Source organism: Accipiter gentilis, chromosome 5 (assembly GCF_929443795.1).
Source record: "Accipiter gentilis chromosome 5, bAccGen1.1, whole genome shotgun sequence".
Classification (NCBI taxonomy): domain Eukaryota; kingdom Metazoa; phylum Chordata; class Aves; order Accipitriformes; family Accipitridae; genus Astur; species Astur gentilis.
The window spans coordinates 1,000,203-1,288,560 of record NC_064884.1 but is presented as its reverse complement, the minus strand read 5'-3'; the positions used below and the strand labels follow the sequence as shown (position 1 = coordinate 1,288,560).

The following is a 288,358-nucleotide window of genomic DNA, read 5'->3' as shown; positions in this document are numbered from 1 at the left end:
GCAAAGCACTGGTTCTAACTCAACATTATTCAATTAGTCCATTTTGCTGATTACCATCTGGGTCACTGTTGTCAGGGTTACAGCTGGCTCAGTATTCACCCATAGATCATATTTGAAAATACACCTGGGGATATGGGGATATTAAAAAATAACAGACCTTCAGTGTAACATAATTTCAAAACATTCCCATAGCTGCTTTACTGATCCTAGAGTGAAGTTTCGTTCATTAATTTTGTCCACCTTACGTAAAGTAAAAATAAAAACATGTTTTCATGTGATCTTTGCACTGACAGTGCATGTGTGATACAGAGGAGGGTGGCCTGGATAACTTTACCTGTTGGAGTATTATGCACTAGTGTTCACACAAATCTAATGATTTCAAGGAATTGTGTCTGCTTGTGCCAGACAGACAATGTCTGAGGGCTTGTGAGACTTTGATTGTGGAAACAGGAGATCCAGAGTACATATGGATGAAACTGACTGTGTTTGTGCTATAGCCATGTGTAAAAATAGTACAAGAAAGAAAGTATGAATATTAGTATTTTGAATGTTACTGTTTGTGAACTTGGGATTATGTGTCTGGCTGCATCTACAAGCAAGAAAGCGTGTGCCTGCAGCAGCCTGTGTGTTGGAGAGATTTAACCTGCATGATTCTGTTTTTAAGATCGTAAAAATTCATGTAAGTGCAATGAGATGGGACTAGGAGGAGAGTGAATTGGCTCGTATGAATTTGGGATTGTGTGATTGCATGCCCAGCTGTCATGGTGTGTGTGTGTGACTGTGCATTTGCTAAGTAGCAGCTAAAGGAGGTCAGTTTGGGACAAGCCTGTTGCAAAAATAGGATCATCAGGAGGCCAGAGATTCAAGTGACAAGAGCACTGACATCACTTGCAGTTCAAGCCCAAAAAAGCCCATGTCACAGAAGTACAAAGGGTTTGCAGCTGAGCCCTGGCTTGCATTACTCTCCGGCCTGTGGTCACAGGGAGTGTGTGCAGCAGTCGTATGGGCACTGATTGTGTTATAGTCCAGAGAGAGAGTCAACTACCAGACAAGTAATTTGTTTTCTAAAAAGGCTAAGTCCTTATTTCCGCTGAGATGTACCACTGGCCTGAAGTTCCCAAGGTCTAAGCAAAGCCATCAGTCACAGTCAGCTGGGCCCGGACTCCAGAAAAGAGGCAGTCCATATCTTTTAGAGACAAGTAGGTACATAGGGACGAACTGCTGACCTGGTAGAAAGGCAATTGCTCTAAACAAATGCATAACAGAAAGATGTAAACTGGCCCGTATTTCACTTTCAAGGAGAGGACAAGCCAGCTAACTACTGCTCTAAGAGAGAACCTCCTTCTTCACTGTCTGTAGATGCATGAGCCAAAGACCATAATTGGAGATACTGCAGGAATAATAAATGCAAATTAGGTGGCATTTCCCCAAGCATTCAGTGCTGCCTGACTGTGTTTTGGAACTGATTTACCATACAAGAGAACCAGACAAACACTGAGCATGTGTGAACGATCCCATCAATTAATTGCTCTTGTATCCTTCTTCCCTGGCTGTTCAGGGAAGCTTATACCCTAGATGAAATTGGTCCTGTGCATTTAATGTACAGGGTCAAGACAAAATTCCAACTGATGTGAAAGTCCACCCTTTGCATTGTGACTGGTGCCACTGGGTACCAGCCCATGGCGTAAATGAGTATGACCCAGAGGCACTCCAGTAGTCAGTAATACTCTGAGGAGGAATCTCAAGGATGTGCCCCCTGCAGGGCCATGGATGGCGTGATACAGATAGCTACACCAGCTGCATGTGCTTCTGGGAACCTGTCTGCAAATGGATAATCCAGTTTCCCAACTGCTTTGTGCCACAGAGGTAGCATAAATTGCTAGGGCATGGCCCAGAGCTTAGCCCAGTTTCCATGTGATCTCTCTCCTATACAAAAACTGAAATCACTTTATCCACCACTGAAATGCAGCAAATTCCACCTTGGGTAGAATATGACAGCTATTTAAGGATGATGCTACAGAGTCTGAGATAGGAAGTGAAAGGAACAGTAACTCGTGCGAATCCAAGGGGAATACAGATAGGAAGAATATTAGGCTGCAAATGGGAAGACATCCCAGATCACTAGTACTCAGACATTCAGTTTTATATCCAACCAAATGGCAGTGACTGATACCACCCTCTGCGACCATACTCGTTTACCAAGAACCTGATTAGAGGTACTTAATACACTGATGATCTTGTTGAACAATACCCTTTCTAGCAGTACAGTATCTTTTTTTTTTGAGAAGTCCTACCCTAAATACTGATCAAACTCAACCTGCTTAGCTCGATAACAGCAGCTCCATTAAAAATCTGTCTCATGCACCGATTTTGACTTTCTCTATTCCCCATCATGAGCTCATCAGTAAACAGCTAAGCAGAAACTTGATTAAAAATGTGAAAAAAGAAGATTTTCTCCTCTACAGGAAGATTTAATGCAGAGCTGTTTTAAGCTCCTTCCCACAACAGGTTTTCACAACTTGTTGCTTGAAATCACTCACACAGAAGGCTATCTAAACGCAAGTATATTGGGTTTGCATGGCAAGGTTTTGGTAGCGGGGAGGGCTACAAGGGTGGCACTTGTGAGAAGCTGCTGGAAGCTTCCCCTGTGTCTGGCAGAGCCAGCGCCAGCCGGCCCCAAGACGGACCCTCCACTGGCCAAGGCCGAGCCCATCAGCGATGGTGGTAGCACCTCTGGGATAACATATTTAAGAAGGGGGGAAAGTTGCTGCACAACAGCAACTACAGCCACAGAGAAGAGTGAGAACATGCGAGAGAAACAACCCTGCAGACACCAAGGTCAGTGAAGGGGAAGAGGTGCTCCAGCCACCAGAGCAGAGATTCCCCTGCAGCCCGTGGGGAAGACCATGGTGAGGCAGGCTGTCCCCCTGCAGCCCAGGGAGGTCCATGGTGGAGCAGATCTCCACCTGCACACCGGGGAGGACCCCACACTGGAGCTGGTGGATGCCCAAAGGCGGCAGTGACCCCGTGGGAAGCCCGCAGTGGAGCAGGCTCCTGGCAGGACCTGTGGCCCCGTGGAGAGAGGAGCCCACGCTGCAGCAGGTTTGCTGGCAGGACTTGTGACCCCACAGGGGACCCACGCTGGAGCAGTCTGTGCCTGAAGGACTGCAGCCCGTAGAAGGGACTCACACTAGAGCAGTTTGTGAAGAACTGTAGCCTGTGGGAAGGACTCATGCTGGAGAAGTTCGTGGAGGACTGTCTCCTGTGGGAGGGACCCCCACATTGGAGCAGAGAAAGAGGAGTCCTGCCCCTAAAGAGGAAGGAGCAGCAGAGACAACATGTAATGAACTGACCACAGCCCCCATTCCCCGTCCCCCGGTGCTGCTGGGGCCAGAGGGGGAGGTAGAGAATTTGGGAGTGAAGCTGTGCCTGGGAAGAAGGGAGGGGAAGGTGTTTTAAGATTTGGTTTTATTTCTCATTACCCTACTCTGATTTAATTGGTAATAAATTAAACTAATTTACCCAAGTCAAGTCTGTTTTGCCTAAGATGGTAATTGGTGAGTGATCTCTCCCTGTCCTTATCGCAACCCACCAGCCTTTCGTTATATTTTCTCTCCCTGTCCAGCTGAGGAGGGGAGTGATAGAGTGGCTTTGGTGGGCACCTGGCATCCAGCCAGGGTCAACCCACCACAGCAAGCTGTGCTACCCAGTCCAGTTTCCATTCCTCCCACTAATACATCTACTTATCTCAGCATTCCAGCATCTTTTCAACTGTTTTAATACCTGGCAAAGATTTATGCAGAGGTGACTCATGGTCAAATATCAACAAGCAATTTACAAGCAACATTTCAAAGAGATTCTTGGAGGAGGCAGACATCTCAGTTTATGGCACGAGTGTTTGATTACTACCCTCTCAGCATAGCCCCTTCAAACCAAAAGAAAACTAGCAGATGTAGAACTGAAGGCAGAAAAGCTCAAGAGTGGTTGTAATCAGCAAAAATCTACTGGTCACAAAAATCTGTACTAACATAGAATTAGAGAACTAATCCCTCTCTCTGTGTGCACCAATACCCTCTGAGGAGGGCACCTAATGCATTTATTTTGTTTTTTTTAACTACTGCTGCCAAAGCTTCTTCATTCACATGCTGTTATAAGCATGTATGACTAACGTACAGCATCTTTGGGAGCCTTCAGGGCTCTCTTTATCAGATCCCTGTACCAAACATGCTCTGACCACTGAATTTGATGAAACTTGCTGGAATGAAAGGTTTATGAGACCAGCATTCTAAGGGTTGACATTGTCTTGGTAATGATAAAAGAAATCATGTACATATTGGGTTTTCTCTTCTCCTTTGAAATGTAATCCTGGGGCTCTGTGTAAAGAAGTAATTGTATTTGAAAAAGAGAAATGGGACCATGTAAAGTCACGCTTTGAGAAGCTCTTGGCACAGGCAGAGAAGATTTGAATTGGAGTCTGAGTCACAGAAAAGGATTGACAGTGAGAGACAGAAGACAAAAGGTGAGCTGGAGAAAGAGTCGCATAGGTCACTAGAATAGCATCATAGACAGAGGAATGAAAGGACAGAATGAGAGGAAAAAACATATTAGAGAGATGTATGCACTCATCTGCATACACATATTTCTACATATTTACCTACCTGCACTTAATCTTGTTTTTATATGCTCATCTGTCTCCATGACAAAACTGCTTCCCTATTCTTTCTCTCCTAGCCTCCTGCTTCTCTCTCTCTCCACCTTCCTCTCTTTCTAAACTTGCACTTCCAGTGCCTCTCTGCTTCCAATGAAAAGTGTTTCTGCCTCCTCTCATCCATTCAATCCATCACAAGCCACATTTATAGCTATCTGGACACAATGAAATTCCAGTTCCCTGGTACATAAATAATCACTTCTTTTCACGTAATCTCAGGATTATTCATTTCAAAGGGAGGGAAGTAAATTTAATGAATTTTTATAAATGCTGATATTTTAAAAATAAGTGACGGGGTGCAACAGGACTTTATTAAAATACAAAGAGATTAGCAAGGTCTTATTCCCTTCAATTATTAACAATGTACTTGTTCTCCAGAAAAGTACCCATGAAAATTTAAAACAGATGAAAATGGTTGTTCACTTAAAACTGCTCAGTTAATCTGTGAGAAATGTTTTATTCAAAGGCATTAAATGAATACTGCAAGGTTTGATATGCAATAATCCATCATTCATGTGGCACAAACATGGAGATCGATAAAATGTTGTGTCAAGAGGAGAGGTGAACATGGCATCTTCGGAGGATTTCTGCACAGAAGGCTTGTTTCAATTCATGGGATGTCCAAAATCAATATTAAGTCATAGATTTTACAAAGTGGATGCCTTTTTGTTTTTTCATTTATAACTCTGTAGCCTCAGCTCACATTCGGAGTCTGAAATGGCATGAGTTGAAAGCAGAAAACTGTCTCAAAAGCTTTGGTATAGATTTTCACCAAAGGCAAGGAGGTAGTTTTTGGCATTGAGTTTGGGAATAGCCAAATCACTGAGGTTTTAGGATAACCACTACAAAGTTAGCCCGGAAGGAAATTTGGATGTGGATTATAGGTCATATTGGATTTCTCTCCAAAAACAAGCTCAAAGTAAAATTAAAAGGTCTGGTCTAGGGCACAGTAAGAATGGAAAACCATCTAGGAAACACGCATCTAGATCTGTCTGCTGCAGCTGACTGCAGATCTTTGGGTCAGGCGTTTCCTTGCAAGCTACAAGCAGTATTAGCAGGACTGTGCACCTGCTTGAATCTAGTTGGTTTAGAGCTTGAACTCCAACTTGAACAACGTTGTTTTTATTGCTTTCATTGTTTGCATTAGAGCAGGGTCAAAAGACAGCCATCTGACACCAAGGCCATCAGAGCACACGGATGTTGCTTTTGTTCTGAGAAAAGAAGAGAAGGCCAAAACATGGAAAAGAGAGGAAATCTAGTATAAAAGCAAAGTGTTTTGCACATGGTGCCCATTGTACCAGTTAAGCTTTGAGTACAAGGGGTTCTTTTACCCAGTGTGATCATTCTTGAGCCCATGCATAAGGTTTATTTCTGTTTTTATTTGAACAAAAGAATTCTTGTAAAAGACTGTTTCCTTATGATGCATGGTATAAATGCACAATACTCAGAAAAGATGTGGCTAGGAACCAGTGCAAGCCCACAGGCTCAGAGGGTAGAATTAGAGGGATACGTTCACTGGGTTTCTCACTCCCTTCCTCTTTACTTCCTTTCTATGTTTCTGCAATTACTCTGCTTTCCAAGGTGAGATTAGGCAAGAACAAGGCTGCTGATCTAAGCACACAGATTAGTTTTATCTCTTAAGGATAAGGCTACTCAGCTCATGATAGTCTCTTATCTGTATTCATAATGAGCAGAGATGTAATGGAGAATCACCAGACTGCAGTGAGTAGCCAAAGTGAATTGTAAGCAGTGTCTGTGTCTCTTTGTTTAGCTTGCTCTGATAATACCAGACCGGGCAAAGAGACGCCAAGTAACTCCCATTATAGCAAGGACACAAAGCCACACATTTGGGCCACTGCAGCCAGGGGCAGATGCAGTTGGCCTCAGCTAGTCTAAGCCTAGGAAAAGAAGAATGAAATGGTGAGGAGACAGTCATTCTTTACTTAAATAACAAGACTGGTAACAGAGTACTGAAATACGGACAAGCTACCACAAGGTAAGATGCAAGAAAAGACCATGTCTGTTCATATCTTTATAGAGCTGATGATGGAAACAATAACTGTTATGTCAAACTGTCTCAAAGGCAGAGGGAGCCAAGAAAGAAGATGATAATAAAAATAATTTTGTTTCTTTCTAGGTTACCCTGAACAGACCTGCATTGTAGTGGTTTGCTGGGTGAAACAGGGGTCTTGGTAATCTGACCTTCCAGAACCTGCTTAAGCATTACACAGCTCTTTATACCTCAGTTAATGGAATAATTCCTTCCTGGTGCATAACAGCCTAGATACATGTTTTAAGTGCAAAAGCTAGGGAATTATTTGCAGGGAAGAAGCAGATTCCTTTGTAGTTTCTCTGATTCGGTATTGAAACTGCTACCATGGCTCAAAATCGCACTATGCTGGCATGTAGAGACTGTGAACTGGCTGCTCTCCTCCAAATCTGGGCAGAGCAGCAATATGGAGAAAAGAACAGCTAAAAGTGCACAGGGCTTTTAAGTGTCTGTAACAGCATCTTTGGTTGATTAAAGAAGTGTTCACGTTAATCATATCTTGTGCTTAATGAACTAACACAAATTGCATCAAGCAGTGACTCTCTTATGTAATATGCTTACCCATGATAGAAACCTCTGCAAGAAAAATAAAGTGAAACAACCATCTGAGGCATCCCCTTCCTTCATTTGAATGACATATCTTGGAAGGTTAAAATTAACACAAAGTTTCAAAGCTACCAGTGAAACACTTATTACAGAGGCTACACACCTTCTTCTGATGAGGCGAAAGACACAAACATATAGACTAGGAAATTAGAAAAAAGTATAGACAAGAACAGTGTAACAAATGTAAGAATATCCATTTTATCAGCTTTTCTTCATGCACACAGTGAATCCTAGCTCTAGTGAGTGTCGTACCTTGTAAAGAGGCAGCTTCATTTAACTAGTGAGTCTTGGGTTTTATCCTGACCTTTCATCATTTCTGGTATGTTCATTGCCAGTCTATTCCTGGCTCTGTTTCTGACTCACAGCATGAATTTGGATACATTTATTTCATTTTCTCTATGCCTCAGCTTCCTTTTCGATAACATTTAACAAGCTGAAATCACAGATATGTGTGGAGCACTTTGAAATTCCTGGATAAAAGTAAGAGACTAGTTTCTGCTATAAAAGATGATCAAATTTGTGAATGAATAAACCTAGGGTCAGATAACATATTGGAAAAATATTTGTAAGAGATAATGGAGCATTTATTTATAGAGCCATCAGAAGGCCAGACCTGGTCCTTTTGTAAATGGAAGCAACAGTCCAATTCTTTGGGCTCCGGGCCAGTTCATACAAAGGCTGACACATTATTAAAAACAGAAAAGGCCTATTTTCCATTTCTCAAGGCAGGCTTTTTCATTGCCATATGTTTCTTCTTCCCTATCTAGCTTTTTTTCCAATGATCTGATATGGTTCTGCAATCTATTACTGTGTTCTCCAGCTAAAGAATCAGATCCTAAAAGGATCAGGGAGAATTTCTCATGCTTCTTGTTGTCTTTACACAGGCTTTTCTTGTCATTTTTTGCCCTAGCACCTTGGACACTGGTGGCAGACAAGTTTTTTGCTTGTTTGTTCTTTCTGTGGCAAGGAACCACCTAGTTTTCTCAACAACTAGTTGTTCTCTGAACAACTGGTCCCCTTTTAAAACCAGTTCAGTGAAACATAAGATCTGTGACCTGCAAGGTCTGATCAGTTGACCTTATTATCCTAAATGAATGCTCGGTGTTTAGAGTAGCTAAGAATTCTTATTCCTCAGTACACAGCTGTGGATTTGCCTAAAAGCAAATGCCTAAGGACATTCTGTCTCTCATGTTTGCCTCAGGATCAGAAGTATCCAGTGGGCAAGGATTATCAATAAACACCAAGCTGTGGTGCTGTTTGCTATCTCTATCAATTTTTGCCTACTTTTGCTGGTGAAGTTGCATTGCTAAGTAGCAATAAGTCCATTAGACAAACATGACATTCCATTAACCCCCATATCTTCTTTGCCTGGGAATGTGAGAAGTGGTAGGACGTTACAAGGTTTTGCTGTTTTCCCCAGGCTAAATCACTAGCCTTTGGGAAGCAAATGGATGGCTTGGAGGGAAAAGGGGGATTGCACTGCCTTGTAGAGCACTTGCCTTGCATACCACTGGTTTGTACTTGCTCAGTGATAGAGCACCATCCCTAACTCCTGGGTATAGGACAGCCCCACTGCATTAGTTTGGTGACATCAGGGACATGAAAAAGCACAGAGCTCTTAATTTTATCTAGGGTCCAAAAGCCCTCATGGAGGACCTTTCCTAACTGAGAACCTAAGCATCCAGCCTCACAGTCAAAAGACCTCAACTGACAAGTGAAAGCGGATAAGAGGAAGACAAGTGTTTCCACACTGCATATTGCAGTGTGGAGCTGAAAGCACTTTCAGGGCTGAGCTACAAAGAAGGAAGGTGCATGAATCCTTTCAGATGGAATGGAGCAGGCAACTTGCTCCTATAGCTTTTGCAGTTTTGCTGAAGTCCTCATAATTTTTCCAGGCACTTCTGCTGCAGTGCAGCTATTTCAGCCTGGTCAATGGCTAAAAAACAGCCTGATGGCAACATATTGTGGTGCCTTTGTTTGTTTCAGAGAGGATTTTTTCCTCGTTATATTCTTATTGAAAAAGAATGATACTGCACAATATCCCTCGATTTAGGAAAATCTGTCTGCCAATTCAGTTCAGACTAAGCCAATCCAATCTCCCCATCCATATGCAGAGATATTCAGGAACCCACTTGAGAGCTGGAAAGTGAGAAAGTAATAATTTTCTGACCTGCAAAGATGTTGCTGTGAACAAGGTTAACTGAAAGAATTCATCTTCACTGAGCAATGTTTTACTCATGGAGTTTTCAAGGTTGGGGACTGGGCTGCCTGGACACTGTATCATTTTTATCATGGCACTTCTTCATTTTTCGTTTTACTGTTAGCACTTGCCTCTTTTCCCTCCCTCTCTTTTAATTTTCATCCTTTTTGTAAATGGTGCTGATTTATTTGGCCTCTCTGTACCTCTCTCGCTCCTCTCCTCTCCATTTAACTCTCCATAGGAAGAATGAATCTAAAGTAGTAGAACTGCTTTTACCCTGGACAGAAGGGTTGTGCAGTCAAAATTGGTTAGTGATTTGGAAGAGCTCAGATGCTATGGTAACAGAGGTCACAAAGGTATTCAGACAGATATGATAGCTGTCAGTTTCTTTTCACTCCCCATTCCATATACCTTCTTCAGCAAGGGCTGCCTTTGAATTTTGATCTCAGGAAACCCCAATTTTAAGTGCATGTGGTTTCATGTTACAGGGGGGTGGGTGCAGCTGCGTTTCTTATTGTAAGTTTGTGTGTCCGAATTATCAGGCATTGCAAACATCATAAGGTTTAATTTTCTTCTAAACAAGCAAAACTGGCAATCTGACAAATTTCAGTGATTTCCATATGAACGGATGTTCTTCAAAATGAAATCTAATGGGTAAATTCCATGTAGCCTGGGATTCTACTGGGAGCTTACTGCACATCTACTGTATCTGTGAACACCTTTCATCTTGTACAAAAAACCAGTCACAGACCTTAAATGCTTTTACTGCTTTTTATGTGCACAGGAAGATTATAAGAATGACTGTAAAGAAACTAAAACTTGACTAAAAAAGGAGAGCAGATCATACATCAAACTATTTGTTCTGAACCCTTGGCTGATTAGAAAGTTTGCACATTTAACCCCTTCCAGTTTCATAACTTCCTCAACCAGAAGAGATTCTCTGCTGAGGGATGTAATGACTTACAGTACTTATGCCTCATAGAAGTGTTGGCTGAGTGCTCCAAGCACTCAAAGAGCATTTTGTTGAGCTATCTAATAACAAACTGAGTTTTTAAAGTTCAGTTAAACTTCAAAGAGGTTTGCAAGTAGAAGAATAACATTTTTTTAAAGTAATTTACCTTGAATTTCTCAAAAAAGAAATTAATCTGCCCACTCACCAAACTTTGCTGGGGACCTTCCCTCAGCTTCCCTCAGCCTTTACCTTTGTAAATCCTTTTCATATCAGCTTTGACAGTGTTCTCATCCTAGCTGTTACCTGAATCCCCCTGGAAGTTGGACAGCTTTAGAAGCTCGATAGCACCTGAGTTGAAGTCAAATCCCTGTCTCAAAATTCTCCCCAGCCTCTGCAATGGATTAATGAAGCTCAGTATAAATCCCCAGCACCCTGTGCAAAGCATTCTTCTATATATTTTGAACAAGAGTGAGTTAAAAAAACAGAGCTGAAATTCCGGTCTTGCCTGTCAGCCGTTGGAACAGATTCACTGCTTGGGATAATTCCTCTGAATTGAACAGCACTAACCCAGGGATGAACCTAGCCTACAAGCCATATGATGCTATGGACTGTAAATCCCCCTTCTCATTTCTTGCTCTGGCTCCACAATGTTTATTGTCTGGGCTAGTGAGGCAAGGAGCAGTGTCACATGTTCACGACACAAATATGCTGTCAGGAAGCCTTATGTCTGGTGGTCTGGTTGACTAGAATGGGGACTCAAATATTAGCAGCTTTTATCTAAAAGGGGAGGGAAAGCTCCATTTCCAGGACAGAAGGCATAATATTGAAATGATCCATCACAGCTGATGTACCCAGATGGCTTTATGAATGAGAGAGACAGGAAATGGATTGCCCAGTTCACCACATTTAAAGCAACAAAGCTGAGAAGTAAATCCTTATGCTATTGGATCCTGTTGCCTGAACAGGAGATACACTGTATCTGCTGCTTGGAAAAAAAGAAGTAAAATAAAGATAAAAATTGGGGGTTGTACAAAAGACTTCCTCATATGACTTTAATCATAGTACTGTACACAGCTAATGAACAAGACAAAGACCAAGTGGATAGATGGACAAAGAAAGAAAGAGTTAATCTTCAATGCCTGAACTAAACCAGAAACTGAACTGACCTCAGCAGAGAGCAAGCACTGGTAAAGCACATTGGTATACAGGTTACATTTTCACGCATTCTCATTTGCATGAAGTGAATCTAGACAGCTGATAAAATGCTTTGAGATCCTTCCCAATGAAAGCTGCTATGGGACCCTGGCAAAATTGTCACTACTGCCTTGTCACGCTTTAGGTGCTTTTTAAGGTAATTTCCTGCTAAGACTCTGGTATTAAACAAAATTGTACTAAGCACCATCACAAGGTCACCCTATATATTTAATTCTTCACATTAAAATTCCTCATCTGCCATGTCTGTTGATTGGTTTGTCTGTTTAATTAGTTACAATGACTATATGAGTTGGGATTCTGTTGTCTGTCAGCATGACAAATTAGCATATCCATAATGCAAATGACAACCTCTCGTCTTTTAGGACACCCACCACATACAAATGTTAAGTGACAAACCCCATAATTACATGGCAATTGCTGTCTCCCTACTCCTGGCTTCCTGCTCTACATCCTCCTGTCTTGAACCATGTCAAAGACATGTCTACAAATTGATTTCAGATTTAAATCTACTCCGGCTGATACAACTACAGAAAATTTTCAATTCCTATCAGCCTTCATTAAAGTTCAGCGTGTCACAGGTCACAACCAGGTTATCAATGTGGGCACTGCCGTACTAACCAGAGCATGCCAATCTAGCTCAAATCTTCTTGCTGGCAATGGCCAAGACTCAGAAGCAAATGCAAGAGAGTAATAACAGGAAATTATTGAATAATTGGACCACAGGATAAGCATCTTCCTCAGCGCTGCCATTTGGATGCTGGCTGATAACCTGAGGCACAATACTGATACAGTGACAATAAACTCTGAAAGAAGTCCTATTCTCTCCACAGGGAGCAATGAACCGTCTGCCAGGACTCTGGTGTGATATGGCTGGAACTGTAGGCTATGTCGATAATATCTGAAAATCGCTATTGGCTAACTCTCAGAAAGAGATGCTCTCTCGTGTAACTGGGAATTGTTAAGCTTGGTATTATTGTCATCATTTATCTAGCAAGGGAAAAGAATTACTCAGTTATATGAGGGAGGCCTACCACAGTGTTCCCTTCTGGCTTTAAATCACACACATGTAATAGCTATGCCTCCTTTTGGTTTGGCACCTCATGGTGAGGTCTTCGAATGGTGAGTTGGGAATTGTAAGATCTATTAGAAGAACTGTGCTTTACCTCTGCATCTCTCTGTGTAAAAATGAGGGCAATGCTCATCTTGGTCACAGGATGTTGATGAGGATTCTTTATTTAGTTAAATAATTAGGACTAGGTCTTTCCCTCTTGTAGCACAGAGTTACACAGACAGGTAAGTCTTAGATTATTATTGTCATCACTTAAGATCATAAGCACTCGGGGACAAAACCTCTTGTACTAATTGCAGTAAGGTCAGTGGAGTTACGATGCTGATGGTCTGGCCCTGTGTTCAGCTCCGATGCTAAGCAGTCTCAGGTCTCTACGTGCACTGCCTGCAAACCACCCTGCTCCTTATGTGGTGAGGTCCTGTACAAAGCATTTGTTCCCCCTGCACTTGCCTTCAGTGCGCCACTATTTTTGCTCACTTGGCACGCCCTCCTGCCTGGCTGCTCCCTGAGCCTCTTCTACTTCACCACAGTGCAAGCATTAAAGGAAAGAAAGAGATATTTGCAAATCTTCCATGTTTTCCGAGTTGCCTGAATTCCCCCAGCACTAAGGTGTATGTGTGCAGATGCCTGTGTTTCCCCAGCATTCCCTTCAGTGACTACGCTCAGCGCTTTTCTAGCACAGAGCCAAGGATTATTCTAGTGGAATTACAAGAGACGAGGCAACTCCGTCTCTGCAGAGAAAACAATTTCACAGAAGACTACGCTAGGTTAGGATGGGAAGCAGGGACACAAAGGCAGTGAAAAAGAAGCTGATCTCTCTTTGGCTTGCCAGAATGAAGAGCCAATTAGGGTAAACCAGCATCCAGAGTATTTTTTTTTAAAGGACAGAAAGGCATGGAAGCGTGAGGTGATTTGATTCCACATAACTTTCTTTGCCAGCTTAATTACCATTGTATCTCCATCAATCACCTTCCTGGGCACTTTATTCTTAATTTTGCTTTTCACTGGTCCCACAGAAAGCTTATTCTCTTTAGATGATGAAGGAATGGGATGTGATTCAAAGAACACGGTACACAGATATCTGCGGAAGCAGGAACAGGGAAGTCTGTGCACCTTAGCTACTACACAGCTGATTTTAAACAAAATACACATTCTTTGTACTTAAGAAGCCCAGTGACAGAAGGGATGGGCTTTGCTGTGGTTTTGCAGAATTGAGATCAACAGGAAACCAGGCTAACATAGGTGGGAAACAAACAGTGGGATAAGAAGTGTCAAATATTTGACCAATGCAAAAAAAAAAAAAAAAAAAAAAAAAAAAAAAGCAGCCCTATGAAATATCTTGCTTTTATACTGCACATCAGACTGCTCAAAGCACAAGTTTGGAAAAGACTGATAAATCCCTTTTTGATGGATTTCCAGCTCAAGACATGTGTGATACATGTAACTTAAATATAGAGGTATGCATGCAAACCATTTCTTTTGGCCTAACGTAGCATCTATGATCCAGAGGGACAGAAGCCTATAGCTCTATATCATCATCCAAAGCTCCAAGTTGTCTACCATTTATGCTTTGCAAACACAGGCAGCTGGTTAGCTGCAGGCTTCATTCACTCTCCAGAAAGTTCCTGAAGCAAAACTCAAATCCTACCACAACATCCAGTATAGCTCTACGCAACCAGGTTGCACCAACCTGGTCACAGACAGTCATGGACCACAGCATAGCAATGCTGCGGATGGTAAATGTGTGCTTCACAATTCTCAGCCTCCTTAAACCCAACAAGGAGCAACATTTCAAATGGCTGTGCAGCCTTAGCCTGACTTCTTCAGGTAGTTAATGCAGACAACTAGAAACACTCAGAGATTAAATTCTCAGCATCTGAGAATGGCTTAAAGAAACCTCAAGTGAATAAAATCCCTCAGTGCTGGAAGAGGAACCAACAGTGTTTATAGGGCATAAGAAAGAAAGAAACACACTCTGTTCTCTGTCTCCCTTGCAGACATTACGTGCATGATTTACTGACATACAGTTTGCATGAATGAGTAGAAAACTAGACCCAGGACACTAAGCCTTACCTTTCCAAGTAAATGAGGAGCAACTCAAGTGAAATCAATGAAGTGTGAAACATACATACAAAATAAATCAGTATTTTTGTATTTGGTTTTTTCCTTTCTTTCTTTCTTCTTTCCTTGATGTTATGAAGTGAAATACATTTGAAGAAGCACCTCACTTCTCTAGGGTTCCCACTGGTTCACACTGCAATGACATATAGCTGGAACATATTTCTTCTGTGTGTATACAAAGCACAAAATAAAGCTTTGAGATGGAAAACCACATGACAACTGATGACCTACAATAACAGAGAGAGCTCAGGAAGCGGAAAGAATGCAGGGACCTTTGGGAAATCTGTTTTCTTCCTCTATTCCTTGTACCGTGGTCTGCCCAGCAAGACCCTGATCTCAGATTCACCCTCTTCTATAAAGGGAAGACAATGTAACCTGGGTGGCAGAGTGCTATTCTACATCTCGAGAAAACTGAGCTCTTTTCTCACCTCTGTCTGGGGCCTGCTTGCCTTGTGCAAGTTAAACTTTCCTCTGTTTCTCCATTTGGAGAATGAAGATAATGCTCCTGACTTTTACGTAGGTGTTCGCAGCAGGTGGGCAGAACATGTGATCTAAAAGCTTGGTAGTACCACTGCAACACAAATAATGGTAGTAACAACAAGACATTTTGTTTTCCTCCCTTCCTGACCTTCCTCCCACACACCATTCATGCCAGACTCTCTCCGTGCTCTCAGCTCCTGCAGCTTATCAGTTTCTAGCCAGAGACACTGACAACAAAAATAAAACATTTTAACACACGCGATCTCTCTCTCTTCTCCCCTCCCACCATCCTTTCACTGCAGGAAAGAATGATCGATATTTGAAATGTACATCTCCACCTCTCTCCCCAAGCTGCGACGCTTGCTAGCAAAGGAAAGGTTGTGATGAGGCTCTAGCGCCATTGCTCACAGATGTGATTGATGATGACTGTGCTGGAGACTGGGCGAAGATTGGTTTCTGGGGCTGATTGATAAAGTCTATCATGCAGCATGAAACAGTTGGAGAGAAAAATAATGGGCCATCTGGTTCTTTCTAACTGTGAATATTTAGTGAGAAAAGCCTATTGAGGGTTTTTCCTGATTAATTTGTAATTATAGAAACTTGGGTTTAGATACGAGTATCACTAGGTCTTCCCTTTGTTAAGCAAGATTATCTGACCAGTGCATTAAGGCAAAGGTACATTTATGGGATATCACAGGAAGCCACAAGCATTCCTTTCTGCCCGAGTGGTGAGCTGGACTGTTCAGGCAGTCTCGCTTAGCAAAGGGAAGACACAGTCAAAGAACCCATTTCAGGAGTTCACTCTTCCTGGTAGCAAAACCCCATGAATTAATGATTGGATGGGAGACAGATAATGCTGGGATTGAGGTTTTAGTGTGTTTTCATGTATATTTCATAGACCTGTTTGCTTTTTGATCTTTAAAGCTCTTTGATTATTCTTTTTAATCCTTTCTTCCAGATTTTCTTAAGTGCCAGTTGCAGCCCTGATTTCAACTTGTAGGCTGGAGCAGGTAAGCTGTTCTTCCACAGCTAACAAAGAGACACTATGCAGAGGACAACAGGTGATCTTTAGACATTCTTTAAATTTGTGACAGTAGCACATGAGGTTCAGTGATCTGACAGTGGAATCACCTCAACTGTCTGCTGGAATGGACTGGTCACTTTATGTAGCTGAGAAATGCAGACCAACTCAGAGGAAAACTGCAAATGTTGTTGTCTCTTTCAAATTTACTTTCATAATGTAAATTTCTGCAGAAAGATCCTAACTGTACACACAAATGTACAACTAACAGTCCCTGTGTAGTGGTATAAGTGATTGCTCACCTAACAGCGCCACCTAAAATGTCTTCAATTGCTTTACTAATACCCAGTTTGCGGCAGCTGCTTACCACTCAGACATGAACTTGGCAATTACAAACGGAAACAAAATTTCCATTTTGCCCCTGGATAGGGTGAACTCTGAGCAAATAGGAACTCAGTAGCTGTGTTGCACTCAGCCTCAGAGATGCAAAAAGCAGGAGGAATTACCAAAATCAACAAGAAACTAATCTCTTTAATCCTGGAAATTTTTTAAACAAGTTTAAATAATTGATACACTGTCAGAAGCAGCCTGAATCCATGGAGGGGAAATTAATATTAAATGAGAATGCTTCTCCCTCTCTGTATGGGAAAGGATGGCAAAGTCATAAAACAAGTCCTTTGCACACTACAATTGGCATAAGGTAGGTAAAATGCTGGTGAAATTGCTCCAGTTGCTTCTTCACTCCAGATTTCAGACACAATCCGACCACTGGTGTGGTGAGGAGAGAATAGGTTTCCCAGCTCTGCCAACTTTGTCTTACAGGAGATAGGAACCAGGAAATATTGGAAACAAAAGGAAAGAAACTATCTGAAAAATCTATATTAATAGTGTCCCTCTGTGACCCTGAGCTTTATGAGTATTAAGGTTTGGCAGCACCCCACTTGTCCTCTCTCCTGTGCTGCCCCCGCTTCCAGCTGACAATTTCTGGCTTCCCTGCTCCGTTCGGCCTTTTGCCATGTGCTGGGCTGAGAAGCGACTGAGACACCCACCACACTGGCACCACCGTGTTGCAAATCTGTTGATCGTGGCATTTGGCCAACCACCGAGAGACAATCAAAGCCGATGGCTCCAGATTGCCTTGCGATAGTTTCCCAGTGATGATCCTTCAACAAGATATGGTACAGCTCTCTGAAGCCAGGAGGATCACAGGAAACACAATTCATTAACCTTGCCTGGGGCAAGGCTGGCAACACATGCAACTCATAATACAAAATGGCAGTTAACAGTGGAAAGTGGAGACACAACCCCAGACAGAGCATGTACAAGTGTGCTAACGCTTCACTTTTTCAGTCATGTTAATTCAGATTAAATAAGGCATTTATGTCCATATCTACAATGGTATTTAGACGCTCAAACGCTGCTGAATTCACCATCACTTTGTCATCTTTGTGAGCCTGGGTCTTAAGCCTTATTCCTGCAACTTAATGCAATATGCTTAATGCTGAGAAGGTCACTGTCCATATCAAAGTTGCTACATTGCTCACTCTCTTACCAGTCATGATGCTGCTCTGTCTTCATATATGGTCCTCATCACAGTAGTATCTGAAGCTTTTCATGCGAGTTAAAAGCCAGCAGCTCTGTCTTTGTCTCACTCTTATCACCCATTCAGAAGCAGGTTCATTATCTTCAGTACACCTATAAAAATAAGTACTGTGAGATTAGTCAGGAAAAAAGCAGGCTCTCTCTATGGTAGGTAGCAATACCAGGTCAGACTAGCAGTTACAAAATGCAGCAGAAGAGAAAGGAAAGAAACATATATCACTGCAGAATCCCAGCCTGATGCTCAGGAGACATGCTGGAACATTGCCTTGGAGGTTTGTGCCAAACGGATGGGTTTTGCTAGGACAGTGAGAGGGATTGTGCTAAGGGTAATGCTTCCCTTAGTATTTAATGTAAACAGAGTTTTATTAACCTGCCCCCTGAGGTATCTAATAAGGATCATGTCAGAGAAGAGAAGCAATAAGGAAGTGAATAACAACTTACTGTATTATATATGCATGATGATAATCAATACTACTTTGCACTAAAATAGCAGTTGGCATCCAAAAATCTCTAAAAAAAAAAAGCAGTAAGAATTCATTCATCAATGAACAAGTCTTTAGAGGCACTTCAGTATTATTGCATGCTTTGTTCAGCTGGGGGACTTTTGGGACCACAGGGAAAAGACAAGACTTGCCCAAAGACACATAGCTCACAGCTGACAGGGTTGCAAAAAATAGCCCAGGGTCCTGCGTTCAAAGTCTCATAGTGATTAATGCCTAGTGGAAGCCATTATGTTCATACCACTTAACAAAGGCCATCAGCTTTAAGTCTGCGATTCCTAGATCAAGTCCAGTAATTGTGCTTTCTTTAGTGCTGGTCTCTTGAAGAACTAAAGATGAATTAGATGGCAGAACAAGCCATGTGTTAGCTCTAATGGTTGTGACCAATCACTCTGAAAAGTGTCCCTCAAAACAGGATTTCTCTTGGGTTGGGAGGCAGTATCATACATTGCCTTTAAATCCACAAAAGGCATGCAGCACGGACAATGCAATAACAGCAGTATGGAGCAAGGCTGTTAGAGAGTGATCTGGCAAACCGTAATTGATACCCAGTAGCAATTTACAAGCATAGGCAGCCACTCTGGTATATTTGATTCAACACAACACTGATGCTGCTGACTGCTGATTGACAGCCTCCTCCATCATGCATGGCAATTGCTGGGAAACTTTGCAACCATGTGGTTCTTGCTGCTTGCCATCAATCTCTACTGTAGGAGGCTCACAGTACATGCACAAGATCCTTGTGCCAATGGAGAAATCGGCTCCCAGGTCAGAAAGGAAACAACACAGAACCCGCCACAGGTAGCAGAGACTGACATCACTGGGGAAGTCACCAAACCGGCACTGAAAAATTGTAAAGAGCCTTAAAGTCTCCAGCAACAGCTGAGCAACTGTGCTTTCGGTGTAGCTCTGTGCTTCCCTGAGGGTTCCTAAGACACCATCTCACACACATCCATTAAATGGGCTGTTATTACAGAAGGCAGGGAGATGGAGGATACTTGGCCCTGGGTTGAGAACATTATTATTTCCTGATCATTAATACATTGAGTGGCTTCTTACAAGCTGATATATTGCAGAAAAATGTGAAATGCATACGGAACAGGGCACAAGTTCACTGTAAAAAATTTTTCACCTGATTCCAGGTCATGTGGTTTATGGGATGTCTTAAAGATACAAGGGTCTGTTCTGTAGACATATGTAATCTGCCCAAGTCTCTCTCCTATACATGGACACCAGTGCATGCTTCATACTGGAGATCAGCTTAAGTGCTGAAATAGCTCTTCTGGGACACACTTTTTGACTGCAGAGTTTCCAGTGCTTATAGATGTACTGTGTCTGGCAATATTTGGTACTTTTTTTCTAAAATGCCTTAGCTCCCAGAGTCATCAGATTACCTGAGAAGTTCAGCTTTCAGGCAGAATAGCTTACCGTCACAAACTCTGGAGATTTAAACCTCTGCAGGTAAATACCAAAGCCCTGGCTGCTTCTTCATCTTCTTTTTTTAATTTTAAGATTAGCTGGATCATATAAAAAGCCTGAGTCATGATTTTTCAACGCTTCAGGTTAGCAGCTGCAAAGGTCCTTCTCACATAGACTGGCATGTGCTTCTTAAATGCATCAATTAATTGCAGCTCATGGGTGTCATGCAGGGAAGGACATGGGCTCTGAAGCAACCGTGGCTCTACTCATTTTCAGACAAAAACGGATGCCCGGCTGTCCTGAAGTGGCACTGAAGTCATACACACTGAAAATCCTGCAACTGTGATAGAAGAATAATTGCCTGCTCTCTCAGTACTAATATATTTTTGGTTTCTGGTCGGCTGCATTTGCATCTGGCTTTGCAGACTGCCTTCCCCTGAAGCGTCTTTATCGGATTTGCTTGGTCTCATGACTTACTGCATTTTTTAAAGTTCTAAATAACTAAAAAAAAGCCCCAGGATGGCTCAGTTTGCTGGAGCAAACCAAGGTACAGACAGGAGCATGGGGTAGATCCAGGCAGCCCAGGTGTGACACAAAGAACCTGGAATACACTCCAGGCTGAAAGATATGTCACTGAAAGTGTTGGAGCTCCTCTTCCCTCCCTTGCAGACAAGCAACAGAGCCTTGAGCACAACCAAAGCCCATGGAACAAACACTGTAAATAACATTAATGGGGCCACTGCTGATGACATCAGAGCAGAAATTAGCGAGACTGGCAATGGCAAAGCAGCAGTAAACTGAAATATTTTCACCCCTAGTGCTTTCTGGAAATGGTCTTCTATCTCAGAGGCAAGTAAGGGGGCAGAGGACTCACCCCCACTCAGCCTGCTATTGTGGGACTGTCAGTTCTGTCTCACTTCAGGACAGAAGGAATTTCTGGGAGCCGTTTCCAATCCCCCACCTCAGACTATGGCAATTTTCATTTTAGGACAACATACATATTCAGATGGCACAGGAAAAGTGATTTCTGTGGGTATTTTTCACTACACCGAGTCACACTGTGGGGTGTGTGGGAAGGAAATGGTGCCAGGCCTTTAATAAAAGCAACGTCACGACAGTCCCTGAAGTGGCTTGTCCTCAATATGGTAGGCATTGCAATGCTGCCACCAGAGCACCACTTCTCTATTTCCCCATAGCATCTCCTGGGAAGGGAGTAGCCTCATTGTTGCTTTGTGCTGCTCCAAAATTAGGACACCCTAACCTGCATCGTCTTCTGCCAAGTGGGGCCAGAGTAGCCTGTTCAGGACTTGTCTCCCTTTCTCAGCAAACACCTCCAACAAAATCTTAGTAGCAAAACCGTTTTACTGCCAAGGTGTCATTCTGCTGGGATTAAAACTGCTCCTAGCCTTTGGATGGGTCGTCCTGAATAATAAAGCCTGTGTAATAAAACAGTCTGTTAATTTTACAGCTAGAGTATAAGTATGAATTGTGTAAGAAAGCTCTTGGAAGCAAACCAGACTTCGCTGAAGTGGCCACGAGTGCCTTCAGCATAGCCATGAAATAGCCAGAAAGCTAAGAAAGTGCAAATTGCGCAATGAATACCCCAATGTACAGTATGCTTCAGCACTGCCACAACATGACAGAGACACAGGCTTGCTTAATCTAGGTAGACTGAAGAGCACAGAAGCTAAGGACAACAGCTAGCAGCTAATTTTCCAGCGTCTCAGGCAGGCTTGTGCTGACCGTACGGAGGGCTGTGCTACTGCAGTTTTGATTTTTTGGTGCCCAAGCTCTCTAGCGTAAAGATAGCTCGAGTACATCCAGATGTGCCGCATACACAGGCCCCAGCTGCAATATCAGCATGGCTTTTAATAGCCTTCTGTGGAAGACAGAAGTGCTGACATGTAACTCCCTCAATCATCTGAGCTCCTCTAGGTGTGGGTGACTTGCATCTCCAGAACCTGATACTGGTTCCTATGTCAGGCTACCAATACAGTCCAAGAAGTGCTACTCCCAGTCAAACCACACCAGGGTCAACCATCCACATACACGTTTGCTTCTACATTGGCACATCAATGGCAGACAGTGAAACTCCTTATTACCAGTCTCGCATTGGATACCCAAAAAGGACAGAGTGCCTGGCCTGAGGAGATGGTAACCAAGCTCCCAAGAAGGTGGCAGAAACTGCATTCATGCCCTGTGTTCCCCAGGCAAAGCTGTTCTGTAATGCCTCCAAAAGAAGCAGGAAAGAAGTGGGAATCCTGCAGAGTGCTGATTCTACCATCTGAACGAATCCCAAGGCACTTTGTAAAAATAAATGACAAAGGGATAATCAGCAACCTGGCCATTAATTGAAACGGCCATCAATCCTTTCTCTGGAATGAGTTTTCATTGTTTTGAGACAGACTCAGCCTTTTGCAAAATGTGGCCAAAGTTCCAAAATCCAAATTCTCTTCTTTGTTGGAAAAACAGACATTATTTGTGTTGCTTCTTCCCAACTCTTCTTTCCCCTGGCCCTTTCTGCTGCAGTTCACGTTGCTCGGCCAAAACTTGGCAGTGCAGGAGAGGAAACATTCATCAGTGGCAGAGGAGGGCTGGCTCTGACCTTTCCTCTCGGCTGTTTACAACAGCTGTCGAGCTGTTTGTTGAAGTCCCTGACAAGCCGTCTCGCCCTTTTCTACAGTCTGAGATTGGGTCATCAGGGATGAAGCTCCTGTCTGCAGACGAAAGCAGATGTTCAGAGACAGAAGGCGACAGCATGCAGTGCAACAGATAGCATCACAGAGTCTGATACACTCCCTAGTGAAGGGCTGCAAGGTGTCAGGGTATGCCTGATGGCAAAGAAACCAAGGTCCAAGACTTGATATCACTGAGACATCACAAAAAGATGACACGGAGGGAAAGCTGTGAGGTTAGTGTGTTAGCAGTAATAAATTAGGAAGCGCCAATTAAAAGTTAACAACTTGCCATCTTACGCTTTTAATATACTGTCTGGTATGTTTGGATTAATACTTATCCTATGACAGGGACTCTGCTTTGGGAGTTGCTCCAGCCTACCTTTGTAAGCATAATCCCTGCTTTGAAGAAACTCCTATCCCATAAAACTAGGTAGCTAATGCTTGAAAATGAGAAAGAGGCACAGGAAAGTAAATGATTTTCCATCAGGACAAGAATAAAAACTTGCTTGCCTGTCCCCTAGGTCACTACTGTCTTGCTACTGCTTTGGCACGTGACTCGGCACCAAGAACAACAAATGGTTATTCTTCTGTCAGAAGGACTCTAATGTTCTTGCAGTTTAAAGTAGAGATAGAACACATGGATAAATTCTAACTTCTAGGCAGATTCAGACATGGGTTTGGATCCAAATGTTACCTTACAAATTCATGTGGTCCAATGCACTCCTCTGCATTTCTCAGGTTAGATTACATAGGTCCTGCAACAAGTACAAGGTCTCTGTTCACAAGTTAGACAGACTTGCTTTATTTTTTCCTCATAGTTTTATGTGCCTGCTGCTGTCCTTAATGCAGGATTAATGCATGCAATGCTTTGTGGTTGGTTTATGTAAATTGCTGGCAGCAAACAACAGTCATAATACACTTTGTTGCAATGAAATGCAGTTTGTAGTGAAATCTATTATAGTTCAAATATAAATTAATTATAATCCCTTCTGCTGTAGTGAACCTTCATGTATAATTAACATTTACTGTAGGGGGAAAAGTAAAGGAAAAATCCCCATCTGAATGTTTTAATGTCAGTAATAATTTCCACTTCCCTAATGTCTCTCATAGGAAGGTATATTACAGTTTACCTGTCCCCCTACACGACACAAGTCACAGCTGTCTTTAGCTGGAGCCAAAAGACACTGCTGCAGCATGAAGAAAACATGAGCAATTTCAGATCATGCTGTGTTCTGGTCTCCAGGAAATATGGACAGCAGCTCTTTCTGTCTCTGCTATATCCAGTGCAGGACTTAAGAGAAAAGAGTGGTAAGAAAAGGCAGCCTTGTGGCTATCAGCAGCTATACCACTTCTGGTAAAGATGTCAGACTCAGGAACGAGTTTCCAGACCCAAGCTGCTGGAGTCCACGTGGCACGTAAAGGCTGATCTTGTCTATGTCCCACAGGCACAATCAGACACCTATGGCCCAACTCGTTGGTCCAGCAAGGAGCTCTGTACACAACTGCACTCTAACACTCCTGGACAAAATATTTCTACTGCAGTTGAGTTTGCTCAACATGGCAAAATTCGCTGCTCAAACACTGTAATAATAGCACTGCAATTTACAGGCACTTCATTCAGTCTGGATCATGTGCTTCAAACGGAACTAGTTACTGACTGATTAAGGACTTCTAAAACCAGACTGAAGGAAGGTGAGAAAGGCTCTTGTGAAAATAGGACAGAAATGTTGACGGCTCAGTGTCTGAATTTGTTCAGGGTATGGGTCAGCATAAACTCTGGGAAACTAAGGCTGGTAAATGAAAGTTTGGAGGATCCTTCCCCCTTATGACAAAGCCTCCTGCTCCCAATCTCTAATGAGAGTCAATTGCTGCTGATAAATTTTACATAGTAGCTTTTTGCTTGTTCTGCAAATTAAGCAGAAAAATTGCCTATTAAAAGGAAAAGTGGGGCGATTCTTAAAACTTGGTGTAACCTATTTAGCTGCTTAGGTCAGATGCAGGGCAGAATCCAAAGTCTCCTTATTAATTTTCTGCAGGGAGCAGCAGTTTGCACTGCTGAAGCAATGTCTTGCTTCAGAGACCCAGCAAGAGCTGATTTCAGAACCACATCAAAGCTGGTTGGTACCAGAGGGGCTGGATTAGTTCCTCTGCTGATGCTTAGGTAACTGTCCTTCAGTGCAGCACATTGGTCTCTTCCAACCATTTTCTTGCTGGCTGACTGGTCACCCACGCAAGATGTATTTCTTTAAACCAGCAACAAAGACGGGAAATGCCAGGCTTGAGTCTTAGAGCCTCTTTTTAGCCACGACCTGTCACAGCAGCTCTTTGCTTTCCAGTGCCTTTCTGACCCAATCCTGCCCTTCAGCAGTCATCTCCATAGTGACATAGACTGCATCAGGCTTATTTAACTCTGAAGCTGAAACCCACAATGCCTAGCAGAACTAATCTTTTGGGGGACGTGAGCACCACCTCCTGACTCATTTCACTCTGGGGCATAGGATGGCACCAACTTTTACTTACTGCTGGGCTTGGCTGCAATCTCAAAGTGAAAGAATGCAAGCTCAGCCTCAACACACGCAGATATCCAAGCCTTGTTAGAATATCCCCCCAAAGCTTTCTTACAAATCACAGTTGTATATTCACTTTCCATATCACTCTCTCCCTGAATGTTTATCTCCATTCTCTGTACGCTGACCCTGTACAACTCCCTCAGCTGCATTTGCCTCCTCATGTTCATCCCTCTGTCCTATCACTCCCACACAATGCATATTCATCCTTCTCCATATCCCTTCCTGGTCTGCACAGGCTCCACTCCACTTGCTTTCTATTCCTCTCCCTCTGCAGTGCTTCACAAAGCAGGGCTCAGAGCTCACTGAAGACCAGCCTGGTAGACCGTTAATTCTCTTTGCCAGGACCCATTCCCTCCTTTCCATTATTCTACCTTTGTCATTGCATGATTTTTTAAAAATTCACTCTGGACTGCAGACATTTATTTGCAGTAACAGCCAGAGAGCTAAAGCTACCAGCAAACCAGCAGCAAGAAGCATAAGCAGTTTATTGGTTGAGCCGGGCTGGAGAGCACCGAACTGTAGGTTAGGAACAGCTGGTCACTCTTTTGTTGCCCATTTCATCTGCAGTTATCAAAGGTGACACCTTTTTTTTGGTTTTACTTTTAAAGTATCTGCTTACTTCATCCTCTCTCCTCTCATTAGCCCCAAGTAGTAGCAAATTTACAGAAAGCTCCAAATAAACTTGGCCGCGAGTCCTTCTTATTTCTCCTAACTGGTTCATTTTTCTTTCTCTACCCAGACAACCACAAGACAGCCTCAGCTCCCCCACACCTTTAAGAGGCCATAAAACACTAGCTTGCCCTGGCAATGCTGCAAGCTCCTCCAACTCAAGATGCTGACCAGTGATGTCAGCATTACCCATCAGTGAGGTCAACAGCTCCTTATTCTTCCTTCCACTGGTCTTGCCAGTAATTGGACCTTATATGTCCTGTCTCGCTGCTGGGCTTCATGCAGAGCAGTGCCAGACCTAATCATGAACACACACACTATTCCACCATATTCCTGCATTTGCATCCATCGTGCCTGCAGTCTGCTGCCTTTACCATCCCCCCCGCTCCATCTCATCCATATGAATAAGCAAACGTGCAGAGATGCAACTGAACTTAATGCAGTTGATTCCGTCTACTCCCCTACTTACTGACTGCAGGACTTAACAGATCATTTATCTGCTTCTGATACAGGTCCCTTGCATTTTATTACCTTCATGGGATCCCCACTTAAACTCAAGGTGTGCTTTTCTTCCTGCTCTCCCCTGGGTGTCTGAGCCCTGCTGAAAAGAATTCCAGGTGTCTTAGCTAATCAATTGTATCTCCCAGCCAACCTCATGCTCCTGACACATGTGGGCCCTTTGCTTATCCTTCCCCAGCTGAGAAAGAATTACCTAGAGATTTGCTCAACCCACAACGTGCCTTCAACACAGAACCAAGGCAAAAAAAAAAAAGGAGGAGGAGGGGATAGGGGAAGGGGGGGAAGGACAAAAATATCAGTAAAGGTTGCCAGAGCTAACCTTGGTCTGCTTCAAAAGCTACTTGTCCTTCAAGAGCAGCATCCAGAAACCACAAAAAATAAATGGTATCTGGACCTGCATAACAACATTAACAGAGTCCCCTTCAGCATTAATAACGATACAGGCATTGTCAGCTTCAGCAGCTATCAGGTCTCGCAGGGATAAACGCAGTGGGGACAGATATTGTTTACATCTTTTGATTCTGGCTGAGTCTGCACCAGCGCTCTGAAACGTCGGAGCCTTTTCACTTTGCATACACACAGAAATTAACTAAATAACCTCTGCTAGCACTGAATAACCACTAAGCCTTGGAGAAAACATTCTTAATAGACAAGGGGAGGTGGTTCTAGTACAGATTTTATTGACAGACATACACAGAGGGACTAACACATGTGACACAAATTTATAAATTCTTTCAACCAAAGAAAACAAATTAGAAAAAGTGAAACATATTTTCAGTGATTTTCTTTTTTTAAACCAACCCTTGCTTTTTTCCATCACCAAAATCTTTTGTTTTAAAAAAAATGCTAAATTGTAATAGAATGGATAACCTCCCCCCTGCCCCAAAACAAATCAATGTTTCATTCAACCTGAAACACATATTTCCTTCTTCGTTTTCCCTCCACCCCCTGGGAAAGTAACAAATGCTTCCTTCCCCCAAAGTGTGCTTTCTGCTTTTCAGCACATTGCTGAATATAAACACTGATTATTTACACAGCTTCATTTATCACTTTTTTTTTTGTTAGGGAAACCAATGCACAGCAAGGCAAACCTGTTGCACAGTTAGAAAAAAGCTGCACAGCAAGCTCCAGTGCCCCTCTCTAGTGGCAGCTCTACCTACCAAGCTAGCTGCTGATTCCTGGCTGTAGCTCTCCCACACACCCTGTATCCACTTGCCACAAACAACGGTCAGTCTAGCCACTTGCCACAAACAACGGTCAGTCTAGTTTTGAATCTCATTTGCGGCTCATTTTCAGAGCCCTAGGAGCACAGGAAGAAAATGCTCAGCATTCCCAGGGCACAAGCTAGATAAGCTGAGTTTTCACAAGCGAAAAATGGGTATCTATGGTTTTGACAAGATTAGAGCTAAAACCAGAGTATTTTCACTCTGACATTTCTGCCTCTGGTTAAGCAGAGAAGGAAGACTCACTTATGGTCATTCCCTCCTACCCCATTCCCCAGTTTTTATACCTACTAAGCTGTACCAATTGATGAATGCTCCTCCTGAATCTATGGCAGAGATCTGGCAAGGCTTTTCTAATGCTCTCCTAGCTCCATGCTACCTGAGCACATTCCTGTACAATACCAGGTAATCAAAATCTCACAATACATGTTATATTTATGACTACCCCACACGTTAGCACTAATTGGTGAGAGAAGCAGCATAATTCCTGGCAGCCAGTTCTGCTGATTACATAGTATATTACCAGAAGTAGCCTCATATTTGTATCACTCTATGAATTAACTTTATCTGTCTCATATCCACAGACACAAAACATTGACATAAAGTGAGAAGCAGAGCTTTGGAACCATCTACAAGAATAAGATAACTACTTCACCCTGAGTTTTAATTAAAATGGGCTTAGCCACTTCATTTTATTTATTTTTTTGACAGCCATCTTCCATTTTCTTCCTAAATACAAACTACTCCCATTTTTCAGTGCCATTGTAGGGTCAGTGACCAAAGTACAGAAATAAAAATCACATGACTGAATTACTGCATTTTCCAAACACTTAGCTTTTTATTGCTAGTAGCTAACTGCCTTCAGAGAACATCTGCTTTCAGTTCGTAGTGCAATCTCCATCTCAAACTGTAGCTATAACTGTTCCTGAGGAGCCCAAAGAGACAGGCCATAGGATGAAAGACTGATCTACTTCCATCAAAGAATTGTTATCACCTCCTTTTCCTTTTCCCTTCTTCCATTCACGTGCAGCCTTCCCTTCCCAAACTGGCTTCTGTTTCCAGAAAAAGCTGCCACCACATGGACCTACATTTACCTGTGACCAGCAAAGGAGGATAAACTGGAGGCTGAAGGGAATGGCAGACTTGCAGTAACCTCAGACTATGAAGCCACAAGTTCAAATCTACACATGTGTAATTTAGCCCTTCTCTCTTCCGAACTTGCTGAAATGATGAGCAGACCTCCTTGGAGGTCTCAGAGAAGCCCTTAAGAACACAGGGCTAACTCTCTCCCCGTCTTCACGCTGCAGGTAGACTCCTGAAATCCTCATGGATTTCACTGGAAAGAAATAAGCTGCCCAATGTATCCTAGTGTCTTTAGCCAAAACTGTCCCTGTCATAATTTTTGAATGGACTGGATATCTGTATGATGAAAGTAAAATACCTCCCAGTTCTGGAAAAGCATTCCAGCTATTCCCTTTTTTTTATTCTGCATTATAAACTCAAATGCTAACTAGCCAACTGGCAGCCATCTTCACAAAGAACAGCAAAGCCTTTTCTTTATTTAAAGGCTGTGAATGCAGAAAACAGAATGGCGTATGCAGAAAACAGAACAGCATTTCAGTGTAGGATTCCTGACATAATGAGAGAGCTGGCAGTAAATAAAAGACAAGATGAGAATCAATAGCTTGTGAAAGAGAAAAGGAACATCAAAGGAAATGCAAGAATACAGAGAGCGAAAAGGTACAAAAACCCCCTTTTTTCTTACAGAAACTAAATTTGTAGGGGTGTGGGCTTAATCCAAGGCTGAAAGAAAACTATAGCACAGCTGTCAGTGATTTCACCACCCTTTGGATCAGGTCCTCTGTTTTTATATTTTAATTCAAACTTACTGCCTATACTTGTGAAATAATACGCGATACCTTTGTAAAGGAACAACAGCAAATCCCCACTTTCCTCCCATGTTATCAGCATAGCAAAACCAGGCTGAACAGGCTCAACTCTACCACTGAGACAGTCCCTAAAACAGCAGTTCACACATCTCAGCTCTGGGTTCTTTCCTGGTACTGACAACCTGTAGCACAAAGCAGGGTCCCTTCTTCGCAGTTCAGTGGTAATTGCAATTAAATGGAAGGTTTGCAATGAAAGCAAACACAGTAATGGAGTTAATTTTAGCAAAACACTAATGAGCAATACACCAGCCTCCTTTTTTACCCTTATGGCCAACCTCCTAATGTGCCTTCTCTTGCTTTATCGAAATCATTAACAACTAACCTGCTGTCCTCCTTTTGGAAAACACATTTCTTCCAGATTCTGCTCCATGGGGATCTGAAAGAGCTTTTCCAATCAACAATTCATTGAATGAAGTCTCCAGAAATCTGCTGTTGTCCTTTCCATCCTGGGCTGACCTTGAGCTATTTAAACCTAGATGGATTTCAACTCCATAGTCCTAACAGCCTACAGATCCTCCTCCCCGCCCTCCACCTGGGATAAGAGGCTTTTCAGAACATGTTAGAGGAGGTCTGCTAAATGATGCATTGAAAAGAGCTGGAGGGAAAAACAACTTTATCATCTTGTGGCTTGAGCAGAAGGGGATGGGGTTCCTCAGTGCTTTAAAAGATAATGAAAAAATAAAAAGAACAGGCAGAGAGTGATGCAAAAGGGAGAATTAATACTTTTTGATGGATGAATAAAAATGGGTTCAAGAGAGAGCAAGGTCCCAGGAGAGTCCTAGGCACTGTGTATCCAGATTAATTCCATTCTAGGACAACTTTTCCTTGGAATACAAAAGGGTAAAAGGGTTCAGGAGAAAAGCTCTGTCCAGCTCCTGAGGGGATATGCTATGAAGGAGCATGGGAGCAAGACACTGAAGAAGTTACTGTTCAGAATTTAGATTCAGCAAGTTAAATAGTAGAAGTTATTGTGACGGTCGAGACTACGGTTCATTCAGTGGTCCCTGAACTGAAGTTTACCATTTCTGATCTGGATTCTGGTGCAGATGTTTGTAGTAGATGCAAGATGAAACAAATGCAATAGCTCATGAATGCAGTATATCCTTGCAGCTGCTCACAGTCTCCAAGCAGCAGCAGGAACTTCAGTGGTGGGTCTGGGTACGCTGGCAGAGCTCCAAGGGAAGGGGTTATATACGTCTTCATTGTTTGGTCTGAACACCAGCGAGCAGCTTTCACAAATGCCATTGCATTCCGCCAAAACTACTGCCTCTGCCAAAACACTGCTAGAAGAGCAATTTATCCACAAACCATCAACATCAGGAAACTTGCCAAATGCCCCACACAAGGTCACAACGTTAGCTGGACTCTATGACTGCAGGACAAGAGATCACAGAGAGCGGAAGCCAGAGAAGCTGTTCCATTTGCTTGCATTAAAGATCACAATTTGCCTAACCCTGTATGGTGGATCACAGGAGGAGACACTATTGAAAGGAAAGGAAAGGAGGTAAAAAAAAAGGGGCAAAACAGGATAAACCTTCCCAGCAGCATCCTCCTCCCCTGCTGAGCAGTTATGCCCTCCACCTTTGGAAACATGCAGCTGCATTACTTAAAAAGAGTCAGGTCAGCATCTCTCAGTGGGGCAAGCCTCCTTAGTTCAGACATTTCTCAAGCGCTCATTTATTCAGATCTTTGCCCTGCTGGAATAACAACTAGCAGAAGAACAGTTTGTGCTCCTGTACCACCCTGTGTCTGAAGCTATTTAGTTGCTTTAGAAATCTCAGGAATTAAATGTAAATATTCAAGGAAATCCCAAGATAATGTGGCACCCTACCTCCAATCCTCCTCCAGGAGATGCTGATTTCCATTGTTCTGGGTCATTGTGCTTTTGTATTTGATGAATATTTATATAATAACATATTAAAAGCCAAAGGTAATAACTGTGCAAGAAATGATGAAAGTACAGTGCTGGGTACAGTAAGCCAAGCCAGCAATGCCATTATACACCCGCTTCCTAAAAACATAAGTATTTTAAATCTTTCTTAGTGGGTGTGAAAATTAAGGAACTAACAAATTTCCAGAGCTCGCATAGACAGGAGCAGAGTAAACTCCTATCATACAATTCAACATGATTATAGTTCAGTATTATGAAAGGTTATAAATTCCTATACAGCTGTGCCAGTGCCTCTGAATCATATCCTGCCACAGCATGGTTATTCCACAAAGCTCTGCCCACATACTACAATTTTTGCCTGCAAGTAGCCCGCTGGCTCTGAATTCCTCCGAGAGCCCTGCCCGCTCAGCCCACACCTTTGCACCAGCATCATATTTGGCCCACATGTGTTGCCATATCCCCTCTCACCTTGCTAATGGAGTCACTCTCCACACCTCTTTCCTGGCTCCCTTGTGTTTCTGGGGTGCCAACCCTATTCTCGCACAAGGCATCAAAACATCCAGTGAATGCCAAGCAGCGTTTTCCAGGTTTCCACGATGTTTTCTTGTGCTCTGCATTTACGTAAGTTCCTGAAGCTTTCCTTTTATCATACAGTCTTTAAAAACTGTATACCAACCACCGCCTTACAGGACAATCCTCGCATAAGTTCACCTTGCACACAAGCTGTTTTCTGGTCACTCATGCAGACAACCCTCCTCCATATATGTATTTCACATAGCATCAAGGCAATTTATTCACAAACCCAACGACTCGAAGACTGAGACTTTGCTTAGTATGCACGAGAAACAGCAAACCTCACCCAGTCACACTGCTGCAAGCACCCCTGAAGCAGCAGCAGTAAATTTTTGCCTCAAGCCCTTCTGGTCACAAGCCTGTGTATATCAAACAGGGCCATTGGACAGCACCCGGCAACTTAAGAAGCAATAACATTTCCAGAAATCGATTGCCACGTCTGCTTTAGGACCACAGCTACTAAAGGCCCCTGATCAGGGGAAGCCACAGGTCTGGCAGGTGTCCCCCTCAGACCTCCTCCACCCACTGACCCCCATTGTCCCCCCAAAGCCCAGAACCCTTACCGGGGTCCTTACCAGCTCCTCCTACCGCCCCTCTGCGCTGTCACCCAGCAGGAAAAAATGCCCGCACTCCTCTCCTCAGCGGCAATGGCTTCTGACAGAAGACGAAGGCCTGGGGGAGCTGCTCTGTGCCGCACCACCACGTGAAAGAAACACGCCAAAACTCAAGGGTTTTTTTCGGTTTGGGGTTTGGGTTTGGTTTTTTTTCCCCCCCGCAGGCATTCACCTCACCCTTCCCAAGCTGCCCTAAGAGTGCTAGGAAAGGGAACAGCCCCCAGGGAGAGCCACTTTTGAGCAGGCACCGGCCGGGGCCGGGCAGCCCCGCCGGTTCCCCACACGCTCCATCGCTGCCGCGGGCACGCGCTTCCCGCCCACCCGTCGCCCCGCCCACCCGGCCGCCGGGCGCGAGGCCCCGCCTCCCTCACGCGCGGCAGCTCACTCCCGCCCTGTGCCCGCCATGTTGAGAGCGGAAAATAGCGGCCGGCGAGGGCAGGCGGTGTGGGGTCAGGCCAGGAGACGGAAAAACGAGCACTTGAAGGTGGAAGAAGCACCTGTGCCTTCATGGGAAGTGGGAGGGTGCAGATATGCTGGCAAGCTTTGGGTTTTTACCTCAGCTGGGCGCTCCCCTTCCCGTTTGGCCCTGTGGCCTAGCCTGCACCTTTTTCCTGCCTCTGGAATGTCTTCTACTGGCTTGGGGCATCTCTCCTCTGCTAGGCTGCACCTCCGGGGTGTCTGGAAAGCACTGGGGAAGTTAGGGTGCTGTGGGGATGCCCCACGGAGGTGGCCCGCCAGAAGTGAGGATGGATGGAGCTATCAATCATGGTGCTATTTCTAATCAGCTGCACCCCGGCTGGTGAACAAATGGCATCTAATTTGCAAAGCTTTTGCTCTCTTCTCTCATTAGCATAAGTATTGTTTTCCATTATCTGTGGTGATTCACATTAAACTAATGCAAATTCATCTGTCATCTGAATATATCTGAGTAAAGGGCAACTCTGAATTCAATTAGTGAATATTTGCCCCTCTCTTACTTATTGACTAAAGGTGCACAGTTTCCTGTGGAAGTTGCCTGCTGGTGTGGTTTGAATCCTGCCTAACTTTACTACAGTGGAAGCAGACTTGTATCTTGTTTGCTACATCAAATTTGAACTTGTACATATCGATACTGATAGCATTAGTAATTCTGGCTTCCAAGGTAACTTGGGTTTGTACTGCAACTCTCTGGCTTATGATAAATGGTGTCTTTTATCCTTAACCCTGACTTGATCATTTTAAGTAGCCGCAGTTTGTCTAGTAGCTTGAAATCCATTGCTATTTATGGTTAGCTTGGATGATTAGAAGGGAAGATAGTAGTCCTAGGTCTTTACTCCTTAGAATATATCAAATACAGGAAGTAAGCTGTGAGCTGAGGGCTCTTCTTTCACATGCGGCATGGACATTCAGTTTCATGTAATGTTTTTGTAACTGCAGGAATCTAGTCCTGGAAAAAACCCTCCAGTTTGGTCATACTATTGCACAAAAGTCCCCTCAGTTTTACACTACAATCCTTTGTGCGTTACCCAGGACAGTTACCTTTGCTGGTAAGTTGTTACCATGGTCCGCTCAGTAGTGTTGGCCTGCCAGTGTTATAGAATAGACCTCTTCTTCCTCCAGAAAGAGGAATTTATAATGCTGTACTTTGCTGAATGCTAGAGGATCCTCCTAGACAATAATTGCTGCTGAAATGCATTATCAGGTCATACTATGCTGCAGGGAGAAGGTGACGACAGTGGAGTTGCCTGATACTTCCCCTTCTGGATGCTCTGAATTGCATGGGGTGGGAGCTGTAAGGATAAACAAAGAGTCCACAAAGTACTTTCCTTCACCACAACCACCCAGGCTATAATTCTCCAGGGTGCGTACTCTATAAATTCCTTTTCATTGCTGGCATGTTAATGGCACTTGGGGAGATGTCACTTCAAAACTAAAATGAGCAATGACACACCGAGCAGCAGAAGGTAAATGGCTTTTAACTGGATAACGTGTCAGTTAAAGGCTAAATTATTTCCCTGCTGTCACTTTCTTTTACTTTGCCGGCTTGTGTTATTGGCCGTTACTGACAATAGTTGAAAGAAGTGATGCCCTTGGCCCTGGGACATGCTGATTACCTTTGTAGCTATCTGTTTATGGTGGAATAACAGACAGATGGAGCTGAAATCAACTTCCATTCTTTTCTTTAGGATACATAGAAGTGACTTGTACAACGAGATATTCACCACTTATGCGGCGATATCTTTCTCTAGCAATTGGATGCTTGCGGTGTCTCCTAGACAGATTTGCCAGGAAATGAACCTTTCCTGAGTGTGGTAAGTGTTTCTGGTTCAGGCTCATTGTTTGGGCCTTCTAGCCCAAGAAGAAACATACAGGTCTAAATATAGGTCTGCATAGGTCTACTGCTCCTGTAGGAGTAGTGCTTGGGGCACAAGATGTATCCTCAGATATTCCTGTAGGATATCAGAATGGGAAAGGGACCCTTAGCTTCTTGAGACTGGATGTTGGGGCTTATAGATGATGGTAATTGGAATCTGTTTTGCTAGGTGCTGTATTAAGATGTCTAATGCTAAGGTAAATACTGCTGCTTTAGAATTTTACTGGGAGATTCAGGGGAAATTTTTGTGTGCAAGTCTCAATGAATTATATGGCTGAGTCATTACATGAAGGTAAGTGGCAAAAGCAGTATTAGGTGCTATAAAATGATCAAAACCAGAATGTGAAAGAAATGCTGAAAATTAATATATTATTTATACAGCGGTCTTAGTATTGAAAAAGCTGTACTTTCGCAGCAGACTAATTGTTGTTAAGTAGCAACAGAGTGGAAGAATTGATCTCTGGGTTACAAAGCACCAAAACTTTCTGCTCTTACTCTGTAGGTCTGGTTTAAAGCTGCCCCTGCAGAAATGGCCCTGTGGTTTTGCTTACATCATTGATACCAGGTGGACACAGTTTGTAGGAGATGATTTTTTCACTTCCAGATGTTTTGAGATCTGCAAATCAAGCCAGGCCTTTTCTATATCATCATCCTTGGTAGTATATGTTCTGCAGGGCAAACTGGGGCTTTATCTATACTTGCAAAGTTTTGTTGAGGTTTAGGAGATATCTTACTGCTCTCCTATATTTGAGCAAACTCTGAAATGACAGTAAGTTAAAGGTGCTAAAATCAGTTAGTATTTCCTTCAAGCTTTAGTGCGTCTTACTTGGAGTTAGACTAGGTAATTATGATTCTGTTCTTACCCAGTTTAGAACCTGAGTCATCCTTTCTTTTAAATGCCTTTATGGGAGGTGGGTGAGGAAAAGCCCAGTGAATGAGTATTGTTTTGTAGCAAAGCCATTTAAAATGCTTTGAGTGTGTTTCTTGTGCCCATTGAGAACCAAAGATCCCTGAGCATCAGAGTTCAGTTTAGGCTAACAGGAGGTATTCAGAGTTACTTCAAACACTTGGAACATGGCAGAAGTCTTTTAAGTTCACTGGCAAACACATGGAAAACCAGATGGTTTCTTTGCAACAGAACCCTGAACATAACAGGAAAATAGAATGTATTCCCCTTCCTCTTTTAGCTGGAGAAAAGACTCTTAAAAATGCCTTGCATGTGTGCTAAATAAATAAATTTAAAAATGAACCTTCTGGCCAATCACAGTTTAGCTACCCTGCAATTAAACAAATCCACAAACTGGCAACACATTTACATCTCATTAAGGGGAGGCAAATGCAGCAACTGCATGAAAATTTAGAAATTAGACACAATTATCATGTTGGCTGGAGGCAGGGGCGGGGGGGAGCATTATTGAGGTTTTTAAGAGAAGTTTGATGGTTCCTTAATTGGCTGCTGCCTCCCCAGTCCCACCCAGCTCTGCTGTTTGAATGCATTTTTCACAAAAGAATCACTGCTGCTCTGCCTATTTCTGCAGTGCAGCAGCCCCAAAGAGTTAATGAAGCAAGACCTGCAGAGGTCTGCCAGGGAGCCGCAAACCTCTAGGGCGCTCCCCTGGCATGGCACTGGGCAGGCGTCCCAGGCACGGAGGGACAAGCCTCCGCTGGCACTTTTCATGGGGTTTGCAAAGACATGGCTCAGACACACTGACCCTTTTGCTCGTGCTGCGCTCTGCAGCGGCATCCATTCACATGATCAGTTGTTTTGAAGGTCTGATACGCTTAGAATTGTAGTGCAGCACTCACCAAAGGTAGAGGGTGCCTTTTCATTCACTCTGATGGCTGGAGTATTTGGCTGACACCAGTGGTGATGTCTGCTAGTACAGAGGTATTTATTGTCTTTGTATAGCATCTTTCCTCATCTCTAGCAGTTGCCTAATTCTGCTGTATGTTTCTTTAGAGGTGCCAAGTTCCTTCCTCCTGAGGTGGCTGTATTTCTTAGAAACTGATATGGTGTGTCTGGGGATGGTTTCTTGAATAGGTGCAAATATTAATAACATAAATAACAAATGCTAAGTGGTAATTGTGTAGAGTAACTGGGGATAAGGACCATCTCGGGCATCGCTTCTGGGAGTAGGGGCTAGGCTTTCCTGGGGAGTGTCTAGGCCACTGGATTCAGGAGCCTTTCCACAATAATACTAATTCATCATAAGACTGGTCAATAGGAATGCCCACTGGAAGGTTGAAAATTTTAGAATATAAAACCACAAGGATTTTCAAAAGGAACAGTGAGACAGAAGGGCTGTTCTTTTGGTTTTGGTGGGTTTTTTTTTTCTTTTTTTACCCTCTTGCACTGAGGCAGAGATGGGTCTGCCCATGAGTGCTACTCCACCCTGTGGCTGTATTTCTGCAAAACTCCAAAAGCAACCAGTGATGGTGTTCCAGATCAGTGCAAATGAAAGGCTGCTGTAAGTAAGTTCAGCTGACTCAAGGGAATCACAGAGGGGTGAGGAATGAAAAAGTGTGTTACTGCCAATCACCAAGTCCACTTTGTCCATGTGTTTAATAGCCTTGTGTTTAATGTGTTTAATACAGCATGTGGCCATGTGTTTAAATCTTACAAATTGCCTTGAAGAGGATTCAGCTGCTTCAAAAATGGAGGTGTATTTTGGATATATGATTTGTTCTTCAGACCAAAATAATAAGTTAGGATGTCTTGAAATTACAGGTAAATACTACTTAGGTGTATCTTTGTAGTTTTGGAATATGTGAGGTCTATGCCTTTCCTTTCAGAAGAATGCGGTCCTTTACCACAGTTTTCTACGTGGCTTCTGCAGCAAAACCCAAGTTGGCACAACTGGAACAAGTTAAGTTGAGAATGAATAGAAAGTCCTACAGGCTGGCTCATAGCCCGCATACCAATTGATAGAGTTTGTCTGGTGCAGGGGCAGACAAAGAAAGAAAAGAGGTTTTTCCACATGTCCTCATCTGATCTCTTGAAAAAATGGAAGCAGGGCAAACATAAAAATAACAATTTAAAAAAAATACTTTGTAACTTTGTTTAAACTGGAAGCTTTTAAAAAATACGGCCTGTGAGGTTCAATTGACTTTAAGCAACTTAAAGCTTGTGTTATCAACATTAATATGCAACCTGCACTATGCTTGGGGTTTTTGTCCCCTCAGTATTTCTTTGGGCATCGTGTTGGTTTTGGTTTTTTCTTCCCTTGAAAGTACTTTGAAATGTGCAAGCTCTGTGATACCTGAGGTACCTCTGATCCATTAGATCTGTCATTTTGCTAGGCACTGTGACACTGAGGAGAAGCTTTATCATTAACATAAGAATTGATGAACAGTGTTGAACTGGTGAATTGATAAGGAATTAATGACGTTGTGTCAAGGGACTACTGATGAAGGGTGTAGGGGATCTATAGGGAATTTATATGTACTGCTGTAGATGAGAGACTGTTGTCAGTAATTCAGGGGACTGTATGAGCAGCAGTGAGCAAGTTCAGAGTTGAAGACAGTTCCCATGACATTAATCATCAAAGTGTCATTGAGTTCAGTAGTATTTTATGCCTGAAGTATGCATAGCCTTGATATGAATAACTAATGCAGGTGAGGTGCGTGGTTAAAACTATGCTTTGGCTGAAATGTAGGTGTCACTTAGGGGGCTGTAAAAGCTCTCTGAAACCCGCCTTTTACTATCCCTGCCACATTGCTTTATAGCTCTTTTCCATGCAGCACACAGCAGTATCACACATAGCAGAGGAAAGACGTACAACTGACCAGAAAACCGCCCCAGCCTGATGCCACTGCAGTCTGTATCCCAGCCAACTGCCCTGTTGCCTTTCTGCCTTCTTATGTAAAAACAGTACATTGCTTGTTCATAAGGTAACTGTCTAGGAAGGGTTAATACAGATGATACTTCAGAATGTGGCTTCTGCTTTTGGCTGATGAAGGGGTTTGTTTTATTTTTTGTATTTTTATTATGAAGATGTCTTGCTTGGGCAATGAGAAGTGGGCTGCAGCTGTTCCTATCTTGCCAATTCATACCCCTCTTCCCTGCACATGGATCACAAGGATCTCAGGAATAATTCATACAAATGTCTCCTAGCTTAGCCAAGAGAAGCAATTTCAGCTGGAAGAGAGTATCATCCATTTTACCCTGGCATTGAATAAAGGGAAGGGTACCTGCTATTACTCTGATTTTTATTTTTTTTTGCAAATACTCAGACACTACAGTGATGTGTGGAAAGATGAAATCTATAGATAGATAAAAAGAGTATAAATCAAAACCTCAGGTGTAGTCACACGCAGACTCCATGGAAACTGTGCTTGCAGTCATCATTTCCTAATGGGGCAAACCCAGAGTTTCAGATAGGCAAATCTGGGCAACTGTCAGAATGAGATCAAGTTTTAATCTTTTGTTTAAGATGTCACAGTACAACTGCACTATAAACCCCGAGCTCTTGCTTTTGGCAGCATTGTATATTGCTGAAAATGTGTTATGTATCTAAACAAGTTGGAATGGGAGCGTTTTCTTGGTCTTTTCTGAGCACTCCGGTGCCTTGCTCTTAGGAAGAAAGCAGCAATTGTCTCCTTGCTGCCTCATTTTTTCTGTGGTGAAACAAATGTTACGAAGTGGATCCAAGCAGGTGTCATTCTCTTGTGGATTCCATCTTTTACTTATTTGCGGTAATTGCCTGACTATGCCAGCATTAGATCTAGAAGGGCCTGGTTAAGATAAATGCCTGCTGTGCCGGGTGCAGTTTTATGAAGAGTGGGGGAGGAATTGCAAGTACAGCAAATTAAAACTAATCTCATCTAAAATATTTGATTACACAAACTCAATTTATTAGGTAGAGCTGCCCTTTTGACCACGTGCAAGCTGGTAAGGCAAGTAGGGTTGTGCAAAAAAGAGAAGAATAAACAGAACAAAACAACAACCCAAGATTTGTTCTACAAGAAAACAACCACCTTCTATAATCTAGTGTAGTAAGAGCTCGGAAGACTGCCCTGACCTTGCTGTCAGTTAGTGTGCTTAGCACACTCAGAGGGGAAAGGATTCTCTTCTAAATCGGGGTCCTTGTGGTGTTCTCTGTGGTGTCTTGTGACCCAGGAATCTCTGAAGTTAACCTCTTTCCCATACCTCAGATTGAGTGGCAAGTTGTCAAAGTGTTTGGACTGGAGTTTGGATACCTTTGCACAGGGAGTAACCAAGAGCCTGTAGTTCTGGAGTGAATGAGTTTCTCTTTTGTTTGTTTGTGGAATTTCTTCATTAATACATAAAGAACATAAGTATTTTGTGCACATCCTGTTTATCTGCTGCTTGTTCACCCAAACCCCTGATTCCTGTTTCTCAGGATGAAAGAGCTATTTTGAAGCGTTCCTATTGTAAAACTACTCATTGCCATATGTCTTGTTGTTTTAATTGATCTTGGAGTTTTGCTGCCTTGGGTAACCCAAAAGCAAAGATTCACTGAAGGCTGTGATCCGTTTCCCTCCCAAACCCTGCTTTATTCTGTAAGGAAACAAGGTTTCTCCAAAGATGGTTTCAAATGAGTAGAGGTTAGTTTTTCTTCCTTTTATCTCCCTCCTGGTTTGAGGAGAGGTTCTGTTTGGTAAGTGGTCTGGGAGCTGCCGTGGAACAATGGGGAAACACTTTCCATGCTGGAATTTAGCAGCCCCTCCAATCAATGTACTTTCCAATTAATTTCTCTGTATAAGCAGGACTTCTGAAAACAGTGTGCTGCTGTTAGCTCTGGCTTTAATTTATTTTGAAAAATGCGTAATTATCAAGCTGTGAGCAAATTGCCATTCCTTTCACCTGGCTCCTTTCAGAACTCATTCGCATTCAGAGGAGCCATTGATTAATGAACAGAGCAACAGAGGACAAAGATGATCCAATGCAGCCACAGGCTACAAGCTGCATACAGCAGAAGTAATGCTTCAGGAGAAGGTATATTAGAGCCTGTGTTGCAGATCACCAGATGAGGCAATGCTGCCCCTCACTGTGATAAAAGACAAGAATCAGGTCATAGGAGATGGACTTCTTTGCCATTCCCACTCTTAGGCAGTGAATGAGCAAAAGTGAGTCCTGCTTCTTAGACCGTCCCCATGCTGTGTTTATGTGTTAAGCTGTCCTAGCGCACAATCCAATGCAGATGACAAGCCCATGTTACATTCTTCTTCAGAGAGAAAAACATTAAAACTCAACAGCTCATGTAGGGCAAGGACATTCTGTGCTTTGTACAGTGCAGCAATGAGTGGGATAGTTGTAGCTTCTCCTGCATTCAAAAGGACCAAAGGTTTCTTCCTTGAGCGTGCTTCTGTAAAGCCCTTTTTAGTGTCCCCTTTTTCCTTGGCTATGCCTTTTCCACAGTTGTGGGACAAAGAGGAGCTGGCTGGTAGCCTTCTGTGTTGTTATGTGTAATGATGTTCTATGCCTTTCTCAAAGACATAGATGTACCCGTGAGGCTCATTCTGTATTCCCACTTCTAGAGGTTTATATGTGACTTGTGCAGCTTCCTTTGATCTCATATAGTTAGATTCAGAGGCAGCTGTGTAAGGGACACTGAGGTGACGGATTTTGTTCCTCTTCCAATATGAAAATTATGCATTTTTCACTTCCACTAAGTTTTCAGTGACTCTCTCCATCTTTTCTTCCAGCTTCCATCCCTGACCTTATTAGAACGACAATCGGAATGCTGTTGGGTGTCATCTGTGCATCAGCTTGCGGATGCAAATTTGCAGGAGTTGAGATGAACAAAGAAAGTGTTTCTTCTGGAGTGCAGGTTAGTGTCACTTAAATGTTGATACAAGGTACTGATTGAGTACAAGCAGCAGCTATGTTACTTCGCTTCTGCCTTGTCCTCTTCAACCTTGATCATCTTGGGTGTCATTCACTGTAGGTTTGCACAGACCCTTTTCTAGCAAATAGAAGTTTAGATCTTTGTGTTTATTTGCTGCCATGTGCCCTCCCCAAAGGAGTGGTAGTTGTGGTGGTGATTTGATGTGATATGAAAACACCTAATGGCTGAAAGACAGACAGCCTTCCAAATGTTGCTTTTAGAGCTCGCTGAACAACTATCTGTTACTGGTAAGTTCAGAGCACTATTAAGCCAGGCTGGACTAAAATTGTTTAATATGGAGGGGAAAAAAAAAATTCACATGTGCATCTTTAGTCCCCCATGCCATATTTTTCCTTTGTTTTGGGTTTCTTGGGGTTCATTTATTTAGGGGGAGAGCAGATGTTTTTTGGTGGTGGTTTTTTTTTTTTTTTTTTAATAAAAATTTCTTTGAGCTAAACTGTAGAAGCACTGAGAATGCAAAGCTTTTAGTAAGCCTTTGCCAGAATTCAGGGCTTTGCAGGATTGGACTGTGATCCCTCTTACTTGTTGGAGACTTTATGGCTTCCTGTTTCTGCAAGAGTTAAGAACTGTGTGTTAATATAATCAGGTTCTGACTTACTAGCCCTCTAGGCTGAGCAAGCTGTAAGCTGATACCATGAGAAGTAGGATAGCATCCCCAAAAAGGGGAGGCATACTTTATTCTATTGAGTTTGCAGTGAAGGAGAAAAAAGAAAAGCCTAGCATCTGAGACCAGCAGTTTCTTAGAACCCTGCTACAATCCATTTAACAAATTGTTTCTCCTCTATCTTCACCCTAGTTGTTCTTATTATTATGCCTGTTATCTGATGGTTATTTAATCTATATTTTGTAATTACTTCCCTTCTGTCTTTCACTCTAACATACATTCATTTTCTTGTTGCACTAACGCAGTGACCTACATTATCCAAGCTGTAAAAGTCAATTATGCTGCCTGTGATTTTTCAAGTGGCGTTTAGCAAATGGGTTTGTGTATTATCTACCCGTTACCTGGTTCCTGTCAGGAGCCAGTTTTTCTTAGGCACCTCTTAAAAGTGTCTCTGGAAATACAACTGCTTTTCCAGATTTGGATGCAAATTCCACTGCTACAGTGCTGAGAAGGAATACAGAATGTCCTGCCCACTCATATGGACAATAATGAACATGCGTTATACTTTGGAAATGAAGCATTTCATTACTTGTCTGTTTCTCACTATGAATTGAGAATAGATTGTTCCAACCTACTGTATCATGTTCTGTGCAGGTTTCACACTGTACTTGAGTGTGTGGATTTTGCATCTCTGACATTTAATATCAGGCTTTAACTTAAAACCATGTTTGTGGTATTTGATAGGTAAGAGGTATCGCTGTTACCAAACAGATCGCAAAATCATCCATACCCAACAGACGAGCAGTTCCCAAGGGGTGGGTGGGTGGGGAGGATTGTTTGTTTTTTAATCAAGCCTTGCTCATTAATGTCTGAAGCATCTCTGCATATAGATCTTCTCCCTTCATGCTTTTCCCTGGCTTCCTGTTACAATATTGAGATGTGAGCACATTACAGATGAAGTTTAGAGCCCATGTTAATAAGCTCTCCAGATCTGTGCTAATTTTGTAGTAGAAGAAAAGGAGGTATCTGAGGGAATTTGTTAGATAGAGGTGCAATCATTCTAAAACTCCTGGCTCTTCCCTAGTACGAAGGCTGATTGCTTTATTACTTCAAATCACAAGATGACTTACAGCAGTAGCCCTGTAGCATCACTTTTCAAAAGACTCACCAGCCATTTGACACATTCATGCGCACACATATCCTGATTGAGATACGCAGGTAATGTGTATGCCTGTCACATACGCACTCAGATGTGCACATGTTCTTGTAGGGACGTGCTTTCACAGGGGCAGGATGTGCAGGGATAAGGATTTTAACTTGTGCACAAATACTTATGCAAATGGGTATGCCGTACTTTAAAACAAATACACATCAGACAGACATTGATGTATATGTTCATTGACTGACATACTCAAGAGATGTACATTGGTCTTCAAGCATTTGCTGACAGTAAGTATACACGTACAATTGTGTGGACGTCCACTAAACATTGACATACATGCATATGTACTTTAAGGCAGATGTGAAAGCAGGCAAAAGGCTAACATAGTATTGCCTTGCCTGTACTTACCAGAACAAAACTGGCATTTAACAATTGGTTTTGGGGTTGATTGCAGGAAGGTGGGCAAAGATTGTTGTTATCATTGCCATGTGATATTAGTGTTTCATCACAATTCGTGACAGCTGGATTACCATGGTATGAACCTCCTCCAGGACTCAGGGCTGTCTGTGCCTGTATTGTCTTTTCTTTAGGCTTCATTAGACTCTTCATTGTGGCATTCTGAACTCTTCCACTATTGTTGCTGTTTGCTGTGACACCTTTACCATGAGCTGTATACATGTGCAGTTTATTCTGTCTCTCAATAATAAGCTTCAGGCTGCAGAAACTGTAGTTCTTGGGATGATGCTTATGAGGGATCCCTTTTTTATAGTTAAATGTGGAAAAATTGTTGGGACAATTTGTCCTTCCCCCATTGCCCCCCTCCCCCCCCGCTTACATCCTTATACATTATCTGTACATGGTCTACAAAAAAAATTTAAAATTAAAAGAGTGGTTCCCTGAAAGCAGTAACTTCTGCACTTCTCAACAAGGACTCGTAGTGAGGTTTTCCTGTTTTAAATGCAGGAAATATGTGGCATTTTTTCCCTCAGGCATTTGGGTATGGAGCTAGTTGTCAGTGTGCCACTGTAATTTCCAATACCATGTTTAAGCCTGGCCAAAGTACCAACTGCTTAAGCTTCCCTTCTCCCCCCCCTTACAATTCCTTCTGTTAAAAGCAGCTGTTATTCCTTCATTTAAGATAGAGAATTAAGGCAGAGAAAAATGAAATGACTTGCCCGAGGTCACTAGCAGAACTAGGAACAGAATGGAGGTCTTGCAAGTCTGAGCTCTGTGCTTTAATTGCTAGCTCAGATCTAAAGGTTAACGTTTGCATGTGATTTTTTTGGGGGGTGGGGGGGTGGGGAATGTCGTAACTGAGGTTCTTGAGGGAGCATTCCAGGTGGTGGATTGTGCTCTAGTTTGCATCTGGTTATGTTCTGATACCTGGGTTTTTCATTATAGCAGTTTCTAGAGTGGGTTGGAAACATGATTCTCTTAGGAAGTTACAAATGAGTGTAAGAATAACCAGAAGGCCCCAGTGAAATCGTAAGTATAGCTGGGGAGTAAAAATAAATAAGTACACTTAAGCATAATTTTTGAGCTTGTGTTCTCCCTTGTAACCCTGTCAGTGCATGAATGTGTGCCTGGGGCTGGCAAGCTGCAGACAACAAGGAAGAAGGTTTAATAGCTCGGCTGCAAATGTGAGAGCATCTTGTCACTGGATTTCCACAGATTGGTTTGGATGACTGTAAATGTCTGAATTCTAATATGTGCTCACTGGGAGGTGTTCAGCAATCGGTATCCTCAGTGCTGTAAGCCCAGCTGGGAAGACAGACCTGTACAGGAGCTAATGCTACAGAAAAAAGATCTCTATTTCAAGAACCATAACAGCAAATTTGATTTCCACCAGCCTAGTGTTTATAGACTGGTATTCTCTCCTCTACAGGAAGGCAATCTGAGCTTTCACAGGGCTCCTGCTGGAAGAAATCAAATAGCAAATTCATGCAAGGTTTGCAGTAGCAAAAGGGCAGGTAGGGATGTAACTGGTTGTGCTGGTGGGAGGTGAGAGAAATAAGAGGTATGGGAGAATAGCTCAGCAGGGGAGGAGGAAAAAGTTGCTGCACTTTTAAGAACTCATGGAAAATGCTGTGGTCTGCTCTGAGTCACCTTACCTAAACCAGGTGGTCTTTGTTTGATGGAGAACGGGCTTTTTGTCCACTGCCTAGGGAAGATAAGGGAAAGACAACACCAGAATGCTTGAAGAGGTTACATTTGTGAAACCATTGTTTCAGCATTCCCCAGTAGAGAGATAAGCTAATCCTACCCAAAGTGAAAGTTTTTACTGAAATAGGTTCAGGTATACATTTATTTTTATTGACTTGAGAATTGGGAAGAGTTGACTTTAAGTGAAAAGTCTGTAGGCCTTGTTTTCCAGCAGGTGAGGCTGGCAGTGTGCCCTAAAGCCCTGGTGCCCATGGGTGCTCTCTGGCCATGCTTGGACTGCAGAAGTGGTGTTCTCTGCAGCATGCCTTGTGTTCCTTTTCTCCCTGCTCATTCATTGGACTTAGCTGCCAAAGGAAACCAGGATGTGCAGAAGGATGATAGGCAGCCAAGTCTTATCACGGCAATGGCAGCCAGGTTGCTTTTGGAGCGTGTTCTGAAAAAGCAGGACATAGGTCCATTCCCCCTGCTGTGGACAAACAAAGCAAATATTCCCACCCTTGTGTAGATTCCCAGTAAAGCAAGCCATTTTTATCAAGAAGAAAATCCTTTGATGCCCTTTAAGAGATACAGGGACTTTTCTTATAACAGGACCTGAACATGGCCAGAGGCGTGTATTCAGTTATGAATCTTTTTGCAAATGCTGCAAGCTGATTTTTTGAGTACTACTTAAATGGAAGTTTTCAAACCAAACCTGAGGGAAGCATACTTATTGCAAGATATTTGGTACTTTAGACTAAGAGTCTTTCTTTTTACCTAAGATTAATTTTTCAGGGGGGAGATGCCCACTGCCCCAACACAATAATTACATATTTCCTCCAAATCCTCCTGTATAAAAGGAAGGGGAAAATAGGTATGTTGTACCAGGAAAAAGATGCATGCTTATAGCAGATGAGAGTTGTACTTTACAGAAATGGCCCTTTGACAGTATATCTTTGTGAAAATGAAGGCATTTACTGCAAATCTTTGTGCTTTTTGTTCTGAAATTGCGACCTTGAAAAATTTAATCAAAACCTGCTTATTGGGTAAAAGGCATTCAGTGAAGGAAGAAAAGGAAAAAAAAAGAAAGAAAAGTAAATCAAGGAAAAAATTAAGTACCTTAGTGCTAGGGGAGGGCAGAAGGGTGAATGGATTGCTGTTCCTGTAGGAGTTACTGAATAAGTAAATCATTAGGAGTACTAAGACAGTTTCCTCAGAACTACCACGGCCTTTACTAGTGTATCTCATTCCTGTTGCTGTTACTGATACCAGAGGGAGCAGTTTGGCTTGGTGCAAAGCTATTTGCCTACAGGGTGACTAAGCACTAGACATTTTCACTCTGCTCTTAATGAATAGACATGCATTTATACTTTCATGTGTATTGTTAACACTAGTATTATATATATAATAGTTCTTAGTAACTGATGTGTTGTAACAAACGCTATACAGAAAGCATAGCAGATGTGGGACAGGCCCAGGAAAATTAAACACAATGCCTCTTTTTATACTGTTACTTGAAAAATCCAACATTTTTGCCATCTGTCCTGAGACCGGGGCAGATGGTTAACTACAAGACCACATTCTTTATGTAGTCTTATATTAATACTCTGTGTTATTGTTGCATTATTCATCTTATTCTTTGGTAAGCTGTAAATTACACTGGCCATCTTCCCTCCTCTCAGACACTGGTGTTCCCTGTTTTCTATTGTACTGATCTTATTGCCGTGAAAAGCAGCACCCTCAGCTGGCAGTTGGGGAACTGAAAGCTGAGAAGAAACCTCATGGTATTCCGCAGTATTCTGGGTATTCCAATGATACTCATCTTGCAAATGCTCAAAAATTTAAACAGAATTCTTTGGCCAGTTAATGTAGTGTTGCTACTCTTTTAGCTAGCTTGGAGGCTGCTGAGGTGACTCAGCAGAGCAAAAGAGTGGCTTTCAGCAAGGTCTTCTTTGGAAGGAGTAATGAGCAAATAAGATTTAGGAATAAGCTGTTATGAGACATTGAATCTTTTTCCTAACTGTTTCCTCCATCTGCAGAAAAAAAGACCTAACAAGGAAATTCCAAAATTGGTATTAGTGCTACTCTTAGGTTTTCTTGAGGTCAAGGTTGACTCCTCCGTGGCATTCTCTCTCCCCTCTTATAAGCAGTCACTGTTCTACAAACTGTCACAAGTCTGGATGGTAAGTAAAGTTGATAGAAGACATGATACATTTGGCTCTTAATTCATGTAATGTTCTCAAGTACCCCGTGGACCTTTGCACTGGATGGGGAAGGAATTTCAGGTTGCTAAAGGGGATTTGTTCTTGTGTAGCCTGTAATAAAACAACAGCCTCACTTCTGATTATTGAGATTCTATTTGGCAAGAGTGAGTATATTTATACAAAAGGTGCCATCAAGACATTGTTACCATTCGAAATCAATACAGTTTGGGGCTTGTTTTTCAGTAATAATAAAAAAAGAATAATTACATGGACCTTTATTAAAAAAAGAAAAAAAAACGAAACCAGAAAAACTTCCATTACAAAAGCTAAATGAGATAAATAACCCCTGACAGAGCAAGAAGGCGATCTCACTAAATTGAATCCAGTCAATTTTAACATTCGCAGCGCTAGAGGCAATTTTAGACGGAGTGTAAACGTAATGGAAAAAACATATTCCTGAAGCTGACTTACAGAACTCTGTATTTGGGCCTTTAATGATGATAAATCAATGATCTAGAAAATAAAATCCCTTTCCTATTAACCAGATGGGCACACAAATTCTTCTCAGACTTTGAGACGTAAGCACCCAAAATTTTCAATTAGCGTTTCACATCCCACTACCTTATAATTATAAGTAATTAAATTGGAACATAGTGCAGACACAGATATATAAACTGTCTTTCTCTTGCTTTCTCTCTGTATAAAATAATGTCTGTCTGCTGATTGATACAATTCTTTAACTCAGTTGAGAGATTCTCTGCTAACATCATAAGAGATGCACTGAAGCAGAACTCTGAAATTGAATTACAACCTTTGTATTAAGTCAAAGAGCAAAGTTGTGATTATGAGGTCCTGCCTCTGCTATTTCTTCCCTCTGAGCTCAACTTTCCTAGGCTTTTATTGTGCCCTGAGGAGGCTTCTTACCTCCAGGACCGTTGGGTGCAAGTGTCCTGTTAGCTGCCTGGCATGCTCTGCCTTTCCCTCTGTGGTCGCAGATGATAACTTCTGAATGGCTGTGCCCAAACCGGAGCAGAAAAGGGGGCAAAGAAGACTTGGGGGAGCTTGGGTTGAGTGGAAATTCTCCTGAGTGACTTCACTGCTATAGCATTGAATGAGTTTACAGTAGTCCAAACTTCATGCCAGCTCTGGAAAAATAGCTTCCATCTAGTTGTGTACTGGTAGGCTGGGTACAGGGTAATGGCTGAGAGATGGCAGTAGGATCCTGGTCTTGCTTTAGAAGAATCAGGTGGTACTTCATCATCTCGGAAAAACAAGCGGCAACTAAGGAGCTTAATACTGTGTAGCTAGGTTTGTCCACTGGCCTGTTAGGAGAGTTAGTAGATTTAAATATTTTTTGTCTTTTAAAGATACTAAAACTTTTGGGAGATGTAAATTTAGAAAATGCCAGCATTTTCCAAAGTTGTAAATGCTGGGTGTACTACACACACGTAATCTGACAGTTGCAAAGGAGGAGTCTTTTGGTATCTGGAATAGAAAACAATATTGTAATTTCTGTTAGTTGATGTAATAGATTCGAACTTGGTCAAATTTGTGTAGATTCACAGATTTCAGAGGTGTCATCCCAGCTGCACCACTTCAAGGATTTTGTGATGCTGAAGTAAAAGACGTAAGTCAATTTCTGTGCAAACAGGAGAGTTTTACAAGTTGCATTTGTTTTACATGGCATCTCATGATAGCTTACCTAAGGTGCAGTGGTTATTCCCTGTGTGTTTCACTACTGCTGTGCTTAATGCAGTGGGCAAGATATTTGCTCGTGGAAAATGTTTATTCTAGGCAATCTGCGTGCACAGAATCAGACAACAGAGAACATGCAAAGGAGGCACAGCTTCAGAAATTGTGGTTCCGGTAAGCTGGAGGTCTGGGTTTAAACCTTAAGGGGAAAATAGCAGGGGAAATGGAAACTTGAGATGATTGAAACATGTCAAAATTCTCTGGAGATAAGAGGGACAACACCGTCTTATAGACATTCCTCTCTTTTCAGCTTTGTAGTACATTTAAGCTTCCAAATGTTGCACAATGTGAATGATTAAAGTAGGGTATAATGTCACATTCTACAATAGTGACTGTCATAACAGTTTCATGTGTGTAATGACAGTGGAATTACATTCCAATTTTGTTTTCAAATATGTAAATAATGCTTATCCTTATGACTAGAAGGTTGACTTCATGACAACATAAGAGCCTTGGATATTATTCTTAATGAAGTGCTATTAAACTCTAGATATTTAACTACATCATATTTATGTTGTAATTATTCCTACTTGCTTGGTGCATTTCCAGTTACATAAATTAGTGGCAATTTCAAAAAGGCTCAAACAAATGCATTGTGTACTGTAATTGTTGGGTAATTACAGTGTAATTATATGGTTATGAAATATAGTGCAGTATAACTTTCCTCTTGTTTTGGTGCCTTTTTTTTTTTTTTTTTTTACTGCCCACAAGGTTCCTGAATAGACTTCATGACTGTGCCTTACACCTTTAAGGCAGAGGGCCTTTGAATACCAGAAGTGTTGAATCATGGCTTCCTATGGATTAATCATCATGGTTAATTGGCTTCAGCACCCAAGAGATCATAGGTCTGATGAAAGATTTTCTGGGCCAGGGGCTTTGGTGGCTTCTGCTTTCTAATGAAGTGCTGTCATCTTCCTTCTGTCAGGACACTTGCTGCATGTCTTCCCTCACGTTTACCTGTTTACAAGAATTTTATGGGGATTTTGTTATCTGTGTCTCCTGCCCCTCTGTCACGTTTGACCAAGTTGTCTCAAATTTATTTGGAGACTCAAAGATGCAGATTAAGACATAAAACAACAGTAAAAGCTTAAGCATTGTTCATGGGAAACAAGGCTAAAAAAATCTGTGTATTTTCAATAAAGCCGTAGGCAGAAGAATCCATTTATACTGATTTTTATTACTTGTTCTAAAACTTTATTTTAATGCAACTTTGGGAAAAAAATGTTCTTGCCTGACTCTGTGCCAATTAGGGTAATGGAATTACTAATGAAGTTGAAGTATTTGTTTTAGTCCATGTGCTCAGAGGCATGGTCACAGGTATATGCTCGTTCCCTTTCTTTAAACTGGGATCTGTAGCTGCTTGACAGAATGCCAGTATGAAATACTTCATCTCCCCCAGTTATTTTTTAACATAAATCGATGTCCTCTGAAAGCTTCACAATGCCTCTTTAAACAGCCCTTCTCTTTTTTCTGTTCATCGTTGGACAGAATGTTCCCTTCTGTGTGCCCCGCAGTGTTCAGAACCTGTTGGAAAACTATTTCTGTGCATCTTGCAGACTGTAACTGCTGTGAGTGTGGAAGGAACTCCCTGCGTGCCTCCCAGATGTCTTAACTAAATGGACAGGCCTCCCTTTATTCTGATAGTCTGCCCTTGGTAGGCACGGGGGTGATGTTGTGCTCGTGTTTAAGTCCAGAAGATCAGGTAGGGCACATGCAGCCCTGGAAGGACGAAGGCTCTGAGATGGTCCAATAAATGTTACTGTGGCTGTAACCGTGAAGATAAGCCTGCAGCATCTTTGTGGTCTAATTGATGCATTATTTGGTTAATCCTGAGAACTTGCTAGTGGAATTAGTTTTTTTCCCAATCTAGCCAGGAATAGCCATAGTCACATTTTCAGAGGGCTGTCAGTCCAAGCTTTTCTGTACATACAGAATCCTGGGGGGAAAAAAAACCAACAACAAAAAAACCCAAACCAACTATTTTGGAAGCAGTCAGGCATGAAAAGCAAAAGGTTGTTGTATCTGAGCTAATAGAAGAGACCTAACAGAAAGCTGATAGTTCAGGGTGTTAACTTCTGATACTGTACACAGAAACACATCCTGAATTTCTGTTCTCCAATATGTTTTCACATATGGTTGTAATTTACATGACATTTTTAAATACGCCTTCTACACTCCTTCTTCAGGTTTCTTCAAATACTTGTTTTACTATTCTCTGACAGGCAAGCATTGAGACATTTCTTCTGTTCACCAAGCTGTCTCTCACACAAGGGAGCAGGAAACTTGCCTCTCTGGTCACGGGAGGTCTGGCTGCTGTACTGTGGTAGAAGAGCCTGTGGGCTTCTCTAGGTTACAAACTTCTTACCTTCCTACAGCTGTAAAGCTCTCAAGCAGGAGCCTTCTGGTTTTAAGAGCTGAAAAATTTCTTATGCCAACTTCTGTACTTTTTGGGGTTTTGGTTTTTTTTAAACTGTTTGAACAACGTAAAATGCTTGACTGCTGGGAAACACTTCTTCCAGAAATCTCAGCTTTCCTAGATCTAAACAGGGGCATTAGAGTCTTATTTATCTTTTTCTTTTCTTTTCTTTTTTTTTTTCCATTTCCCTCATACATTTTCTATGGATACGATTGTCTGCGTCCTTATTCTCTTGGTTTCTAAACATCGGGTGCACTTGGGAATGGGCAGGATAATAAAGTAATCCTGTTCCGTATTGATTGAGTCATAGTTCCTTTATCCCTGTCTCTGACTGGAGTGAATCCAGCAGAAACATTTCCCTCAAGGCCTTATTAATTACTTATCCTCCCTATGTTAGCAGACACAAATAAATTAATAAATCACATTGTTCTGATGACCAGCTGACTGTAACTTTTCAGCAATGATAACGTGGAGGTGTACTTGATTTCCAGGTCTCCGCACCCATAGTGTCATCGTGATTACCATATCAGTCAGGTAGTTATTTCTCAGAACCGTGGACCCTTGCATCTTGGCTTTGATGCTCTCTGGTCTGGCTTTTGGAGAACTGGGCTGACTTCAGAGAGATTGTTTTGCTTGAGCGATGACTTGAGCAACAAGGGAGTCGCACTATAGTGACTCACTTCCACTGGTGCTTCACCTGGTCTGTACTGAGGAAAGAATTGGGCTCAGTAAAGGCTTTTCCCAATACATACTGACAGGACAACAGCGGGTCAGTGGGGAAGGGTGTAGGCTTCCTAAAAAGCACTGGCAAGGGACTATTTCTTAGATCAGTATGTTGACTGATTGTTTGTGTGTGTGCCATAGCGTGATGCATCTTCATGCTGCTGTATTTGGACAAGTGGGTAGAGCAATATAAAGCATACTTGTACTTTAATCTAGAAATCAAGTAAGATAGTGAGAGACATTTGAGCACACAAGATATTGGGGGCATAGCTAGGAAACAAGCCCAAGTATGCTGAATTCTCAAGCTAGAGCATTGCCATTAGACAACTACCCCCTTCCTAGTTTTATGTACAAGCTGCATGCCCACCCAGCTGATTTCTTTAACAAAAAAACCAATACCCCAACCACAATGCAGTGTAGATTCCTATTCACATTAGGAGCTTTTTGTGTATTAAGAAAGAAAAGGTCTGTAGTCAGTGCAATACAAAGGATTAGCAGTGCTTTAGCCCTGTACAATCTCTAGGCAGCTGTGAATGATGAAATACAAAATGAAAAGCACAAATACCTTTCCAGATCAGTACCTCCAGCAATGAGGTGGCCTCTTCCAGTGAACAGCTAAAGCATCTGTGGTGCAAGTGACAAAAATCTTTCTACTGACACGGTTTGATGCTGAATTTCCGATCCTGCAACTTTTGCGAAATAAGAGAAAAGCGGAAGCTTTGAAGCTAATTTCAGCAAAGGCAAGAAGGTTTCTACTCTATCTGTAATTCCAAACCTGCCTGCTGAAACAGCAATTAGAGATACTTTTACAATAAAATTTCCCCATCATGTGGATGTCCAGATGGGCAGGCTTTTTCTCCTCATGCTTAATGTAAATTAGAGTAAGGAACAGGTAGGCAAGGCTCCTGAGTTCCATTTCCAACTTCACCACTTATTCCCTGTGTGACCTATGAGTAACACAGTTATTTGAGCTTATACTATGTTTGTAAAATTGCGATAATTATATTTTTCCTCGGGGGGAGGGGGAAGCGGGGACCTGTGCTGAGGAATAGATCAGACAGTTGAAAACAGGGTAGGAGAAACTTCCTAAAATTCTGAATGCTACCCTGGTTCCCCCAGCCATTTCTAATGCTGTTACGTGATGAACATGTGTTGCACAAAACCAATAACCCATACAAGCTTATAATCTAAAGGTTTAATAATGCAAAGTAGGCATTTAATGGGAAAACACATAGTTAATGTTAAGCTTGTTCCTAAGCCTTTGCAGGGCGGAGTGCAAAAAGACACACAGGGTAAGAATGGTTTGTAAAACAATTAAGTGGTTGATTAGGGTAATAATGGACTTGTGTCTGGCTAGTTTCACTTGCTGTGGTAGGTTGACCCTGGCTGGATGCCGGGTGCCCACCAAAGCTGTTCTATCACACCACCGCCCCCCCTCAGCTGAACAGGGGAGAGAAAATGTAACAAAGGGGAAGGTTTGAGCACACTTTGTTGTTTGTTTCTATTTGCAATATGGTTTGAGAAGATACAACCGAAAATGCTACTGTCTAAATTTATCCTGCGTTGTAATAAACTGGGGCATGTAGAGTAGGAATCTGGTGCCTTGAGCTTTCTCTGAACTTAGTGGAAAGAGAGATTTGCAGAGCGCAACTCATCCCGTCTGAAGTCTCTACTTTGGTTATGGAAGGAGCCTGGAGTAATTAAGATGCTAATGTGGTCACCTCAGGGAACTGCTGAAACTAAGGAGTGATAAATGCAAGGCAATATCTATAAAATAGCAGACTTTTTTTTTTTTTTTTTTACATCACTTTGGTAAGGGCAAGTGACTTGTTAGAAGCCAGTGCAAAATGCCTAGGAAGAGAGTATGTGCATGAGGTAGGAAGCAGGCACATGCTATTAATGAAAGGGTCACGTCATATTCAGAGGCATAGGCTGCCATTCCCCTACTTGTCACAAGGAGAAAATACCGGAGGAAGATCTTCAATGGCACAAGGGCAATTACACACAATTTGTATTGCAAGCCTGAGAGCTGAGTGGTAGCTAGCCTATCCTTGGGTTTTTGAAAGCCCCCTTTAGTCCTTGAATTAGAAACAACAAAAAAACCCCTTACAGGTGTGCGCACGTGAGCGCACACACACACACTCCTTTCACCAGCATTGAAGGGAATCTTTTATGTCTTTTAATGAGTCTTTTCAAATGTGCCTGTGCTTCTTGATTTCCTTGGCCTCATAACGGTAGAAGCCAAGAGAGAGATGTCATCATTCACATGCCACGAATGAAACAGCTGTGGAAGTGGAATTCTTTTTCCAAAAAGGCATTTGTTTAATAGTATTCTGCATATAAACTAAGCTGTACAAACTGTGTAAAACAGGGAAGTTATGAGTATAGCAGTAGCACAGGATGCTGCAAAGGTGTGTGATACAGTTCCCAGCTGCTCTTCACCCCTATGTGGCAGATTTTCTCTTCAAAGAAAGTAAAGCTTTGAAAATCCCTTCCTACAAAACTCCCCTGCTGTGCTCTAGCTTTGTATGAGCTGCATGACAGATCAGAGGGAGGTCCCTCATGAGCCTTTTCCCACTGCTCTCTTGCTCACAGTGGGTTGGATTCTGCCTCCTAAGGGAACAGATATTTTCATACAGGTTATAGCAGGGCTGCCTTCCCTGAACCTCCCTCTGTGTCTCATGTTTTAAGTTTGATAAATTCAGCCAGTGTATAAATATACGTTGACTTCCATACCAACTCTTTATCTCCAGAGGTCTAGGCCCCTTAAAGAAAATTTATTCTTTTGCCAATAGCATATAAGCATCAATTTACAAATTTTTTCGTAAATAGAGCCTTCCCAAGGGCTGCATTATTAATTTACTTTTGACATAGCACAGCACTAGCATCATGATCACAAAAGGCTACTCTCAAATTGGGAAGTTCTGGTTTTCCTTTAACTTCATTATCAAAACATTCACTCTTTCCGAAGTCTGTAATAAAGCAGCCTACCTCTGCCAGAGATAAATTTTGTTTATGATCTGAGTTGTGTCTCTGATAATTGAGACCTGAATGCCAGAAAGTCATAAAAAGTTCCCTGTGGTCATGAAGTTCCCTCTAGTTTGCTTTTCTTGCACTAATAATCTTCTCTTTCCCACATTTTTCTTCCTGTTAACCACAGCACATTGAATTATCCAGTCCCTGCAAGAAGCTCTAACAGTCCTGTGTCTTATGAGTTGTTAGGACTGCATTTCATTAACCATAATAAACCAACATGCAGTGTTTACTGGAATAACAACGCATTGTACAGGTGGAGATAAGCGCCTGTCAGGAAGTGTCTATGAAGCACAAGCAATTCCAGTGCTTGTTCTTTATGTTCCTGACATTGTTGGTGGAATTTCAATTTTGTATCCTGCAAATGCAAACAGTGCTTGTGATAGTTATGTGCTACTGAGATAGCACCCAGGGGCTTCCAAGTAGAGAAGCATCCTTCTTTGTATTTCCTCGTCTGTAATAGCAGCAGTCAGGGAGAACAGCTCGGCTGTGCAAGGTGCTGTACGAAATACACCAATGCCATGCAGAACTTGGAATTTAAAAAAAGCTACAGCAAGGTGTGAGAGTAGAATAACAACAAAAAAATCAGAATAACTCAAGAGAAGGGGCTGTAGGAGCTAAACTGGTACCAGTGAATGGTGAAGAAATCATATGCTGTCTCTGTAGTGAGAGTAATTAATCTTTTTTACTAGAGATTCATCCCTCAATGAGCACAAAATTGCTTTTGAGATTTGGAAATAGGCAAAACGTTCAGCAGCACCTAAATTCAGTTTGCAACATTCTCAGTACACGAGTACTGAAAGTAAATTATTCAAACTGAACAGAGATTTGCACAAGTTACAGTGTGTTTCCTTTTCAGTTCATGTTGGGTGAAGATGAGTATAATCCTGCTAGATTATGGTCTGGAATAAGTTTCACTTCAACTGAAGATTCTCTTTACTTTTGCTGTTGTTTTTATTACTTGTTATGGTAGTATATAAAGAAGTTTTAGCACCGAGGAAAGACTTCCTGTGCCAGTGGCTGGGCAAAAAGAGAACAAGAACACAGTTGTTGCCTCAAAGCGTTTTTATGTCAGTTCTTATAGTCCTCTCTCAAGCCATAGATATTTAAATTGAGTCATGGCACCATTTTATCCCTTAACACAACTTCTTCAAATTTCAGAAATACCTGTTTTCAGATTTACGTATTGCTGCTGCTCCTGTCACTCAGAATATGTTAGTCTCTTATCTTTGAGATTGATGTATATTGGGCAGGGAGGATATTAATTCATTCCTTTATTTGCCACAGAAACAATGAAGCGAGTCTTCTATTTTCCTCAGAGCCTGGAAAATTTTATGAGGTATAAGGGTTCTTCAGCAGATGATAGAGACAGATGATGCTATTTCATCTACTGTTGTGGAACTGAAGTTTTCTAGGTGCTTGTCCTCTCCTACTGGTCTATCTCAAATGTCATATGAATCATTGGAGTACTGGAGAATTACTGGTGGAAAGCACATATCAGATCATGACTAGTTGACGCTTTGTGTACTCTTTGTTGACTCTTCTGTCAAGGGGGTGAAAATGTAAAATTTCTCTGAGATTTGCTGTTACGCTCTTCTGACTCACTAGGCCTTCTGCCTTTCCCTGTGCAGCAACGATTGCTCTCAGCATTAATGGTAAGTTGAGGACAAAACTCATACCGTCCGTTTTTTTTTTCATAGTCCAACCATGTAATCAGCTGGAGTTCTGCTTCACAGGAGAAAACTGCAGAAGTATCAGCTGGTTTCTTTGCTGTCAGCCCCTCTCTATCAGGATCTTTTATGCTGTTTGTCAGCATGGTTTCTAAACACCTGTGGCCTTAGGCTTTGAAGGAGTCCAGCCTCTCCTAAAATTGCTTCTGCTTCTAGTATAGTTTGCATAATTTGCGCAGTGGGCTTTTCCTTAAGACTGAGGGTCATAGGTGATTCAAATGTAAGGGGACTTCCAGTTTTAATCTCCTCTCCATCAGCATGCTGTTTATAGAGGCAAAGCATATCACTATCAATCTTCCTTAAAACTCCCCTTTGCTTTGCTCTTTGGACCATACCGTAGGGCATAAAATAGTGTGGAGCATTACATATTTTGTGTGCTAATAAGCAGAAGAAAAACAGAAAAAAGCAGAAATAACCTGTGCAATAATTTGTTCCAGCGTGTGCTGTAACATTATTAGCCGATTCCTTTGGAAAATTACCACCAGTACAGCTTTGCTGACTTGCACATGTATAATGTATAAATGGAGCCATCAAAGTTTAATGCACCCTTAGCAATGTACTTCCTTACACTGCCTGTGACATGAGTTTCATTTTTTTGTCTCAACAGTTTATCACACTCTGTGTGACACCAGTGCAATATAATGAAGTGCAACTCAGCTATGCCATCCACTGAGGTAATTTTTTTTCCTCTTGTTCACTTTTCCACTATGATATGCAATACTCATTGATGGGGTTTTTTTCAGCCTTATGTAGTCAGGCAGCCTGTCTGGATTTATCCTTAGTACTATAGTAGTGCCCACAGGCCCCATCCAAGGTCCAAGTTTCTTCTCTCCTAAGCCTTCATAATTACATGCACACACACAGTGTAGTCTTTGCCCTAAGGAGGTTGTGATTTAAACAGACTGAACTAAGGAAGGCAGAGATGAAGTTATTATACACAACAACAATAGAGGAACAAAACCAAGCCTGGATATTTTATTACCAGGGCCTTCTGTGACCACTAGGTCATACTTTGCCCAAATTTTTCTTAGTATAAAAATAAGAGAGAATGAATCTGAATTGTTGATACGTGGAAAGAAGGAAGAGATTAACAGCAGAATAGAACGTCATCTAGGTGAGAGAAATACAAGGCTGGACTATATTAAAAAAATATGCTGTTGCTTCTGATTTAGATTTCTGACAGAGGCATTTGCAGAAATCTGAATACCATGATTTAGTGACATGTTTGCCTTATGATTAGAAGCCAGCGTGGCAGATTAATTCTCAAAGCCACAGTCTTCACATTTCAGGAATATATCCATCCACTCCGCAGAGTGCATGGATGCTTCTGTACATGTAGCGAGGACATGCAGAGAACAAGGAAGAGATGCAGAAGGTTCAGTTTTGAGAGTCCACAGCTGGAGAGTGGAAAATTATGATAGCATTTGGGCACAGCCTCAGGAAAACCTGTGTTTGCAGCATAACTATGAGAAATCTGTGGTTTTGCACACCTTTTAGCCTAGAAGTCAGTAGTTCCATGGTTTTACCTATGAACTGGAACTCTAGGAGAATGAAATCTAAGGAGGCGAAAAAATTAAGTGGGCATGTGAAAGGACATGCCTCAGGTTTGTAGCATCCAGAAGGCTGGACTGCTGAGCTATGTTGAATAACCAGGCTCTTTCCAGAGGGAGATCATCATTATCACTTTCGGCTTAAACATCAGGGATCACCAACAGATGACTGCATAAGTTTAGATGTTTATCCTGTTAAATTACATGCATTGCATTTAACATCTTCCTGAAACATGATGTATGTGTTAACTTATAGTGCTGGGTCAATATTTTCTTCTTTTTAGGCTAACATATCCAACAGGAACTCCAGGCACCGTGATAATTATATTGAAATTTCGAGCCGTGTATTTTTGGGCTAAACTAGTCATTGACTTCATAGATTTCCTTGCTTTCTTCCCTCTTGCAAAGAATTATGTTCTGCTGCAGCTCAAGAGCTCTTTCCATAATGTCAAGCTCCCTTACATTTTCAACCCCTGGGAGAGTTCACAGCACTACTAATTTTTTCTACAAGCTAGCAGGTTTTGATTTAATAAGGAGTAATAGTGTTTTCCAATGTGGATTTATTCCAGGATAATCCAATGTCTTTTCAAAATGGAACTGCACTATTTCCGTAAGGCTCAGCTACAGCGTGGCTTCCTGCCTTTCATTGCTGCCCTCCTGTTGGCTGGAATCCTGCTGCTTTGTGCCGCAGACCTCGTATCGTTTGCCAGCTCAGAGTCAGATTTTGGAAGCAAGAAGAACTGAGTTCTCTTCCTGCTGCTGTTGTGAAGTTACAAGCACAAGCAGCAGGTAACCTTCATTGCTGATGGGTACATTTCATGCTGCTCTTCTTAAATTTGTGTGAACTGTTACATTTTCAGTGGCTCTTTTAGCTTACTCTAATTCCATTTACTTCATTCCATTAAGCCTGCTGGTAAAGTGGTAATAAGAGTCTTTGCACAGATTACTCAGTGGTGAAACTGCTGTGGATTCACAAGTGCTAGTTTGTACAGGGGACTTGATAACTAACCTGTTGGCAGGAAATAGCAAGCCTTGGAGGCAGCAGCAGCAAAAAACTTGATCAAGAGGAGTTAAGAGAGGAAAAGAGGAGGACAAAATGATTTCCTATGTAAGCAGATCCATCAGTAGGCCTGAATCTGGTTTGCAGGCCACCAGCCATGGGCAAACAGCTCTGTAGGCTGCAAAAGTACTAGTGGTGCAAGGAAACAGCCATACCTCCATGCTGTGTGAGCTGAGAGAAAGGCAAGCAGGAAAAACTTTTCATTCTCCTCTTCCCCACTACCCATTATTCATTTCAAACATTAACCTTTTAGGGAAGTAGAAAACAATCACATATACTGGAAAGAAATATGGGATTGGTCTTTTCTGTAATGGCTTTCTCGGCTCCAAGAAAACATGAAAGTTAATTTTTAAAACAAAGCCAGAACAAAGAAAGGCTGGGAGTAAGAGGAGGGTGAGACGGGTTTTCTTCTTTCCTTCACCACTTACTGGGCTACAGAAGGGACAGAAAGATCAGCTCAAACTCAGAAGCATAAAGTACTTGATTAACGTGAGGGGAAGAGTAAACTTTTCCTTGTGGGGAGAAGAGTAAACTAAACCAATAAGGTGACAGAAAACAGTTATTTCATTTTCAGGTTCCTTTTTATTGAGGTAAGTAATGGATATACTCTTTTCTCTTAGTGTGGTCAGAGCACCTCTCCAGTCATCTCTTGTGTATTTAGTAGCAGTAAAGCGAAGGAGAAAGGGGTGAAATTTATAGAACATGCCATTAATTACTGCTTACCCTTCTGTTTTGATGCCAGCAAGTGATGTATTTGTGATAGGTGTGCACCACAGGCATGGTAAACAGGTAACAAGCCTGAAACAGTCTCAGTACTGGAACAAAAGTTGTCAGCTAAAAAAACCCTCAACAAACCTGTCAGAAGAAGTTTTATCAGAAGTAAAATAAATTCAGTTTATGACCTTTGTTTATGTCTTTGTTCACTTCCACTGATACGGTCACAGATTTTAGTTTAGTCAGGGGAAGCAGTGGTGTTCAGGTCTTGGAAGATGCACAGCACAAGCTGTAGCTGAGTAATGCATGGAAACGTTAACTGTCATTAGAGAAGTGATCACAGAGGGAAAGAAAAATAGAGGCAGTAGAAATCTGGGCCATGTGTCTTTCAAGAGATAGAAGCTTAAATTTAAAATGGGTTTGAAAAACAGTTTGAAAATAAATGCCAAGTGCCTAACAATGCTCCTTGAGGTTGTGGAGGAGAAATTGTGACACTTATTTAGAATTTAACTGTGGTGATTCGGGCTTGGTTTTGAAAGTCTTGGCTTTGAGGTATTACCAGGTACAGGGGGGAGAGGTTCACATCCTGTCAGAGGAGAGCCAGTGGCAGGGGACATGAGCCAGGTCAGTGCAAAAAACATAGAGTAAGTGCATTTTTCTCAAAAAAGCTCTTAAATTACTCAGGTACCTAACACTACCTTTTTGGAGCGATTTAACCACTTGAAAGATAGTCACATGATTTTGGAATATTATTTGAGTGACTTAACACAGCAAACCGGTAAACCTAAAAGAAGTTCCGTACTTATATTTTGTGTTTTACTTATCTACTCTGTTTCCTCTGTCATAAATTTGGGCTGACAACATCCAGGTGCTCCTGCAGAGAAAAGCAGGCCAGTTGCTTCAAGGATTTTCTCTCCTGGAAATCCGTGAAGAGCTATCCTACTGTAATACAGTCAAGCCTTTGGAAGGCTAATAAATTGAATGGGTGGGTATGGGAGGTGAGCTCCTCTTCACTCATCAAAACTGATTTATTTATAGTGTTGTCTCTGAGAAGTACCTCCATTCCATCATGGATCTTCTTGCTATGAGTCTCTCTACGGTGTAAGTATTAGTATTTTGTTATCTTGGGAGTCAGATACAGGAGATCAGGGCACCTAGATCTCCTTCTTTGTTTTGCTGTCAGGGTATAGTGCTTTGCCTAAGCATTTGTCCTGTACCTTTGAAAGCAATGCATTTTCCCTTCCTGGAGGAAACTAAGGTTTAAGTAATTGGGCTTGCACTTAAAGCAAGGTTTATGGTTTATGGTTGGACTTGATCTTAAGGGTCTTTTCCAAACTAAATGAGTCTTTGATCAGACTGGATTCAGAAAGCTTGGGACCACAGACCTGCTCTTTGGTACGCTCTGTGTGAGCAGCTCATGCAGAATACCTCTCAATCAGAAGCAGCTTTAGGTTCCTAAATAGGAGACAGGACTGAACCGTCTTAGCGCATGTGGCCCTCAGTCGTGTCTCCATTCCCTCAGCAGCAGCTCCCTGTGCAGTTCATTCAGAAATTTTCCAAAAGCGAGCATCTGTCTTAGAAACTTGGCACATCTGACTCCCTCTGAGGATTTCTCAAGCTTTTCCCCACCTTTCCCTGAAGGACATGACCTAAATATCCTTATACAACACACTCTGGCCCTTATCTCAGCTGGGGCTGGTATGTTTTGCTCAAGCACTTAAAGATCCGTAAGGAGGACAGCATGCCAAGTCAAAAAAAAAAAAAAATTGTTAAATTGTACATAATAGGTGACCGTTGGACTGCCTTAATCTGACTAAAGGACTGTGCAGTACAAAAAGCAACTTCAGGCCCTGCTGGTTTATTATAAGATTATAGAAACTCACCAACATGCTGTTTGGAGTCTGTGCTTGCTTGCTTTCTTTCATTGAGCTCGCTGCAAAATGGAGGTCCTTAACCCTACCCAGGGGAAAAGAAACACCACTGCACCCCAGTTTGCATGTATGTTAATGACAGGCCTCCTTTTCTCACACATCTCCTTGACGAAACGCATAGGCCAGTAGGATAAGGAGTAGGCTGCAGACTGAAGTATGTACGCTATTGTTTCTGTTCCCCTACAAAGGGATGCTTATTCTGGGCAGAGGTATCCCATCTGCTGTTTCATACATAGCCAGCGGTTCCCCTGGCACAGAGAGTGGGTAGGAACATTCTTCTATCAGGAAAGCTGAAAGAGTGCAGAAAGAACGTCAAGATTTGTACCTTTTCATTTTTTAAACTTTTCACCAGACATTTTCTGTTCCAACGAGATAAGTAGAGAGCGCCTTCCATTTAGAGTGATGAGCAGCTTTTTTCCTTTTGTAGCTAGCTCAGATTCCAGAATTAGTCTTTGGGAAGGGAAGAAAGGAGTTATAAGTCACACGTTCAGCCAACAGTATAATTAAGCCAGGAAGACTGAAATGAATAGCTAAATTGATGGGTATGAGTAAGTGTCAAAAGATTTTTTGTATCTAGGTGCTAGACATTATTTGTCTCAGCTTTTCAATGTCCTATCCACTGTAAAAGGTATAACTGATAGTTCTCTGTCTTTACTTGGAAACTCCAGATACACAGGAGGCTGCTTCATCATCTTCTTTTGAAGAAGCAATCCTAACTCGTTGTCTGTTCTTGCAAGCCAGGGCGGATTGTATGAACTAGAGTTGCTTATACCAAAAGAGATGAAAGCAGCAGTGGCTCGATAGCCTGTGTAACACTAAATACACACAAGAGAGAGGGGTAGTTGGCTAAGGCTTGGCAGCAGGATCTGGGTTAAACTACAGGTATTACTGCCACAGCAGCAGGTACTCGGCAGGCCAGCTCCCCACAGATTCAGTAAGTGCTGGAGATAAATACCTTCTTTGCCAAGTGTAACTGACTTAAGATCATCCTATCTATTGTGACAACACAGTTGGTGCCACTTCTCCAAAGCAGCTTACAGCTATTACAAGCAAAAAATACCAATGCATCTCCTTTGCAGAGCCTGGTTTCGCTGGGATCTTTGGCAGAAGATGATAAGCCTGTTGGTGCGTTACTGTTCTGTTAACTGTGTGCAACTTGTAATTGGCAACTCCCTCATTGTCTAGATGAGCTTTTCTGCTACCACTTGTACGTGTTTTATGAATGTTGTTAAGTATTTAGTAGAGATACTGCATCCCTTTACACACATTCTGTAATTATATTTTGACTTCAATTACGCACCAGGAGGTGGTGCAGTGTCATATAGGCTGGAGCCACAGTGAAATATAGAGCAAGGCTTCTTTTAGATGAGACACTGGATTAGTTCCTGTCCTCTTTCTTTTCTCCTGAATTCCACAAGGACCTGCACCTACAAGCATTAGAAGCTGTTTTGCCAGTACCATTGCAGCAGAGAAGTTGCTTAGGAAGTTTGCCTGTTCTGTTTGCAGTCAGGAGTTGCAAGTGCTGCAGTGAGAACTCAATGGTTATTTCATTGATTAAGAAGCACAACAGAAACCAAGGCTTGCCAAAACCACAGTCAGGAGCATAATGACCCCTCTTTTCTGCCTACATGCTTAATATTAAGGGCCTCATATAGATGCAGATAGTTTGTAATGTGGTCAGTTACTAAGCTTCCTCTAGAGTGACTTGTTAACGCTAAACCAAAACAGCAGTGTAAGCTGGTTTGCCAGTAATATTCAAATAGGACCATAGCCTGAAAGCAGAGTTTCTCATAAAGGCAAGGAGAATCAATTAAAATATATGTTTTGGGAATCATAAGAAGTCGTTTATTGATGAGTGTGTCAGAGAGTTTATTCACTGAGCTTGTACTGCGAAGCACCTGACTTCCAGTTTCTGTACTTCATTCCTAGCTTACTCTTGCGTTGTATAAAATGTAGTCTTACTCTTGCACTCTCATAGACCTATTTATAAAGCCTGTGTTCTGCCTGGCTGTCTGTACCAAAGGTCTTTGATGGACCGGGACCTTGAGCAGAGCCAGGAAAAGACTGAGAAGCTAGGTGAAATAAATGGCCTTTTGTGTTTCCCTGCAGGTTTTCTCCTTGCCAATTTGTAGACCTATATAGCAAGTTACTGTGTATAGTTGGCTGGTATAACTACGAAAATCTGTTAGAGAATGGGAGCATGTGTTTTGCTTAGTGCTTTAGAAACTCCACATTAGCTGTACTCTGGGATAAGCTTCACTGCTTTTTGGTAGTATAAAAACTATCTTTTGCCTAGCAGTTAGCTTTTAGGAGACTTATTATGTTAGTTTTCCCTGAAATTCTGGATTTGAACAGTGTCCTGTGCCAAGTCTTTCTGGCAGTTGGTATCTGTGCTCAGGCAGACCAAAATTGCCTGGGCTTTTCCCTCTTGCTTCTTATCCCATCATTTCTCACATTCTTGGTGCTGTGCCCTCTGCAATTGGCTCCCTATTTTATTCAGTAGAGTTTTTCTGCTCAGTGTTTGGCTGCTTCAGCCCCCTGCACTTAGGTTTCTCAGCAACATTGATTCCTTTCTTCTTGCTAAGATTTCCTCACATTTTTTTGGTTCTCTCAGAAGGGGATGCAAGACAGCCAAGAAAAGCCAGGTGCTTATTCCTTGAAGTACCAGAATATGACAGCTAATTGAAAGGAGGGGAAAAATAAAATCAAGTACTTTGCAGTTGCACTACAGCAGAGCTCTGTTAAATAGATATATGGTGTTCATAACTATTAGCTTTTTGCAGTCACCATCATGCTGATTTACTGCATTTCTAAAACAGTTTCTGGTTTAAGCAAGCAGCATCAGTAATTGGATTTTTTCAAGAGATCTTTTCTCAGAGATTCTGTTCACAAAGCAACAAGATGGCTATCTTGTGCTACAGGCTCACACAGAAGAAAGGAATCATGCTGGGTTTCCTTTCTATCAGAATATTTTCATACAGTTTGGCAGATGAATTTTTACAAGTTTAATATCTTGCTTCAGCAGTTAGGCAGGACAAATGCATGCAAGCTAGTAGGATGGCTCTTGCACTGTAAATGCAGTTTCTGTATTACTAATAAGCCTAAGGGGTGGTGCCTGTTCACAGGAATGGAGTCCTTCTACGGAACAGCTCTTCAGCCTCCAACACCTTGTGATTAATGTGTGTGATATTTTCTACAGCTACATAGTGGCCTTGCTTTTCTTTTAGTATGCTAATGCTGAAAAGAAAATAAATGCTGATGTTTTTAAAAAGCCAATAACTTTGGGTATATTTTGAGCCAAGTTGTAGCAAAGGGTGTTCTTTAACACAATTGTTTTTTTATTGTCCACATGAAGATCATGGGTGAACGCTAGAGGTTCAAATGCATCTAAGAGAGTGCTCCCATTGTTAGCATCAGGTCATTAGAGTAGTTGACACACAGAGAACAAATCTATGCTAGATTATTTTCCCTACACTAAGAGGCTAAAGCATTTGCCTCAGACCTACTTCCAGTGCACCTGATCCAGTTTAGCCCTTACATTTGCTAGGTAATTGATCAAAGCTGATTTGCTGTGATTCACCCAGGAAAGAAGTAATAACACTATCTTTCTATCAGCTGAAACTTGCCGCAGATAACAGATTTTAAATCAGTTTACCAAAGTCTCAAGTTTTAGGTTTTCACTGGTGTTCTAGAATCAAAGCTTTTCCCTATTGCTGTAGAGCTCTAGCTGTGATATTCCATCACTGGTGTTGCTTCTTTCTACAGAGAGCATATTAAAAAAACAATTTCCAACAAATATAAAATAGAGTGCCCCTATTTATAAACCTGCTTTTCCAAATGGATCTCTACAGGAAGCACTAAGCACTGCAGCAGATACCTGTGTTCTAATTCATTCCCTTAAAAATAAAACAATCCACCTGTATTTGAAGAACCAACAAAGAAACTAGTAACTACAGGAAATGCCCTCCTCAATACAGGAAGAAGAAGAAAAAACAAAACAATTTTCTTAACAGCAAACAGCGAAAGTCATTCAGAGCTCCTCAATTTTGCATAAAAGTCTTTGCAACTTCAGGCTGTTCTTGAATAGAGCTTGGTAGCCACCTTTAGCATCTTTGCCATCTCCTCACAGTGAGTTCCATCTAATGATTCTTTCACTATACACTATTCAGACATATCCAGAGCTACAGCACTGAACTGTTGTGTTGAATTGTGCGGTGAGATTGATTGTGAAGACTTCCAGTTAAAAGACAGGTTTCCAAAAGTACCCCAGTGCAGGGAAATGTTACAGCCTAATGAAACAGAGCAGTAATGCTGACGCAGGCTTTTCCATTGTGTGTGTAATTTTATATAAGAGATTATTGCACACTACTAGCAGCTGAATTCAGAGCTCAGTTACACTGAGCATACTCCTCTACTGTAAGCAAGTTACAATGTAGATGGGCAGTTTATTCAAAAGTAGGAAAGGAAACAGAAAAAGAGTTTACCTAGGATCACAGTGCAGATCAGTGGCAGGAGAACAAACAGGACTATGTCCTCCAAATATCCAGTTCACACAGTCATTGGCCATTGCTGCCAAATTGTGAGAGTGAAATAATATGAGGCACTTCAGGAAGGTAAAAATTTCTCAAGGTTTTGTCTTACTGTGAAAGCCTAGGGTAGTATTCTGGTAATCTATTCTATTCTGGTAACCTATTACCAGTTTTAAACAAAGTTCCTTACTTTATTTGATAACTGAGGAAATCACATTGTTATGTGAGCTCCTTTGCTCAGGTATATGTTGAATATCAAAGCACATTTGCAAAATGAAAAACAAGCTTTCTCCTGAATTTTTAATGAACTGTAATGAATGGACACAGGAAGTGTTATCAGTTGTGCTCTAGAGGCAATGGCGAAAGTAAGTGGGATGAGAGGAATTAGCTGAGTTGCTCTGCAAGCAGAATCCTCTGCTTGGCAGCAGAAAATCCATCTCAGAAATACAGCTCAACACTTCAAATCATCTGTTTTCACACTCAGAAAATATGGCACAGATTCTGAACTGGTTTATTTCCCTGACTTTCAAATTCCTTATGATTCAGCGCTCCCTTGTTCAGGACCTCCAATCAATGAAAATATGAAACCTGCCTTGAAAAAAAAAGATACCTCTGCCTAAAAAACCCCAACCAAACAAAACACAAAACAAAACAAACAAAAAAATCAATATATGGAACCTGCCTTAAAAAAAAAAAAAAAAAAAAAAAAAGACACACACTCCTCTGCCTTAAAAAAAAAAAAAAAAAAGGACACCTCTCTGCCTTGGGAGTGGGTAGAAAGAGACCTAATCAACAATAAATTGAGACAGCCTGTAAAAAGAAGAAAAAAAAAGAGAGAGACAACTCCATGCCTTAAAAAAACCCCAAACCACACCTCTGCCTTAAAAAAAAAAGGAGAGACCTAATCAATACTGTATGGTACCTGCCTTAAAAAAAAAAAAAAAAAAAAAAAAAAAAAGACAGACACCTAATCAACAGTATGTGGAACCTGTGGAAACTGCCTTGAAGAAAAAAGAAAAAAAGACATCTAATAACTATATGGAACCTGCCTTAAAATAAATAAATAAAAAAAGACACCTCTGTGGTTTGCTAAAAAAAAAAAAAAAAGGAAAAGACACCTTTCTTCTTTTGAAAAAAAAAGAAGATACCTAATCAACGATATGTGGAACCTGCCTTTAATAAATAAATAAATAAATGTAACCTGCCTTTAAAAAAAAAATCTAGTCCATATATCTTACCTGCCTTACTGCCTTTAAAAAAAAGACACCTCCCTGCCTTAAAAAAAAAAAAAAAAGAAAGAAAAAGAAACCTAACAAATACACATAACCTTCTTTAAAAAATAAAAGGGCACCCTGATTGGTATATGGAAACTACCTTTAAAAAAAACATAGAATATATATATATATATTCTTCTGGGCTTTAAAAAAAAGAGCCTAATCACTATATGGAACTTGCCTTGGGGGAAAAAAAAAAAAAAGGAAAATAGGACACCTCCCTACCTTAACAAAAAAAAACCCAAGACCACCAAATCAATGATGTGTGGCACCTGCCTTTAAAAAAAATATACCTCAGTGCCTTTACAAAACATAAAAAAAGACACCTAATTAACAATATGTGGAACTAGCCTTAGAAAAAAAAAAAAATGTAAAAAATATAAATATATGAAACCTGCCCTAAATATATATATAAAATAAATGCATGTTACCTGCCTTACTGCCTTTAAAAAATGACACCTCCCTGCCTTAAAAAAAAGAAACCTAATAAATACATGTAACCTGCTTTAAAAAAAAAAACACACAACAAAAAAACAAAACCAAAAGTCTTTGCCTTAACAAAAAAGACACCTGATCAGTATATGGAAACTGCCTTAAAAAAAACCTCAAATGATACCTCTGTGCCTTAAAAAAGAAACACCTCTCTGTCTTAAAAAAAAAAAAAAAAAAAAGGCAAGTCCTAATTAACAATATCTGGAACCTTCATTAAAAAGAAAAAAAAAAGCCTAACCACTACATGGAATCTGCCTTGGGAAAGAAAAAAAACCAAGGAAATTTAAAAAAGGTGAAAAAAGGTTACCTCCCTGCCTTAAAAAAAAAAAAAAAAAGACACCTATCCAACGATATGTGGAACCTGCCTTATGAAAAATAAAATTAAAAGACAACTATTAACTATATGGAACCTGCCAAAAAAAAAAAAAAGTCACCTATTCTGGCATATGTGGAACCTGCCTTATAAATAAAAAAAAGCCTAATCAATATATGGAGCCTTCCTTTAAAAAAACCCCAAAACCAGCTGGGTGCCAAAGTGTGTGTGGGGGTGATTTTGTGATTTCTCCCCCCCTGCTGATGACTAGAAGTGGGGTTGGACTGTGGTGTTACTGTGAGCATCCTTTCCCGCAGGGTGGGTCGTGCCCGCGCTCGGGGCAGGGGCTCTGCCTGGGTATCGTCCGTGTGCCGGGCGTTTGAGACCATACAAGCTCTCATCCCGACTGCCAAGAGCGGCTGGCTCAGCACGCCTTCCAAGGTGCTCATTGCAGTCGTGATGCTAGTGGGTAGCTTCGATACCTATAATAATAAATATGCTAGTCTTTCGCAGGGGGTCTTTGCTTTAAAAACCTCCTGTAACTTTTGGGGGGGGGGGGGGACCTGGAGATGGCACGAAGCAAATGCTATCCTTATAGGTCATTAGCAAGCAAGGAATTCTTTTTGCATGAGAAAAGGCAGTGCACCAGATGGTGCTTCTGAGCACATGGTGAAAAACAGCTGCTTTCTTATTTATTTCTTTGCTTGCACAGCTAACTGCTTTGATTAAGGTAGAGGTATAGAAAGAGATAGGCTGTAGCTATATTTTTAGTTTTAATTCTGTCACAAGAGAAACACTAAAGTGCACCCTAAGCTTGTTAAACACGGTGTTTGCAAGACCATCGGTATGGTGATCGACGACACTAAAGCATGTTGCTGTCCCTGTTCACCTTAGGTAAGCTGGGGATGCACCTATCAAGAAGAGAAACATCGAGGCAGAATGCTAAACTGTGGCTTCTGTAAAGGAAAGAGCTGAAGGAGAAAGACAAGAATGGGGAATTTCCTCCTTCCATTCGCTGTGGGTCCAGCTGGGAATAGGCTGAAACTTCTCATCAGTGCCTAAAAGCAGTGCTTTTTTTTTTTTTTTTTTTCTTAGCAGCAAGGAACAGCATAGCTGCCTTAGGCAGTTAGGAGGAAGCTGATAGCGAGTTTCACAAGCCCAGGCTCTTGGCTCATTAGTGTTTGTGGCAGAGCAGCTCACCCACCCTGCTTCTGGAGGGCAGGCTGGGAGTCTCTAATAGGCTGGGATGCTTCTAGCACAGCCTCTGCAGCCCACTCCTTGTCTTTGCCCGCAAGTCAGTTCCCCCTTTTTTCAGCTCCCAGAAGAATTTTTGTTATCAGCTGGTTTCTTTAGCAGAACAAGGTTTAGCATTCTGGGGTGCCCTTCTTCTTCATTAGTGCAAGTGTGCTTAGGTCGGTTCTGAGACATACATAGGAACCACATAGATGGCACACAGCTACAGTGATCAAATTAAAGCCCATTCTACAGTCTCAGTTACTTTTCCTTAGACTATACTTCCCTGTCTCTTCAGGAGGCAACCCCATCACAGGCAGAGCATACACTGTTGCCTTCTGGCTTCTCCTGTCCTGCAGGGAGCTCTCCTAGTTCTCAGTAGCATTCTCCGCAGCTGTGGGTAGCTAGCGGCAGCCCATTTCCCCTCCCTCCCTTATCCCCCTTTCAGCTGTAGTCAACGCTTCATTTGAGGCAATGAAACTAGCTTTTATTGACTTAAAAATACAAAATATACACAAAGCAATCACTTTGAATAGCAAAACAAGAGCCCCTTGTTTACCAACCCTCCCGCACAACACCCACTATTACCATTATGCATTTATAAACATCTGGGGTTTTTTTAAATATATTTATTTAGTGTGATAATACGAATGCACTTATCTTGGTCCATCAGGCAGATCAAGTTATTAAAAGCAGGGGAAAGGAAGTCAAATAATGGTAGGATACAAATTTGTACATTGCACCTTTGCAGAGTTTCAGAAAGGAAGCTATTACAGACAAACCCCCAGTGAGCAGCAGAGAAAGGCAAGCCAAACAGAAGTCTCCCAAGTAGCTTGCTAAGGGAACAGAGACACTTAATTTCCCCTTTCTACCACCTCCAGAGGGAATGCCCTCTGTACTCCACCCAGGGCCGTAAAGACAGCCAGAACTATACAGCAGACATACCGTTTAAAGATGACAAAAAACATTTTCCTCCTATTATATGCAAGTCACACTTTCCTTATCAGTCTCTTTTTGAGGGTACCATACTGGGTGTTTGATAGTCCTTTTGCAGTCCACAGGAAGCCTCACTCTTGGCTAGTAATTGCATCGGGCTTGACTTTAGCTTTTTCTGCTGGGGACTTGAGTTTCTTCAGCCACCTGCAGAGAGGGCTCGGCTTGCACAGCTTGTCACTTGGTCTCTTGCATACTGCTGAGTTGCTTTCCACTGTTGCCTGGTCAGTCACCACATCTCCTGCATCTCTAGCTCCTGTCTCTGTGGTGATCTGCAGAGGCAAGCCAGTTGTCGCTCCTGCGTCTCCTTCGGCTTGCTGGGCTGTTGCAGGTCTTTCCTGAGTTGGAGCATTAGTTTGTCTGTCCGGACCCATCGTTGTAGCGGGCTTGTTTTCAGCGTCCTCTGACTGTTCTGCGGAAGGCTGGGCCTCGCCAAGGTCATGCAGCTCTGTGGTTCTCCCCATTATCCGCACCACATGCGGAGAAGATGAGGCCATTTCACTTTCTCTTCCTATGTCTTTGTTCTGCATCCCTGCAGCAGTATCTTGTGATTTGTCCTTTGGAGGATGATTCACACTGCTCCGCAACGCAGCCCCCGGGACTGTCTGGGCAATAGGGAGATCAACTGCTGCATTTTCTTGCAGAGTTACCAGCTTTTCAAACTTCCTAGACTTTCTATGGCAATACCTCTTGTGACTAATTTCATTCCCCATGATCAAGATGTACAGCAATAATCCTGCTAGTAGCCTTCTCCAGGGAACCTTGAGGCTTTGAGGTACTGAATGACTTTGGCACCAACAGAGCCTTTACTTAGAAGCAGACACAGACCCAAGTTTCATCCTTGTTACTGAGCTGATAGACCACTCCTGGGCCAACCATCACACCTGCAAGGTAGTAAGAAATTCATTAGGGCCTACAACCTAGCCCTGTGTAAAAGCCCATTTGCGGCTCTGGCTCAATTTTCTGAGGAGCATATAGGTAAGAAAGAGTTTAAAACTTGATGTGAAAATTTCTTTTGATTTCCCCAGCCTGTCGGGAAGCTTCAAAATGTGGATTCATTGTTACCTACACCTGGAGCAAGAACAGGAATGTCACTTTGGGTCCTCCTGTGGCTAAGCACTGTTAGAATCTCATTTTTGTTTAGACCAGGAAAGTGCCCTCCCTAAAAGGAAGATCAGATTCACATTTCACTTCAGAGTGGGTTAGACGTAAGTTGCAGGATTTATTGTTTTTAAGTCAGTCTTAGTTCAAGGGACAGTCTTCTTCAGTCTTTTGATATCACTAAGAGCATTTAGGAAGTCAGTTACCATGACTCTCAGCCAATACTGCACTTTACAGTTATTAGTTTATATTACCAAAGTAAATACTATTTAGGTCTCCTCTTATTTCCTAGACCATTTATTAATTGTAGAAAGAAGTTCACATTTAGCCAGGGTAGGATCACATTGATAGGCCTGGTAAGATATGGAAGGGAGGAGAAAGGAAAGGCATAATGCCTCCTTAATGAGAGATGAGAGAAACAGGTGGATTTCAGGCCCTTAGGTCATTATTTTATCAGTCATTTACTCAGTTTTTAGAAACCACAGAAATGCTATCACTTCAAACTGAAATAATAATAAGGGACAGTATATTTTGAACGCAGAGAAAAATTTACCTCAAGTTATGTTTACAGAGTGCCATTTTAAAACTACAGCATCGTTAGAAAACAGATTAAGTACTTTGCAGAGAAAGAGCAAGAGAAAACTGTTCAAAAGGGAAAGAGGGACCCACATACAGATCTGTCTATTTGTTTTGAAATCTACATCATGCAGATTACCTGGCATTGCTAGAAAGAGGCAAACACAATGTAAACTCATAATTAAATAGCAACAGAAGTGCCCTGTTTCTGGGAGAGAAACTACAAAGTAAACACTACTTAAACCATTTCCAGCATCACAACTTCTCAACCTTTATTTCTTATTCAGGGTGATAAGGCATTGCTCTTAAGTAGGGTGGCTGGTGACACTAGACCATTTCCCCAGAAGGCCCAGATCATTAGTTCCTTTAAAGTGCTGTTCCGCTACAAATCCTGCACCACTTTTTATAGCTAAATATTTAAAGTAAAATAGAGCTGCCACACAACATGATATGATTACAGATGGTTCCGCAGAAAGCTTAACCATCATAGCGTAGAATAAGAGGAACTACAGAAAAACAGATCTATAATTTAGGGATTACAGTTTTTAAAGTGAAGCTAATGGATCCAGAGCAGTTTTGCTGCACTGTTTGAGCTGCTTTTATGTGTAGAATCTGTAAAAATGTGTGATTCCATGCCAGTTAGGCACTCACTTAGAAGACTGCATGAACTTAATCACTTAAAACTACATACATAGTTTTAAGAATGGAAAAGCAGGAAAGACTAACCCAGCCACCTGTAGTGTGGGAGAAAAACCAAAATACAAAAAGACATAGAGGCGCTCTTTGATACCAAAGCTAAAGAGAGGACAACTTACAAATAAATTAATGTTTTGTCAGGTTGACTTTTCAGAATAAGCAATTGCTGTATCAACAGCAATGATTTTGTGTAAATGACTACAGCAAGGAAATGTTTCATGTGATTTTGGTGGGGCAGTGTAATGCTAGGAGAAGAAAGGAAAATACTAGTTTATTCTCTGGTAAATCTACATTTGTTAGATGTTGTCATCGCTACAGAAGTGGTTCAAAAATATGACAATTGACACATTCTACTGCCGTTGTCTCAAGAGAGGTTTTACTTACAGAGATAGGCATAAAGATGTAGATATTCATTACCCTAAGTGCAAATACACTAGTTGTTGCTTTTTATATGTAGTAAAATTGTTTCCCCTTCCTCATCTGGCCATTTCATAACTGTGAATGTTTCCTTTTCCTTGCTTTGCTGTTAGTCCCACACTCTTGCCGCTAGCAGGATTTTGTTCAAAGCCATTTCAGACAGAAGAAAGGATAACTACAGTTTTGCCAAAACCAAAGGATAAGACCTCTATCTCACTAGATAAGTCAAACGACCCCCAAAAACGGAGAGCAAATATCCCTCCTTCCCAAAAGAAAAATACCAAACACCCAAACTTCTGTCATACAGTGCCCTCACTCATTTCCAAAGGAAAAGCCCCCAAACAGCTCCCCACACACAGCTTGGAAGAGGGCAGATGGACCTTAAATAGGGCAGGACAGTAACACTGAATTCTTTCCCACCGAAACCTAATGACTGAATTATTGTTCCCTTACACCATCTCTGCAGCCTAAAAATAAAAGATGCAGAATTTTCATGCTCCATGTTTACAAAACGTCATGTAATGTCCTTTTGTGATTCATGTCATAGGTTTCTGTGCATTTAGATATTAACTTCTTTTTTCCCTGAAATACTTATTCAGAACTCAAGGGAAATGTGGTAGGTTATATCTTCCTGAAAATTGACAATAACAACCTATATTGTAGACTAAGCAACAGCTACACAGTAGGCTTTAGGAAAAGTAGCTTGTAGCTCAGGTGTTACACTTAGGATTGTAGGCACAGTACATCTTCCTTATGCGCAGGAACAGCAGATCTCGGGTGCTTTTCATCTGTTGTGAGGTGTTGCTGGCTGCATGCATTCTGGATTTTCTCTAGTTGAGTGCTTTCTGTCGGGAAGGGCGTTTTGACTGGCGTTTGTTTCAGAGCTTTTCTAACTTTCATGCCGTGATTGGTTTTGGTTCTCAAATCACTAGCAGATTTTGTGGCTTTAAATCTGGGCTTCTTACATGTTATGGAGAGAGAAGTATGTAAGGAAGCAAGGAAAATACTTTGTTTCTGAAAGTCAGGAAGGGATACAATATCTAAAGTGATACAAAAATGTTTTGTATTGACCAAAAATATTGACCAACAGTTGCAGCATTGGATAAGGGAAGTCTTCATTTTTTGACCAGCTCTTGTCAGAACTTTTTACTAAGTTGTGTAAGCAGTTTAAACGGTTCAGGAGAAACAGACTGACTATGATTAAGATAGTGATGACTTTTTACAAAGGTGCTTCAAAAGGAAGAGAAACATATACTGGTGTTCCTTACAGCACAAGCAGATACAGATGTTAGGCTCCTAAAAATTCCTGGGTTTTTACTTTCTTTAGTGTGGCCAGGTTATATTCTCAAGGTTTCCTGCTGAATGACAGAAGGCCTTACTTATAAAAGTTAAAAGCAAAGATTCTGAGCATCAGGAGCTAAGATTTTCAGAAAGCCAAACATTACATTACAATCCACACCATCCTCAAGACAGTTATGTGAATTGGTAATGCTACTTTATGCTTATTTGCAGTGATTCATAGTCGATTTACTAGTCAAAGAATTTGCTGCTTATCATCTTAAGAGGGCAGCCTAGAGCCTGGGAACAGAGCCGAGTTATATTCACACCACTGCATTATTAATAAATTCTCCAATTAGAACTTGCCTAAAAAGATGAGACAAACAGCAGTAAAAGGTATAACTTGCATTCATTCATCAGTGACAAAGAGAGCTTAGTGCTCATGAAGCGGAGACACAGATGGCTTGTAGACATCCTGTGCTAGATGGTACAGTTGTACTGCTGTTACACAATGGTCTTTCCCTGTTCTAAGGGTAGGAATGGGAGTTTAAAAGCATTAAAGTGCTTTCATAACTTAAGTCCTATTCTTACAGGAGTCGCATTTGGAAGTTTAGCCTTGCATCTTTATTTTCAGCAGAGTTTGAATACAGTGAGCCCAGTTAGTGTTAAAAAATTTGCAAAGAAATCATCAGGAGACAAGTAGCTTTCATTCTGAGGCCAGCGATATCAATATGCAGCATTTTGCCCAAATACGTCACAAGATGAAAAGGGCAAAACCATTAGTTTTGACATTAGAGTCAATGCAAATACCAGAAGTGAGGTAGACTCTCATCTGACATATGCAATTAAAGCCATTAGAATTGCCAAAGCAAAATCTTCCCCAAGTATAATTTTGGGTAGGTTAAACCAGGACAATGCAAACTACGACATCTTGAGAGTAAAGCTTGGCTTTAAAGTACTTGGGGCACGTCTAAAAAACCCAAAAGATTATGATCAAGGAAAGCATCAGAACTGGAATAGACATGTTGTAAGAGGAATCGCAGCTATTGTTCTCATTGACCAAGGAACATCTTGGATTGCAAATATTCAGCTGGTTGTAAATGAAGACGGGGCATCGCACAAAGTTCTGTCCCCAAATTCCTGCAGTATTTCATCTGATGGAAGATTATTTCCTTCTGCCAGGATTTTTCTGAGAAAGGAGGAGGGAAGGAATACTCCTTTTTCAGAGCATAAGCAGAATATCCACAATTCAGATTCGTCTCCCAGATTTGCTAATTTGATTTAAATACTAAAATTCAAGTAAAACTGAAGTGCAACACAGTGCCACATTTGTTCGTACAAGTTGGTGATCACCTAACAGCCCATGATGTCGACCAACAGATTAACAGCTATACAGCAGTCAGTCTGAACTAGGCTTGTATTTAGGGATAATGTTTGTGAAACTATAGCCTGCAGTATTATTCTGCATGATACCATTTGGGGTGAAAATTGATCCCTGTCACCCATTTGTTTCAGTGTCAGCAACAGCATCATGTAATTACACGTTTTATTGTGACGCCAGATTAGACCGATACCTTCAGTCCGAGCCATATACTACCACCAGTCACAGGGGGAATAAGCGTTACTGAATCACTCTTAACATGGTTTCCTAATGAGTAGTGAGATGCAAGCATTTACTAAATCACAGGCATAAAATAAAAAGACAAGCTTATTTTGAAAATATGATTGTTTAATGTGAGAATGCAAAAATATACTTCTGCTAAAATCAGAGAGAGATTTGCCCCAAGTTTTCTGAAATGCTTGCCCAAACCGGGTGACTGAACATCACCCTGAGAATCCCTTGATGTGATTGCCGTCACTTCCGTGATCCTTTGCCATGAATATATGCAAATGAACTTCCATCTACTTTTTGCCTCTATCCCTCATAATTTCCTCCTTTCTGTCATTTAGCACTTTCCCAGCTTAAGAAGAACGTGCGTCCCTTTCTCCCCACTTAAGCTGTGATTCCCTTCTTGAATATTTCACTGCTTTCTATACTCTTTCTGCCACATTGTCAAACATCCATGGGTTTTCCCAGCACCCACAAAACACAGAACAGATGATAATGCCAACCTTTTGAAAATACTTGGCAATTAATTATAGTTGCTGATCTGAATATCCAAGATAGAGGCAGAATTACGCACAGAAGCTTTTGTTGCTCTTTGCTAGCATTATTTCTTTTTCTGTGATTTCCCCAGGCCTCCTTAGCTCTCCCCGCATTGGTAAGGAGAAGTCTGCCTGCCCACTAATTGTTAAATCTAAATTCTGTGTAAGGAGGGCATAGATATTATTCCAGAACAACAGCAGCAGCAGCTTCGTTAGAGGCGACCAAACCCAGGCAGCTTGTCAACATTATCAGCTGAGGTAGGTGCCTTTGGGATTTTGAGTAACAGCCAAGGGGACAGAACATGCTCCGTGTTATTTAAGTGATGAGGGAAGAGACATTTCTATGAGCAGGGTCTCCATTCAGATTTGGTCATAAGGGAAAATACATTAAGGAAGTCTGGCTTAAGTCGATAGGCTTGCAGCATGGCAGCCTGGTCCTTTGAATCAAAGGAAGGTTTTTTAAGGGTAAGCTGTCTTCCTGATGTGATTAAGCACATGAAGACAGTAAAACCAGTCATCCTTTAAATAGATGCATAGCTATCAAAATCCTTGTATCCTGACTCACCTTTACCTATTATTTTTTTTCTCCTGTGAACACTGTATATTATAGGAAGCATGCAAGAGCACAAGAGCTGGAAATGGTTTCCTTCAGGAGGATCTTACTCTACTTCACATTATAGTTTTCCAGCTGTCTAGTACAAGTAATTATTTAACTTTTAAATCTCCATGAGCTCTAGCAGAATAATTTGGTGTAAACCCCTTCTCTGGTTGAAATAGAGGGAAAGGAATTGGGCTGTATTACTTTCCTGGTTCCCTTCAGCACCACATCATTTGTAAATTCAGTGACAATTGCTCAACTAGTCAGGTCTGACAGGAAGACTCCCCTCTGTTTAGGGGCTGTATAATTAGAGACCAGCTTTGTATAGGTAGTGGCATGAAATATATTTATTACTTGCAGCAAAGTGACCACCAGAAATTTTTCAGGTTGGTAACAGTCTGGAGGCAGGTACTTCCATAGGCCTCCTGTCTGAGCTACTTCACCTCCATTCAACAAGCACAAACCATAAAGCAGGTGGCCATTAATAAAACAACATTTCTTAGTAACAAGTGCTAAAATGTGGCCATTTATTGATTCCAATTGCAATACAGACTCCCCTGTCCACAGAGCACTCCAACACAGTTTCAAATAGTAGTGACAGTCAGAGTGGGGTGTACAGACAAGCATAATTAATCTGATTTGTTTGTCAGAGAAGACTTAACCCTATGCAGTCACACATAGGCAGATAATTACAAAGTGCATAGCCCTAGCCAGGGTATATGTGCACATGGGGGGGGGGGGGGGGGGGGGGGAGGAAGTAATCTACATAAATATACTTTTTGTACTGAGATATACTTAGCTCATGTCCATACCCACTCCTGCAGGAGAGATGGAAGTTAGTGCCACTTGCAGAAGACAATATACCAGCTTTAAGTTTAATATAATTTTTCAAAGCAGGGTTTAGCAACACCCTGCTTTCTGGGGCCTTTAGAGTACAAGCACCCATTGGCATCTTAGTCCTTGCAGGATCAAGGCAGTAGATTCATCACTTGGCTGCAGACAAACCCTCAGTCTGCTCAATGATTGTTGCAGCAGATTTCATGTGCTCTTCCAGTGCTCCTCTGGTTTTCCCCCCATTGCTAGCTTTGACCTTCTCCTTACCCTGCAGAGCAGCCTGGGTTTCTGCCAGGCAGCATGCGATCTCTTCTGATGTTTGTCCATCGTCACAGACCTCAGCTAGTTCTTCAGCTTGCTCTCGTTCAAAAGTATTTTCTTCCCTATCTTCAGTAATAGGAACCTCCATACCTTGTACCAGCTGGAGATCAGGTGGGGCTTTAGCAGCACAGCATACTTTCTCTGCTGCCTGCTCTTCTGCAGAGCTCTGCACATTTGTAATGCTCTCTCTTGTCTCTGTAGTCTTCAAAGGCAGCTCCGACTCCTCTGTGGTACACAAAGCAGCCGGGGAGTCAGCTGCCTTCTGCACAGGCACTTCCCGATGAGTCTTTCCAATACAAGTGTCCTCTGAAACACACACAACTCCAGCCTCTTGCTCTGCCCCAGTCAGCAGCTCAGTCTCCACTATAACAGACTGAACCTTGCCAGGTCCACCTTGGACATCTGCAGACACATGCACTTCAGCCTTTACTGTAGTCTGTGCAAGAGATGTCACTTCATGATCCTCACAGCAGAGTTGCTCATTAGGTATACGGCCATCAATAGGATGCAGAACAGCTTCAGTCTTACTACTCTCTTGTGAGCTTCTCCTGACAAACTGGACTCCTTGTTTTGCCTCTTCACTGAGTTTCTGGTGCTGCATCACCTCTGTGCTAGGTTTGGCTTCAGGTTCCTGTGACACCTCAACATCTTGTGCATCTCTAACAGTCACAGAGAGCAGGGCCTCAGTATGTGGTGCATGTAGAGATGCAGCCTGTTCTCCCGTCTCCCGTTTAACCTGGGCAGGAGATTCACTTTCAGGAGTGTCCAATGCCAATTCTGCAACAGAAGGTTCAGGGGCTTTTGGAGTCCTTCCTATACGTGCCGAATGAAAATGGTTCTCCCCAGTCCATGTTGATGCATCATGAAACATACGTGCGGTCCCCGATGTCTTTTTTCCTTTGGCCTTATAAAGAACAACTCTTTTGGGAAACACACAGAGCTTCTTGTTCTTGCCAAAAATACCTCCCATTGCCGGAGATGAAAGGAGCAATTCAGCTAACTGCCTTCTTGTGGAGGGGCTGCCACCCTGCTACAAGTTGCACGCTGCCTGAATACGAGTAGGGAGCTCTGTCTCTTAACAAAGAGGTGGCTTCAGACCTGCAAGACACAGATATTTATTAGCCTGTATCCATTTGGGGGAGTTAGCTGTCCAGTTCTCACATAGTAGTAGCTGTAGAGCTTTGTCAGAAGTCACAGAAATGAGCTAAACACAGGTGGAATTGCACTTGGAGGGGGGGAGGCACAGAGAGCTTTTAAGAAATAAGGAAGAGGAAAAGAGACTACCTGTCGATCAAACCAGACCCCTCTGGAAAACAACCACAGCTTTTCGAAGCCGAGCAGACACTGCCATTTGCTATCTTTCAGCAGGATGGCTGCAGTGCCAATAGGATTCTATTATATTACAGACTTGTAGAGCAAAGCTGCCAAGTTTGTTAGACTCTAGGCACTCCAGTCAAGGAAGTGTTTAGACTACTGGCAATAGATGGGGCAGGAGGGAAGAGAAGCAAGGCAGGCAGAAAAAAAGTTACACATAAATTTAAAATTCACAAGACACAGCATGGTTTATTCCTTAATGAGACCATTAAGAGAAGACTGCAAGAGTCACAAAGCCAATCAAAAAAGTAAAAGAACACCTCCCGGCACAAAACTAAGTCTTGATAACTGAGTAGCAAGGTCTCCCTTAAACACTTACACAAGTTAACACCAACAAAATTACTTGTATTCAAAGAGACCCAGACTCTGAAAGTGTGCATGAATTAAAACAAAGAACCCACACCATAAAAATCAAACAGCAGACCAGCTGATAGACTCATAAACTGCACAAAACCACACCACTATCTCCCCCGACCCACAGCCCCTGCTTACCAGCACAGGTCCACAATCCCCACTGAACACCCAACACCTGTAAGGCAAAGCCCCCAGTCTGGTGTTAAATAGGAGGAGGGGGTCACATGCAATCTCTTCCCCCTTTGGCTCCCAACGTTAGTTCCAGCAGATTGTGAAGTTCCCTTACACTGTATTTTCTATTTTTCTCAGCCATTTCATAGCTACTGGAAACAGCTGTGTGGTTCCTAAGTGCAGTTGATACCTGATTAGCTTAATTGTGGTCATTTGATAATTGGCATTGACTACTTAAAATAAAGCTAAAGATTGATACGGTGCAGTCATGGACAAGGAAAACTGACCACTGTTTATAACTTGTGATGCCAAGCAGCAGAATAACAGCTGTACTGCAGGCTATGTATGAATAGTCCTTTAATGTACAAATGATGTTACTGAAATTGTAGTCTCTGGTATTATTTTATATTGAGCAGTTAGGGGTGAAAAATTATCCCCCTTTCCACTTTTGTGCTGTCTTCAACCGGTTGAGTCATGCAATTAGCTATTTTACAGTGGTTGCAGATTATTTTAATGTTTCCAGCCACAGCTGATCACCCTCTGTTGGCATTAACATTACTGTATCGCCCTGGTTATGTTTACTGACTGGAAGTGAGTTGTAACATTAAATAGGTCACATGGGCAAAACACAAAAGCAAATATCCATTAAAAATAAACTAATCCCAGAGACACAAGCATAAAGGCAGATCCTAAATATCCACTGCCAACAGCAATGGATCTGAACAAAACCCAAAAAGATCAACAAATAGCTGGATTCCAGGCTTCTTTTTTTTTTACAAAGAAAACCCTCAAACCGACATTTTTTGATGCCAAATCTGGTTCAGCATGCTATACTTTGCCTAGCTACTATGATTCCCTTAATGCAGAAAACACAGAAGGAGCTTTTGGCGAGGTAATTCCATGCATGCAGCCAGTTCTGGGACCATAACATGACAACATCCATGTCTTGCCTTTCAATGTGGTCCAACATCTGTTCTGCACGATAATAAGCAGGCCTCCATATCTCGGTGGCTACACCGACTGCATATTTACACTGGCCATAAGGGTTTCACTTAATGTCTGGGTTTTTTACGACAGCTTTTCAGAAGCCTTTTTTGTATACTTCCTATTGGGCTTCAGTGGAACTGAAATACATAAGCAGTTCATGCTTTCTTTGAAGATTGGACACTTCTCTGAAGTTAATCCGTTATTTTGACGTTTGAGACACACAGATGGCAACATGTAGAGACTGTCACAGATCAGTGGCTGAAAACGCTGGTGCCTTTAGGGACATTGGTGCTTTGCAGAACAATGTAACTGGAAGGAAATGATGCATCCACAGCTCACCACTTGCTTCTGCACGGGTGAATGTTATTCATTGCATCACATGAAGTTCTGCAAGTATGTTTCCAAATGAGCAGAAGCCAATTTGCTACCTATTAAGAGACACAGCTGAATCTTAAAAGGCACAGCATGAAAGAAACCAGTAAATCAGTTAAAAATTGAGGGGAGATTTTTGAGACCCCACCTACATTAAAAGTGTATACCTTTGATTTGAAAATGTTACAAGACCTTTTGAGTTAATTTGTTGATTATAAGTGAGAAGAAAATTACTTGTGCAAATGTTGTAGGTATGTATTTCAGTGGGGAGATGCTTAGTCATCACCTTATCACTAGATGGTTGGAATATTTCTGAGATTCAAGGTATAAAATTTCTTACTGTCCTGGTTTCAGCTGGGATAGAATTAACTGTCTTCCTAGTAGCTGGTACGGTGCTGTGTTTTGAGTTCAGTATGAGAAGAATGTTGATAACACTGATGTTTTCAGTTGTTGCGCAGTAGTGTTTAGACTATAGTCAAGGATTTTTCAGCTTCTCAAGCCCAGGCAGCAAGAAAGCTGGAGGGGCACCAGAAGCTGGGACAGGACACAGCCAGGGCAGCTGACCCGAAGTGGCCAATGGGGTGTTCCATACCATGGGACATCACCTCTAGTACAGGAACTGGGGGGAGTGGGGACGGGGGGAATGGCCACTCGGGGACTAACTGGGCGTTGATGGGCGGTTCGTGAGCAATTGCCCTGCGCATCATTTGTACATTCCAATCCTTTTATTATTACTGTTGTCATTTTATTAGTGTTATCATTATTAGTTTCTTCTTTTCTGTTCTATTAAACCGTTCGTATCTCAACCCACGAGTTTTGCTTCTTTTCCCAATTTTCTCCCCCATCCCACTGGGTGGGGGGGGGGGAGTGAGTGAGCGGCTGCGTGGTGCTTAGTTGCTGGCTGGGGTTAAACCACGACACTTACCCTCGTATCATTGAGAAAAATGGAGATGTTCTAATAGCAAAGTCCAACTTACACCCATTTGAAAAAATCCAGAAGATGTCTTGCACATGAGACCCTACAGAAGATGGCAACGTAATACACAGAAGTGGAGAAAGGAAAATCTTACTGTCAGAGCAATCACATCTTCTCTCTTGACTAGGTTTACTATTTGTTCCAAAAGCCTTTTCTGATCTTTGCTACTTTGATATATTTAAAAAGGCTGTTCTAAAAAACCACACACTTCATTTTTTGACAAATGAAAAAAAAAAAAGCATAGACCTTACAAAGAGCTTGGCTCAGATGTCAGCTCAGAATTGTGTTGCATGATTGAATGCCATACAACAGGACCATTACAAAGACTTTTAGATGGCATCATTGCTTATAAGGAGCATGCTGCAGTCAGTTCAGAACATCAGTCTTTGTGTTTGGGTTTTTTTTTTATTGCACAGAGTTCAAGCTGCTCCCTCTTACTAGAGCTGTCTCCTCCTTCTAGCGCACGTGGCAGGGCCTCTCAGTACATTTATTGTGGCATCTAGATACATTGGATGATCTGCCCAGGGGCTTCTCTCATTCATCACACAGCTGACATTACAAGAGAATGACAGGCTACATTTGAAAAATTTCCTCTTCAAAGAACGAGAAGGGCTTTCCAACACAGAGCTCTACAGCATGGTTGGGATGCCAACACTTAACTTTTCCAGGTGGTACATAACACGAACTTTACTGTAGAGTTTCTGCCTTCCCCTTGTTTCCAGGCTAAGGAACCCCACGCCCGAGACTTCAGTCGGTTAAGAAACATTTTTTGTAGCACAACTACTTCTTAAAACCCTGCTTAACGGAATTAACTTACCAGCCCATAGGCAGGCATAAATGTGATTGAGTCTGATTTCTCTTAGGGTTTCTTACTCAAGCCTCTCGCCTGCCTGAAGTGAAGTTTTGTTACTGGGGGAGGGTGGGAAAAAGAATAGCAGTTAAGTCACCCAGGTCCCTGCTAGGCAGCCCTTAGACACAAGCGTGAACAGCAAGGACTGCGTGACTTTTGGCAGAACAAATCAATTAAGCAAGTGTAAAAAGATGAGTCTGCAGTAAGCTTTGCATAAGCATGTTTATTTAATAGCTTCCCTCCTTCTTTTAGGCCCAAGAAGCCCATTGTTTAACATCACCATAGAGATGGCCCACCTGAGCAACAAATACAGTTTACTAGCACAGGGAAGCCTTTTAAGGAACAGAAAGTATTACAGGCATCTCTTTCTTTACAGTTTATGAGCTCCTAAGTGAGGGAAGATTTGTTTGGCACGTCTTACATATAGGATGGTGTCATGGTTTAACCCCAGCCAGCAACTAAGTGCCACACAGCTGCTCACTCACTCTTCCCCCCTTCCAGCAGGATGAGGGAGCGAATCAGGGAAAAAAGTAAAACCCGTGGGTTGAGATAAGAACAGTTTAATAACTAAAATAAAATATAATAATAATACAAATATAACAATAATAATTGCAATGAAAAGGAATATAACAAAAAGAGAGAAATTAGACCCAAGAGAAGGCAAGTGAAGCACAATGTAATTGCTCACCACCTGCTGACCAATGCCCAAGCAGCGATCTGCCCCTCCCAGCCAACTGCACCCCCAGTTTATATACTGACCGTGACATTCTATGGGACGGAATATCCCTTTGGCTAGTTCAGGTCAGCTGTCCTGGCCATGCTCCCTCCCAGCTTCTTGTACATCTGCTCGCTGGCAGAGCATGGGAAACCGAAAAATCCTTAATTCAGGAGAAGCACTCCCCAGCAACAACTGAGACATTAGCGTGCTATCAACATTGTTCTCACACTGAATCCAAAAAACAACACTATACCAGCTACTAGGAAGAAAGTTAACTCTATCCAGCTGAAACCAGGACAGATGCTTTGCCACCCTAAGTGCAGTTGGAAGGATGGAAGTAGTTAAAAAAAAAAAAAAACCCAACAAAAAACCACCTGTCCCTTTACCAAAGCAGTTTCCTCAAAGCATTAAGTTACATCCCCAACATCATTTGACACTTAACTCTCACCTCCTCAGCTTTCAGCTCTGTGCAAGCAAAACAAATGAGGAGTCACCAGCATGATACTTTGTCTTGTAGGTCCCCCCCCAGCATCCTTTCAAGTCCTGTTCCTCAAGCACACTGTAATGCCTAAAAGAACTCCAGAGTGCCATCCTACTGCCCTCCCACATACGCATCTGGGCACTTTATTCCATACAGTCACAGAGTTTGTTAGAAGGGCTTTTAAAAAGAAGTCAGTCACCTTTTCTCCTTTGAAGTGTATAGAGAAGAGCACAGAGTAGTTTCAGTCATATTCTCTGCTCTCATTAATGCTCAACAATTAAAACATATTCAGTATGGGTTTTTGCCATGATCTTAAAATATTTTATTGGTAGTATAAAGTTAGGAACATTAAAAGTCAGTAGATTTAAGCTGCAATACACCGACTTACGCATTCTGATCAAGACTACATTTTTTTAACTTCTGCATAAGCAGTACAGATTACATAAATGCTTCCACTACTACAAGAGATACGAAGAACTAACCAGAATTAGTGTTTCATCACATTCCTGTGAAAATATTTGTTCAATATTGACAATAAACCAGGGACCATCAGTTGTACAAGAGAAGTATGCAGGGAGTAGTTCAAACATTTGATTATTTTGAGGTAGCAAGGGAAGTGGCTGTTGGCGTCATAGACAACATCTGACTGTCCTAGATTAGAGAAGCATTTGTTTACTCCGTTCCCAGACTCTTAAGACTAAGAGATGAAACCTCACATCACCATACCACACTGGGAGAATGCAGTGTCCAACATTACCTCAGTGAAATCACAGTTTAAGTGAATCAGTTTTCTCCCAGTAAGGCACGATCTCCTGAAAAAATAGCTACTGAAAATAGTAAGAAACAGAACTATGACTAAACTATAATTCAGGATAATATCTGGACAGGTCTACTGCATACTTCACATTATCTGTTTAGCAAGACTGCTCTCTGAAGTCCAGGACACATTTTGCAAAATCCTGAGTTCAACAGTTTGAGTTAGTTTCTTCCTAAAGCTGAAATTCCTGAAGTCGGGTACATCATCCTTGCCCCTGAACCTGATATTTGACACCAAGCCCTTTCATTCTCAGGTCTCTCAAGCTTCAACATTTTCAGCCTCTATTTCTCCACTACTCCCAAGCACTTTGGACAGTAAGGGTGCCACATTTACAAACTCAGCTTCTTGCTTTACAGGTATCTGAACACCAACTGGTGGTTCTTCTGGAAGCTCTGTTGTTCGTTGCACAATCCTGTGCTGTGGCTCTACCTCACTTGCTGCTGTTTCTGCATTGCATTCCCTGCTCTCCTCATCTTCCAGTTCACCTAGGACTCCATCGCCTGGCTGGCATAAAACCTCACACAGTTGCTCAGGCTCTGCACAGCATAGGCTCTCCATCTCCTCTGCAATTGGCATACTAGACTGGGTCTCTTGCTCTGAGAAGTCAAGCAGCTGCTTTGCTGGCTCTAGAGATTCCCCTTCTGGATACAGGGACTCCCAAGGCATTGCAGAAGTAGAGTACGTCTCAGCCATACCATTTGCTACGACTTCCGAAGGATCCACTCTCTCCCTAGCCTTCTGTGGAGCCTGCACAGTCAGCAGAGATGCTGTCTCTACTGGACATGTAAGCTCAGTATTCTTAGCAGATCGAGGACTTATTTCAGCAAACTTAGCCCTGTCTATTTCCTCCACATCCTCAGCAGAAAGGTAGGTCTCAGTCTCCTCTGCCATCTGCACAGCACACAGTGGCAAGTTCCTTCCTATGAGACTCTCTCCAGTCTCTGCAGGAGGCTTGATCTCACAGTCTTGGCCAGCTGCAGTTTCACTTGTGATTTCTGTGAAGTTGAGAATATTTCTTTCTTGGAGAGTTATTCCAGCACATGGAACACAGGTCTCTGCCTGTTCATCAGGCTGCTCTTTGTCTGCAACAAGCTTAGCATCCTGAGCTGTGTGTGTAACAGGCTGGGCCTTAGAAGCACGAGGAACGGGTCTTATTTTCTCTTCTGCATTACCAACTTTCTGTCTTTCTTGCTGGTTGTCTACCTGGGTTAAGACTTTAACTTCTCCTTTGGTCTCCCCATCTGCAGGAGCCACCAAGAAGTCCATGGAATCCCGGGCTGCCTCCCATCTCTCAGTCATCCCCATGGGATGTGCAGCAGGGCACGTCTCCATGTTCACCTCCGCAGCATCAGCTGATGGCCATCGGTCCTGGCTCAGTGACTGCACCTCTTCAGAGCCTTGTTTAGAGACTTCCAGGGCTGGAGAGGAAGGCTGCGTATAAATGCACATTGATGTTTCCCCCGAGGTCTGCAAAATCGGCTTGGTCTCACTGGTGTCTTCATTTGCTCGCTCCACCTTTTGTTTCTTACATATCCAACAAATCACACAGCAGATCTGCTTGCTGAAATCACTCCCCATGTTGTCACTCAACAGAACCTGCAAGAAAGAACAACTGTGTATCATAACTGCTTCACAACAGTTTTTCCTTGTACACCAAAGGTTTGTTGACTCTGTTGCTACAGAGGTCCGTACACTCGCAGACAGACTGCAGAGTACTGCATGAAAGGACAAGCCACCCTTTACATCAAAAGCTGAACCGAGTTTCATACACCAAAGAACATCTCCCTACCACACCTTGGGTGAGTATCATTAAGGTAGAAGTGACAATAGCACCACTGTACCATCTTACCAGTTTAATGGCAAGAGATTTGCAGCACTAAGGCAGTTCAGAGTTCTTAACTCCACACTAATCAGCAATTTGCATCAGTCACCCAGGCATGTTTATTAATTGGCAAGGTAGCACTCGACACCAAGGAGCAGCTGGTGTTAATTCTGTTAAGTAACATAGTTCAGGTGCAGCTTGTTTACAAGGGCAACTCCTTCAACTTGAAGGGGGAATTGAGTTCACACTTTCAGCTAGAGTCCCTATAAAATAACAACAAAACCAACCAAGCAAACAGTCTTTGTTATTTAGGATAAAAGACATCAACTGCCTGCAGTTGTTAGCCACAGAGCAAAATATTTTCTTCTAGTGGAAGCCACGCTGGCTTGTTTTCTTTCCACGGTCAGCACAGAAAAAGTCAGTTTCAGACTATGGGGTAATCAAGACAACACAGTCACACCATAATCTATTAATTGTATTATGCACCAAGACCCAAGTATTTTGGAACACCATGTTTTCCACCTTAAAAGCTGGCATCCAGCCTCTCCACCAGAAGCACAGCATCATATTTACAAGAACTGTTAGAAACATAAAAAGCTCAAGGCATTAAGTTAAGCAAAGTGCCCTTAAGCACCAAAATATTTCTGACGTTCAAGCTTATTTTCTGCCTTCCTATTGAATTACAACAGAACACTTGGCTTAAGAACCAGCATTCCCGATACTCGCATGGTTTCTTCCAAGTTTCTATTTCTACATTTCCACTTTCTTTGAAAAAAGACAAGAGAAAGTAGACCATGGAGCCCTCTCAACACCTAAGTACACCCCTGAATACTTAACTGCAAATTAAACCAGTGAGTCTACTTTCATTAGAAGGACCTTCTGTTGCAAATAACACTTCCAGCATCTGAAAAAAACCTCACATACTATCATTTTAGGACACAAAGTAAGTTAAAAATCCCACAGGATGATCCCAGCCTCTTGAAATCTACACATTTCCCCAATAAATTTGTTCTAACAGCAGATGCTGTAATTAACTTACTGAAAACTAGAGAACAGGATTAAAGATCTTCGATTAAAATGGTTACTTACTAGCCTATGACAAAAAAACCAGACCACATCAAAAACCTCCCAAGTACCTCTTAGACCTCAAGCTCAACTTAAATAGTACTGAGGGGTCACACGAAATCACTTCCCCCAGCCCCTTGAACATGAATTCCCCAAATCCTTAGTTCCTTCCCATTCTCATTCCCTTCTGGGAACAGCTGTTATGGTTACATCCTTTATTTTACAGCTGGAGGTGTTTTATTGGCCATTTCGTGTTGCTTTTTATCAGAGGGTAAAGTAAAAATAAAACGCAGCTTCTGTTTATTGCAAACGAGCGATCACTAGCAATATACTGTAACAACACACTGTCGTAAAGCAAGACAGGCAGAGGCATACACCAGAGAGTGGTTTTCAAGGAGCAGGCTTGTGTCGGGCAGTTTGGGATTTTCCTCAGCTCCATCTGCCATCTGCAGAGGGAGAGAATTCCAAAGCGTTGCTGGCTTCACTACAGTGGAAATGGGGTTGGACATCCTCTAAGCTGGTCTCCCGACGCCTGTGGCACCTGTCTCACTCACATCATTAGCAGACTCTGAAATATTAGTACAAGGATGATGCATACGTGAAACGGAAAGGCCGACTCGAGTAACAAATAGAAGAGTAGTGACAGCCCTCGGTATACTCAAGACCCAGCGGCTGATGCAGGAAGAATAAATAAGGTTTTCCTTCTGGATGTTTGTATTTCCTAAATAGGCCCCTGCATTTTGTGACTTCCGTAGTTGTGACTGCAGAGAAGTGTAAATCGTTTGAGGGCTTCTTTTCACCTCAGTGCTCAGAAAGTTTGAAATCAGGGTTATGGCTGCATTTTCAGTCCACACGGACTTTTTCCTCTGTTGTCTGCTAACATCTATTGCCTGCCAAAAAAAAAAAAGGCCAAATCTGTGTCTTCAGTGTTAGTCAGGTCCTCGGAGACCTTACCTGAATTACATGTCCTTACTAAGTGAGGAGAGGGCACCCTCGAGGCTTTTATGTAACTCCTCCTCACATACTTTTATGCATTTTCATAGTTCTTTTGCTTAGTGAAGAACATCACACCCCAAGAGTGAACCTGACCGCGCTCTGCAAAGTGCTGGGTTCATTCTTTCTTCTCCCCTCGTCTCTCAGGGCAGCCTCTGTTTTTTTACAAGTTTGCCATAAACGATTGAGGGTTTCTTCTGGCTGGGCAGAAATTCTGTCTCCGCTCATAATGTACTATTTTTTTGCCTCCACAGCATGACATGGATGTTTCTGAAAGAGAAGGCATTCTCCCTGCCAAAGCCAGTGCAGGGTACAGAACAGTGCTGGTAATAAGCACAGCACTAGTGCAGGCGAAGTCAGCACCTTGATACCTTAGTTCTAAAAGTGAGCAGATACATTCCATTAGCACTAAATAGTTGGTAAAATAATAGACATGAAAACTGGCTTTTTATGGTTGTTCATTAACAGGGGAAGGGCATGATAGGTAAATGATCTTTTCCGATGGGAAGTAAATATGAAACAAGATATATTTTTTGGTGAGATTTTTTGACAGGTTCTAGCTCTTTCAACGGTTTTCACAGCCTATAAGGAAGTCCTTTAGTCTGCTTTCATTAATTTTCTCCTAACTCTTACCACCTGTAAGTATGAATATGACTAGTTTGGGCCAAATTCAGTGAAACCTGCCTTATCAGGCCCAGTCAGGGAAAAAAAGGCATTCATTCAGAGTTGGATGAACAGCAAACCTTTGCATTAGGCCTGGAGAGAACCAACAGTTGCCTGTTTTAAGCCTGGTCCCCTCCTCCATGAGCTCCCTCCACCTTCCAGATTTTTAGTGGGGGTAACATCAACCTCCTTGCCAAATAAAACCCCTGGCCACAGCATGCATGTCACTCATGGCTTGCATCTTGCCCCACATGACACCAGCTACAGTGCAGGCTGCATGTTTGATGTATATACAAGTGTGCATATTTAAGTAAATAGAAAAGGGAAGAAAAACACTGTTGCATAGTATTGTTTTAATATTAGAGGTGCAGTTAAAACTGAACAATGATGCAATTACAGTGTATAAACAAACCACACGAGAAAGGTCTTCTATTACAGGATTGTAGAAAACCCTCTCCTTTAGGAAAGGGACATTGCATTGTTACACAAATAGACTTCCTTGCCTTCAAGGAGAAAGACTACAGCTTGGACTTATCCAGAAGAGACTAGACTATAACCTTCACAGGCACACACGCAAGAGTGGTAGATGGGGAAGCTAAAGGACACTTAAAGAAAATAAAGCCTTGGGTCGCTAACAGCAAGAGTAGGGCCAGCAGCCAAAGCACTGAAGTCCTAAACCACATGGAATGGAGGGCAAATGAATTCAGTTTGTGAACAGAAGTATCCACAAGACATATACACTGTATATGACAAAAACACCCTAGCATATTTATATATAAACATGGTTACATTATTTAGTAACTTTGAAATGATCACATTCTACAATTGCAAGCAGGCAAAGATACAATGCTGTCCTAGGGGAGAATCAAGGTAGGTATGTTACAGTTTTATTACAACCATTTTGTTTCCTTGTTGATCATTGAAATCCATGGCATTTTACATACATACATGTCCTCCAACCACTTATTTCTACAGCACACAGGACACATTACTTTTAATGACAGTCTGCCAAGTTTTATGCTCCTACTTCAAGATTCAGGTTCAAGGCTCTCACTCTGATCCCACTGGACTGCTTCCGAGTGCTGTCTTTAGTCTTGCAGCACAGCTTGATCATTCTCTTCCTCAGGCAGGGGGCCAGTGCCAAGTCTGCCGTCACTCATTTTCACATTTCTTTGTGCCACCCTTCAGCATCCCAGAGTTCTAGAGTCCCCTCTTTGGCCTCCATCATAAGCTCAGCTTCACAACTTCTTTGAATTTAATGTAGTCTCAGGTTCACACAGGAGACTGCTTAGTGCAGCGACCAATACAGCAGTTTTACAAATGGTTGATTTTGCAGAGAACAGCAAAAATCTTCCTTATACTTTATTTGTTCCTCACACATTCAGTATCACAGCAGCAACAGGCCTAGACATTAAATCAACTATAAAAATATCTTAAGTGCATTTAAAATGAGAGAAGTCTCAGCTGAAGCAAACCAGCTGCTAGCACCTGGATGAAGAATTATTTCTCACCCACAGGTAAACAGAACCTCAGGAGCATCCACATACTTGAGCCACGTCCAAAAAGGCAGTTGTCTGGTTCCTTTGGGAAAGGTGAGAGAGCAAAACAGCTGGTCCAGTCATTTTTATTATGACGCTCAACAAGATGCTGACCTGAAGAGGGAAAGATGGTGGCAAAGAGCATCAAGCTCACATCGTCTCAGCAAGCCATTTCATAGACTTGTAAGGGAAGTCATATACAAATTCCCCATGGGACATCTGAAGCACCCAGATGATCATCAGGGAAATCTTTACCTTTGTGCCAAGAGACTTACAACTGTAGTAACCAAGGATCCACAATTTAATAGTGAGGATAATTTACTCTGTATTAAAGTTAATGTTCTATTACACAAGACTGCATGGTGCAAATATTTTGAAGTGGAACATGGGCTTTGCCTTTGTGGGGTAAGTAACAGTATGAGAACTCACTCCAACACATCAAAATTGCTTTAACATGCTTTGACAATGTATTCTGACAGGTGGTTAATTACAGCAGTATTTCAGCAGGCACTACATTTACCCTTTGTTTTACTACCAGGTGGCACAGGAATATACACCATGCCCATCAACTAGAACTCCACCACATCATCTGCTGCAAGTTAAACACAAAGCAAAACAGTTAAGTACTACACACATCCCTTGTTTAAGCACGCATCCAGACAAGTTACAAACCCCCTGCCCAAAGTTCAGCCCATTACTTCTCCACACGTCCCTGAACTTTATTTCCATTCAGTTTCTCCTCACACTATTCCCTCTTGTTGCACATGCAAGATACCAGTTAAACACCATTTTAAAAGATTTCTACATCTATATGCTTGTGACTTGTATTTAAATGTCATAACTTGGGTTTGAGTCTTGACATGTTAAAATAGTAAAATAAACAAGAGAAGTCTCATTTTACATGTTTCCTTAGTCTTTAAGCATGTTTTTGCCTTGACAGCATTGGAGAAGGATACACGCACTTCCCCTGTCTGGTGGAGCCTACAGCACTTGTCTTGCAAAAGCTTAACTGACTCAACAGACAAGCTATGAGGGGATGCATTGCTGTGTCAGAGCACTCACACAGGCCCACAGTGCTGAGACATCAGTGGCAAAAATCACAGTGCCCCACAGCTGGCCACAGGGTGCTGGCTGAACAGCCTTTTGCCTCTGCTCTGCCAACTGGCCAGAGCTTCCACAATTCAAACATCCTGTCACCTGAAAGCAGATCTGCTCTAACAGCACATTGAGATACAGATGGATTCCATGTCCCCAAGCAGGGCCTGGTCACCTGCCAGGGAAGCGCAGCCAAATTCCTTGCCAGGGCAGTCAACCAGGTTGCCCATGGGCATTGTGAGGAGGACGTGCCAGCAGGGAGTCAGCTCCCAGTTCCCACACTTCCTCACTCAACCTCTTCCTTCAAGTACATCCATGTATACTGACTTTAGTGACCACAATCAATATTCCAGAGCTTTCAATAGAGAGAAAGAGACCAAAAGCTTCAGCGCAAATCAAGCCCCATTGCTAACATGTCTGCCCAGCATGAACTTAGCACTTGAGCTCTGTTCACACTTTAATATACAAGTACAAGATTCTGCATTTTGTATCTCATGTAGCTCATACCAGACCCTGTTCTCACCCCTCTCTAGTAACTCTATTCAATAAAGTCTCCAGATGTTTTTGCATACAGGTAAGCCAAGCTAGCTCACAACTGTTATAAGAACTAACAAAGCCTGGAAGCATAGACTGACTGGAGGAACAAGCAGTACTGAAAGCAGACATAACTATCTCTTTAGACCAATGACAATTGCAGCTGAAAAAGATGTTTTTCTCCAGAAACCTTGAAGCACACCCCACCTAAGTAGTATGTCCTGGACTGAGCATAAACAGGGTCAACAAATAGATGAAACAGTTATGAGACAATCTAGCAGCACAGTAAGTGAAAGAAGGTATTTTCAAAAAAGAAACTGCTTTCAACAGGAATGAAGCTTCAGAGCATATGGTTCAAAAAAGCTCTGAAGAATCCATGTTGCAAACATCTTTTCCTTTTCAAGCTAGAATGTCAAAAGTGTCAGTTTGACAATCTCAATTAGAGAGCAAGACCTCTTTTCACCTTATTACAGTTATCACAAGGACTTGTTGTTCAGTCACTGCAAAGAGGCCACAGTAATTGCAGGAGAGCTACATTAGCTCAGCTTTTAGAGTGGTCTTTTTTTTTCCCCCCATCCATTATCCAATGTGACTCCTTGGGTCTAGTTACAGCATTACAGAAAAAAATGACTGTTGTAATTGGATGACTGAGGTTGAAAACACTCAGGCTAGAGTGCCAGCTACAGGGTTCAGGTTTCTTTGGGTCCTGCATTGTTTTCACAACACTGAATCTAACCACAGCTTTCATACAACTGCATTTACATTAAAGTTGCAAAAACTGTACAATATCTAAGTACCTATAACCAAGTTTCAGTAGTACAGGGCTTGATGCATTAAGGAACTTCACTGATGGTCTGGAAATATAAAGAATTTATTTTAAACTCACATCATATTCTTCAGCTTTTAACAGAGAATTCTAGTATTTACAGTTTCCCAGAAGGCAGTTACTCAGGTAACAAAACAGAACAGAATCAGTACAGTTACAATATACACCTTCTAGGAGGAGGTATCTCAAGTCACTAGAGAGATCATCCAGTACAGGCAAATGACATCGGTAATGCCATTTATGAGCAACAATACACATACCTGCTACCGCCCATTAAGTACCACATTATGCAATGGACAGAAGGATATTGCTAAGGGGAAAACCCAGCCCGTAGATAGACACAAAAGATTACGCAGTTGCTGTAACCCCCCCCCCCCCCCCCCCCCATTCTCTTCCAAAAATCAGCAAGTTTATTGACCAGGCATTGCAAGTCAGGTACCAAGAGACTGTCAGATGACACCCATCAGCTTCCAAAGGCAGCAGCCTGAAGAATAAGCTCCAGTCTGTCCTCACTGCATGGCCTGCAATAGCAACAGAGCAGAAATACAGCCTGCATGTCTCAGGCCAGAGTATGCAGCTTTACAGAAAATTAAGCCTGCCTATTGTACTCCTAAACTTTCCCAAGAAAACTTACCAGTGCAGGGACCCCTCCTTTCTCCAAGGCTGCTGCCTACTGTTCAGCAGTCAGCAGCACTTTTAAGGAACATCACTGTCAGAAGATGTCCTTTGTTCACAAGTCTAACTCCACAAAGAGTAGGTCTCAATCTGGTAAAGAAGCTATTGCCTTCCAACTGTGTGTTGGATAGGAGACACCATGGGAAAACATATACAACAGCATGGACATTTAATACAATGGGGCATAGCAGACAACATAAAAATCTGATGTCTAAGAACTGGTAACATATTAATTATATTGCACATAACTGACTCATTTAATACAACTGGAATAGTCTCATAATTGTTACAGAAACTGTCTCCGGAGAACAATTGCAAACACCTATCAAGATCATCCTCATAAGTGAATGATGTTGGCAGCAATACAAATCGCCACCTACCAATGCAGCTTCTAAATCTGTTAGGGGAGTACACATCCTACTGCTGACAATAAAGGAACTGCTAAATGCAGTTAGGCTTTTTTATTATTTATTTGTTTCTCCCTAATTACACTTATTTCTATACAACAGTGATGGCAGTCCATCAGCATTTGTTCATTCACTAGAGCATTTCATGATGCCAAGTCAGGCTTAAAAATAGACTCCTATGTGTTATGGAGCTCAGTTCGGATACTATTTCTTGCATAGAACATGAATGGTTATATGGATGAATTTATCTTACAGCTCTCCAGCTTGCTCTTTGTTTCCCAATGCACTAAAACTGCATCTGTAATCATGCAGTAGATTGCAGCAGGCTATTAAATGATCTGTTATACAGTTCAGCATCCCAGGCCAACTTCCATGTGCATGCAGGATGCTAAATGATACACCCTGACCAAAACTTCTGTTTAGTTCCTTTACATCTATGTGCTTACGGACACCAGCACTCTAGCTTGAACTCTGGCCCTAACACTCCTGGAGGGTCAAAACTCAGGCTTTCAGCAAGGCAGAATCTCACAGTTGGATTAAAAACACATTAAAGCCATTTTGGGGGTTGAGAAGAGGTTAAACTGTCTGCCTAGATACAGATGCAACTAAGCAGCTCCACACCAGTGTGGTCACTGTGCTGTGACCTCAATTTAATTAAGAGATACTTCCACAGGGACAAAGAGGCTCCTGAGGTACTGCTCTGTTAAAAGGCCACAGAGTCAGAAACTGGCAACAGTACTATGCAGATAATAGCCTTATCCCAAATTTCAGACTCATCTCCTGTTAGCAGCTGTCAGATGTCACTTGTACACATAGCACAGCCAGAAGGGCCATAAAGGAGCTTTCTCCATCAATTCAATGGCAGCTTAAGTGGTCTGTAGAAAGACAGGTCAGTTTAGGATGACAAGCCTCAAACTGGGAACAGGATGCTGATGAAGTGACATTTGGAAGTAATAATTGTGTACATTTCTAGATTTGGGGTGAAAAGCTGCATTTTCTCCCTTCAGACTAACAAGAAACCTAGATGATTTCCTGACTTTCAAAGACAAGGCAATATATGAGCTCTACTTTTTGTGATGAGGCAGGAATCCTTCCTATTATATTACCATTCATTTCTGGGCTGGAGATTCAGACTCAGCACACCATAGCTAAGACCAGGACAGGTGCATGAATTACACTTTCTAATACATCTCACTACTTTGAATCCAGCTCCTGCCTCTCCAAGGACTGCTGTTCCTCTATTAGCTGTCAATTTGCAACTACAATAGCATGACATTTCAAGGTAACTCTACTGCAAATGCATTGACATTGCTTGATTTCAAATTGATATACCTCAATTTGAGTCTATTTAAAAAAACTCTAAACAGCTGTCACCTAAAATTAACCCAATAACAAAAGTTGATAAAAACCCTAATATTGCCAACAAAACATCCCATACCTTCTTTCTCCTGTAATGATTACTTTAATTCAGAAAGCTCTTTTTTCCTCACTTATCTTAGAATGATTAGGGAAGCGTCTTCACCTACACAGTAAATATCAGTTCTACTAAGATGCATCATACTATACACTCCAAGAGCAAGACACTACGTGGTACACCCTTAAATGTGGTTTAAGATTACCACGCAGTTGCAGCAGAAACTGCACCCTCAAGAACTCCAAAATACATTTTGAGACCTACCATGTAATGCTAATGGCAATATGAATCACAGCCTAATTAGGCAGCTTCTAACAAGCTAAAGATACCAGCAGCCTTCTAGTATGGTCCCCTCTCTCCAACATACTCAACTTGCCAGACTGTTGCTAAACACACATGCTAGTCTTCAAAGTTTGGTCTAAAAAACAGGTTAGTCAAAACAAACGCACTATTCACAGCAGTACTGAATTCCATAGCCAATGCTTTCACAATCAAGGGGGGGTTGCATCTTTCATGTTATCTTTATTGTCCCTTGTTTAAGCATTTCAAAGCCAGAACTAAAAGAAAAATCAATAGCTCAAACTATTTTCTTGTATTCATCAGTACAAGAACTTACTTGGTGGCTTTCAAAGTTACAGAGCTAGAATATATAGTAAGCAGAGAACATAGGCACCAGCTCTCAAACTGATTAAGCAGAAAGCCCAGGTCCTGTAAAAAGGTGTTTGTGTTTGACATGTTCCAAACAGCCCCTGTAACAGGGATGGTTACTCAATGTGTCAAGCTAAGCATCTTGAAGTCTCTAGGCCAGGGTTAAAATTCAGCTTTGGAATGAATACTCCTATGAAAATTCAAAAGCTGGTCAGCCACCAGCAGGAGAATCATCAAACCTGTCACTTTTCCTGTGTCTAATTAGTACAGTGCACTATGCCACCCACCACCTTTTCTGCACACTTCCTAAAATAGCTATGCTGTGAGCAAACATTTGCTGATTGAAAGAGTACCCCTAACTGCGTCAGCACACTCTCCACAAATTGTGGAATTGTCTTTCACTGAACCATTGTATTCCAGTCTCAGATGGTAATAAAGAGGAATCCTAAAATCCCCTAAATATAAATGTACTCTGTGCTCCAGCACCAGTAACATGCCTAGCATAAAAGCAACAACATCCTACTATTAGATTTTAAAATGTAACTGAGTTTAGGACTAACTGCATTGCTTGAACCCAGGAAATTAAGTTTGAGGCCTTGCCATTTATATCAGGTCAAAGCCTACCAGTACTTTCTCACTTTTACCCAAGTGTCAGAACTTGTTGAAGTACAAGAGATTATACAGATAATTTACACAGAAATCAGGATAGTGCTGACCTTATAAAAGGTGCAGTAAGTTCTCTAGAGAAAAACTGCACATTCAACAAAAATTACCTTTATATGAGCAAATAACACTTGCAGCAATATAAGCATCTTCTCGGGTAGCCTCTAATCTGATAGGGGATTACATGAACTGCAACTGCTGCTGGTTTGCTTTGTTTTCCTTTTCCCCAACTACAGTTATTACCATCAAGTTACTATACAAAATGCACAGCAATTCATAAATGATTGATGGCTACAGTAAGCTTTACAGAGCAAAATAGCAAACTGAATTATGCTGGTGATTTTAAAAGAACGAACAAAAATTCCTACAAGTAAGGTGATCCTTCTGAATCACTTTAACATTGAAAATTGTCTCTCAGGGATGTTCCACTCAATAGCCTGAAGAGTCCCAGATATTAATGAAAACCAGGAATTGTTGAATATACACACTTCTATAACTGACTTTGTGCTGCAAGATTTGTCCTATCTGTAAACAGCACATGTAACTAAACAGATACTGCAACAACAAGTTCTCAGTATGAAGAACAGCAGGGAACATACAGAAGTATTAAGCAATTAAACAGGACTGTGAACATGCACTCACAACATACACGGAGCTTAGGATTCAACATACCTGAAGTGACAGCTTCAGGTAAGGAGGCTGACAAAGTGGCAGTTCTTGTCAGTGCTGTCACAGGATAAAGAAGTTCATTCCATCTTTTTCAAATCATTCATTCACTGCACAGAAAAGAAAGTACTCTAGTATAGGTGAAAACATGCAAGATACCAAAGGTTTTGCTATCAGTGGAAAGCGCAGTTATGATAAGAAAGGTGTTGAGGTTGGCCTGTACTTCCACAGAATCAAAAAACTTGAAGGTAAAAAAACAAGCTAAGTTGACAATTTTAAATCAAGAGCAAGTTTGCCATCTACTAAAACCAGACCAGAATTTCACCAGTAGAGGGGCTTTTTTTCACTACAATGAAATCATCAGCTATGCTTTTAAAAACAGAGACAAACCCAACAGTTCAGCTGCATATTTTTAAATGGAAGAGGAGCAGAAGGCAGCCACAGAATTTTTGTTGATAAAAAAAGGTTACAGACAGAGAGTGTGCAGAGCTGGCAGTGGTGAGAAAGGCAAAAAGAGACACCAAGGAAGGAAGACTGACTGAAAGAACAAGAGAGTAACAGCAACCAGCAGTCAAAGGATTGGAGAGGTGCAACACTGATGTTGAAGGAAGAGGGGAAACAGCCAGCTTATTTGGTTCCAGTTAATATTAAAGGTGGAGGAAGTACAAAGGGAGGTAGGCACAACTAGGGCACAGATATTAGAGACAGTACCTCCACAGCAAATGGTCTCCCAAGGGCAGCACAACTATCTTGCACTTTCAGTCGTCAAGTTTCAGGTTTTTCTGAGGTTTCGCCCACCTCATCTGGAACTACCCAGGTCACTGAAATAGAATCTGAAAAAAAAAGATCAAAACTTTAATGGAGAACAGATTGATGGCATTTCCTGGGGTTAACAGGGACACTCTACAGGAACAGTCACATAGGAAGAACCCAGAAACAGAAAGCCTCCCCATTAACTGAACGCAAAAGTAATTGCAAGAACAAAGCCACAAAGGACTCTGGACCATGCCTTTTCCCTTCTCTAGCAAGCCAAATGAAAGCTGGCTTAGAAGAAATAATGACAGAACTGTCAAGCAATTTTGGAAAGACCAGTTGGTAGAAATGAATAGAACTTCAAAAACTAAAATAAAATTAAAGAGAGAAAAATGCAGAGGGAAAAATGACCTTCAGGTCAGCAAAAGTGCCTAGAATTGCATGAAAGCAAGGGGAGAATATAGTCACAGAGCTTATAAATCTAACTAATCAAGAATTGTACCTCACACTTCAAGCTTGCTTTTCAATCTTGCCTTGATTGCAAGAAAGAGCTTCTTTCTGCTTAGGTGCAATCTTCCAGACTTCAACATCACATCTATTAGATCATTATGAACTCCAAGCTTGGTTCATGAAGAGTTCAGCTGAAAAGACAAAGTCAGTCCCCATGTTTTTAAAAAGCATGGCTGATGATTTCATTATACTAAATGCTTATGCACAGCACAAGGCATCCACTTTGTTACACAGCCCTGCCCAAATACTGCAGTGACTTGACTGAAGCATCTCTAAGGGAATGACTGAAGTCTCCTGCTACAGGTTATGGGGGCAGCTGTACTGGCTGTTAACTGAAGATACACCCAAACACATCTCTGAAATTATTGAAGAAATTCCTCTTTCCCATATTGTTGGCATAGTTATCTGAAACCATGCCAGGCCATACAGTTCAAGAAACCAGAGATTCACAGACACCACTTATAGCATCAGGCATACACTTGGCTCCCAATCCAGTTACCCCTCACCTGCAGCTACCCTTTAAACAGCTCACAAATATACCCTTTGGTTTACACTTCATCTATTTTATACTCAACTGTTCAAGAAAAAGTGGTTCCTCTAAGCAGAGACTACATTTAACTAAAGGCACCAAGAAAATATACCTCAATTCCACACCAGTAAAGCACACGGCGTGGATGCATAGAGCCAATACATAATTAGAACTACTAAGGAAAAGCCCACTAAGGAAGAGTTTTAAAAGAGTCAGGATAAGGAACTAAATAGCCTTACCGGTACGTAGCATAGGCTCAAGACCAGAAACACGGACGCAGCAGCCCGCGCCTTCACCAAAAGGCAGCGCTCACCACACAGAGGGAGCACACCCCCCGCTGCTGGCCACCCGAGGCCAACGACCACCAAAACCAGCCCGCAAACAGCTTTACCGAACCGAAAAACAAACCCCCCCAGTCCCTCAGCAAAGACCCCCGCAACCGCCGACCACTGCAATTAAGAAGTAAAATTCCGCCAGACCTCCCCCCCCCCCCACCCCGCGGTATTTGTACCCGCCCGTGGCCGGGGAGGGAGGGGGCACTTCCGATCCCCCGGAACCTTCTGGAAGGTGGGCGGTCTGGCGCCACTGCGCATGCCCCTGAGGCGCTGTAAAAAAGGGCGGGACCCTCCCCTCAGTGTGCGGCTCTGGTGTTGAGGTGAGATGGCTGCTGGTGGGGTGAGGAAAGCCACATTGCTTCTTTTGGGTGGGTGGCTGTGATAAAACTTTGACCGAGGGGCTTTTGAGCAAGAGCAGGGTCTGTCTATGCAGTTAATAAAGTCTTCTTTTTCTGTTTTGGGCCTTAGGGTTTTTTTTTGTGGTGGGTTTTTGTTTGTTTGTTTTCCTGTAAAATGTTATTTTTAGTTTTAAGAGTTCTGCCTCGTGTTTGAGGGAGTTTGGGTAGTGTGAATGAGGGAATGAAAAGTTATCCTGAGGTAGTTAAGTGCACCTGGGCTGTGCTTAAATTGAGTGTAGCTGGGCTGGTTTCCTATAGAGAAGAACAAAGAAGTGTTTTAAGATTGCCAAGGCAGGAAAATATTTCTTTGGGTTTCATATTAATTTGTAGTCGTTATGTGTGTAGTATGGATACTGGTGTCTTTATTCTTCTGTCTTGGTGATTTCTCTAATGTGTCTGGTATGTTTTCTTTTCAGATCTGTGATATGGGATCTCCTTTCCTTTGTAAAAAAGGAGAGCCCTGGTTGCTTCAAGGCTGTTCAAGCTCAGATGTTAATGGAGTGAGTAATCAGCTAGATAAGCAAATGGCTCATACACAGGTTTACAAAACTAGCAGTGTATGCTGGCTTTATCACTATAAAAATGTAATTGCATTTTTTTGTTTAGTGGGAGATGTCCCTTTTCTATGGTAGTAGGTTTAGCAGGTGGAGCAGTTCAGATGGAGGAAAAAAGTGTATGTCTCAAGGTGAGCTTAACCTAATATGAAAGAAGAAAAATATGGATGCTGGTGCTAATAAAAATAATGTACTGGGGTTGTATGATGATATTGAGAATTAATAATGCAAAGTCAGGTAGAAGAGTGAAAGATATAAGGCTTTTATTGTCCATGAAAGAAAAAAGTAATTTGTTGCTGTTTTAACTGTATCAAATAAACATTAGGCTGTTTCATGTCCTTGTAGGTGATTTTTGTCCATCTCAGTGCAATGGAGGAAAAAAAATAACTTAGCATAAATGCAGAGAGAGGAAGAGCATGCAACCTTGGAGGGTAATAAATAATTCTCACATTCTCTCACTTTTAGAGTTGCTGGAGGTATAGAGTTTAATATCAAAACCTGGGAAAGAGGGTTGGAGAAAGTGAAAGTTTGCTAAGGTGAAATCTCCTTAGACTAAGGCACTTAAATTATTTACTGTCTTGTTTAGAAAATCATGCGTTTCAGTGCAGGCATGAGAGCTCTGTTCAAAGATTAGAAACTGGAATGTAACTAACTTTATCTGGGACATGAGGTAGGAAACTGAACTTCACAAATATCAGGATATGGGTGGTGAAAAAAGTGTGTTCTAAGTATTATTAGAGATGGCAGCTATTCAAAACATGATTCTTGCAGTTCTGTGAACTTAACATGCCTGTTAAAGCCTGGCTTAACTTCCAATTGGGTTGAGGGGTAAGATTTGCAAGAGGACTTAACTTATTTTGGTTCTTCAAGGGCAGCCAAGTTGGTGAGGGGCCTGGAGCATAAGTCTTATGAGGAGCGGCTGAGGGAACTGGGACTGTTTAGTCTAGAGAAGAGGAGGCTGAGGGGAAACCTTATTGCTCTCTACAACTACCTGAAGGGGGGTTGTAGTGAGGTGGGTGCTGGTCTTGTCTGTCAGGTGTCTGGAGATGGGAAAAGAGGAAATGGCCTCAAGTTGAGGCAAGGGAGATTTAGGTTAGATATTAGGAAAAAAATTTTTTTACTGAGAGGGTTGTCATACATTGGATTGGGCTGCCCAGGAAAGTGGTTGAGCTGCCATCCCTGGAGGTATTCAAAAAGTGAGTAGATAGGTTACTTCAGGATATGGTTTAATGGGCATGGTTGGTGGTTGGACTTGATCTTGAAGGTCTTTTCCAACCTAAATGATTCTATGATTCTAAGTTACAGGGTCATGGAGTCCCTTTGTGAAATAGCTTATGAAACGGATTTTCTGTGTGTGCTCTTAAGACCTACTTAGATAGGCCTGGAAATGAGATCAAAGGTTTTGCCATGACAGTAACTCTCTCTGTTCTCTGTGTAGGCTGTAATTGAGGCTTATTTGGTGAAAGTTGAAAGGCGCTTGTTCTGATTTCAAAACATGCATTAAAATAAATAATGTATACCTGTCAGAAACTTAATACTTCCATAAGCCTCAGGTATTTGTGCCAAGCAACTAGCCTGTGTGCAGACTAACAGAGCATTATGTGGTGTAAGCAGTTGCTTTGTTGGAGAAGAGGCAACTGACATCTCAAAAATGGACTTTGCATTTAATTAACATATGCTAGTCAAGCCATACATCAAGTTGCAAAATCAATACAGCTTGTAGGACAAAAGGCTAGTACCCTCATGCAGTTTTTGCCAGCAAGGAGACTCAAGTTTCATCTTAAAGAAGAGTTGCTTATTGCACATAATTAGGCTAATGTATATAAATCTGCAAAATACTGCCTACTTCTATTAGCCAGAAACTGCTTTAATTGGAAGGTGCAGTTTCAGCTGTAAAGAATTCAAAAGTGTACTAAAATAACAGGCTTGAATAAAGCTCTTGTGTAACTGAGACATCACTTTCTGCCAAATAAATGAGTTCTATGAGTTCTATGCTGATATGTCTCCCCTTTTTTTACAGTTGTCACTGCTGGGTGTGAGGCTTCTTTGGCTGTTTGTTGAAAGTTATATCCTGCAGCTTGTTGATCAGCTCTTTATCTGCCCTGAGATGCTGCTTTTGGAGATGTGAGTGACTGAAAACTATGACTGCAATCTGCAGGACACTTGCTATTGAATGAGGTATGATAAATGCTGGGGATGGCTAGGGATGGGTGTCTACAGGGGTAAGAAATGGGGCATGAAGTGCTCTATTGCAGGTTGTTTTGCTTTCATGAGCAGTGAATTCATAGGAACCAGCTGAATGCAAAGGGCATGCTATAAATTATGTAAATATATACAAGAAAGCTTTATTTGTTGCCCAGGTGTAGAGTTGATGGAGATCAAGGAAGCACAAAGGGAAGTCCTGTTGCTAATGGAACACATCACCTGAAAGTGTTTAGCTCCTAATAGTGCTGGTGACTGGAGCTCAGTTGAGAAGTGTTCTTCCCAAGTTAATTAACTCTTTGTGCAGAGAAACTGGGAAGAGTATTAGCTCTTCAGGAGGGTGGTAGTTGAAGAGCTTAGTTACTGTTGCAGTTAACACTATAACTGTATCTTTAGGCAAGAAGCACACTGATTTTAAATTGTGCTAGGGGTCATAGTTAGGATAGCTATCCTTTAGGGGCTGTGCTCTTGAGAGGAAAATGAAACTAGATGTAAATGTGTGTACTGACTGTTCTGATCCCCAGAAAAAAAAATTAAATTACCTGGCTTTCTGTCAGGAATAGATTAGGTTGTAGTGGTGACTAAGAATGTATGGTACTTCTGACAACCCACAGAAGAAAGGTTTTGCATGTGGAAGACTTCTTGTTTGATTCTTTGGTCTTTTTTACTTACGTAAAAGCATCTTGCCATCTATACAGCTCTGTTTTCAGCTAGCTGCTGTGGCCTTAGCCTGCTCCAATGTGGGCAATGTGACAGAGCTGCTTTTCTTAGAACTTGGGAGTTTGGAGTTGCTCATCCCTCTCCATTCTTGCTTCTTTCTTGTAAGTACTGACCTGAGTGTTCCATGTAAATCTAGTACAAAATAGTGAAGCTGTTCTTCTTTTCCAGACTATTTGCATTGTTTTTAGAAGTTATAAATTGGGAAATTTCTGAATGCTTGGATTAACAGTGTATTCTTGTGTGTGTGATAAGCTTATGCCCTTGCTTTTCAGTTTACAGTTTGAATACAGATTAGTCAGTTCTGCAGAGCTTCTAATGAAGTCCTGGTCCTTTAGAGAACTTGAGAGGCATGCTGCATGTCATTTTCTGCTCCCTTTGTGATTGAAACTGCAACAAATATGTAAAGATCTCTACAGAGATTCAGGGAACAGGCTGAAATGGTTGATACAATGGCCTTTTCCTTGACACTGCCACCTTGCAGTGAGGGAATTTAGGTTTTGTCACAAGTAAGTGGTTGAAGTGCTTGCTGGATCTATGGCTCTTGGTTGGAGAGTTGTGGCCTTTCTGGGATGCAGCTGTTACACCTTGGTTTTGTGCCTCAGGCTGTAGAATAATGAATGCTAAGACTTGCTGCTAGTTCAGGGTTTTAAAATGTGTGATTGGTAGGTGACTGACCACAAAATTGCATCTAGTACTAAATATTTGGAGACTTGGTGAGATATTGTGTGGCAAGATAAACATCAAATCATTTGTACATTTAATAGGGTAATTACTGGGCAAAGTATACACTGGAGAGCAGTTGCACCTATGTAGAAACCTTGTCTGAATACATACCCCTTTTCTTCATGCTTGCAGAGACAAGAACCAGTCTGCTGAGAAAGCTTGTAATGTACTGCAAGCCTAAGTGCTAGCAGTGTTGAACTCTGTAGTTCAACATTTTTTCCCTCCATATTAGTAGCTTTAATGACAAGTACCATAATATGATGGAAGACAGGCAATAGTCTTTATGTTTAGTCTCAGCTAGCTGTCGGAATTGAGTAAAACATGAGAAATATGGGCTATGATAATTAAGGACTGTCAAGTTCAAGCTGATGAATCTTTTTCTCATTCAGGTTGCAGCCTTGGAAGGATAGGGAAGCCTTTGGCTTGCTTCTCCTCCTCCCTTTTTACTGTTTGGAATTAGAGTGGCTTCTTGGTGGTTTTTTAAGTAGGGTAAGGATGTCACTGTGTTACTACATTAAGGTGTAGGCTAGAATGAAGGTTTGAAGAGCAGGATACAAAGTTCATAGGCATATGGTTGGGAGCTGAGAATCATCTGTCACACTGAAAGCATTTAACACCTGGTCTGCATGCTGTGGATGCTCTTGCTGGGAAGGAAAGCCAGCAAAGGGGATACCTTCAGAAGGCTTCAAATGAAAGACTTTGGAGGGAGTGTTTAGGTTTTTTTGACCTTTCAGATGCCCTTTAAGAGTCAGAATTTAGGTGCTTGATTTTAGAAACTAAGTTTTGATTGAAGTCCTTTAAGCAACAGTAAAGGACAGTGTGTTCATGTTGCAGAATAGCAGGTGTGAAGGAAACTACTTCACTGAGATGAATGTTGCATACAAGTGTGGTGTTTATTGACAAATTTTAATTGGCTTTTGAAGGACATGATTATAGGTGTAGATCTGCATTTTGTACTTCAAGGCATTTCATAAGTAAATGCTTATAACTATGGAGGCTCTACACCTTAAGCAGCCATAGTTTCAGTAAATGCACTGTATACTTTGTTCATCTGTGAATAGTAATTGAGTCCTGGACTGCATTTACAGTGCTGAGAGTATAATACAGCTATCATGATGTATAATAATGCTTAAGAGCTCCAGGGAGGCTCATTTACATCATAGTGAGGGAAAAGGTCTTGCCAGGAATAAGAATTAAGAGGTGGGTATTGTGAGAATTACAAAATGGTTTTCAGGTGGGGAAGTCTGAGTGAACTGAAGTTATGGAAGAAAAGGGTGTAAAGGCATTTAAAGTGATTGTAAGAAAGATCAGTTGGCTTTTATTTCTCCTTTCACTGACTTGAAATAAGAGGGGGTCTCTTCCTTTGTAGACACTTGGAAGAGTCATTAAGTTAGCCTTTAGAGACCTGGGTGCTTGTTCTGTTTCTAAAGAACCTGACCATCTAGTTTTACTGAAGGGAAATCCAGATGTGTAACTCCCATGGGAAATGCACATTTTTTTCCAAGACTCTCAATGTGGTCAGCTGAGAAGGAGAAATTTTGTGTGAGTTTGCATTGTCTAAGCACAGTTTTGGTTTGTACTTGTTCATCACTTGGATGTCTGGTTTCTTTTGCACTGCTTTGATAATCTTGGTTTTAGTCTTGCCCTAGTTCAGATTTGGTGATAAAGGACTTGGCAGTCTTCACAGGCTCATTGATACTTTTCAGAGATGTTGATTGAAGTGTCAGCTGGTGCCAGGTAGGTTATGGCAGAAAGGCAGGTTGGGGAAATAAGATGCACAAGTATTCAGTGATAGGCATGAAATACAGCATAAAAAAGCAAAGTCTTAACTTGACAGTGGGGTATGATTGAGACTTTCATGTTTATTTGGTATTTATGCATTCATTTTTTCATCTGTGTCCTAGGCATTTTCTGAGAAAGCAACTTGGATGGTTTAGTTGCATCGTTTGAGTAGATTATTGTGGAGTGCTAGGGGACTTTGAGTTATCTGTCATATAGCAGATGTCAGATGCCAGTGAAGAGCAAATTCTCAGTGTATCTGATGGAGCACTCTGTGTAGACTAATCCACATCATGTATCTTTCCTCTGACCACAATGAAGGAGAGGGCTAGGAATGGATCAAACACTGGAACCTTGCCTCTTAAGAGACTAGAAAAGATGAGGAAATGAGCTTAGAGATGAACTTGTGTTTTGTCTTTCCGCATCAGTTTGCTACTGTACCTTTCTTGAGTGGTGCTCCTTTGTAGAAGACTGAATACAGCTGTTTGCGTATGCATGTGCTGAGCCTGTTCATTCAACTGAAGTCAAAAAGTTTAATCAGAAGTGTGTGCTGTTGCCTCTTGGGTAATTTGAGAACAACACAAAATCATGTTATTCTACTACCACTGCAAAGATGTGATTCCTTTCCCCTTCAGAGCAGAGGCTATTGGGCAGTAGTGATAGGTGTATCTGTTCAAGAACTTTGTGGCTTCCTTTTGGATAGATGGACCATTTTTCTTGGATTTTTTTGGCTTTTGGAAGCTGTAAGACATCTGGGTCTTTTCCTGAAAAACTTGCCATTCACTGTGCTTTCATCTGCTTTAATACAGGATGAAGTTTCTTCCACTGCTATCCTGAGTATGAGGGGCCTCATTAGTGGCATAGCCCTTCTGGTGGAGGTGTTCCTCCTTCTGTATTGGAATACTAAGCAGAATCACTTTCTAGAGAGTGTCCTTAGCTGAAGCATTTGAGTTCTGAACACTGTGAATGCTTTTCTTTATCTAAAGAGGTGCAAAACTTGGGTAGTTAAACCATCTTTAGGAAAGATTAAAGACAGTTGTATGCAGTTCCCTGTTTGTTCCTTCCAATTTCAGTGTAACAATACCATAAAAAGGTTTTGTCACTAGCAGCAAGGCTATGAGACGGAGGGGAAACTCGAAGCAAAAGTGAAGATGTGTCCTTTTGATGCAAAAGGGAATTGCTCTGTCTGAATAAGCTTGTCTGGTTTGCACTGGCAAAAAGCTTTGCCTGAAACTCATGGGGAAAAACTTAGTGAATTGGAGTGGCTGTGTAAGAAGCTCCTTGGGGAGAAATGATACCCTGTAGAATAAGAGGCAATCTCAAAATGGCTACATCAGTGTTTCTTGAAATGAAGGTGTTTCCTTCTTGTTGTTTGGGTGTATTAAAAAATGTATCTAATGAGTCTGTGGACATTATCCTATTGACCAGTCCATGATATTCCCCACACTACCATTGAGGTACTGTAAACTTATAATCACTTGTCACCTGAAATGTTGATGTAAGTGCAGAGGGTGAGAGCTGTTTTTTCCAAGTACTCCCAAGCTTCATTTAAAATTGGGAATCTAAAGGTGGGTATTTACAGATGCCAGTTTTCCAAGGCTCCTGGTGTAGTTGAAATGACAAGCTCCTCTAGGAAATAACTTGCAACAGTCCTGACTTAGCTTCTGACTGCAGATTGGCTTCCTTAGCTGGAGTCAGCGTCTGTGAATGTTCCCAGAGGTGCGCTGAGCAGCTCTGAGTGTCTGGTCCATCATATTCATAAAACATACTGAGATTCTGTGTAAAAGATGCCACTGAAAAGCTAAGTATTACTGTTGTCATAAAGTTGATGTTAGTACATCTGTGTGTCCTAGGGGAATGCACTGTGTGAGCATAAAGTGACTTGGTGGTTTTCCCACCCTTAAGATTGCAGCTTTTACAGCTGCACTACCCTTGTTTATAAAATATATTGATCCAGGGACATCATAATCTTGAGATATGACTTGTCTCATTAGCTAGCAACTGGAAGTTGCTGTAGCAATCTGGTAAATTAGTGTGAGTACAGGCAGAGGTATGAATTGCCATCTGGCCTGGCAAGTGGCTGATTCAAATGTTTATGTGGATGTGCCATGACAGAATATCATGTGCTTTAATCAGGGTTGCTGGCCCATATGCATTTAAACTTTCATGTGCACTGACCATGTTTTACCTGGGAGAACCCCCGAATTTTCCATTAGCAGTGTGCATTTGGTACTGAAGAGCAGCAATTTTTTGGGAAGAGCTGTTACCTGAAGCATCTTGCAAATGAAAGACCATTAGGAAGAGGAGACTTGAGTTGACAAGTTGTGGGGGCAAAGCAGCAACTGAGAAACACCAGGAAGATACTTAAAGTCTTAACAGAATATTGTTGATCTTTTTGGTGCTTCATTCCATGCTGTACTTCTGCAATGAGATTTTGCTTGGTTGGGTGGGGACTTGTAAGTGGCAGATGGTATTAGTACCTAGCTTTCCTCTGCCCTTCATGACAGTTCCAGTTTCTGTTTGGTGGGGTAGTGTGTGTAGTGATGGGAAGCTAGCAATTGTTTCTAGCAAAATCCTTTTGAAATCAGTTGTATCTGTTGTGCAATATTGCTGTAGAAGTCTTTTTGTGGTTGGAAAGCACAGATCTCAAATCTGAGCCACTCTAAAGCATTGGCTGAGATTTTTTAAGATGTTTAAATGTACCTGTGCATCACTGGTCAGGCAGTAGTCTCCTCTTGATTTCAGTGAGTGGTGAAACCTTCAAAGTTGTAGTTCATCTGTTTCCTTTAGCAACCAAAAACCAGTAAAATATGGCGCAGAGTTTCATGCAGCTTGTCACACAGTGACAAGCTTTGAGATGCTGTGATAGTCTCAAGATGGCTTCTAACCTCACTGAGAACAACAGGGTAGGACATGATTTGAGGCCTGCTTCTCTATGCAAGTATTCATTCTGACTCTAAAGAAAACTGTCTGAATATAATCAGGTTCAGCAGTTCAACTGCTCTCCTATAAGGCCATTATTGGAAGGGAGGACAGAACTGGGCTCTTAGTAGTATTTGTTTGTCAGCTATTGCCTGACTTGTCAAAACTATCTACTGGAATCTAGACAATATGCAGCCCAATTGATGGCTTTGCTGCAGATGCAAGGTCAGGGTCCCAAGATTTGTTTGTGGTGGCTGGCATAGGTGGTGGTGGGTGGCTAAGGCATCATAGCCTTGGATGATTTGAGAAAGCTCTGAGGTTAGTTACAGCCTTGCTCTTTAGGAAGAGATGGCTGAAAGATTCTGGCCTTGCTGCTTTGTAGCCCGTGCTTCAACCAAGTGATTGTTATTTCCCACTGCAGTGATTGGATGCTTAAAGTGAGAGGTCACTTTCTAATGCCTGCTGTTACAAAACCATTTCATGCTGTTGCTCTTGCCCTGATTGAAAGGGGGAGAAAGAGCAGGCTTAGGCTCACAGCTTGCCGAGGTGTTTAGCTCTTCACAGGCTGTAATTCAGCAGGTAGCCAGTCATGCAGTCACATGTGCAAATGCTCTAACAGCTTAAAGATACTTAAGTGTTTAGTCTTCTGTCTTGGAGGAAAAAAAAGGGGGTTGTCCTAGCTAGAGCTGTCAATAGTGCTGAAGTCAACATGGGTCAAAAGCTAACAGGATTGCACAGTGTACTTCTGCAGTTTGTAGTCTGCAAGTATAGCATTAATGGCTGCTTGCCAGCTGTGACACCCTGCCAGACAACTTGCATTACTGGTCCTGGTACATGCTATGACGCATGCTAATGCCTGTAATGTTGCCTACAAAGGGCAACAAACAGTAGCTGCCTTGGGAAAAGGAGGTGGGAATGTGGAAGGTCTGCCAGAAAGAATGCACTGCTGACAACTCTGAATTGACTGCTGAGATGGGTAGAACAACCCAGGTAATGTTACATGGAAATTGCTTGTCTTTGTTTTAATGTGGGTTGCCATCTATGTAGAGGGACCCTGTAGGTTAAAATGGTGCTGTTTCCACATCAGCTTTGTACTATGAATTTGGATGCAAATTTTAAGATGGCGCAGAAATGATGATACTAGGTGCCTCACGGGTAAAAAAAGCTCAACTATTGCGTCTTAACACCTCTCCAGCAGAGAGCCTGCCAGTGTCCTATACCTTTCTTAAGATTTATGGCATATTGTTAAGCTGGCTAGGAGAGCTAGTGCTGCTGTGGCAGCCAATTCCTGAAATGGGCTTCTAGTGTCAGGCTGGCACAGTGCTTATGCCTGTGGTAGATGGGGGGCCAAAATGAAATATTTCTTCTAGCTGACAAGTGCCTGGATAAGCCAATCACTTTACAAGTGAACAGCAGAGTCATCAACATTGCCTTCCTACTGTACTTTAATTGGGTTGTAGAAACATTCCATAATCTGCAAGGTCTGTTTTCCTGCTTGGGTTCTTTGTCTTTCAGCTCCCTTTTCTGTATTCTTGTTTTGTGACACTAATATGCTGTGATAACTTGGATCCCTTCTTTTGACCTGATGATGTCTAACTTGTTACAAGGATTTGCATGAGATGAAACTAGAAATTACAGTCTTTTACATTAATGTGGCCTGTTCTTAATTGTAACTAATTCATGGTTAAGGCTACAAGAGAATAACAAATTTCTGAAAATAATATTAAAGGGCTAGACAGCTTTGTATGAACATACCTTGCAACAGTTATGTATGAGCATCATAGAAGGGTGTCGCACACTTAATGTGGGGTTGGGAAGTAACACCTAATTCCATAGTCCTTTTTTAAATATTTTTTGTTGCATGAAATAGTGTTGATAATGTAAATTACAGGTGCACTTGTTTACCAGTAATGTGAATAGTAGTAAATTGGATCCTTGTGCTCAGGAATAACATGGAATATAGAGGTGTAATGTATGACTAGGGTCAGAAGTGGTAAAAATGCATTGAAAGTGGCTGATGTGCAACTCCAATGGACTGCTGCTTGTGTGTGTAGAGTTTGCCAGATGGTTTAAAACAGCGAATGTGTTCATGGAAGTACAGCAGCAGCTGGCAAAATGGGTGGTTTCTTCTCAGAGCAGTTCAATGCTACCTGTGATGTGGCAACAGACGTGGTTGCAAAAGCAATGATGAGGCTCATCTGGGATCTGAAGCAGTCTGTGCCATGTGGTCTGAGTTTATTTTTGTTTGCTAGCAGCTGGGAGTGAGACAGGTTAGTTTTGCAGCCATGTGAGAGGTGCCTGTACCTTGTCTCTACTGTTTTTGTGCACCAAATCCAATACTTTGTGCAAGTCTGAAATCTGATTCTGAACCAGGGATACATCTGGGTCTTTATTGGTCAGAAATTATGGATGTCATAGCCTGGCTTGCTTTGCTGTAGAGTTATGTAGCCCACAGCATGGGCACTGTTTTGATTATTGCTGGTGGTTTAAAGTTCAAGTCCTCTTAAGTAGGTTGCTAGAGACAAGTTTTCTGTAGGCTGTGTATGGCCTTCATATTTGTGCAGTGATCTTCATATTGCCTCTGGAGGATGGAAACATGACAAGGGAGTAAAAAATGTGAGGGCTTTATTGTTTTTGAGGAAATATTCATTCTCTGCTGTGCTGGAGCAGACCTGGCTTAAGCCAAAGGTTCTCTTTGGGGCTTTGTATATACTCTTTTTAGATCTGAAGGGATTGATGAACAACTCGGGGTAGGGAGTGGTCTTGCAGAAAATAGCCAGCATTGCCTACTACATGCTGAAATGCATTCTCTCAAAATGTTGTAAGAACAAAAAATGCCAGTCTCCTTGTTAGCTAGGTCAAGTGATCACAAGTAGTTTCTAGATGTAAATGAAAAACTGCAGATGCTACACCTTCATTATTATTCACACAAACCTGTCTTTCCTTCTGCTCAACATTTAATGGTCCAGTAAGCAGGACAGTAGCATCCTAGGAAGAAGGCAGAGTCATCCCAGCCCTCCATTCTTTACGCTCTGTTGAAGTGTTCCTATTAATAGGCAGGACAAGGGCTCCTGTCCCAGTCTCTTGCTCTCTCATTAGCATGCTTTCAGTTTTTCAACAGAGCTGGCTGATGTGCTCATTGGACCTTGAAGGATTTGCTCCATGTCAGATGCAAGATGCAAGTATAAACACAAGATATGCCTTAAAGTTAAAGGACTGTTATTGCAGGGATGATGGTGAAAAATAGCTAAAGGTAGGTTGGTATCCCTGCCTTGCATACCAGAGGGTACCCCTTCTCATGGTGTTTTTCCTGGGATAAAGCAGTTATTGGTGTTTTTCAAGCTGCATGGATGATCCCCTCTTCAGTCTTTCAGTTTTAGTGGTAACAGAGAGGCCTGCTGTTTGAGGTCAGAACAACAGAAATGGGAAAGCACTGTTGTGGAGGTGAAATGACTAAAGATCATCTGTAGTAGTTTCTGTGGCTTATCTTTTTCTGTGTGTCCTGGTTTCAGCTGGGACAGAGTTAATTTTCTTTCTAGTAGCTTGTATAGTGTCATGTTTTGGATTTAGTATGAGAACAATGTTGATAATAATATATACACTGCTTAGCAACAACTGAAAACATCAGCATGTTAAGTCAAGGATTTTTCAGTTTCTCATGCCCAGCCAGCAAGAAGGCTGGAGGGGTGCAAGAAGTTGGGAGGGGACAGAGCCAGGACAGCTGACCCAAACTGGCCAAAGTATGGCTATTCCATACCATGTGATGTCATGCCCAGTATGTTAGCTGTGAGGGGGGTAGATGGCTGCTCGGGAACTAACTGGGCATCAGTTGGTGAGTGATGAGCAATTGCATTGTGCATCACTTGTTTTGTATATTCTAATTCTTTTATTATTGTTGTCATTTGATTAGTAGTATCATTATTTTCTTCCTTTCTGTCCTATTAAACTGTCTTTATCTCAACCCATGAGTTTTACTTTTTTCCTGATTCTCCTCCCCATCCTGGGGGGGGGGGAGTGGGGGGGGAAATGAGTGAGCACATGTGTGGTGCTTAGTTGCTGGCTGGGGTTAAACTATGGCACAGTGGAGAGGGAAGAATTGTTCAATATTGGCAGTGGAGCAGAAGCATGAAAAGGAATTAACCTGAGCACTTTATTGTACTGATCTTCAAGCATTGTAAAACATTATCCAAAGGTGAACTAGTAATATGTCTGTTTATAGCTGGCTGAGGAACCAAATGTGACATTATACTCCTGTCTGTGGGGAAAAGGACTGATAATATCGCTAGTTTTGCAGGGAGTGTGAGGACTAGCCTGCTATGTAAGAACTGGGTCTCATGTAGCACTTTCCATGTCTGCTATTGGTCAAAGCACCTGAGTACTAAAAATCAAGTCTTAGATGAGAGCTGGCAGGAGGTCTCTTCATTTATAAGGTTTTTTTTAGGGACTGCAGGTCTGATGAAATGGCGGATCCCTTGCTTTTGCTCCTCAAATGATGCATGTGTACTTCTCCCACAATGATCTATGTACCAGTTCATGTGTTTGTTTGCAGTGGATGGCTGAAATGGATGGGTGGCTGAGATTAAAAACAGTAACTACAGTAGAGTTGTTAGCTTTTATTTAAACTATATAAAGAAACATTTTGTGGGTAAACTAGTCACTTGCTATGTGGACAAGCTTTTCAGTTCTCCTGGTAACTGAAAGTATCTGTTTCTGGTCCATAGCTGCCAAATGGAGGTGATACATGCTTAACTCTCTAGGGGTATATAATATAAATATTTTCAGACTTTGTGTAATACTTGATTCTACAAGCAGCTTTTTTGAAACTGTTGTGATAAGCCTCAGATGAAAGCTCTGCTCTTCAGGAATCTTGTTTCCTTGGCAAGATTTTTTGAGATGAGGTAAGTGTGTGAGTCCCAGGATGAGCAGACAAAATATACTAAGCTGGTCTATTTTTTCACTGCCTTATATGTTTTATAATACCTTTTGGAAAGGTAGAGCCAGTTGAAATCTTTCCACTGACAAAAAGAATCAGATGGTTTTGTAAACTTTTGTGTTGATCTAGTTGGAAATGATTGGAACTTCTAATGCAGTAGAAAATTGACTCTAAGTAGAAAAATAGCTCAGAGGTCATCGGCATAATGCACAATGCTGAAGAGCGCCTTTCCCCTTATACTGGTTCTTGGAACACTTTTCTCCCTTTGGTTGTTGTAGTGTGTGACTTTCTAATCATGGCCTATATGTTGTCAGCATAAGTGTTGGCTAAAAGCTAGCTCCTGCCTAGCGTTTTAAGAATGGCACAAATTAAGGAATATCCCTGCACGAGTAGATGGAGGATGAAGTGCTTAATACATTCTTAAAATTGTGTTTTGAACTAACTAAATGATCGTTATAATGCATTATTCAGTCAAAGCAGTGCTTTTCAAAAAAAACCCCAAAACATGAAATAAATCTTCGTTGTAAGGGCATTTGTTATTCCTTCCAAGTGATTAGCTGTCAGTCACAAATTTTATTTTTTTGTGGTTAAGACTTCTAAGAACTGTATGAGACTAAGAAACTAGCTGTATTTGACAGAGGGTTAGGGCTTTCAGTCATGCTGTTTTTACCAGGTCACAGATGTGGTTGACAACATGAAATACTGCTATTTTGTGGTAGTGGAGCCTGCAAAACTATGTATGTGCTAAGAAAGCCCCATCACTATATGGGCAGGACTGACAGATAATAGCACCAGCAGGGGAGACTTTAGAATCCAATTAGAACAAGGTGGGGAGGAAGTATTTTTGGCACTGGCTTTATGGTTCTTGTTGCCCTTGTTTGGAGACACTTGAAGCAAGACAGCAATGCCACTTCTGCCTCTTTTGGGTTCTTTATGTTTCTGGTTACAATGAAGAGTGTGGACTATGAAGAAAAGAAAGTCTTCAGAATCGGTGTGAGGTGTAAAGGTTATTGTTCTCTATTACTGCTTGGTGAACTGTTGGGGTTTTTTGGCAACTTGCCCATTTTCAATCTCTTGTCTTTGTTAGATTTAGCTAGAAAGTATACTGCAAGGAAAGTATGTTCTATGGTAAGCTATTTTCAGAACTACAGAGGTAGAACCTGCTAGCCTAAATGACTATTGGACTATGTACCTGGTGAATTTCTGTAGGCAAAAAGGGGAGAAAAGGAGCTTTGGAGTCTGCAGAAATACAGCTTTTTAGCATACCAGTTGTAGCAAAATAAGTGTAGGAGGTGATGGTAAATAGCATGAAGGAATAAGTGCATTAGTGATGTGCGGAAAGAGGAGTAGCTGGTAATACAGGATGGGAAAGATGCTGAGGCAAGGACTGCAGAGAGGCTAGGTGAATGGAGTGGAATTGGTGATACAAGGAAGACTACTGGTGAATCTTGGGCTTTTTTTCAGGAGTGGAAGTCATTCAAGGCTTCATGTGGGGGAAAGTCCAGACTATGAGAGATAGCCTAAAGGGACCAGACTTGTACCTGCTTGGGCCCAAACTGGCTTCTGGGCAAAAGGTTTCTGAGCATGTGTTGTGTGACAGACCTGAAGTGATACCTCTGCTTTACATGTGGGACTTCCTTGACAAACCACATGGTTATTAACCAGTTAATCTGTTGGCATTGAGCTGGCTGGAAAATGTATGTGAAGTGGAAAATGCTAAGCAGTAGAACTTGGAAGCTGCTTATCCTTAAAGTGAGATGGGCATGTACGTGCTTGGTAGGTTTTGTGCCGAGTAATACTTCTGAGTAGTAACTCAATGTTAAACTTCATTCCGCGTAACCATGGCACTACATTGTATAGCTATATAGTGCAAATGATGTGACTTTTCTGCTCTCAAGCTTTAAGTAGCCTTTTTGGGTTAGAAAGCAACACAAAACTTGCTGCTTTTAGGCAGAAAAGGATTCTCTGTCAGTCTCTAGTGTCCCAGATAGGCTAACAAGTTTAGTGCTTTTATATAGGCTTATGTACAAAATTCTGTACAATGCAGCTGCTGTAAGGACTTGGAGCTCTCTATAGAACTGTTTCTTCTTGAGATGGTGAAGTAATAATGTCTTTAAAGGGAGTAGCTGTCAACAAGGAAGCAGATAGTAGCAAAAATGGTCACTATAGGAGAGGGATTCTGTTGCTTACCCCTAAGGCAAACCTCGAGTAATATGAAAATGTTTTTCACTCTTCTGGTGTTATTGCTCAGCTGTTGCACTTAAAATGAGTTGTCTTTTTCATTTGTTATTGCTGGGCCTTTTTGTTTGCACTCGGAAGTGAAACAGCTGGGAGGAAGCTCACTCTAAGCTTTTCCACAGTGTTTCTATGGAAACTGCCAGCTCTCCAGCAGGTTCTCCAAAAGGCACAAGCTGTGGATGCCTCTGAGTAATTGCTATGTTCACATGCTTCTGAACCTTATCCCTGGACACCAGCAGATCTCTGAAATGGTTTCCTAGGTGACTGCATTTTCCATGCTGTGGACAGTAATAGGCATATTAGCAATGTTAAGCAGTGTGTTTTCTGCACCTCTTGCTGCTGTTGATGGAGTATCTGCTGAAATGTTGAGGCCATAGGTCCCTGTCTGGGGTATTTTCTTCCTGCTGGAAGTTTTTAATGTCTAAGGAACATCTTGGAGGCTTGATATGTTGAGAAAGTTCTCTTTGTGAATGAGGACTTAGATTAAGGAATCACTTCATGTCCTGAGAAGTAAGGGACACTTCATAGGAGATCAATTGTAAGTTGATCAATAGTTTCTCTGCTGTCTTAAAAGGGTTAAATGCTTGTCTGAGTACTACAAGTCTTATTTTGTCATTGTATGTCAAAAATGTTGACAGATACCTGGTACTTCCATTTTTATGCAATGAATCTTTTCCCCTTTGATCCAATAAACTGCTTTTAGTCTGTTAGTTTTCCTCTGCTGGAGTTGATGTTGTTGTGTGAGTTGTGTGGATTTATGGGGCAATGTAGGTGTTGGTTCTGAAATATCTGGAGAGATTTTTCTGAGCAAAGTTACCTGTTGTGATGTTCAGCTCCTGTATGGAACTGCTCAGTTGTTGAGTGTGAGCTTGAACTTAGGACAGACTGATAGATGGTCAGCAATGCTTGGGCAGAATAAAGGCATGATGCTGTCATCAGTATGAGCTAATATGTCTGCTTTTACCTCCAAATTGCAATTTCTGATGGGATTGTCTATGCACAGAAATGCAGGGAAAGATCCTAAAGATACTTCCAGAGGTGACTTTAGATTGTGCTAAACACAAAAAAAATCACAAGCAAGGCTTTTAGCTTTTCATAGGCTGTGTCTGATGTAATTTCTGTATGGGTAGACTTGTATATTGAAGTGTAGTATCCAGTAGGATAAAGATGCTTGCAATGAGTATTAACTGAAGTGGAGGCTGAGAAAGTGGGGAAGACAGTTGTTTCCACTGAAAGTGCAGCAACAACTTAGGGAGGCAGAGTGTGTTGTTTGGAGTTCTTGAGCTGACTAACACCTTCATTTTAATGACTATGGGTAGTCAGGTGCTTATTGACTTCTAATTTTTTTCAGTAGGTTTGAAAGTGACACCACCTCTCCTAGAACATCCACTAGTTTCATGCTGTGTTATGTTTGGGTATTTCCTGGGAAAGGAATAGTGGGAGGGAGGGTGCAAAGCATGTCAGCTTTTTGAATTGGAAAACACAGGTTGTCTTCAGAGGTTTGCCAACAAAATATACAGATGCAGCTGAATGTTTTATTTGTAGATGGCCCCGCATGACAGAGTTCCCATGACTTCCCTAAGAGGCTACTGAGCATTTTGAGATATGAGAGAGATGAACAGAAGCTGCAATGAGAGAGAATGAAGGCAGCATGTCTTGTTACTTCATGGAAGACTGGCATTTGTCCAGGCAACCCCAAGAGGTCTATAGTAAATCATCCCAGCCTGTGCCTTCTATCGGTTGGAGTGCCTGAGGGCAGTTTGATCAGGATGATGTTTCCTTCCTTCTGAAGAGCACCAGAGGGTTCCAGTCTGTCGCTTCAGTCTGCAAGGGCACGCTGAAACACTGCATGTGTGTGGTCTGGTGCTGAACAGGAACAGAGCTTCCTGGTGTGAGATGAATCTGACAACAAAAGTAAGAACTGGCTCTAATGTATGCTGCAGGACTGCCAAATGTCTGTAAGCAGTCTGTGTAAACAGTGTATGCTGGAATATTTTTCCATTAATGCTAGGGTGTGATGTGGAAACCATGTTGTTGGTAAAGTGGGCTACCAGCTCCTGATAACTGTTTCTTTTTAAAACAGTTTGAACAAACAGGACCAGATGCTTTTGGTGGAGTGGTCTTGTGTTACACTGCTGAGGTGATAGAGCTTTGGAGTGGGAGTTGTGAGGGGTTGGAATGTTTTTTAAAAAGATAGTTATGGAAAAGCTGTATATACTCTTAAGAGTTCAGTTAGTAAATGGCCAAAAAAGACTTAGAGTTGGGTAGAAATGCAGGTTTCTGAAATTCAGTGTATGCGCTTTAAAATAGATCAGTTTAAAGGGTATTGCTTTATAGCAATCAGTGTGCAGTCCTATTGAATTGCATATTGGCTTCTTTTCTAGGGGTATGTGGGGAGCTTTCTATAAAAGGGTTGCTTAAGGTGATGAAGTTAAATGTTCCTTGTAGCTTCTGTATGGAATTACAGTGGAGAGTGCCTTTGGACAAGTGCTTAAATGCTGGGAGCTGAGGTTATTCAGCAGCTAGCAGAAAATGCTGAGTGTTTGGCCCAGTCCCTTCCTAGCTATAAATACATCTTGCATGAGTCACATACTTTGTATTACCAGTGTTAATAAGTAAGGGTGCATACTTCTCAGTTGAGAGCTGAAGTAGTTTTACAGCTGCCATGGATTGGACTGGAGAATAGATTTGTAATTATTGTGAACTCACAGAGGCTACCTCAGTGCCAAACAGCCTTTTTTCTACTCTATGTTAAGAATGAACCTGTTATCTGTGGGAGTTGAGAGGCAGCCTCTGTATCTTATGTATATTGGCAGTCTGCAAGAATTGCTTCAAGTTCTTCCCTATGGTGAAATCTCCCTCCTATTCTCCCCCGCTGAGGGCCAGGCAGAAGAATATGTTTGGGTAGTGGCTGTGAATACCAAGTTTTGAAACCTAAGTGGAGCTGCTTGCTCATGGTGCCCTTCTCCAAGGGAAGAAACCTAACCTTTTAAAAAGTGATCATCTTGCGAAGTTCTAAGGGGTTTTTTTGAATGCCCTTCCACTACTCCTGCTATTCCACCCTTAACCAATAATTGCAAAAACAATACAGCCCAAGGAACGTTTTTGAGGGTACTGTTTGGTATGGGCCATTCATCAAAACCTCATTGGGGGCCACCTCTGAACAGTGTGTTTTTAAGACGGCTGGCTTTCTGATGCTTGTTCAGAGCCCTAGGAGATATTGGAAAGGCTCCCATTGTGCATTGAAGTATTCTGTCAGCAGGGTTAGACAAGGGGCCTAACCTTTTGCCATACATGACCTGAAAGCCTTTATAAGAGGTGCTTGTAAAATGGTTCTGGAACTAGACATTTGTCACTTGGATGTGTTCATTAATGATGACCCTTTCTGAGAAATGGGGAAAATTGGACATTGAGTTTATTCCTGTAGAGTTCCACAAAACTTGTATTAATCTAACGAGGCTTGCCCCTTGCATCCCTTGACTTCATTGTGCAGATGTTCATCCTTTGCATGGGTAAAATGACTGAATGCACTGCAGCAGGGAGTTGGCTGTTAAACCTGAGACAGGAAAAAGGGTATGTTTGTTGATTTTGTATAAGCAGGGCTCTCGCATGGAGGGAGGATTGTCCTTCCACCTTTTACTGGCTCTGACAAAGCTTAGTACTGGCAGGGCCCATTAATTTTTAATTTAGTCCTCTCTATGCTGCACTGCTATTGTGGTTTATGAGGACATTATGCTGAAATGAAGGCCTGTAAAACAGAATTTTAAAGTTTGAAAAAGGCACAGTCATTATACATAATATGCATGCTGCAGTAGAAATGGGTGGGTATTTTTAGTACAGCTAATATTAATTGTTACTTTTATTGTGATGTCATCCTTGCAGGTCAACTGAAAAGTAAGATACAATGGAAGCCAGAAATCCCCAGATATTAAACTAATTTTAATATGCAATGTTAAAATGTGCTTAACTTCTACTGTTGATTTTATTTAAAATGGTTTCTTGTATCATGTTGATATGGCTTTATATATTATTGTTGGGAAGGATATCATTCAGTACTACTACCATGGAAGCCTGTGTACTTTATCAAAGTCAGAGCTAGGAGGTCCAACTCTTTTAAAATGAAGAACCTACTGGAAAATAACACTCTTTAGTTAACAGTGCTGCTGTTAATCCATTAAGCTAATCTGGTTTTGTGCAGTTACGTATAAAAAAGGCTAAAAGGTGGTGCCCTTTCCCTGCCCCAGACTGCTCTAAGTTGGCAGGCATTTGGGGAAGGCAGGGGAGATGAGCTACAGCTTCTGTGCTTTGGGGGCAAAAGTAAATCTGTAAATATTGTGTTAGACTAAGTAGGTAGCTCAGACTTTCAGGCCTGTGGCTTAAAGCATGCTGGACTGCAGGGAGAAGTGGAATGGCTTTTGGTCTTAAAACATGGCTGGGCTACAGGAAGCACAGTAGCAAACCTCTCCTTGCAATCTTGCTGGATATAATAGGATGCCTTCTAGCAACTGTCATCTAGTACAGACTGAATTGCAAAAGTTTTTTCAAAGGATCTGTGAGCTGGGTGGAAGGAAGCTGTGGTGTGGGGAGGAAGCTTTGGTATTTTACCATCCTTATTTGATGTGGTTTAGGTCCTTGGTGCTGTCTGCTTGAGAGGGCAGCTGATAGTGTTGCAAGTACAGCTGGGCTCCAAATAGCTGTTGCTGAAGTAGCTTTGATACTGAGGTATTCATGTTTTGATGACTTCTGAATGTTGCTTGCTCTCTGCAGTTCATCTCCGTTATTCATCTTGGACTTGGATTCATCTGAGCATGTGGTGTTTTGACTTAATTTCACTGGATTTGGCTTTGTAGTAGGGTAATTCAGGTTAGAAGGGCTCTCTGGAGGTTGCTAGTCCAAAGCTCCTGCTCAAAGCTTTGTAGAGACTTCAGGATTTACCTTAATTCTCTCATGAAGAGAAACCTTGAATAGGAATTGGCTGTGAGAAACTGCTTTGTGATGAGACTTCCCATCACTCTGTTGCTTATACTTTCTCAAGGTTATTGGTAATATCAAAATCTTTCTGTTATCTTCTAATCTTCATGTAACACCCTTCTTAAAGGGATATTTGTGAGTTCCCCCTGCTTCATTAAAAACTGAGGAGAAACTGACAGCAAAATACTTGCTCAGATTCTATTAAGCTTTGGGGAAGAAAGCTTTGTATGCTCTGCAGAAAAACTCCTACAGTTCTTGGAGGAGCTGTCTTGCATATACCATGTGCCTACTCCCTGTAGGATGTGAGACATAAGGGCTTATGAATTCATTGGAAGATGTCTGCTAAGGCAGATGTCTTCAAGATGGACAAATTGCTTCCCCTGAGATCTCCTCCTGAGATGATAGTTTCCTAAAAGCTAGAATTCTGATATTACCCCCACAATGGACCCCTTGGATGCCTCTACTGTGGACAGTTAAACAATACAGGCAGGGGAGTGCTTGCCTGTTAATTGCCTGTTGCAACTTTCTTTGCTTGCTTTCAACTAGAGCTGTGTTTGAGCTGTCTGCATGGAAATGGAGGCTCAGCTGTTTCTTAAATGATCAGATAAGGACTATGCTTTGATCTGCTGAAGAGAAGAGCTAATAGATGGCAGTTTTTAAAATACCTGTATTTGGGTACCTAGAAATTCACAAGGTGACATTCTGATTGCTTTGGAGCTAGTGATGTTTTTTGACTTCAGCTTCTTGTGCAGAACGTGCAAGCTGAGAAATAGCTTGTATTGAAATGTACTATTGAGCTAATCCATTCATCTGAAGATCTTCAGTATGTATTGGATTAAGGACAAGGCTGGGGTTTGTTTTTTTTTGAACTCAATGTGAGAAAATAGTTCAATGTGGAAATAAGGGGCATTGGAAACAATGCTTCTAGAAGTGGCTCATGTGTTTGTAGCAGATTGATGAACAAGTAATGTAACTTTTGGCAAGACTTGGTCTGTCCTGTGCACTACCTGAAGAGCTCAGCGTATGAACTAGCTCTGGCTGATTTGCTCTTGTTCTTGAAAAGGTTGCTGCCAGAGAGGGTGACTGATTTGGAAGGCTCCTGCAGCCTGAAAATTGCAGCATCTTAAATCCCTGAAGCTTCCCTCCCTCAAAAAAACCCACAAAGATAATGAAAAGTTGATGAAGCACAGGAGGAAGTTTCTAGTCAGCAGACTGCAGTGGTGGTGAATCGGATTTTCACAGCTCACTAACCTCTTAAGTGTTTAATAAATCCAAGAGATCTGTTCCAAGGATAAGGTGGCCCTGGTATCTAACCAGACAGACTCTACCTGCTGTCATCTTTCTTAAAACTGACCCTGCACAGCAGGACCAATTACCCAGCTAACAAAGTGGAGACAAGTGTTTCCTTTTGTGCCATCCTGTCCCCTGAGCTAAAGGTATTGTGGTTGCCATGGCGATATTGCTTCAGATACTGATAGCAGGAGTAGTTGTGATTAAGTGACTGAGGATTGGGTATGTAGGTTTTTCTCCTCCTTTTTGTATAGATTTTCTTGGTTAATCATGTGACCTTGCATTGACAGATTGAGGAATAGGCTTCTCTGAGCAGTCTCCGATGCTGTGATTACTTGCTGTGGTAAATTGGCAAGTTGAAAACGTAGTAGATCCTAAAGACACATTGGTGAATGAGTTGCTGTGCTAGATGAGATGGCTGTGCATAGATATTTGAAGCAAAAACCCTCTTTTACAGACTGGAGTGAAGGGGATGAATGTCTTGGGCTTTACTGTAAGGTTGCATTTTAAGCTGCCATTATCACCTCTGTAGGTGACACTATTGTTTTGTGTTTCGGTCTAAGAATTCATGTATCTTGCTCCTTCAGCTGCTCCTTAAGCAATTGCTATTGGCTAAGAAGTTATAGATCTAGGCAAACAAAGGGTTATGAAGCTGAGACTCTTGCCAGGAAAGGATGACTGGGGAGCTGATATAATTAGACAATTGATGTTCTAATCAGCCAGCTGGTGGCAGGAGGCCCAGTTGGCACCTCAGAAGTGATCTTGAGAATGAGCTGCTTGTTTCTCCAGCTAGGAGACTCCCTATGGAATGTGTGTGGTGTGTGTTGTTTTTGGAGAAGTTGGCTGCTTGGCCCTTTGTCTGGTAGCTAGCATTCAAAGTTCTGAATCCTTCTTCAGCTTGGTAATTGAAAAATAGTGGACTAAAAGGCAAGTCTAAAGTTCTTCCCTTGTTTTCACAGCCTGGCTGTCTCTGTAAACCCATGAAAAATCTGTAAACTCACCTTCTGTCAAGGTGACTTGCATGTATGAACAATTCAGTAAAATTTGAGACAGGTGGAAGCAGCTTAGAAGTGAGGCCCTGATGCATGAAGTTCAGGACCAGCAGCCAACCTGATTTATTGATATGAACTTGTTTAGGGATCTTGAGGAAAATGGTGTTCAGCTTCTTGCCTTGGTTTGCTTATTCAGTATTAAAAATACTGACTGACCTTGAATCACTTCAGTCTTTTTAAAAATGTACAAGCTAGGGAGGATTAAAAATACTGTGGTTTTTCTAATTGACCTGATGTCTTTGGACAACCTATTTACATGTAACAAGGTTATTGTCCTTCCACAGACTGGGCTCACCTCCTGTAGTTTTGTTCGTTCTTTGTTTGCCCTGTCAGAGCAGTGATTGATGACCACCTCCGTTGAAGGCTTTGTTTCCTATGGCTCAACACTTACAGCAGTAGTTCTGGATCGGAACAAAGTGACCTGAACTCTGTTCTGGCCAAACACTGGCTGAATTCTGAGAAGAGGTTTTGGTTCTGTAGGACTGGATCCAAAGTGGTTTAGTAACTTTTTCTGTAGGAAGTGGCATTTGTGCCCTTCAGTGATGTGAAATGTAGCTTAGTATAGCTGTGTGAGGGCATGCACCTTGAATGACACCAGGCAAGGTAGTGATTTGCATACAGAAGGCAAAAGCCTTTACACGGTGCAGATAATGCACATTGTAAAACAGTTACAATAACATTCACTGCAGCCATGAAAACAATTTTACAGCAGATTAAACACTTAGAAAAAGGGAAAAGATGACTGAGAAAGCAATACTGACACTAAATTAGGGTTTAGTCAGCAGCAGAAAGAGAATGTAAGAGAAAATGAGAAAATGTTCCAACTGTCCTACTGCTGCTTTTTTCCCAGGCTGGCTCTATTCTGTGTTAATCTATTTTGTCGGGGTACTGTTTGAATTGAGAAGCTTTACTGCTTTCTAAGATCATGCCTGTTAGTGAAAAATACTAGAGCTGAGATGAGCATTAACTTAAATAGTGCTTACAGGGCAAGTCAGTTGTGGTGTTCTTAGACAAACAGTTGTTCAGTGGACTTGGTCTTAAGATTTGGTCTTCCTTCTTTGTCGTGTCAGAACCTGTGAGTGCTTGAGACTATCAGTATCTTAAGCAAAATGCCCCATTTTAGACATATTTCAGTGGGTTGCTTAGACTGTTGTCACCAGTACTGTGAGATATATTTGAGGTGCATTAAGTAAGTGTGTGTTCTTCTTATGCGTGGTTTGGAATCTGTCAGGCCAAATGCTGTTTATGTCAGGGGCACAGAAGTTCAGGCAAATGCTGAGTTTTGATCCAGATGTGGTCTTGAATGGTTACAGACTGCAGGAACAAAAGTGTCCTGTGCTCAAAGCCATTATAGGGGATTGTAAAGCACAAATTCTGGTGTCCTGGATGATGCACCAAATGCTCTTTTCGCCTCTAGTGGCTGAACTGTATTGGGAAGCAGGGGCCTAGAATGGTAGTGGAGCAACTGCTCTGGTGATGGAGGCCTATGCTTTGCTGAAGGCTTTGAGCAAGTCCCCGCTGTTAAACTTGAATGTCAAACACATTTGCTTCAGCTGCTTGCCTGTGTCTGTAGAATTTCTATTAATGAGCACTTGCTTCTTGACTCTACATGTGTGTGATGGTTGATTGTGCAGGATTATCTTTCTGCAGCACATAGACACCTGCTAAAAAGGGAGTAATCTTGTTAGAAGTGAAGTCTCATCTGATCATTAAACATGGTGTGCTTACAACCCACTTGTCAGCTCTGCTTAATTCAGCATGCAGGTCTCTGTCAGAACTTCTATTGATTCATTGGATTGCTTGGCATCTTTGTAGATATTAATCTTGTATGTCTGACAAGCTACTGGGCTATTTCAGAAGAAGCAGAATTGGTCATAAATGCTACAGGCTACGGTGTCTAGTTGACTTTGTGTGGATGTCTTGACTCCTCCTGTGAGCCTTGTCATGTGTGCATTGGTATTACAGCAGTGTTTCACAATAGCTAGCGTATGATTGCCTCGTGCTGAATAGGTTTAGGACAGCTCTGCTGTGTTTCAGACTTAGCGCTGGTGACAGTGAATGGGCATTTTTCTTTGGTTTGTATACCACAGATGGATAACTTTGAGGAACAAGGGTCTGGATTTTGTGTTACAGTGAAGGTCTGGCCATGGTGTGTTACAGCAAACACAAGTCTGCAGGCTTGTATAACAGCTGTCTCAGCTGACATGTTTTGTGTGCATTCAAACTATGGTAGATACCTTGCTGGTCTACAGAGAAAGGTGTTTCATAGGTGAAAACAGCTAGTGTGAGGTGAGTGAGACATGGAGCCTGCAAGATGAGGATAGTTCACCCGAAGGTGTCATTCAGGTTGATGTAGAGCAAGCATATCCAGTGGGCATTTGGCCCACTTGAAGCATGTGATTGGTGTGATCTATCTTGCCAACTTGAGATGTCTGAGTTAATGAGCTCCCTTCAGTCATGCTGGTAACCCACAGCAATTGCTTCAAAGGGAACATGGCTAGTGATACACCTCTACCAATTTTTCTAGTCAGTTTAATTAGCTGATTAAGGTGGCTGCTCTCATCTCTGCATAGTAGATGTGTAGCCCTTGTTCTGTTAAAAATGAACTGATTCTGTAGCTCTTGAACCTTTCATGCCTGTTCAGAGAACTCTGTGCCCCTGTTGCTATATGGTGCTGCTTTTTGGAAGGAGTGCTTGGAACAGTTTGGATATACGTTGGTATGGCCAAAAATGCCTAAGTGAGGCTACAATATGGGAGAGTGCCTGTGGAAGACCTTGTTTGTGTGCTTGTAGTGCCAAAGGACAGAAGGTTCTCTGAGATGCAAGAAGGTGCACCCCCTTCTAAGTGTAGAGGAGATGTACTCCTTGTTGTAAACACATTGACTTGTAAGTGCATAGGGTACAACATGTCGGTGTCAATCAGCAGACATGCTCTTCTGTGACAAGACTGTTTCTGTCCTTACATTTGCATGCATTTATTTGAGGATGTCTGTGATGGAGTATTGCAAAAGTTCTAACTCTTGAAGGATGAGAGGAGGTTAAATGAAAGTTGAGAAGTTGATTCTGTCAAGATCATTTGGGATTTTACAGTCTGGCAGATTCATTACTTTCAGAAATGATAACTGATTGTATCTGAAGAGGTGAGGGGAAGAGTGATTTAGATCATGTCTGTTACCTGTCAGCGAATAATGCTGCATACAGCTGTGAGGAGTGAAATGAGTGCATCTGACACTATCTGTAGCTCTTGTATTTGACTTTTCAATAAGAGCTATTACTTGTGCTTACTTTTTACATGTATGTGCCTCAGGAAAATTTCAGTTATTGTAGCTTGTCTCTTAGCAGGGAGAGGTACCTGTGGAGGATTGTGGACAGTGAGTGCTCTTGAATAAGGAAGGCTAGTAGAACAATTTTTTATGTAGCAAATCTTACTGCAAACACCTATCCCTGCAGTCACTGAAAAAGCTGGCATGATGCAATGTTCTGGTATGTTAATCACACATCTATATGGCAAGCAGTTTTCTGAAGTATTGTTTGAAACTTAGCTCAAAGCAAATACGTATTCTTGATTTGAAAATAGCTGACAAAATAATTGCAAGTTAAAGTGACCTCTGTTTTCGCATTAACAGAAGTCATATTGCTGTTAATTAGTCATGGGAAGAGGTGAAATACTTATTTGAGGGGATAGTTTACTCTGATTTCATTGCTCACTGTGTGCTTATATAGGTGTTTAGAAGCTGATGCTGGAGGTGAGGTGTAAAAGTTGGGAACTGCATAGTTCTTGTACCTTAATCTCCTTGTGCCTTGTTCTCAGGATGCTGAGTATGTTTGCAAACCAGCTAAAGCCTGGCTGGAAGAGCCATTAAGGACAGACATAAGTAACTCCCAGTGGAATGTGTTTATCGGATTGCCCAGTGATCAATGTGCAGGTATGCCCCTAGATCTGGGCAGGCTCAGTTGTAAACAATGGTAACAGGAAATTTAGTGTCTCCAGCTAGTTCAACTGGCCAGTGTCCATGGTGTTGTTTGACTCTTTTGTAACAGAGGCCATTTAACTTCTCTGCAGTTTACTTTGCTGCTCTAGTGCACTCCTAGTGCCTGTCTAGGCTTGCTGGTTGACATTTACTTGCCAGGTCTTAGAGATGTTATTTATTGTGTGGGACTAGACTCTTAACCTTAACATGTTGATACATGTGCACTGAGCTTCATGTGAGATGTGGTGAAAGCCCTTTCCGGCCTGCCTTTGGCCTGTCTGAGTGTAGTTAGACAGAAACTTCGGTGCAATCCTGAAAAGTGCATTGTCATCTGGAAGGACTGATGGGACTCACATTGGAGCTGATACATTCTATTTTGTCTGAATGTTCCAGCTCATGTATATGGAACTTACCTCCCTGATCTCTTAAAAGTCAGATTTCTGTGGTAGTGTTGTGAGACTGATTAATAAGTAGGGCTCGAAGTATTTTTTAAGACTTTTAATGGGAATAGCTCTCAGCAATCAAGTGATAAAGAGATTGTATTTTGGTTGATTTCCTTATGAAATAAAGTGTGTAGTATCTTGTGCTCAGTATTTTGAGGGTGTAAAACTTGTTTACAATGTGTGGAGCTTGTTATGTTCTATGTGCAGTTTTACTTGAGCAGTGTTTATGGACTGAATATTAATAGAGAAAGAGCTTTGAATAGTAGATGGTGTAGTAAAAACCACTCAGATTTTGGAGGTGTATGCGTGGGGCGATTCCCTTGCAGAGACCAAAAAAAAGAAATCTTAGAGGGTTCTGGATTCTGTCGGCCTACTAAGATGCCCAGAATTTGGGGGTAGAGATTATCTTGGTGCGGTTCAGCAGAAAATTTTCTCTTTAGTGTTAGTAGTCTTCCATGAAATGAACCCCCTAGCAAACTAGACCTTCCACTGGATTTTGAAATACGTGGCACCTATTCATTTAAATGTGATTGCTGGGAACGTGATACTTGCATAGTAAATTGGGGGTCCATGTTAAGGGTAGTAGATTCAAATCTGCATTGTAGAACTCTTGTTAGAAAGTAGAAATAATGACAGACATGGCAGCAACAGGTAAGGCAAAGTTTGGCTGTTAAGGTTTGTATGTGCCTTTTTGTTGAACTCTCACAGGCTACATGTTTCTTGGCAGGAGACAAGGAACTAGAAACCAATGGTTCCTCTGCCTTCCTGAATCTACTGAGATGTTCCACATGGGAGAAGAGTTTGTTTTTGCTGTTCCTGTTGTGCTCTGTTTATGAAAGTGCTCATACTGTGGCAGGTGTGCAGATCAACTCTGCCATGGGGCATCTGAATAGGAAGAGTTAAGTGAGGAAGAAGGGCCTCCATCTTTTCAGGGGTGCTGTGCTGAGCAATGTTATCCTTATTACAGAGGAGGCTCTCTACTCTTGTCTGAATAGAACACAAAAGCATTGTGCTACTCACTCCATAATTCCTTAACAGAGGTGAAGAAAAAGGGACAGGGAGGTGCAGTTTGTAAATTGGGGGTGGAAAGGGGATATCTTGCTTTGCATGGCAGTGCTAAGGCCCTTGAGGGGAAACCCTGACTTCATGGAAGAAGTTCCATTAGCATTTTTAACTTGAGATGCTGAAACTTCAGTCTCTGGAAAAAAAAAAATAAAAGGTGAATATTTCATGGGCTGCTTTGCAAACTAGCCTTGTAATAAAGCCTGGATCCCATTATGATGAGGAGAGTGTGCTACCAGGACTGTGCTCTGCTGGAGCATGCTCCTGAGGATAGCTCCTTAGCTTGTCTTTGAGGTGCACTGCCTGGATTCCTTAGCTTAGTCTGAAGCAAATTGGCATCCTGAAGGTGATTTAATATTTAGTACCTCTTTCCTGCTGCCTTTGGATGCTATTAGTGCAACATGGCATAAGGAGAGAGTGGTGGCATATGAGGAATATAAAAGTAAGAAGCAATTGTTCCCTTGCCCTTAGGAGTCTTTCCTAACCACAGCTGTTGAGCCCACAGCAGTTTCTTAGGTGACAACCTGTTTTGCACTTGTTCTCATGTAGCTTGCATTTACAGTTAATGAGTAATGTAGAACTCTTGTTTCATGGGGGGATCTCAAACATTTGAAAGCATCAACTAAATTCACTTTGAGGTGAGATTCAAGAGTAATGTCAGTAAATATTCTCCTGAGGCGCCGCTGAAATGCGGACATAAGTCTGCTCTATTGGCAGTATAACTTTCTGCAGTAAGAGGATTTTTTAAGTCTCCCACTCAAGTTACAGATCCAGTTTAAGTCTGTTCAGCTCATGAGATACCCAGTCCCAGTGCATGATAAGGCAGCTGACAGCTTTGATGTTCAATGCTGATACTGCTTTCTTTTAAAATACACTTGCAATAGAAACAGTATTTTGGAGAGGGCTGTTAGTATTATGCTAATTACTACTTGCTACTGCTCACACAAGAAAAGGGAAAAGTGTGCCTCTGGGGAAGTGAGCAGGGTGGGTATATGCATCTGCTCTTGTGAATAAGGAAAGGGAAAGGCTCAGAAGTGAACAGTTGGGCAGGAGGAATGGGAAACCAACAAGACTCCTTTTCTGATTTGCTAACTGAAGTTCAGTGTTCTTGGTTAAGATGGGTTTCTCTGTGCTTGAAAAAAATGGGTATTAAAGACTAAGAGCTAGAAGTTCACCTTTATTTACGTGCAGGTAATGACCTGGTTCTGTGGCTAGTTTTATGTAATATGAAGAGCATGTGAGTGCATGCTGGTAAAAGTTTGGTGGGCTTCAGTGCCTGTCTCTTGCAAGGTAGTAGTGTAAAAACCTAGAAACTGTCATGTCTAGTAGCATTTGCAAGGCTTGTTTTTGTTATTGGGAGCTGGCTGCAGATTTACTGTAACATGGGTGATTGGAGGACAGGGCCTGGTAAAGCGGCTGTGTAACTCTGCATGAGAATGGGCCATAAGGCACAGAGCTGTTGCAGTTGTGTAATTCATTGTAGCAATAGGATATGATAAAGTGATCAGATGAAATGCAAGAAATACACTCATCTAGCCCTGAGAGGTGGTCTAAGCTCCCTTAAGTGGCAGTGTCTCTGAGCATTGCATGTGGTTTGACCTCTTCTAGAATTTTATTGTCATTGGCCAATCTGTTCAGACTTCTTTTGAAACCATTTATTTTCTGGCTTCACAGCATTATTTCATAGATTTTGTGGTTATGTGTAATAGGTAATGGCAACTGTGTATGTGTAGTAAAGCTATGTAGTGTCAAGGGCATTTATTTTTCTCATCTTTTGGTCTGCTACCTGATGTCTTAATGAGCTGTGTCCTAGTTTGCTTGCTGTGGAATTAAATTCCCCATTTACCTTGCACATGCTACTTGTGATTTTGATGGATGTCTGTTAGATCCCTGTTAAATAGTTGTTTTCCTAATTTCCTAGTGAAGTTCAGATTCTGTCTCTGGCTTTCTTGTTTAGCCCCAACTTTTCCAATGGAGTGACCAGAAATGAGAGTATTGAGGTGATACATCGTTAAGAGTATTAGTTAAATGTAAACAAACAAAAACAAAGTAGGCCACCCACACATGTTTTTATTCTTTCTGAGTATTTGAAGGGTGATTGAGTGCAAAGGTACCAAGATAGCAAATATCACAAAATCTTGGATGGAATTTGGGGGTTGAGGGCACAGGACAAGTTGGTCTATGCTGGTGGCTTGTTCTAGCATGGCAGAGAAGAAAAATCATTTTCTGGCCATGTATGGCTGCAAAGTAGTTTTCTTTTGAATATAATATAGCTTTGTTGTAGTTGGTGAGCCTGAGATGTTTGGCAGAGCTGAGGGGGATTTATTTACATGCAATTTTATTTTCAGACTACTTTTTACTATTTTGACACCTCTTGGCAATTTTCCTAAGTGCTTAAATGGCACATTACTGTGGAGAATGTTTTTAAGCAGCTACATGTTTAAATTGGGTAAGGCTTATTTACTGTTTGACTTCTGGCTCTGACAGCATTTATTTCTCTAAACGATTTCTGCTAAATGAGTTATTTTTCAGTTAGATTGAGCAGGTTCCCACACTTGCGTCGTCTTTTCCATTTGCATTTTCTTTCCTTTCTGTTGATGTCAATCACGCAGCTCGCTAGGTAAAGGATGCTTTTAGAAGTCAAATGTTGCTTGATGTAGTGTGTGATAGAAGGGGCAGAAAACCAAAGAAGGCTGAGGAGAATCTTGTGGCTTTTAGCTGTTGACTGACATAGGCAGCTGAATGAGAAACTGTATTTCATTTTACCCTTTTGTTTTCTGAGGGAGAATGTATTGATGAAGCAGAGGAGATAGGCATGGGCTTAAGTAATGGTAGTTCTAGAAAGAGGCTTTAGGTTGCCATGATTAATAGCTCTAATGCAGTGGGTTTTTTCCATACCTGAAATCCTTACTGGGCACCACTGGTGTCCATGAAAAAAACTGCGTCAACAGAGGTGCTTAGACTTAATTTGAGGGGCTGGTGAGGTGTGCTATCTTATCTTTGAGCTTCTGACTCCTTGTGCATTCTGGTGGGGAGTGCCTACAGAGTTCTGTCAGACTTAATACCCTTGAAGATATGAGAGTACTTTAAGAACAGTTTTCTTGCTTTCTCTGGGACTTTAAAAAAACCTACTTTGTCTCTGAGTGCCTCTTGCCTTAGATTCAAACTGAAGAGAGGGAAAGGGTGCTTCTTGAAACACCTTCAGTGTCACTCTGCATTTCATGGCAGGTAAGGGGAACTTGCATGCATCAGTGAGCTGCTGGGTTGGCACAGCCTCTACTCCGTGTAGTTGCTGCTGTAGTAGTGTCCTGTGAAGCTGAGCTTTGTACTGGTCATGCAAGTTGCAGCAACACCTGAAAAGATGGTTTTGCTTGTAGCCTGGTTATTTATCTATGAGTAGATTATTTTTGTTTGAGCAAAACCTGTTGCATTTTTAAGATTATTTCTCCCCAGTGTGCAGTGAGGACTTCCTCTTCATGCTAACCTTTCTATTACTGTAAGTAGTTTTCTTTGCACTTCATGAGCTGGATTCCTGTATTCTTGATTTGGTGACACTTGTGTTTCTTGGGTGGAAATGTACACCTAGTAGGTTATATTTGTTAGAGATGAAATAAAACAAACTTGAGTTCTCAGTATTGTATGTGAGACTGGCTAGTAAATTGCTTGCTTCTTCCTACATACTAATTATTTCCAAATGCTAAGTGAAAAATACTGCATATCTATCAATGGAGCTGTTGTGTCCCAAAGTTGGAGTGACTCAGCTTTGTGGATTTCCTTTATCAGAATTAAGGTGAAACAACACCAGGGGAGTTCAAACAACAATTAACATTTATTCAGCCTACCTAACCTTGCTGTTGTGGTTTAACCCCAGCCAGCAACTAAGCACCACACAGCTGCTCACTCACTCCCCTCCATCCAGTGGGATGGGGGAGAATTGGGGAAAAACAAGTAGAACTTGTGGGTTGAGATAAGAACAGTTTAATAGAACAGAAAAGAAACTAATAATGATAACACTAATAAAATGACAACAGTAGGAATAAAAGGATTGGAGTGTAACAATGATGCACAGGGCAATTGCTCACCATCTGCTGACTGACACCCAGCTAGTCCCCCAGCAGTGATTCCCTGCCCCCATTTCCCAGTTCCTATACTAGATGGGATGTCCCATGGTATGGAATACACTGTTGGCCAGTTTGGGTCAGCTGCCCTGGCTGTGTCCTGTGCTAACTTCATGTGCCCCTCCAGCTTTCTTGCTGGCTGGGCATGAGAAGCTGAAAAATCTGTGACTATAGTCTAAACACTACTGTGCAACAACTGAAAACATCAGTGTTATCAACATTCTTTGCATACTGAACTCAAAACATAGCACTGTACCAGCTACTAGGAAGACAGTTACCTCTATCCCAGCTGAAACCAGGACACTTGCCCATGTACAAGTGAACTTATCAATATGAACCTTGCAACATGTTGTTAAGCTGCTGTGAGAAGGGAGGTGTAGAAAAAGAAATGGAAAAAGGAACATGAAATGTATCAGGAGAGCCCTCCTGTTGAGTCACGAGGTTCAGAGCAGACCCCCTTGCTTTCTGGACTCCTTCTCAAAGAGGAGACCAGGGGTGGCTAGACCCACTCCTAGTCTCAGACTTGGTCAGTGGTTTCAGTTTAAAAGGATAAGGTGTAGGGACTGTGGAAAAGAGAAGGAAAAGAGGGAGAGAGAGAAAGAGAAAGAAAGATAAGAAAAGGGTATCACCAGTCCTGGGTCCAGTGTTGGTCCAGCCACCATAGAGATCCAGTTCTGGAGGGCATGCACTGAGAACTCCTTCTCCCTTTTATAGCATGTTAGTCGATTATCTAAACATGCACAGTTCCCATTCCTGGGGTTCTCTGGAATTGGTTGGTGAGCTTTGGGGGGGGGGGTGGGGGGTGGTGTTCATTGCGGAGTTGCCTATCTTTCCCTGCTGGCATGACCACTTAAGATAGAAGCACAGTCCCATCGTCTGTGGGGCTGCTATCTCCAGGCACATATGCTGTGCTCCTTCTGGTCACTTAAGATGAGAAATTGTGGCTTTGGAGAAGTGCGGTCCCACCCTCTGTGGGGCCCTCTCCTCCAGCCACATTGTCCTGTTCACAAAACTCCAGCGTTTTTACAGAGGCTGTTTTCTCCACCGAAGTTCTTTAATGAATGTTTGAGATGTTGACTGTAACTTGTCAGACTGTCACAGGAGCCCAGTCTCTTAGCTGAGGGTAAGAAAGAGGCATGTGTTAGTTGTTGCTGTTGAAGGCTTTACTGTTTTGCTTTCTACAATTACCTCCTGCATAGGTTTGCTCTTATGTGAGTCCTATCCCTTCTTAGTCTCAACTTTTTCTGTTAAACTTTCATATACTTAGTCATTATCAGGCTCAAATGTCTTGAGATAAGGGTTGGGCCACTTGGAGTTAGATGGATAACATCCATGTGCCTTAGAATGAAAGCCAGCTGATGTGAAAACTGACCTGCTGTCTCATTTGAAGGCAATAATGTCTGGTGGTGGCTGAGGCATACTTTTTAGAATTATAATTCTGATGAGCACAGTTTTGTGTTCTTGGCCAGAAGATCTTTACAGCCTAAACACAGCTTGAGTGTTGCTTAGTAATGTATTTGTACCAGAGCCTTGTACAGACCTAAGATCTTGTAAAGCTTTTTATGCTGGTCTCTTGCCTCCAAAAAATCAAAACTTGAGTGAAGGGAAAAGTTTTAAAAAGGCTTCACAAAAGCCAGATTTGACGTCTTTCTGAGTGTGTAAGAAGGGAGCTTAAAATTCACACTCAAGTTTAGAATGTTTCTAAGCAGAGGACAGAGGGTAGGGGTGAGGGGTCCTTTGTGTGGTGATGCTGTTTGTGATTGAAAGCTTGGAACTGGTGAGCAGTGATGCTGTGAATTCCCCTCTTAGACCTCCCAGTCAAAAGGGCGGTTTTGGCCTAGACTTATGTTGACTAGCCTGTGAGGCCAAGTCAGAGCAGCATGGCTACTCCCTTCTTCCCAAGTTCCTATAGTGTAAGGAGCTTTTTCCATTAATGAGCTGCCTGGTGTCAGGATGGGCAGCAGAAAACCCTCAAAAGTATTAGAACTTGCCTGGATCTGGGTAGAGATGGTGCCTGGGCTTTGGCACAGGTGACTGTACATGGCAGGTGCTGAAGAAAGACCTTGTAGGTAGAATTTATCTCCTGTACTCTGGCTGTTGCTGTTGTTCTTGTGGTGCTTTGGTTTTGTACAGTTCTTAAACACTACTTTTGCTGTTACTTGCAAAGCTGTAATAACTCCCTGTCTATGGCTCCGTGCTTATTTGCTTAGGGGTAGTGTTGGCTCTAGTGAGAGCTCAGCGAGTTAGTTGTCCATGAGGACTCTGGCAACCTTCTCAGGATTTATTGCCTTCCAGGATGTGCTGCTTTTATGCTTAGTCTGTGTTGCTCTTGGCCTGGTCTCTCAGCTGACCTCTTGATTTTTTTTTTAGCCCCATTTCTTACAACTGATTCTCTGCAGTGTTCCTGATCCCCCAGTCTTTGGGGCATCTTAACAGTTGTGAACTGTTACTCACTGCAACCTTCCTTGTCCTTTTCAATATGTGTGTGAGATTAATGGGACCTGTTTCACTGAGCTGTGCTGTTCGGTCTGAATCTTGGTCTGCTAAAGAGCCAATTGAACTTGGACTCCTTTTGTGGTCAGTGTGCAGTAATACAAGTTGGAAATAAGTGTCTTCTAAAAATACCTGGCCAGAAAGTGATGGATTTTCTTGGGTTTTTTCCTGGCTGAGAGGAAGCAGGGTTGGGGGCCTGGCAGGCAAGTTTGGCATGTTCATACTTGCTTTAGATTTTTTGCTGCTTCTGGGGTTCTGAGCTAAATGCCCCCCTTAGAAAGCATTCAAATAGGAGGGGGCAGAATATAAAAAATTACAGATAATCCACAGCGGTTTTCCATTTGTCTGCTAATGCTCAGATGCTGCTCGTATGTGGTGGAGTGAAGGAAAATACCAGTGGTAAAATTAACCCTTCAATTCTTGGGCAGTATTTCCAGGCCTCTTGATTACTTGTTGTCAGTGGCTGTTGGACAAGAAATCACTTCAGCTCTTTTAGTTTTTGTATTTCTCTTAAAGGGTTACAGGATTTTTGCAGTGAGCTTGTTTCTACTGCAGAAAAGCAATGAAGTTGCATATATCTGGGATCCTCTTGCTATGTTAATGAAGCTAAAACTGTAGGTTTTGGTTGTCTTTGCCAAAAGCAGTCTGTCTGGATTTATATTTGTATCTGTCAATTGAGATACAGTTGTAAAGATAAGGGATTTATGGGCTGTTATATCTGTTTGGGTTATAATTGTGACTCTTCCTATTGAAAGGAATGCTGCCTCTTTAAGACTGCTTAGCAGAAAAATATTCAAACTCAGGTTTTGAGCTAGGAAAACTGTGCTGCTTTGGTAATTGGAAGTTTGCTTCCAAACAATCAATAACAACTGTCATAAAGTACCAATCTATTCAGAGAATTAATTGGAGATACTTAGGAGAAATTAATAATGAATGTTCAAGTGATAGTTCCTTTTTAACTTTGCAAGAATATTAAGACAAAGTAAACATCAGAGGAATTACAGTAAAGCAGACAAACTGTGTGGGGAAAATTAGGTATGCAAACTAGAGAACTGCATAAATCTGCATGTTATTAATTGGGGGAGAGTTCCTGAAATTATCATATCGGCTGAGTATGGAGTATAATAAACAAAAACGAAATGAGGTGCTTGTGGGGGGGGAAATGGTACCATGTATGATGGGAGCTATTGTAGGCATCCTTTAAAGGATTGCAGCTTTTTTGGTGGTTGATAAAATATTACACACATTGTGAATTTTGAATGTATACTGTTTCCTGTATATGCAAGAAGAAATGTTCAAGGCTGGAATAACCAGAGCAAGTAACTTTTTATTAGAAATCTCTAATACAGCTATTGCATTTTACCTCTTACAACCCAGGCTTTGTCTTGAGGAATTTTAGCTTAGAAGCAAGCAATTTACCTTCTGGCTTGCTTCTATGCATGCTGAAAATAGCTTCTTCAGGATGTGCTCTAAATGTTGTTCCCACTAAAACTTTGGAAGTGTTTTTCAGGTGCTTAAAGTGTTCCTAAGCATTCTGTCAAGATGACCCTTGCTAACTTTTCTGAATAAGAAAAAAAATTACTGAAAAGCTACCTATTTGAGATTCTGTGGATAGTACATTTTACAGAGGATCTCCTCTTAGTCCTTTGTTCATCACAAGTCTAGAGTATGTTTTTAAGTCATTTAGTAAACCAGTTACTAGCCCGGGATGTAGATATTCACAGCTTTATCTCAGGGCTTTGGTAGAAATGTCAGATGTAAGGTACCTTAAGTACAGGCTACATTCTATAGCCTTCATATATGCAACTGTTTACATGATGTCGTTTAGGTATCCTGGGAATGCTTGAGAACATAATAGTTTGGTAGTTGGTAAACTCTAAGATTCAGAGTTTGGCTGAATCTTAAATAATGGCTCCTAAATGACTTGTAAAATTGCTGTCAGTTGTTACTGCAGTAAAGTTGTTTTGGGATCTCTGATCTTTATTGTCCTAGCTGAGGAGATACCTAAGAAAGCACCAATGGCAGCTTAGGAGTTGTTCCTGCATCTTCTCTTCATACATCTCTTCCCTTTTTTCCTCCTTACGGCAAAAAGGTGTTTACTGAAATGCTCAAGGACTTGGATTTATTTCCAACCCATCATTTTGTGATAAACTTGCATTATTCATAAGGTAGCATCTTCTAATTTATCATTTGCAAATAGTGTTCCTCAGGTGCATGTTGTGAGGTATCAGATAATGAAACTATCAAGCTTAGAATTACTTCTGGCCTGCTTTTTTTAGTAAATCTGTGAAATTGGTCCTGCCTTAATTCTTGTGTGATGAGGTTAGGTGAGGGTTTAGCCTTGCCCTCTAAAAATTCAACAGAAGTGTTCTATATTACTGCTAAAATCAGAATGACTGAGGACATGAGTAGAAAGCTTCAGGCTTCGTGTGACTGAGCTGAACCGCGTCCCCTATACTCGCAGTGCAACAAACAGTTATTTTCAGCTTGAATCTGCGTGCTATGCATATGAATGCAGGATCTAGACTCTTGTAGAATGGGGACTGCTGTGTAGTAGGTGTTAGGCTCTTGCATAGCAAACAGAATTTACACCCAAAGGATAGGAAATAATTTGCTCTTAAACACTTCATGGAAGCCTGAGTGTAGCCTAGCCCTGTGCCTTAACCATGAGGCAGGATCTTCAGCTGTGGGGATAAAAGACACTGTTTTATACTGAGGAGATAACCTCATTACTGTAATTGCTCTTCCTGTTGCATAGGAAGATAGTAGTTCTGGTGCCCAGGAGGCAAATGTCTTCCATGTGTCTGAGGCCAAAAGTGTCTCCAGAGTGCTAGGAAAGTCTGGGGACAGTTGTGTCCCACGGGTGCTCTTAGTGTTATAATACAAAGCCCTGTTGGCTCTGTCTGGCTTGTAGAAATGCATGCTGCAAGCATGTGAACCATCTTAGTTTCTGTCTTGTCAGCTGGGGGGGAAGACGTTGAGTGTCATGCTTTCAGATAAATTTCTAATATCTAGAAGTATAAAAATGGCCCATAGTTGTTGTAGTGTTGTTCCTTTTTGTAGAAAACCATTCGATCAAGTAGTAAGGATGCAGGACTAAATCAGAGGTTCTGATCCTTTGCCTGCTTTTGTTTCATTTTGTGACCTTATGTGTGTTGATACCCTTTATGTTGTCTGGCTTTCCTCTTTGTAAAAGTGATTCTCATTCTCCAAGTGCTGCAAAAGCTGTGGTGGAAAGAATGCAAGGCTTAACCACACTGTGTTAACTTTGAAATAATGTTACATTTTAGGTTCTTGGGATTTTGAGTGTCCTCCCTCTGTAACAAAGGAACATAGGAATACCCTAGAGGTGCTGCTGACCCCATAGCTGTTATGCTGTTCTTGATGAATGGCATAATCTCCTTTCCTTCATGTTAATGTAATAGTGTGTTGCACAGCTTGCCTGTCTCAACGTTCAGGCTGTAGTTGTCAATGAATGCCATGCAAGTAAAAAGCTATTTAAGGAAGTATAGTGCAGCAAATTATATGGCAAATGCCTGACTTCTGTGGTCTTTCATAACTGGTATTAAATCTACGCATAGTATGTGGGGTTTTTCCCCAATTAAGTTTGAGGTATCACTTTCATTCTTCTCAAGCACGTGTCTAAACTAAACTTGCCACATACATGGCTTGACTGAACTGTTTAGGGAAGTCTTTCAGGCTTTATGCATTTCCTTGGAAAAATTGCTTTTGTGAGAAGTATTAGAATTGATTAAACAGGAAATTAATGTGTGGATATGTTGTTGTAAGTGTGAAGAGATTAAATTTCTGCTGTCTCACATTTCATTATAAGCTTGAAATATGACAGTGTTAAGATATTAAGGGAAGTGACATCCGGATTCATAAACAGGCTTCAGGGAGGTTGGGAAATAGAGATGGGCAAGAATCCAAAAGGGACCCTTATTAGTATCATTCAGTTGGGTACTTGCTCTCCCCTTCTCTCTTCCAGCACTGTTTGGCTGCTTATATCTGTATTTGTTGATGTAAAACTTAAGTTGCTTTCCTTTGACACAGATGCTCATTTTCTCCAATTGCAATGAGCAAAAAGGCAAATAACTCAGTAGTTTATTGGCTAGATTTCAACACTTGTTTTGCATTTGCAAATTGAGTGTGTTAAAACATTGTCAGATTTATTACTGCCTTGATATTAATGGTTCAGAATGGATATCCTGCCTATGGCTCTATCTACTCATAGAAGTCAAACAGCTTTGGGGTGGCATGTTAAAAGCAGTGGTGGTCTAAGTTTAGGTTAAAAAGGGATGACTGTTTCCGCAGGAAGAAGTTTCTAGTTGGACACCTTGTTGGGCCATGACTCCTCTTAAAAGAAACTGCTGGGGACTACTAATGGAATGAAGTCAGAATACCTTTCAAAAAAAAAATGTTCCAATTGAAACAGTGTATCTGGTAGGAGCAGATGTGGTCCCATTCCTGTTCCTGCTGAGCTGAGGTAAGTCAAGTTTCTGCAGGTTTGAGAGCTGCCTGACATCTGTGAGTCAAGCTTTCACCAACCTTTGTATAGACCTAGCCCTATTTTTTCTTCCCATGTAGTACTAAATGGCACGGGGTGTGTTAATACCTTTTTCTGAGTGTTTTGAGTGCTTCGGTGTCACTCTGTAAAGTCTAAACAGTATGCATAAATGATGACAGGTGTATCTAGGTGTAGAGAAAAGACAATGGTAGGTGTGCAGAAGGAGCACCGGAGCAAAGACAGGACCTGGTAACCAGCTGACAGTGCTGGCAAGTGGTCTGTGTGTCAGGATATTTAGTTGCTGGTTGTTTGGGACAGTCTTGGATAAAGGTCCCTGTCCAAGGGACTGTGCATCACTAGTGGCACCTAGCAGCTGGTGTTGTATAATGGAGGCAGAAATAATAAAAAAACTTTACCCTATAAGTTTAGAATGATCTATAAAATCCAGCTGCAAAGATGACTGCCTGTCATCTTCAGTGATTCATTTTGCTCTCTGAATTTCAGGCGTTAAAAAAAAGGAGGAGTTGCAGCAGAAGTTGAGCTATCGTCATGCTGGCAACACAGCTTTGAGAAGATGCCTCCTATTCTTCCTTTAAAGGCCACAGACCTGGAACCTTACTGTACAGTCTCCTGAGTAAAAGAAAAAGAATACTGCTGCAGGTGAAAAACTATTGGAAGAGTTGAAATGTAAGATGTAAAATGTTATTTAAGAGCCTGCGCATTTGTGAATTGAATGTCGGAAGATCAGGTGCTCTCTTCGTGGGCCCTAATTTTTGACCAGTGGCAGGAAGGGTAGTTCAGTGGGGTTTTTTCAAGAGTATGATGCTTTTCTAGAGTTCTAGGGATTGGGTAATAAAGAATTTCAAGATTGTGCCTGAACACATCATACTTTGCTGCTGCACAGTCAGAATTGTTACAGCTGCATGTCTTAAGAGTCGCTTTGGCTTGCCCAAGAAAGTCTGTTTGCATTGTGGGGAGCTATTTCCCTACATCTCTTTAAAAAAAGATGAGATCCCATGCTACTCATTTGTGAGAACTGGCTTCTCTTGTGGTTCTATTTTGACACTGAGTGGTTATGGTAAGGCTTAACCTTTCTGTCTTGGCTCCAAAAGTGTGTCTTAAATTGTTTACTTTGGTATTGACTTTGTGGAAACTCACACTTACAAATGGGACAAAGACTTTGCATAGTATTTTAGTGTGCATTGCCCTTTTCCTTCTCTAATAGTCGTTTCTTGCATGGTTTAACTGGCTAATATGCCTCTTACTCTTGAACTGGTAGAGATGTTTAATGTCAGTTGATCCTTTCAGACTCCAGTTTGCTTGATATTTGGCCTCTGGTTTCTCTATACTGGGTCTGAATGTAGTTTTTAATGTAGTGTTAGAGCTGAATGGGTTTGGTTTTCTTCCACTGACAACTTAAACATTTTGTTAAAAAAAAATCATACCAGGAAGCACAAAAATACCTTGGGGAAATACAGCTTTCTGAAAGTAAGACTTTGAAATAGTTGCATTTCATTTAGTGTTTCTATCTTTGTTAGAAGTCTGTTTTCTACTAGTGAACCCTAGTGCTTCCTGATTTTAAATTAAAGCAATGCTTTTGCAAAACCGCTGAGTAGATATTTACAGTAGCCTCATGTGGACTTTGTATCAGGGCTTCACATTCCAGATAAGCCGGCTGAAGAGAAGTTGCCCTAAAAAATTGCACCTTTATAGGTTAGTGATTGCAGCTTCGGATGGATATGTAGGCTGTGAGATAAAGGTAAGGATAGTACATCTAAGCATCATCTCCAGAAGTGACTGAAATCCACTGATGTAAGGCTGAAGCAGCTGCATTTAGAGATGTCAGTCTGACTTGATCTTGAGTCCTTGCAATGAGTGAATGCTGTACCTGGGAATAAGACTCGGATCCCCCCAAATGTGGGTGCTAATTCACTAATGTTGAGTGTGCTAATACGCTCGACTCCAGACTCTACTCTATCCCTGTCTTTTTCTAGCTAGCAGAACACTGTAGACCTCACTGATTTGTGTAAAACTTCTCGTAGCTTGACTGTGCCAGAGAACTATTTGCTTTGCAGTAGAGAGATACAACATGAAGGGGATTATGCTTGTGTGCTTCCTTCTTGATGCAGAGCAGTTTATGGCATTGGATTGCCCCTACGGAAAGTAGGTGACCTAGCAGTAACAGTCCTGCAAGACTGTTTCAGAGCCTCTTGCCTAATGTTGTTCTCCAAATCCCTTTGCTGAAATGCTAGAGGTGTTGGCCTGTGTAATCCATCTGTGGGATGTCTTGCTAGAGGTGGAACAAGGAAACAAAAAGCTTTTTATCTGTTCAGTGTGCTGCCTCTGTTCCCCTGTGACCCTGCTGTAGCACCTAATGTGTTCATAAAGAGAGTGCTGACCCTGGGGCTTGTTAATTAGTGTCCCTGCTTGATCTGAGTGGCTGGCCTTCTGCTTGTCAGGTCGGATAGGCTCTAAAATCAGGCAGAAAGTGCTGCCTTTTCTAATGAACTGTTCAAAATGAGTACCAATTAAAGCATTAAACAAGCTCTACTCCTGAACCAGCCACACATTTTTGTTGGTGCTGATTAAATTATGGATTGCAACAAAAGAAGAGCCATCAACAGGGACCACTTATATTACAGTGGTGTTGCTCTTGGCTTGCATTAGATGAAGTGGACAAGAGGGGAAATAATGGCTTGTAGAACCATGTAGAAATGGCATGATTTCATAGTTCATTGTAAGGCTTAAGGTTAACTGGACTTGAGTTTACAGTATTTTAAAAGAGAGCTCAGTCACAGGTAGTTTTTGCTTGATTTTTGAGTTGGGTGTGGAAAATGCATTTAAAAGTAAACATGTGGCAGAGTTTGAATGCCTCATGAAAACTCTGAATTCTTGAAGTGGATATTTAGCTTGTGAGCTAAACTTAGCTAGGATGATGACAAAAATGCTGTCTGATGTTGAAATTCACTCAGGGGGCAAGGATCAGCTGAGTATCTCAAGTGATGAAGATTCCCTGGTTGAGTCTTTCTGCAGTTTATTGATCTTGTAGGTAGCTGGCATTATACTGTGTTTGTCTATAGCAAATAGCCACAGAAGCAAGACCAACAGCTACTTGCCCTTCATCCTCAGGTAATGTAACCTCTTTGTAGGAATGTTTTTCTGGCAAGGTTTTATCAGTTGTTACCCTTGCAGCAAGCTGTTAACAAATACAGCAGGCTGTACTAATAAAGCACAGATGTCTCTCTGATGCCCCTTGGTTTAGATACTGGACTACTTTGATTCTTTATTTTCAGTTGGATTAATGGTTCAGAGGGAGTGTTTGGCAGCAAGGATGGCAAGAAGCTGCTTGATGTTTTTTACAGTTTGTTTGGGCTCAGAATTTTGTGCTAAGTAAAATGAAAAGCTCATGTAAATAATACACTTACTCCCAGCTTCTCTAGGCACTATGCATAAACCTTGGTGCATGCTATGTGTGGCTGCTTATTATGCCTCCATATGGGTGTTAAATGAATGCAAGACTACCCTAAAACCTATCACTTTCCTGTGTCTGAAACAGTACAAGGAATGCAAAATTTTCTAGAATACCTCACACTACCTTGGAAAATTAGGCACGTGAGACAATAATATACACTGTTATCACAAAATGCTGTAGCAAAGACTTTCATAGTGAAACCAAATTCAGCAGTGTGTGTGTGAAGCTTCTCTAATTTGTGGTAATTGAGCAGGAATCCCTAACTGCAAAGAAACTTTTCATTTGAATGTTTTTGCTTGGGAAGGCTTAGCAGGGGCAGGAGTTGTTTTAATATGGGTAAATAGGCTGTTTTGTTTCCCTTTCAACTTGACCAGTGGGGAATATGTTGCTTGTATGAGTGATTATTTTTTAAATTTTTTTCTGTAGATCCCTTTTAACTCAGAGCTTATTTGGGAAAAACCCTTATGACTTACACATCTGCATGGAGGAAGTAACCATAGATAGGTAATGAAACTTGATGTTTCCTTTCCTTTGCTGACACACTGTCTTCTGAAATAATGGACTGAGTGAATGCTACCAAAGCAGAATGCTTAGCTCAGGCCTTTGGTAATAAAGGAATCGATTATTGTAATGTTTTGTTCTCAGGATTGCTCAGTAATTTGCTAATGCTGCTCCAAACACAGCAGCATATCTGACTGCAGCAAGGGAATATGATCATATTCTACTTACTTTAGTCTCTCTTCACTGGTTACCAGTTCATTTGCAGTTGATTTTGGCACTTCTTTTAATTAAAACTTTACTCTGGGTGCTTGTATTTTCTCATTTATTAGTTGCTGTATTGTTACACAAAACCATACGTTCATCAGCAGATGACTTTGTTCTCTTCTAGCAGTGGTGAGAAGCAAGAGCCTCCTTCAGGACAGGTACTTTACTGCTGTGTCTCTTAGCCTTGGTGAGCTGTCTGGAGGTTCATGTCTGGAGCCTTTCCTAGAGTCATCTAGACCTGCGTAAACCACCCATTCTCAGCAAGGATTTAGTCTGTGTTTTAGGTGTGGCTCTGGAAATGAGAGGTGCTGAAGCCCATTAGGAGGGTTTGGGCTACCTGGTGGCAACATGGAGAAGCTTAAGGACTGGGAGTGGAATTTAGATTGTATTCTTGCTGTTACTATTTGGCAAGAAGAACGTTTCCACCTTGTCAGCTAGATGAGCTTGATGTTGTACCTGCTTCCTATTCTGCAAATCTCATGAACAAGTTTTTCTGCTCTCTATCTGTACGAGGGAATGTAGTTTTAAGGATATTCTCACTATTTCTCCCTGAGCCTCCTGGACTCTGTCCTTGATGTGAGTGCAATACCCAAGTGAAACTGTGCAGGTGTTCACATGGTTAGCAGTGTACCACTTTTTGAAGTTGATCTGCTGGGATCTTTCCTGCACTGCATCCGTCATACACAGAGAGTGTAAGAATATATCAACAGCCTTATTCTTCCCTTACAGAAGAAGGGCAAGGGTTAGATTTCCCTAGGTTTCCATTGCTACATGATGATGTCATGTATTTTGCTCTACTAAGGGTGGCTAGAATACAGAGGACTCTCTAGAAGTGCGAGAGAATTTTTAATTCTCTTTGGGCCCCTTGCTGCTGCTTTTTCCCTGACAACTGTGTTCTTTTGATGATTAATAATTGTTCTTGTTGCCTTAAAAAGATGGGCTTCCATACCTGCTGTGACATTCAGAAAAATGTAGCATCTTTTTTCTGAACTTGTCTTCCTCCTGTTTTGGTGGGAGTTTAAACTGTAGTTTTCCTGTTCTGATGTATTTGATACTGAAATGGCTTTCAGGCTGGTGGCATGCATCTTGGTGTTCAAAAGTAGAGATTAAACAAGGAAATAAAACCCCTTGCTCTGAAAATTATTCTCTTGTACTTCTCATAGAATACAATTCATTTTCTTGGTGTTCTTTCCTTGCAAAACTCTGTTTTTCTGCTTCTGTCTCAATGTGAAACTTTCTGAGCTGTCAATTAGGCTGCAGTTCAATTTCATGAAGGGTCTCAATTCTTGACCTCCCAATGATTGTGATGTCAAAGGAGTCAGCATATGAAAACAAGTGATTGAAAACATGAATCACCATGGCAGCCTAGCTATCCAGCATGAAGGCTTTGATGCAAACTGGCACTGGGAGACCCATTTTTTAAGCATCAGTCTTCTGACATACCTACTTCAGATTTTACAGGAGTATGTGGCATAGCTAATACAGCTTTTGGGAAAGTAACAAGTACTTGTAAAGCACATGCCAAAATCAGCTTATTTTTCTATTTAGTATCTTATGCTGCCTTGGCTTTTCTGGCATCTTTTTCCTCAAATACCAACTACCTGGTAACTTTTCCAAGTTACTGCCTTTAAAGGAAGCAGGTGATTTTGTGTGACTGTAGCCTGGAAGTCCAAAAATGAATTTCCTTGATGTGTTGTGGAAGCTCTGTATTGTTTCAAATGAGCCATTTAATTCCTTATGTCAGTCCACAGCATGAAAAAGGAGGGGATGCTAATGGCTTCCTAACTACCTAATCTGGGATCTAGGTTAATATTTGAGATACTGTGTGATATAAGTACAAGGCACATAAAACCTTTGTATCATGCTAGCTATGAAATTGCTTCCTTAATGTTTTCAGTTCTTCAATAATCTCTTCAGAAGTAGGATTTCACAATGTATGCATTCTTGATTTTCTTAAAATAAGCAGTAATTTACTACTCCCAAAGTGTGTAAGAAGTCTGCCTCTTTCTGGATTGTCAGCAGCCACTTGGAACTTGAGCCCTTGCTCTGTTTCTTCCAAACGACATGCAAGAAAGCAGGTTTTAGCAAGGCAAGCTTTCCTCTGTTGGGAGGCATTCCTTTAGGAGCACAAACTCTCTAGGTGGTAGTTGGCTAAGTTGGAGCCACCAGAGTAATGCCTCGCAGTTCTTGGTGTAGTGACCTGTAGATTCATGTTTAAAGATCAGTGAATCATGCTGCCTCTTGCTATAACCTGCAAGCCCTAGGGAGGAAGATGGAATTCAAGTTACTTGCATTGGGACAAGTGGCAGAAAGTCTGATCCAGTGACCTAATGCTTTGACAGGAGTCTTCTGTATAGCCTGTGTTTAACTTGTCAGTCTGTAGTGATGTTACATACTATGTGGCATAAGATTTTTTCAGTCTTGCTTAATGATGAGCAAGTTTCAAGTCAGTCAAGCACTTGCTATTTCAAGCTTAGCTTTATTGAAAATGGCATATCAGCTTAGTTTCTGAGCAAGTAAAGAATTGGTTCTGTTACACCTGGGCATAGTAGTGAGAGATGTCCTTGGATACATGCTGAGGGGGGCCCAATCCATATGCAGGCTGTGCGACTGCCTTCTAGTCTTTCATTAATTCTTAGTGTTGCCTGATGACAGGAATCTCCAGCCATACATATGTGGCACTTCTGTTCATTGACAATTTCTTCTTTCCAGATGAGTGCCTTGATGAATTCAGAATGAATTGCTTTAACAAGCCTTAGTTTCTTAAGGCTTTCTGAGCACTTGATAAAAGGTATCAACTGTCAAGTGTTGGTAATTACAATTTTGTTTGTAAGCCCTCTAACTGAAGGCATAAAGCTTATCTTTGCTGTGCTTACTTGATTATTAACTGGGAAGATTTTTCAAACTGTTGCTGAAGTATCACCCTATAGAAATGTGCTTCTTGCTATTGCACTTTGCTATCCTAAACTAGCTCATGTTAATAGGGAAGATTGTTAACAAGGAATGAAAGAAACAGATATTTGGAAGGATTGGTGAGCAAGCATAATGCAACCTGCGGGTACTGATAGTGTACACTTAAAAGTATGTGTTATCTCTAGAGGTCCCTTCCAGTCTCTGGGATTCTTTGACCTTTTTTTTTTGGGGGGGGGGGGGGGGGAGTCCAGGTTGTCTTAACTTTGGTGTAGTTGTCTGTCCTTCAGACTGTTTGGTTTTATGTGGTTCTTAGTCTCAGCTGTGCTCTTCATCTGCTTTCCTGGCCACTGCTTTATCTTTGGTGGCCTGAAAAATAGATGTCTTAAGAGTGGAAATAAGGAATTTAAGTGGCTTTGTCCCTTGATACAGGACATGAGCTGTAGCGTTGTAATGCCCAATGGATTTTTTTAATGAAAGAATAAAACGGGCATTCCTGACTTGCTGAGTTGATGTTTAGTGGGTTGATGTGTGTGAAATTGTCTTGTCAGAGATAAGATAGCTCTGATTCTTTTTGAGATGTAATATCACATTTGTTATATAAAAAACCTTGGTAATTTGATAAAAGCTGTCACCTCAATCTTCTTCTGCTATTTAAAGAAACTGTGGTGGAACAAGATGCCTGCTGTATGTTACTTGCCTTGTCTTGTGGGAAGGCACACTTAATGGCTGGCAGAACCTGTTGAGCTAAAGTAGTGGAAATGTGGTTACTGTTTGCAGGCAGCATCCTCCCTTGTCTATAAACCTATGTCTCTATGAATGAAATGCCTTAGTCTGGTGAACTTTAGAAGAGTAGAAAACAGCATGGATATGGGCAAAGCTTTATTGTCGTCTTTACTACAAAACCAGAAGCTGGGATGTATGGAGCTGAACAGCATATGCTGAATGGTAGTATGTCTCTGGGAGCTGGGGGAAGCAGTTGTGGGAGGCCACATGAGTCACCCTTGATCGGTAGCATAGCTGTACTTTCAGGATGCCTTGTGTCAGCTATTGGGAAATCAACTTTTGATTTAAAGCTGAATATTTCTGTTGAGCACTCTTGACTTCAGAGCAGAGGCTGGTATAATTCTTCAGTGAGGACTGTACTTCAAGAAATCCAGTAAAATGCCTAGCAAATTTCATGTAATTATTTCATAATTACATTTTATAACCTTTTTTGAAGTAGAAGCTGGCAAAATGGCAGTATCAGTAGAAGTGTGCAGAGCTGTCCTCTGAAACAGTCTTGAGCTTTTCTCCTCCAGATCTCCCCCAAGTTCCTTGCTGTAGCTTGATGTATTTGTCTGGTCTCAATTAAGCAATGATCTTAAAACACTTCAGCATGTAAGGGACTCTTCTCAAAAGAACTTTTCCCACTGCAGTCAAAGCTGTGTGTGTGTAAAGTTGTTTGCATTTGTGAAGTGGACTGTGTTAGTCCTGTGTGAATGGGATGCATACCCCTCTGGGGACACTGAGTGTATTGGAACTCCAATTCTAATACAGCTTGTAGGGAAATGGTACTAGTTTTCTTCCTTGATTTATCCAGAGTTAGGGGGCTGCTCAAATTGCTAATTCCAGTTTAGGGCTGTCTTTAGTCTAAGAAGTCCCTTTTGGATTTGCTGTACTGGATTTAAAATACTTCTCAGAAGACAGACTTATTTCACTAGAGAAGTGATGAATGCTGGGGGTGGGGGGTGGGGGTGTAAAGTGGGAGCCTTTGTTTTCTTCTACTGAAAATGTTTTTTTGTGGCTTGGCATGCTGTTGCTTTGATGTGATACAAAGCTGTCCTGTGCTCCTGCTATTTAAACTCCAACTAAGTCTCTGTCAGGTCCTTTAAAGTAGTTCAGTCAAGCTCTAAGCCTATGGAATAATTATTAGCTGGCCACTTTTGCTAGCACAAATCAACTGGGAAAAAGCCCAGGGGTCAACAACTTGGCTTTAAATATATGTTAAAAATGGTTTTAGATCTTTTTAGACCGTAAAAGCTGATTTTAAGTTTGTGTGAGTGATGATCACATCAGATAAAGAAAACACTGAGATTGCATGTTGTTTCTAAGGCTCTAAGGGAAGAGTTTTTTCCTGTCAGACATGCCATGTTAACAGTATGAAACTTGGCTCCATGGAAGCTGAGGCCTTGATGTATGCTGTTTTACTGATTATCCTGATTTAACCATGCTTTAGTAGATGTGGCATAGCGACTTCTCAGCTGTGTAGTTGACTGACTTATTACATATTGGTCTTCAATTTCTCTTTTTCTGGGCAGTTCCCTCAGCTGGAATAAAATTAGTGAATACCTGTTCATCTCTTTAGACTGAGAAGAGTTATTTTAAAGGGAAGCTTGGGTAGTTTTTAGTGTTTTGACACTTTGACATGTTTGCAAAAGCCTATTGATTGAAGACTATTTCTAAGCTTGGCAAGTAAATGTAATAGTTGATTTATTTTTTTCCTGATTCTGCAATGATAGCATTCCAAATCACTGAGTCTTCACTGGCTTTCATGTCATGCTATAAATCAACTCTTAACTTTAAAAAGACCAAAACCTATCTGCCAGGCTTTATACACCCCCCCACCCCACCTGCCCCAGGTCTATGAAGGTTCTTTGAAACACAGCAGACTTTGAATTGGATCCAACTACATAGTAAATACTTGAAATGAGGCCAGACTCAGTGTTTCATGGCTCAGTATGGGACTTGAGTGCTGCTTTGGGCTTACAACACCCAACCCCAAAAACTTGCAAGTGTGGTGAGTATCTTACCGATCTCAAACTCATCGCCCAAAACAAAATTCCTCTCCAAGAAAAGTGTGAAGTCAAAACTGGTGATGATGAGAATTTCTGGAAATAGGCAGCTATATAGTGTCCAGTTAGTTCCTTACTGATATGTAATCCTTCATCACACATTCCACTAGTTTTCTGCATTTCTATCTACTTCACCTTTACTTGGCTCAAAATGAAGAGGTTAAAGCATTAACTTGCTAACTTGATATATCATAAAATCCGGATTTATATTCAGCTGAATACCCTTCAGTAATGTTCAAGATGAAACTAATGAATTACTCTGATCTTGCCAGCCTTGCTCAAGCCAATGAAATAGAACACTGAAGACTGCTGGACAAGTAAAAAGGAATGCTTGAAAAGGGCAGCTTAAAGAGCAAAGATGACATGGATGGGATCCTGTACCTTGTGTGGCCGTTAATATGCTTGGAAAGTCAGCATGGGTCACTGACTGTGTGTGTTTGTGATGTCCTATTATACTAAAATAGGTAGACTCAAGGAAGAGGTAATGGAAAACCTGGGACTGTGTTTTAAGGTAGCCTTTCACTGTCAGATGTGTGAGGGGGAAAAATTGCACCTTGTGCTAAAGAAATAAGGAATGGGAAATTTGGGGATAGTTAAGTTTCTTCCTGGGAAATGTTAGATCAGATAAAGGGAGAGGCTGTGGATTTTCATAATGATGACCTTTAACTGCCTGCACATGATGCTGAGGCAGGAATTTCAAATGAGTAGTTAAGGGTGTGCTGTTTCTAAGGGATATTTCTTCATTTATGGAGGGTAATAAGAACATAGTAGAATGTAAGCAAAGTTATATTGAGAGAAGGTTTAGCTAAACAGATTTCCTGTCTGAACACATGTTCAGAGATATGATTGCCATCATGTCTTAACAATTTCTGCAAGGAGAATTAAATGGTGTGTTTCCTAGTGGTGGTTCCTAGCAATTGGCCAGACTTTGCACCATGGCTTCTGTTGCACATCCTTTGTAAGCAGAGGTTTGGCTAGTTCACAGCTATTGATACTATGTGGTCTTTAAAGAAAATTGATATAAAGCTGAAAATGCTTCAGGGATATTCAGTATCTGAAAAGTTGTTATAATACTGGGTGGGGAGACAAATGCTTGGGGGCTCTGAGTGGATGTAACTTAAGACTTTGTGGTGCTAAACCCAAAAGGAAGACTGGAGTTTTGAAGAAATGGGCACCAATGCACTCTCGGATGTAATCAAGTTCTTTAAAAAGTATTCATTTAAATAAAGTCCTGTTGAGTTTAATGGAAAACATAATTCTCTATAGGTGTTGTTGATATGCTTGTGGAATTTCTGCAAGAGCGTGTTCTATTAAATTACAAAGTCTCATGGCAAGACTGGCATTTTCCATTAAGTTCTGCAAGGCTTTACAGTAAAGCCTCAAGCTGTTTGACAATCTTAGAAATACTGGAGTGCATCCTTTTCTGAGGAGCTCTGTTGTATTATCTATAAACAGATGGTGCTTGAAGCTTTGTCTTGGGACTCTCAGTCCCTAACCTTTGAGTAAGCAGGGCTTTTCACTGAAGAAAGGCTCTAGTCTGTGCTACTTCAAGTTCTTGATGGGGGTGGCACTTCATTTAAGGCATGGTGTATTGCAATGAGTGCTTCGAAGAAGAACATTAGAACAAAGCTTGGCAAACGAAATGTGTCCTGATAGAGGGCATTTGTTTGTGTGTGACACTATTGTTTTCAAAAGCTTATTTGAATTTTGTGGGAGAGTGACATGGTTTGTTGCTGATGGGGAATGTACTATTAAGGACTTGAGTTTTCTTGGACTTGATGGAGCAGTACCTGTCACCATCCTCTATTAGATCCTCTACAAACTCTGCTTATGTACAGCTATGAAAAAGTATGGAGCACTATGAGGCAGCTTACCGCTGGACTTACATAGTTGTGATATGAGGAACAAGGTATTTTATGCGTATTTCTCTTTTAGGGTGAATGAGGTTTAGTATTTGCTTTTCCCACCATAAACCAACATATTCAGTCTCCCCAATCTGTGCCATCCTGTTTGGTTTTATTTGTATTCACTTTACTTGTTAGAATGGTACTTGCAACTTTATGGGTCATCACTTGGGGGCTGGAGGAAGTCTGTTCTTTCTCCCCATACTCCCACAGCCACGGAGATGGGGTTTTGTCTCCACAGGTAGGTATTAATAGTATTTAGCAGGGTGCATTGCTTTGTGTTTCTAAGCATGCTAACAAAGGTACAATACTGGAGTGGGTGGTATGTTTGGTCTTTGCGGGGTTTGCATAATGAAGCTGCGAATGGCTGTATACTCCTTGGCAATGAGGTTTTTTTACTTTTGACTTGAATTGGGGCATAACCAAGTTTTTTCTCTGTGTGAAAGGTGCTGGGATGACAGATCTACTTACTGGCCTTTTACTGTCTAGTCATTGCATGTATCAGACAAGATATGTTTCAAGTAGTCAACTGTGACCTGTAAGGAGCATTAAATTTCACTGATGTAGTCCTTGTTATTTCTGCTGCCTTTACGTGGAGGAGGCAGTTTACACTTACTGTAGAAGTTGTACCTAACTCCATCCACTGAACAGCTATCAGATAGTAAAGCTTTTGGTCACTGTTGCTGTGCACTGCTTTCATACTGGTGACTGTATGCTTAGAGGGAACATGTCTCAATGCTGCTCCCCTGAGCTTGTGAAGCCCTCCCCTAAGGTGAACACATGCATGTCACTTTTTTCTGCCTTGTCACTGTAATGTCAGTTCTGGTATAGATGGCCAAGTGTGATACTTCAGGTGTGGAGACTTGAGAATAAAAAGGGCAGGCACTCTGTGCTTTTCCTGGTGTGGATAGTGTTGGAAGGTAGTGCCAGTTTGGAGTTTTGATACTGCTGTGAAATGCCAGCTGTAGTCTGCTGTGCATCTAAATGAATCACAAAGGGGAAACTAGGTTCAAAGCCAAACCAGTTTTCCCAACAAAAGCCGTAGCAGTTGGTGGTATTACAAAGCATTTTGGCTGTGGTCTGGCTTCATATTGCTTTTCAAAATCTATGCTAAATGATTTGTGAAGACTTAATCAATTGTAAGACTTTGAGATAGGAGTGGTACATAGCTTATAATTACTAGTATCACCTGATGTACTTCATTTAATTCTGTGCATGTGTTGCTATCCTGTTAAATGACAAGGGAACCTGAAGCTGAGGTGGCAGATATTTACTGGCCTTGCTGCCACTGTGCAGAACAGTGTACTGTAAAGGTCTTCAACTGCTGCTAAGCAAGCTAGCTCTGATCATGTTGTGCAGCCCAGCTAGATCAGAGAATGTTATGCTGTAGGAACATCGCTGGGCTATTCCTGAGACTTGGCTTGTATCTGTACAATGATATGCTTCCCTGTTAACTTACTCCGAGTTTGTAGGGAATATCTGAACTCTCCATTGTGCAGGATAGGCATGTCAACTATATCCTAGGTGGCAGCAAGATCAGTTCCAGACCTGGATTTCAGGTTCTGCTTGCTTGAATGTTGGGTGGGAACTCTTGTGGAGTAAGCTGAGGAAAGAACCCATGAGCCTTATCTCTCAGCCAGCTGCTCAGCTGGCAAGCTGCAGATGTCCCCTAAGAGGGATGCTCTTGGCAATTTCATATGCAAACAGTAATTAAAGCAATAAATGTTCTGAATACAAATTCTATTTGGAGCTGGCTTTGAAATGATTTTTTTGTGCCGAAAAGGGGATGGGGAAGGGAGAAGAATGAAAGAGAAAACCATCTTTTCACAGAAAATGCTGTGTGAATAACTTTGTGACTTTTAAAGGAAAACTGAGCACACAAAAAACCCTGAATACAAAATGCTTTGATTTTTTTAAGTGGAATTGACACTCATTTTTCAAATGTAAACAAAATGGGTAAATATCTAGAGAAAGCAAGGATGTTGGTTTCAGTCCTTTTTCTCCCTACCAAATGTTTTTTTTACTTGGTGAAAATTTCGCTAATCTTTTTCTTAAGTTCCAGTAAGAGGATCTAGCATGTAATTGGTACTACTCTTGGAGATTGGTCAAATGGTCTTTTGAGGTGAGCTACTTGACTTGTAGTGAGTCCAGATATTAGAGAGACTGACACTTTTTCCTGTAAGAGATTGGTTACTGTGATGTCTGCAGAATTGTAATATTTGCAAGTCTTTCAGGGCTAAGGCTTCCAAATAGGTTAGGGTCAAGGGATATGTGGTGAGGGAGAAGCCATGTCTCTAAGTTTTGGGGTTATTTTGACTAAAAGTACCCTAATGAAGAGGGCTTTTTAATAATTAAGGGCCCAGATTCTGCCACTGTTGCTCATGATGAAGAAGAATGGCTAGAAGAGTAAATGGAAGTGGATTACTGGCCCAGAATAGAGTTTCCAAGTGTTAAAGAAAATGTCCAGGACTCTTGCTGTGGCTAAAGAACAGGTCAAAGTGACCTTGAAGTGTAGGAAAGGAATTAATTGCTACTTTTTTTCAGCAGGAGTAATGATCAACAAATTGGAAGTCAGCTGCACGATATCCTAGAAGGGAAATGTGATTCTTGTGAAGCTTATGCTTCATAAAGGGGTATGAGGTGGGTGCCCCTCCTCCCCTAATCAGACAAAACTCTGTGGATTTTTCCAGTTGTGCCAGCTGAGTATGAAAAAGAACAAACTGATGGTGGCTGGAAGGAGCGAGCATAACAGCCAAAATGGTCTCCAAGGAAAGTGGTAAGACAGGAATGGCAGTGCTGTAACAGGAAAGGGCTAAATGAAGATAAATGACAAGTTCAGACAAAAAGAGAAGAAAACAAAAGAGAGTGAGGGGAAACTTAGGAACTTGAATTGGATGACAATAAGGCAAGTAATCTAACCTGGGAATTAAACACTGTCACAACACTGAAAGGTACGAAACTAAACACAGCTCTTCTACTCCATTAAAAACTAACAACACCCCAAAACATTTAGTTCTGTGTGTAAGGAAGATGAATGTTTCTGAAAAGGTGGTTTGGTTCTGTTTTTCTAAGGAGAATGCATCTGGAAAGGGAAAGAATGCAGACTAGGGAGAAGCAGCAGGTACTCTAGTTTGCATTTTACAGTAAACATGAAATTATAAAGAACAAAATCAAGAAGCTCTTGCAACAAAAGCTTTTCTTTCTAAAAGGTTTACTTTCTAATAGTCAGTGAGCTGATAATCATTCCATCATGTTATATGCTAGTCTGTCCATTTTGTTTCAGAGAAGCTAGCCTGCTACCTCAAATAATACACAGGAACTAGTGAGAGATGCTGTGACAGGAGATGCTAAAGGGTTTGTTTGACACAGCTGTTACGACACTGCTGATAACAGGGAAGCTATGGTTTAGCATAGTCTTCTCAAACAGCAAATTAGCCAACAAGGGGGAAAAGTTGTAGCAGAATTAATCGCTACCTGGAAAACAATTTCATGCTAGGCTAAACAGGGACTATAAGAAAAAAAAAGTCTGGTTCACAACCCAAGCCTTGGTTTTAGAAAGAAAAGGGGAGGAAAAAAGAAATAAAGACAGTTACCTCAAGGCGTTGACTACAGATCTGTCCTGTAAGAAGGACATAGTTTGGAGTGGTGTGAACTAAGTAAAGATCTGTGGGACGGTTGGCTACTGGTTATAAATTTATGAAGTATTTAGCTTCCTGCAGTAGTTTCTTGGGGACATATGCAACTTGAGTATGGGAAAGGAGGGGTAATAGAAGAATACCAGTAAGGAATGAATGGGAAGATATATTAGTACCTTGCAGATAAGGATGTAACACAAGGTCCAAATGTATACACAAATATTTAAAACAAAGTTCACTTTATCTAGTTGTTCCCTGAAGGGCTGTGCAGGGTGTTTTAGCCTGTGACTGAATGTTTCTTCTTTATAATATGCAGTCCAGCATTTAAAGGAGGACACAGAGGAAAGATTCTTTAAAATGCAGCACTCCTGTGGATTTTATGTTCACTGACAGTGTCCACTTCAGGGCTATTCTGATGCTTGCAGGATGGAGATAGTTTTGGGGTGGGTTTTTTTTTGTTTTAAGGGGTTAATAGAGTAATATGCATTTGCATCTCATGCTTTTAATCAGGTACTATGCTGAAACAGCAGATGGAACTGGTTCCTTGCAGAAATGTTTTGTTCATGTTGAACAGGAGGTCCTCAAGGGGTTCTGGGACTCTGAGTTCATTTCCTGCTGTGCTGTGTGTTCTTTGTGATCTTAGGCAAGGCACTAAAAGGAAGATTTGTAGAAGCTTTTAGTATTGCATCCTACAGCACTGCCATTTTGGAAGGTAACTGGTCATCTAATGGAGTGGAAGCCATTCAACTCAAGGTGGCTTTTGTCTGCTATTTAAGGCAAACCCCTTAAATCTGTTTGGTAGAATACTTGTCAAACTACAACAGTATGGTGTAAATGTCTTGTGGTTTAACCCCAGCCAGCAACTAAGCACCATGCAGCTGCTCTATCACTCCCCCCTCCCTCAGCTAGGCAAGGGAGAGAAAATGTATACATGGGTTGAGATAAGGACAGGGAGCGATCACTCAACTAATTACCATCACGGATAAAACAGACTCAACTTGGGGAAAATTCATGTAACTTATTGTCAATCAAACCAGAGTAGGGTAATGAGAAATGAAACCAAATCTTAAAACACCTTCCACTCCCTTCTTCCCAGGCACAGCTTCACTCCCAAATTCTCTATCTCCCCCTCTGCCCCCAGCAGCACCGGGGGACGGGGAATGGGGGTGGTGGTCAGTTCATTACATGTTGTCTCTGCTGCTCCTTCCTCTTTAGGGGCAGGACTCCTCTTTCCCTGCTCCAATGTGGGGGTCCCTCCCACAGGAGACACTCCTCCACGAACTTCCCCAGTGTGAGTCCTTCCCACAGGCTACAGTTCTTCACAAACTGCTCTAGTGTGAGTCCCTTCTACGGGCTGCAGTCCTTCAGGCACAGACTGCTCCAGCGTGGGTCCCCTGTGGGGTCACAAGTCCTGCCAGCAAACCTGCTGCAGCGTGGGCTCCTCTCTCCACGGGGCCACAGGTCTTGCCAGGAGCCTGCTCCACTGCGGGCTTCCCACGGGGTCACTGCCGCCTTTGGGCATCCACCAGCACCAGCGTGGGGTCCTCCCCGGTGTGCAGGTGGAGATCTGCTCCACCATGGACCTCCCTGGGCTGCAGGGGGACAGCCTGCCTCACCATGGTCTTCCCCACGGGCTGCAGGGGAATCTCTGCTCTGGTGGCTGGAGCACCTCTTCCCCTTCACTGACCTTGGTGTCTGCAGGGTTGTTTCTCTCGCATGTTCTCACTCTTCTCTGTGGCTGTAGTTGCTGTTGTGCAGCAACTTTCCCCCCTTCTTAAATATGTTATCCCAGAGGTGCTACCACCATCGCTGATGGGCTCGGCCTTGGCCAGTGGAGGGTCCGTCTTGGGGCCAGCTGGCGCTGGCTCTGCCAGACACAGGGGAAGCTTCCAGCAGCTTCTCACAAGTGCCACCCTTGTAGCCCTCCCTGCTACCAAAACCTTGCCATGCAAACCCAATACAATGCCTGAAGGTTTAGGTGTGTAGCTTGGTTAGCACATGATAGCATGCCCAAAAAAAGCTTTTTCTTTTGTTTTTTTTCTGAAAAGTTTTTCCTGATGTTTACATCAAGTGTGCCTTAGTTTCCCATATGTAAAATAGAGTTGCCGACCTGACTCCCGAGGACTTTCATGTGGAGAATACACTGGGTAACATGAGAGAGTTTGTAAAAAGATGTAACAGCTCTGAGAATGTAATAGAAACGGTGTTCTCTGCCATATGATCTTGAACGTTGCTTCTGTAAAAAAAAAGTAAGAATTGTTTGAGAAGTATCAGAGTTCAGAAATGGAGGGGGGTTTTATGTCTCATTTAGCAGAATTTTTCTGGACCCAGTTTCTCCATTAAAAGTGCCACCAGCTGGAGATGTGTTTCTTGTTTGAACTTGTTCCTTTTCAAGGCTGCAAAATGGATCTTTGAGGAAAAACTTAAATGCACTTTTTAGTGATGCTTCCTGAATGTTGGCAACTCAACAGCACAGAAGAAATGCTATTATGTGCAGCACAGCCTTTGTTCAAGGGAATAAGCTATCTTAATAATTTTAGAGCGGTCTCAAGGCAAGTGAGGAGGCTTCATCTCTTCAGTTTCCTATAACCAGACTGGATGTAGCCCTGGAGACTGGGCTATATTCCCCCTGGAAATAGGGTTGAGATTCAGAAAGTCAGTGGCAAAAGCTAACAGAAGCTATTGCAATGAAAAAGAGGTCTGAATTCAAACACTTGAGAGAATAGTGTCTGCACAACTGGACCAACCTTATGGTCTTCCAGTACTTTCTTTTCATACCAGGTGTTTAAGCTTGGAAATGAGAAATAATGATTTGGGGGCATATTATTATGGAGGATAAATCAGTAGTGTATATCTAACACTGTTCTTTTCTGCTCTTAAAGAACAAATCTAGTTGATGCAAGGCACCTCTTTAACTCAAACTGTACTTGTACTATGCTGGCTGTACAAAACTTCCAGGGATAAATAAGCAGCCAAGCATCTTTGTCCAGAGTTCCTAATGAGTCCAAGCCACAGACTGAAAAGACCCTGAAATCAGTATCCTGTGGTGGTGCATATTAGCTTAAGGAGGCTAAGAGCAGTGTTTCCTGTCAGGGATTTAGATTTAATAAATGTCCTTTTGTCCCAGTCTCAGGGAAGTGGTACAATAGGGCATGAATGCAGAAAGAAACTAATGGGTAGCATCAGTTGCCTAAGGTCTTCCCCTTTGCTTGGTAAGTGCTTTCATATGGCTCTGCTGTAAGAACCTGTTATGAGGCAGCTGAACAGCTGATGTGGAACAGCTGAGTTGCATGGAGCTCCATGTTGAACTAACTGTGTCCTAAGCTGTTAATCTGCCTGTGTCTTAGGAGCCCAGACTCTGCTTTTGATTCTGTGGAAGAGTATATAAGTTACATGGTCCTTGGAATTGTTGCAATTTATGTATGGTAAGGAAACCTTCTCAGGCATACCTGGGAGGTGAATGATGGTAGTACTGTGACCATCTTTGACAAATTCTGTGCTGCCTGCAGGGCTGTGGGTATGTTCTGTATCTCAATTCAGCCAGCTAGAGACACTGTGTGCCTATTTAATATTTTGACTTTCAGTTAAATTTCTGATGGGGTATGATTGGCCTGAAGTTTCTTCTGGGTGGACATGTTTGTTTAATCTATCCTATCCTGTCAAAGCTATTCATTGCTTTAATCTGAGGATTCTATTAGAAGCATCTGATTTCTCAGTACTTTAGGCTGAAGAGACTGAGAAATCATTGAGTGCCTCTGATGATGGGTTGTGTGAGGTCCCTTAGTATAACACTTGCAGCTTTTGATAAATTATCAGCCTGATGTTTTGAAAGGCTTTTTTTCTTGTCCAGATTTCTTTTTGGTCACTCCATATTCTGTTGCTGGCACTAACTTCAGTCTTTTTTTTTTATTTCTAGGCTTTGGCACTTGAGCTGCTACTTTGGCCTTGGAGACTTCTGACATGGTGCAGTTTCCCTACCCTAAGACCTTTTGCAAGGTCTTGGCAGGGTTTAAAAAGAGTTACTTCTGCTTCTGGGTGACAGAATTGATGATCCTGGTTTCAAGAGGATGTATTATGCTTAAAAGTGTTCTGTCCTAGAATAAGAGTCTTGCTTTTTCAGAGGGACAGGTGCCCCACTTCTCCATATCTGAATCTGTGGTGATTATGCTGTTGCCTTTGTTTTTGTACCCACTGCAGGATGAAGTATGATTGTATTAAGAATATAGGCAAAACAGTAATGGGGGTGGTAGGGAGTACTTTGAAATAAAACTGCAACTTTGAGTCAGCAGCGTGTGCTGCTTTTCTGCTGTAGTAGCAAGTCTGTTTTCCAATAAAATGCATGATAGGGTCTCTCAAAAGAAGGTCTGGTGCTGTTAGGAGCCTTTGAACTTGTGATCTTCTCTATACTGTATGCCACTTCATGCACATATAGAAGTGGAATGATTGGGTTATCTAGACTCCAGTTCGTTGTTCTTGTGCTATTATGTGAAAGCTACATTTTTCCTAGTAGTATTTACGGGCCTTGAGACTGTCCTGTTCTGAACCCTTTCCTACTTTCTTCCATATAGAGAGAAGGGAGGAGAAACATCACTCCCAGCTGTTACACTCTGACAGTAGTGTTTCTATTCCACATCTACTCGTTTTGTGGGTATTTAAGTGACCACCGTTTCCCTATATTCTTTTCTATACCAGGTTTCTAGTCCTGTTGTATAGAAAAGGGGAATGCACATACATAGTCCCTACCTACTGTTAAGGATGGTGTTTCCAGATGCATCTGAAATGCAGCACACTCTAACCAAGCTACACTACTATAGAAGAGTCTCTACTGAGGTAACATTCCTTACCAACAACTGAAACGCTCTTTTACCAGTGTCTAGAAGTCTATGTTTTTACAGATAGCTGAGGTACTCTGATACAACAGATCTATGTTTGCTTACAGCCTAGCTATTACTTCGCCTATGTTTATTTGCCCATTGTATCCTATCTATGTGTTGAATTTACACCTGGACTGCAGTATTTGACTGTCTCCTGTGATGGAATTAAAATGAAGGTGTTTACAGGTCTAATTTTGTTCCTTTCCAAGGGACAGTTTTGGAGATGATACGCTTAGTCTTCTGCTGCAGTTTTCCATATGAAATCTCTGTACAGTTTTTGAGGCTACCATTGTTTAAAAATAAAAGCTAAGCTGAAAGGCTTCCCCCATTTCATGCCACAGTTCTGCAACTGGTTTTAAGGGGCTCTAATTACTGGCAGGGTTGGGAGATATTGCTTTATTGAAAATCAGTGAGTGTTTACTGGGAAGGGCTACAGCTGTTAGGGCTTCTTGTTTGTTTTACTACTAACAGCAATAAATGAAGATCTATTGTTGTACTATAAACACAAAATGAGAAAGGTCTCCTGGGATAAACAATCGGCAACACTGCAGTAGCATCAAGTCTATTCTCCCAGCCTGATAACAGTGGAGATAGAATTAATCCCTGTGCCTCGGGTTCATACCTCATTCTTAACACTGGTTTAGTCAGTTCAGCCCTTTCCCGATCCTAACCTGTCCCAGTTTCTACTGTGTTCATCAGCGCTGCTTATTTTGCTTTGCGTTCTGTGATCCTATGTCAAACTCTGGGTACCTCTGTCAAAACTATGGTGCTCACTAGCAGGGAATGCCTAGTCTTGCGTACCCTAGCAGCGACAAGACACAGAAAAGAATTAGGGCCCGTGAAGCTTGCTCGGGGAGAAGCCAAACAACTACACTGGACAGCAAAGTCTGAACAGAGTAGTTCAGGTACTTTACCGTGAAGCTGTGAAATCCCTGTGTTGCTTTTCCAAAATGTTTTCCACACGGTCCAGCCTGGGATCGCCCTGGCATACAACTGAGCTGTAGCCAGCCCTGTTTATTATTTGCTATGCTCAGAAGTGCTTCTCTTGGTCTCTTTGGCAAACCCGCTGCACATTTGTCCTGCTTCTGCTAGCTAATTTCAGCATTAGCTTGGTTTGGTAGCTAAGCACTGGCCCCATTTCTCTGGGTTCATTTTCTGAAGAGTTTACAATCCAATCATTCTGTTGAAGCAAGAAGCAGTAGTGCTAAGTCAACATCAATGGTTACATTTTTGTCTATTTATTTACTTCTCAGCAGTGCACAATACACATTTGTTAAGCTACCTCCCCCTATGCTTTCCAGCAATGTTGTACCAGTGGAGGCTTCAGAAGGCAGTGTTAGCTTTTTGGTGTCATTTCAGATGGCCTTTTTGACAACAAATCTCTGTGTGATGTTAATGAGGCTTGGGATCTGGAATACACCGAGAGTTACCATTGCTGCTGGGCACAATTGGAAATGAAGGGTTATGGGCAACCGAGATGAAAAGGGACCTAACCTTTCCTTTACCCTTCTCACTAAGGACAATACAAAGAAATAAGAGGTCTTCAGCAGTGTCTCACCAGAGTATAATTTTCATTAATTGCAATATAATTATGTAATCACTTTAACAAATGCTGCCTGAATCTTCTTGGGCTGCAGCTATCTAAGATGGTACCACCAGAAATATATCCTGTGATGAAGCAGGCTTTACGAAATTTTGAAAGCATTGTCTGCCCTGTGACAATATCCAGGGATAGCCCTGGGCTGCGTTTCTTAAGTGTGTGCTCACCAGAAAAAATCAAAAGCTGTGGGAGAGTATGCTGAGGCAAGGGTTGGTCTGTTCCTGCCCAGTTGCTTTGACTCATCTCATAATACAAGCATTTTCTGCTACCCTTGTCAAAGACAGGGTAGTGGGATAAATGCTCTGACCTGGCGTACAACACTTAGCAAAGTGTTTCAAGTTTGATTTGAGGTGGGGCAGGAGACAATTATCTACTCAACAGGCATAGGTACAGAGCAGATCAAGCACCTCTTACCTGTTTGGGAGAAATTAATTACTATGTTTTTATCAATGTTTTTCACTTAAGCTATGAGCACCTGTGGTTAACAACTTTTCCCCGCTGAACCTCTTTGCATGAGTGCCTTTGTTTATCTTTGCTGCCTCTGACACTCTATGGTTGTACTTGAGTGCTGTAAGGTTTTTTTGATGCAGCGACTTTTTGTTATTTATTGTTAGTCCCACCAGTCTCTTTCAAAGTTGAGTTTAACATAAGCAGGTTTGATATTGGCTGTTTGCAGTGTTGCGTGGTTTCTTAGACTCGTACAAATCTGGGAGTGTTTTGCTGTTGATTTCTCTGGACCCAGGATTACTCCCTTGTTTCCTGTCTCCCCACCTATCCCTACTGCTGCTGCTTTACACTCCCCTAATCCATTGGCCATCTATGCCGTGTCTGCTGGAGATGACTGGGAAAAACTGTACTGCATCTTAATCTAAACTTCTCTGAAGATCTTTCTGGTTTTGTGTGTCATACCACTTAATTTGTTTCTCTCTGTAGGTTTATTGCCTTTATAAATTCAGTGTTTAACTTGGTAAGCTTGGTAGGGATAAAGTTTAGCATGTAAAATAAAGCTATGGTGTAATTTTATACTGCTATTTTACTGTTGCTGTTTTTTGCAGAAGGGGAGAAACTTTCAGTTATCTGGGAAGGATGGCTCACTGTTGTGCATGTGTTGGCACCCTAGCTGTGAGGATGCTTGCATATTTTTAATGTGTCGCTGAACTTGGTTGTCCCATATTAAACCTCTTATTTTTTGTTGTCAGTGCTCAACTTGCTCTAGGACTTTACAACAGGAAAATAGCCTCTGTATTACTGCAGCATCTCTCAGTGTATTTGTAGGTTTTGTGCTGGCAAGTGTTGTTTTGTCATATTCGGCTACGACTTTCTGAGGTGTTAAAAGATCATTGGGACGCACGTATAGGGGAGCACTACAGCAGCCCATAAGCCTGTGGTGAACCATGCATGTGGTTCACAGGTATCATTAGAAGGGACTTGCGAGGTTGTTTTTTTTATGAGGTGCATATGCACGTGTGTGTGTATATATATATATATGCACGCATGAAAGATGTAGCCCTGACTTTGCAGATCTGAAAGTGGAATTGTAATGTATTACTCTGCAGACTTCTGAGTAGCACTATCTTTGTAATAATAATGAAAAAAGGAAGAAAAGAAAGGGGGAAACGGACGGGAGGAGGCACCACCCTTAGCCCTCACTGTCATTCCTGCCCTTTTATAAGACCAAGTGGTGGCTTTAAGTTGAAACGTACTTGCTGTTTCCGTAAAAGCGGAAGTTTTTTGGTTCAAAGTCCCAGATCTTTTTCTTTTGCGTTGAATAGAAATCTCTGTAAGCTGTTGGTACTATTAAAAGTTATGTCTATAGAAATAAGTAACAAAACTATTCCAAATGTGATTTCTAACTCCCACCTCTCCCCCAGTTTTGAGTTTTCTGTGCTTCCTTTCCCCCCTTCCCCTAGAAAGATTTTCTGTAGGTAAAATGAGTTGTGCAGTTTGGGGTATTTGCATGTTTTTCATTTAGAAAATGGACATTTTATCAGGTTTGATGGCTGAGAAAAATGGCCTATGTGGAAGTGGTAACTAGTTTCAGGGTGACTGATGGTAGCTTTCTGCAAGGTTCCAGGTTGTTCCCATCCCTTCTGGTGCATTCACCACGAGAGGACAATCTTCCTGCCCTAAGGTAGGTAGTGCTGCTGCTTCTAAGACACCAGGGAGTTTATTACTGTTGGCAGCGAGCTGAGCAGAACGGTTTTTTTGGTGTTCAAATCAAGAAAAACGGTACCTTCCTGTGTTGTGAAGGACTACTAATATTACAGGGCTGACTGGTTTCTTTAGGACTGACCAAACAGTTCAAGAAAAATAGGAGCCTTTTCAAACACAGTCAGGTCTGCTGAAGCAATAGTAAAGTCATTGGTGGACGGAAGATGAGTGTGTCAGTTCTGGAAGCTAAGCTATTTTGTATCCCAGAGGAATGAATATGCTGATATTTGGTAGGCCTCCAACGCCTGCAACCCAGAAAAGGACGTGCCTATTTATTTTCCTTGTTGGAGTCGTCTTCTCGTTTCTGTGCATTGCGTCCAACAGCCTAGATTTATAATTCAATCTGTGTCTATTTGTTTCTTGACAGAAGAGGATGAAATAATAGCGAGGCTCTGTTTTCTTTATAGCTAGGAATAGGTAGCTATGGCTTACCATCAGTGTAAACTGTACAGGGTTTTGTGACGTTTCAGATGAATGATGCTACTGCTACATGAAAGTAAATCGCAGTGTCCTGGAGTGAGTCCCAGGTTATTCTGCTGTTCTTGCAGCAGTTCATTTCTATAGCAGTGGACTTAGAGAAGTACATCAGGCCAGATTCTTCTTTTCTGCTATCACCAGGAGTCACTGTGGCAGAGACAGTGGAAGTGGTCATATTCAAACTTGGTGCAGATCTTGTGGATGTTAGAACCTCTTTTGAGAGTTCTAGAGTTCAGAATTGGGAAGTCTCAACGGCTGCATGCTTACTCTAGTGGGGTGCATGACATACAGCAAATCACTGACCCACTCAGAGCTCCAGTTCAGCTGATCAAAGGAAGGACCATCTCTGAGCACAAGGTCAGTATTTCATCCCTCAAATGAGACTGCAGTTAAATAGCAGATCCTTCTTTGCCTTACTCTAGTATGTGCCACAGGGGTGAATTTGACCTGTGAGTTATCTCTACATAAATCTGATAATTCCGTAATTAATTAGGTAACTGGAAAAGAGACAAAGTGAATCTAACTTTTTTTCTTATCTTTTCTGTATTCTATTGCATCTTCCATCTTTTCTGAACTTTCTGAAGTACAAGGGGACAAGCAGGTCGAAAGTGGGAAGAAAATTAAAAGCGCTTGGCCTGGTGCCTGCCTTTTCACTGTGTTGATTAGGTTTTAATTGGCAATTCTTGTCTGTAATATAAGATAATTGCAGAGATTTCTAGGAATTGTTTGTAGAATAGGAAGAAACAGACATATTTGAGTTCTACTGGAGGAGTTTAATTAAAGACTTTATAAAGTGCAACAGATGGTGCTTTGCTAGTTAAGACAACAGGCGTGAGGTCTCTTTGTAGACATTCAGCCATGATGGTTAGAGCTTCTGCTCCCTGCTGGCTAGAGGTGCTCTGACATAATCTTCCATTAGGGGACTTGAACAATTCCAAAATAACATGCACTTTATGTTCTGGACCAAAGCGTGAAGATCGTTTTTCAGAAAGTGATGTTAGGCAGCCATCGAGTGAAATTCCTTGTGTGTGTGGCAGGACTACCCTTCCCAACAGGAGCTTTGCTTTTGCTGACCTCTGCAGTTGTCCTCAACTCCCTTCTGAAAGGCTTGCAGAAGTGAGAAGGCACATCAGTAGGTGTACAGTGTATAGACGCTCCAGTGGCATGGAGGAAGAAGGATCTATTTGGTTTTCAGACGGCAGTGCTCCTCAATAAGTTCGCGTGAGCCAACAACCAACCTTGGATGGGCTCCTGGACTGGAATTAGGTCAGTGTGAAACTTGGAACACAGAAGAGCTTCCGCCCCGCCCCCTCCTAGTGCAGTAATCAGACCATTTCCAAAGCCCTCATCGGTCTCTGGCTTCCAGGAAGTTATAGGGAAAGTGGAACAAAGAGACGGTATTGTAACTTACAGAGAAAAAATATCTTGTCTTTGTAGTCTTTATTGGAGCAGGTACTGAACCTTGTGTTTTTCATGTTACTTCTAAAAGTGTGAGAGTATGTTGAAAAAGAAAAATTCTGTTCTGAAGTTGCACATTCGTGAAATGGTTTCACGATACTATCTGATTGTTTACTATTGCAGTAGAATTATGATTTCTGTTTGCTCCTTAGCTAGTGGATAGTGGATGATACAAAGGAGAATCCTGTTTTATGAAGAGTTCATCTCGGTTTTTAAATTCCAGGAAGAACCTAAAATTGCAGAACAAATAGCTGGCAACCAGGGAATATTTCACTTAGATGTTAAAGAAAAAGAAGAAATTTGTGACCATGCGGGGTCCTTTTCATGGGGTCATCTTGTTGAGTGGCCAGACAGATCTGCAAGGTGATAAGTGTACTTTCAAGCTCCCTGCCTAGCAGATGCTTGAAAGGTATACATTATCTCATGTTTAAATGAGTTTTCTCACTTTTTAGCATCGGTAATGCTGCAGGGGAGTTTCCATGGGATTAACTCTTTGGCCATCTTTTCTTTCTGCAGTTCGGTGTTCATTTCACTTCAGGCCGTATTGGAAAGTGATTACCTGTAAGGGATTTGGTTACACTGGGCTTCAACAAAGGCAACATCAGATGCTCAAGAAACATTTTCAATGTAAATTCTGAGCTTTTTTTTTTCTTTTCTTTTCTTTTCTTTTTTTTTTTTTTTTTTCCAAGAACTGTTCACTAGCCCCTATGGCTAATGCTTGGAGTTGGCTGATTTTGCTTTATAGCCTTAGGATTTGCCTGAGAGGTGAGTGGGTAACTTTCTCATAGAGACAGACTTCTTTTTTGGCTTGGTTTGGTTTTGTTTTTTTGTAATTAGTGCTGATACTGTTACCTTCTAAAAGCTATAAGATGTTAGAGATGGCAGTTGTTTAGCTCGTTCTGGTCATAAACTGATGAGTGTGGTTGCCTTTCTTTCAAAAGCACAGTCTTTTTTAGGAATTTATTTGGGGGAGAAGACAGGTAGAGAAGGGGGGGGTGCATTCACCGGGAGGTTTTAATTTTCTAACGACAGGAAAAAAAAAGTGCATCAGTGTTTTCAGGTAACAATAATAATATCGGGGTGCTTATTTGAGTGTGGAACAGATGGGAAAAAAAGCCTGGAACTCTGCTCTCCCCATGCTCATTTTTTTGTTGCTCCGACACAGGCACACAGAGAAGCCCTTCGTGAGGAACTGCATGTGAAATCCTTGCAGTTACCATAGTGAAGCTCACTTTTCAAAAAAAAAAAAAAAAAAAAAAAAAAAAAGGAATTTATTAGGACAGTGGTGTACTAGAATCTAAATCTGATACGCTTGCAAAGTGAAAGTGAGAAAAGCAAAAAGGGAAAGAGTAACTCGGCATTTGTTCTATTCTTTAAGTTCAATTTCAGGTACCTTACTCTTTGTCGAGTATTTATCGCCTTTCTCTTATAGAACACGATGTGAAGAGACTTCCTAAAGAGGGATGGGTAAAATTGCCTTTCCTGTGTAGCCTGGATAACTCAAGTAGAGAAAGAAGTAGTAGCTTGGTTGAGATTATACAGCAGTACAGCACCTCCTTCATCTCTTGGCTCTTTCCATCACACTGTGCTGTTTGCACTCTCTTGAAAACTTAGGTCTTCAACTTTCTGGTAAACAAAATGTGACCTTTTCAAACGATGATAAAGACATGGAAAAGGCTCTCTGCTACCTACAGAGGGTAGTTGGTTTAGTTTGATAAAGCATCTGAAATTGGGATTTCCCCCAGAATATTGTGCTCAGAATATTTACCTAGAAATCTTAAAGGAACAGATTTTCATTCTGGAAGAGAAATCTTTCTTTAATTTTAACCACCAAAACTTAAGAATTAATGTGATAAAGGACAGGGAAATAGTGTTGATGAATGGAAAACGCAGGAAGTCGGGTTTATTTCCACTTTTGGTGCACTCTGTGTGGCTTTGAGAAGTCAGCTAGTTCATGTAAGTGGAACAGGAATAATGATAACAAGGAGTTTATTTGACTGTGGAACATGAGATTTTCTGATTCTTAACAAGACGGGCTTAGAATATTTCCTGTTTCTTTGTTGGTCACTACACTGCTGGGATACTGTGTTCCATTCATAAACACCACTTCTCTATAAAGGCAAAGCATTGTTCTTAATAGTAAAAATTATTGTATTAATAGTACTAGTGCTATTAACACCAGTGACAAAATTGTGCAGATACTACATTATGGTGTAATAATAACTGGATGTTTAACTTGGAGTCTTGAATCTTTTTTTCATTGTACCTTAAATTTATTCCTTTTGTTTTCTTTTAGGGACCTCTTCCCTCTCACCAGATTGCAGCATAGACTGCCAGACCCACTGTCTCATAGACTGCAGACAGGGACATTACTACACAGCTGGCAACTGCTTGGAATGCCCGACGGGTTTCTAGTAAGCCTCCTTCCTTCCCTTCTCCTCGGCAATTACACTCCTGCAATAAGAAAATTAAACATTTGGGACGTCATTTTTACGTTCAGAATATCCTGAGAGCTATCCAGTAATGCAGATCAGGAGGTGGGGCACAAAGCGTAGTGCCAGTCCCTTATAGATGAGTATTCAGCTGACCAGGAAAAACACTACCTTTGTCTTAAAATGCCATCCAGGGCTTTCTGCAGCAATTGACACTCACGGTTCCCCTCAAAGTCAACAGGAGCGATTCTTCTTTAGCACAACAGTCTCAGTAAAATGTGTGACAGTCTCTGTGGGCAATGTACAAAACCCTATTCCCTTTAAGATTGCTTAGGACAGATTTTGTGTAGCATGTCTTTTGTGTAGTGTGTGTTTGGGAGGGGCAGGAACGTTATGTGTATTTTAGCAGCAGCAAAAATTAGGCTGATTTTTCAGCTCAGAGGAAAGAACACAGGGTGTCTTTGGCCCCCAGTGCAGGGAATCTTCCCCTGGAAAATTCATTCTGTGTCCTGTCTACTTACTGATGTGCCAGTCAGAAAATGTGATGAAAGCTGGGCACAGAATGATAACCTGAGAACAGAGAAGGCTGGGTACAAAGAACAGTGAGTTGCAGGAGGTAGTTGGTTGCTTTCCAGAGGTGCTGAACCCAGCACACAGACTGCCAGCCGGCCTGGCTGTGTTGCAAGCAAGACCTCAATGAGCCATTTTTGGTTGGAAAGCTGTCCTAAACTCTGGTGTATCATCGCTGACATGCTCTGTCTTCCTCAGAAGAAAATCATTAAGTTGTCTTTCTCTGCCACACATGGCTCACTTTAAATGAAAGTAGAAATGGTCATTGTGGAGTTTTCAGACACAATCTCAAACCAGATTAAGATGGGTTTTGTACAAACTGTCTTGAACCCTAAGGTCAGGTTGCCACATCTTCTACTGCAAATTCTGTCCTTGTGTGTGCAATCCAAGTGATGCACCTTGAGCTCCTATATATGTGTTAGCATCCTCTGAGGTTCTGGAGGGATCTGGTCTGAATATGTGTTTTTGTGGCTCTGGAGGGGTCTGATCTGAATCCGTGCTTTTGTGGCTAAAAGCATTTGTTTGAGCAGTTGGTGAGGGGGATGTTCCTGTATCTACACAACACCCATGCTGTCTGGTAGGGGCTGGAATTCCCAGAGAAGTGGAAAAATTTAATTTTTAACTTCATTATTTTTGATCCAGTTGCCCTGGGGGTCAAGCAGCCCCAAGGAAATGCCCACTGGGAACAGCCAATGAACTTACTGCTCAAGCAGACATCACAGCTTGCCAGGTAAGCTGAAGGACAGGGAAGAGATCAAGGATGTGAAGTAGTAATTTTGCCTCTACTCCCATGTATTTTGAATCATCTGATTTCAGGCTTCTTTGCAGATTTTGTAGTCTGCTTTGGAATTTTTCAGGAAATTCCTGCATTGAGTTTGGCTCTGATTTGGCTCAGAGAAGGCAGGTTGTCCCTCCAGGTAGACAGCAAGCAGCACTCCCTCCATGCATTGTTTATGCCACTCACAGTAAAAAGCATATGTTGGCACCGCTCAAGGGTACATAGGCCAGATTTTGAAAACGTTCCAACATCCTTTCTTTCTGGCACTTGAGCTGAGGATGTCTAAAACTGCAGTTTTACATTATTCATACAAAGAATATGTTTCTGTGGATCTGATGCTCTTTGTGATCTCGCTGCAGGTTTGTCCCAATGGCTATCTCAGCCTAGAGAGCGGAGCTGGGTGCCGTGCGTGTCCAGATGGCTATTCATGCGATCCACGTAGTGGTGTGCAGAGGAGCTGTGGTCCTGGTCAGTATTCGCTGGAGGGAGAGTTGGAGTGTCAGGAATGTCCGGAGAGATATGTCTGCCCAGATGGACGGAGCAGACAGGTACTGAACGAGCGTGTTGCTCTCCAAGGGCAAATTTTCCAGGGCCTGAATGTGAATGTGTTGTCAAAAGAAGACAGGCTTCCCTGGTTTAATAGTAAGATACAAACCTTTCTTCATCAAAGAAAAGCATTCAAAACACTTCAGTGGTATAGTAGATCTAAGACCTTCCACAAGTGGCCTGTATTAAGAGAAAGAAATATTTCTCATCTAAATTCTGAGAATGTTAGTGCTCAGGTTATCTGCCATTACTAAAACCCTCAGCTGAGTACTCAAAGAAGCTTGGAGTACCATTTTTGCTTCTAGAAATTGTCCCTGGAGACTAGAGCTGAAGCAGTGCTGGGAAGGCAGGAGAGGGCTGAGAAGGAGGAAGCATGAGATAGAATGCAGTACTGGGCTTTTTCCTGACTCGGGTCTGCCTGGGACACAGCTTTGGGCAGCATTGGCCATCAGACCTTCCGGTGGTGTGAATTTTGTGTTTCTTCCCCTTAGCGTTGTTTGGCCGGTCAGCAGCCAAATCCAAGCCGCACTCATTGCGTAGCCTGTGCTCCTGGTTCTTTCTCAACTGAACATACTCTGCTATGCCAGCCCTGCCCAGCAGGTAAGTACGTCTCACAAGCGTCTTCTGTAGTCATTAAAACATAGAACTTAAGGCGGCTGATATGACACTTTTCTCTGGTAAAACTTAGCTGGCAGTATTGGAACAGAGATAGGCTCCTTGTGTCACAGTAAAACTGGAGGTTAAAAAATAATTCCTGAGATAAAGCAGATGCCATTCTGAAGAGTTCATGAAAAGCAGAGAATGAAAATGAGAGAAGACTGAGAATCACAGTTGGTTTTGATAGTCATCACACTTGCTGGATTTATGGGTGAGGTCCAGCTGATACAGCCTTGGGACATAAACTACTATGTCCAAATGTGCAAAGTGTTCCTGAGTGATGAGGGAAGCTTTTCTTCCTCTTCCCACACAGAAAGCAGCTCTTTCGCACTGTGATTTTTAACTGATCATCTGTAAAATTGATTCGCACACAGTTATAGCTTTCTCCACTTTAGGACCTCGATTCACTGGCCATCACAAATACCCATTTATATTGGGTGCTGTAGGCATTAGGAATCAAATAAGGGCACGCTGTGGTTTTCTTACCCAATTTCTCTTTGTGCTTGATACTTTCAAAGAAATCCAAATAAGCCCACGTTTAGGAATTTGCAGTGTGTTGTCTTCGGGGCTGTCACAAATTCCTCACTGAGATGCTGATGCACAATTAGGGAGCAGGGGAACAGACTAGGAGGGACTAGGGTTTTGTTGCAAAACAATTAACTTTTGAAATTGGCAGGTATGGAATGTCATTTCATGTGATTAATTAGCCAATAACATCCATCAAAGGAAATGATGGAGTAACTTGGGAAGCCACCTTAAGGTACGTTCTGTGAGTGTTTGCTATTTGGGAATAATCCCGATACAAGAACCCAAACCTTTGTATTTGCCCAGGCGGTAACCTGCCACTCTTCAGTGAGAGTGCAGGTTAAGCTGTTCTAGTACTAAATGGCTGCTTGGTATAGTTTCCCCATAAAGAGAGAGTTTTCTGCAGCATTAAAATCATGGCATGTGCCTTATACATCCCAGAGAATGCATATAAGCCTAGTGAGGATTTGGTAGCCCAAGGTTAGCTTTCCGTCGCACTTGTTTCCTGTGATAAAATGTGGTGCTATGTTATCCCTCTGAGGCCCTCTGGGTGAACTCTTTTCCATTCTTTAATACAGTACTTGGTAATAGGAAAAGTTTGGTGCTGCAGGTAGGAGCAATATTACCAATAATTCCCTCCACACACCCTCAGACTTCAATTCACGTTTCTTAGCCCACCTGAACCCTAGCAAAAACGCCTTATAGGGCATGGTGTAGCTGTCAGTTTGTAAAAGGATGTGTAATGTCACTACAGGAATGCAGTTTGCAAGCTGCAGTCCTACCAAGCTTTTCTCTTTACTTTAAGCCCTGTACTGCATGTGAAGATGAACTATTTAATGAACAGCTCCAGGTGCCTCCTACAGAGTCACTAAACTCAGTAACTTGATTCTTATGTCTGTAATTAGAATCCCTCTTACTAAATAATGAAGAGTTCCTGTACTCTGGGTACCTTATGCGTTGTCCAGTTCAAGGAGAAATGGGGTACCTAAAAAGAGATCGTGCCTAGACCACAATCTCAGTAGTTTCAATCCAGTTATAATACACAGGTGAGAGAATAGAACAGAGAATTTCTCTTATTTCCAGTGCCTGGATTTAGGTATGAATAGCAAATAATTTTTCTCTCACAAGGTCAGTCACACATGGGAAGTAATGGTGGTTTTGTGGATGTTTATCATATTACACTTACTGTTTGCTGTGCTCTGTAGAGGGCCAGGGAACTAATTGAGGCTCCGTAAAAAAAAAAAAAAAAAATAAAAAAAAATCAGGAAACACTGGCTTTTTTGCACTTAAGCAAGTATTTATAAATTGTACTTGCCAAACGCTTGAACAAGTGAACAGACACAGGCGTGTTACAGCACGGAGTTTAGAATAACAGATTTGCTACTCTGTTATTATTGTTTATAGTGCAAGATCAGCCAAAAGCTGCAGTCAGGTTTCACCTCCATCAACCACAAAACCTGGAGAGAGCAAGTGAAAATCTCCAAGTAGATGATCAACAGGTTAAATATATGCAGAGTATCTCATGCTGAAATTCAATGCTTCCCTGTTAAAATTAGTCCCTCTTCTGTTCTTAAGTATGAATAAGTCATCCAGCCCAACTGTAAAGCCCTTAGATGATAAGAAGTTTGAATACCGTCACAAGCAGGAGAGGCTTGAGGATTCCCAGTGTTCTTTTTCACGGTTTGACTGACTTTAATTATATATAATCTGTGTACTTAGTATTGCGTGCGTGTGAATGAAGCATCACTGCTATGCTGATACATAGCAATATATTTCAACACAGCAGTGGCAATTCCATGCCACACAGTTAAATCTTGCCCTGCCTCCCCCCCGTCACTCTTCAAATATCCATCTGGAGTTTAGTAAACCACTTGATAATCAAGTTCTACAAAATCTTAACTTGGAAAGAATAATTAATTCTAGCTGGATAGGAGCATTTCATTGCTAAATGTACAACTGGCAGAAGAATTTTAAGATGGTGTATTGAACTGGGGAGGCCAGTATAGTCCTTAAAGCAGTAGCAGGAATACTTTTGGCTCGTCTTTTAAACCCCATGATCTTGAAGAGAGCAGAAGAATTGGAGTAGAAGGATAGAACAGTTAACTCTTAATAATGCTAACTAATAAAACTAACTTGGATATTTAGCTTGAAATTTCATTGTATGTTTTGAATGTAAAAACGCCGTGACGTATTAAACATTTGAATTTTCTCTGCCAGCTCAGTTTTACAAAAGGAAGAAACATTTTTAGATGGGAAATTCATGAGAATTTATTTTTCAAATCTTGTCAGAATTTCCAAACCTGAAAGATTTGGGCTATCTGTAGTGTGCTGATTTTAAATAAAGTGTCCTGCTGTTTTCTTCCATTGATTATGTCCAGGCATCTCTGCTTATATTGCAGAACCAAGCAATTTATAGTCTTCACAGCACCTTTTTTGTATTCCTGAAATGAAAATGTTTTTGGGCAAAAACCCCAGTCAATCATTTAAATGACAGCCTTCAACAAACAAGAGCTGACTGAAATGCTATGGAAATTCTAGATCTCAAGGAAAATGTTTATTCAAAATTAAGCAAACCCAGAAAAAAAATGTAAAATTCCATAATGTACCCCCACCCCTTTTTCTTTTTTTCTTCTTTGTTTTTTTGCAACTTACCAGAAATGCTTAAAATTATTTGCAAACTTGAATATTTGAAGTTTGAAAATGTTACTGACTTTCAGAACTTTGTTTTCATTTTCTGTTGGTTAGCTTTAGTAGAAAGCAATGCTTCTGCACTTCTGCCCTGTGTTTCTTCAGCTTTGTGTTTTCTCAGTGTAAACACAGCAAAACCCCTTCACTGTCTTAATGCAGTGACCTTTTGAAAGTTCAAGTGCTTTAAACATCATAAAATGTCTTTTCTGGAGCAGGTCCCCTTACTTCTTCCAGATAGCCCTTGTCCCCAGTGCAGGACATTTAGTCGCTGACATATATTGACTTAGTGAGTAAAAGGTTTGGAGTTGGAGGGACAGACAGACATGAATGGGTGAGGCTTATCTATCTTTGACTTCACCTATTACTTGATTTTGCTCACTGCTGCGAAAGACTTTTTTGAATCGCAGCCTACTAGAATGGCCTCCTCTCCATTCCTTTAAATGATTCTGGTATCTTACTACCGTTAGGTATAAAACGCTGTTAATGTGTAAGTAAAGAAAGTGCGCTTACCAGCCAGCCATCCTATGCAGGTTATAGGCTGCTTTCATCAGTAGTGGACCAGCTTACCAGGGATCATCCTGGATTTTGCTGCTTTGAGCACACTGTTTACAGCCTCTGGGAAACTGTGTAGTGCTGTATTGCCTAACACCTGTTTTACTTTAGGACACTACTACCATATTAGCTTTGCCTTGAGCTTGTTCTAATAAATCCTTTTTAATTGGATAGTGTCTTAGCCTAGACTGAGTAGCATGCTGACACAACTGGTTCTGCTGTTTTTACTTTGGAGGTGGTTTGTATCCTGCCGGATCAGAGCACATTCATGTCTGCCTTCAGGGTGCAAAGTTCATACACCCTGATATGATTTAGCCAGCAAGTACTTGTGCTTTCCCATTCGTCCCCACAACATGCACACAAATGTCAGCATGCAACAGACCCATCACCGCTCTACTCTAAGTCCAAGTTGTCCAGAATGTCATTTCTGAACCAGATGTTGTTTTCTTCTTCTCCATAGGTCACTTCTGTTCCAATGGCCTTGCAGTCCCTCCATGCGCAGCAGGGAGTTTCAAGCCCAAAGAGGGACTTCATACACCCAGCAGCAGCTCCTCATGCTTGCCAGGTCTGTACCATGAAAGATCTTAGTTTTGGACAGTGGGGGTAATAATTCTCACGGTAAATCACATTAAATACATTCTCACGAAGGGGCTGGCAGTTACAGTACTTATTTACTAGTCTCTGGCTCGGGCAGTACTAGAGCTGGATGAAAGGAACACCTGTGGAATCTCCTATGAGTCACCAGACTCGTATTGAAGCATTCAGGAGTTACAAAGCTGTTTTGTTCAGAGGTGCTTACTATCCACTTATTTCATTGGGACTGCCTTTATGGGTATGGACCCTGGTATTTAGATATCTACCTTACGCAGAGATTTCAAAGAAGTTGCAATGGAGGGAAAAGGTGGTTACTGTACTTTCGGTAGAAGGAAAGAAAGTTAAGGAGCAATTTGAAATTATGTGCTAAAGTCATCCGACAGGTCAGTTGTGAAGCCAAAGTTAGCAACTGGCCTGTTGTTAAAGCTTAAGGAAGAAACTTTTTATGATGAGGGTGGTGATACACTGGCACAGATTTCCCAGAGAGAGGTGGTAGATGCCCCATTCCTGGAAACGTTCAAGGTCAGGCTGGATGGGGCTCCGAGCAACCTGGTCTAGTTGAAGATGTCCCTGCTCATTGCAGGGGGGTTTGGACTAGATGACCCTTAAAGGTCCCTTCCAACCCAGACCCTTCTATGATTCCTATTCAATGCATCAGCTTTGCATGCCAGACACTTTTTAGCACTATTAGTCAACTTTGAGGAGATGTGCTATGCTGTAACGCAGTCTCATTTTCAAGCTCTTTTACGAGTGGAACGGAGGAGTAACGTAATTAAAGTAAGTTGACCATACATACTCTCTTTGGGAAAGGGGTTCTTTATTTGTATGTGTTTGAATCAATCACAATAGTCCCTGGCCCGCTTTTGCAGCAAGGGGAAATTGGGTTACAGATCAGGCAAAACTTTTTTTATTATAACAGTAAAAAAGCACTGGAATTTATACTTTCAGAAGCTGTAGAAGCCCTGCCCTTAAGAGTTTTTCAAGTGCTAAGTAGATGAAGCAGCGTGTAATGTTCTGAAATGCATGCAAGGAGGTAGGCAGAAGGCTTCCACAGATTTCCAGCTCTATTTTCTGTGATGTTTTCTTCTAAATATTTTTGGTTTGGTTTGGTTTTCTAAATCAGTAGAACTTTGTTTTGCATGTGGTAGGGCTGAGTCGCACTAATGATTGGGAAACCTGTTGGAAGTGACTAGATTTTGCAATTTAGCAATGGATAAATTAATTTAAAAGGACATAATAATAGAGCTTTGCTAAAGTCTTCTCGGCTGCTAAATCTTTGCTTAGACAGGGAGAGGGAGACCTGTCTTTCTGCTACAGTAATTACATGTTGCTGAGGCCAGCTCTACGTGTTTTTGAACATTTCCGATATTTCCGCGTGTGTCTCAGTGGTATAAAAAAATGCCTCTGTCTCCTTAACAGTGCTATACAAATGGGAAAATAGAGTCGGGGGAGATTCAGGGAATGAGCTCAGTTCACTAAAGTAAATTTTGGCCCAAGTCTGGAACGTTTTGTCCAGGGTCACAAATCGCCAGGTGCACTGCTGGGAGCAGAAACCTTAGAGCTCAGTTGCTCAGTCCCCCTTTACATCTACTGGGCTCTTCTCCTCAGAGAGGTAAATGTGCTAAGAAAATAATTATCTCCTTCAAATCAAGCCATACATTTTTCTATTTGATCATTTCTTTTCTAGCAAATGACTCAGCTACTAAAGCGTCTTGACTGTTGAATGATTTTTTTACTCACCAGCTAAATCTAGGAAATTGCTGCTTTCCGCCCATTTCTGAAATTAAAACCAGAAGTGCATTTACATGGTGCAGCAAGGAGCAAACCTCACATCTCATCAAGACAGCAAAATTCAAGAGACAGGGCCAGCGGCACCTGAACAAATGCTGTAGAAGCTGCAAAGTAAATTAGAGTTTAAAAACTCTTTCAGTTTAATAATGTAAGCTGTTACGCTATGCCTGTACTACTTTATATAATGATGTTGTCAACTCTCCTAAGGAACAGTTGGCAAAGGTAGGACAGCGCCTGCTGCAAAATACGTGGGGGACACGTGAATAAATGGTGACAAGCCATAACATATTTCAAGTATACTACCATGAGGGAGATACGGCTCGTGTGGTATTAGCCTGTGTCCACCATCTGCACTACAGTGTGTGAAGTGTGACATACTTACCCCTCAGTGAAACCAACTTTACCTGCATCACATCTATTGCACAGCAAGTACATGAACTAGCCTGGTCCTGCAGAATAGATAATATGCTGTAAATCTGTGCCCTCATTGATCTGCTATAAAGCGTCCAGGCAGCCACGCTATTAAGTCTGTTCTAAACTCCAAAGGGAAGCATCATCTCCAGAAAGTCAGGCAAGAACTAGAAATTTTATGTCCCTGTAGTCAAGTCACATAGATTCTGGTTATATAAAATGCCAGTCCTGCTGGATTTGCTGGGGGTGCAAATCCACATCATGAAGCTTTTGACAGCATAAGGCAATTTTTAAAGATTCCCACAACTCCATGAGGTTGCAGTCCCCCTCAGGTGTGTTGATTCAGTTGCTGTGCTCAGAGCTGTGGAATTTTATAGTTTTGAGAAATTCAAATCTCGTCGTACTGAGGTTTTTGAACCTTGTGTTCATCCATGCCATGTGCAGTAAATATAAGGGGAAAATAATAAGCTTTTTCTGAGGGGGGGGGAATGAGCAACTGGGTGGAAGGCAGGGGGAGAGATGACCCTTAAACTTGCTTTGCACTCTGAGGAATCCTAATCTGGACCTGCACCTTCAATCCGTGGAGAGGAAAGCCTAGTAGATTTTAATAAATCCTGATCATTCTGCTGTAAGGCTCTATTCCAGCCTGCAGAGGCACATACACACTAGTGTATGCCTGAGCTTTGCCTTGACGAGCATTTGGAAGGGAGCCAGGGGTTCAACCTGGAAGTACTCCAGGGAGCCATTATCAGCAGCCAGAGTTTCCCCTTCCTCCTGAATTGCTCTATTTGCTTTGTGCTGTTGAAAGTCCTGTCTCGGGAGGATAGCAACTTCTTCTGGGCTAAATTCGTGTTTCCTTTTCACCAAGTTAAATATTTGGGGACATTTTGTAATGAAATACACTCTCTGAATGTGGTAACACCAGTAAGGGATTGTTGTTTTATTATGTATTGATGTTACTAGTGTTCCTTTAAGTTCCAATGCAAGCATCTTGTGTTTAACACGCGGGATTTTAGAGATGATCACGGCTCGAACTGGTTGTCATTCAAGCAGGTATCCATGTGTTTGTACTGAGAATATCTCCAGTCTGTGAAACCCATTCATCTCTCTTTGTATTCAGAATGCCAACATGGAAACAGCTCAGCTTTCATGGAAACCCCAGGCTCTCTTTACAACTGAGGCCTAAGCATTGTGATTATTAAACATACCTGCATCTGAGTGTGTTTTAAGGCTGATACTTTTGTTTATTTTTTAATGTATCTCATCCCTTGTATTATCAGCTCAGAGCACAGTCCAGATAGTTTTACTGCTTCCGTGAGCCACTCAACCGCAGTAACATTCAGCTAATCCAATACCACCACCTTCTGGCTTTGGAGTAACTTTATTGTTGGTATGAATGAACCTCCATCATACTTTCTTGCTGTAGGTGAAAGCAAAGGAATCGTATTTCATAGGACCCTCTGTTTTGTCAGAAGGTCACGCTCCCTTTGGGACCTTAAATGTCTTCTCTCTCTTTAGGAATTGGATTGTGTTTGAAGTGCCCTGCTGGGTATTTCTGTCCTGCTGGAGCAAGTTATCCAGTCCCATGCCAGCCAGGTACATACAATCCGCTCCAAGGACAGGATGAAGCTGCTGATTGTAGAGCCTGCCCAGCAGGGAGAGCTTGTACTCAGGCTGGCTTAGCCCAGCCTGATGCAGAGTGCTTACCAGGGTAAGCCTTGTTGTTTTCTATGCTTCTATCTATGTCTGTGCATATATTTCACCTCCGTTGTTTTTGCTTTGTGCACAGGGCTGTGCAGGTGGCATCCTTTGCTATGTCAAGATTTTACTGCACTTTCTGGTAAATCAGTGTGGCATAGACTGTTCTGGTGGAAGGCGCTGCTGCCTGCTGTTGCGACAGGATAGGTGGTAAAAAGAGACAAGAATGAAGTTGGGCCACACGTCTCATGGTTATGAACAAAGTGACCTGGCTGAATAACCTGCTTTTCTTTTGGTGAAAAATGTATGACACAACTAGTCCACTTACGGTGTTTCATTTTTGGTATTTCTGCATTATCAGTTTTCAATTACATTGCTGTCAGCCACAGCATCAAGTGCTTCAGCTTTTTCCCAGCTGCAGCATTCGTCCTAATATTCTGGTAGGGCACAGAGTTTGTCTCCCTCTTGCATCAAAACATTTGTCCCAGCTAGCCTGCTGTGTTCTGTTAGGTATGTGTGCCCAGCGGGGTCATCCAGCCCTCATTTTCCCAGCAACGCCTGTCCTCCAGGAACGTTTGGCAATGGCTTCAGCCTCTTTGATAAGTCCCAGTGTGAAACGTGCCCCGCTGGATTTGTCTGTGTGAGAGGTAGGTGGCTTTATGACAAAGTGAACTGTTTTCTTTGGTACCCCTTATCACAGAGCCCGCTAGTGAGTACTAGAGTAGGTCAATGAGGTATCACAATGATGGTAAATGGGAACAAGTTGCACTGCAGAGACTGCTGTGCCCACTGGACAAGTTGATTTTAATTTTACTCTGAAATTTCCTTTTTATGCCACCCATGATTACTGTTTTAACTTCATGACCTGGAAGCAGCCAGTTTTTACAATCTTCAAAGTTTTTAGCTTATTGGTGGCTTCTTCACTTTAATGTCTATGCTAGCTTTGGACAGAGGCACCATGCAGGATACTCAAGTTGAAGAATAATTGCTCTAGTAACCGATTCTGTGATAGAGCCTCTCATCGACAGAGGAAGTAATTATTGTTATTAAGGCACAAAGGCACAAAATTGTGAGGAGACGACTTAACTTCGGGTTATCCAGCAGTGCTGAAAACAGAATGAGGGAACTGGATTGTGTGAAGCCAGTATGCTACCTATTAGCCTACATTGCTTCTCTTGAATTTGTCATTGTGTTTACAGGAACAGGTGGGAAACAGAAGCCTCCCACTCCATGCCCAGTTGGTCACTACTGCCCACCAGGCACAAAGCACCCAATGCAGCACAAGTGTGCCCCAGGCACCTGGAGCAATAGGACAAGCCTGACCTCAGAAGAGGAGTGCTTTCCATGCCCTGCCGGCTGGTATTGTGTAGGAGGAGCCCCTACCCCTACTGGGATGTGCAGCTCAGGGCACTACTGCCCTCAAGGTAGGCAGCTTTTTGCAGGAATGAAGGAGGTTTAGTTTATTTCTGTCTTTGGAAACTTTATCAGCGTATTTTTTGCATCAAAGTATTTCAGTGTGGAGCTGGATAGCAAACTGTCCATTCTGTATGGCCATACTTTAAATCTATACTGTTTGAACAGAGCATGTTGGTGCCATTATTTTTTGTCCCCCTTAATCTGCAAAGAATTAAAATGCACAATCAAGTGTCTGGTACAAGCACAATTCTAAATTTGAAACTTTCTGCAAAGATTCTGCAGTATGTACTAAATTATGATATTTTTTGTTGTTGTTCTCAGAGCTGTGAGCAGTCATTTTTATATATATGAATATGTATTTACATGTAACTCATGTAAATACTTAATAGCAATGAAGAACAGGGGGCCTTATTGCCTTCTGTCTTCAAGGCTGTATTAAGAATTAGCATGGTTCTCTCCTCTTTTTTTGGAAAGGTACATGGAGGGCCACACAGTACCCCTGCCCTGCAGGAACTTACAGTACCAGGCTGGGAAATGGCAGAGTGGAAGATTGCGCTGCCTGCCCCGCAGGAGCTTTCTGCACCAGTGGGACCTCCAAGCCAGTTCTGTGTTCAGTGTAAGTACACTACACGTGCTGCAGTAGTGTGCAGGTACAAAAGAAAACATTTCTACACAGCATTGCAGAACACTTCTGATTTTAAGTAATACCTTTCTGCACCAGAAATGTTAGCGAGTTCCCTTCACCTTGCTTGTTCCTGGGTGGTCCAGGCAAGTTTTTTCTGAATCGGGCAGTTTCTTGGCTCCAGAAACAGTAGATTTCCTCTATACCAAAGGCTGAGAATGCAGACCAGAGGTGCACTATCCTTTTCTTGGTCACTTTACTGCTGTTTGTGACTCTCCCTTCTGCTGTATTTTCTCCCGCAGAGGAACTTATCGTATGGAACATGGCGCAAAAGTGGCTGCAGACTGCATCCCTTGTCCTGGAGGGTTTTTCTGTCCTGAGCTTGGCACTGTTACTCCTCAAACATGTGGTGCTGGCAACTTTTCAGTAAGTAGCAATAATTTTATCCTGTCATCTGTTCAGTGTAAGGACTGAATTTTGGCAGAAAAGGGAGCTTCAAGGGGAGGTTGAGGCTTTGAGTGCCTCAGAGAAGGACCCCATCTCCTTGCATGATGAGTCTGAGTATTTGGGGCGATTGTGTACTGTGCTTCAAATAATATCAGCCACCTGTGCTTGGCCCTACAAGTAAGGAGTGAAAGCGCTGGTCCAGAGAAGTCACTGGGAATATTCCTACGCAATCAGGTTTGAAGCTGCTCCAGGCATGATGCTAGAAATATTTATCAAATGTGCAATACTGCTCCTGCTGTTATTCCCACACCAGAGGTTTGCCGTAGCACTCTTGAGAACATCTGTCACGTGTCTGGCCATGGGTAGTTGGGTAGATATTTTGGGTTTTCGTGATGTATTTTACCCTGGCAGAAAGCAGACGCCTGTATTTAATTCCTGCTCAAAATGAAGTATTTGATTGCAATGGAGCTAAACTGTCACTTGGCTTTGGAAGGTAAAACAACAAGATGGAGCTACAGAGGGGAACAGTGATGGCACAACTATTCTCACAAGAAGGTGCTAAGGCCTGTTTCTTTTTTATTTGCCCCCAAACTGTAATGACTAATTTTAGTGGTAATTACCACGTTTCCCCATTGATGGGAGATGGGCTTGTCACTCCTGTCAAATGATCCCAGTATCCCTGTCCAGGAGAGTTCTCTATCGCTGCATGAATTTGGTAGTTATCACTGGAAACCCTTAATTAAGTTTGGAGAGGAGGTAAATGGAGATTTATGTATGGCAAATAGACCTAGATTATTTTTGGTTTGCACTTTAGAGTTCAGTGTAACAAAGAAAGATGAGGGAATGTGTCTGTGTTTTTCTCTGCTCCTGCTGGTAAAGGGTGTTGGGTTGACTGTTCTGAGGATCAGAACTTTTTGTATGGATAATCCACAGGCAGTGACAGGGCCTGCTTTTTATTTGTGAAACACAGGCTTTCTTGCCTGCAAGGTGAATACACTGAATTGCATGCTGTTTGTTGTTCATATTAGGTGGAATTTTTAAAGGAAGCTCTTTGTGCTTCCGGTAGCATTACTGAACATAACAGGGAATGTTTTATAAGAGCAGGGTCCTGTCATTGGCTCCCGAGGGCAATGTCTTTGCTCAGTGGCCATGTTTTTGTGGACTGTTTTGTTTACTGATAGGGTCTGCTGTAGAGTTGGTTGCATTAATTTCCTTTGTTTTGTGCCTCAACACAGCTTGCCAAATGTGCAAGGATTCTTTTGCTCTCTAGAAGTGGAACCATGTGCCTTTCATGTTGTAGGACCAAGGTTCAGCCTCCTGCTTGCTGTGTCTTGTTGGACATTACTGTGCTAGTGAGAACACTAGCCGGGAAGTGATGCTCCTTGCTATGATTTGCCCAGCGGGTCTCCTGTGCCCAGAAGGACAGGCAGTTGTTCCTGATCCCAGTGCAAACGCCTGCCCAAGAGGATACTACTGTCCCCAGGGAGATACTGTAAGTGAATCTGCTTTGGTTCTTGGGATTCACTGTTCTCTCATCAAGTCGGCTGTACAGCTACGGTCTGCACTGGGATTAGTCTTGCTATGGGAGCCTTTCCTAATAATTTTTTTTTTACTGATTTCTGTACTCTTTTGGTGTTCGCAGATCTTAGCGGTATTTGCCCTACATAAAACTGTTCGTAATACTGGGATAACGTTTTCTGAGATGGTGTACTCAATACAGAGGATTGGATCCGCATTCTATTATACCATCTTGTCAGCATTCACACCAGATTCCTAGTGTCGCTTTTCAGTGTTTGTTCCCAGTTACGGGGAAGGATTATTTTCACAGCTTCAGCTTCTGGGTGTTTGCCTTGTGGGATGCAGCAGTCATATTAGTATGTTGAAGACCCTTTTTTCTATTTCATTTCAAGGGCTTGCATGCTAAGCCTTGCCCCAGCGGGACCTATGGTGAGCAGAAGGGTCTAAGCAGTGCTGATGAATGCTTACTGTGCCCTGCAGGGAAGTACTGCTACAGAGATGGGATTGAGCCTCTAGGAATTCCCCACCCTGTAAGTATAGCCCAGGTTCTCCTGCCTTCCTCCCCCCCCCCCGCCCAAGGCTGCAATTGTTAATGGAGCAAGCTTAATGCATGTTTTCTGTCTTTACTTTGCCTTCTGGCTATCAGTGCAGGCTATGAAAGAGAGTTCAAAGGTCAGGAATTGGTGCTGCTCTGTCTCTAATGACTTTTGGGATCTTTCATTGCAATTGTCTTGTCTCTGGAAAGAGTGAACTCTTCAAATATTAATAGCTGTTAAAAAAAGAAGCCTCTATTAAGAGTAAAAAATGCAGTTGGATTCTCTTCCACTTGGATGAATCCACACTTTTATTTAAGAAAAAGGTAATAACTCTTATCCCAGTTACAGCTCTTCCAAGCGTAGAAGAGCATCTTCTGTGCAACTTTATAGGCAACATGTAGGACCTGTCTCAATGACAAGATTTTACCTTAAAAAAATCTCACCTAAAATAATTATCCTACATGGTCAAAATTTTACTGGTAAGACTGTGAATTCCCTTCCTTCCCTTCTTTTCTGCTCCATTTTCTTGCAGTAAAAAAATGCCAGGTTATTCAAATTGTCAATGAAGCTTGTATCTTTCTGTGTTGAATCTTAACAGACTCCTCTTCTCTGCTCCAAAGACGACAAAGCCACGCCTGACTGTGTATTTTGCTTTCCAGACGGGGGATTGCCCACCCGGCTACAACTGTCCTCCAGGGACTGGATTCCCTTTCTCCTTCCCCTGTATGCCAGGCTGCTTCTGGGATAATTCCAGTGTAGAGGGTGAAGGTGCTTGCAAACCATGTCCACCTGGGTACTACTGTGACTCTCTTGCCATGTTGGAGCCCAAACCTTGCCCAGCAGTAAGTTGTTCTTTCGAGGTTATCTGATGGAAGAAGCTGGTCTGTGGGAGTCTATTTAATAGAAGAGCCTTAAATGCTGTATTAAGCTGGCTTTGTTTTGCAGGGCTTTTACTGTGTCAAAGGCAGCTCTAAACCTGAACCCTGCCCAGAGGGTACATACAGTAACAAGAAGGGGCTGTCTGGACCCTTGGAGTGCAGCCCCTGTGGCCGTGGTTTCTACTGTGCTGCTCCAGGACAGACTGGGCCAAGTGGTCCCTGTGAGGCTGGGTTCTACTGCCAGGGCAGGGCCCTGACTCCAGTAAGTCACGTGGCAAGGTTTTCTTCTCCTTATCTAATTGTGCTCCACTGTGTGTGTGTGTGTGGGGGGGTTCCCCACTGTGGTGCTTTTTGTGAATCCAGTGACTTCCAGAGTCACAATTTTGTACTGCTCACGCTCAAATTTAGGGCATAAGGACCGCTCATGCTGCCCTCAAAGGGAGTGTAACCACATCATATTTTTCCCTCTCAACACTAATGCCCCCTTAATTAAAAATGCAGCCAGGTGAAAAGGCTACAGGTGAAAAGTTCAGTGGGTGTGAATCGCAGTGGGGTTGCTAGTGTAACAAAGTCATCCATATTTATTCTTTTCGCGTTTGCTACATTTCCCTTAAGTAGGTATTGTCTGTTTTCTGTACAACAGAGTATGTCTCTTGTTTTAGTTTTCTTTATTGCCTTGGGCCCAAATCAGTATGATTCCTTTAAATATATTAACCCCATTTACTCTTTTTTTTTTTTTTTTTTTTTTTTTTTTTTTTTTTTTGAATGATGCCTTTTTGCCTTTTCCAATTTCAGTTGCCCACAGATGGCGTGACAGGAAACATGTGCCCTGCTGGGGCATACTGCCCACCGGGCTCTCCCTCACCTATCCCCTGTCCTCCAGGAACTTACAGCAACGTGAGTGGGTTGAGAAGCCTCCATGAGTGCTTGGACTGCCCACCTGGGTGAGTATCATCTTTGGAGAATACGGCTCAGTTCTGTCCCATTGCAAAGGGATTGTTCAACCCCCAAGTTTGTTGCCAGAGCAGCCCATCCTTACCTTCAGCCCTCTTACAGAGGAGTTTCCTCTGTTCCCAAGGCCCTAGTACAAATGCACAACCTGTGTTCTCCATGGCTACATACCTGTATCAGTAGATTTACAATAAGGAATTTGAATTGTCTGAGTTGTCCCCCAGCTTTTACTGTTCACTGGCTTCTGTCAAGAGTCATTATGTCTGTATGCAGGATGGCTTGACCTAGCAGCTCTTGCTTAAATGTCCTCATTAATACTGATGGGGTATTCCTTTTTATGTTACCAGATAATATAATTCACCACCTTGTTGTGTTCCTTTTAATGACACAGAATTACACATCTGATTGTGAAGGAAAGGGTATGGATAGTGGTGGCTTTCACCTGTCCATGAGTGTGCATTGAGTATGTGCAGCTTGTTAAGGCCAGTGAGGGACAGTCTGGCTTCCAGGTGATCATATGTTCATGCTGGCATGACAAATGGTGCGTGCAAGATCATCTGGGGCTTAGTGGCACCAAACTTGTAATTTTTATTCTTTACTGTGAAGAAGGAGATCAGCTGGGTTGGAGTCATAGATCTCCATGTGGTGGAATCCAAAGCTCTGAGAGAATCCACATTCAAAAAACTGTCTCTTTTTTTTACTTCTACTTCAATCTGTTTTCCCAGGAGAAGTAGGCAGGAAAACAGAGCAAGAGACTGCTCTGGAATTGGTATTCTGTCTGGAAGTTGGAGGGAATGACATCAAAGTTCCTTCCTTTATATACATTTTTTAGCCCAAAGTTGCAGAGAAGGTTGGAAGAAAACCAACATTTGGGTGTTTGTGTGATCTTTATTCAGAAGTATATGCAGAAGCCACTCCCTGATTGTAGAGGGGCGAATTCTTCCCAGGATAAAGCTACTGAACCTGAGAGGTTATGGTCTTTAAAAAGCATGTGTGAGAAGTGATGCATATCCTCTGTAACTCGCTTTCGAGGCCTGTAAGCAAACAGGAACCATGTCTCTAAGATTTCAGGTAGACTGCAGGGATTTTTTTAAATTTTTTAATTTATTTTTTTTTTTTTATCATCAGGACTGTGCTATCAAGTGACAAAAGGAACTATTGCTACCCAAAGTTTTTGTTTTTCCTCATATAGCCTGTATTGTGATGGGACAAGTAACCAAGCTCCCTCGGGACCATGTGAACCTGGCTACTTCTGTACAGGAGGTGCCAAAAGCGCTCTTCAGCAAGTGGTGATGGAGGGGCATTACTCCTTAACAGGAGCTTTCAAGCCAGAGCCATGTCCTCTTGGCAGCTTCCAGCCTGTAAGTATGTTAGTATACACTGTGTAATATACCTGTGAGGTCATCAGAGCCCCTGGAAGCTGTAAAGTGTGTGAATAGAAATTCATGAGGTGTTTGCAAGTGGTTAGCTTAAAAAAAGAGGGACTTGGGTTTTATCCGAAGTTGGGTGATCACCATCTCCTTTGTGGAACTCTATGCAGAGCTGAAAAGGTTTGGGTCAGGACATCAGATCCATCAGTCCAGCACTCCTGTTTATAGCTCATTTGGCAGTTTTTCTTCAGTTTTCTTGCATAGTGCATGTTTAGAAGTGGGCTGAGGAGGCTTTAGCCTAGCATAGGTGAATTAACATGTGCGTGTGCCTTACTGCTGTATTAGATCAGCCCTGAGCCTGCCACTTCTTTAGTGGTGCAAGGTGCTGTTTGGATACCACAAATCTGTTGCATTTGGACGGCAGTTAATTTGCTTCGGGGTGTTGGAAGTCTCTGGGAGTTGGTAGAATGTGCAAGGTTTATTTATTCACGTGGTAAGCAGTAATACCCCACATCTGCAAGGTTCTTTCTATGTTCCCTCATTAGGGCCGTGGTCAGTCTCTTTGTAGGGACTGTCCAGAGGGTACATTCTGCAATGAGCCGGGCCTGGCTGCACCCCAGGATTGTCCCAAAGGGCATTTTTGCTTGTCTGGAAGTTCCTTGCCTGTCCCGTGTCCAGCGGTAAGAATCAAATATGGACTTGTTTTTCAAGTAGTAGTTTTCAGCAGGCTTCCAATCCCTTGGCAGGGGGCATTCGCTGGTTCTCTCTCTTTATGCAGGGAACTTACACAGATGTAGTCAGGGCAGGTTCATGCAAGCCCTGCCCAGCAGGCATGTACTGCAGCGTGGCTGGTCTGACTGAGCCAGAAGGATATTGCCAGCCAGGATATTACTGCATTCAAGGTTCCAGCACCTCCTCACCTGTGAGTACTGAGTAACTTGCATTGCTTCAGACATTTTGGCACTACAAAAGCTTTCATAAACCATATTAATTTTATTTTCCCTGCTTCAGATGGGGCTTCCATTTGGAGATCTTTGCCCACAAGGACATTATTGCCCTGCTGGCACAACACACCCAAAAGAGATGCCGTGCCCTGCTGGGACCTGGAACGGACAGAGAGGAGCCCAGGATGCCACTTGGTGTCTGCCTTGTGCCCCTGGGTTTTTCTGCAATATGTCTGGCCAAGATGCTCCTGCAGGATTTTGTGCACGAGGTGAGACAAAGCCAGAACTTCTTTTGCTACTCAGAAATTTAGGGTTTTTTGAATGGGAGACAGGACTCAAGTGCTTTCTGCTTTAAGGCTATTACTGCACAGGAAGAACAAAGACTGCAAAGCCTGAGGATGGTATCACTGGAGATCTCTGTCCTCAAGGACATTTCTGCCCTGCAGGCTCAGCAGCACCTTCTCCCTGCCCCAGTGGAGAATACAGTAATGCAACAGGTCAGGAACTGGATCTTTACAACTTCAGTGTGACTTGGGGGAGATAGAAACACAGATTGTGGGTTTTTGTCTGTATCCAAGAATGTCTTGATAGCTGGTGGCCATTATGAGCATCAGTATTTTCAGGGGGCCAGTAGAGAAAGGGGTTGGAGGTGTGGGGGGAGTAGTTTGTTTTTCCTGGTGTCACATGGGGAATGTATTTCACCCCTGCAGCACCTCGCGTATTAAGATTGTAGCAGTGACACTCAGTGCACAGAAAGCTAGTAAGCAGTTAACCCGATTTCCTTGCCGTTCTGCCTGCCACCTAATGGTGAGATGTGGAGGTTACTGGCACTCTGGGGTTGCTGAAGTGGAGTTGAGAAGTTTGCTGAATCAAATGCTCCTGGGAGAAGGTGCATGTTTGAAGGCCAGTTATAGCAGGAGGGCTTACGTAGCTTTATTTCGATTTCTGCTTCTTTAAGTGCACAATCAGGCAGTTGCGCATATGGTATTTTTCTTCCACTTCATTACATGGTTCCTTTTAATTCCTGTATTTCCTTCGCAGGTCAAGACAAATGCTTTCCTTGTCCTGCTGGGTTTCACTGTTCAAAAGGACTGAGGCGTCGCTGTCCTCCTGGCTTCTATTGCCCTCAGAAAACTGGAGTCAGTTTTTATCCGTGTCCCCCTGGGAGTTACAACCCCTCCTATGGACTCAGCCAGGCAGAGAGGTGTCAGCAGTGTCCTGCAGGTGAGAAAATGACCGAGTGCTCTGATTGTTCCTGTAGGGCAGTGTCTAAGAGGGTGATCTCTCTGCGTATCTCTTTTCCCAATCCACTGATGTGTGTTTCACCTCTAGGAAATGCAAGCATGAAAATACCCAGTCAAAGGAGTTTCCCTGTCCCACTGGTAGTGTCCCCCAGTGAGCCACAGGGGTTTTTTTGACGCTCTGCAGAAGAGTTTGGTTTACACTCAGGATTTCCCAGAGTAGAGCATGATCTGAGTTGGAATGCGGTTTTGTCCCAGTTGTGCTGATGCTGAAGGGTTGGCACTCTCTCAGGGTCTTCCCCTTTGCCTTCCAATCAGTGCATGTAGTACAGCAGCTCTTCTGTTTTTTCCCCCAGTTTACTGATATTCTTTTCCCTCTGTGGTCTTCCAGGAATGTTCTGTGGAGAATGGGGATTATCATCTCCAAGTGGTCCCTGCTGGCCAGGATTCTTCTGCACAGCAGGTATTGAATGTAGCGTTCACAGGGCAAAAAGTGAAAAAGTAGGAGGCTGTGGCCCTTTAGGAATTGTTTTTCGTACATTCTTTGTGCAATCTCTGCCTAGCTTATATTGCAGAGAGTGCCAGGATAGTTCTGAGGAGTGAAGCTATGTGATAAGGTTATACTCAGTCACATTAGAAGTTTCTCTAGTCAAATACCTGCTTTCTGAGGCTAGTAGAAGGACTTAGGGTAACCTACAAGAAGTAGACTCAAGCAAGTTGTTACCATAGGAATTTGACTGTTCTGAGCAAGTTTTCTGGCAGCTTTCAGCTGGTGTTTGTATCATATAAGGGTTTGTATTTGTAGGGACAAAGGACTGCAGGCAGATGGGAAGGTAGTGGCAACTTCATTCAGTCCTCCTGCACAGTATTCAGTAGCACTGAATTTTCTCTGTGCTGCATGCTGTAACTCTGCTGCTGAGGATTAGTGTTTGATACGTTTCATAGAAACACGGGACCTGAATTTAGGTAATTTAATAAGGATCCTGATGCTTAATTTACTTTTAAGTAATTTCCTATGTCCTTGCAATTAATAAGAGAAGCCTGAAATGAGAGTAAACTGCAGGAGCCAAAACCCACACAAATCCCAATTTTATAGATGCCTAGTGCTCTGTTTATGACTGTTTGGATTTGGCAGTTCATCCCTTCCTTGAGATTTCTTTCAGGTGTTTACCAATTTCTGTGCTCTGTGCAGGGCAGTTGTCATGAATGTTTTACCAAGATCAAGTCCAAATTTAAGATACCTTTGGATGCAGTCCAATTTAAAGGAAACGCTTTCAGCTAACTTTGAGTGTTGTTTGCCACACCAATGAAAGGGGAGTTTGCATTAAAAACAGGAAGTCTTTTTTGTTTCTAACTTTCTATTTGCCAGCTAGCATGTAAGCCCAGAGACTGCTTTGAAACAGCAGTCAATTCTACTGTGATCAGCATGCAGATCCGTGCTTTGCAGTGCAGTTGACAGGCCTTTGAACTTCGTAGATGCTCCCTGTATTCTCATATAAATAAAATAGCGTCTGTACATACTGGCCACTTCAATAAACAGATGATTCTGGGTTTAGCATGGGAGATGGGCACTTGGGATCACCAACTTTTAGTCCCGGTTGCAGCAGTGGGAACTTCTGTGAGCTGTTCTCTTTTGGGTATCAGTTTTCCTGGCTATACGTTAGAGATTGATGATACATGCCAGAGGAGGATTTTGTGAGGTATGGTTGAGGCTCACATTCTTGTAGGGCCCTAGAGGAAATTATGTAATGTGTGGTCATCGTCTCCTTCCTCACTAACAGCCCAGCTTTTAGAGCAGTAGGTCTGTGGCAAAATAAAGTAAAAAGGCAAACTGTCCAAATGGTTCTATTCCCCTACAGTATTTGCTGTTAATTATTCCATTCTGCTATAGATTTTTTGCTTTATTGTCATAAGTAACAATCACCTGTTCTCTTTTTTCAGCTACGGAAACGTTTCTTTAGGTGTGGGGGACAGACTTGCCTATGAATAGCAATCCATATCATTCAGGATACCTTTGGTCTCTCTTCCTTGTGCAGGAGCAAGTGTCCCAAACCCTAATGGAGCCACAAACACGAGCACTGGTGGCCCATGCCCACCTGGACACTTCTGCCCAGCTGGCACAAGTATCCCACAGCCATGCCCTGTGGGCACTTACTCAGACAGGTAAGCTTCTTGGTTCTGCTGATGCTAGTTTTCATTTTCCTTTTCTTTTTGCTTTCTCCCTTAGTCCTTTAAGCAACAAAGTGCAGCTCAGTAAGGCTCATTAGACACATCTTTGCATTGATCATAAAAGCTTCGTGGTTGTTTTCACTTGGCCAGAGGTATAGGCATCAGTGGTCTACCTGCTGAACTTGCACGCTTGCCAACAGAAAGCCTGCTTATGTCCCTCACCAGGCTCTACAACAGGCAGGACTCCAGCTGCACAGTGTGTCCATCTGGCTATTACTGCAGCTCTGCTGGCCTCACAGCACCCTCGGGACCCTGCTCAGCTGGGTACTACTGCCTCTCTGGAGCTTCCTCACCATCACCACTTGGTGAGCTGCACTGGGTGAATGTCAGTGTCTTTATCTGCCTGTGTCCAATAATTAGGGGTTTTGGCAACAGGCAGCTTTAAAAAATGCCACCTTTTTCCCCCCCCGGTACTTCTGCCCCTGCCACTTCTCTCGGTCATGCAGGCCCCCATATTAATTTTGTTTTGTAGTATTTGTACCAATGCATACACATGCCAAGCGTGAAGAAGCAGTTGGTCCACCAGTCTGTGTTATCGAATGAGATACTTGCATTGAGCACTGGGAAAGTTACGGGTGCCTGCTCGTAATGGACATAGCCTGATTGCTCCTTGTCATTTTATTGTGTCTCAGAAATTATAATTTCCAGGGAAGAGTTCCAAGTCCCCACTGGATGATTCCATATTCTCCAGAATTCCTGTTATATGTAGCGTATTTAGAAAGCTGAACTGTTAAATGTGGTTTGTTGTGGCTTTGCCTGTGAAGCAAGGAGAGGGGAGACATGGTGACACTGCACTCAATAATTCCAAAGCTGGGATATGGTGGTCATTTAGTTACTGTGTTGAGCATCCTCTTGATCTGTCTTCTGGGATCCCAGAGAAGACAAGATCCTCATCAGTGGGTTGTTAGCTCCCTTTGCTGGCATTGTCTCTCCCTCAGCAGCTCCCTTTTATTGGCCATGTCTCTTCTTTCTGTGTCCTAGATATGTGGGAGAAAGGAGGCCCTTGCCCAGTGAGCCACTTCTGCCCAGAAGGAACGAGCTTTCCCTTACCCTGCCTTGCAGGCACTTACAACAACCTCACCAGACAAGCTGCGTGCTTCCCTTGTGCTGCAGGCTACTATTGCCCAGAAAATACCACCAGCTACAGTATGAATCCTTGCCCAGCTGGCTTCTACTGCCCCAAAGGTGAGATGGGCCCAGGGGACGAGGCAATCCATTGGCCAGGCTGAAACATCCTCCTTCTTAAAGGCAAGAAATTATCTCTGTGAACAAAAATGTTTAAGTGTCAGTCTGGTTCTTCACGGGGGAAAAAAAGACCCCAATCTTTTAAACCCTAAATACGGCTGTTGCTTAACCTCCTCACAGGCAAGCTAAACAGTGCCCAGAGACTGCCTTGGCCGTGAAGGGCAAGCTGTGTGCTGTGGAGACAAGCAATAAGAGAAACTGGCAAAGATGACATGAAGTGATACAGCAGGATTAATAGCCAAGATAGTATTTATAGACCATGAAAGATTCTTGCTCTCTTTATTCCAAAGGAACCAGGTTTGCTACTGAGTTTCCCTGTCCCCGGGGCTACTATAACCCTGATCCCATGACACAGAGCTTGGATAGCTGCTTGCCCTGTCCACCTGGGCACTATTGTGGGAAGGAGAACTTGACAGCTGCCTCAGGCAAGTGTGATGCCGGTGAGTCTGGATCTGTTTGGCTGTTGTATTGCACAGCGCTTGGGGGCAGTATGTTTGGGAGGCTGATGCTTATATCCTGCAGCTTTTACCACAGCTTTTCCAGTCTGTTAGCTTGATTCGCTTGCATGATAATTTCTGGGGTTCTATCATTGCTAGAGCTTCAGTCATGTTTTCTGTTCTCAGGTTGGTTTTGCATCTCAGCTGCTTGGACCTCACAGCCTTTTGATCTGGATAACTACACCAATGCCAACTGTCTCTGTCCAGCCACTGCCACTGGAGGGAAATGCATAGCTGGTTTCTATTGCCCCAAAGGAAGCCCAGAGCCTCTTCCTTGTCCTCCAGGTTTTTACTGCAATGCCTCAGGTTAGTTTCTTTGGAGGAGAGGAGTGATCTGTTTTGAGGGGAGTTAAATTTAAGGCATTGTGTGGACGAGGAAATGCTTGCTATTTAAGAACTCATTAGAGGACCCTAAAGCTAAGTTCTGCTTCTAGGTGATAAACCTGACTTTGCCCAGCATTTGCTGTGTGACCCTGAGTTGAGTCACTTTGCCTCTGTGTCCATGTTCCCATCTTCAGAGGACTGGTATGAACACATGTCATTGTAGGTTCCTAGACATGGAGGATCCAGGTCTCCTGTCAGACTCCACTGTATTCTCTGCATCTGCAGGCTCTGGGATGCTGCCTGCTGCTTCATTTTCTCCTACTCTCTTTTTTCTGTCCTTTCGGTATGCTTTCAGTGTGTTAAATAGGAGCTTCTTTTACCCTGATACTTCTGTAGAGCTGTAATGGTGCTTGCAAGATGCCTTTGGTGTCTCTCAGAGGGAGGCTGTGAGTGATTTTTTTTTTCCTGCTTTTCTCCCTTTGTCTTGGTGCTTCGAGTGCCATTATCCTCTCTTTCTTCCAGGTCTGTCTGTCCCCAGTGGGGAGTGTACTGCTGGGTTTTACTGCAAAGGCGGAGCAGCTCTCCCTAAACCAACAGATGGCGTGACTGGGAATATCTGCCCTGTGGGGACTTACTGCAGTAAGTATCCAGCATCAATCAGGACTGAAAATTTCATTTCACATAATAGTCATATAGTATCTGAAACACTGATGGGTGATTTTTTGAGAGCGTGGTTGCCAGCTTGCTAGGGTCTGACCATAGTGCCCGAAGTGCCACATTCTTCCCCTAGTTCTTCCCCTGGCCTGTTCTTTGAAAGTGGTAAGTGACATATTTGTCTCAATGTCTAAACTTGTCTGTCTTTAGAATGAGAATTAAATGAAGCCAATTATGTCTGTCCTCTCCCATGCAGCACTGCTTGATCTATGAGTGAAAAACAAGGCTTCACCGATACTGTTTCCACGTTGCTGTGCATTCGTCTAACCCCTGAATGCAGCAATCTCATTCATTCTTTTATTGTTCATTTCTCTCTGTCTTTCTTCTGTTCTCACAGCTGCAGCATCAGCAGAACCCAAGCTCTGCCCAGCTGGCACCTTTTCCAGCCTTCTAGGGAGGACAACACTTAGTGAGTGCCAGCCTTGCCCCTCTGGCTTCTATTGCGAGGTACCTGGCCTCAGCGCACCAACTGGGGAGTGCTGGGAAGGTAAGTCGTGAATAAACTGCACTGCAGATTGAGCATGTTCTCTGAGGACATGCTCAAAGGAGCATGTATTTTTGTGTATTGGGCAAGTTCAAAATCCACATCTTTCTGGGAATCACTGTTTTAGAGTGGAAAAGTCATTTCCCTGCTGGGAGATCTGACAGAAGTCAGGTGCTGTAGACTGTACCGGCATCCAGAAAACAAGAGTCACATTTTTCACAATATCCAAATGTTATTGTCTGCATCCCTTACACAAGAGATGGCTGCTTATTATTGACTCTTGAGCCTTCCTATGGATGAAACTTTAGAGACTTGCTGCCTACCTTGGTGGTTTCCTTCTCTTGACCGGAGAAGGAATAATTTCTGGCTTTGTGTGAAAAGGCCATTAGAGCTTAAAGCAATTCAGATGTGAAAGCAGAAATGGTAATGTCTGCGTATTCTGAACAATTAAAATATTGGCAAGGGAAAACTCTTTTCAGTGGGAAAACTTTATTTGAAGGGTTTCAGTAACTGAAGGGAAACAGAAAGATCAATGCTGTGTCCCTAAGTGTTTTTTCCTGTGCCACCTGTAAGTCTTGTCCTGTATTCTGGGGACCACTGGGTGGTAAATTTCCTTCTAAAGAATGCAGCAAGTGGAAAGCTTTGATGTGTATTTGTCCCAGCAGGAGTGTGATTCAGATCAACAGTAATTTAAGGTCAGCAGTAGATTTTTTTTTTTTTTTTTTTTTTTGAGTGGCCAGTGAGGTCTTTTGTATGCCTGGCAGAACCTGTTCTCTTCTCAGGAGCAGCACCTCAATAGCTAATATCTCTCAGTGACTAATTTAGCTTGCTTTCTTCTGTCTTCACTGCAGGCTATTACTGTGACAACCAGCAAGGGCCAGTTATTGATTTTACCCTTTACCCGTGCCCGCAAGGGTTTTACTGCCCACCAGGGACGAACAGGAGCACTCAGTACAGCTGCCCTGCAGGAACATTTGGACCAAGGCAAAAACTGAAAACTATCAAGGAATGTCAAAGATGCCCACCAGGAAAATACTGTGAATTTTCCGGACTTGTTGCCCCAACAGGTATATTGCTGTTCTGAGCCTATTCATTACTGGTAGAGAGTCATGTCAATAGCTGATGGCTAGTGCCAGGGATTGGAGTTAGGACTCTAGGGTTCTGATCTCAGCTAAGGTGAACTGTCCTGTTTTACTTGTCAAGAACTTCCTGATAAAGAAAAAGATTCAGTTCTTCCTTAGAAAAAAAGAGAGAAGGACTGCAGAAACTACCTCATCAGAAAATCCAGTGGGGAGTTTTCTAGTGTCAAACCCGTCGGGCGTTCTTTTTAGAATTAGTTTGTTTTTTCAGCTTAGTTCCTAAAGAACTAATTATTTCACGTAATTGATGTGCATCTGATTAGGCTTAGCAGAGAAAGAGCGGGCAAAATACCCAGCAATTATATCTCTCCATTTTTTTTTTTCCCAAGATTCTTTTTTCACATTGGTGCTGATGATTTTTTGTTGCTCCTTGTCCTGTATAGATAAAGGCCCTAATTCATCAAAGTACTTCAATAAAATTCTTAACGTTTCAGGCTTCGCTTAAGGATGTGTTGAATGTGTGCACAAAGAGAAATGTATGCTTAAGTACTTCCCCAAATGTGGAGGCAGTGCTCTGTCAGAGCTAAGTAAAGTGCTTCCCGACCTAGGAATGGTCAGTTTGGCATCTGCTACCAATTTTGCACTCCTTACAGTTACAAGCAGCTCCTCTGCTTGATGACCGTTATGTCACAGATTTGCAGACTGGCAGTGGCTCTGCATGATGGCATAGCAAATGAGTGTACTTCGGTGTGTATTGTGAAATTTGTGGTTATGTGCCTATGATTTTAATGTAGTTGTGTATTTTGTATATGTTGTTCTGTTTTCTAGGAGATTGTGCTGAGGGATTTTGGTGCAAAAGTGGTGCCCGAGTAAGAAACCCCCAAGATGGAGAATCAGGACTGCCTTGTCCTCCTGGTCATTATTGTCCTGAAGGTAGGGTGCTTTGCTAGCGCATAATTTTTCTCTAATTCACGGAAAGTGTGAGGTGGCATTTCCTCACTCTGGTGCTCTTGATTTTTGCGAGGTGCACCACTTCCATTACAGTGCCCTCCTGGCACATGGACTGGCAGTGAAGGCAGTAGGAGTTTGCAGGAGTGCTGGCCTTGCCCTGGGGGATATTACTGCAATAGCTCTGGGCAAAGGGCCCCCTCAGGACACTGCAGCCCAGGGTAAGTAGACCAGTGAACACGTTTATGTACTCTGTTGAAAGAGGAGGTGTTCTATAAGGGGTCTCCTTTACCCTTTTGAAATAGAGAGTTATATTCCTATATTCACGGCTGCAGGTACTACTGCATCACTAGGGCCCAGACCCCAACACCCACTGATGGCCTCTCAGGAGCTCCATGTCCAGTCCGTCATTTTTGTCCTCTTGGATCCAGGAGTCCGGTGCCATGCCCCCCTGGCTCCTACATGCCACACATCCATGGAGAGAAGTGCCATGCTTGCCCAGAGGGTGAATACTGTGTCTCTGGTGAGAAGCCACAGCCGTGTCCCGAGGGTGAGTTAAGGTCCTACTTAAACATCGGTTTTGTCTTTGATTTTCTTAAGACTGCTGGTTCTGATCTGTTATTTCTTTTCCAGGGTATTTCTGTCCCAAGGGCACAGCTCTTCCAATTGCTTGTCCAGCAGGGTCCTATAACCCGTCACAAAGGCAAGCCAGCTGTCTCCCCTGTCCTAAAGGGTAAGAGTGGAGACAGTGAGCTTAGCATTGTACCTATGAGTAAGGGACTACTGGAAATAATTGTTTATCCAGTCATTGTGGAGCAGTGTGTGGTGGGCAAATGAGTTATTTTAGCAGTGAAAAGCACTCGTCTCTTTGAGAAAACGGCGCACCTGTTGAGCTCTGTTTAGCAACGCTGCATAGTTGATTATGGGACCAGGCAAAGTCCTAAACCCAGGTACAACTACACTGGAAGGGAATTTAGATCAGAAGGCTATTCTGAGCTAGGAAACCATTGGCACCATAAACTTTTTCCATGTCTGAAGTAAGAGATGGTTGCCTCGGCAACAGGCTGGCATAGGCCTGTTGAAGGGGAAGAGGATGTTTTATATCACCTGATGCTGACTGGCTTTTCCTTGGGGGATTCATCTCCAATTACTGACTAGATTTGACCTTGATTAACTTTTACAAGTTGATGAGTCACAGCCTGGATGTGTTATGACTCAAGTTAAGAAAATTCTGTCTCTCTGGCTTTTGCAATTATGCCATCAATTTGGCATAGGAAGAGACAACTAAGAATGTAGTAATACGCATGAGTAGGTCTCTTGTGGTCATTACAGCACAGTGCTGCAGCTACATTAGACTAGCTAGCCCCACCATTAAGTTATTCGGGCATTCGTGGATAGAATATTGCTAGAAAAAAATTTTTTTTTTTTCTTCCTTTTTTTAAATCTCTTTGGACTAGGTTCTTCTGCCCCCAAAATTCCTCTTCCTTTTTGGAGAATAACTGTTCAGCTGGTCATTATTGCCCTACCGGTACTGCTTCTGCAACTCAGTTCCCATGTCCTAAGGGGACTTACAACCCACAGACTGGAAGCAGCCTGATGTCTCACTGCACCCCCTGTGACCCAGGTAAACAGCAAATAAGTATGCCTCAGGGTGGTGGCAGGAGAATGCATGAAAACGTGTATTTGAGTGTTCTTGAGCTTCAGCGGTTCAGTGGGTGAATTGTGTAAGTATGTAGCTTCCTCTCTGAAGTACCTTTCGGTTTTTTTCTGCCAGTACTAATGGCATTGCTTTGCTTTCTCAGGGCATTACTGTGCATTTGCGGGGCAGTCACGTGTTACAGGACCCTGTTTGGCTGGGTTCTACTGCAGCGGAGGTGTTTCTAGTCCAACACCTACAGATGGTCTTCTGGGGAACGCATGCCCGAAGGGAACTTACTGTCCTATGGGCTCTGCCTTTCCACAGCTATGTCCTCCTGGTTATTATAGCAACTCAACTGGGAATACTGGGATCGAGGACTGTCTCCTTTGTGATGCAGGTACAATATTGAAAGAAAGGAATAACGAGATTCTAGCCAGACACTAGGTTTTCTAGGGCTCCTGAGAAACTTTGTGGTTCTAGAGCAGGCAATCATGAACAACTGCTTTCTTGGAGAGAGGTGTTAGGTGGAGCATAGATTACATCTGCCACTTTTCCACGTAGGAGGATACAGTGAATTGCAAACTTCTGTGCTGTGAGCTTCCCTTTTCCACCCTTTTTCTATATGCTTTCATACTTAAGAGGTGATATAAGGAGTGCTCTTTGTTCAGGCCTCTAAGCTCTGTACTTGCAGCTACTCTCAGTGAAAGCATCTCCAGGACAATAGATGTGGGGACAGCAAACATGATACTTCAGTGATTATTGCCTCATTACGTACTTGCTGTTGTCTGTCTCGTGTGACCAATATCGTTATGGTCCTTTTGTGGTCTCTCTTAATTTCAGGGTATTTCTGCAATGGGACTGGACTTGTGTCTCCAACTGGATTATGTGAGGCTGGATTCTACTGCAGTGGAGGAACCATTTCTCCTAAACTTCCCACGGTAAGCTGTGCTTGTGATGTAAGTAATGTAAAATGTCATATCTGTGGAACTGAAGACCATAAGGTCACCTTAGTTCTTTTGCCCTGTATTAAACTCTCCCTTACTACATTACCTTCTGTATCAGGTACTTCTGGTTTGTTGATAGTGGAAGGGGCTAGAGAGAGCAAAATATACTTGGCCTCCTTTCAGCTTTTACATCTCAAAGCTGACCAAAAATAGTTCTATCTTTGCATGTTGATGCTGCAAAACAGAGTGGAATGCCGTATCAGATTAAAATTAGAGATGTTGGGAGTGCATGAGTTTGATTAGAATACTGCATCTCTCAGCCCTCCTCCTAGGCAAAATACAATAAAAAATTTTTAAGATGATAACAAGATACTGGTTTTATGCCGCAGCTCTGTACAGAGTGCGAATTAAGAAAGGGTGGAGCTATCTTCCAAATGGCCAGCCCAGCAAGATTTGTCAGGCACAGAATTCTGATTCCTTATTTTGGAAAAGGATAGGTTTGCAGCCTTAAAGACTGAGGGTTGAGCATAGTAGTAGTATTTTGTACTACACGTCTCATTCTCTTCACCTTTTCGAATCTGACATAGATCTTTTTGCAAGGCCACCCTTTTGAGTTTGTAGACGGTAACTATGGTGTTCTTCTTCAAAGACAACAGTCAGTGGTGGACCATGTCCACCTGGACATTACTGTGTCGTGGGGAGCAGCAGAGCCCAGCCGTGCCCTGCAGGGAGTTATAGCCCATCTTGGAGTATGGCACAGTGTTTGGAGTGCCCAGAAGGCTTTTACTGCACAGCTGCTTCCACGAACTACACGGACTGCCCTGCAGGTGAGTGTGATTGCACCTACCCACTCATTCTGGTAAATTTTGCTTAAGGGACTATCAGATGCCCCCATAGCTCTTTGGGGAGTAGATTTGTCATTGGACTGGGTTGCGTGAGCCACAAATCTGTTCCACTGGACGGATCAATGACCTTGGTCAAAGTACTTAAGGTCTTTGGGATTCAGTTCCTGTCTGAATGTGGAAAATCGTAAATGGAGCAAACAGTTTTGACAGTAGACCTTTATCACACACTTAAAGATCTTCACATTTTAAAAGTACATGGTATTAAAACTATTGCTAATCCTCAGGCCTGGTCAGCTTCATTTCATGCACCCAATGTGACGTAGCTATTGGAGAGTAGTGATAAATTGTAAAGCGGACCCACCATAATAGCTTGGGATCAGTCCTTCTCGGAAGGACATGAAGAGAATGCTATGTGTGCAGGTTGGGGGTTCTTCCTAGGCTATTACCAGCATGTGTTAACCTTTATGAAACCTGTCTTTTCTTTCCTAGGTTACTATTGCCCCAAGAATACAGAATTTGCCACACAGTATCCTTGTCCCCCTGGAACCTACAGTGAAGCTTTAAATATCTGGGATGCTTCCAAGTGCCAGCTATGTCCTCCTGGAAGGGTCTGTTCCAAGCCAGGCCTAGCAAGACCAGATGGACTATGCATGCCTGGATGGTTTTGTCCACCTGGATCCACATCAAGCAAACCAGTGTTTCCTGGAAATTACTCTGGTATGAAGGGGAATGGTAAAGCGTGATGATGATTATTATTATTGAGGAGGTGGTATTGCAGTCACCTAAAGGACCCAGCCAGGTTCAGAATGGCTTACTTTCCCTTTTTACTTTCCTTAATTCAGTGCTCTTGTTCTGTTCTTCCTGAGCTCTTTAGATAAGATACAGTGCTTGCAATTCTTATGTTTCAACTCAGTCTGTGTCTTTTCCGTTAGCAGGCATGGCAGCTTCAGCTTCTGGACCTGTTGGATTGTGCCAGGCGGGAACCTTTTGTCCTGCTGGTTCATTTCTTCCTCTTCCCTGTACTCCAGGTAGGAGAAGAGTCTTTCTCTCTGCACAAGTTTTTTGGGTTGGATCGGGTTTTTTGTACATATGTACTCTTTTCCCTTTTGCCAGAATCAGTAGGCAATCCCAGTCTTGTGCTGTGACTGTTTGGTTCTGGCGTTTCTTAAACGATGGCCTTGCTTCTGCCCCCTGTGCCAGGTTTGTACTGTGCAACTGCAGAGCTCGCAGCTCCATCAGGTCCCTGTGAGGCTGGCTTCTACTGCACGGGGGGCTCCACGCTCCCAAACCCTATGGATGGAGCAGTGGGGAACATTTGTCCTCGAGGCCACTTTTGTCCTGCAGGGAGTTCTTCTCCATCTCCATGTCCCCCAGGTAGGTTTGGTGGCAGCTGCTACACGCTATCATTTGTCTTCCCAGTGTCCAGTGAGCTGCTGAGCTTCCCTGGGTCTGTGCCATTCTTCTGCCAGCCCCTTGTTCCCTTTTGCTGAAGCATGCCTTTATGTTCCCCAGAGGACAGCTGCTATCAGCACAAAGGCTTAGCCTCTAATCCAGTGCTGTTGTATTGGAAACATCAGTCCTAAATGTGCATTCAGACAGTAATTGCAAAACTTCCCCTGGAGCCTCAGTCTGTGGTCTACATGCTGCTGTGCAGCTGTGGTGGGGGGGATGCTCTTTGCTGAGCCCTGCTGAAGGACACTTCACGCAGCCAAGCACGTATAAAAGCCTCTGCCGCCCTCCCTGCACGGTAAGAGCTGTCCTTTAACATCACCATTCATTAATGAAGGATTAAGTTGAATGAGAAAGACTGTGGAACGTTTGTTTCTTTCCTGGGTTAAATCTGAAGTTACGTAAAGCATGTGATTGCACTGCTCAATCCGGACTAGAAATAAATAGGAATTCACCTCAGCCAGTACTCAAGACCAACCTCATACAGACCCTTCTTATAGGAATCCTGTCATCTATTCTCCTGAGGGAGTGCTGGAGACTGTACTCCCTTTGAATTCCTTCCAGACGGCATCCTTTTGGCATCTACTGCAAGACGCGGCTGGGGCTACTGTAGCTAGAAAGTTACTGCATGAGCAGCTTGTGCTTCTATCCATAGCTGCTTCCAGCAGGGTCTAGGATGATGTGAGAATGTGCTTTTGGTGGTGTTTTATTTTCAGGCTCCTTTTTGGCTCATCGTGGTGGCCAGTCACCACAGGATTGCCAGGCTTGCTTCCCAGGGTGGTTCTGTTCTCAGCATGGCCAGAGCTCCCCGGAGGGCTTGTGTAAAGGAGGATGGTTTTGCCCAGAGGGCTCTGTGTCAGCCCAGCATTCAGGTAGGCAATCTTAGGGGTTATTCTTTACCTACTAGAGCTGCAGTGGCAAGATGATCTTAAAATCTAACTTTACTTGCAGTTTCAAGTTATGTTTAGAAATGACTAGCAATTTAGATGGAATAATTTTTGGAAAACATTTTTTAAAGTAACACAGGTTAAGTAGCGGGTAATTGTGTGTAAATATAGTAGAAAACGTAGGGGATTTTACCAAGGAAAAAAAATAAAAAGCTGAAAAATATCCCAAGAGGAGTTTATTCCTTGTGATATTTTCGCCTTTGTTAGAAAGAGCTACAGAGAGAGAGGTTATATGCAATTGTCTATCCTCCCTTTCAAACAGATGATGATGTAGGGACAAGTGTAACTGAAATCCTGACATATTAGAAACATACAGGTGGCTCTGTGAAAAAGAAGTTAGTGAACCATGTGACAGTGCAGAGAGGCTGCAGCCTCTTCAGCTTTCTGGGAGCTGTTAAGGGCAACATGTCTGCATGGCTGTTCAATTGAAAGCCTAGTTCAGTGATACATGAAGTTGGTGTTCAGAGTGCAGCGCATGGGTCTGCACTGCTCAAATCTGTGTTTAGTAATGCTTTTAACAAAACCAGGGTAGGGTTTTTTTTCCTTATAAACCTTTTATCTTATTAAATCTTCCAGTTCTATGTTTGTGGCGATGCTTCCCCTAATGGCACTATAAAGCTGTTCAGGACATAAGCAGAGCAGTGACGTTAGAAGTGTATTTCTTTTTTTGCTCCTAGACTATTTGTGTCCTGTGGGTCACTATTGCCCCACTGGCAGCCCAGAGCCCATACCCTGTCCCTCTGGAAAATATCAGGACCAGGCTGGTAAAGGCCAGTGTGAAATATGCCCAGCAGGAATGTAAGTGAAATGGATTTGCTCCTTTCTCTGGATGCTTTCTTTAGGAATTAGCATGTGTATTTCCCTCTGTCTTAGTCAGATCTGTGTGTTGTATCCTTCGATACACAAGGCTGGTTTTCTTGTTTTCGTTTCCGTATCGCCTTTCCCTTTACTGTGTCATTTTCTGTACCACAACCCATGTATCGTAGAAAATCCGTCCTGGTAGGTCTGTCTGCTGGGATGGACAAAATGTTCGTGACGGGTTGCATCTTGGCTCTCCAGTTGTTTCCTTTCAAGTAATTTGTTTTCTGTGTAGTCTTAGAATGTCACTGTTGCACAAAAAGTTTCTTAGTCTCTGGCAGAATAGAGGGAGAGCATGGGTTGAGGCAAGACTTGGGGTTTTTTTGGTAGGTTCTGTGCCCCAAAAGGCCACCGAGGTGATCTCCAAGAAAACTTCTCACGTGGCGTGGTCAAACCAGTAGAATGTCCAGCAGGATATTACTGCCTGTCGGGAACAAAAGCTGCCAATCAGTACCCGTGCCCAGAGGGCACCTACAGTAACCAAACTGGACTGGGAAATCCCAGGGAATGCAAGCCTTGTCCTGGAGGCAAATTTTGTGCCAGTGCAGGTAGGAATCATGTACGGATCAAATACAATCCTAGGCTGTTTTGTATCTAGGAGAGTCAAAAAGATCCACCAATGGGTCAAGTGTTCTCCTGTATGCAGTTCATATGACTTTTAAGTAGCATTTGTAATGATCTCTGGGAGTCCTTGGGTAGAGATTTTTTGTGCTCAGTTTTAAAGATTTTTACAAACTATCTTTTGTAAGTTTAATTAAAGAGGCAGATTAAGGTGCTTTTGTTTTAGCAGAGATGATGAAACCAAAAGCCAAGCAGCTTGGGTTCTAGGATTCATTCATTCTTGGTTGTCTCTTAGTGGAAAGACCAGTACTGATCAGCCCTTTCTGTAAAGGTGATCTAGAAAGCTGTTTAGACCTTTTGCTGTCTGGTAATCAGTTGTGTAAATAAATGTGGAAGATCGTAGATCGAACTTTTAAGTAACAGAGCTAGTCACAGGCCACTAGACTCTGAAGTCATTGTGATGACAAGGTTTGTCTGGTTGGTTTAGTCCAGAAGCTGTGATTTATGTAATGCCACTGGCTTATTTCACTTTATGCTCCTTTTCTTTAGGACTCTCGTCCCCAAGCGGTCCCTGTTTGCCTGGGTATTACTGCACTTCAAAGGCACGTATGCCCAATCCTGTTAACGATGAGGCAGGCAACCTTTGCCCGGCAGGCCATTACTGCCCACCAGGTAGCAGCAAGCCAGAGCCATGTCCCACTGGCACGTTTTTACCTCAGTCTGGGATGGTTTACCATAATGCCTGTTTGCCCTGCCCTGGTGGGAAGTTCTGCCAAGGAGAAGGCCTGGCCAGTGTTTCTGGTGTGTATTGCATGCATCTAACTAACATCTTTTTTGTCTCCCAGTTTGGATTTTTTTTTTTTATGTTTCCTGGTTGCTTAAACAAATGCTGAAGCTTTTCTTTCTTGCAGGAATGTGTTACGCCGGGTATTTCTGTGGTCTTGGATCCACGCAGCCAGATCGTAATCACTGCCCCCCTGGCTTCTACTGTCCTGAAGGCTCTGAATCCCCAATCCCATGCAGCCCTGGAAGCTTCAACTCTGACAGTGGGAAATGGCAGTCAACAGACTGTCAGCTCTGCCCAGCTGGATACTTCTGCAATGGTGAGTTTCTGCTGGTGTATTTGGTAACTGGGGGGTTACGCAATGTGAGTCAAGATAGACACTCACTACAGCTTTATTTCTTACAAGCTTGTCCTTAGCAAATATAGGAGGAACAAACTCAATAAGTGTCACACATTATCTTTTGTTAGTGATGGTTTCTGCAGGCTGTACACTAAGTATAAATGCCCTGAATCATTTGTCTTCTAAAACTCCTGTTGTGTTCTCGGTAGCGGTCTCTGGTCACCCATAAACACTTCTTGCTTGCTATTACACCTTCTTTCTTCCTTGGCTCAGCCACCTCTTATGTCTTTTATGTTTTTGGCCTCTCAGGGAAACAAAATATCCTGGCAAACAGGCACTTGGTACTGGCTAGCAGCCAGAGTCTCTGCTCCGAGACAGCTGCTCCTTCTCAGAGGTTCGCACCATCTGTCTGTACAAGATGTTTATTTGCTCCCCCCAACACTGAAATATTTGCGGTCACACTGACAGTAACAGATATGCCCATCACCTTCTGTGAGACAAAGAGGCTTTTCCTTTCTCAGGTGAGGAACTGAAGCAAGAGGGAGGAAATGACTGAGCTAATGTGAGTTTATAGGAGAGCTGGAACCACGACTGAGAGACTCAGAATCACACCTGAGTCTTTTAATTGGAAGCCTATGTTTCCCCCAGGCATATAATTAAGAACTGACTTTCCTGTGCGATAAGATGTTCTTTATTTGAGGCTGAACTTCAGAGAATAGGTACTTTCTGACACACCTTACAGGTATATGATGAAGCATTTCATGATTCCAGCAGATAAGGGTTTCCAATGTCTTTGTTCTGGTAAAGAAAAAGGAAAGGCTTTGATTTTGTTGTTGCAAGGCTGGGCAAAACCACTTCTGAAGGACCATGTTCTGCAGGCAACTACTGCCCACCTGGCCAGACTTCAGTTACTCCCTTTCGCTGTTGCTGTCCACGAGCCTTTTACTGCCCCATGGGATCTGCTTTTCCTATACCCTGTAAGCATGGGACGTACCAGTCACAGGAGAGGAAGGACTTTCATGACCTCCACCCAGCAGGACTCTTCTATGAACAGCCTAACAAAAGTGGGGAGTCTGCATGGGGCTGTGTATTGCAATAAAAAGAGATTCCATGTCACTAAGGGCTGAGTCTTCCTGTTAGACTTAGTGGAACAAAAAAGGATTTTGAATGCTGTAGCTTCCTTTCTTCTGTTAAGGTTCTACTAAGTCAGTATTACATGAATTGAACTGGACAGGCAGGTGCATCAGTTTCTGCCAAGAATGGAAGTCAAAACACATTTCAAAGAATATGAGGCTGCAGGTAAACAAGTAGGCTGAAGCCAAATCTTTCTCCTATCTGGGGAAAGAAACTCCATGCCCAGGACAATATGAGTAACAAAGATATCCCTGTGCGGTAGCTCATGCATGCAACGCAAAAATGCAAAAAATACAGCTGCACGAGTGTGCTTGAACTCCCTAGATGGGATTACTCTAATGAAACTGTAGGCAGCTCCTTTGTAGACATCCGAATCTGAGCTAGTTTTCTGTAGTCAATGAAGAGAGAGAGGGGCACTTTGGAGGTTCAGTTTATTTTTCTCATTTTTAGATGTCTGCCTTAGGATGAGATGAAATGCAGTTCCTCTGGAAGTGCTGTTTCTCTCCAATTACTGCAATGGGAATCTGAGCAACTAAATCAGAAGTACACACGATGAATCCCATGTCCTGGGTCTGGCTAAACTAATGGGGGAGGAAGGCTGACTACGTTGATAGAGAATGACATTGCCTGTCACGTCTTGTAATATCTCCTGAGCAAGGTGCTATTCTTTGTATTCTAGGTTCACATGCTCCTGAGCTGTGCCCTGCTGGGTACTTCTGCCTGCCAGGTACCAACTTCAGTACAGAGCATCCATGTCCAAAGGGTACCTTTGGCCCCAGGACTGGCACCACTAGCAAGTCTGACTGTGAGCCCTGCCCAGCAGGTAAGTAGGGACTTGGCACAAGAAAGCCAGGGGGCATACATGGGAAGGTTCAGGAAAATCCTTCATGTTATTGACTCCTGCACTGATCTTCTGTGCAGGCCCTCACACTGACATTGCTTTCCTGTTTATTTTAGGCATGTATTGTTCAGCACCAGGTCTATCACAGCCTTCTGGATTTTGCAGTTCAGGTTATCATTGTGCCACGGGAGCCATCAGCCCAGCCCCCTTCAAGCACAGGGTGAGTGAGTGCCGGGCGGCAGGACAGTAAACCTAGTGACAAGGAATGGTCTGTCACAATCTTGTAGCTTCTGGTGTAACATTTTCCAAGCATTACTGCTCTCTATGGGGTTGCTCATGCCTTTTACTGCTGCCCTTGAAAGCTCCTCAGATGTGGTGATGTGCTGCTCTTAATGTCTGCTGGAATATGTTGCTGCCTACTGATAAACTCTGGCCAGACCTCCGTTTCTGTAGATTGCACTGGAGCAGGCTGTCTACTATCTCCTCCAAAAGGTGGTATCAGCTATGCCTCAGTAGCCAGTGCCCTTTTTATGCCAGCCGTGGTCTTTGTTTAGTTTCAGTGGCAGCGAACTTATAGGACTCAGCTCCTATGTGCCCTTTCCAGAACCTGGCTGTGTAGTACATTGTGCTAAATCTTCTTTCAAGAACACTTTTTCTCTGCTCTGTATTTTTCTGATACAGGTGGAATCTTCCAGCCTTGGTCTGCCTGGTAATGACATCTGTCCTGTAGGGCATTTCTGCCCCAGAGGTACAGGGTATCCTGTGCCCTGTCCTCCTGGATCCTTCTCTACCATTGTGGGCCTGGAGGCAGAGGAACAGTGCCAGCCCTGCCCAGCTGGACGGTATTGCAGTGGGGCAGGATTGTCTGATCTGGCCCAGACATCGCTGTGTAATGCAGGGTGCGGTGAGACAGTTGCTTGTTGGTGGCAAAATACAGCTGTCAGGATTGCTATAGGTTATAGTAGAGGGAGATCCAAACTAGAGGTACCGGGCCTGAATGTCTCTTGTCGAATGCCTTGTGTGCAAATATTTATACTCAAGATTGATTAAACCACAACGACTTTTGTTCTTAGCCCTTCCGGTCAGCTACACAGCATCTACTTGGTGATCTCAGTAGATGTTTCAGAGCCATTCCTTTTCCCTTTATGTTTGCCTGACATTCTGTCCCAGCCTTATGCATGGTTTTTCGCCATTTTTCACTGTAGGTTTAGTGTATTACAAATCCCTTATTTAGCCTCATAATCACACTTGCTGAAAATTCGACCTGGGCATCCTTTTCCTGTTCTGTGTTTATCTCTTTTCCCACAAGGTGGTGCAATAACCAGAGACAAGGTAGCATTTCTAGCCTTCATAATGTAAGCAGAAGAGTGCCGTTAGCTGTACTTGTCCATTTCATGAGTATGCCTTATAGTAAGAAGCTAAAGAAGCTGAGTTTATTTTGTCTGTGAAAGAGAATTTTAGAATTGATTTCACTGTAGTGTAATGAGATTTTGTGGGGAAAGATTTCTGATACCAGGTGGCTCTTGAATCTAGTGGAGAAAACCACAATGAAATTTGGCTAGAAGTTGAAGCTGAACTTAGAATACAAGCAAGGGCTGCATTTGGAATGACTAAAAATAATTAGCCACGGAAACAGAATTCCTGGGTATAATAGGGATTTGCACTTCTCAGTTGAATTTTAGAGCCTTCCCAAAAATTCCTTTAACCCTAGAAAGATTTTTAGCCTGCCTGCAACAGTATTGGCTAAGGTTTTCTGGGCTGAGTGATAATGAATATTACATGATTATAAATAACTCTCAACTTCCAAAATCTGTCAAGTTCTTGCCTCCAACAGGGTACAGTTTGTCCTTTGCCCAGGCTGCTTTTCAACACCTCTACCATGTAGCATGCATCACTTCTCATAGCCCATTCAGTCCTAAATAAGTCTTGCTTCCAGGCAAAAGAACACAGCTTTGCTGTTCTTTTGTTCAGTGCTGCTCCTTTTGCACTCAGTATTTTGCCTTAAGGACTAGGAATTGTTTCTTCTTCAGAAACTACATCGTTTGAATCCTTGTCTACAGCATGCGGTGGGACCATGGCTCCCACTTCCTTGTTGCTCAACTCTTACGGTAATAGATTTTATATTTCTTCATCTTTACTTGTTGGCAGAGTGTTGGGAGGGAGGCGGTAAAGAGAAGATTCAATGTTAGAACTATATGGCGTGAAAACAGAAGCCTACAAGAAGACTGGGGGCAAAAGCAGACTAAGCAAAGACAGCAGGAACTGAACGCTTGGGCCCTGTGCTTTGAAGTAAAAAAACCCTTTAGTTTTCAAAGGCTTTTCCTTCCAGAATGAGAACGCTTTCCAGTCAGCTTAGTGCAAAGAAGCCATTTGCTGGGATTTTCAGGTGGGCACTAAATTCCAGATGATGGGGAGAACTTGTTAGCAAAACTGAAACAAACTGCATTTTCAAGGGTTTGTTAATGTGCTGACCGTTGGTTTTTGATTAGTGCCTCCCCCACCTATTGCCTCTAAACAGTAAGCTGTCAGCTTACTGTTTCAGGTCTGGATTTTCTCTCTACAGCTACGTTTGCCTGGGAGGAAACTCTGTTCCCTGCCCTTCTGATGGGATTCATGGATACAGATGTCCCAGCGGCTTCTACTGTCCTGCGGGCACTGGGGTCGAACTGCCCTGTGAGCCTGGCACATTCAGCCCTATGCCTGGGGCAAGCGTCTGCCTCCCTTGCCCAGCTGGTACAGCCTGCAGCAATGCTGCCACTGTCGAGCCGCTCAGCTGCCCCAGAGGTGAGGAATACATGTGTGCAGAAAAACCCACTAACATACAAGTGGGAAGAGATATGATGGATGCCTGTATAACTCTTTCTGGCTGAGCCACAGTAGTTGGTTCATTCCAGGGGATGCTATTAATTAGAGCAAGCTCAGTGTCCCCACCTCTTTCTCCTTCCTTTTTTGAGCGGTGTCTCATTCATCTCTCTCAATGTACAGGTTACTATTGTCCAGTTCAGACGGCTGTCCCCCTGCCGTGCCCTGAGGGGACACTGAACACCTTGGAGGGGGCATTTGCCCCCACTGCCTGCAGGCTGTGCCCAGTGGGGAGGTACTGCAGAGGAGATGCTAACTGGGAACCTGATGGTGAGTTTTTGGTTAATAACAGACCACCCGCAACAGAGGGGTTGGAGATTCAGGGCTGGAGGATGTAAGGAAGTGGAAAACATATCTCAGTGAACAGAGGTCATAGAGGCTATTGGAGGGCACCCTTCTTTCTTAGGTCTGTGCCTATCAATCATTTCTTTTCTCTGTTTCATTCTTTTAACGGAGCATTTGTCTTGGATGTTATTTTTATATTAGGGCATTGCTTTCCTTGTCTCCCTTAGTTTTTTCTGCTTTCTCTTTCTTCGCTGTTAATCCTTTTATTGCTCTTGTTTCTGTCCTAAATCCTTCCCCTCCTGTTTAAGCACAGAGTAATTGTCACTGGGCCAAAATGCAAAGGTTGAACACATGAGAAGAAGAGAGGCAGAGCTCCTTCCACAGAAAACAAAATATGAGGAACCAGTTAGAGAATTGAAAAGGTAAGCAAATGCCAGATGAGGTCAGTGCAAGTAAAGGAAGGAAGTGATAGAGGCCAAACATTGAAGAGAAGGAGGCAAGGCAAACAAAAGGTGAACGGCCCAGGGTATCAGCAGTGATAAAACAGGACAAGGATGGGCTTCCAGCTTATGTTCTCTGAGTTATCTGCCTACTTCTGAGGGTTAGAGGAGGTGCCTCTTCACTGACCATGGTACCATGGTCTGGCAATTGCCACCCTCTCTGTTCTCCTATGGCAGGTCTGTGTTCAGCTGGGTACTACTGTGAAGGAGGAGCCGCTGATGCCATTCCACGTGCGACATCTGCCTTCCCGCTTAACGGGCCCTGCCCACTTGGGCACTATTGTCCAGAGGGTACTCATTTCCCAATTGCCTGCCCAGTGGGGACCCTGAACAATGCCACAGGTGAGTGTGACTTCACTCACAGGTTTCTCCTGTGGTCCACAGTGATGGGGGACTTCATTGCTGGCAGCCATGGTGAGGGGGTGCCCCTTGGTCACTGAGGGGTAGTGGTAGCCTCAGCCAGGCCTGATGGTGGCAATGTGTTAGCAGTTCAAGTGAGTACTGATGATGCTGTGACTGTACTGGGTGTACTTTCATCTCCCTCTCTCGCTGGCCTTGACTTTTGGTTTCCTCCTCAGGTGGTACCTCCCCAGAGAGCTGTGTGCCATGCTATCCTGGGTCTTTCTGTGCTAGCATTGGTTTGAGTTCTCCAACAGGACCTTGTACTGAGGGGTTTTACTGCCCAGCAAACTTCAGCTCCGTCAGCCCCACAGCGTTCCTCTGCCCTAAGGTACTGCTTAGTGACAGCTGGACAGTGAAAGGGGTGGGTCTTAGCTCTGGGTAGGAGGTGTCTGTTTTCCACAGTGGCAAAGGGTCACATGTGCCTGATTGAAATGTTGATTACATCTGCATGGAGTGTTGCCCTAGGCTTTGGTAATTCTGGGATTCACCCTTTACGCAGACCCTAAGTTTGCCAACATCTCCATGCAATCCTCTTCTTTCTCTGTCATTGCCAGGGTCACTTCTGCCAGTCAGGGACAGCTCACCCAACACCATGCCCTGCTGGGGAATACCAGCCAGCCAGGGGCTCTGCATCCTGCATCCCATGCCAGAGAGGATTCTACTGCCAGGAGCTGGTGGCAGGAGACCCCAAGCGCTGCCCACCACATTCTTACTGTCCTACAGGTCCACTGAAACTTGCATACCTGCTATGCCAAGGATTCAAACGTCGTGTGCCTCACTGTGATCCTAGAGTTGTACAAACCTAATGTGTGTCTTCCTGTAGGCCGGGTGATGAGGAGGTGGCAATGAGCAAATATGGCATAGTTGCTTCCTTGCTTTCTGGGAGTCATTTTTTATGCTCTGATACGCTTCTAGAGTCTTGTCAGATCACAACAGTCTTCCTAGGGTTTTTTATTGTCTCTGCGGTCTCCCTTTCAGGCACACGGGTTCCTCTCACGTGTCCTGAAGGCACCTTCACTCCTGCAAATATGACTGGCCTCTGGAACGAGAAGGAATGCCTGCCTTGCTTACCTGGTCACTACTGCAGGTTATGATTCATTTCAATCTGGCATTTTTTCACTTTGTCTTAAGCAGTTTGGCATCCTTGTTTTGTGCTGATAAATCGATGCTAAGTTCCTCCTAGCTTTTCTACCACAACTCTCTCATTCAAGGAAAGAAATATAATCTTAGACACAGCTTTTGATTACAGAGGTGTTGGATCTGTGAATTTTGGGAGGCATCTCAAAGCAGTCTGACATCATTGTCACGATACAAAGAAGCATCTGAAAGAGATAGTGGGTAGCATTTGTGAAAATAATCCAGAAAGTCCAACCCAGTGGAAAGTCATCCACAATTTCATCTGAACCAATTTGCCCATGTTCATGGAATTTGAACTCAAAAGTGCCTGGCTCGCTCTAGTAATCTGCATGTTTTTATAAGTGGAGCAAATGGGTCTATTTTCTGTCTCATATCAGTGTAAGAAGTTCTTATTTTTTGTTGTAGACTTCATAGAGTTCATTGCATCAATACTTGCTCTGTTTCTGCACCAAATCATTAGTAGTACATTGTATATAAATTCTGACTGTCCTCTCTGCTCCAGGCATGGACGTCTGGAGGGGAAGTGTGCTGCTGGATACTTCTGCCTTGCTGGGAGCTCTCAATCTACTCCACAGGGCCACAGCTTTTCCTGGCGTCTCCTGTCTGGGTGCCGCTGGGGTCAGGTGTGTGCAGGGCTGTGTCCTGCAGGTAAGTGAGTATCTCAATAGTATTTAAAGTATAGAATATTGACTTGCTTCTAAAACTGGAGAGCATCTGTTATCTTGTGTAATATATTATGGTCACTTCTTTGAAGTTGTCATTGCTCATTGGTTTTCTCTGGTTTTGTATCTTCAGAACAAAGAGGTGTGCCGGACCAAAAGGCCACCTTGAATTTATGGTGCTAGACTGCTAGTCCAGCAAAGTTTGAAGGCTGTTGGTTTGGCTCTCTACATGCAGAGCAGCATCCCAACAGCTGTGTAGATGTTTATTCTACAACAACAGAAGGGTCTTGCTGAGTAATTTTTGCCATTGGAGGGCTTTCATATTTTACATTCATCTCTTTCCCATCCATTTCTGTAGGGTTCTACTGCCTGGAGGGATCTGAGGTACCTATACCATGTCCTGCCAATACTATTAGAGATGTTCCAGGGGCTGCAAAGAGAGAAGACTGCCTGCCCTGTCCACCAGGCCACTGGTGCAAAGCAGGTTGGAACTCGGGGGTAAAGAGTGAGGGGAGGGAGTGGGAGTTGCTTTTCAAGAGAGTTGTATGTATCCCTGAGTCTGGTGAGGCTAGCTTTGATACCAGATAGTGCATTGTGGAACAGTCCTTGCAGTAGGACACATGGTCTAGTTGTGAGTTCTAGTGTCTGCAGAGAAGAGAGACATTTAACACTGTTAATATAATGTGCTGTTCCAGCAAACACTGGAAATGTAGGAGAGCCTGGGATCACAACCAGCCTCCAAATATCCCTGTGTGCTCTCTGTGAGAAGAGAGGCTTGGATTGTGGAGGTGGGTTGTATACATGTGTGCAGTAGATTAGGAAGGACCCAGGGAGGATAGAGAAAAAAGGTGTTCCAATTACAATGAAAAGATGACTCTTTAAAGCCCTGCTTTCTGCTTGTTAGGGGATTCAGAGGCCTACCTGTGTCCATCAGGACACTATTGCTTCAGAGGCAATGGCAGCGACCACAGCAGTCTCCTGGCACCTCAGAAATGCCCTCCACAAACTTACCGCAAGCACCCAGGAGCTCAGAGCCTGACGGATTGCCAGCCATGTCCTCCAGGCTATCATTGCCCTTTATCAGGTAAGTGCCAGGTGAAAGCGAGCCCTTTCTCACCTTTAGGGCTGATTACAAAACTTCCCGAGATGAGATAGGGAAAGGGAGAGGTAATTCATGTTCGCAGCAAGCTAAGAGCCCTTCTCTGAAACCCCTCCTGGCCATTCAGCCTCCCTTTTTTCATTCATTTCTTTTCCTAACAGGTCTGACCAGGTTTGAGGATTATCCGTGCCCCCCTGGATACTGGTGCCCTGGGAAAGGGGATGCTTTCCTTTGTCCAGCTGGCACTTCCAGGATCCAGCCTGGTGCAAAATCGTTGGAAGAGTGTGATCCCTGCTCACCTGGATACTATTGCCCGGATCCAGCACAGACAGGGCTGCCTAACACCCAAGGAGTACCTTGTAAACCTGGCTATGAATGCCCAGCAGGTGACATGAGCGTACTCCTTTGTTTTCTTTATTTCCAGCCCTTTCTGAGTCTAGATGGCTGAATGGTACGCCGCAGCCACAGCATTTAGCAGTGACTAGACACATTTTTGCAGTAGCCCTCCTAGGACATGGTCACTGATGGAGTGGCTTTAGAAGTGGATTTATTACCCTGAATCCTTTTTCTGGCTTTTGGCCTTTGAATTCTCATCTCCTGTTTCTCAGCTTTCCCTTCCTGTTCTCCTTTAGCTGAGGTTTCCCAAAGGAAGTGGTGTGTTCCTAGAAAAGAAGCAGATATCTTTCATCATCTAGGGCTAGGCATTCAGGTGTTAGCATTCCGTGTTAAATGGCAAACTGGTTCCCAACACATCTGGCCCTTCTGTGAGCGAGAGGAAAAGTGCTGTGTTTGGGGACAGTCACTCTTAATAAGCCCCCTTGCTCACTGTCTCCCCAGCACACACTCTCTTGTTCTGGGAATGTCACATAATCAATCACTGTTTCCCCTTTTTTCCACCAGGTTCAGTAAATCCTAAGCCTTGCAGGCCTGGCCTATACTGTGGTGCTCGCACAGCTGCGCCTTCCGTGTGCCCTGCTGGGTATTACTGTCCTGAAGGATCGTCGACATACAATAGCCCTGAGCAGCTGTGAGTACCTAGCATGTTTGGTGCAGCCAGCTTTAAGTTTCTAAAAAATCTGAGTATTTGGAAGTGTGTCTGTGATAAAACCTGAGTTAATGCTTCAACCACGGTCTTTGTGCATTGTGCGAAAGCTAAGGTATCTTTGTAGTTACAGTGACTATTGGTGACTGCTAATTACTGGTGTAATCATTGGTGACTGCTAAGACTGAGGGTGATTTATGATTCCTACTAGTTAGCTTGAGCTTAGGACCAGATGAGAACCATTTTTAATTTTGCCTTCAGTTTGCAGTGGTCGTTGAATCCAGAAATCAAAACATTTCCAGAGACTTTCTTCCCTCTTCCTGCCTTGTTTTGCCTTCCAGGTGTGTGTTTCCCTACTACTGTCCCCCAGGCAGTGCTCATCCACTGCCTTGTGAAGGAGGGTACATGGCCCTCAGCTTGCCTGGTCTAAGGGATTCATTTGAGAAATTCTGCAGAATCTGCGACGGAGGCACCTATCGTAGCGACTCTCTCATCACGGCACCCTGTCAGCCCTGCCCAGCAGGCTTCATCTGCCCACAAGGTAAATGGAGCTGCCGTGGAGGAGTGGGGCAAGAAGTAGCATCTTAAACTGTAACGAGAAAGTTTTAAGTTCTACGTAGGCAAAGTTCTTAATGCTCTACAGTTACAAATCCCTGGTGAGGGCTGTCACATTAGTTTGTGGAATATTTGTTTGTGGTGAGTTGTTAGAAGAGTTTAGGGAAATGGGTCAAGAGTGGTTTGGATATTGGTGTCCTGTCTCTCAGGGGATGACCTGCCAAGCCCTTGCGAGCCATGTTTTCTCTAATTTTGTGGCTTAGCTGAGAGGCTCAGAGTTAATGTATTACAAGAAGTAGAAGAGTGAACCTAGGGGTTCAACGTTTGCTGTGTGACAGCCACTGCTGCTTGCAACCTGCTGGGTTAGGTGCAGGAGGAATAGCTTTACGAGCATTTGAAAATCTCTGCTGGCTTGGGATCCTATGTTGAGTTCACTGACGTGTTAGCTCCTGCCATATACCGTGGAGGAGATCATGTCTACCCACTCTTGTCATTGGATTTGTCCAGTGAAATAACTGGGACAAAGGAATCAAGATTTATATTTAAATATAAGTAAAATAAATTGAAAAATGTTTAATGTTGATTAACTTTATATACGCATACGTGTGTATTTATATATATTTGTATTTATAGACATATATATATATAGGTGTGTGTACATGTATCGCTGGAATAAATAAGTGCTCTCTGCCTATCTCTTAGCACTTGCTTGGGTCCTTAAGCAGTGTCTGTGTCCAACAGCCTATCACTTTCTCTAGGCAGTGAGAGTTACCACAAGAAGCCATGCCCCGGTGGCTATTACTGCCCTCCCCTGGCATCTGCCCCTCTGCCCTGTCCCCCAGGGACCTATGGGAGCAGCAACTTTGCAAAGCGTATAGAGGATTGCCAGGCCTGTCCTGCCAACACCTTCAATCACCTTCCTGCTCAGGCTGCCTGTTTCCCCTGTGGCAGTTCTTCTTCCTCTCAGCCTGGTGAGTTGCTGTTTGTGAGGGAAACTTTTCACCTCTGTTGTGAGAAAGACTAAAAAGGAAATCACCTAGAAATCTGATTCCCCCATATGGTTTCGTGACAGACGACAAGCCCTGGGATCCTCGTGATGCTGTGTGTGCTATCAATGCCTGGCTGCTCTTTCTCTGTCCCACCCAGAAGGAGCATTCAATTTTCAAAGCTGTCTTTTGTTCTCTTGTGCTTTGTTAGCCGAGGGGATTTGAATTCATCTTCTTCAAAGGAAGGAAGAGATGAGATGAGCAGCCCTACTAATTCTTGCTCTATCATTGCTTTGAAAGCAGTGGAGTTTCACCAAGAGTACTTTTACCCTGAATTGGGGAGCTTGCATTAAATGTAGCTGTGCTTTTGAGCCAAAACTGTGCACTGCAACCATGTCCAGCTTGGGCTATGATAAAGTGGGAGAAGGCTAGAAAACTGGAAGGTAGGTGGCTAAACACAGCAGAGAGTGCATATGCTTTATTCAATGTACTGTGCAGTACTGTACCAGCATTTCAAATCAAGTGGATCTGAGAGTGTTGAGGCTCAAGAGAGGGGCTTGGCAGCCCTGATTGACTGGGTCCTTACCCTATCCGGTGGCTTAATGTACAAGTTAATGGAGTGCTTGTCAAAATGCCACTGTGGCAAATGACCAGCTGGGCCTTTTCGCATCTCTTGTTAAATGGGCACTTCAGGAAATGATCTAATGATTGTGTTGGTGGAGGAAAAGTCAGGCTGGCTCCAGCTGGCTTTCCTGTTGGCTCCACGCTGCTGTGCTAGAGGGGCAGCAGACTCCAGGATTGTCACTAAAATGAGCAGTGTGATTTGGCCAGAGTATTATTCAACACAGGAACTGCTGCTTTTTGGTGAGTGCAGTTTTTTCAAACTATGTTCCCCTACCATGATTACCACTCTAAATCCAACCTTTTCTCTAAGGTGCTGCCAGCTGTACCTGCCACGGGTTGAACCGGGCTTTCCAGCAGTCGGATGCCTCCTGTATCTGCCAGGCAGGTTACATTTACTATGATGAGAGAGGCAAGAAAGACCCTGACAGCAACAGCAATCAGGACTGCCGACCTCAGGTAAAGTTTGGCTTCAGAACAAAGTTGTTGCATGACATGCGGGAGAAGGAAAGTAGTTCAGTGCTTTAGGCCCTCTCTCAGGGTGTGTACATGCATGCAATCTGAGCTTAGTTCTCTGGGCTTCTGCAGACACAAGCAAGTCCTTTAGCTGTTTTGTTTGAGACCCTTGCCCCTTCCTTGTAGGATATTGGCATTGTCGTCTTTACCAAAATCTTGTGAAGTGAAATTCATAAGGGCTGGAGGCAAAAGATACTTCCATACTACAGCAATGGGGAGCAGCCAAGTGTCTCAGATGATAGATGCAGGAATATAAGCCTCCATATGGAGTTCTTCATTAGACCGGCCTGAGGAATTTGGATGGGAAATGAAAGCGTTGTGATCTTTCTTCCACACTTTCCAAGTTGTCTTTTAATGGACCTCGTTGGATTACCTTTATGTTGAATGTCAGCAGTGTGGGTGGAGGAGGAAGATAATTTTGTCTGCTGCATCTTGGTTAAAGTGCTAGAGCTTGTTTGGTTTCGCACATTGGATGAGTGTTGTTCTTTCAGGTGGATGAGCTCTGCGCTCCTGGAGAGGTCCGTCTAGCATCTACACGCCAGTGTGTTTTTCCTGAGCGATATGACTGTTCTCCTTCTTGTGGGCCTGCAGGTGGAGAGATTAATGCAGAGCTGGGCATGTAAGTCTCTCAGCCCAGCCTCTCTTTAAGAAGTACTTCACAATTAGTTCTGAGTGGCTGAGTTACTGATCCCATGAAGTCATTCCAGGGTAGGGCTGTGGGAGGTGTTTTTGAGAAATTTTCCATTGCTGGAGTTCCTTTCTGTGGAGATACCAGCCTTCAGTCCACGTTCATTGGCCTCATTCCTCTACCTAGAGAGTATGTCTGTGTTTTCAACATTACCTAGTGATTTTGTACGCTTGGGTGGAGACACCAGAATGAGCACTGAGTGGCAACGTGAGGGCGAACAGAGCTCACGTTTTCTGAGGTAGACTTTTTCTGTGTACCTCAGGTTGAGCCCTCCCTGAAGTGGATGATCCCTCTGTTGGATTTTGACCAGAACTGAGGAAATGGATCCTCATTCCTGTGCCCACCGCCTTCAAGGCTGACTAAAACACTGAAGCTAGTTCTTGTCATATGATACTACTTTTTTCTCTCTGTGAACAAACTTCTGTATTGCAAAATCTTCTCCTGACATGGATTGCACAGAAATCTAGTGTGTTAAAATGGTACTCTGTTGCTTTCACCCATTTTCTTAAAGCAGAACTTTAAGAAGGGAGGGATGTATAATATTCTGTTACAGGACCGAAGTTCATCTCTATTAGGCACCAAGAGAAGCCTGTTTTAGAGCGGGGTATGGCATTTTGGCCTTTCCCATGCACCGAACAGCAGACAGAGTACTGGATGAGATGGTCTGTGAGTTTGCTCTATCCTGTTTTACATGGATATAGAGTAGGCCCACTCATTGTGTAGGTTGCAAGACACTGGGGCTAGCCTCACCACCAGTATGTTGTAGCTGTTTGCTCAGAGATCACAAGTGATCAAGACCTTTTGTCCACTTTATAGATGTCACTGCAAGCAGTACGTCTCTTCTGAGGAGCTCTGTGATCAACTGTGTTTGCAGAGAGCCCCACGGATCTCCTTGGGATTTGGTATCAATAGAGAGCTGCTTCTGAGGATAAACGAAGGAGAAGTGAGGGTAAGTATGGAGTGAGGGAATGCTTTCCCAGCATGCAAGTCTGCCCTTATAGACTACAGTTAGGTAAAGGGACTCTTGGGGGCTGAGGTTATAGAATAGTACAAAACCGTGAGCAGAGAGTAGAGACTCAACATGTCTCATTGCCCAGAGTACTGATCAGGCAGCAGGTTGGTGTATTACTGAGAAATGATAGTTCCTGAATGGTGGGGATAAAACCTCACTGCAGCAGTCTTGTACAGCCAAAGGTAAGGTTGATCACAAACCAGGGTCTGAGTCCAGGGTTGATTGTATCAGTGATCAGTGTTCTCCTCTGCTTTTAATAGGAAGTGGCAAACGTTCTGGGCCCAGATGAACACGTGCAGAAAAGCCAGCGAGTGCATTTGGTTCTGTTTAGTCCCAGTGGAGTGCTAGGTTTCATTGTCTCCAGCACAGATGTTCTGGATGCATTTCTCACGGGTAAGGCTTGTGAGCCCCTGAGAGTGAACCTCAGTTCCAGCCTGACTAAGCTATTCATTTCCTTTCAAGTTGGCACAGCAAGCAGACAGCAGGTTGGCACAGAGGGAATTGATTGTCAGACACTTCAAATTATTTACAAAGTAGGGAAAGATCTCATGCTATCTGGGAGTAAACAATGGGGACCTGCACTGGCTGCACGGTTAGCTCCCTGGGAACAAGTCAAATAAAGATTGTAGGATGATTTTGGCCTTCCAAGGAACTAGAAGGAAACTCGATTTGGAGGCAAATCTTTTGGCAAGTGCATGCTGGCTCCTAATTATGGTTGCTCCTCATTTATGGTAGTGTGACCGAGAGCAGAAGTTGGCCTTGTGAGATGTAATTGCCCACAGACACAAGATATATAGTCCTTCATTGCCAAGGGTTAGGTGTTTTCACATACTGCTCTTTTTGCAGAATTAATTTTATTTTGTTCTGTTGCCTGTGGCAGGAGATTTTTCATCACATCAATTGCTGCAGAAAGGTCATCGAGTCCAGAGGACTTCCTCCGAAGATATCCATGCCTTGCCCCTTGTTCCTAACCCAGTAGTATGTTTGGAAGCAGGAGACACGATCCTTTTCCAGCTTAGCATCCATTCTCACAGTGAGTGGTTTTGGGTCTGTGTGCTCTTTGCAGATATGTGTGTCTAGACCCGTTTAGAGCAATGACACCACATTTGGTAGTACTGCATGTATGAGCACTCTCCTTCACCTCCCTGTCTCACTTACCCTCAGGGGATTCCAGAACTGTAGTCTAGGCTCTGACAGTGATTTACCTGGTGTTTTTTACTTTTAGACTGGATTTCTGTAGAATAGAGGTAAAATTTTTCCTCTCTTAGAAAGTGTAAGCCTTTCTTGGGCAGTACTGCATACCTCAATTAAATGAGTTGACACTGCATAGCCTTATAAAAGAAATGCAGTTACATAGTTCTTTGCCAGACCGGTGTCAGCTATCCTAACTGAAGTGGGTCAAAGTTGCTGACACTGTGATGAACTGTTCCCAGATCGTGCATCCAGCTATTACCCTGTTTATCAGAAGCAGCATCTATATAACAGCAACCCAAGCTGGGATTTTGGACCCTTCCGAAGGCTAGACCACCTCGTCCAGGAGACTCATCTCAACATCTCCTGGTAATATCTGGCGTGATTAACAGTGCATGTGTTATGGGCAGGACCTGAGAGCGAGTCTTTCACAGAATCAGTAGGTCCTTGGAAGTGAGCAGTATGTGAAAATGCCAAAATTTGGTGTGTTCAAGTCCATGTATTTAACCATCATTACAGCTGGAGGCTAAAGAAAGCTTGGATCAACCAGCACCTTCCTTACTTCTCCCTTCTAGGTTTGCCCATGTTTTCCTGGAGTCTGGGACATATGTTTTCAGGGATAGGACCATTCAGGAACACTTCCTAATTGTGACTGTGAATGAAGCAAATGTGGGCTGTGACCCCAGAGATGTATCCTTCCAGCCCTCTTCTCTGTTCCAGCTGGCCAGACATGGCGTTTTGAAGCAACGGGATCTGAACTTGGCTCCTAACTGGGCTGCTATCACAGGTACAGCCAAAACACTGTGATACCTACCTTGAACCTTGATGCTTAGCCATGACCTTTCTTGTACCTCTTCAGGTGTGTTTAAACAAGCGTTATTTTTTTTTTTAATACCATAAAACCACTGACTTTGTCAGCTTTAATCCTTTTCTCCTGTGGAGATTCCCTTCCCAAAGTTCACTGCTCTCTAGCCAAGAACCTGCCTGTGTAGGAGCTGAAGGGGGAAAGAGCAGGAAGGAGAAGGAGCAGTTGTGTTTCTCTCCACACCCTGCTTGAAGAATTCATGTAATTGAGGGCTTTGCTTTCCTTGGCTTGAAAGCAGAAAATGCTAGTGTGTTTCTGTGACAAACTGAAGTGAAATTAAATGCAGAATTTAAAAGTTCACTAAAGGCTAAACACAAGGGCAGTTAAGGTCTCTCCTCAAAGCCATTCCTCTGTGTAAGTGCTGTGTACATACCAGTGCTTTGTCCATCAGTGAGAGGACAGTAAAGCCATAGGAATGAAAGTGTGGCTTGCAAGCATGATCCTTGGTTCTGTCACATTCAGCTGCCAGTGCTGAAAGCATTTTTCCTCCTTGCCTGCATGCACCAGATCAGCAAGGGGAGAAGCAGAAGCCCATGTAATGAATACGAAAGTTGCTAAATATTGGTTTTGTGTGGGAGGGAGAGCATTTAGTAAAGTGTAAAAGGGAGACTGTGGTATTGATACACACTGCTTCCTATGTTTCTTACTTCATGCCATCCCTCTTGGCTTCCCCAGTTGTCCTTTTTGTTCTGGGCTTCCTGATTGTGGTGCTGACAACCCTGGCTGTAGTGCTCCAGCCTGCTGTCCCTAACATTAGCCCCCTGAAGAGCTGGAAGCCACGATGGAGGAGCCTTGGCGAGCCGCACATCCCGCCAGAGTATGTTCTCCTTAAAGACAGGTAAACCACCTTTTCATGGTAGGTATCAGGAGCTCAGACCTTGATAATACAAAAGCATGTCCTATTGCAATTACTGACTCAGTCCCTGATGCAGGACTTCTTGCCAGCTTTACGGTATGCTGAGTTTCTAGCTGCACAGGGAGTTTCTTGGTATGACCCAGGAGCTCCCCAGCAGTATTCCAGCTCTCTTTCAGTATAGTGTAAAACGGCTCTGTTGTGTCATCTGCGTTGAGTATTATTGTCTGAATTACCTGACCTAGGCTTCCCCTGCATGTTTTGACTTCAAAATCTAGACAAGAAACTTGTTCTTCTGCTTGAGCTAGGCTTGTAATAATGGACTATCTGATTTTACTGAGAAAAATGAGATGTTCTTCACGCCTTCTGTCATTCCATCCAGCCTTCAGTTCTATCAGACGGTTGGTCCTCGTGCTTCTGGAGAAGATGCTGGCTTCACAGAGAAAGGAGCTGTGCATAATGCAGGTGAAGTGCGGTGCCAACCCCAGGTGTTCTCCCATCGGCTTCTTCCCACTTACTTCCCATTCTGTTGTGTTCTGTTAACTCTCTACTATGATATTTTGTACCTACTCACTCAGAAATTTATGCTCACGCTTGAGGTCACGCAATCACCTTGGCTGCTATGCACTTGCATGTTTGTGCACATTTACACACACACACGTGTGCGTGCATACCACACGTGCTTCTAGGCTATGTTCCTTTTATCTCTCCAGTTGGGGGTGTAACCTCCTGTCATTGGAATGCGTTAGTGTTTTCTTCCTTAGGAATTAGGAGGTAAGTGGCCAGCCCTTAAACGTCCTTTAAAACAATAGTGGGTTCAAATGACTAATGAAGAAAATAAAGGATCTTTAAAAATGTTTTCTTGGGTTGTCCTGTTGGTCATTCTGTTCTCTGAAGGCACATAACTCATGGCCTTGTTTGCCTTCTGGGAATGACCTCTTTTTGGGAATTTCAGGATGTTCACAGGGTAGAGTAAGTCCAGAACCCAGCAGATGGCACCATCTAGTGATGCCAAGAACTGCTTAGAGAGAAGTAGCACCCTGACAGTTTACTGGGCAAGTTAGGAGTTGATAGTAACGCTCTGTCATCTTCCCCCTCACTAAGGAATGAGACCTTCTCTTACATCTCTTGCCTCAACCATTTTCCTTCTTCACAGTACACAAAATGCTTTTGCATCCTACGGACAGGCAGTGCCCCTTCTGGGAAATAAATTAGAATAGACTTGTGGCCAGCGGTTAAGTGTGAAACTTACCTTGTGTTTCAGAAGAGCGTTTTGCACTGAGGGTTCTAGAGGATTTCAGTGTTCGCACCCTGTACGATAAGCTGGAAGATCAGAATTTGCACCTGGCGTCTCAGCTGGCAAAGCACAGGATGGATGTGTTGGTGTTTTACAACAGAATCAGCCAGCAGATTCAAAGTCTCATGGTCAGTGTGAAGAAACAGTTGAGGGAAGGGAGTCTTGTAACTGTGAAATTTGTAATATAAGTGATTCCCCTGAAGTGGCAGTTTACTGAGGGATAGGTCTTACTCCTTTTGGTACCTTATTTTGGTATGAAATAGTTACACTAATCTCTGTTTTGATATGAGAGGCAGAGTGTGGAATGGGTGAGTTGTGAGGTTTTCAGAATATAATACTGCTGCTTTCTGTAAACAGGACGTGGTGCAAGCACTGGACTCTGAAGGCCTGAAAATCTTTGCCAGGCAAAGGATTTGTGGGCATAAACCTGCAGACAGCAGCCGGGCAGCAGTGGGCATTGAACAATGTGATGAATGCTGTAGCAACAACTTCCAAGCAGGTGAGAGCACCAGAGTGCAGAGCAAGAGAGAAGCAGAGTGTAAGGGTAGTGTCAGTGGACCAGTTAAAAAAAAGTATGGGTTGTACACACGAAAAAAGATCCCACAAGATTGTGTCTTCCAGTCGTCTCGTAGTTCCTGTAAGAGCTGACAGCCTGTCTTCATGTGAGTTCCATGAGAAGACAGGTCTGTCAGCTTAGGAACGGGTAAGCACAGAGTTGTTCGGAAATGTTACAGCATGAGGCGTCTTGGAACCATCTTGTGGAATTTCCAAAGAAAGGTTCCTGCTCTTGGTTTTACTCTGGAGATCATTTCAGTTCTTCATGTGGTTCTGTAGAAGTCCATTTAAATTGCTTGTCAGGTTCATTAGGTGCTCCGTGGCGAGAGGCAACACGGTTAATGAAAGCTCTGGAAATGCTGCTTGAGAATGCTCTATACAAGAATGTAGCTGTGAAACGAGAAATGGAGCGGAAGGTCCAAGGACAGAATGTGGTGACAGTTGTACCCTCACTGGACAGCCTAGCCAGTGGAAGTAAATCAGAAGTAGTCAAAGGGCAGGTAAGCTGCAGGTTTCTGTTGCTGGGCTCTCTCTCACCTTTCTGCTAGTTTTTCCACTTGCCTGTTTCTTTAACTCTTGGACCTTTTTTATCCCACAGGATCGTGAGCTGCCACAGCAATATGAGCTCTTCAGTAGGAAAGATGCTTTTTTCAGCTTCCCTGGACATGAAGAACATGGTAAGGGCAGCGACTTAGTTGTGGGTGCCATGGGTACTTTTCAGCAATCACAGCAGAAGGCTGAGTCAGTGAAGTCAAGGTTGAGAGAGAGTATATATGTTTGCTAACAGAGCAAATGTATAACTCCTTTTTCCCGTTTATGCTATCTCTTACTTTCAGATAAATTTTTTTTGCTGAGGTGGACAATTGAAATCTTTCCAGTTCAGGAAAGCCACTTCTGCCTCCTCTATTGTTCTGTAAGAGGGAAGTCAAGGAGCTTTTGTCCCCACAGACCCTTTACAGCTATATATTAGGTGACTACCTGTAGGGAAGAGATTAGGTGTTACTATACTAATTAAATGCTAATGTGGGGAGGTCAGGAAAATTCTGTACCATCAGTTCCGTGATCCTCACAGACTCTGGGTAGGCATTCTCTCCGCTCAGCACAGTATTTCCTTGTGGCAGCATGTATGTTGCAGTCATCCAGACATGAAGAGCCTCTTCTTCCTTTAGGCTTAAAAGTCGTCCCCCCCCCCCCCCCCCGTTTTCTTCACGTTTAGGTCTTCAGTTGGCTTATCTGACTGAGTTGGAGGTGGAAGGCCTGATAGCAGCTTCCCCCCTTGCCAAGACTCTGTGTGAGATCAAGCAAGCATTGGTGAATCTGCAGCAACCTTCAGACCTTAATACGGGTAACGGATCTTAGCCTGTATTGCAGTTTCTGTTTCCCTATAGTGGATAGGATATGGGATTACAAAATGTGACGAGAGAAGTTGTCTCTCATCTTTAGTGCCTTGGTAAAACACACACACAAATGTCTGCTGTTGAGCTGCAGGTCTTTAAAAAGAAGTCACTAGAAGGCCAATAAGCAGACCAAAGTGCTTGACTAATTCACACGTGTAGACTTGTTTCCTTCTTCTTCTCAGCAGGTACTTACACAAACGGAGGATTTTTGTTTCTTATGAATTCATTTGTTAGAGCTTTTCTGTTCGTCACAAAAGGTTTCCAGGGAAAATGTTGTAATACAGCCAAAATCTGTGATCTTAGGAAGCAATTTACCAGCAAGAGAGTAAGGCAGCTGGTTCTCTTCATGTGTACTGCTTTATAGTAGTAAATAAACAAAGAGTTAAAATAAGCATGTCTTCTGAACAGAGTGTTTTCCTCAAGCTGTTGCTGAATTTTTAGACTGTGATGCTTAGAGTTTGAAATTATTAATGGTGTGGTTTTGATGTAATTATGGGTGGATCATTTGCATTATTTTGAAATTCAGATACAAAGAGCTTTGCAAGGGCCTGAATATGCTATCAATGTGCACTATGCAGCTTGCCACATGCTCTAGAGTCACTGAGTCAACGTGTAGTGCTGGCAGTAGATCCTGTCCTGGTTTTTTGCCCATTGGACTAGGCTGCCATAGTGGTAGCATAGCAATCCCTTGCTGCTGTCCACTGACGCTCTGCCTTTGTTTTGAATTTCTGTAACAGACAGCAAACATCAAACAGGCGTGGGGAGCTCAGCCCTCTTCTGAGCTGCTGGATTCTTGGGCCACAAAGAGGGATGAAGCTCTGCTGCTGGAAATAAAGAGGAGCTGCATTGCTTAGAGAATTGAAGAGACAGAAGCAGAAGTATTTCACCTTCTGCAAAGTAAAACAGCCACCAGCTCATTTCCTTGAGGAGCGTAGCTTATCCTTGGCGATGGCTAAATGTGGATAATGGGATGAGGGTGTGTGCGCCTGCGGACAGAGCTGCAGTACCTGAAGTATGAGAATAGCTAAGTATTTAGTTAGAGATGTACTTGGTAGAATATGTAATGGATAATCCATATTCTGTTTGCTTAAACTGGTTGAAATACTTTCACACTTGCCTTGGATTATCAATAACTTGTAGGCTTGAGAAGGAAGCTGAGGTTCTTGATATTGTTTAATAATTTTATAATTTTCATTGTTAAGTCAGTAAAGCAGAAAACATGTGAGGCCACAGCTGGCATAAGAGCCCGTACTTATCAATGCATTTTATGATCTTGGATACAAAGGATATTTGTGAGGGTTTTTCAAGTACAGTTTAGAGCCATACTTCTAAGCCTTGCCCAGCATCTCTACATTGCCTGTGCATGTTTTCAATATACTCGTGTTGATTTCTGTAAGGTCTGCTGGTAGAGACCTTGAAGGTCTCTAGAGATGTGATTTTTTGAGCAAAGAGTACACTTAAACTATTCCCTGTAGTGGTGACTGCAGGGATCAATATAGCAGCTGGTGACCAGTGCTTTGGGAGCCTGATGTTGAAACTGAAAATATCCTTCATACCATTCTTACTCTTTTGGCCTGTCTGCAGGATGCCAAGAGAGCCTGGCTGTGAAATGGCCTTTGCTTCTGTGGAACAGGAGCAGAATCAGAACACTTGCTCCATCTCTTTCTGCGCAGTATTCCTTAGTTGCAGGTGAAGTACAGCAATGTAAAATCTCTTGACTGTGAGCCAGCACAGTACGTTGGCAACCTCCACAGGTAGGCTTCAGCCAAGTGTTTCCAACAGCAAAGCCTATTCTCTTCTCACTGCAATATTGACTGAATTGCTTATGTGTGAAGAGGTCTGTGAACCCACTCCTTCCCGGTTCCTAGACGCAAATCTGTGTTTACTCTTCCTGCCTTTGTATAACTATAGTCGGTATTAAGAGAGTGAGGCTTCAGTGCCCAGGAGCTAAGACAGAAGCTCTTGGGTTTGCTTCCAGTAACTGGCATCTCTGGTGGATCCAGTGGAACTGCAAGGTCTTTTGCCTTCATCTACTGATTTTGGTGGTTCCCCATTTTCTGAGCTTGCTCCCCAAACCAAAACACTTGTTTTGGTTCCTTTGCAATTTCACCTTGGGAGAATTTAGGTACTTGCTGACACTCTGAAGGGACTTTGGGCAAATGGGACGATTTTAGGAAGCAAAACATACCTACAGGCAAACACTACAAAACACCTGTAGTAGGTCTAGAATATAGATTGCCTGTTCTAGAATATAGTAGTGAAAAAACTGTCATTGCTCTCCATGTTGTTCTCTTTTTCAGGTTATCAGCAGGTATGTTTATAACAGTACTAGACAGAGATAAGCGTCTTCAGTGATTGCTGTCTCTAATATCCACAGGGAAGCATCGTACTGAGACAGGTGATAAAAGTTCTCTGTGACTTGTGGTTCCAGGTCACATTTGTAAAAGGCAGGGTGGAAGGCACTAGTAAGTAAAACTTGTCAAATTTTTCATTGTAACAGTTTTCAAATTCAAACAATTTTTTGTTTTAGATCAAAACAAAGATATTTGTATGGAATTTTGCTAGACGTTTTCTTTTTTTCCCCGCTGTGGTTTTCTTAACAAGTACACTTCAGTTATAAGTAAACATTCTTGAGTTTCAGAATGTTTTGTGTCTTTTTTCCCATAGAAGCAAAAAATATAAATAAAAAGACCAGAGTTTCACACAATGTTTCTTTTCATACCCTGTTAATAGTTCCTTGGAAAGAACAAATAAAAAGAGGATTGGTGCAACCATTGGTTTTGTTCTACTTCTGAAGTATTTACTGTTGATAGCTCTTTTTCTAGTGGTCTATGGAATCTTCCAGGAGTCCAGTGCTGTCTGGAGTAGCTGTGAAGTCCCCTCACATTTGGGAGGGTGCCATTTACCTGAGACTGCTGATAAGAGTAATCAAGTGGAGGTTCACTTAATTTGGAATTTGGAGAAGGGTCACTGGGCTGTTGATTTTTATTCAGTTGCTTTGACTTATGCCTCTCTTAACAGAAAATGAAAAGCTCCTTTTGAACATTCAGTGTAAATTTCAGCTTCTCTTGGAGAGCATCAAATACTGCTGTGGCTGTGAGAAGGAAGGTACGGTTGAGTTCCCTGAGAAGGAACCTCTTTGGTTTATGGCTGTGTGGTTCTGAGTTCTGAAATGAGCTCGGTGTTTTCTGCTGATTCTGTCTTCCAGCGTGAAACCATCGTCAAGCCTCCCAGTGTGTTAAAAAAGCCAGATAATGTTCCTGATGGTGTTTGTTGCAGTTACTGAGGCTGCCCCTGGATGCGCTCATTATCTTGGTTAATCCTTGCCTCTCATTATACATATACACAGATAGATACAGTGCTTTTAAATGCTGTTAGAAGAAAATGTCTAATGATATTTTTTTCAGATGGCTATTTTCCAATGAGGATTTCATTACTATGTCAACGTGATGAAACATGCCAACAACCCAGATCTACTGGCGGATTCTTTGCAGGTTTTCACACTCAGTCCTTGAATACAGTCATGTTAACTAAGCCTGTCAAGTTGCCACTGATTAACGAAACTGTAGCGGCTATTCATTGAGTTCTCCTAGACATAGCAAGTGCAATGTATTATGAGGCAGCTTATCCCACAGCAAAAGAGGTTTGCGCTGAGTTTTATGACCTAGTTTTTGCCTTGACACAAAGCATATGCATCAATGTAACTTGGCTGACTGACCACTAGGGTGAGAGGCAGATAATTATTTAGAGATGGTCCTGAATCATAGTCCTCAACGAAAACGCACCCAGACTTTGAGCTGGTTTTCAGATGTGGATTAACCTTTGCATAGCTGACACATGTCTTGAATTTAATTGCCATAGCTCTTAGTAGCTTCAGGCTATTGAACCCTGACCTAGACTTCTGTGTGTTACAGGTGAAATTGAATTGGCAGATGAGAATGGCCAGGTGAAGAATTTGCTCCAGAATCAGGATCACTATGCATCGCAGCTCCTGAGTGAGACAGAGTTTTGTGTACTACTCAAAGTCACACATATGTAAATTTGCAAATCTCTGTATTGTAGATGCTTTTATTTTCCTTTGTAGCTAAAGAAATACCCACACACAGGTGAAGGTTGAAAGTTAAAGAGGATTTTTGTTCTGGATTCCAAACTTGAGCCTCTGATCATCCTTAGCTCCACTCGGAGACAATAGGACCTAATGAAGTTGAACACTTACTGAAGACAGAGCTAAGATACCAGAAATTGGACACCGAAATTAAGGCTGCTTTTGAAAATGGTGGAAGTCAGGATTGCCTTAGTGTGGGACAGAGATTTCCTGATGGTCCCAGTTCCACCTCCAGGAAATGTTCTTTTGAAAGTTTCTGGTTTTCATACCATGCTTTTATCCCTTGCAGCACATGAAGGTTCCCAAGAAGCTGTTTTTACACCATGGCTGAAAGACCACAGCGTTGTCGCTCCGAAGTTCCTGGGTAGGTAGCCTGAAGTAGATGTTTCTGTAATCTTGTTTTCAAACATGAGAGGAGAGAATAACATATCAGCTGTGCTCTTAGGGGAGGAATAAAAGCCTGAAGAAGGGGTTTAATTTATAGTCAAAATGGGAAATCCTTATTTCTAGAACTAAGAAATTAAAACTAACTAGTGAAGAAAATGCTTGTTAGTATCTTTCCATTGTGTGTGAAGTGCTGGAGTCATAGATGACATGGTGTGTATGGAGGTACAAGAATTACTGTTGATCTTATCAGCTACTTTTTCTCTTCTCTCTGCAGCTAGACTGGGGAAGTGGGAAGATTCAAGAGTGTCACCTACCAGAGTGAAATCCAGGAAATATGGCAAACAATCAATCTTGCTTTTGGAAGTTCCATCCACAGAAGGTGAGCCCCTGACCTCAATGAAATGAATGCTTACCCTTTCTTTGAGTCCCCAGCACCTATCCGTGAGCATATTGTGTTTTTACTGCACATAACAGGAGTCATTCACCACAGGGCAACAAGAATGAAACTGTGGCTTCCCCTTCCAAAGAAACTGAGAAACTCTAATTAAGGCAAGTCAAAGGAGTTGCTTGATACTGAGTTTTGGAGTCCATCTTTATGCTTGTTGGTTTATTTCTTGATGAAAGAATTTATTGGGTTATTTCCAGAAGCCTGAAATAGTAAATGGCTCATTTCTATGAGAAAAGTCTCACTGAGCTAGTTTATCAGTGAATCCGTTTGAAGCCAGGTACATGCTTAATAAATTTGCCAAATGAAGCCTTGATCCTGGCAGACACTGGGCTTGTATGGTGCATCACAGAAATTGGCAGAAGGACAAACTCCAGCCCCAGGTTGGTTCATCTTTAACTCAGTAGTTTTATTTCTGGAATTGTTGAAGTATTCAATTAACAAGTCCTTAGTACTTTTATCTCAACTTTTACCTGACTGACTAGCTTTTATAAATAACTTTATAACTCCTCAGGTGAGTTGTAATTCCATGGAATGGACCCTGTCCCATATTTCACATACCTGATGAATCAGTAGTCCTGCTGATTTGCTGTGCTAAGTACTTGTATGTATACAGCGCAATGAGAAACATATTAAAACCGTGTATAAAAACCTAGATAATCTTGTAAAAGCTATGGGTGAACCTTTCTTCTTCAAGGTTCCTCTTAAAAAAAAAAAAAAGGCCTGTAAAATCTAATCAGCCAGAATATAACTTTTCTTTATACAACACCCAGTGGTACATTGACCTCAGATAGATTCAGTTTTAAAGTTGCCATGCTTGGTTTTATGCAACTCTTCTGTTGCTGATTGTATTTCAACTTAAACAAAAAGATTTCCAAAATATATTTTCTACCAGTGGCCCTCAAATAAGGTAAGGGCTGTTGGGACTCTCCAGTAAGATTGCACTACATGCTGGTAATCATGCAGTGAAATTCACCTGTGTCTGTCTATGTGAGAACTGTATGACAATCCTGGAAGTATTTAGCTGTTCATGTCATGGAAAAGTATTGTCTGTATTTTCTACAAAGAACCGATGCTCAGCCCATCTTGGTCACCCAGCAATTCAAATTCCTACTCCTGGCTTTGAAAGTAAAAGCAGCAACTAATTTCTGTTAAATTCAAGGAGAAAATCTGTGCTTATGGAGACACTGTATTCCTCTGCTTCATATCCATTCAGTATAACACCAGTTCTATGTGTGTCATTTTTTCTGACATATTTTAACGCATACTTGGAATCCAGCAGGTAGCATCTCTTTTCTGTGATATTTGCAGAAGTACTAAGACATTGTAGTACTTTGGTGATACAGTAAGGGTCACCACAGATAATGTTACTGACTCACTGTATTGTTGATTGCACTTGCAAAAGACAGTGATACAGGAATGGTCACCATAGATCATGTTACTGACTCACTGTATTGTTGATTGCACTTGCAAAAGACATGAAGCAATGGAGCTACAAAATGAGATTGCACTGATACTAAAGAAGTGCAAAAGTGGTGTCTGCTTTGGATTTGTGGAGATCTTAAAATTTGTTGGGACGTGGTCTTTTTGTAAGGTAGCATCAGAAATAACAGTTACTTCGGTGGGAGGTCTCTGTTTTCTCTTGAACTTATAGAATTCAGTCTTGCAAAGGGTCTGAGAAAATGAAAATCAGATGAAGGGAATAGATACCCCCGCTAGTTTTTCCTAGGAAAGAAAACAGATAACCCTGAAAGAGTAGCAGATAGACAAGATGACTTCATAAATTAAGGACAATATCTTGTCTTAAGGTCAGTCAGGTATCCAGTCCAGTCATTAGAAGAACTGGAAGAAACTTGAATTGAGGAAGAGGAAACTTGGTTTTCCTTGTTACCTTTTACTGACTGGTAGTATTAGTCCCTGAAAAAGAGACACCTGGAAAATCTACTTGTGTCTATCAAAAGCAACAGGCATTGATTCCCAATCTCCCCCTCACCCATCTGTCAGCCAGTGTAAGTTCTGACAAATCAAAGCCCAAAATAGCACAAAATATGCGCTGTTCTCTGTGAGAAATCTGCTGCAGGCCATCACTCCTACATATACCTTTGAGCAACAAAGCAAACAATTCTGTAGTTCCAGAACCATACCAAGTGTGCACCTGTGGTATTCTTATTGAGAGTAGAGCTGCTAACAAGCCTATTTCTTGGAGCAAATTTGCCAAGCCAAACATAGATAAAGTGAAGAACGTGGCATTAAAAAAAGCTGGTGCTTTCCAGGTGCCCAGCTCTTACTAAATTCTACTGGAGAGCCATTGTGCGTAGGTCTGACAGGGTGGCCTTTGTAAACAGTGCTGGGGAGGTACTAGCTGATAACTGGGTTGCGGTCAACAAGCAAGTCAACGTGCTGTATAGGTCGAAGATCTCTTGTAATGCTGGACGTTGAGGCCAGTTGCTTTTTGGCAGGTGTAAGAAACTGTTTTCAAAAGCAGCTTGCCTGAAGCACCAAACTCTTTAGGATCCACAGACTGAGCTATACTGTAATGTTAGAAGGCAGGAGGGGTGAATTACCACAGTCCTACATGTAGATCCTGGGCTAACAGCTTTTTGGAAAAGGGCCAGATAACAAATATGCTCACAGATGATACCAGGGGTGAGATCAGAGGAAAAAGTGGATATTTGTGGTTTGGATTTACATTACAGTACTGCTGCAGAAGTTGGGAACTGGAACTACAAAGAGACACAGTCTTCTCTTATCACATGCTGCTGTGAAGTCGGATTTATTCCACTTAAGTGAAATTTCGATATATTTTGCTATTAATGAGGTCAGGACCTATGGGGGTTTTTTTGGTCTTGTCAGAGAAGCCAGAGTTAATTTTTTCTCTTCTAGCGAAGAAGTGATGTACACTAGGTAAACAGTCCTTGAACTCTGTCCTGGAGAAATAATTTTAAATTTAAGATGTAAATGTTACTTGATCCATAGTAACTCTATCAGCAAATGTCCCCCATCAATGATTCACCACCTTAAGAAGTTTTCCTGCAGTGTATTTACCTGTGTTTTGTAGGTCAGCAGTAACTGAGAACGAGGAAGACTTTGCAGAGTTATAAATCCTTTGCTTACCTTGGCTTCTCCACCCTCTCTTAGCAAACTGCAGTTCCAAAACTCTTAGCTAAGCTCAGAAAGGAAGTATTTGCACAGGAGAATCACTCCCTTCAGGTTTTATTCTTTTGTGGTTTTTTTTCTTACCACCACATCCACCTTCTGGACTGGGAGGAAATTTGAGACTGCATTGTGTAGATCCTGGACTCAAGGAGAAACTCACCTTGTGGAAGCGTTTAATCTCAGCACCAAGCAAGCTGGATCCAGCTGCAATCTGAACAGGAGGCTGTGAAGCCAAGCGGCTACTTCCCCTTTGAGTTACCATTCATACTTTATTGAGTGATGCTAAGGGGGAGCAGGGGGCAGTTCTCCTGCACCCCAGTTGACCTGCCCTGGTGTGTACCCTGTGAAGAAAGCTCAGTTGCAGCTGGCTAGCTGGGAACTGGGAGGAGATTTGTCTTGGGAACATTCTGTCTGTTCAGGATCTAATGAACTTTGGAGAAAAGTAGCTCATCTCTGGCCATTCCAGACAGAGCTATAGAGCAATTGAAGCCTAATCTAGCAGACCTGACTATAAGCCCCCTGGCAATTTAAAGCAAACTTCCATTTAGCCACAATGAAGAGAAGAGACTAGTTGCAGCTAGGGCTGTGCTGCTCCCACCATGGCAAAGGAGTGGAGAGAATTAAGATGGAGAAAGCCCTACACATTTCCCAGAATGACTGACCTGGAAGCCTGAAAAGAAATAGTACAACAGCAGTGTGCTTCTGACCTCACATGAGGACTTGTATATGTAAATAGGGAAGTTGCTACAAGCAGCTGCTTTTATCTAATTCTGCTGTGAAATGATTAGCGGTAAATCTGTCAATGTTTGTGCTTTGGAAGTCTCTTGACCTCAGTGGAAAATCAGGGCTGAGGTTGTTTGGGCTATTAGCATAGGTTTATGCTCTCCTTTCTCCACAACTGGTTTTTAGGTAAACGGAGCCAGCTGACAACATTACATCAGGTAAATCTCTTGATGTTTGTGCTTTGGGAGTCTTTTGAACCTTGGTGGAAAATATCAGGTTGCTTCTCCAAATCTTGGAGGAATTGAGGCCTCCTATTCTAGAAGGCACATGGATCTCCTTAGATGGAAGTCCTAGTGCAGAGTAGTATTGAACATTAGCAGTCTCCTCACCAGCACATCCAGTGAATATTTCTTTGTGTGACAGTATGTTAACTTTCAGAACTCATAAAAAGGCTGGTTTTGAGCCCTTTCAGATCACAGGCACCTTATTTATGTAGCAGAAAGAAGCAGATAAATTTTTCTGAGATAAAATCCCTATTTGGACTTCAGTTATTCTCTGTTACAGTCCCATAGGAAATTACATTTGAAATGTACTTTGCCCTCAGGTGACTCTTTTGGGGGTGATTTTATTTGGGGGGGAGGGGGGAGAACCCACCAAAACAAAACCCTGCATGTGGAAAAAGGTCTTCATGGATAGGAGATTTGGTTTACTAGGATCAGTGAATATGGTCAAAGTGATCGGATGAGATCCAACGGAAGTTACTAGATCGGTGTAATTTAGGGACTGGCGCTTTGAGATTGGAATAAAGTGAGAAGATGTCCCTGCACTGTCTTTTTTTGGGCTGTCTCAGTGTTCTGTTGCTTAAAGTAATAACCTGAATCTTCTGCTAGCTCTTTTTGACTAAGGGAGTTTGCAGAAGCTTTTGGGGTCTTCAGGTTGTTTTCTGCAAGGTTTTATTGTCAACTTTGTGATCTGTTGCTGTGTACCTCTTGGCCGAGGTTGCCATTGCTTTGGCTCTTGCCCTTTTTCAGGTCTGCAAAGTCATGTCCTCAAATTTTTTGTCTTGATAAGGTAGTACTTAGAAACCAAAATTCTTCTATGCTGCTGGAACTTCACTTCTGCTGACTCAGCCTGCGTGACAGGGAGGGACCAGAGAGGTATCAGAGCCTGGGGCAGTGGTGGTACATAGAGGTGAGAGGATCTGCTCGTACCAGCAGAGAAGAGAGCACAGTTAATCTGTGCATGCAGTCTCTCCTCCTTCCCTGCTGGTACCAGTGCATTCTCCTTACTCGGAAAGAGTAAGAGTACTTCCCTGCTGGTGCCAGCATTTTTTTTGTTTGTCTGTTTTGCACAAAATAATTTGTTTTTCTACAGTTAAAACAAAGGTCATACCAGCTCTTACAGCTGAGGGACACCTGTTATTGGGGAAGCCCTTTCAAAGGCATGGTGCTGAGCTGTGTCCCCTTTCTGTCCCTGTCACAGGCTAGAAGGGACAGTTACAGGGGATTCTTTCAGTGTGCTGTTGGCCAGTGTGTTAAGACCAGCCTGCCTCACATAATGCGGATTTAACAGAAGGCCAGTGCATCTAGGGAAGAGGGGAGCTGAGTGAGAGAATCTTGAGGAAGAGAGAGAAGTTTCTTATTTAGAAAATTAATTCTTGTTTGGAAGCGTATTTTCCTTTCAGCCAGGGACTATTCTAGGTATTTAGATCTTTTCACAAAGATACGTATGGTGTATTTTCTTCTATTCAATCACTTGTGTAGCAGCCTGATCCTGTAAATCCATTATTCAAGACAGACAACTAGGTATTGTAGTCATGCAAGATCTTCTAAAGTCTGCTGTGCGATTTTTTTTTTTTTAATTATTTTTTTTTGCCACCAAACTGCGGATCTGTGGAAGATCTTGCCAGTTTTCAGTTAACTTCTTGAATTCACAGAGTAGTGTACAGTGACGCTTAATGCAAGGCCGAGCAGAGATTCCAGAGGGATGCAACCCTGAAAGCATTAGTGCTACCTATGAAAGAAAATCGGAATAGTTTCTGAGTATGTAATGCAAACTGATGTACTGGTCTAAATAAGGCCAGCAGCCAAGATTATTGCACCAGTGTAGGAAGCAATGTGTATAGGTACCAGTTGCTCCATTGGAAAGCCTGGTCTAGGGTGGTGAAGCCTTCTTACAGGGCTTCACACCTGGCAGACTGACAGCATAGGAATTTCTGCTTAAGAGGCTAGGCTTGTACAGAACAATGTGGTTTTTCTTGTAGGTTCTCAGTTGCATAGCCCAAAGAGTTGTCTGTTTTCCAGTTTTACGAGAGTGGTGGCTGGAGAAGTATGGAGACTATGCAGGGCTGGAACAGTGGTACAGAAGTGCTGAATGACTGAAGAATTCCTAGGTTGGAAAAATAAATAATGCAATCGCTTCCAATATTTTTATTGTCAAGACAGTTTTAGGTTAGGGCATTTCTTGCCTCATGACAGTAGGTGCTTTTCCCATTGAGATTGGAATGAGATTGGGCCAAATGTTTATTAATCTAACAGTGGGGTTCCCCTGCAGTGTACAAATGGGCCAGTTGCAGACTTTTTCTTGGGAGAAAATTTGGAGGAAAAGAGGCTTGGCAATAGTTGAGTTGTGTGTGAAATTTCAAGGCCGTGCTATTTGTATCATAGTTGTTAAAAAATCAATATTTTTCTTTGTGTTTAAAAAAGGATCAGTTAAGTCGAACAGACCTCAGGTACCGTGACAGCACGTGGGTCTGTTGACTTGCAGGGGAGAGATTTCATAGTTGTCAAACCCACTTCATTCAGCAGAGAAATCTGTTACCATTTTTACTGTGTTTTATCTTTTCTGCCTATTTTACATCTAAGTGCATGTTTCTTGTCCTGAAGAGTATTTGTCACATTCATCTTAGAAGCTCTTGGGAACACAGAAAAGATTGTACTTTATGGCTGCAAGTCTTGCAGGTGCGCGTTGTCTGGTTTTGTGCTTGCAGACAGCTTCAGCAGGGCTGTCTGCCTGCAGGGAGTTAAACACATCCCCTGCAGAATTGGAGGCTGTGTTTGCTTATTGCCCATCTCTGTGGCCTTCACACATGTTGCTGCCTTCTTAGTGCTGATTGGGAACAGACTTAGGTGCACTGCTCCCTCCTTCTAGGAAGTTCTTTGTTCATACTGGATGTCAAAGCCTAGCTTTCTTCAGTTAATAACGTGGATGTTCTAGGAGTATAAATACTGAAATGCATCTGTTCCAAAGTGCGTTTATTTAGCAAAACATGTCACTGAGAAACTTGCCTGCGTGGGGGGGGGTGCGGGAGTACGCAGGTGGTAGGTGCAGGTGTCTCCCCAGCTGGGGTGGCTGTGGGTGGGCAGGGCAGCCCACCCTAACGAGCAGCTGTGCACCCTTTTCTCATCAGGCTTTGGGCACAGCTGTGTGGGGTTATTGTCCAGGCATGTGCCGTGTCCCTGGACAGACTCGTTTGTGCCGTACCTCTGAGTAGGCAAGGAATATTCGACCGTGCTGCTGAAGTTGTGCTTTTGGGGCTGTGGTTGCGGTAAGTCCTCGGGCAGCACTTGGGGGGTTCGGAGGGGACCAGTGGCAGAGCTGAGGCTGCGCTTCACCTCAGGGAAGGCTTGGCGAGAGACCGGCTGTGTCTGTGGTTCCTCTGAGCTTGGGGCCCTTGTTTCTCTGCTTACCCATGAATGCAGGGGAAAAATAGAATGCAAGCTGTCTTTACCCATGACTAACACCAGCCATGGGCAGCCACCAGCCAGCTGTACCCATGGGGATCCTGGGGTCGGGATATTTCCCTTGGAAGAGCTGTGGCTTTGCCAGGCTCCCCAGTGGCTCCCTGAGGCTCAGGTAGCCTCTGGCTCAGCTCCTGGAGGTGGGCTACCTTGCTGTTCTTAAACCCGTAGCAGTTACGCTTTTAAGCTCACTTTCACAGAGATTTGTTGGAGGTCTTGTTATCTTTTGCAGGAAAAAGAACAGTGCTTTCTCTCGTTTGTTTAAATTTTTGCTTGAAATTTTTATGAAACAAGACAGAAGGAATTGGTCTTCTAGTCTTTTCAGAAAGAATCATTGCCCCTTGCAATTCATTTTCCAATTAAAGTGGCATTAGTTGAAAAGCATATTGGTGTTTCAGAGTAGGTTGTTAAAGACAGTTCTAAACTGTTTGGGGGTTTTGCTGCTTTGCTATACGGGTCTGGTAGAAAATTCATGTTTGTTCTTAAATCCAACACACTCTGTTGCTCTGACTGGGCTGGTGGGACTTCTGCTTGAAATTCCTAGCAAAACACTACAAGGGGTTAGCAGCATCAAAACCAGCTAAAGTTGATTCCAGCTGAGCTTTGCTTCCTAAATAGCATGCTTTGTAATGTGAGCATTTAAATGATGCCAAATGAGCTTTGAAGATAGCATCTCGCAGGTAACAAATGGTAGCTCATGTTGCTGTGGGAATTATGGTTAGTCCAGAGAATCTGCTAGGTAGACAACTGCTGGGGGTAAATACCTTTGCATCCAGCATTTCTATGTTTATTTGGTTTTCATTTATGGCCTCAGATTTTGCACCTTCATATTAAAACTCTTCCTTCAGTTTAAAAATAAACTTCACAATGTGGAGTGGAAGGGAACTCAATTACAGTCTGTGCAAGAAATTGAGTGTCATTATGAATGCAAACTACATTGTGCTTTCTGGTGCTGTTACCTGGAATTAGATGGATTGAGTGATTATGGGGTGTACAGTGCTGCCAAAAAATATCTGCTCCCAGGGCATCTTTCACACTGGTGGGTCTGGACTAGTTTTTCAGTCATTGCAAAATACTGTTTTGGAAAAAGTTCATGAACTGACCTGGTTAAAGCAAGTGTAATAGGGCATGACTTAGGAGAGGGTGTTTTTCCTCTGTGAAAATCTCTAGTATCAGAACAAATTAATGCAGCCAGCTTAACAATGTCTGAGAGTTTTTGTCAGAGAATGAGGCTGGAACAAATCATTGGGGTCTCTCTAAATCAGGATGCCTTAAACTGTGTAATGCTAAAGAAATTTCTGAGACTGTGTCAAGGCCCAAGAGTGGTACCGTAATCATACTCTGTAAGCATAAGGTTGTCTTTTTCCTTGTGGCTTACATACATGTTTACGTGAGTTTATTTTGCCACGTGACATATCTGCAGTAAGGCCCGTGAGAATTTGTTACCCTCATGAGTAGCCAGCCCAGAGTTCTTTGTGTGGTGGTGCACCAGCAGTAATCTCTTGAATTACAAGAATAAAGGGACTGTGAGTTGGGTGTGTCTTTCTAGCATCACTGTGATCATTTCTATTTTCAGTAAGTGTTGCCGCTGTAGTGGGAACAGCAGCTGTCTGCAGATGTTTGCAGGAGAAGATTAATTTCTGTGTTTTCCTTCCTCTTCTAGTGGAGATACACATGGGCCTGCAGTGTCATGCTGTCTGCTGAAGGGGTTCCTTGCACTAGAGGCGGTGCCGCAGGAAAAGGTAATAAGAACAGTTTTCACTGTATAATTTTGCTACTGTTTTTGTTTCAAAATGCAAACCCTGCCTAGGAGTTAATGACAGTGAACACACTCTCCCCACCTCATAGGAGTACAAGTCTTGACTCTGTATCCCTCCGGTCTTCACTGAAATGTCAGCATCGCAAGCTCTCTCAAACAATTCTTCAGCTCTTGCATTGTATTATGTGGTTAAAAATGTAATACTGAGAATTTCTAGTTGCTAGTCATTTTGAGAGGGGATGAGTATCCTATGAGGTCTACAAAACTGCTTTACAGAGAAGGTAGTGTGCTCTACATATAGTCGTCACTGGAAAGTCTACATACTACACTTCAATATTATGTGCGTGTCTTCTGTTGCGGCCAAAATCAGTTTTGTGTTTGAGCATAAGCGAAAATTCAGACCTGCAACACATAAGAACTTTAGCTCTTACACACTTATGGTAAGAGGTAGGTATTATTGTTTGTTACCATCTTGAAGCTTGACTCACCCCAAGATAAATTGCTCATAACTCTGACTTTTTCAAAATATGTGCGTTAGGAAGTATAATATAAAATCCCACTGTCTAACTCTAGTATGAAGACTTGTTATGAGTAAATTTTTGATCAACATACTAGCAAGACCACGAGACAAACCTGACAGAGAAACTAGTACAATTTGCCTACCTAAATAGCTTTTCACATACTGCATTGCACAGCAGTTTTTGCCATCCTTAAATTCTCCCTTTCTCCTTTACTGCAGAGTAGCGCTTTGCCTTAAGCCAGCTCTCCCTTTTCATCTTGCTTGCCTCTTGACCAGAATGCAGGAGTTCTCTAGTACCATAGCAGGTGAAAGGGGAAAGGCGTTTGGGTTTTTTGGAGGTAGGAGGGGGGGAGATGGTGAGAGCTGGTTTGAACTAGAGAAAACTGTGCAAAGAAGCTGTTGTTAAAAGAAGCAAAAGGAGGTAAAGGAAAGCTGTGAAGTTTAGCGTAATCAGTAGGGACATCTGACCTGTCTAGTCTGGCTGAGGCTGGAGCAAGAAAGCAGAGTTTTGTGTTAAAGAAGGATTTCTCAGTTTATGAGCTAGTAAATTAACTCTTGGCGTGCTCGCAACATAGTTGTAGGCACAAAAGAAACAGCCTGCTTTGAAGGTATATTAACTTACAGTTCAAAATATGCTTCTCTCCTTCATGTTATTGCTACTTACTTGACTGAGGCAGAGCAACGTTTATTCCTTTTGAGGCTGCAGAACTCATAAAAGGAATTTACAAGTAAGAACTGAGTGGAGGAATTATGTTTTCTTTTTGTTTTAGTATTTAGCACAGGAGTATTTCTCATGGCCCATGCCTATGGTTCCTACATGTTTTCTCACCCCTCAAGTGATAATAACAATGATGATGGTGTGCATGGAGTGGTAAGAAACCTACACAAGGTTGAAGGCTCCTTAAGTTAAAGACCGTGCAAGACTAAATGAAAAAAGCAGTACATAGACCTGATTAGGAAAGTAAATTGTCTTCCTTCGCAGCTTGCCAGCTCAGTTTTTTAGATTGTGGATTACAGTGTGTGTATTCTGCACCGGTTTGGAATGTAACTGAATGTCTATAACACTTTTGATTTGGGAGGCACTAGAACATGAAGATGCCATGCCATGCTATGGTGAATATCTTTAACCTGCTCACAAATGGGTTGCAAAACAGATTAAATGGAATAAATGATGCAGTAGTAAGTGTAAGAATTGATGTGTGATATTGCCACTTAATAACCTATTATGAGATTGGAGGGGGGATGCCTCTGTGTGTATTTGAGTAACTTCAGCTTGCAACTGGATTGTACCACCTTCTTTGCACTTTTCCTTGTGAATAGTCTTAACTTTGATGGGTACAGCAACGTTCTCTGAGTTTGTTGGGTTAAATGAGGCCTGTGGTCGAGGACAGTTTCACATTCGCTTGCATCAGATACCATAACCTCATGCCTTAGATGTCAACAAAGGATGGTTATACTGGACTGGGAGGTCCTACCCGCTGTTTCCCGCATGTGCTGTTATGCAATGACCTGTTTTGTCCTATGCAGTAATTCCCAGACTTACTAGTTCTAACAAACATTATGCATGACAGTGAGCAAATGTAGGATTCATTCCTTCCACACCTATGGCCTGTTTGTCCATTTTGCTTCAATGGTTTTGAGATCTTTTGTAATACTGGAAAATCTCTTAGATTTAGAAACAGTGAATCTGTTTTTAGGTGTTCATGGGCTTTACCCTTCTTGGAAATGATGCTAGTCTTCTGATTTCTTAACTTGTCTTTTCAGTTGCTTTACATACCTCTGATTTGGACTTTCTGCTCAGGCATTGATACAGTAAAACAGATGGCAAAGTACATCTTGTCCTCTCAAAGAAAATGTTGGTGCAGTGGAGTCATAGGCAGCCAAACTATGGAGCTGTTAGGTTGCATCCTACTGTTAACCTCTGAAGAGGGCTTTGAACTAAAGCAACACTTGAAATGCAAAGGAGCATTTGTTGGCGACTCTTGTTAAAAGCAAAACTGACCCTAGAGGTACCAGAGCAGACTATTTCAGAGTCATTGCTGGTTTTCAGGTTTTTGCTCCAGACCATGCACTGCCTTTTTACTTTTTTTTTTTTCTCTGTTACTGATCATCTAGGTGGCTTTTTTTCCCTAAAATGATTATACATGTGGGAAATGTGATGCTGCAATTCCTCCCCACTCACTTTTGCACAGAGGGGACAGGGAGACATACATTTGCTAGTTTTCCAGATATTACTATAACTGAATTCTTTTGCTCTTCTCTCAGGAGCATATGTTGATGCTAAAATGGATGCATCACATCCATCTTTTGAATTTTCTTCTCAAAACTTTTTTTTTTCTGTCTGCTGTTGAGTTTTTTCCAGCTTGCATTACTTCGTTTCCTACTGATTTCTTTGTTTGACTCTTCTTCAAGCCAAGGACATCTATGTGTCTAAGTTCTCTCTGATACTGGGGCGGATACATTTGTCACACGAAGCCTGAATGGTTTGTGATATGCAAAAGAATAATGTTCCTAGAAAAATAATGAAGCAGCTGGATTAGCTTCCAGTGTTACAGTTATAACACTGTCACTTGGCTCTGAAATCCTGGAAAATTCCTCTTCTGTAGCTCTGTGGTTTTGTCAGTCTCTTTTGCTGTGTTGCAAGATTCTGAGATTCTGTGTATACAATTTCATAAGTATGTTTTTGTTTTGCTTTAGCAGCAAAATGATATGTTGACTGTGAATGTAGTCAGAGGTGCTGAGGTACTCCAAGTAACAAAGGGAGGGCCAGAAACAGAACTGCAGTCAGGCTGGCAGTGTTTAGAGATAGTATTCTCCTAATCTTCCAGAGTGATGTGTATATGAGGTGGGTAAGTATCAGGAGTTAGAGCACAGCGAGAGAAATTTCTTTTTGTACAAATTTCTTGTAGATCTGGTCTTTGACCAGTGGGAGAAAACAGACTCTTTAGATGGTTTTACAGAGCAACCACTGCATTTCTCGATGCTTTTAGAATTTTGTATATTCTATGAGTGAACAGCCTCTCCAGTTATCATTCCCACAAGTTTTTTTAGGAAAACGTATTTTGTTTTCGAAGTAAACCAAACATAGCTATATTCTTTCCTGGTTCTGTGCAGTAACCGCCCCCACATTGTGCAAAAACTGCCCCCCCCCCCCCCTTCCCTCTTCTGTCTATGTTTGAACATGTTGTTTTGGTTAAGGACTGCAAATCTATAGACAATGGAAAGTGGGTTATGTTGCTCACCTGTATAGCTTCTCCTCATGTATTTCCTGTCTTTTAAGCAGAAGACAAATCAGTCCTGACTACTGACAGATGACAAGGTGTTGAAACGAGTCAGCTTGGTGCCTCACGTACTTGCTGGTGTGTTACAGGGTTGTGTTACCAAGTTATAAGCAGCACATATATTTGGAATTTGGACTCACCCACTGTTTACGTGCTTATTCTTTGTTGCTCTTCCTCCTTCCTTTATAATTCCTCTCCTTTGTGTCTAGATGTGAAAAACACTGATATCCGGTGTAATTGATACTCAGTGTAATACCCATCTAGGTATTAAGGAGAGGAGTTATGAGAAGGAAGACTCACAAATTGCAAAGTAGTTTCTAGCACATATGGGTGTGGACTTTGGGGAACAGGCAGTCTTTAGGCTGGAGAACACTCTTCTTTTTCCCCTCCCTCAGTTCTTCTCTTTATTTCTTTCATGTTGGCAATCCTTCTTGCCATTTGCTGCAACAGGAGTTCTCTTTCTGTCCCTGTTCTCTAAAGCTTGTCTAGACTTGCATTTAAATGTGAAATATCAACATACATTATTTATCATTTGCTTTAAAATTTGTAAAGTCTTTGTCTAAACAAGATGTGGTACCTACTGGTTCTTGCTAAAATGACCATATTAAAGACCTGGTTTCAAACAGAACTTTAACTGCACCTATCTAATGCACACTGAGGTCTGTTTTGCCATAGAAATTGTGGCCTTTGGAAAGTGAGTATTGGATTTGGTATCTCAAAGTGTTCAAATTGACTGGTTGTGTCTTGGTTTTCAAGATGTGTTTATCAAAACTGAACAGGTATTTGAAATGTGTTAGTCTGTTAATGGGGGCAGAAAAAGCAGCTGTGCACTTCTTTCCTCTTTGACCTGACAGAAGTTAGGTCCTTTCCTGTTCCACTCAGTTTCTCTAAGTCTTTATAAGAAAATAAGATGGAGAACTGTTTTCTGGAAAAAGTTTTATTATCAAATTACTCCTATACAGCATTTCTATCCTTAGTAAGGTAATGCAGATCTATGTATGTACTCACTTGGAATTCAGTTCCACCAAAAAAAGAAAATCAGCAAAACCAACACTTTTAGTGCAAATTAATGCCTTAGATCATATGGATTTTCTGTCCTTTTTTTTTTTTTCCTTTACACGTGTTTTCCTCTCAGAGTGCTCTCCAAGTTCATCTTTGAATGAGGGAAAATTGTGCTTGTTACAAAAATAGGTAGCATTTCAATTTCTAGACAAGTGTCAGCTTTACAGTACAGTGGGAGGTAACTTATCAACCTCTAAAGTCCTTATTTCTTCATTAAATTCATGAAATTTCTTCACCCTCTCATGAGGCGAACCCATGCTTGATATTGCACAGACAAGACATTAAAGCAGCAGCAGAGGCTGTGTCAGGTGGGGAAGAAGCTCTCCACAAGGAGGAAGACGACCAGTGATAATGATTGTTTCAATAATACATGTTCTTGTCCCACCAGCCTGCAGCAGGAGAGAGGCAGGGAAATCGGTTATTTTTTCCTCAGAAAGGAAAAGTAACTATTGGGAACAAATGGTCCATTTTTAAGCAGTCCACCTGTCAGCAGCAGCTAAGGTAGGTGTATGAGTGAAAGGGTAGGAAAGGACACCTTGCGTTAAAACACTAAACTAGAAAAATCTACTTACTTCCTGGGTATCTCCTGATAAACAGCTTGCGGACTTCATCATGGACCCATATCAATATGGCGAATGGTACAGCCACAAACCAATACTGAAACCTGGGAGTGGGAGAAGAGGTTCTCATTCAGAAGCATCTAACCCCTCAGCTGAATTTCTGAGGTCTCTGTCTATGCTATTTGGTATCACTAAAAGAGAATCTGGCTGCTTTTTTTTTCTTTTTATTTTTTTTTTTCTTCTTAATTTAAGCACTCAAATGGTTAGAAATAAGTTGATGTGCATGTATGCCTCCCAATCTTAAGTAGTTACTGAATTAATTTATTCCAGGTACTATTCAGAAGGAAATGTTGCCTGGTGGTATTACAGTCTCTGAAGATGGTAGAAAAATGGAACATTTCTGACAGTGATATATTTAAAATAAAAGTTGCTTGCATAAAATTAAGTAAAGTGCTATCTAATCTCACCAAAATATTGGGGATCCTGGAAAAAATATTAAAATGTTTGTTCTACACAAGTAGGATTCTGGATCCTCAGTAGTAAATCTAGTGGAAAAAGTAGTGCTTTTTTTTATCGGAAACTATGAAAATAATGCCCTTTTTGGTCAAGAAATTGTGCACCCTGTTCTTCACAATGAATATTGTTAAATATTTATCCTTGAATTGTGCTGCATGGGCATCCTGCCCCCGTTTGTCTGTTTGTGGCAGAATGGTAAGTCCATGTGTGTTTATACATGGAGGGCAAGAGAAGTAAGCTGGCATCCAAACTCACCTCAGCGGTGTGAAGTTCAGGGCTGTAACATGTCCAAGACCATAGGTAAGAATCAGAGCAATTCCTATCTGGGAAAATATACCTACCCAGATGACTTTGTTCCTACAAGAAAACCAAAGAGGAAGGGTTACATGCCTGTGTCCACATATAAAAACCTGATGCCACCGCAGAATGCAAAGGCTGTGCCACTTTCAGAGTTGTGGTTGTGCTCTGGTAGCTGGCTTGAATGATCTGCCTCAGCTGATGAGCACTGCAGAGACAGCAGCATGAGACGAGTGGTAGACTCTGTAGCACTGTCTTACGTTGCATGTGCCTGTGTCTTTCCTTGTAGCATTCCTGACCTACCTAGATTAAAGCAAGCTTTAGGTAGACGTGCAGTGCCCATTAGTCATGTCTTCTAGTTGCACTGTGAATGTGCGCATTGTGACTCAAATGTAAACATAAGAAGGAAATACACATAAGTGTAGGCTCTGTACCTGCAGATAAAGAAAGGAAAACAATTTGCTTTCCTATCAGAAATACTCTGACTAAACACCAGCTTCTAAGTGTGGCCTCCATCCCAATAGATATTTTTAACTCCCTGGCTTCCATGGGATCGAAGGGTGCAGAGTGGTTTGCAGAGGGGAGCCAACCTATCTTAGAGAGTTTGACTAGCGCGTACCTCCTCAGTGGCTAAAGTTATCTTGGATAAGTCCGAATGCACTATCTATTGATAACTACATAAAGAATTTAAGAAAATAATCTAGAGATGAAACTCCCTTTTTTTTGTGGTAAGCACTTTGATGAATGGAGAGTGAGTTTTAAGCTGATGCGTTTTCAGAGTAACAAATACAACGTCTTTCTTTAAGGAAAACACGTATCATGAAGTAGGAAAGGGAATGGGGGGAGGTGTAATAAAATGTTCGAGATTTGCGATTGCTTGAAGCCAGATTTAGTTTTTGTTCAAAGACTGAATGTGAGTGGGCTAAATCACTGAGCTAACCTTTTTCTAAAATTAGGAGTAGGCTAACTTATCCTCTTATATGTCAGGGGAAGAATCTGCAAAATTTACCTGAAAAGACCCTGCTGGAAAATGGAATTTCTTCGTGTTTTCCTGATGATCAAATCAGCAACTTGCTGAATTGTGATGCTGACAAAAAAGGCAGTGTAGCCAGTCCACTGTAGGTACATCCTCTGGTATTTAGTCTGCAAAGCGAAGGAAAAATCAAATAGTGTTATATCAGACACTCATATCTTGTGCAAGTGACTGCAAACCTTGGTAGCAGGATTTCAGTTACTAAGGTGTAAATGCAGACTTATTCCAGATTTAGATACATAATGATCAGAGTTTGGCTACTTGTTCTAGTCCGCCAGTTACTGTGGATGAGTCATGAGGCTGAGGCACGAGCCTGGTGTAAGGAGGTATTTATATTGATTTATTAATGGTGTCTGTGCCTTGTGATTTCTGCAGAATGAATGAGGGGGAATGAAGAGTGAAAGGGGGAGGGAGAGTCTGTGAAGTACTTCACAGTAGTGCTGTTCAGAAGCAGGCAGGGCTGAGAGATTATGATGGGTCTAAACATGAAGTCCAGAGAAGAAGGTGCATCTCTAGAGGCTTTGAATCAGAAGGTGGCAAACTGTAGAAGAATGAATGAAATAATGGACTCTAAGTGAAAGAGCTAGGTGGCAGGAAGCTCTAAAGAGTCTATCCTGAGATTTTTGTGTTTAAATCTCTCCCTCGTTCCCTAATCCTTTCTTTTGGAGGAGAGTATAGAATTTTTAAGAAACTCTTGGATGAGAGCCAGTGCAAGGATGTTTCAGTGCTGCTTTACCCATTGCTGTCCATATGAATCCTCAAAGTCATTAATGGCGTTGTTTTCCCAGTCCACTCGCACACCAAGCAGCGTGGAAGGTAGGAAACCTTGTTCAGCATACACGGTAAAATAGGTTACAAAGGCTCCCACTGCCTGCATGATGCCTGCAAAATTAAAGAGGTAGGAGTGAGGAATAAGCAAAATTTAGGAGCGCTGGGGAGTGTGCCGGATATCAGTGTTGATCTCTCTCGTATGGCATGGAACTTGCCATGAGTCTAAAGGTAGTTTTAGAGCTCAAAGCCTGTTGTATTGTTGAATAATGAGCAACAGAAGGGAGTTAGTAAGTTTGCCTAGAAAGGCAGAGGAAGGAGTTGAGTTTCAGCTCCCCCTTTTCTAAAAAATGAATCAACTTGACTCTGTCTTGGTTTGCTGATACAAGATAGCGTTTCAGAGAACAGGCCAACCTACCGATCTGCAGATAGGAGTATACAGCGAGCTGCTGGTTCACCAGCCTGTCTTTCCTTTTGTTACGAGGTCTCCTGTTCATAATATCGCTTTCAGCTTTTTCGTAGGCTAATGCGACAGAGGGGATCTACAACAGAAATAAACCATTAGAGCCTTGGTGGCAACATTTATCTGCTTTTCAGATGCTTCTCAGAAAAGTTTCGGTTCTCAAGTGGTTCTGTTGATATACCCTGCCTTTTCGGTATACACAGAGCAAATGAAAGAAGGATCTGTGTAGCATTCTCTTGATGTGTATAAAAGATTTGAGGGAAGTCTGAAACTGTTTCATAGGTCTGATGATTATATGACAATACAAAGGGCTCGAGAATACTGAAAACATTAAAGGGTCTTTCAGATCGCTTGGACTGGGCTCTGATGAGATGTCTGGTATTCATCCCTGTACTGACTGCAGCAATCTCTATGATCTCGTGATTGAAACACACTGTTGTTTTGCACACTGCTGAGTTTTGCTTGTCAGCATGGATCAGAAGTCTTTTCTTTCTGCTCCCCCTCTGCGGGTTTTTTTTCTACTCTTCTTTCTCTCTACCTGGCTGCTTTTAATCTAAGCCCTCTACTCTTTTACTACCTTGCTATTCAGCCGCAGGGTAAGGCAACTAAATCTTCCAGTGTTCTGCGTGTCCCTTTGCACCCAGCCCCTCTCACTTGTCATGATATTTCAGCAGAAAATAACTCAGAAGACGCCAACTTACAATGTCTGTGCCCAGGTCAATGAACAGGATGGTGATAGTGCCAATGGGCATTGGAATGCTGGCAATAATGTAGATGAGAAAGGGACAGAGCTCAGCAATATTCTTAGTCAGGGTGTAGGCAATGGTTTTCTTTAGGTTGTCAAAGATCAGGCGGCCTGGGGGAAAAGGAAGCAAACACTTCTGTAAAAGCTAATTGCCGACAGTGTTTTCCAGAAGAAAGTTCAATTTTTAACTAAATGAAGTAAAAACATTTACTGCTTATGTCTGCTTTTCTCATCTGTTTCCTCGTGCGTTTGGGGCTTTTTTTTTTTTTTTTTTTTTTTTTTTTTTTTTTTTTTTTTTAAACTAACCTACCTTCCCTTAGAGCCTTCTGAAAATTCAAGTGAAAATAAAAGGAAAATTCAAGGGGAAATAAAAGATCTCTTTAAATGAGAAAGATTGAGGAAAAAGTCCCATTCCACAATACACTGTAGTTTTAATGGAAACCACAAGCTCTTTATGGTGAAAGAAGAGTGGAACGTGTGTTGCTGTCATAGGTGCAGCACAGCGATGGTGATGTGTGAGCAAGTAACAGAGTGAAAATGTAGAAAAAACAGTTTGTATCTTTGTGGGCTCAGAACTGCATAGGAACAAGATGGGAATTACTTTTGCCTAGAGCTCGCACAAGCAGCAATAGCAGACCGATGCTATGTGTGAGAGAGGGGGATGATTTTCTTCTTATCTTTTTGTCATGTGTCTATAAATGGAACTGATTACTGTTTTTTCCAAATACCAAAATCACATTTTGAAATCCAGAAAGAAAAAAGGAGGGAAAGGATCAGGATAACCCACCAGTGCTGCATGGCTGTCAGCAGCTTTCAGCTAAGAAAGGGGGTAGCAACGTTATTTTTACCTTCCTCCACTCCTGTGACAATAGAAGCAAAGTTATCATCCAGCAGTACCATATCAGCTGCATTTTTAGCTGCGTCAGAACCAGCAATGCCCATAGCAATTCCAATATCCGCTTTTTTAAGAGCGGGCGAGTCATTGACTCCATCTCCAGTCACGGCAACAACTGCTCCCTGGAACACACAAAAGATTCAGATGTGGGGTTTTTGAGGAGATGGTGCTATCTTGCTCTAAGGACAGTCTACTCTCGGCACGCTCCCTGTGTTTAAATCTCTAGAAGAAAGATGTTGATATGAAGTTCTGAATCGTCTTTGTACCCGCATAAAACACAGCTAGTGATTAGAAAGACACTAGGTAGGATTAATGCAGCAACCTCACACTTCTGTGTGATAGATGTCTGTATCCGAGCTTTGTCATCTAGACTGCCTTCATAATAGAGAGAAACAGGAAATTCAGGAATACGATTTACTACATTCTAAAGAGCAGGCATCTAAATTAGATGCACTTAAAATGCTATTAATCTGATCATTTCTTTCTGTGGAATAGAAGGGGACTTAAAAATTTAGACAGCTGTCTATATGTGTATGGTCTATCCCTGTCTGAGCAGACCCAGGCTCATCTCTGGCACTTGTAAGAGATTCAGTTGACACAACATGTTCTGTCCTTGTCTTTTTTTTCTTCTCTCTGCGCTCTCTCTGCGCTCTTCTTCCCCCCCCCCTTTTTTTTCTTTTTTTGAAGTACTTATAGAATGAATCCGTTCTCATCTTAATTGTAAATTATGCAAGTCTTCAGTTAGAGATCATTCTTACCCTTATCCCAACAACTTCTGGTCATTGCCAGTCTATGCTAGAATTGAGCTAATGATCCAAAAGATGGAAAACTGATTATTCAACTCAGTTTCTTTGTTATCTTACAATGAAACCATCTACTGCAGCTAAAGGTCCTGTTCTAGTTGATGCAAAAGTTCATGGCTTGATAGCAATACAGAGTGTTCCGAGTGGGGAAAAAGCCTGACAAACTGATTAATACAAATACTGAATGTCCTGTCCCTGTGGGGATTTAGCATAGTGTCACTACCTATAAATAATGCCATGTACAGAAGGGCTTATAAGCTCTAAGTACTAAACATAGCATGTAGACTGACTGGCTCGAGTTGAGGCATGGAGGGTGTTCCTTTTCGTCCTCTAAAGAGCCAAATCTATGGGGAGCGTGGGTGTCTAAGCAGTGCAGAACACATTTACCCCCTGTCTACCAAAGGCCATTCAAAAAGAAAATGAGAGAGATGAAATTGAAAGATTTTACACACACACACACTCTCTTTTTTTTTTTTTTTTTTTTTTTTTTTTTTTAACTCTCCTAAAAGCAGTTCAGGCTTAAACCCAAAGAGCTGATAATGTTGATTGGAAAGCTTAGCTCTGCTGTAATTAGAAAAATAAAATAACGTCTTGTGCCGCATCACCTCTTCGAAGTTCAGGCACAGAAGTAGTGTATATGCTCTCTACATGTCATTTATTTCTCTTCTGCCTCTTGTGCTGGCTGTACTCCATGCTCCTTTACATAATATTGCCCATGGATGGGACAAACTCTCTTTAATCCTGCTTTCTGTGGGTTGTTCTACAGTCTTTGAAAGTAATACAGATAAGGCTTGGTCCTACATAAATCATGCTATGACGTTTTGTGGGATTCATACCTTCACCTCTAAACATTCCTGTGGGCGGGAAGTGCATAGGTCTAAATGGCCACAAGAGATAAGATGAGAGGATGTGGTAACATGTTGCTTTTATCTGGGTTTAAAGAATTCCTGAGGGAAGGCTCCTTCCCAAACAGCATACAGTCTTTGCCCAGGAGGCTTTATGTGCAGCACAGCAGCAGCATCTCAGAATTATATGCAAAAGACAGACCCTCAGTACAGCTCCAAGTTAATCAAACTTAGGAAAAGCTCATTTTTTCAATATGAGTTCAGAGTCTGTGACAGGAATTTGAGTAGCTTGGATGCTGTCCTGACAGTGTTTGTGGCAATCTGTTAGATAATGTTCTCGCACAGTGAAAAGAGCACAAACAGAGCTTAGAGAGCGTTGGAAACTGGCTCCCACCCTTTCACCTTGAGGACGATATCTGTGGAAAGCTACTGTCTCACGAATGCCCTATAGCCATATCTGTGTGTAACTTTTTACACCTCTTGCTCACCTGCCTTTGGCAGCCTTCAACTATGATCAGTTTCTGTTGGGGTGATGTCCGAGCAAAGACTATCTCTGAGTGGTTACACAAGATTTCATCCAGCTGCTGCAAGCTCATATCCTTCAGCTCCATCCCATTAACTACTGCTGCTGTAGCTTCTCTGCAAGAGCCATAGGAAAGCTGGGTAAATTTTCAAATCCAAAGCCTTAGATGAAAATCGTGCACTCATAGAATGTATGTGGCTTGATAGTAAGGAAGGCAGCAAATTGAGTTAATTTCAGAACCATTAGTTGTTAATCAGCAGGTGTTGAATGAAAGCCACTGTACAAATGCAGAGTGAATTACAGTTACCTAGATACAGAGGGGAGTAATTGAAGCTTCCTCCTGAGCAGACATAACAGCAGAAAATGTATTTTAAAGAGGACTCTGAGTGGGAGGGTGGGGCAGTGGAGGAGGAAGACCTCTTTTCTGTAAAGAGCTTTTATCTTTGTCTTATGAGGTTTTTCTTTTCAGATTCAATGGGTGAAAGAGGAATTTGGACTGATGGTCCTTAGGTCGTGTGATTCTGAATTTTGTTTTTCGTATATCTGTGTTTTGTCAAATGGGCAGTGACAGCAAAGTCCAACATGATCTGCAAAGTATAATTTGCTAGGACTTTTTTCAAGGGCTAGTGAAGGTGAGAGCCACTGATCTAGACACATAGTTATTTAGATAGAGATGATATGTTGAATGGATACAATGGCTGGGATCGTAGCAAGAAAGAGAAAAGCAAAAAGCAGCCATGACGTAGAAACGGGCTATAAAAGCATTGTGGAGGGAGAAGGTAGAGCTTTCAGAAAATGAACTCGTAGGTATCCCCTGTACTCTGTTTGCTCTTACCGTCTATTGACTTGCTCAACAGGAATGTTGAGGCGCTTAGCAATATCTTCCACCGTCTCGCTGGTGGCTGAAATGATGCCTACGCTCTTGGCAATGGCCTTAGCTGTGATTGGATGATCGCCAGTGACCATGATAACCTGAGGAAGGGACAAGCACTCAGTGTGACAAATGTATATGCAATGGCTGGAGTGAGATAAGGTGAAATATCTATTGTTGTAGACCAGGAAGCAGTTTAGAATCTGAACTTGGAAAGCTGTGCTACGTACATAACAATGACAGATTATTACTATTGATTACTTAGCTCTGTATTGACATCTGATCTCTACCTCTTGTTATTGGACCTATTTTATCAGGGCTGTAAAGGAAGAACTTGTCACAGGCAACAAGGTTAGAATAATGCAGAATAAAGAAGCCTTTATGTAAGAATTTATATTATGTATACTCGAAGGAGAGAGTTCGTTAGAATATTGCATCTTAAAATGGATCTTTGTGACTGAGGTGTCTTGACAGATAAGACACAGTTGTTTCTTGTTTTTCTTGAAGAAGAGTTGCCAATTGCCAGGTCTGTCTTCAGACTACAGAAAATTTCATCAGGGTTGGGACTTGGGATTCATCTCATCTGAGATCGTTAATTCCAAATACCATTTTTCCTTTATTTTGCTAGATTGCTCCTCTGCCTAAGCTGAAGGTTTACTTGTGGGTCCCCAGGAGCGAAATTAGGAGAATCACTGCTTCAGATTCAACTTGAACAGTTTTGAGATTAGCGATCCCGATGCATAAAAGTTCGTAACAGGTGTAGCCCTGTGTCCTAATGCCTTTTCAAGAATTTTTTCTGTTACCTCACTCTGTTTACAAGCAAGTAATTCTAGCTGGCATGGTTTGCATATTCTAGAAATGGATCTGATGAGACAGTATCTGAGTTTCTCCAAATTTGGATTTCCAGTTTGTGGGTTCCATGTGCTTCCTGTAATCTGATACCCACTTAAATTGAACTGTTTTGCCTCTCAGGACCTTCAAGTAGTTTCTTTAAGTTACACTTGTAGAATGGTATTAAGGAACGTTTAGGGGTTTGGTAGCTGTTGCTAGAAAGATACTTAATAACAGTGTGGTGGAAGATCTTAAAAGCCGTATTATCATGAGTATTTCTGTAGAATCACTGTATTTTTCATTGTAAAATCCCTACCTTGATCCCAGCACTGCGGCATTTTGAGACGGCATCTGGCACTGTGGACCGGGGTGGGTCAATCATAGATAAGAGCCCAACAAAGCACAGGTTGGACGTTGGGAAGTTCATGGAATCTGTGTCAAATGGGTAGGTATCTGGAAACTCATTTTCAGGCAGGTACAAATGACAGAAACCTGGAAGGAAACTTAGGTTGATGTGACGTACAGGAAATAGTGGGAGAAAGAGGAGAGCTTGCTATGTAACATCAGGCTTTGCTCTTGTCCATAGAACTACAGAGCATTAACCATTAGCTTTTTATGGAGGTTTTTTTAACCTGCCATTGTAACCTTCACATCAGAGTTCACGTAGAGTTGGTGTTTCACGTGGCAAAGCTAGTGATACTGCCAGCATGGAAGAGTGTTTTCCTTTGTGGACTAGGCAGATCAACATCAGTATAGAGCAGTAAGGGCATCCCTGCCACAGAGAGCTTACAGCACATCAGTGTGGCTTTAACATTCTGCTTAGGTGCCTGTACACTTTCCTTTTTCAACTCTACTGCAAGAAGAATGAAGTCCATACGCAGTGGATTGTACCAAGATTTAAACTCCCATTTTAAACCCCAGTTTTCTGATAGTCCCTCTAGTTGGACTCACCCAGCACTCTCTCTCCCATGCCCCCCAGCTCCATGTATGCTGTTTGGAAAGCTTCTGCCTTTTCGCTGTCCAGTGGTTCTTCCTTGCCGTTGATCATGATGGTGCTACATCTCTCTAAAATCCTCTCTGGGGCACCTTTCATCACCAGCAGAAAGCGTTTGTCCTTGGGATCGTCAGTCTCATGAATGGAAAGCTGTGTGCCACAAATACGAATACATGATCTTCGCTTGCGTCTAGTTTTGGTAACTTTGCATAGAAGTAACTTTTCCTCTTTTCCATGAGGATATCATATGTTCCATCAAACAGAATGAACTATATTTATTATAGCTTAAATTTCCTCTGTCATTGAATTACTCCATTAAGACTTCCAGGTTACAGATAGTTGTGTTAGACCCAATGATAGAAACGGTTTAAGCTGGAAACAATCTGGCATAATTTCCAAAAATGAGACACACCTGGAATTTGTTGGTAGAGTTGAAAGGAATTTCAGCTACTTTTTTGTTCCGCGCTCTAATATCCATGACGTCACCCAAAATGACTTCTGCAAATTTCAGCAGAGCTGTTTCAGAGGCATCACCTACCACAACTCTCTGTATGCGCAAAAGAACAAACAGCTTATAGCACGTATACTTCTGCCCTTCCATCAGGAGAGCTTGCATGATTCTATAACATGTTGTAGGCTTAAGCAGCAGTGAATCTACGTTGCTATATTCAAGTTGTCAGGGAAAATTATTACAGTAAAAACTTGGGACAACTGTTTTGCACTTGCTGCTACAACTAAGCTACAGCACAGAGATAAAATTAGGGTTTGATTCTGCGAAAGCGCAAGATTTGTGATCGCTTTCAGGTTTGTGTGGCAGCTTTGTAATGCAGTTGTAGGGTAGCAGCAGGCATGTACAGGTGAGCTAACTGATGCACAAAATCCAATGACTGAGGAAGGCACTGATGGAGTAAACAGTAGAAAGTAGGGGTTTGTTCTGGTAGTCTAGTCACCAGAATTCACTACCTTCAGCGGTTGTGTGTAAAGACATTCATTAAGGCATGTTTACCTTTTCTATTTTGCTATATTAAATTAGTAGTCTAGTAATTACTAGTGTAAAAATTCTTGCTACTTGAATTGCCTTTTTCCTTGTAGGGACAGTTGCCCTTGGATGTGTGGGTTTTCTTCCCTGTCTTAAACTTTTTCCAAGTGTATAGCAGTAATACTACTGTAAATAGTAACTTAGAAGACTGTCATGGTAAAGTGGAGGCGATCACTAAAGCCAAACAGAACACCACCTATGTATTGTTCTTTCAGAGGAAGAGAAATAAGCTGATGATAGACAGTACCTTCATTATTGGGAGATTCTCCTGTCCTGGTCTGAATTCCGCCCGGTTGCAGAGAGTTACAATTTTTGATAATGCTGTCCATGATGGAGAACTTTGATCAAAAGGCTGGGCTGAGAGGAAGCAAAATACACGTTGCATCCTTTAGCATATTACATGACAGAAATAGAAGCTTAAGTTTGAAACAACAGGATTGAATTACTTGCGGAATTGTTCTTTCGAGAGATTCTGTTACGGAAAAACAATTTGACACAAACCTTTAAATCTGTCAGTCAGCAGTTCTGGCAAAGTTGCTTAGAGTATGTTTCTTTGTTTAGTTCCCTACTAAATTTACTGACAGCAAAAGGATCTGGATTAGAACCTTCTCCAGACTTCCTTTCTGTGAGTGGAGTTCAAATATTCTTTTTTTCACATCTCTACATGACTAAGAAGGGACTTTGCTGTTGCACACTGCACTTGTGTGTAGAAGGAAGACATGTCTGGTTTAGCTATCAAAAGACATTCCCATTGACATCAGTTTGAGAGCCGGTGGGTATGAAACATCACAGGTTTGATCCAAGTAGTTGCCCCTTCCCAGCTCCCCCCGTTGCCATATTTACTTGTTTGATCTTCACTGGTGTCAGCTGAGTAGATCTGGTTATCAAACCAGAGGTGAGCAACAGTCATCCTGTTTTGTGTGAGGGTCCCTGTCTTGTCAGAACAGATGATAGAGGTAGAACCAAGTGTTTCTACAGCTTCCAAGTTCTTCACCAAGCAGTTCTTCTTTGCCATCCGCTTGGCTGTCAGAGACAGACTCACCTGGCAGAAGTAAAGAAGTTCAGCTCGCTGTTAGTGAGGTAGAGTTACAGAATGATGCAATGAGGTATTTTGTGTCAATTTTTTTTTTTTTTTTTTTTTTGGAAGAGAACTTTTTTTTTAAAATTATCTTTAGGTTGACTGCAGTGCTTTTTTTTTTTTTGCTTTTTGTTTTTTTCCTTTTTTAATAACATTATTAAGGTCAGAGGTTTGGCTGTAACTAGCACAAGTACATTTGCTGCTGAGAGGAACCTGCTTGCCTGGTGATAAAAATAAGAATGTCATATCAGTTAAGAGGCTGGTTTAGATGGAAGAACCTACAATGCGGGGGGAGTGCCTAATCGCCAGCTTAATGAATCCTGAAATGATTCTCTTCATTATTGCAGTATGGCTGTTTGTTCGTTTTTGGTGTACTTCAGAGCTAACAGTGTTTAGCAGGTGTGCTGCTTCCCAGCCAGAGATTTTAGTGATGCCTTCTTTGTGTTAGTGGAATTTTCATGTGACTTTTAGAGTACAATATCCTCATTTCCAAATAGGAACAGGTTGTGGGGAAATGAGTCACATCATTCTACTGGTTAGCAAATGAGGGAGAACAGTACTTGAAGAACCTTATTTCAAACTGGTTTGAAACTGGTGCTGCAGCTTTTAAGACTAATGGCTCAGTTATGCCAGAATTCTCAAACGAAATGTTTATCCTTTCAGTTTCATGGAAAAACCCACCCTTATTTCAAACTCAACTCAGCCAAGTTACTTAAAAGATAATCTGTTCTTCACTGCTTAGTGTTGCACTGTAATGAACTTAGGAGTGATGAATAGTGGTAATGACCAAGGAACTACAGTGGCAACCAGTGAATTCAAACGTAGACTTACCGTTACTGTGGCTAGCAGTCCCTCTGGCACGTTTGCCACAATGATACCAATTAGAAAGATGATGGAGTCTAGAATCTTGTTTTGCATAGAAACAGATATAATGAAGAAAAGAACACCAATGGAAATGGCCACTCCTGCCACCAGGTAGACAAAATGTTCTATCTCAATAGCAATGGGTGTTTTCTCATTTCCTACTCCCGATGCAAGGGAGGCAATCCGCCCGATGACAGTGCGATCCCCAGTGTTGATTACAATGCCAGTAGCAGTGCCTGCAGAGAAATAAAAGACTATCAGCTCTAGTAGAGACTAGTCCTGTCTTCTGTGCCCAGTACTGATTGACGAAGACCCTTCTTAGCCTTAAAGTGACTGAGATTTCACACCAGAATGCAATTCTTCCCCTTAGAAATCTTACCGCTCTGTTGGTGAAGAGAAAGAAACATGTAAACTATTTTCACTAATTAGTCTTTTTCGCTTGTATTGCAGTAGGAATGAGGTGTTATCCTGGGCATTGTAAGGTCTTGTAGCTGATAGTCTGTCAGGTGTGACAGACATACCCTTTAGTGCTGAGAGCAAGAACAACACTTCTATGTGTGCAGAGCCCTTAACACAGAAGCATCCACAAGTACTCAGAGACGTCTGCAACTTGACATTCCTGAAGATAATGATGGAAAGACCACAAGGAAACCGCAATTAATCGATTGTTGCACCTGTAACCAGGCTAGGTGTTAAAACAAATGTCTCGTTGGTTGATACTAAGTATGACCAGCCCAGTACTTAAGGCTTTGTTTTGGTGTGCTTGGGACAATAATTTCCTATGAGCAATTAAACCTTTCTGGAATTCCTTGAAGCAGAATTGCTTAAAACGAGTTAGCAGTATTATGCAGCACACTGCAGAGGTGCCATTTCTGGAGGCCCTTTGCTCTGCCTGTACGCACCTTCCACACAGGTGGTGGAGTAGAATGCAATGTTCCTGGTCTCCAAAGGGTTCTCATGGGTGAAGTCACAGGAACGAGACTGTGGTTCTGATTCCCCTGTGAGTGAAGAATTGTCCACCTTTAATGAAATGGAGACATGCCCATATTAAAGTTAGTAATATGCAGTTATGTCTAGCCCAGAAGGCAAGGTGGCAGCACATTTAATAATCGGTGATAGGGCCATAATCTCTCGGTGCCTTTTCTCTGAGAGAGTCGCCGTAGTCACTGAGAGACTCTCTAATGTTCAGTTTGGTCAATGTTGTGTGTGTGTGTATCGGTGGGATTTTCGGTAGGAGCCTGAAAGAAAACGTGGTTTGAAGATCTGTCTCCAGGTCTTTGGAAACACTTAATACTGTTTTGGTATTTCTGCCTCTGTCCTGGCGAAAAGCATTGCTAGAACGTGGTATGGACCTAATGGCTTCTTTTGATGTTCAGGGAGAGGAGGTATTAGTCCTAGGTGAGCTGAGCATCATAGTGTAGCTTCTGCATTCTAAGATTTAATTAGATCATGTCTTATTAAAGCTCTAATAACTTGGGTGCGCAGAAATTCTTTATATGCAATAAAAGTCTCTAAACCATGTTTTTCCGCTTTCCCTGCTTCAAAGTACTGTTTACCTTACAACCCTGAGCAAAGATCAGACGAATGTCTGCTGGGATCCTGTCTCCACCCTTTATTTCCACGATGTCTCCAACCACCAGCTGGTCTGCTGACAGTTCCTTCTTTTCTGCATCTCTGATGACAAGAGCTTGCTGAAAGACATAAGTGTGACAAAAATTAGCGTTGTGCCATCCTCTAAACCTCGTACCAAGAGGTATGTTCAAGTTGGGCTTATTGTGCTTTTGTCATTCCAAGGTGCAGTATTAAAATGGAACTTTTACCTCAAGTGAAATGCATTGGTTGTTCTCACCTGTGGAATCATTTTACTGAAGCTAGCCATGATGTTTGTGCTTTTAGCTTCTTGATAGTAAGCGAAGATACCAGTGAGGATGACAACCAGTGCCAGGACTACTCCAAGGTAGAGCTAATCAATAAAAGATATAATTCAGTTAATTTAAGATAAGTGTTCAGCGATTTCTCTGCTAGAATAAATCACAGTTCTGTATTGTTTCAGGAGACTCTTAAAATGAGGTATTGGTCAGGTTAAAAGATAGTTTAAGAAAAGAACTTTCAAGTTTTGCCCTGCTAATGGTCAAGTAAAGCTTTTTGAGTATGAAAAGGGCTTTTAATAGCAAGTTTCCCGTCTCTCTAAAAGCCTTCTCCAAACTATACCTGACACAAACCTGAACAAATAATATTCCTAGCAGAGTGTAACTCATAAGGGAATTGGAGTCAAAGACTCCGGAGTCCTTTGTGGACTTCCAATATTGCTCTTATGAGTACTCAAGTATTATGATTATGGAGTGGTTATAAAACCTTTGGAGAGACACTCTTGGACAGAAGTGGTATGTCAGGTATTTGAGCATTTATCAGAAATGTTCAGTAGTAGAGGGAGAGTCCTGAAAGAATAAAAAGCCTCCTTGTAGTTACTGAGTAACTGTGAAGTAGTATTTCAATTACTTAGATTGTCAAAGGGTCAAATACTTTGTGGTTATTCAACTACTTACATTGTCAAAGGGTGATTCAGATCCCTGGGCAAGCTGAATGCCAAATGAAATCCAGGAGAAGACAGCTCCTATCCATAAGAGGATGGAAAACCCTCCCACCATCTGCTTGAGGAACTTAATGATTTCAGGGGTAGCTTTGGGAGGAGTGAGTGAGTTGGGACCATCCCGAGCCAAAATCTCTGCTGCTCTTGCACTAGAGAGACCCTGCAAAGTAAATGACATGTTTAAAATGAAGTCACAGAATAACAGATTTTTATCTCAACTCGCAACAAAATTCGTACACTGTTCTTTCCTTGAATGTTGTTTGTGTCACAGATCAGCTGCAGTAACCTGCATCTTTGATTTCCAAACTTTCTGATACTATTAGTTATCTGCTATGAAGAAACAAGTATTTTGTTACTGGAGCATTGAATTTGGGGCCGTGTCCATTGGGAGTTTTCATTCTGTCAGTTATCTGACAAGTATACGTGTACTAAGTGTTGGGAAAGCTGTGGAAAAACAGACATCAGTTCTTTTGCTGTTGTTTCTGCATTTCCACAAGACGTTTGTAGATTATGGGTTTCCTGAAATTCTAGTCTATACTCTGGCCACGTTGCAATGCTTTGATATTCAAATGTTAGTTGTCAAAGGGACTTGGGTGCATAGTTTCTCGAATCTAGTGTTTCCTTCAAGATAAAATCATTTCCAGCACGCTCTCTTGCTCTAAATTGTTACAGACGCTGCTGGTGAAAAATCAGTTGTAGTGAAATCAAAATACCAGGTAAAAACCTTAGAAAAACTGAGGTCCTGGTACAAACTTTGAGATCACATTTTGTGCAGGGGTTTTGATTTCAAAACAGTAGATCAGACTTCTTCAGACTTGAGAGAAACTCCAGTTTAAATCCAGGTCAGGGCTGCATGTTAACTTGCTGGTTTAGGCTTTAGTGGGAGTTAGTGCATCATACTCATGCATGTCTGTTGATTTGAATGCTTTCCTGCTGCTTCTAGGAAGCTTTGGGTAAGCCAGAGGCAAAGTAAGGCAACTGATTCAGGCAGTTTTTTAATGATGCCCTATGGACTTACTTTGTTGATGCTTGTACCATACTTTTCCTCCAGCTCTGAAGTGCTCAGTTTGTGGTCCTCCTGGATTCCAAAAGAGAAAATGATAGTGAGCAGAATGTCAGACTGTTGAAATTTTTATTTCAGGATCTAGAGAATGTTCAAAATGCCTGGATCTCGGACCATGGATACAGTTGCTAGTATGACATCCCACTTTCATGAATAGACAATATGCAATTTGCATATTGATAAGCAAAATATCTTCCATTGGAAGACGGCATTTTCTTTCGATTTTGAGAGTACTTTTGTAAATAGCTCCCTCCTCCAGCAAATCTGTCACAAGAACAGAGTGGTCTTTTCACGTTAATACTGCTTGCCACAAAAGTCTGTGCTGCTTTTAGAGTTTCTCTTTATGTGCTGCAGGACTCAGGCATTGAGTACCATAGGCAATATGTTAATAGAAGAAAGCGTGGTGTCAGAATACACGTGACAACAATCTTTACACTTGATTGACAAGGTAGAGTATGTGAAATTATTTGCCACATTCTTGCAGAAAGAAGCAGCAGGTTCTAACCACAGTTAAAAAGGGTATGGGAGAGGGAAATCTCAAAGCTCTTCTTTCCCTGCAGTTACACCTCTGTGGTATCTTTGTCCTAATTATATTTTGTGCTGAACTGAGATTTAGAAGCCAAGAATTTGAGAGATCTCACAATTGTTTTCAAAGAATGATTCATTGGTACTTGGATGAGTCAATTAACTTGTCTGTGCTTTGGTTTCTCTTTAGAAACATGAGAGTAATGTTACATCCCCTGGTGGCAAAGATCAGATACACTGAGAATTATTTAGCTAGTACTGGGTAGATCTTGGAAACACAGTGGGTAAGCTGGTGGCTCATTTTGGGGTTTCCTTACCTTTGAAATATCATCTAGCCCATAAACAGCCTCTCCTTTGAGCTGCTCTCAAAGCAATTGAGAAAAGAGGTCAGTATAATTAGCTTCATTTTTTCAGATTGGGAAACTGAAACGTGTAGAGAGGAAGCAACTTTTCCAAGATCAGCCAGCAGGTCACTAGCAAGCTAGAAGTAAAATACAGGTTTCTTGAGCTTAGTGCACTGTCCTTGAAGTACAGTGCAGTTAGTTTGGGGAAGAAAACCTCTGCTTAAAGCTGAGGCATTCTTTTAGATCTACTAGAAATCTCTGGAGCAAAATGTTGTGCTTCTACCTTTCCCTCTGTTTCCTGGCTGACTATGCAAGTGGCGGTTCACAGGAAATACTGATTACGGTTATTCCATCTGGGGAATAACTCCTCTTTGGGTAGATAACGTATCTGTATCATTGGTGGCTTAATTAAGCCAGAATCATTCTTTCATTATAGGTATGAATCCTGCACGACTTTTTTCTGGCACACTTCAGGAGCGTGAGGAAGTAAATCCTTCCCTGTGTTAGGATTTTCAGTGCAGCATGTCTTCTGTTAAAATGATAGTGCATCGGCATTTCACTCCCCTTCACCGGACTTCATTCAGACAGTGGGTAGAGGCTGTCCTGCTGGCTGTAATGGGAGCTTAGCAGCACTCACCAGGTCCAGTTCTTTCTTAAGGTCTTCTGCCTTCTTTTTTTTATTGTTGCCTTTTAAGTCTTTGTACTTCTCCTCTTCATCTCCAATCTCTGGTTTTTCCAGATCTTTTGTCCCATAGATCTCAACCGAGTAAACATTGGACTTTTTCTGTAAAAGAAATAAGGTTTTGGCATTGCTGTGAACATCTGCTGGGACTTGAAGGAAGCAGTAAAAAAATGCCACAAACAAGTCAAACTCTGACAAATCTACTTGTTTTAGACAAGCTACAAATTGCTACTGTCTCTTTCTCCTGGCATCTTAAGAGTGCTAGTTCCTGTCTTACCCTGAGATCTCTCCAGCGTGTGTTACAGTAATCATGGTCAGGTCTTCAGCAGGTGTAAATTACAGTGATTCCTTTAGAGATGTGCAACACCTTTAGTAGTTTATGGTCTAATATAAAAGTGTAGGAATACTGCCCTGGATCTCAGCACTGCTAGTGAAAAGCATTAAGTCATTTATCAGCTCCAAGAAGAGATCGGTGTAAAAGCAAAAGATTTTTAAAAGGAAAGGGGAGGGGAAAAAATATTAATTGATAACTTGGCTGTTCCTGGAGCTTTTTAGATACATGACTTAAAGATGTCAGTTTTAATTAAAAAAGAAAAAGAAATTTACACATTCATATTTATGCATTTACACTCGATCACATAGCGAGAAATGGAGGCAAACACCATACTGGCAGCCAAGGAGAAGCAAGTCTGTCTTTCCACATAGAGCTCAGAACTGGCAGGGAGTTAGCAAACTCTTCACTCTTTTTTGCCTATCTACTATCAGGTGCAGGAAACTGTTAATGTAGGGAGGCTGCCAAACCTCTGACAATGTTTTGCTTTTATTGATGACTTGGGGGTTGTGCTGTTTCCTAACTTTAAGTTAATACTGTAGTCTGAAGGGCAAACTTCCTGTGTTGCTAATTTACCAGCATCTATAATCATAACGTTCCAGATACTAATTATCTTGTAAACTACATGCCATGCCTTGGAAGAGCTATTGGTTGACCCCATTTCACAGGCTTCCTTACAGATTAACCATCAGAGCTTTATGAGAGTCATACTGGATCTTATCTGATGGTGTGCTTTACTAGTGGGCCAGATGAACTTGGCTGCTGCTGCTGCTGTCTGTCTAATGAGTACATACATACTCTGCAGGGCATTTGTCAGTGTTTGGCGTCCTGCAGAGGTAATATTTCAGATGAGTTGAGAGTAAAGATCTTAATTCCATACAGACTAAACCAGAGAGCTCAAGTAATGGAAACAAGGCGGGGGGGGGGGGAGAGATTGGAACATTTTATTACTTAATATTTTTCTGAACTCAAAAGTGGCATCTTATCCTCAGATGCCCTTTAATTAGAGGAATGTTGAAGTCTTGACATTGTATCTTGACGAAGGGAAAAGCTAAGAGCTGGCGAGTAGTTTGGGGGGAGCTAAAAGTCTGAAATCCTTTTCCTAAAGCACTTGAATTTCCTTGGTGATACATATCCCAGATAAAGGACGTGTCTGTTACAAGAAGTTCTATTTTTTTCTACCTTGCCAAAGATGCACAATCTGGTTTATTGGGATTTTTCCTTCACTTTCCTCCTTCTCCTCCTCCTCCTCCTGTCTTTATCCCACCCAAAAATCTGTTCAGCTTTTCAGATCCCCAAAAAGTAGAGAGACGAGGAGAGAAAGAAAACTGCTATCTATTGTGAGAACTTAGCAGATGGAGGAGAATAATGAAGAAAATGAATGAAGTTAGTAAAATCTATTGGTCACTTCTATTATCATCTATGTTTACCCTTTAACCTGGAAATTTTCATAAAATCTCAGACTTTGGCATTTGCAAAAGGCATAGTGTTCATGAAGCTGTTGATTATGAAGCTGGCCAGTCCTAGAAGTCTTCCCTATCCAACCTGATCTCTTTGCTTTTTAGGATTAGAGGTGCGTACCTATCTACATAGTGAAAATTTTAGTGATTACACTGGGTGCCCAACAGTGTCTAGTTCCGTTTTTCACTTAGCTCATATTTATAATCTATATATGCATATTAAAACTTAAATTAATGCTTGATCTTAAGAAGAAACACATACATCAGCAATTCCACAAACAGTGTACTCACCTTTACCATCTTGGTGAGTTTATTCTTTTCCTGATGGAGTGAAACAGCCAAGCTAACGTCTCTGGACGAAAAGCAAAAGCCCAACTGGAGAATTAAGTGGCTCAGAGCAGTTTTGGCTGTTGGAGTGCCAAAGCTCACAGAGGTAGTTCCCTCTCAGCTGGCAAGCAGACATTAGCTGGAACCCTGCTTGCACTTCGGCATACTTCAGGCAGGATGAGTTCGTTGTCCAAAGCCTGTGGAGAAAGATGACTGTTTGCTAGTGCTTTATAAATCAGCATCTTGTGCTGCTACTCCACCCCTCTCCTTCCAGGTCCAGCCCATCTTCTGTTTCACCTGTAGTAGGTGGAAAAATACCACAGTAATGGGCATGTGGGTTTCAGGTCAGATAGTTTCTAATTATTCCTTTGTAGTGTTTGCTCACAACTAGGGAACAGGTGTATTACTCATCTTGCTGGAAGCAAAGAGTTTCTTTCAGAGACTTTCCAGCACTCAACTCCCCTTATAATTTCCAGCTGTTGTGGTGCAACGTACAGTGGGGTAGAGGAAGTCGGTGCATGTTTTGTCTTGCCTGTTTACATGATGTTCTGTTTGCCTGCCTAGGATCCCTGAAAGTCAGATTCCTGCCCTGTGTAGGTATTAATAGGGATTTAGTGGAGTGGTGCTCCTTCAAGGCTCTTAGCTTGGACTTCACTTTCAGTTCTTGCATTGCATTTGTTGTGTTTCTAACCTTCAATTCCTGGTGCATTTTCAGCAAGAGCACTTAGCTGAACATCCAAAAAACTAAGTCAAATGTGGTGAAAGATTTTTCTAAACTTTAACATTATTGGGGGGAAGACCGTCTTTCATCTGTCTGACAGAACTGGTCTCACTGAACAACATAGCATTTCAGCAGTTGGTTTCCTACATTATATAATTCGTGAGCTTCAAATTGCATCATTTTGAGGTGCTGTGAGGTACCAGAGTTGCTAGCAGATGACTCAAATTGTGGTGAGGGATACATGTTAATGGAGATAACTAATGTTGAGCGTTTCAAGCCATATGTATAAGCTCTTGCTGTAGGGAAGACAACCAAGAAACATCCTTCACTACTTCAACAGGAGCACAAATAAATTCATGTTCAAATCACAGACAGATTTTGAGCGATTCAAGTATCATAGCTCTTAAACTACACCTATATTAAAAAGCGAAGCTGTTTCCACTTCTCAGTTTATGTGTATTGGTCTTTTTCCATGGTATTCTTTAATCTTAGAATATTATGCAAGATACAGAAGTGTATCTGGAAAGGTTTCATGTTCAGTTTCTGCTCTTGGTTGTATTGAGAACCGCATTTTGTCCTGGGGCTTGAATACAAACCTTTTTGTATGTATATAAGTATTGGAGATTTCACACTATGTGTCATGTGCAAGAGCAGTAATATATTGACTGTATGTATCTAGTGAATCTGCCTGTGTCATGTGTTACTACCCATTACTTTCTGTTGCTGGAAAGGATACTAGAGCAAGACGATCAAGAGGTACAGTGAGCGTACGCGACATGAAACTAGACTGCTGACGCTGGAAGTGGGGGGATATGTGAAAGGAAACATGGACTTGGAAATAGGGAAATGCCTTCCAGGAATGCGGTTGCATTGTCTATCAGATCTGTTGGTAGAGACAGTGAGCTGCAAAATGTGAAAACAGGGCTAGCGTACGTTATCTTGTTCATTTACAGTTTTTAACTGAGAACTGAGATTTCTAATTTAGTGGCAGGGAATAGCTGGTAGATGGAAAACAGGAATGTGTATCATTATATCCTGCTATTCACAGATTTGTAAAAACGACTACCCATACTTTTTAGTTATGGTTTGTGGTTTAGAAAGTTAGCTGGGTCATTTGGGCAGTTCTTTCGTTTGTCTTCTGTAAATCATGGCTACTATTGCCTGGGGACAAATGTTAGAAATGCAAATTAGAAAAGTGTTTGGCAACAAAATACCCCATACACCCTGTTTTACATGCAATATTTACACTGACACATCTGTAGTCTTAGGGGTATGTTTTGTAGCAAATTAATTAAACTGGGAAAGCCCTATAGACAGTAACATAGCTTAATATTTACAAAGTATTGAGCCGGTTTCACTGCTGGCAAACAATGTGTATTGAGCTGCCAAGTTCAAAGTGCAAAATTGATGGTTAAAAAGTTCTGTGGCAGAAATTTCATTAATTTTGTCCACTGGACAGATTGTTTTCCTGTGACTTACAAAGTAAAGATAAGCTGCAGTTCTGGACAAGTGCTTGTACACAACTGAATCTTGCCAGTGAAGCACTTGTGCCTTGGTTTAGCAAGACACGGCATGTATAGAGAGGAATATACTTGAGTCTGTGCCAGAGAGCTGTAATTGTCACGTGTTCCCAGCCTGTCTCAACATCCATAGCTGAGCCCTGTTTTGAAGGTAACATGAATGAATTTGTTCTGATTTCTGACTATCAGTCTAGAAAAATAATGTGCCCCTTCTGAATCCTATTCTAAGTTCCTATGTCTGTATGCAAGGCCTGTAAAAAGACAGCCAGGAGAATGCTTTGCTGTTATTCAACACTTGGAGACCACATTTCTTAACTTGTAGTGTGTGAAGACTGCAGGTTGCTGATACGTGTGCTTGGATTCTCCAATTCATTCAGGTTGTGGAGCAAAGGTGTAAATTTTTGTAAGGGCTTTTGGAGTAAGGAGAACATAATGCATTTGCCTGCAATTTGCCTGTTGAACTTTGCTGTTTTATTTATAGGCCTCCTATCTTGTATGAAGTGGGGCCTGCATTAGCAAAAATGGCAGCATGCAGCTTTAGAAGTACCCGAAGACACAGGAGCGGGTGGTAGATCTATACTTAAATTTGCTTTTACAAGGCATGGTGCAGGCTTGCTGTCTTTCCTCAGGAAGAGCCCAGCAGAGGGAGCACAGCAGCCTCTGTGCTCAGCACTTTCCTTGTTCATTCATTGCTTTCACACCAGCAAAAATAAGATTTCAGAGAACAGAGTGTATGTCTGTCTCGGTGTCCTAGTACAGGCCTGTCTCCAGTGACAGAGAATTGTTTGGGTTTTTTTTTCCTTCAAGGCCAAGGGTAAAACAAAACCTGAACTTCAGTTGATAGTTTTGTGGTGCTGAAATCATCTTTCAAAGGTGGGATAGAACTGTGGATGAGCTAGGCATGTACTGGCAGGTATGTACATAAGCTGTGTGATTTCCTTGTCCTTTAAGTAGCCTTTAAAACGGCTTTGCAGCCAGCTGTCTCCAGTAGCAGGCAACCTGTTAGGAAGGCAAGTAAAAGGGACTGAGAATGTACTCTGGGTCCATCCATTAGCAAAGGTAGGAAGTTTTGAGGATTCCTTGTTTCTTTATGCAGTGGAGAGGAGAAACTCCTCTCTCAGCAGAGGGAAAAGCTACTGCTAAGTCTTACCTATTTTTCCTTCTTAATTTAACGCAAAGAGTTAAACTGCAATTCACAGGCCATAAGTGATGAACTTGTATAGAGCTCTCAGGAGCCAAATTAAAACAAAAGCTTAGGCGGTATTTTGACACTGATAATTTAGGCATTGGTTGTAAACTACTCCTTGTCTGAGTGCCTACAGCATTCATCTTCCTGTGATGGGGAATTGCACATTCTGTTTTACATAGTACTGTACAGAGTTCATGGAAAGGTATATTTCTGTGCTTTTTTCTAATTTTCCTTTCTTATTAATCAAAGATGAGCAGGAAATTGTGAGGAGCAATAGGCTTAATTCCCAGCTTTTAAGATGGCATTTTAAATGGTGAACTATAGTGTGCCTCACTATAAATACTATGCTGACTTGATATCCCTAGGGACTTGGCACAGCCACCACAGCTGTAGTATGTTTCAGGGAAAGTTTTATCTCCATTTTACAACAGTACTTGGCCTACCCTCACCCTTTTGAAGCTAGTATACTGCTGAGGTGAGTTTTGTATATCCACAAAGAGATAGATGAAATGTATCATTTCATATATATATTTCATTTATTTATTCACATCATCTGAAGAAGAGCTAGTTAGGCGTGGGGAAGTGACTGGTCTTTTCATCTCTAGTCCTTGTTTACAGAGTTTCTACTTAGATTTCTACAATAGTCATTTGTATTCTGTCACTTTCTGATATGGAGAACTGCTCATTCAAAACATTTTTATATGGGTCATCAAGAAGATCTGTTTGTCTCTCATGTATCTAAAGTAATCCTGGGTTACTTGAAGTAGTGAGCTACAGAAGTGTGTCTGTCAGAGCATACTATCAACTGCTGTGCTAGGTGCTCCCTGCCTAAAGAAAGTCCAAGAACGTAAGAAGTAAAAATTGCACATTTCTTGTGAAAGGGATGGGGGGGTGAGGGAATAGTACTTAGAAGCAATTTTCTGTTGAAATTTTCTGTCTCTGAGAAAGAAAATAGAAGCCACAAGTGAGTCACAGTATCTAGGACTTTCTTATCCTTCTTGATATTTTATCTTCCTGCTTCCTAGTGCTATTAATATGAACTATTACTGAATTCATATTGAATGTGGTACAAAAACAGTAGGGAAAATTGATCTTCTTCCTCTTTGCAACTTCCTGGGGCTGTGCAAAGGTCTGGAAGTTGGTGGATACACAGTATAACTTTCTACTTCGAACGCGGTGATATTTTCAAAATTTCTTTTACAATCATAAATGATTTATAGGAATTTGTAAATTCTAGTCTTTCTTTCAGAAACCTGCTGTCTTGATGCTTTCATCATTCTTGGGCAAAGCAATATAATTTTCTTTTTAAAATGTTACCTGATGTGCTTGTTAATGTGCCAAACCTTGCATCTATACTTGCAGAGCCCACCTGTAGTTTGCAGTCTGAATCTACTCCTCTAGAGCAACACACCCAACCTCATTCCTGACAGATATAACAGCCTGTCAAGTGGCAGAGGCAAGCTAACTCTTCAGGATGAAGATGGGGTGAAAAAGGGACAGTTAAAAGAGGGATGCGAGTATGGGCCTATGTGTAGCTAAAGCTGGACACATGGGAAGAGAAAATGGATAGTAATGTAGAGGTATGTTTACCCCAAAGCACCTATGCAAATGTAGGTAAGGAAGCTTTGGAATAGACTCGCTTGTAAAATACATGGTATGTACACTATATGTTTGTAAGTAATGCTGTCTAGAAACAGCAGTCTGTGGTCACCAAAGGTTTCCTTATACGGTCTCTGGAAGGGTGTTGTCCATTATTTGTCAAAAGCCACTTTGAATGGGCAAGAATTATTTCCTAATTTCATGTGGAAACAAAGTAAGTGTTATTTGGCAAAGATGCCCTTTTGCTTAGAAAATTTTGGTCCTATGGCTTTGGTTTGTTTTTTGTTTGTTTTTTTTTAAGATGAAAAGCAGGTCATTGCACTAATGTGACTTCACAAGTAATTGATAACTGATACAACGGGACAAGATGTTGACTGGCAAGATAATTCTCATTGGAAGATGGCTGAGGTGCCAACAGCCAGATGTTTACTGTCTGGATGACCTCTATTGGAAAGTGATTAAAAATGAGTCAGTTGGTTGAATGTGGGTCGTTCAAAGAGATGATCCTTTTTTTACCCTGTGATGTCCTTGCATTGCTGCCATGTCACCCAAGAGTTCTGCTAACTGAAAATGACGGTTTGCGAGCACAGAAGTGGTGAGTGTTTCAGCTGAGAATGCCAAGATGCTGGCTCACAGCTTGCAACAGCTGCTAGCAGAGCAAGTCAGGATCTTTAGTCACAGCTTGCAAAGCCGAAGGCTGAGACTGACAAAGTGATGGCTCATGGCTTACAAGAGCTGACAGCCAGCGACCATTGCTCTGATACAGATTGACCTCTCTGTTTGGTATTCCCATCTGTAACAATGCTAGCAGATTTGCAGGCAGGAAGAGAAGTATAAATGGCCAATAGTTGAAAAGGATACTGAAAACTGTGGGCCTCAGTGGCTTAGTGGACGAAAAGAGTAAACCATGTTTAAAAATGACTGGTTTAAAACTATTTTGTCATTTTGCCTTTGTGTTTTTGCATTCCCAGAAAAGTGGGTGGATTGTATAGAGCTGCTACCAGAGCAGGCAAGGTGATAAACATCTTTTGAAGCGTTTAATAGAGAATGCTGCGTCCCCCTCTTCCTCCATTTTTCTTTTATTTCATTAACATGCAGTATCATTGTGGTGGAATTCTGTTGGCTGCTTTAAAAAGTGGGGAGGGAGGGAGAGTATTCTCTACTCAGTTCGTCATACCTTCTGAGATATTTCAGAGAATCTGTATGTATTTTGTTTTTCATTTGTATTTCCTTCTGAAACTCTGTCCTCTAGCAATAATGGTCATGTTTGTGTCCTTGAGTAAAATTCAGAGAAGGCTTTCTGGGGTGAGAGAGAGAAAATGGTCTTGAAATAGTTCAGGGTGTTACACAACTGGGATGCTTGAGCTGTGATATGAAGTTGCAAACAGCATTTTACCTGTGGAATTTGGAAATCACATGGGTTTGTACGCAGCCCAGAGCAGTGTGAAATCTTACCTGTACAGACCTTGCACTCAGCCTTGTACAGAAAATATTTAGGGTCAAGAAAAACTTGTTTCATATTTGTCAAAGTCACGTGAAGGGGCTTGGCCAAGTCTCCATGCCCTTACCACCAGTGCCTCTGCTTTGGTCCCACAGCATCCTTTGTACGTGTAACCCAGCGTCTGACTTCAAGGTCACGCAGGCAGTCTGAGGTGTTGCAGGTGGGAGATGAGCAACTTGAAAGGTAAAGTGCAGAACTAGAGAAAGCGTCAGTGCCGTGATGTAGGGCCTTTGCATGACGAGCAAAAGAAACTCAGTGCCAATTCTCACCAGTTTCTAAAAGGCCAGCTATTTTGGTTGTGCACTGGTAACGTAAGTTACTTGTGCTTCTGTTGTGATACAGAAAACCTCAATGAAAAAAACTCCCTGCCACTTAGCTCTGCCTAGAGAAAGGGGAAGTTTTACATGCTGTAGGTCTGTACGTGTGGAGTGGTGGCCTTGAAGGGAGCAATGGCCGTAAAGAGAGGAAGGAGCCTTTGCGCTCTCTTCAGAGCCTTCCACGAAGCTGGCCTGAGTGAGGCACTCTGCCTCTGCCTGCACCATTGCCGTCACCTCCCCATACACCAACGCTGAGCGTGTCCCTGTGCGTGGGCAGAGTTTCACCTTGCGCTTTCAGTCTTGGGGCAGTAAATGCTGTAGGAAAATCCAGCCTTACCTTTCACCTACTTTCCTCTTGGGAAAATGCCCTTGACTTTGATTTACACTGGATATTGTTTGACTGCTGCTGAGAACCAGTCCAACCGCTCGTTCAATGCAAATTAGTATAAAATCAGTTAAGAAAGAAATATAGAAAGTTATAGGATTGGGGCTCGGCTAGCAATGAGTTCACTCATTTTCACAGTCTGTTTGACTTTGAAAGTGGCTCGGGATAGCATGGTTAATGTTTTGAAAAGCTATTCTATCCACAAAGAATGCAAAGTTTTGTTAGACGCAAGATGTACTTAAGTGTTTTATAGTCTTGTTTTAGTGAGGCATTTGTATTTAACAGTTCTGAAATGTTATCTCAAATAGAAAATGTTAGTTGAGTTTAGATTTTTCCCTGTAGGTCTTTTCCTTTATAACTTTTATAAGTTGTGTCTGTGGTATCTGTTTTTGCTGTGCTTAGCTTGAGGAAGGTCTCAGGACTGGGTCTTTTTAGTATCATATTTAAGGGCCCTTGTAAAATGCCCCTAGTTAGTGAGTAGTAACACCTATGTGCTAGGGTTGAAATTTTTCATCAGTAGATCTAATAATAATTGGCAAAGGAGGTCAGGAGCATCATCTCCGCTTTACAGATGGAGAAACTGAGTCACGGAGAGGCGGTGACTTGTATAAGATTAACCAGTGAACCTGGGGTCCTAGCTGAGTATCATGTCAACTTGGTACGGTGTCACAGCCCCTTGCTAAGTGCCTTTGCCAAGTCTGTTTTCTGACTGCCACCTCAAGCACTGATGGAATAGGGTGGACTCACAGCATTATTATGTGGAGTAGAGAGGACCACTGGTTGCTGGGGGTATCGGGGCTTTTACAGCTGGCAGTCCCCGCAATCTGAATGCTTCCATAGTAAAATCAATAGCAGTAGTAGGGTCCCAGTGAAAGGATGAGACCTGAGTTTTCTGCTCACTTGATTTGTGTGGGTCCCTTCCCCAATATATAATTTGCCTTGATAGCTGCAAAACATAATAAGATCTCCTAGTACAAAATAGCCTGGGATGAGATACAGCTCATCTAATTTAACTCTGAGGCTACGCTAGTCACTCGAGTTGTCTTCATAGCCAAAAGGAAGAAAGAAGCACCTCCAGACAGCAATTCGTCTCATTTGTGTTAGGCGTATACGAGATAATAATTACCCTGTAGAGGCATGCTGTTCTCTGCCTGAATAAAGGAGCAGCCTTGAAGAATACTTCAGATGAAATACCTAGCTTTTAGGGGAGATTAATTCTGTCCTTAGGAACAAATGCATATAGATGAGTCCAGATGACAAGGTTTAAATATTAAAACAAAACATGTCCTAAGCTTGCACTGTTTGGATTTGGCTTTTGTGTACAGATATGTCTGAACTAGTCACAGATGTGAGCGTGCATAGTCCTTGGGCTCTCTTTTAACACATTTTGCTAGGAGTTGAGCTTCAGTCGGTTGCATGGATTTGCCATGGAGAAATATTTGCTGTTAATGCTGATTTTTTACCAAAAGAGGATCTTGCAAGTCCCATCAAGTTCTGCTTCAAGAGTCAATTATTTTGGATGTGTCTGGGGTGAGATGATGTGCAAAAAAAGCTAACTATGAATGAAAGGCTCCCTATGTCACCAAATCCGTGTTCGCTTATCCAAAGTTTTGTGATGAGTAAGTAGGTGGTGACTGAGGTCTGTCGTGAATTACAAGCAGGTAAGCACAATTTTAGTATAAGCAAGCAAATGAGCCAAAATAGAACACAGTTATAGGAGATGCTCTGAATTTAATAAAGCAAAGGACTGTGAAGTGCAGCATATGCTCGTGTTCTTGATAAGCCTGTGAAAAGATGGGCAAAGCAGGGGATAACTGGGACATCCTGTCCAATGAGCTTTATTACTTCTTCCTTACTGCTGTGTGGCCTGCAAACTGTTGAACCTGAGCTTCATGCTTTGGAAGTCAATTTTGATTTATTGTGATACTCATTCCAGGCACTTTCCAGAACAGCGTGAGGGAGATGGGGGTGTCAGAGCATAACTACACCCTGCAACAGGAGGCAGGCAGGGCAGAGACCGCTGGACTGCTGGCAAATGAGCTAACTCCGGAGCTGGAAGCAGCATAATCACATCAGCACTGTGCTTGTGTTAATAAGCTCTGCTGCATCATGGCAGTAATTGGTATTTGCATAGCACTTTGCAAATACGAAAGCATTGCTTAAATGCAAATGATAAGTAGGTTGGCTTCCAGCCTGCCTGTATAGCTTGCCCCCTCAGCTAATTAAGCACTTAGGCACTTGATATGAATATAAAATAAAGGATTGAATCAAATATCTTTATTACAGTTGGTTCTGACTAGATGGGCTTATTCCTCTTCAGATGTGTAGATGGGCTATGAAACCATTTGAGCTTAGAGAACTGTTAGTAAAGGAATGTGCAGCATTTTGGGATCTTGATTCCACGAGGTGCCCTAAAAGCCATGAAAACAGCCACGCTCTGGTTTATTTAATGTGAGCCATTGTGTGATGAGATTTACTGCGCTTGGCGCCATAACGTTAACTTTACTTGGAAGTTTTCATCCTTGGTGTCGATGTGAACTTAAATTTGAGATTGTGCGTAGCTTAGTTACTGGCTCAGGGTTTTATTGGACGCTAGCCATGTGCTTTTTAGCAATAGTAAACTCCGTCTTTGTCTTTTCACGTAATTGTTTTAAATTGTAGTGCAATTTGGGCAGGCAGCACAGTATACACAGATAATATATTCAGGATGACTAGAAAAGTTCCAAAACGTGTGTTCATCCTCTCTCCTATGGAAACTGTAATCATGGCAACTTAAAATACATTAATTAGTATTTTCTTTCTTGGCAGTGAAGTTGGATATTTTGATACTTCACATGCACGTGATAATACTTCCTTTTTAGATATTTCAGAACCCTGAAAAAATACACCACTTGGCAAAATGGGGCTTTGTATTCATAGCATGTAGGAGTTTAAGCTACTGCATCATTTGGCAATAGCTTACTCTAACATAATATATTTTAAGATTAATAATTTCAGAAGTTTCTGAGCATCTGTTCAAGAGAGCGGCTCCTTGAAACAATGTCTATTTTTATTGGGTTGTTGCACAAAATCTGCATTGTATTCAAATATTACTGTCTTGCAGTATTGTCATAAAGTGTATTATTCAGCTGCTGAAGTGATACTGCAAAGTGAGTATCGTTTTATCACAAAGTGAATGCATGTGAAACCAAACATCAGAAGGAAGGAATTATATGCTGTGCTAGTAGGAAACAAAGACTAAAATACAATAGAGAAACAGTTTTGTAAAGGCCACCAAAGTTCAGAAGGGGAAAATAGTATCATAAAGAAAATCAGTTTTAATAAATTACCAGTCCTGTGGGAATTGTCTTGTACTCTGAAAAGTAGTTCTGTGCTTTCCTTCTCACCAGAATGATTAATGGGCTGATTCTGCCAAAGGTAGCATGTTTAAGCAAAACGTAAGCACTAAAAATGAAAGCTTAGTGTTTTTGCACATGCCCATTGTGAAATTGGGTTCTCTAAGGAAGAGGCAAAAATTAGAATACTTGCAAAGGAAGCTGGACCAATGAAATAAAGCAGTTTAATTTTGATCCATCAGAGGAAACTGAAAGCACATCAGAAACATATACTACCCCCAGATAAGCTCCTTGCTTATGCCCTCTCCCCCCAAATCATCTTGGCTGCCTTAGTCACTTCACTGTGGAAGTAAAATTAGGAGCCTTAGCCGCTGTAGGTTTTCCCTCTAAGCAGACATTTGACCTACTGGACTCAGTCTCCTGCTCTGAATTGCCCTGTCAGTTTTTGTCTCTCCCCATGGGCTATATGAAACCTAGTATACCAACAAGTAAGTTTCTCTCTCATGGTGGCTTGAAGGTGCTGCTGGTGAGTACCTATTTCCCATTCCTTCTGACAAAAATACTGTCTTTGGACACATCCCTGTTTGCTGTCAGCTGCCCCATGTGCTTCCATGACAACTTGCTGTATGATTCCGCGCATTGCAAAAAAGGCTTTAATCTAGTATAACATCTAGTTTGCCATCTGGAAATAATTTGTCTTACCCAATATTTGGACATACCGTTTGCCAGTTAAAAATTCTGAAGGCCAATTCCCCTTTGGCATATCTTGGAGCAGCACTGCTAAAACGTTCAGTGTATGAGAGAGGAAAGCCAGGCATGTGTCCAGAGTTTCTAGGTGAATCAACCCAAGTCCCATTAGCTTTGCTGTAGGTAGTGCTTTTAAGTCACAGAGATGCTTTCCAGCACTCCAGCCTCTTGCAGGATGTGTCAGTGATGGCCTTTTGATTTACGCAAGCCCTACTACCCAGGAAGAGCAAGTTGTAAATCAGTACTCGAGAATTATGAAATGAATTAATCCCTTTTCTGTTGAAGCAGGTAGCACATAAAGGTCTATCAGGTATATGGTTCTGGATCAACATATAACTTACATATGCTTGCCTTCCTCACGGAGAAGAGTCAGAGGCTAAAGAGTTTCAGTCCAGTGAGGAACTGAATATCTATTTTAAGTTGCTATACATTCTTGATTTCTCTGAGAGGGAGAGAGCAGGGACTGAACATCTTACCTGATATTACTGATATCTCAAATGATGATCTGTGGGATGGAGAGTATCAGGAGAGTAAAAACCACAAGCCTCGACTGCAGCAAGCCAACCGGATAACAGCTAAACATTGCCCAGTTGCTGGGGGTAGATAGGCTCCGCTTCCCCTGCGCCTGGCACTGTTCCCATCCCTTTGGCTTTCTCTGTACTGCACTCCTGATTACGTTGCTCTTTTTATATTTCTAGCCTATTAAACACTCTTTAGCTGGAGGTTTTGCTTTGTAAAGTGCTCTGTTCATTCAGTGCAATATATTGGTCTAGCAGCAGTTACTTACAATCTGAAGGCAGGTTCTGAATCTTTGAAACTGCCCATTGTGTGATTTGATTGTCAAAACCATGGAGGTACTGGCTGTGTAAAACATGTTGCTTGTATATCTGCCTTGGATATGCGAGTGCTGTGACCATACAAAGTCTATTAGGTGGACAGAGATCCTTTTGCAGTCATAGTAAGCATGAGATCCACTTTTCCTGGATTTTTCCGTTAAGAAAAAACCTGGCTGTAATACTAGCATATTGGGCAGGAGAAGGAGCTTTCACTTTGGGATGTCACATCATTGGTTGCGATTAATTCCTTTGGTTTTGTGAGAGAGTGGGGTGTCGTTGCATTAGAAAGCATGTTTATGGAGATAATCCACTTATCAGGCCAAGAACACATTCTCTCTCTACTAGACAACAAACGAGTTCTTTCCTTACCAACAGAGATAATAAGGTATATCCTAACCCAGAGGAACAGGGGAGGGCATGGCATGAAGCTGACAAGATCAGAAACAAAAGTTGAAGCCGAAGATGAAAAATACATTTATTGAAGAATGGCTGCAAAATAGAAGTGATCTACTGCAGCAACTCATTCATCAAAGGAATTTGGCCTTGCCTCACTGTAATCTAAATTGAATCTAATTTAGATTCCAAGCAAGGGATGGGAATCCTTTCCTGAACCAAAACAAGCCTTGCCACCTCCTACCTTTTCATTACTCATTCCATAATTTGTTTGGGTTTGTTATGTAGGACACTCAGGAAGAATAGCTTAAAGCTGTGTGTGCCTGTGCTAAATCTGATGTTATAATCAGTGCTTTGCTGTACATTGGGTTGATTTTTGATGCAGTTATAGCACCCCGAGCTGGTAATGTGCCTCTGCCTGGGGCCCCCAGGAACTTAGGCGTGAACATCTTTCTTTTCTTTCCTGACCACTGAAATACTTGCACTGCTGTTTGACTTAGGCTGGGAGAGTCCACTACAGCCTTGGGCTGGGCTCAAGCAGTTTCTCTGATTTTTTTAGTCTAAAAATCAGCTCTGCTCATGCCTACATACATGGATCAAAACTGTCCTGGAACAAGAGACTGGAAGATAGTTTTCTTCATTTTTGAGATGTTATGCTTGCTGACCTACTTTTCGTTTTTGCATTCTAAGCTGATGAACGGCAAAACTTGGCCTCCTAGTCTGTGCATGTCTGAGAAGACTAAATGGCATAATTCCTTCCCTGAGGCTTGTCAGGACTCCCAACACCCGAACCGAGGTTCAGACTGTGCTCAGGGCCGTGGCAGCAAACAGTCTTTATTCAGTACTCTATTGCTGATTCCCTCTTAAAACGTGCGCTGTATTTTTTCTGAGACTATTTCCTGAGGAGTGAAAGGAGATGAGATTTGGGCATTGATTCCAGCAGAGATTTCTGTAACGTGGGGCATGTCAGGACGCTGCCTTGGAGTATGTCCCAAACCATCATGCTACCTCATAATTTTCGAATTCCCTGCCTGATTCTTTGACATGTGCTCCTCGGTGTCTCGCCTCCCTTGCTCCCGGAAACCCATCCCAGTTCTGAGGTGTTTGCTTCCCTCTGAATATCCTGCTGCCTTACAGAAATCTCCTGCGATCTGTGGGTGTGTGCTCCATAGTCTGGTCACTCTCTCAGTGCCATAAATCTTGTCATACCTACATATATAGATCCTATACAACTCATTTGTCTCCTACTGACTCTGAACAACATGCCTAGATCTGAACAAAATGGTGGGTTGAGCAGCTTGTTACGCCCCAAGTGTAAAGAGGTTAGTTGAAAGTTCAGGACATGGACAAAACCTGCCTGCAAGCAGGGGATTTGGGGAATGGGAAAATTGAGTGGCTAAACAGGGATGGTAAGGGTGGCTTTGAAGAACTTTGGAGGGAAAGAGAATCAAATGATGGATTTGGGGGGGGGGGGGTGGGGGTGGTATCAGGATGCCTCTTGAGAATTTGCTGGCAGAAAAAGCAAGTTATTAATTTCCCTGCAGAATTGAAGGTATGAAAAGGGTTAAACGTTTACACTGAACTAGAGCATATGTAGTTTATATGTCTGAGGTCCTAAATGACAGCAAGTTTTCTGCCATCTCTGTCTTAATGCTCATCAGGACTGCGCGCCCTATTTTAGTATTGTTTGCCAGTTTGTACTTGCCGGCCTCCTTATGGAAAGTATTCTAAGCCACGTGAGATAGGTGGGTGATAAAATGCTTAGTAGCAGCCAGCTGGTAATGGGAGTAAGGATTGTGGGAATGCTGCTTCCTTCCCACTTCCGAGAACTGCACCAAAAAACAAGAACCTTTATCACATGCGAACTGCACTCTAGACCGCTTCAGGCAAGGGCTGGGAAGCTTTGCTCTGGTTGCAGTAGGAAATTCCAGTCGAAACCAAGACTGGGTTGGCCTCGTTAGAGCAGGACACAGGCAGCAAAACATCACCTTTCCCAAGATTCCTTTCTCATTGCTGAGGTGAGTATTGGGGTCTGCTATTTAATGCATCCAGCCACTTTTTGTGATCCAATAATTGTGCTGTCTTCTCCTACAACCTGCTTTACTGATGCCTTGTACTCTCTTCTGATTTTTCTCTCTGAAGTTTTCTCTTGGCTGCTGCTTAGCACTTTGATGCAGTTCAGCACATGCATATCTGATGATACTACTATTTTATTACATTCTGAGCTGAAAAGAATTTGCAGTTTGCTTTTCAGGGAGATTTTTCGGGAATGTAGAGACACCCTGTGAAATACTAGTTGGTGGAATCAAAACTGACTGATTTTTTTTCAAATTCGTAATAATTATATTGGGGGGAGACAGTATAAATTTTTATTATTTTTTTAACAAAAGTGTTTTAAAAAATAATTTTAAAGCAGCTGAAAATAAGAAATTAGCAACTGGCAGTCTTAACATGCAGCTGATGAGCTTTTCTGCCTGCTCTGATAAATGGCAGGTAGTGCTTTCCATTGCTAAGCCGGGGTTCTGCTTGAGTAGACTGGGCCAGAGAAGGTTGCTGTCTGAGACTGTGTGGGCTATTCGAAGTGTAAGATCTTTAATTTTCTGTGATTGTGTTTCCACATGACTAGGAAATGTTGCTACTCTTAGCATAAGTAGATCCCTTTGGTGACAATGCCAATACTCAGATCAAAACTAGAACAAGTCAAGGAGATGGCTCTGTCTCGCAGTGGGGCGTTTGTCTGTGTTGTATTTTCCAAATGTAATCAGAAGACTTGAACCTTCCAAGCCAGTGTTTTGGCTTTGAGACTAAAATAACACACAAGAAAATCTATATGCTGCTGGAAATGTTCCTGACTGCATTAGATCTTCCTTATCAATCTAAGCCTGCGTTTGGAATTGTGCCATGGATTCCCAGACCTGTGTTCAGTGTTGCTCCATTTCATGCTTGTTTTGAGTGTGGGGCAAGGGATGTCTATCAAGCTGGCTGATGACTATTTTCACCAGAAAACAGTAAATTAGAAGAACATGGAGTCAGTTTCTAGAGAACTGTAGCTATTTGCATAATTAATAATAGCAGATCATTAAATGCAAATGACTCAATGCCCTAAGAAGAAAAAAACATGAAGCATTTCATTCTGAGACATCACCAAGAGGAAAGGTGATTTATTTTTTTTTTAACTGGATTTCAGTCAGTGAAGGACCATCTGAAGTTAAAAGATAAAGGCAAAGGCTTTCAGTACTTTAAAGTACTAAAGTGCTTCCTGCTTGCGTGTCGGCACCCATATGTTCCAAGAGCGTGACACAAGATGGGGAAAAGAAGAGACTGTAAAGCTTTGCCAAGAAAGGGAAATGAGGTGAGAAGGTTTTGCTGAGCAAGATGCATAAGGGAAGGAGAAAGACTGATGTTGCTTAACAAGCCCATGTGCGATCATGGGACAGCAATGAAGGTATGGGGGTCAGTGGTGGGGCGGAGGCTCTGTAACCTGGTCATTAAAACAGGAAACAGGAAGGTAAGGGCCCTCACCTCAACCCCAGATTTAATCCGTGGCCTTGAGCAAATCACTTCACCTTGATCTACCTCTGTTTCCACTCTTCCTCATGGGAGGGAGGGTTTGACACCGCATGGATTCAGATGTTAAAAGGCTTTATTGGTTTATGGATGGACATGTATGCAGCACCCACTGAAATCAGAAGTAGGTGCAGAACTGACCCTACTTGCCTTTATTGTCTTTCAAATTCTACATTTACAGACCACAGGGTAGTTGGGAAAAGAATCACACTTAACGCTCTGTTACAATTCAGGAGCACTCTGGCATTTTAGAGAAAGCACGTTTCTTTCTAAATTGATACAAGCTTCCAGCTTTTGTTGAGGATGTGTGAAATTTCATTTCTGCCTCAGAAATAGCTTTGTGCTTGTGCCTTTATTTCTTCATTTGTTAGAGAAACAACCAGTGTTGATACTTATTTGTGTGTTGTTGCTCTTAGATGCTGGGAAAGGGTGGTGATGTCTGTAGTATGTGAGAAAAAAACTATTTATAGAACAAACATCTCCTTTGTTAGGAAGTGTCATGCCTTGCATGGTTTACATCAGGATGGGTGTAGGAGGAGGAAAGACTATTGTCAAAGCACAGGGAGTTGCCCTCTGAAGTGAGCAATCCAAACCCCACTGAGCACCTTGCACCCTGGCTGCCCAGGAGCTTGGAGTAGCTGCAGAGGGAGAACAGTTACATGCAGGAGATGAGAACATCATCCTTGCCAGGCAAATGGAGCACGTTTAAGCGCAGCTGACTGAGAACATCTGTCAGGGCTGTTTTATAGTGCACAGCTTGGTTTTTCATGTAACGAAATTTCTGGCATAAAGCTTATGTATTTTATAGAAAAAGTTAATTTTGTCTCTCCCCAAAAGGCTTTGTTCAAAGGCACTTTTGACAAAAAGTGGACACCCCATCATTGTTTGCTCACTATGCGTGAGGGTTCAGAGTGGTCTCTGCTTCCCTCAGCCTCCCAGATGTTGCTCTCCTGATCCTGTACAGAAAAGCCTGTAGACAGACTTGGTAATATAAAACGTCTTGGGGTTTTAGAATGAAAACTGTATTTCCAAAAATGTGTTTAATCAAGGATTGTTTACGTTGCATGACAAAAGTATTAACTAGCTGCTCTAGATGTACTGTGAGCATCCTGAGTGCATGAATGATCAGAATTTAGTAACTCATGTACTGTTAGGGGCTAGTGGCTGTCTGTAGTGCCATTGGAATGGAAATGATCATGCCACTGCTTAGTGGGTCACACAAGCAGCCTTTCACCTCATTCTTACTGGGCGTTTGCGACCATGCAGGTGGCTTCCAACGTAACCACTTTTATATAGAGGAACATATATGTGTCTATTTAAGTGGAATATATGTGCATAGTGTTCTTTCATACAGTGTTCTCTCTCTGATACGATCAGTGTGACTCCTTATCAAAAATCAATTCTTATCGCTGGATAATTGTACCTGGACAAGGATCCCACGATGCTGAATCTATACAAATATGAAAGAAAAAGAGAGTATAGTCTAAGTTCTGTTTTGATTATTCAAATGTATGCATAAGAATAACAAGAAGGAATATGTTATGTAAGTTGCAGATAAAACTTAGTTCTCTTCAGAACAGCACGCTTCTCCTTCAAGTATGAGTAATAACAAATACTTTTTTTTTTTAATTTAGGAAGTGGTACTCATAATAACGGCCTTCTGGAAGCATTGTGCCAACGTTCTGTATTTCTGCATGTGTGAGAGTGATGGGGGAGTGTACGTAACTTGTTCTTGAGTTGGACAGCCCCATCTCCAGCGCTAGAAGGAAACTGTTTCTATTTCCAAAGTAAGTACCATCCAAAAAGTTGGGTTTGGTTTTGTTTGGTTTTGATGGTGGACAGGTGATAATGGCATCTGACCCTTAGGACCAAGAATGCTCTAGAACTCGATTCATCCTCCATACGTTGCTGGTAGTTGGCACTAATTTTTAGTCCTTGTCAAAACACAGGCTGGAGCTGATGACCTAGTTTCAGCTGACCTTGAAATAAGCAATCTCTGTGACGTTCAACCAATTACATCACTTAGGTAGCCGGCTATCCTGTCTGCTGGCTGCGGAGCTAAGGGTGCTTTTGTTATGCTCTGTTCAAGGGCTGCTGGTGGAATTGAATTATTCCCTGTGCCTTCTAGTTTGTCCAATCTCACAGACTTTTTTTGATTTCTTATTTATCTTTAGGAACTGGCTGATACCTGGCAGGAACTCACCAAGATCTGTACCTGATATCAACATCTACAGATTCATTCTTCTCAAAGCACTGGGTTTTTTAATTTTGGCCAGAGCCACTGTTCTATATAGTCTGTAGTTCCTTGTTAAAAGTAAGTGACTTGGTGTAATTGGTTACTGCATGCAATACAGTCTACTTTTGTGTCGTGTTCTCTCTGCTCAATGTAAACCACCTGCTCTTTACAGGCACCATGGAGCAAAGACTAAGTGCTCATCAACTGGGCAGTGAGAGGGGACAAGGGCAGGTAAAGCTTGCAGATAATGATACACAAGTTGGCAAGGCAGAGGCAAAGCAGAATGTAAAGGCTTCTGTGGGAGGGCCAGGAGTTGGGGAGGTCAAAGTGGGCAGTAAGAGGTGAAGCAGGAGGAGTGAGGGAGAGGAGGAAGGCAAGGCAAGCAAGTGGAGTGGAGCAGAGTCGCTACTGTATTCCAGGGTTCAGTCTGCAGAGGAATTTCTGCATCCCTCTTGCTTTTATCGTGTCACAGAAATCTAATTCTAAAGCCAGTATAGAGATTGTGCATCGCTTAAGTCCTTTATGGCCAAATGCTTTTAGAATTTGACAGGCACCAACAGAAGAGCTATTCTGTGGCAGGGATTTCATGGTTTTGCTAAATCCAGAACTTCAGATCTTTGAGGTGAAAGGGGACTATTTGCACTTGCACGCAAAGCGTTAAGTATTGCAGCCGATTCAGTTAGCACGTGTGACTTTTAATGTAGGTTTGTTCCTGCATTTTTTCTAAGAGAATTGATGTATTTCTGTAGAGTTTCACAGTAACTGGGGAAAAGGTGTAAGTGATGCAGGCACATCACCTATTTGTGGATAAATTAAAGAGAGTTTCATAGAGAAATTATTTTAATCGGTCACCAGTTGGGACACTGAAGAACTCACGGTCATTAAATCATGGGACAGAAAGGCTACGCTGAGCTCTTAGTCCAGCATTTGTAAAGCATTTTGTCTGCGATGGGGACTCTCTGGGGTGAATAATTAACAGTAATAACATCAGATGACAAGTGGATGCAACTAGCAAGATAAGGAGAACATAGAAGCAGTGACACGGTTTCTCTAGCTGTAAGATCTGTATTGCCTGAAAAACGTCTCCGAATGGAGGAGCTTGGCTTTACCTCCGGCACTGCAGAGGGCACAGCGCTATCTGCCGGATCGGCAGGAACGGTGCCGTTGCTCTCCAGGATTGCACAGCACAGCACCAGGCGTATTTTAACTCCTGCCCCCGGCACACGCTTTACGTACATACATGCGCACATGTCTGCGTGCACATATGTGTTTCTCTCTCTTCCCGCCTGCCCGCCCCACCCCCGCCCCCCGGAATTTCTCCATGTAACCTCTCCTTTCCTGTGCAGATTTTTTGTCTCTGGATGGAAACCTACAATTACTCTAAATTTGTTTGGCTTTTTTTTTTTTTTCCTGGTCGTTTCTTTGTTTAAAGTTCATAAAACAGCTGTTAAAAGTAAGCAAACTGTAGCAGAATACCTAGCCAGGAGAAGGTGCCTGCTTAGATGCTGAAGTGCTAGCAAGGAATTCCCTTTGAAAAATGGTGGGTTTGAAGGAGAAAGTGACATTTTACAGATACAAAGCTCTGTGTAACTTCCGCTGTTTTACACAGCACCTTTGAACTTGACCGGGGAGATGTTCCTCACTGTCAGAAGACAAAGGACCTTTCAATTCTGTCACATTGAAGCTGGAAAAACTGTTTCTCCTTTCTCTTGTGTGATGTCTAATGCATTACATACGTGCTTGTCATTTTAGATGAAAGACAATGACAATTGTGCTACTAGGAGGAGAAAGTTCGAAACCCACAGGCGGAAGGTGCAAAACATAGCCCAAGACCAAAAAAACCTATCTATCACAATGGGAGACTTGATTCTGCAAGACAATAAGTATATCTGGCCAAAAATCTCCAGTACAGAAAGAGTCTCTTGGAATCCTTCATATTTCCTGGACTCCTGTGAAAACAAACCACATTTGAGAAGCAGCCCAGAGCTGTCTTCTAGGGGACTTGGAAATGAACTTACAGGTGTATACCTGTGTTTATTGACAGCTGGGAGGAGATTCAGCCCTGTTCACTGTTTAAGGAAAAAAACAGCAGCTAGCACTTCAGTCCAGCCAAGGTAAGACAGTAACACTTGCTGAATGAGCTTTTCTTTACAAAAACGCAACCATTGCATGGTGCTAAAATAATTGATGCGTTTGTGTATTTTACTAGCAGTAAGAATTCAGAAATTAAATGAGCAAATGTGAATGAATATGTGCGGCAATCTGACACGCTAATGGATTTTCATCCACTGCTAAAGTGAATGAGCTGAGGAGAGGCCTAAAAGCATATCTGTGAAAGTGCCACCTCATTAGACTCCAGAGTGGTAAAACAGCACTTCAGTTACAGCACACAAAGGCTTGCCTGTGTGCAT

General features: G+C 42.2%; 2 protein-coding genes across 30 annotated transcripts; one reads left to right on the top strand and one right to left on the bottom strand.

Annotated features, from left to right (window-relative positions):
- Positions 1-136,175: 136,175 nt before the first annotated feature.
- On the top strand, positions 136,176-288,055 carry LOC126038892 (zonadhesin-like). Of its 29 annotated transcripts, none has more exons than XM_049801326.1 (87): positions 136,176-136,407; positions 142,092-142,263; positions 142,789-142,944; positions 146,183-146,260; positions 170,721-170,838; positions 172,564-172,752; positions 173,242-173,350; positions 177,633-177,737; positions 181,487-181,679; positions 182,177-182,313; positions 182,866-183,090; positions 183,557-183,698; positions 184,007-184,130; positions 185,452-185,643; positions 186,062-186,199; positions 186,865-187,047; positions 187,151-187,345; positions 187,879-188,027; positions 189,227-189,395; positions 189,950-190,084; positions 190,183-190,326; positions 190,416-190,617; positions 190,705-190,845; positions 191,390-191,572; positions 191,981-192,052; positions 193,626-193,752; positions 193,984-194,123; positions 194,800-195,003; positions 195,354-195,503; positions 195,687-195,866; positions 196,407-196,523; positions 196,936-197,085; positions 197,934-198,149; positions 198,990-199,094; positions 199,186-199,330; positions 199,445-199,659; positions 199,743-199,842; positions 200,567-200,733; positions 200,912-201,145; positions 201,589-201,686; positions 202,342-202,519; positions 203,027-203,254; positions 203,470-203,565; positions 203,738-203,911; positions 204,703-204,858; positions 205,611-205,731; positions 206,122-206,339; positions 206,902-207,153; positions 207,264-207,455; positions 209,290-209,433; positions 209,568-209,671; positions 210,133-210,350; positions 212,015-212,235; positions 212,437-212,583; positions 213,276-213,440; positions 213,677-213,828; positions 214,055-214,223; positions 214,479-214,587; positions 215,140-215,285; positions 215,658-215,783; positions 216,204-216,383; positions 216,560-216,784; positions 217,299-217,425; positions 217,782-217,981; positions 218,754-218,966; positions 219,916-220,061; positions 220,610-220,737; positions 221,623-221,755; positions 222,079-222,211; positions 222,699-222,851; positions 223,252-223,378; positions 223,585-223,796; positions 224,550-224,712; positions 225,110-225,192; positions 225,992-226,152; positions 226,382-226,523; positions 226,883-227,079; positions 227,178-227,256; positions 227,796-227,924; positions 228,714-231,084; positions 231,185-231,470; positions 231,891-232,445; positions 232,743-232,847; positions 242,196-242,274; positions 285,346-285,498; positions 285,886-286,025; positions 287,700-288,055. In XM_049801326.1, exons 4-80 carry the CDS (start codon positions 146,238-146,240, stop codon positions 228,755-228,757), a joined length of 11,907 nt encoding a protein of 3,968 aa, XP_049657283.1. In that variant the 5' UTR covers positions 136,176-136,407; positions 142,092-142,263; positions 142,789-142,944; positions 146,183-146,237; the 3' UTR covers positions 228,758-231,084; positions 231,185-231,470; positions 231,891-232,445; positions 232,743-232,847; positions 242,196-242,274; positions 285,346-285,498; positions 285,886-286,025; positions 287,700-288,055. The 29 variants fall into 29 exon arrangements, with proteins under 29 accessions (XP_049657283.1, XP_049657286.1, XP_049657282.1 ...); XM_049801329.1 differs by lacking the exon at positions 146,183-146,260 and adding an exon at positions 161,721-162,634 and having other exon boundaries at positions 142,789-142,971; XM_049801325.1 differs by having other exon boundaries at positions 142,789-142,971.
- Positions 247,291-266,148, bottom strand: ATP12A (ATPase H+/K+ transporting non-gastric alpha2 subunit). The gene is made up of 23 exons (XM_049800095.1): positions 266,112-266,148; positions 265,439-265,632; positions 263,888-263,947; positions 262,826-263,029; positions 262,129-262,242; positions 261,836-261,970; positions 261,182-261,299; positions 260,247-260,515; positions 259,181-259,379; positions 258,585-258,694; positions 257,711-257,845; positions 257,256-257,448; positions 256,621-256,796; positions 255,438-255,574; positions 254,568-254,718; positions 252,385-252,553; positions 251,493-251,647; positions 250,747-250,870; positions 250,297-250,442; positions 249,537-249,670; positions 248,486-248,587; positions 247,727-247,818; positions 247,291-247,543 (listed from the first exon to the last, which is right to left on the bottom strand). The coding sequence occupies exons 1-23, from the start codon at positions 266,146-266,148 to the stop codon at positions 247,515-247,517; spliced, it is 3,183 nt and encodes a 1,060-aa protein (XP_049656052.1). The 3' UTR covers positions 247,291-247,514.
- Positions 288,056-288,358: the final 303 nt, after the last annotated feature.

Excerpts from the sequence above, each read along its gene's own strand:
- LOC126038892 (XM_049801310.1), top strand. The coding sequence starts at position 169,132 with ATGGCTAATGCTTGGAGTTGGCTGATTTTGCTTTATAGCCTTAGGATT. Across the intron at positions 183,699-184,006 it reads AAGCCAGTTCTGTGTTCAGT|AGGAACTTATCGTATGGAAC; the intron begins GTAAGTACACTA and ends TTTCTCCCGCAG. Across the intron at positions 227,925-228,713 it reads ACCTTCAGACCTTAATACGG|ACAGCAAACATCAAACAGGC; the intron begins GTAACGGATCTT and ends TTTCTGTAACAG.
- ATP12A (XM_049800095.1), bottom strand. The coding sequence starts at position 266,148 with ATGGTGTTTGCCTCCATTTCTCGCTATGTGATCGAGT. Across the intron at positions 258,695-259,180 it reads CACCAGTGAAGATCAAACAA|CCCAGCCTTTTGATCAAAGT; the intron begins GTAAATATGGCA and ends GCTTCCTCTCAG. Across the intron at positions 255,575-256,620 it reads GCCGCAGTGCTGGGATCAAG|GTTATCATGGTCACTGGCGA; the intron begins GTAGGGATTTTA and ends TCCCTTCCTCAG.